Source organism: Chiloscyllium punctatum, chromosome 22 (genome assembly GCF_047496795.1).
Source record: "Chiloscyllium punctatum isolate Juve2018m chromosome 22, sChiPun1.3, whole genome shotgun sequence".
NCBI lineage: Eukaryota > Metazoa > Chordata > Chondrichthyes > Orectolobiformes > Hemiscylliidae > Chiloscyllium > Chiloscyllium punctatum.
This window is the reverse complement of record NC_092760.1, coordinates 90,907,234-91,175,366: the sequence shown is the minus strand read 5'-3', so window position 1 is coordinate 91,175,366 and position 268,133 is coordinate 90,907,234. Positions and strand designations below refer to the sequence as shown.

The 268,133-nt window shown below is 42.9% G+C and overlaps 1 protein-coding gene across 3 annotated transcripts; it reads right to left on the bottom strand.

Annotated features, from left to right (window-relative positions):
- Nucleotides 1–50,921: 50,921 nt before the first annotated feature.
- ano1a (anoctamin 1, calcium activated chloride channel a) lies at nt 50,922–265,473 on the bottom strand. 3 transcript variants are annotated; one of them, XM_072592818.1, is made up of 27 exons: nt 265,198–265,473; nt 245,030–245,220; nt 217,165–217,449; nt 212,445–212,534; nt 207,555–207,653; nt 203,567–203,718; nt 195,446–195,500; nt 179,827–179,878; nt 179,390–179,445; nt 178,378–178,419; nt 151,061–151,125; nt 148,195–148,329; nt 144,080–144,240; nt 129,856–129,938; nt 125,583–125,657; nt 124,816–124,893; nt 119,996–120,070; nt 118,734–118,935; nt 114,764–114,875; nt 113,876–113,933; nt 113,672–113,772; nt 96,279–96,424; nt 88,195–88,347; nt 83,059–83,111; nt 63,501–63,685; nt 62,516–62,621; nt 50,922–54,893 (listed from the first exon to the last, which is right to left on the bottom strand). In XM_072592818.1, exons 1-27 carry the CDS (start codon nt 265,418–265,420, stop codon nt 54,603–54,605), a joined length of 3,324 nt encoding a protein of 1,107 aa, XP_072448919.1. In that variant the 5' UTR covers nt 265,421–265,473; the 3' UTR covers nt 50,922–54,602. The 3 variants fall into 3 exon arrangements, with proteins under 3 accessions (XP_072448919.1, XP_072448920.1, XP_072448922.1); XM_072592819.1 differs by lacking the exon at nt 212,445–212,534; XM_072592821.1 differs by lacking the exon at nt 212,445–212,534 and having other exon boundaries at nt 124,816–124,890.
- Nucleotides 265,474–268,133: the final 2,660 nt, after the last annotated feature.

Genomic DNA, 268,133 nt, shown 5'->3' with positions numbered 1-268,133 from the left:
GGAGGACACACTGCACCCCCTCCAGCGGCCCGGAGGACTACACTGCACCCCCTCCAGCGGCCGGGAGGACACACTGCACCCCCTCCAGCGGCCCGGAGGACACACTGCACCCCCTCCAGCGGCCCGGAGGACACACTGCACCCCCTCCTGAGGGTCCATCCTGTCCATGCTGACCCAGTTATCTCAACCCAATCTAGTCCCACCTGCCAGCACCTGGCCCGTATCCCTCCAAACCCTTCCTATTCATATATCCATCCAAATGCCTCTTAAATACTGCAATTGTACCAGCCTCCACCACTTCCTCTGGCAGCTCATTCCATACACGTACCACCCTCTGTGTGAAAAAGTTGCCCCTTAGGTCTCTTTTATATCTTTTCCCTCTCGCCCTAAACCTATGCCCCTCTAGTTCTGGACTCCCCGACCCCAGGGAAAAGACTTTGTCTATTTACCCTATCTATGACCCTCATAATTTTGTAAACCTCTATAAGGTCACCCCTCAGCCTCCAACTCTCCAGGGAAAACAGCCCCAGCCTGTTCAGCCTCTCCCTGTAGCTCAGATCCTCCAACCCTGGCAACATCCTTGTAAATCTTTTCTGAACCCTTTCAAGTTTCACAACATCTTTCCGATAGGAAGGAGACCAAATTGCATGCAATATTCCAACAGTGGCCTAACCAATGTCCTGTAAGCCGCAACATGACCTCCCAACTCCTGTACTCAATATTCTGACTAATAAAGGAAAGCATACCAAATGCCTTCTTCACTATCCTATCTCCCTGCGACTCCACTTTCAAGGAGCTATGAACCTCTACTCCAAGGTCTCTTTGTTCAGCAACACTCCCTAGGACCTTACCATTAAGTGTATAAGTCCTGCTAAGATTCATTTTCCCAAAGTGCAGCACCTTGCATTTATCTGAATTAAACTCCATCTGCCACTCCTCAGCCCATTGGCTCATTTGGTCAAGATCCTGTTGTAATCTGAGGTAACCCTCTTGGCTGTCCACTGCACCTCCAATTTTGGTATCGCCTGCAAACTTATTAACTGTACCTCTTATGCTCACATCCAAATCATTTATATAAATGCCAAAAAGTAGAGGACACATCCTGGACTGGAGAATTGCATGTGAGACAATCTATTTTACTGAATTTGCCTTTGCCAATAGTGTGTTTATGGGATATTATTATATTGGAACAGTTGCTGTTTAGTAGTTAAATGATCTATTCTTCAGTAAAGGTTTCCAATTGAGTTAAGTTATTCCAAGTTTTTTTTTGTATTTTAACTGTAGTATATGAATAAAATGTGATTTGCTTCACCAATCGAATTGCATAAGTTTTTTAAAAACCTCTGATCTGTACATCCTTGGTTACTATGATCTGCCTGTGCTGCTTGTAAACAAAGCTTTTCACTGTACTTTCGGTACACGTGACAATAAGTCAATCAATCAATCAGCTTCTGTGGAGAGGACACAGTTAATGTTTCAAGTCCTGTGACCATTTTTGGACCTGAAAATATTATGTCATGTTAAGAAGATACAAAAGATTTTTTAAAGCATAACAAGGCTTATCTAGTGCTGATCAGTAACAGCTTAACCTCTGGCCTGTAAAAATAATTTTATGATTCTAAATTGTTACCATTATGATAAAAATTATGATAAAAGTCTCTTAAATCTAATAAAATGTAAAGATTGTTTATGATATTTCAACCTCAAATGTAATATGCCCAATCTTTAACTTGTGCTCAGTAAAATTTACACAAAGGAATGCATTTATTTTTAGTTTAGTGTGTGTGTGGGAACTCTTCAATGTGATTGGTTGCTTTCCCTGCTTTAATGATTTCTCTGATGCCTGGAGATATCCTTGCCTTTGCTCCAAGCTCAGGCAGCCATCAGAAGAGGGAAAAGCCACACCTCAGAGATCAGTGGAACAGTGCGTGCAGTTTTTATCGAGGACAGCAGTGAGCATTGTCACGTTGCAGCTGACTGTGGGCCAGAGGTAACCACAAACTGGAGATACTGAAAACATTCAGGAGTAAAAGCAGCATCTGTGAGGATGGACACTAAACGCGATTTGGAAACACAAAGCGTATTCATTGGAAAATTGAAAAACTAAATAAATTCAAGACAGACAAAATGGAGATTTTGCAAAAAAAAACAAGCATTCTGACTGTAGCTGAAAGACACACACCTTGACAAAGCTTGTCATTTTTAACTTATCATCTCTCTTTGCAAGAAATACCAAAGTAAAAAGAAAACAACATTTGTACAGTATGAGAGAAGGTCTCTGATTGATAGAAAGACTAGCATGGAGAATCCACCAGTTATTGATGATTGACAGTTAACTGCTAGATTTGTTTACGTTTTATACCAAGCAGGTTGACTCTGATTCATCAAAGTAATGCCCTAAGAAATAAGCCAGTTAATTATGTACAGGTGAAACAGGTGAAATGTGTGTGATTTTTATTTCTGTGAAGAACCATTTAAAACATAAAAATATTAGCAGATGTAGCTTTCAGTAAATGCAAGTGCATTACATTGCGTCCAGACTTTTGTTATTATTTTTCATTCAAAGGATGTGGGCATCACTGGCCAGGCCAGCTTTTAATGTCCATCCCTAATTATTCAGAGGGCAGCTAACAGTCAACCAGACTGTGGTGGGTCTGGATCCATATGTTGACCAAACCAGGTAAGAATGGCATTTTCATTCAGGATATTAGTAAACCAGATGTATTTTTCCTGCCAACTGATAACAGCTTCATGGTCACCATTAGACTCTTAATTCCATTTTTTTTCTTGAATTCAAAATCTAACATCTGTCATTGGACAACGTGAACCTAGGTCCTCAGAGAATTACCTGGGTCCCTGGATTAATAGTCTTGTGCTGAGACCACGAGACCAGCACGTCCCCTTCAAATCCTAAATTGCATGACAGAGTAAATCTTCACATACTCGGGATTACTTTGCAAATATTGTCTAATTCTCACAGCACATCTAATATGGGATACTGCTGCGAGTTTTACAAGCGCTACTAACTTACTTCTTGTGAACTACCAAAGAAACATACTGTTTGGTAGAATCTTCCAGACTTTGGGACCTACGGCCTACATTCCTGGCATTGTATATATCACATTTCTCATTTGCCACTTACTACTCATCCGTTGTTTTCCTTTAGTCCAGGATAAAGGTTGTTTTCTTTTACATTGGTATTTTGGTGAATTGTTCTGATGAATGTAACACAATTTGAACAATCTTATTGGGATTGAACTGATGACCCCCTAATAGTCAGCAGGAAATTGAGAAAGAAATTTGTAAGGAGATCTCAGCTATCTGTAAGAATAATAGTCGGGGATTTTAACTTTCCAAACATAGATTGGGACTGCCATAGTAATAGGGGCTTTGATGGAGACGAATTGTGTACAAGACAATTTTCTGATTCAGTATGTGGATGTACCTACTAGAGAAGGTGCAAAACTTGACCTACTCTTGGGAAATAAGGCAGGGCAAGTGACTGAGGTGTCAGTGGGGGAGCTCCTTGGGGCCAATCACCATAATTCTATTAGTTTCAAAATAGTGATGGAAAAGATAGACCAGATCCAAAAGTTAAAGTTCTAGATTGGAAAAAGGTCAATTTTTATGGTATGAGGCAAAAACTTTCAAAAGTTGATTAGGGGCAGATATTCATGGGTAAAGGGATGGCTGGAAAATGGGAAGCCATCAAAAATGAGATAACGAGAGTCCAGAGACAGTATGTCCTTTTAGGGTGAAGGGCAAGGCTGGTAGATGTAGGGAATGCTGGATGACGAGAGAAATTGAGGTTTCGATCAAGAATAATAAGGAAGCATATATCAAGTATAGACAGCAGGGATCGAGTGAATCCTTAGAAGAGTAGAAAGGCAGTAGGAGTATGCTTAAGAGGGAAATCAGGAGGGCAAAACAGGGGACATGAGATAGCTTTGGCAAAAGGGTTAAGGAGAATCCAAAGGGATTTTATCAATACATTAAGGACAAAAGGGTAACTAGGGAGAGAATAGGGCCCCTCAAACATCAGCAAGGTGGCTTTTGTGTGGAGTCGCAGGAGATGGAGGAGATACAAAATGATTATTTTGCATCAGTGTTTACTGTAGAAAAGGACATGGAAGATAGAGAACATGGGGAAATAAATAGTGAAATCTTGAAAAATGTCCATATTATAGAGGAAGAGGTAATGTATGTCTTAAAACACATAAAGGTGGATAAATCCCAGGACCTGATCAGGTGTACCTTAGAACTCTGTAGGAAGCTAGAGAAGTGATTGCTGGGCCTCTTGCTAAGATATTCGTATCATTGATAGTCACAGGTGAGATGCCAGAAGACTGGAGGTTGGCTAACGTGGTGCCACTATTTGGGAAAGAAGGTAAGGAAAAGCCAGGGAACTATAGCCCAGTGAGCCTGACATCGGTGCTGGACAAATTGTTGGAGGGAATCCTGAGGGACAGGATTTACACATATTTGGAAAGGCAAGGACTGCTTAGGAATAATCAAATAGCTTTATGCGTGGGAAATCGGATACAAAGAACATTCATGGGAATGGTTACAAGGATGAGGAACCCCAGTTATGTAAATTGATTGCTGCTTTTTCCCTGTGAGCGATGTTCATGGAAACATAGTAAATAAGAGCAGGAATAGGCCATTCAGCCCTTTGAGCCTGCTCCTCCATTCAATAGGATTATGGCTGCTCATCCAACTCATCCCATGTTCCCACTTTTCCCCTGTATCCTTTGATCCCTTTAGCCTCAAGAACCACATCTCACTTCTTCCTGAAAACATGCAATGTTTTGGCATCAAGCACTTTCTATGGCAAAGAATTACACCACTCTCCTTATTGAATTACTCCTGATCTCAGTCCAAAATGGTCTATCTCTAACCCTTAATCAATGACCCCAGCTCTGCTTCAACTTTATGAGGTCTCAGGTAGGTCTGGAGAAGTTGTTCCTGTTGGCAGGAGAGATGAGAATGAGAGGACGTGGTTTTATAGGAATGGCAAAAGATCATAGATGACTTGAGGAAATGTTTTTCAATGTAGTGGATAGTTCGGATTTGAAATGCACAGCCTGAGTGTGCGACAAAGACAGAGTCAATGCGTCTTTCAAAATCATATGGAATTATTACCTAAAGGGAAAAAAAATACAGGACTATGGGCAAAAAGTGGGGGAGTGAGATGTTGAATTTCAATTGAATTTATTGTCACGTGTACCGAGGCACAGTGAAAAGCTTTGTCTTGTGAGCAATACAGACAGATCACAGAGTTAAGTAGCATAGAGAGTAAATAATAGGGAAACAGCGGCAAAAACAAAAACACAGGGACAGACGAATGTTCAGAGTTTGTGAGTCCATTCAGTATTCTAACAACAGTAGGGTAGAAACTGTTTCGAAACCGGCTGGTGCATGTGTTCAGGTTTCTGTACCTTCTCCCCGATGGTAGAGGTTGTAGAAAAACATTGCCAGGGAGGGATGGATCTTTGAGAATGCTGGCAGCCTTTCCTTGACAGTGGGCCTGGTAGATGGATTCTATAGATGGGAGGTTGGCCTTTGTGATTGTCCAGGCCGAGTTCACCACTCTCTGTAACTGTCTCTGATCTTGAATGGTACAGTTGCCATACCAGGTAGTGACACATCCAGACAGAATGCTCTCGATGGTTCACCTATAAAGGTTGGCAAGGGTATTCACTGTCATAGGAGATAGTGAGGACTGCAGATGCTGGAGATCAGAGCACCGTCATACCATATTTCCTCAGCTGCCTGAGGAAGAAGAGACATGTTGCACCTTTGTAACCAGTATGTCCACATGAAGAGTCTAAGAAAGCTTGTTGTGGATGACCACTCCCAGGAGCTTGACACTCTCCACTCGTTCCACCTCTGTGCTGTTAATGTGTAGGTGGGCATGAGTAACATCCCGCCAAAAATCTATAATGAGTTCCTTGGTTTTACCAGCATTGAGAGCTAGGTTGTTCTCAGTGCACCATATTTCCAGGTCTTCCATCTCCTGTCTGTAGTCTTTTTCGTCGCCATCTGGGATTCAACTGACTATGGTGGTGTCATCGGTGAACTTGTAAATGGCATTAGTCTGGTATTTGGTGATGCAGTCATGGGTATACAGTAAGTACAGTAGGGGGCTGAGTACGCACCCCTGGGGGGCACCAGTGTTGAGTGTTAGTGAGGATGAAATATTGTCCCTAATCTTCACTGATTGTGGCCTGTGGGTCAGGAAACTGAGGATCCAACTGAGAGTGGGGCTTAGTCAGAGATCACTAAGTTTAGTAATCAGTCTCGAGGGGATAATAGTGTTGAAGGCTGAACTGTGGGCAATGAGTAGGATTCTTACGTATTGGTTCTTGGTGTCAAGATGTTCTAGGGAGGAGTAAAGGGCAAGTGATATGGCATCTGACATGGATCTGTTGGTTCGATAGGCAAATTGAAGTGGATCAAGAGTAGTGGGGAGGCTGGAGTTGATTAATGCCATGACCAGCCTTTCAAAGCACTTCATGACCACCGAAGTTAGGGCCACTGAGCGGTCGTCATTAAGACATGCTGCATGAGCTTTCTTAGACACAGGGATGATGTGGGCCCTCTTGAAACAGGCAGGGACAGTGGCCTGTTGCAGGGAGAGGTTGAAGATGTTCCTGGAAGAGGTCAGAGTTCCTGGAATGAGGGTGTTACAGCTGGCAGTTTCGCTGCCTGCCTGCCATAGAAGAAAGTGAGGACTGCCAATGCAGAGAGACTGCCATCTGTGTTGGAATATGTTATAAATCTAAGAGTTGGAAGTTGAGTTTGTTTGGGTTTCTGCAAGAATTTTCTTTAGGATTTCCATAAATTTTATCCACTACTTTTCAGACATTTAGATTCATTGAGCTGCTACCATGTGATTTTTCATTCTGGAGATTTGAGAGACTGGGATATTAATCTGTAAAGTCTCTAAATGTCAATAACACAAATCTGATCTTTGCTTATGTTGGATACGGTCAGAGGAATTATTCCAGGTGAGGGATTGACACGTTTATAGTTCTCAACATGGAAATGAGGAATCTTTCATTGCTGTCACTGCTAGTTTTCCCCTTTCAGATGCTTTTCCATTAAACAATACCACCCACCAACAGCTCACTTCAACTATGTCTTTAATGTTGTAAAATATCTCTCAGTCTTTCATGGGAAAGTTGTTAGATAAGATTGATAATGAGCAATATCGAGATATATTGTATATTTACACCATTTTTGTTACTGGTAATCAGGTTTCTCTCTTTTATCTATTTGAATAGGTTGACGATGGCGTCATTACTGACCCCTGCTGTTTTCAACTAGAAATTTCATCATCATTTCATGTTTCTAATTTCCATCTATTTTTCACTCTCACAGCTGCCCACTTGATCAGCATCCCAGACACTACCTTCAAATTTTGTTCCCTCCACCACTGACTAACAGCAGTGTGTACTATGTACAAGATGCACTGCAGAAATTCATTAAATATTCTTAGACAGCACCTTCCAACCTCCAGCCACTTCCATCTAGAAGGATAAGGGCAGATACATGAGAACATCACTCCCTTGCAATTTCCCCTTCAAGTCACATTATCCTGACTTGGAAATATATTGCTGTTCCTTCAGTGTCACTGAGTCAAGATCCTGGAATTCCCTCCCTAAGGGCATTGTGGATTTATCTACAGCACATAGACTGCAGCGGTTCAAGAAGGCAGTTCACCTCCACCTTCTCAAGGGGCAACTAGGGACGGACAATAAATGCCAATACAGCCAGTGACACCCATGTGTCACTAAATAGCAGCATTAGGAATTTGAGACTGGGAGCAGGCAGATGGGACTAGTTTAGTTTGAGATTATGTTAAGCATGGTTTGGTTGGACCGAAGGGTCTGTTTCTGTGCTGTATGATTCTATGACTCTAGATTAGTCTATGTGTGTGAATGGTTTGATTTCCTCATGTGCTGTGAGAGTGATAGCTCTGAGAACAGCTATTTAAACTCCTGTGCACAGCAGGTGAAAGGAAAGGAAAATTATCGCTCACTCTGAATGCAGACAGTCAGCTGCTACCAAGAGAAGTCAGAACCGAGAAAAATCTAAATCAACTTTCAAAGCCAAGAATCTTAAAATAGTTTGTTCAACCATCGGTATCAAAACTCTGGGTGAAATCCATGTGAACGGTTTCACTGCTCCTCAAAAACTCCTCAGGAACAATTCAGAGACTAATCTGTATTTTACAGCAAAATTCTATCTTTTGGGTTCAGTTTGTATTCCTAATCTTGTGCATGTGTGTAGTATATCTAATTCTTTTCATGTTTAATAATGAATAAACCCTTTTCTTTGGTGGGTCAAGCAAGCCTTGTTAAATTGGTTCCTGTTAAAACACACATGTTCACTTAGGCATGGGAGAAAGATATTTAAAAGGATGGGATCTTCATTTTAATTTATCCCTATTGTTGCTAACCTAGGGAGTGGATGAACAAAGAAGAGAAACCAGCTCATCTGTCTTTATCTGGAAGTTTAATGGTTGAGATATCCCATCTCGATAAAATATTAAGGGAATTCTCCAGGGCAGGTCATAACACCTTTTGATCAAGTCTTCTCTCGTCCTTTTAAACTCTGGTGAATACAGGTCCAGTTGAATCAATGTCTCCTCATATAACAGTCCTGCTATCCCCAGTATCAGTCTAGTGAACCTCTGCTGCACACCTCCTGTTGCAATTATATTCCTTCTTAGGTAAGGAGACCAAAACTGAATGCAGTATCTAAGTATTTACTGGTGAGAGTGGAGTTTTATCTACGTTGGAGATGTTAACTCCCCCTCTCTTAATCTCATGGGATATTTCATTCTTGAAACAAATAGCTCAACCTGGGATATTAATTTACATTCATTTTTCTTCCCTTATCAGCTGCTGCATGTTTAGAGATCTGAACAGTTTGTAAAAAAGAAGTTTTTAAAGTTTCCAGCAGATGGAGGCTGTGTCTAATCCATGTTAGAGGAGAGACGCAATTCAAAATGCCCCCGATGCACTGAGCAACGTCAATGGCTGTTTTTTTGGATATTCGCTACATCATTGTTCTACAAGATATAGAGCGAGTTTTTGGATGATCTGTGCAATAGCAAACTAATTCTGAAGATGCCAGCAATGATAACATTGATGTTCCTTCTCTTTGGAGCAAAGCCTGTTTCCAAATCAGTCTGTGTCAGTTGGCATCAGGGTGTTCACTCATATTTAGTAAAGACTTTTAAAGACAATATATTTTACGTGACACTCAGTTCTACTTATTTTCTTCTCTATTTCATAAAAATCACCGACAGCGTGTGACCAATAGGCTGGATGTAAGCATTCTATGATTTTCCAACACCATGATTTATTTTTAATTGGATGAAAATGCTTCCTTTTGTTCCTGTTGCAGTAAAATGTTCATTCACATGACTCAGCGTGTATCCTTACTTACTACTGAAAGTTTCCTCTGCCTCTCTGAAAGTGCTTCGATACATCCTCCGAATGGCTATTGTTCATATGTGAATCTGAAGAATGACCATCGGAGGGTGACAATGAAAACTTCTCACTTGTAGTTTTCTAGGGCTTGTTCATTTTACCAAAATGCGCAAAGTCATTGGAGGTGATGCAGAGGTATCGAGGGTAGGGTGCTCTGAAAATAACATAGTCAAATGGTGTTACCGGGTTTGAGCATCTCTGTTACTTTCTTATATTTTCGAAAGCATACAGGAAGTTGCAGAGCTCCAGATAACTTTCTGAGAAGTTGATTGAAGACCTTGTTAACAGGCTGGGCAGGGACAGAATCTGAATTTCAAAATTAGAATCAGGAAGGTGTGGGGGGAGGGCCTGCAGTAAGTGTTTACTGTGTTTATGTTTGTAAATGTCCAAGAGCAAGTAGAGTGGGGTTTTTTTTATTGTATGTTTTTATTGAGATCTATCACTTGGTTAAACGTTAAAAGGATAAAAATATACTTACTAAGTTAGCCTGAAGCACTTTTTAGAGCCATAAGATGTTGCTATTTTCTGGGTCTGTAGATAGTTACAGCGCAAAGATGGTCTTTTATAGAGTGATGTGCTTTTCCTGTCAGTTGTGGGAGATTAGGGAGAGTTTTCCATGTTACTGATGATTGTGTCTGCGGGAAGTATGTTGGTTGTGAATCCTATCAGATTGCATGGATTTGTTAAAGCATCAGTTAGAGGGAATAAGGAATTTATAGGAGTTAAGGGGGCGTGATGGATGGCTGTTATAGGATGGGAGGAAAACAGCAGATAAAATGAGGTAGATGGGTTACCTTCAGGAAAGGGAGGAGAGAGTGGCAGGCAGTGCAGGAGTCTCCTGTGGCTGTCCCCATCTCAAACAAGTACGCTGTTTTGGAAAATGTAGGGGGTGATGGACTCTCAGGGGAGTGCAGCATGAACAGCCAGGTTTTTGGTACCAAGAATGGCTCTAATGTATCGAAGGGTGTGTCCGGTTCCAAGCATCGATTGTGTTAGGGAACTCTCTAGTCCGAGGCACAGACAGATGTTTCTGTGGTCAGCAGCAAAAAATCAGAATGGTGTGTTGCCTCTCTGTTGCCCGGATCAAGGATATCTGTGACTTTGCAGAATGTTCTCAAGAGGGAGAGGGGACCAGCAGGACATCATTGTATACATTGGAACTAATGACATAGGAAGGGAAAAGGATGTGATTCTGAAGGGAGAATACGGAAACTTGGGCAAGAATTTGAAAATGAGATCCTGGAGGGTAGTCTTATTTGGATTACTCCTGGTGCTACGAGCTAGTGAGGGCAGGAATAGGAGGATAGAGCATATGAATGCATGGCTGAGGAACTAGTGCAGGGAAGAAGGTTTTTTTGGATCATTGTAATCTCTTCTGGAGCAGAAGTGACCTGTACAAGGAGGACGGATTGTACCTAAATTGGAAGGGGACTAATATTCTGGCAGGGAGATTTGCTAGAGCTGTTTGGGAGGATTTAAACTGGTAAGGTGGGGGGTGGGGGGGGGGGGGGGGGGGGGAAAGAGGTGGGAAGCAGGGAGATAGTGAGAAAGAGATCAATCTGAGACAGGTACAGTTGAGAAAAGGAGCAAATCAAACAGTCAGGGCAGGTAGGAACAAAGCAGAGAACAGGGTAGGACTGATCAATTAAACTGCATTTATCTCAATGCAAGGGGCCTAACAGAGAAGGCAGATGAACTCAGGGCATGGTTAGGAACATGGGACTGGGATATCATAGCAATTACAGAAACATGGCTCAGGGATGGGCAGGACTGGCTGCTTAATGTTTCAGGATACAAATAGTATAGGAAGAATAGAAAGTGGGGTAGGACAGTGTACTTAGGCAGAATATTCATGGGAACATGCCTGGAGAGGTTATTTGGGTGGAACTGAGAAATCAGAAAGGGATGATCACTTTATTGGGATTGGTCCATGGACTTGGCACGGTGGCTCAGTGCTTAGCACTGCTACCTCACAGGGCCAGGGATCCAGATTTTATTCCAGCCTCAGGTGACTGACTGTATGGAGTTTGCACATTCTCCCCGTGTCTGCGTGGGCTTCCTCCAGGTGCTCTCGTTTCTTCTCTCAGTCCAAAGATGTACAGGTCAGGTGAATTGGCCATGTTAATTTACCCATAGTGTTAGGTGCATTAGTCAGAGGGAAATGGGTCTGGGTGGGTTACTCATTGGAGGTTGTTGGGCTGAAGGGCCTGTTTCCACACTGTAGGGAATCTAATCTAATCTGACACTCCCCCAACAGTAGTGGGAAATTGAGAAACAAATTTGTAAGGAGATCTCAGTTATCTGTAAGAATAATAGGGTTGTTATGGTAGGGGATTTTAATTTTCCAAACATAGGCTGGGACTGTGGAGAATTGAGCCCAATTGATCAGAGACCACAAACAAGGATTGTAGTAAAATTGACAAGAAGTTTATTAAACAAAGTGATATCACAGAAGAGAAATTGACACAGAACTGATTCTCTGCACAGATGACCAGAATGCTCGTCCCCAAACAGAAAGCAGGCAGGCTTTATAGGGGCACAACCCAAAGGGGATCAATGTAAAGCAGTTACAGTTCAATAGGGAAAATTGTAAAGAGATTAACTTCCAATCAGTTTATTCTTGTTTTAATCAAACGTCCAGCAGCATTTGTAATTGACACAGGAGATTCCAGCCATCTCTGTGAGTGGGTGACAATGTCTTCTGGAGGATTCTTCATTATATTTCCAGTCCATGTGAATATGTGTAAATGTCCCTTCTCCTGGCATTCAGGTGGGTCCATTGTGTTCCTCTTGTGAGCGAAGTCTTCCAGGCTCTCTCAGTCTGCCTCTTTCTTTATGGTTGGTTTGAATGGGAAAGGTCTCTAGAGTGTGTTGTTGGAAGAGGACAGCAAGTCAGGCAGCATCCGAGGAGCAGGAAAATGGATGTTTTGGGCCAGAGCCCTTCATCAGGAATGAGGGAAAGGAGCCTGCCCTGAGGGTATTGGGATTGCAGTGCTAATCTGTGCTGGGAACTGGTTATGAAAGCTGTTTTAGGGAGTGTATTCTCTGGTCTGGGAATGGCTTGGCTGTGTCTGGTTTTTTAATGTTAGCCTGTTTGACCAAGACTGGGGACACTCTGGGTAGTTCCTGCATGTGTTGTCAGGCTTGATTTCTGTGTTTTTCAGGCCAGCTTCTGTTTTTTTTAATGTGACCATGCTGTGTCTGAGCAGGGTGGCAGATCTTTTTCCCACAGACTGCCATAGTGTTATGGGCTTAGATGGAGAGGAATTTGTTAAGTGTGTACAAGAAAATCCTCCCCCACTGACACCTCAGTCACCTGCCCTGACCTACTCTTGGAAAATAAGGCAGGACAGGTGACTGAGGTGTCAGTGGGGGAGCATTTTGGGGCCAGTGACCATAATTCTATTATATTTAAATTAGTGATGGAAAAGGATAGACCAGATCTAAAAGTTGAAGTTCTAAATTGGAGGAAGGCCAAGTTTGACGGTATGAGGCAAGAACTTTCAAAAATTGACTGGGGGCAGATGTTTGTAGATAAAGGGACAGATGGAAAATGGGAAACAAAGAACAAAGAGCAAAGAAAATTTACAGCCCTCCAGGCCTGAGCTGATCCAAATGTACTGTCTAAACCTGTCGGTCAATTCCTCAGCATCTGTATCCCTCTGCTCCCCACCTACTCATGTATTTATCCAGACGCATCGGAAATGAATCTACCGTGCCTGCCACTACAACCTCTGCTGGCAACGTGTTCCAAAAGCCCACCACCCTCTGTGTGAAGTACTTACCGCGTGTATCTCCCTTAGGCTTTGAAAAGCGTGACCTCTTGTTACTAAATCCTTCAACCTGGGAAAAAGCTTATCTCTATCTACCCTGTCTATACCCTTCATGATTGTATAAACCTCAATCAGGTCCCTCCTCAATCTCCTTTTTTCAAATGAAAATAAACCTAACCTACTCAACCTCTCTTCATTGCTAGCACCTTCCATACCAGGCAACATCCTCGTAAACCTTCTCTGCACCCTCTCCACATCCTTTTGGTAATGTGGTGACCAGAACTGTACACTGTATTCTAAATGCGGCCGAACCAATGTCTTGTATAATTTTAACATGACCTGCCAGCTCTTATACTCAGTATCCCGTCCAATGAAGGCAAGCATACTATATGCCTTCTTGACCACTCTATCCACCTGTGCAGCAACCTTCAGGGTACAATGGACCTGCACTCCCAGATCTCTCTGCCCATCAACTTTTCCCAAGGCTCTTCCGTTGATTGTATAATTCGCTCTAGAATTAGTCTTGCCTAAATGCATCACCTCACATTTGTCTGGATTGAAAGCTATCCATATTCTCCTGTATTCTCTGACAGTCCCCTAAGCTTTCTGCTACTCCACCAATCTTCGTATCATCTGCAAACTTACTGATCAGACCAACAGTTCCCTCTTCCAGATCATTTATGTATATCACAAACAACAGTAGCCCCAACACTGACCCCTGTAGAACACCACTGATCACCTTTCTCCATTTCGAGAAACTCCCTTCAACTCCTACTCTCTGTCTCCTGTTGCTCAACCAGTTCTTTATCCACCTAGCTAGAACACCCTGCACACCATGTGACTTCACTTTCTCCATTAGTCTACCATGGGGAACCTTCAAAAATGAGATAATGAGAGTCCAGAGACATGTTCCTGTTCCTGTTAGGGTGAGAGGAAAGTCTGGTAGGTGTCAGGAATGCTGGATAATGAAAGAAATTGAGGTTTTGGTCAAGATAAAGAAGGAAGCAAACATAGACAGGCATAGCAGGGACTGAGTGAATCCCGAGAGGAGTATAAAGGCTGTAGGAGTATACTTAAGAGGGAAATCAAGAGGGGGAAAAGGGGACATGAGATAACTTTGGCAAATAAGGTTAAAGAGAATTCAAAGGGATTCTACAAATACATTAGGGACAAAGGGTAACTAGGGAGAAAATAGGACCCCTGAAAGATCAGCAAGGCAATCTATGTGTGGAACTACAGGACATGGGGGGAGATACTAAACGAGTATTTTGCATCAGTGTTTACTGTGGAGTAGCGTATGGAAGATAGAAAACGTGGGGGAATAAGTAGGGAAATCTTGAAAAATGTCCATAGTACAGAGAAGGTGCTGGATGTCTTAAAAGGTGGATAAATCCCCAGGACTTGATCAGGTCATCGGAGCATAGAGATCGACAGCACAAACATATATCCTTTGGTCCAACTCGTCCATGCCGATCCAGATATCCCAACCCAATCTAGTTCCATTTGCCAGCACTCAGCCCATATCCCTCGAAACCCTTCCTTATTCATATACCCATCCAGACACCACTTAAATGTTGCAATTGTACCAGCCTCCATCACTTCCTCTGACAGCTCATTCCATATATGTACCACCCTCTGTGTGAAAAAGTTGCCCCTTAGGTCTCTTTTGTATCTTTCCCCTCTCACTCTAAACCTATGCCCTTGCCACTCCCTTACCACTTGATGCCTGGAGGGAAAATGCCTCATCTTCCACCTCGGGACCCTCCAACCCCAGGGCATCAATGTGGACTTCACCAGTTTCCTCATTCCCCCTCTCCCCACCTTCCCTCAGTTCCAACCTTCCAGCTCAGCACTGTCCCCATGACCTGCCCTACTTGCCTATCTTCCTTCCCACCTATCCACTCCTCCCTCCTATCTGACCTATCACCTTTACCCCCACCTCCATCCACCTACTGCACTCTCAGCTACCTTCCCCCCAGCCCCACCCCTCCCATTTATATCGCCACTCCTGAGGCTTTGGCCGAAATGTCGATTTTCCTGCTCCTCGGATGCTGCCTGACCTGCTGTGCTTTTCCAGCATCACACTCATGACATTAATCTCCAACATCGACAGTCCTCACTTTTGCCTCTAGTTCTAGTTCTGGACTCCCCCACCCCAGGGAAAAGGCCTTGTCTATTTACCCTACCTGTGCCCCTCATGATTCTATAAACCTCTGTAAGGTCACCCCTCAGTCTCGGACACTCCAGGGAAAACAGCCCCAGCCTGTTCAACCTCTCCCTGTAGCTGAAATCCTCCAACACTGGCAACATCATTTTAAATCTTTTATGAACCCTTTCAAGCTTCACAACATTTTTCCGATAGGAAGGAGACCAAAATTGTGTGCAATATTCGAACAGTGGCCTAACCAATGACCTGTACAGCTGCAACATGACCTCTGAACTCCTGTACTCAATACTCTGACCAATAAAGGAAAGCATTCCCACCTCAGGCAACTATCTGTGTGGAGTTTGCACATTCTCCCCGTGTCTGCGTGGGTTTCCTCCAGGTACACCGGTTTCCTCCCACAGTCCAAAAATGTGCAGGTCAGGTGAATTGGCCATGCTAAATTGCCCGTAGTGTTAGGTGAAGGGGCAAATGTAGAGGAATGGGTCTGGGTGGGTTGCTCTTCGGAGGGTCGGTGTGGACTTGTTGGGCTGAAGGGCCTGTTTCCACACTGTAAGTAATCTAATCTAATACCAAATGCCTTCTTCACTATCCTATCTACCTGTGACTCTACTTTCAAGGAGCTATGAACCTGCACTCCAAGGTCTCTTTGTTCAGCAACATTCCCTAGGACCTTACCATTAAGTGTATGAGACTTTTCTTTCCCAAAATCAGCAGCTCACATTTATCTGAATTAAACTCCATCTGTCACTTCTGGGCCCATTTGCCCATCTGATCAAGATCCTGTTGTAATCTGAGGTAACCCTCTTCGCTGTCCACTACACCTCCAATTTTGGTGTCATCTGCAAACTGGCCATAAACAGGTCCAGGCAGCGGGCCGTGGAGGGGGTCGTTAGGGCCGACTGCCTGCCCCTCTTCCGGGGTTACGTTAGAGCCCGGGTGTCTCTGGAGAAGGAGCACGCGGTGTCCACCGACACCCTGGAGTTGTTCAGGGAGAGGTGGGTGCCGCAGGGAGTGGAGTGCATTATTTCCCCCTCCAACTCTATTCTGATTTAACCCCTGCCCTCCCCTTCACTGTTTGATCACACAGCATTGCCCTTTGATGTGAAGGGCAGGGCTTGTCACTGGCCACTCGGGTGTTTCCTTTCTTCCTGGTGGTGGAAACTGAACAAAGATTCGTGCACCTTGTGTCTCTCACTGTGTCTCACACCTGCACACAAAAAAAATAAGCAGGTTCTGTTCACACTGAGAGCCGGCTCTGAGGGAGCTGGATCAATGTCAAGGACTTTCCACATATAAATAAAAGATGACTTGGTGATGGTAAAAAATATATAAGCCGAAGTGTAATACTTTTGGCCTTTTTAGGGAGAGGTAGGCACTGTGGGGAATGGACTGCTTTATTTCCAACTCTATTTTGATTTAATCCCTCCACTCCCCTTTACCTTTTTCACATAAGCATTGCTCACTCTGGGCTTTGCTTGTCACTGGTTCATTGGCAAAAAAAAACAAGAAAAGTATCAGGACAAAAAAAAGAAAAATAAAAAGGAGTGTTTTTCAGAAATATCCTCTTACACCATCCCCATCGCCAGGCTGCAGCCATTGCCATGGCTGGACACCAAATTTGCCCCTGGCCCAATTAGGGATCTCCTCTTTAAAAGACGCAGAACATTCTGGGTAAACCAAGATGGAGGACGGGAAAAATTCCTGGCTGTATCGGCTGCTCCTTTTTTTGAGGTATTTTAGGTGTTGGAGGTGATTTCCTCGAATTCCAGGAGCAGCAATTACTGTTTTATATGCTGTTGCATTGTTTTGGAACTTTGGAACAAAAAAGTCAAAACAACAGAGAGAGAGAGAGAACCTGCACAGTTACTGCCTTTGCTGTTTGAATTCATGTATCGCTGGACATCGGAGTGCATCTGGGAAAATTAACAAACAGTGAAATTCACAACTAATCTCGGAGGAACTGTTGGGAGAAGTTCACAGCACAGAATCAGATAGGTTAATCGTTGTTTTAAGTGTGTCCAATAGAAAGGCTGCAGTAGTGAGTAGAATGAGTTCTTTCTTAATTGTATGTTTTTGGAGATATGTCCCTTGATTAAACTTAAAACACGAGCCATAGCTATTAATTTAACCTGGGGCAGTGTTTGTAGAGGAATAAGACGGTGTTATTTTCTGGGTCTGTAGATTGTGAAGGAGCAAAAATGGCCTTTGCAGTGATATATACTTCTTGTCAGATGTGGGAGTTTAAAGAGAGTTTAAGGGTTACTGCGGATTATATCTGCCATAAATGCTGTTGGATGCGAATCTTATCAGATCAAGTGGATTGGTTGGAGAGACAGATAGAAGCGATGAGGAATTTGCAACAGCGACAGTATGTGATGGATGGCAGTTATAGGAAGGGGTAAGTGTCAGATACAGTCACATAGATGGGTTAACTCCAGGAAGGGTGAGAGAGGTCGGCAGCTAGTGCAGGAGTCTTTTGTGGATATACCCATTTCAAACAGGTATGCTAGGTAAAAACGAGGACTGCAGATGCTGGAAACCAGAGTCTAGATTAGAGTGGTGCTGGAAAAACACAGCAGGTCAGGCAACATTTGAGGAGCAGGAAAATCAATGTTTCGCGCAAAAGCCCTTCATCAGGAATACAGGCAGAGAGCCTCTCTCCACACTTCAGGCTCTCTGCCTGTATTCCTGATGAAGGGCTTTTGCCTGAAACGTCGATTTTACTGCTCCTCGGATGCTGCCTGAACTGCTGTGCTTTTCCAGCAGCACTCTAATCCAAGCAGGCATGCTGTTTTGGAAAATGTAGGGGGTGATGGATTGTCAGGGGAACGTAGCACGAACAGCCAAGTTTCTGGTATTGAGACTGGCTCTAATGCAACGAGGGGTACGTCGGCTTCCAAGAGATCAATTGTGTTAGGGGATTCTGTAGTCAGAGGTACAGACAGATGTTTCTGTGGCCAGCAGAGAAAAAGCAGAATGGTATGTTGTTTCCCTGGTGCCAGGATCAAGGATGTCTCAGAGAGGGTGCAGAACGTTCTCACAGGGGGAGAGGGGCCAGCAAGAGGTCATTGTCCACATTGGAACCAAAGATATAGGAAGGGAAAAGGTTGAGATTCTGAAGGGAGATTACAGAGAGTTAAGCAGAAATTTAAAAAGGAGGTCCTCAAGGGTAGTAATATCTGGATTACTCCCAGTGCTACAAGCTAGTGAGGGCAGGAATAGGAGGATAGAGCAGATGAATGCATGGCTGAGGAGCTGGTGTATGGGAGAAGGATTCACATTTTTGGATCATTGGAATCTCTTTTGGGGTAGAAGTGACCTATACAAGAAGGACAGATTGCACTTAAATTGGAAGGGGACTAATATACTGGCAGGGAAATTTGCGAGAACTGCTTGGGAGGATTTAAACTAGTAAGGTGGGGGGGTGGGACCCAGGGAGATAGCGAGGAAAGAGATCGATCTGAGACTGGTACAGGTGAGAACAGAAGTGAGTCAAACAGTCAGGGCAGGCAGGGACAAGGTAGGACTAATAAATTAAACTGCATTTATCTCAATGCAAGGGGCCTAACAGAGAAGGCAAATGAACTCAGAGCATGGTTAGGAACATGGGACTGGGATATCGTAGCAATTACAGAAACATGGCTCAGGGATGGGCAGGACTGGCTGCTTAATGTTCCAGGATACAAATGCTCCAGGAAGGATAGAAAGGGAGGCAAGAGAGGAGGGAGAGTGGCATTTTTGATAAGGGATAGCATTACAGCTGTGCTGAGGGAGGATATTCCCGGAAATACATCCAGGGAAGTTATTTGGGTGAAACAGAGAAATAAGAAAGGGATGATCACCTTATTGGGATTGTATTATAGACCCTCTAATAGTCAGAGGGAAATTGAGAAACAAACTTGTGAGGAGATCTCAGCTACCTTTAAGAATAATAGGGTGGTTACGGTAGGGACTTTAACTTTTCAAACATAGACTAGGACTGCCATAGTGTTAAGGGTTTAGATGGAGAGGAATTTGTTAAGTGCATACAAGATAATTTTCTGATTCAGTATGTGAATGTACCTACTAGAGAAGGTGCAAAACTTGACCTACTCTTGGGAAATAAGGCAGGGCAGGTGACTGAGGTGTCAGTGGGGGAGCACTTTGGGGCCAGCGACCATAATTCTATTCATTTTAAAATAGTGATGGAAAAGGATAGACCAGATCTAAAAGTTGAAGTTCTAAATTAGGGAAAAGCCAATTTTGACGGTATTAGGCAAGAACTTTCAAAAGCTGTTTGGAGGCAGATGTTCGCAGGTAAAGAGATGGCTGGAAAATGGGAAGCCTTCAGAAATGAGATAACAAGAATCCAGAGAAATATATTCCTGTCAGGGTGAAAGGAAAGGCTGGTAGGTATAGGGAATGCTGGATGACAAAAGAAATTGAGGGGTTGGTTAAGAAAAAGAAGGAAGCATATGTCAGGTATAGACAGGATAGATCGAGTGAATCCTTAGAAGAGTATAAAGGAAGTAGGAGTATACTTAAGAAGGAAATCAGGAGGGCAAAAAGGGGACATGAGATAGCTTTGGCAAATAGAATTATGGAGAATCCAAAGGGTTTTTACAAATACATTAAGGACAAAAGAGTAACTAGGGAGAGAATAGGGCCCCTCAAAGATCAGTAAGGCGGCCTTTGTGTGGAGCTACAGAAAATGGGGGAGATATTAAATGAATATTGTGCATCAATATTTACTGTGGAAAAGGATATGGAAGATATAGACTGTAGGGAAATAGATGGTGACATTTTGCAAAATGTCCAGATTACAGAGGAGGAAGTACTGGATGCCTTGAAATGATTAAAGGTGGATAAATCCCCAGGACCTGATCAGGTGTACCCGAGAACTCTGTGGGAAGCTAGAGAAGGGATTGCTGGGCCTTTTGCTGAGATATTTGTATCATCGATAGTCACAGGTGAGGTTTCGGAAGACTGGAGTTTGGCTAACGTGGTGTCACTGTTTAAGAAGGGCGGTAAGGACAAGCCAGGGAACTATAGACCAGTGAGCCTGACCTCGGTGGTGGGCAAGTTGTTGGAGGGAATCCTGAGGGACAGGATGTACATGTATTTGGAAAGGCAAGGACTGATTCGGGATAGTCAACATGGCTTTGTGTGTGGGAAATCATGTCTCACAAACTTGATTGAGTTTTTTGAAGCAGTAACAAAGAGGATTGATGAGGGCAGAGCGGTAGATGTGATCTATATGGACTTCAGTAAGGCATTCGACAAGGTTCCCCATGGGAGGCTGATTAGCAAGGTTAGATCTCATGGAATACAGGGAGAACTAGCCATTTGGATACAGAACTGGCTCAAAGGTAGAAGACAGAGGGTGGTGGTGGAGGGTTATATTTCAGACTGGAGGCCTGTGACCAGTGGAGTGCCACAAGGATCAGTGCTGGGTACACTACTTTTTGTCATTTACATAAATGATTTGGATGCGAGCATTAGAGGTACAGTTAGTAAGTTTGCAAAATTGGAGGTGTAGTGGACAGCGAAGAGGGTTACCTCAGATTACAACAGGACCTGGACCAAATGGGCCAATGGGCTGAGAATGGAGTTTAATTCAGATAATGCGAGGTGCTGCATTTTGGAAAAACAAATCTTAGCAGGACTTATACACTTAATGGTAAGGTCCTAGGGAATGTTGCTGAACAAAGAGACCTTGGAGTGCAGGTTCATAGCTCCTTGAAAGTGGAGTCGCAGGTAGATAGGATAGTGAAGACGACGTTTGGTATGCTTTCCTTTATTGGTCAGAGTATTGAGTACAGGAGTTGGGAGGTCATGTTGCAGCTGTACAGGACATTGGTTAGGCCACTGTTGGAATATTGCGTGCAATTCTGGTCTCCTTCCTATCGGAAAGATGTTGTGAAACTTGAAATGGTTCAGAAAAGATTTACAAGGATGTTGCCAGGGTTGGAGGATCTGAGCTACAGGGAGAGGCTGAACAGGCTGGGGCTGGTTTCCCTGGAGCGTCGGAGGCTGATGGGTGACCTTATAGAGGTTTACAAAATTATGAGGGGCATGAATAGGATAAATAGCCAAAGTCTTTTCCCTGGGGTCAGGGAGTCCAGAGGTCATCGGTTTTGGGTGAGAGGGGAAAGATATAAAAGGGACCTAAGGGGCAACTTTTTCACACAGAGGGTGTTACGTGTATGGAATGAATTGCCAGAGGATGTGGTGGAGGCTGGTACAATTACAACATTTAAGAGGCATTTGGATGGGTCTATGAATAGGAAGGGTTTGGAGGGATATGGGACAGGTGCTGGCAGGTGGGACTAGATTGGGTTGGGTTATCTGGTCGGCATGGATGGGTTGGACCAAAGGGTCTGTTTCCATGCTGTACATCTCTATGGCTCTATAACGTCACTGACAGTGTCACAAAGTGAGGATGGGAGTTGGAATTGAACTGAATGTCAGCATTCTAAATCCATCCCAAGAAATAACAACACAGAAAAGGTACCTTAACGGAAGAAAACCCTGGGAAGACTGCACCGTTGTTCAAGTGGAGGGAGCAATGCTTAGTGTTATATTCTTGATCTTAAACTTTATATATAATGGAAACTCCGGAATATTACACATATTGGTGAAGAGAACCTCTGTGTAATTTTCTTGAATTTTGGAGTGACAATTTTCCATTTGAAACCCAACTATTGAGCATGAATAGTCAGTGATTTTGTAAAATTTTAACACCCAAATCAAATTTATTTTGTCGTCTTTTCTCATTTTCTTTATTTTGTTTAGTTGTAGTATTTTTTGTTTTTTTTTCACTAACGTACTGCCTGGGGAGGGACAGCAGTGGCGCTGGTATTGGATGGTTGGTGAGATGTCCGGTGTGAGGCAGCAGCTGGGGGACTGACCTGGGATTCCCGGTGAGTTCCCGATACACAGTGCCAGAGCCAAAGGCATGGCCAAGGATTGGCACAGACAGTGCCTGGGTCAGGGGTTGGCAGTCTGAGTGAACCCAACTTGGTGATGAGGATCCCCTGATATCTGCAGCGATGACAGCAGCAGGGGAGATCAAGCCAGCGCGGGGAAACATACCAAAGTGGAAGAGATTGAGCCCGTGTAGGAAGTGTGGTCCCAGCATTGCTAAACTCTTAAAGACTGTAATAGTTGAACTTTTACTTTATTTTCTCGCTTTAATACTCAGAGTGACTGTAATGTTTAAGTTATAACTTTGTTCCTTATTACTTTCTACCTTGTTCTTAAGTTTTTGTACCTAGGTACATTGAAAAGTTTTCACTGTACTCCTGTACTTTTGTACTTGAGTACACGTGACAATAAGATCTAAATGTGAATTTGATTGTCCTTTATCTGATCCAAGAATAGTTCATTCATTTTGTACTTCTGCAAAGGTGGAACATTGTTGCCATGCAAATGCACATTTCAGCAGAGTGCAGTCAGATGGGATTTTTCTCCGCTGCAGCTTACAGTCACATCTAATAGGAATACCATCTTGATGCAGAAACCATCTCCTGTAAGTGATCACCAGCAACAAGACAACTTTAACCCGAACTGCCAAAAGGAAATCACAGCCTGGCTTGGAATCCCATTAACCATCACAAGTGACCATCGAGTGCTTTGAAAATGGAATGAGTTCTGCGTTTGGGAAATGCCACTGTAGCCTGTGACACTCAAAATGCTGGAGGAGGTGATGGATAATTGTGGAGGGGGTGATGGATAATTGTGGAGGGGGTGATGGATAATTGTGGAGGGGATGGTGGATAATTGTGGAGGGGATGGTGGATAATTGTGGAGGGGGTGATGGATAATTGTGGAGGGGGTGATGGATAATTGTGGAGGGGGTGAAGGATAATTGTGGAGGGGGTGAAGGATAATTGTGGAGGGGGTGATGGATAATTGTGGGGAGGTGATGGATAATTGTGGAGAGGGTGATGGGTAATTGTGGAGGGGGTGATGGATAATTGTGGAGGGGGTGAAGGATAATTGTGGAGGGGGTGAAGGATAATTGTGGAGGGGGTGATGGATAATTGTGGGGGGGTGAAGGATAATTGTGGCGGGGGTGATGTTGATGGATAATTGTGGAGGGGGTGATGGATAATTGTGGAGGGGGTGATGGATAATTGTGGAGGGGGTGATGGGTAATTGTGGAGGGGGTGATGGGTAATTGTGGAGGGGGTGATGTTGATGGATAATTGTGGAGGGGGTGATGGATAATTGTGGAGGGGGTGATGGATAATTGTGGAGGGGGTGAAGGATAATTGTGGAGGGGGTGAAGGATAATTGTGGAGGGGGTGATGGATAATTGTGGGGAGGTGATGGATAATTGTGGAGGGGGTGATGGATAATTGTGGAGGGGGTGATGGATAATTGTGGAGGGGGTGATGGATAATTGTGGAGGGGGTGATGGGTAATTGAGGAGGGGATGGTGGATAATTGTGGGGGGGGTGATGGATAATTGTGGAGGGGGTGATGGGTAATTGTGGAGGGGGTGATGGATAATTTGTGGAGGGGGTGATGGATAATTGTGGGGGGGGTGATGGATAATTGTGGAGGGGGTGATGGATAATTGTGGAGGGGGTGATGGATAATTGTGGGGGGGGTGATGGATAATTGTGGAGGGGGTGATGGATAATTGTGGGGGGGGTGATGGATAATTGTGGAGGGGGTGATGGATAATTGTGGAGGGGGTGATGGATAATTGTGGAGGGGGTGATGGGTAATTGTGGAGGGGGTGATGTTGATGGATAATTGTGGAGGGGGTGATGGATAATTGTGGAGGGGGTGAAGGATAATTGTGGAGGGGGTGATGGATAATTGTGGAGGGGGTGATGTTGATGGATAATTGTGGAGGGGGTGAAGGATAATTGTGGAGGGGGTGATGGATAATTGTGGGGAGGTGATGGATAATTGTGGAGGGGGTGATGGATAATTGTGGAGGGGGTGATGGGTAATTGTGGAGGGGATGATGGATAATTGTGGAGGGGGTGATGGATAATTGTGGAGGGGGTGATGGATAATTGTGGGGGGGTGAAGGATAATTGTGGAGGGGGTGATGGGTAATTGTGGAGGGGGTGATGGATAATTGTGGAGGGGGTGATGGATAATTGTGGAGGGGGTGATGGATAATTGTGGGGGGGTGAAGGATAATTGTGGAGGGGGTGATGGGTAATTGTGGAGGGGGTGATGGATAATTGTGGAGGGGGTGATGGATAATTGTGGAGGGGATGGTGGATAATGGTGGAGGGGGTGATGGATAATTGTGGGGGGGTGATGGATAATTGTGGAGGGGGTGATGTTGATGAATAATTGTGGAGAGGATGGTGGATAATTGTGGAGGGGGTGATGGATAATTGTGGAGGGGGTGATGGATAATTGTGGAGGGGGTGATGTTGATGAATAATTGTGGAGAGGATGGTGGATAATTGTGGAGGGGGTGATGGATAATTGTGGAGGGGGTGATGGATAATTGTGGAGGGGGTGATGTTGATGAATAATTGTGGAGAGGATGGTGGATAATTGTGGGGGGGTGATGGATAATTGTGGAGGGGGTGATGTTGATGAATAATTGTGGAGAGGATGGTGGATAATTGTGGAGGGGGTGATGGATAATTGTGGAGGGGGTGATGGATAATTGTGGAGGGGGTGATGTTGATGAATAATTGTGGAGAGGATGGTGGATAATTGTGGAGGGGGTGATGGATAATTGTGGCGGGGGTGATGTTGATGGATAATTGTGGGGGGGTGAAGGATAATTGTGGAGGGGGTGATGGATAATTGTGGAGGGGGTGATGTTGATGAATAATTGTGGAGAGGATGGTGGATAATTGTGGAGGGGGTGATGGATAATTGTGGCGGGGGTGATGTTGATGGATAATTGTGGGGGGGTGAAGGATAATTGTGGAGGGGGTGATGGATAATTGTGGAGGGGGTGATGGATAATTGTGGGGGGGTGATGGATAATTGTGGAGGGGGTGATGGGTAATTGTGGGGGGGTGAAGGATAATTGTGGAGGGGGTGATGGATAATTGTGGAGGGGGTGATGGATAATTGTGGAGGACGTGATGGATAATTTGTGGAGGGGGTGATGGGTAATTGTGGAGGGGGTGATGGATAATGGTGGCGGGGGTGATGGGTAATTGTGGAGGGGGTGATGGATAATGGTGGAGGGGGTGATGGATAATTGTGGAGGGGGTGATGGATAATTGTGGAGGGGGTGATGTTGATGAATAATTGTGGAGAGGATGGTGGATAATTGTGGAGGGGGTGATGGATAATTGTGGAGGGGGTGATGGATAATTGTGGAGGGGGTGATGGATAATTGTGGAGGGGGTGATGGATAATTGTGGCGGGGGTGATGTTGATGGATAATTGTGGGGGGGTGAAGGATAATTGTGGAGGGGGTGATGGATAATTGTGGAGGGGGTGATGGATAATTGTGGAGGGGGTGATGGATAATTGTGGAGGGGGTGATGGATAATTGTGGGGGGGTGATGGATAATTGTGGAGGGGGTGATGGGTAATGGTGGAGGGGGTGATGGATAATTGTGGAGGGGGTGATGGGTAATGGTGGAGGGGTGAAGGATAATTGTGGAGGGGGTGATGGATAATTTGTGGAGGGGGTGATGGGTAATTGTGGAGGGGGTGATGGATAATTGTGGAGGGGGTGATGGGTAATTGTGGAGGGGGTGAAGGATAATTGTGGAGGGGTGATGGATAATTGTGGAGGGGATGGTGGATAATGGTGGAGGGGTTGATGGATAATTGTGGAGGGGTTGATGGATAATGGTGGAGGGGTTGATGGATAATTGTGGAGGGGTGATGGATAATTGCGGAGGGGGTGATGGGTAATGGTGGAGGGGTGAAGGATAATTGTGGAGGGGGTGATGGATAATTTGTGGAGGGGGTGATGGGTAATTGTGGAGGGGGTGAAGGATAATTGTGGAGGGGTGATGGATAATTGTGGAGGGGATGGTGGATAATGGTGGAGGGGTTGATGGATAATTGTGGAGGGGTTGATGGATAATGGTGGAGGGGTTGATGGATAATTGTGGAGGGGTGATGGATAATTGCGGAGGGGGTGATGTTGATGTCGTAATTGTACCAGCCTCCACCACTTCCTCTGGCAGCTCATTCCATACATGTACCACCCTCTGTGTGAAAAAGTTGCCCCTTAGGTCCCTTTTATATCTTTCCTCTCTCACCCTAAACCTATGCCCACCAGTTCCGGACTCACCCACCCCACGGAAATGACTTTGCCTATTTACCCTATCCATGCCCCTCATAATTTTATAAACCTCTATAAGGTCACTCCTCAGCCTCAGACGCTACAGGGAAAACAGCCCCAGCCTGTTTAGCCTTTTCCTATATCTCAAATCCTCCAATCCTGGCAACATCCTTGTAAATCTTTTCTGAACCCTTTCAAGTTTCACAACATCTTTCCAATAGGAAGGAGACCAGAATTGCAAGCAATATTCCGACAGTGGCCTAACCAATCTCCTGTACAGCCGCATCATGACCTCCCAACTTCACTATCCTATTTACCTGCGACTCCACTTTCAAGGAGCTATGAACCTGCACTCCAAGGTCTCTTTGTTCAGCAACACTCCCTAGGACCTTACCATTAAGTGTATAAGCTGAAAGTGTGTTGCTGGAAAAGCGCAGCAGGTCAGGCAGCATCCAAGGAGCAGGAGAATCGACGTTTTGGGCATAAGCCCCTCTTCAGGAATTAAGTGTATACACTCCATTAAGTGTATAAGTCCTGCTAAGATTTGTTTTCCCAAAATGCAGCACCTCGCATTTATCTGAATTAAACACTATCTGCCACTTCTCAGCCCATTGGCCCATCTGGTCAAGATCCTGTTGTAATCTGAGGTAACCCTCTTTGCTGTCCACTACACCTCCAATTTTGGTGTCATCTGCAAACTTACTAACTGTACCTCTTATGCTCGCATCCAAATCATTCATATAACTGACAAAAAGTAGAGGGCCCAGTACCAATCCTTGTGGCACTCCACTGGTCACAGGCCTCCAGTCTGAAAAACAACCCTCCACCACCACCCTCTCTCTTCTACCTTCGAGCCAGTTCTGTATCCAAATGGCTAGTTTTCCCTGTATTCCGTGAGATCTAACCTTGCTAATCAGTCTCCCATGGGGAACCTTGTCGAACGCCTTACTGAAGTCCATATAGATCACATCTACTGCTCTGCCCTCATCAATCCTCTTTGTTACTGCTTCAAAAAACTCAATCAAGTTTGTGAGACATGATTTCCCACACACAAAGCCATGTTGACTATCCATAATCAGTCCTTGCCTTTCCAAATACATGTACAACCTGTCCCTCAGGATTCCCTCCAACAACTTGCCCACCACCGAGGTCAGGCTCACCAGTCTATAGTTCCCCGGCTTGTCCTTACCTCCTTTCTTAAACAGTGGCACCACGTTTGCCAACCTCCAGTCTTCCAGCACCTCACCTATGACTATTGATAATACAAATATCTCAGCAAGAGGCCCAGCAATCACTTCTCGAGCTTCCCACAGAATTCTTGCGTACACCTGATCAGGTCCTGGGGATTTATCCACCTTTAACCATTTCAAGACACCTAGCACTTCCTCCTCTGTAATCTGGACATTTTGTAAGATGTCACCATCTATTTCCCTACAGTCTATATCTTCCATATCCTTTTCCACAGTAAATACTGATGCAAAATCATCATTTCGTATCTTCCCCATTTTCTGTAGCTCCACACAAAGGCCGCCTTGCTGATATTTGAGAGGCCCTATTCTCTCCCTAGTTACCCTTTTGTCCTTAATGTATTTGTACAAACTCTTTGGATTCTCCATAATTCTATTTACCAAAGCTATCTCATGTCCCCTTTTTGCCCTCCTGATTTCCCTCTTAAGTATACTCCTACTTCCTTTATACTCTTCTAAGGATTCACTCGATCTATCCAGTCTATACCTGACATATGCTTCCTTCTTTTTCTTAACCAAACCCTCAATTTCTTTAGTCATCCAGCATTCCCTTTACCTACCAGCCTTTCCTTTCACCCTGACAGGAATATACTTTCTCTGGATTCTCATTTCTGAAGGCTTCCCATTTTCCAGCTGTCCTTTTACCTGCAAACATCTACCCCCAATCAGCTTTTGAAAGTTCTTGCCTAATACCGTCAAAATTGGCCTTTCTCCAATTTAGAACTTCAACTTTTAGATGTGGTCTATCCTTTTCCATCACTATTTTAAATCTGTTTCTCAATTTACCTCTGACTATTAGGGGGTCTATAATAAAACTTTGAAAAATGTGGTGCTGGAAAAACACAGCAGGCCAGGCAGCATCCGAGGAGCAGGAGAATCAACGTTTCGGGCCTAAGCCCTTCTTCAGGAATGAAGCTCGTGTGCCAAGCAGGCTGTGGGAGTCGGTTGGACTCCCACAGCTACCTAGACTACACCTCCTCCCACCCTGCCCCCTGTAAAAACGCCATCCCATATTCCCAATTCCTTTGCCTCCGCCACATCTGCTCCCAGGAGGACCAGTTCCAATACCAAACAACCCAGATGGCCTCCTTCTTCAAAGACCGCAATTTCCTCTCCGACGTGGTTGACGATGCGCTCCACTGCATCTCCTCCACTTCCTGCACCTCCGCCCTTGAGCCCTGCCCCTCCAATCGCCACCAGGACAGAGCCCCACTGGTCCTCACCTTCCACCTCACCAACCTCCATATACAGCGTATCATCCTCCGCCACCTCCAAACAGACCCCACCACCGCGGATATATATTCCCTCCCCAACCCTATCAGTGTTCCGGAGAGACCACTCCCTCCGTGACTCCCTCGTCAAGTCCACACTCCCCACCAACCCAACCTCCACTCCCGGCACCTTCCCCTGCAACCGCAAGAAATGCAAAACTTGCGCCCACACCACCCCCCTCACCTCCCTCCAAGGCCCCAATGGATCCTTCCATATCCATCAGAAATTCACCTGCACCTCCACACACATCATTTTCTGTATCCGCTGCACCCGATGTGGTCTCCTCTATATTGGGGAGACAGGCCGCCTACTTGCGAATGTTTCAGGGAACACCTCTGGGACACCCGCACCAACCAACCCAACCGCCCCGTAGCTGAACACTTTAACTCCCCCTCCCCCTCCCACTCCGCCAAGGACATGCAGGTCCTTGGCCTCCTCCATCGCCAGACCATGGCAACACGATGCCTGGAGGAAGAGCGCCTCATCTCCCACCTAGGAACACTCCAACCATACGGGATGAATGTAGGTTTCTCCAGCTTCCTCATTTCCCCTCCCCCCACCTTTTCTCAGTCCCAATCCCCAGATTCAGCACCGCCCTCTTGACCTGCAATCTTCTTCCCGACCTCTCCCCCCACCCCCCCTCTCCAGCCTATCACCCTCACCCTCATCTCCTTCCATCTATCGTATTCCCAGTGCCCCTCCCCCAAATTCCCTCCCCCTACCCTTTATCTCAGCCCACTTGGCACACCAGCCTCATTCCTGAAGAAGGGCTAATGCCCGAAACGTCGATTCTCCTGCTCCTCAGATGCTGCGTGACCTGCTGTGTTTTTCCAGCACCACATTTTTCAACTCTGGTCTCCAGCATCTGCAGTCCTCACTTTCTCCTAGGTCTATAATATAATCCCAATAAGGTGATCATCCCTTTCTTATTTCTCAGTTCCACCCAAATAACTTCCCTGGATGTATTTCCAGGAATATCCTCCCTCAGCACAGCTGTAATGCTATCCCTTATCAAAACGCCACTCCCCCTCCTCTTTTGCCTCCCTTTCTATCCTTCCTGTAGCATTTGTATCCTGCAACATTAAGCTGCCAGTCCTGCTCATCCTCTTTTCCCTGGGGTGGGGGAGGCCAGAACAATAAGGCATAGATTTAGGGCGAGAGGGGCAAGATATAAAAGGGTCCTAAGGGGCAACATTTTCATGCAGAGGGTGGTGTGTGTATGGAATGAGCTGCCAAAGGAAGTGGTGGAAGCTGGTACAATTGCAACATTTTAAAAGGCATCTGGATGGATATATGAATAGGAAGGGTTTGGAGGGATATGGGCCGGGTGCTGGCAGGTGGAACTAGATTAGGCTAGGATATTAGATTAGATTAGATTAGATTACATTACATTACAGTGTGGAAACAGGCCCTTCGGCCCAACAAGTCCATATCGCCCCACCGAAGCACAACCCACCCATACCCCTACATTTACTCCTTCACCCAACACTACGGGCAATTTAGCATGGCCAATTCATCTGAGGAGGAAACCAGAGCACCCGGAGGAAACCCACGCAGACACAGGGAGGATGTGCAAACTCCACACAGTTAGTCGCCTGAGGCGGGAATTGAACCCAGGTCTTTGGCGCTGTAAGGCAGCAGTGCTAACCACTGCGCCACTGTGCCGCCCACGGTATCTGGTTGGCATGGATGGGTTGGACTGAAGGGTCTGTTTCCGTGTTGTACATCTACTCTATGACTTGTCCAGTGAAGTAGACAGCTCTTTGACATTTTGCATTTACTTACTTTTGTTTAATATTATGGTGTGTTGTTGATTCCAGGAACTGACAATGAAGGACGTGAAGCTAACAGCACCGCGATGCAAATACTTTGAGCAATCTGAGCCAGAATTCTCAAATAAAAGCCAAGTGGGTACTGGAGGTCTGAAATAAAAACAAAAAGCATTACAGAAACACAGCAGGTTTGTCAGCACTAGTGGACAGAAAAATTAACATTTTGAATTCAATGACTTTTCTTCAGAACTGAAAAGTCATAGTATGAAGGTTGTTCACTGACAGCAGAGGAGAAGCAGGTGGAGCAAATGGTAAGAGTTCCCAGAGAAAAAGGCACAGGGTATATTAATGAAAGCAGAGGAGTGACAGAGATATTAAATGGGTGTTAAGGTAAGTGTTAATAGCAATGCATGCAAACAAGGCATTGGTGAAAGGTATTTTGAAACTAAAATAGATATCAAATTTCATACCCTGTAACTTTGAATTCAGTATCGAGTCCTGAGGACTATGAAGTGTCAAAGTGGAAGGTTGATGCTATTCCTTCAGCTTGCATTTACCTTGCTGGAACACTATAGCAGGCTAGAGCAGAAATGTTAGCTCTTATTGGACTTGAAATGTTCCACCTGTTTTTTTCTTTTCACATGGGCTTCCAGAACTACTGGGTTTTACCAGCACTTTGAGATTTGTTTTATGACTGAGCCAGAACAATGTGTTTTTGGGCTGTGCTTCAGTTATTAATTACAAGTTGATATTTATCCTTCCATTATCATCACTAAACTGACTGTCTGGTTTGTGGGATCATGCTGTGCACAAACTAGCTGCTGTATTTCCTATACTACAATCATGCCTACACTTCATCTATTCCAAAGATTGTCTGACATGACAAGAAGAATTATCACAATACAGTACAATATTTTTTGTGTAATAATTTCTGTGCTTAACACTTAAGTTGAACCTGGACAATTAAAAGAAGTCTCCTTTTCCATTATGGTGATTAGTCCCAGAGTGACACAGAGGGAGAACTGTTCTCTGAATGAACGGCAAAACAGTTGTTACAACTTAACAGGAAGAGGGAGCTGGAAATCAAACCCCAGCGCTCAATGCGATGCACAAGAGATTGTAAATGTCTTATTCAAACACAAAATGGTCAATTTGTTATTTTTTTCTTACTGTTTTCAAGAACATAAGAAAGCTTCACCCAGTTTCTTCACTAAACTGAAAGGTTATTAAATGCAAAAAGTATTCTGACAATTAGTAGCAGAATTGGTGACCAATAAGCTGCAACGTGGACTTGAAATCTATTCCCTTTTTATCCCAGTGTTTGGTTAAAGCACGGGAAACAATGTCTTTCACATTTCTCACATGGTCATAAACCATGTGTCACCATGAAGTGGAATATGGCAACAGGCTAATGCAAATTGTCAGCCATTTTACAGTGTCAGTGTCCCTTTGTTTTGGGAACATCTTTTTCCACGTGAAACTGACTTTTTGTACAAGTCTGATGATTTAAGCAATGAAATTACTTAATTAATATTTAATGTAGTACATCTTCATAACACTCAGTGACACTGAAGGAACAATGATATAGTTCCAAGTCAGTCTTTCTGCAGCTATGTTTGCAGAACAGTATGAAGGAAGTAGTTCCAGAATGCTATCGTAATTTGTTGGCATTGGGAGAGTTTTACAAGTGGACAGAAAATACATTGCAGAACATTAACTTGTTTTCAGTTAAAAGAATCAGAATTGTTTTTTTTTCTGATTAGGAGAAATACCCAGAGCCTGTAAGACATTTTGCTTTTCATTCACAGATGGCCCGATTAAACCCAGATTGATGCAATAATTCTCCTGAAACAAAGAGTTAGTTCAGAAAAGTTAGAAATTAATTACTTCACCATAAAGGCGTTAGTTTAAAAGTTCTAGAGCAAAGGTGTTTGGCCAGAACCCTGAAGGGGTTAACTCAAAGCTGAGAAAATCTAAAAGCAGTAAGTGAATGCTCAAGACCAGAAATTGAAATCATCAGTATATTCAAACCTATACACATGACAGAGAATTCTTTCTTTGAGAACTGTCAAAGTGTGCTGGTGGGATAGATGAAATGTTATGTTTTATGTTCAAATCTTTTAAATTGTGTTATATGCCAACAGTTTATTTATTCTATTTTATTACCTTTGCTTTTGCATAACAATTTTTTAATTTTAATGTCAAAACCAGATCTGTATCCTTGCATGTTTGTGTTTCAGTGATAGACCACATGGTTAAAAGGAAGAAAAATCTAGCAAACAGGCTTTTGTCTGGGATTAGACTTGTTCCAATCATGACATCAGCTGAGCCCATAATAGATTTGTGTGTGTTTTGATTTCCACATTATGATCTTACTCCCCGATAACCCTTGATTTCCCGTCTAACAAGAATCTAATCGACTCTATTTGAAAAAGGTTAAAAGACTGCATTACCACAATCTTAGACAGAACGTTCCAAAGTTGCACAAAACTCTTAAGAGAAAAAAAGAATTCTTTTGATAACTGTCCTGGAGAGACAGTCCCTAATATGAAAACATTTTGGGCTGATCCACAAGGGGAAACATCATATCCATGTTAACCTGACCATGTGCTAATTGATCATAAATACTGGTGTGGACATATATACTGGTATTGACATATACACTGGTGTGGACAAGTATATTAGTACAGACATGTATACTGGTATGGACATGCATACTGGTGCAGACATGTATACTGGCATTGACAGGTATATTGCTATAGACATAGAGTCATAGAGATGTACAGGATGGAATCAGACCCTTTGGTCCAACCCGTCCATGACGACCAGATATCCCAGCCCAATCTAGTCCCACCTGCCAGCACCCTGCCCATAATCCCTTACAAACCCTTCCTATTCATATACCCATCCAATTCATATACCCATCCAAACACCTCTTAAATGTTGCAATTGTACCAGCCTCCACAACTTCATCTGGCAGCTCATTCCATACACGTACCATGTATACTGGTACGGACATGTATATTGGTACAGACAGATATATACTGGTCCAGACAGGTGTGCTGGTGTGGATATACATACAGATGCAAATGTGCATACTGGTCTGGACATGTTTACGAGTGTGAACAAGTATCCTGTACCGACATCTATGCTGGTGCTGACACGTGCAGTAGAGCAGACACATATATGGGTGCAAACATGTACACTGGTGTGGACATATATGCTGCTGCAGACTTGTATGCTGGTGTGGACATGTATACTGGTACTGACATGTAAATCGGTGCAGAAACGTACACAAGTGTGGGTGTGTACATTGGTTCTGTTGCTGACATGCAATTGGTGCAGACATGTATACTGTGACATTCTGCACTCTACCTTCTGAAAAGGGGAGTCAGAAACCCATACAAAGCCTGAAACAGACTTGGCAGCAAGACTGTCTGAGAATATACAATATTGTATTTTATAGCAGTCCAGAAGCAGTCAATCATATTCAAATAGCTAGCATTAGAAACACTTGGATTTGATATCCTCTGAACATTACAACATTCTGTGGCCTTGGCATTATCCACAGAGAAAGTGAAAGGAAGTTTACAAAACATAAATTTAGCTACTTTACTGTATATTGTTTTGAAGAAACTTTAACAGGCGCCATGGATGACAATGAATAAGGAGTCTGAAACATATTAGGTACAAGTATTATTGTTTAATAAAGACAGATCTTTGATGGAATTCAAATTATTAAAGAGTCAGAGAAACTTCAGACAGCCCTGTGTTATGTTACTTGTCCACTTGTTATTGCATTGTAAATTTCAGCTCAACTTGTTTTAAAAATATAATGACAAAGAACACTGATCCTAGGGGAGGGGAAAGGCAAATACTAAAATCTGCAAGAACTAACTACAATGTTTTAAAATTTTTTTTAGACTGTGTCGACTTCCAAGCATTGACTTCAAAAGCAGTTGATTCAAAAATGTGACACAAAGGATGAGTAATCACAGACAAGATGGAAATCTTAGTCAGTCAAAGAAATTGCAACACAATGCCGCAAATATTTTAAAGAACCTTTTGTATATTCCAACTTTGGATAACAATTGTAGCCAAGTTGATAGATGCACCATCCAATTCAAATTGAACTGATCTGACCAGCCTCCACAACACTGACATGGGCCGTTGTGCCCAATTGGTGAATGCAGGGGCTAAGCTTTGTCTCACTGTCATATCTTGTTGTTCCAATGTTGACTAAATGAAAAACGCTGGCATCAGCCACCTCTGTGCTAAAACTACCATAGACCACCATTGACATACATGACCCACCGAACAGCGGGGACTGTAGTGCCATTGTCCACTCTACACTAGGTTTGTAAGTCACTCTCAGTCTCTCCAATCCTGCAAAGAGATTTATCCTGTCTTTGAGTGTTGGGTCACCTCCTCAATGCTGGGACTTTGAGGCTATTAAGATTTGGAAAGTGCTCACAGTCTTCAAGTGTCCGTTGTTCAACAGGAAGGGGATATGAAATAACAAAACTAAGAACGGTGAGTCCTGGGATCCTGAACCAAATACAAGGTGCAGGAGCAGCTCAATGGGTCTGGTAGCATCTGTGGAGAGAGCAGGACTTGGCACTTCTTTAGAATATCCAAAGTCTTTTCTCTGGGGTGGGGGAGTCCAAAACTAGAGGGCAGAGGATGGTGCCAGAGGAAGTGGTGGAGGCTGTACAATTACAACATTTAAAAGATACTTGGATAGGTATATGAATAGGAAGGGTTTGGAGGGATATGAGCCAAGTGCTGGCTAATGGGACTAGGTCAGATTGGGATGTCTAGTCAGCACAGACGGGTTGAACCAAAGGGTCTATTTCTGTGATGTATGATTCTATGACTGAATGAAACCTAGATGCATTTCCTTTCCTTTTGTGTCTTTTACTCTATCTGCTGTGTTCTCCTTAAATACATCTACACTATGCATCTCAGTTACTTCTTGATGTAACAAGTTCCACATTTTAACCTTTCAGTATATATAGAATCAGAGTTTTTACAGCACAGAAAGAGGCCCTTTAGCCCATTGTGTCTGTACCAGTCATTCAGCACATATCTACTCGAAGCCCATTTCTCAGCACTTGCTTATAGCCTTGTATGTTATGGTATTTCAAGTATTCGTCTAAATAGTTCTTAAATATCATAATGGTCCCTGCTCCTGTCACCTATATAAGCAGATACTCACCACCCTCTGGTGAAAGGAATTCTCCTTATATCTCCTCTAACCCTCTCTCCCATACTTTCACTCCACTTTCTTGCTAATTAACCTTTCTACAAAGGGGAAAGGTTTATTCATATTAACCTTATTTATGTCCCTCATAATTTTGTCGCCCTGAATTATATAGCCATCAGTTTTCTCTGCTGTAAGGACAATAACTCCAGCCTATCTAGTCTCTCCTTGTTACTGAATCATTCCATCCCAGCTAACATCCTGGTGAATCTCCTCTGCGCCCTCTCTCATGCAATCACATTCTTACTTTAGTGTGGTGAATCAAAACTGCGCACAGCGCTCCAGCGCTGATAATATATACAGCTCCATCATAACTTCCCTGTTGTTATACTCAATGCCTCACTAATAAAGAGCAAGTATCCCATTGGCTGCCTTCATTAGCTTATTCACTTGTCCTGCAGCCTTCAAGGATCTATGGCAATGTACACCAAGGTCCCTTTATGCTAATTACTGTCATTAAGAACAAACTGTTAAGTTTATCTTGAATTTTGTATGATTTAATAGACAACCTTATGTTAGAATGGATTTCTCAAAATTTTCTCCATATCTAACTTCTCAGCTCATTTATCATTTTACAAAACGCTATCTGCTGAACTTCTCTAGAGTAAAGACTCCGAGGTTGTAAGTCATTCCTGATAATTATAACCTCTCAATTCTGGTAAACCCTGTTAAATATGTTATTGTACATCAATATCCTGAGCTGTGTGTACTATCCTCCTGATTTGAAAGTAAATGGTACTGCATTTAGACTTAGAGCTCTTGAGTGAGAAACACAGAATATAAAATTTAAAAAGGTAATTCAACCCAAGCTCTCAGCCTATCTTTATATATCTTTTTTCCTGTCACGTACTTGTCTACATTCTCCAGCATTGGCCAATGTGTTATGACCAGATCCTGGGAGAAGTTTCCCAAATTTAGTTCAGCTTTGGATGGAGACCCCCAGTCGTTAACCTCTAGGGTGAGGGGCAATGAATGGACTCCTTTTCTTAATTCACCCATTCCCTCAGTTGGTCATAACAATGAGTTAACAAAAGGGTGGGTTTATTTGTTACTAAACACAAAACAATTATAAGAATTTTAAGAATGCAATACACATAACACAGACATTCGGAATAAGAAGTGAGTCCAAAAGAGGACAGAAGTTGAAAGATAAATGGATCAGTCTGTCTGGTGGTTTGAGAAGAGGACAGAATGGAATGTTGGGATTTGAATCATCAATTTCAGGACTTTTGGCTCAGCAGTTTTAGTTGAAATTGTGCTAAACTTTTGATGGTGGTTGTTCAGCAGCACTCAAAGTATAAGAAGTTTTCCATTATCTTGTTGCCCTTCAATTGGCTTGTTAGGTAGCTGGCTTCTAGCAGTCAAACTAAGAGATAATTTTACCTGCAATGCAGGGGTGAGTAGAAGGTGTCTCTTCAACTGTATCTTCAGTGTGCACTGTCACTGGCACCCAGGCTGGTACACTGGATACCTCAGTTCACTGGCACATCCATGTAGGTTTGTACACATTCTTCCTCCAGCACACATACTGACTAGGACTGCCAGCCAGCCTTTAATCCCATTTTAAAATTTTTAAAAATATTCTGCCTTCCTAAGAAAGCTTGCAAGAGGTGTCTGCTGAGGAAGAGGAGATAATTAGCTCCTTCATTATCTCTTCATGTTAAATTTCTCGCTTTCTGTTTGATGTTTTCCTGACACTTTAAAAGTACAGCATTCCATGGATCCTACACAGGGCTTTGCCAGACAACAGTGAATTTCCAATCACAGCCTTTTTGCTTTGTCCATAGGATCTTTCTTCTTAAAATAAAAAATCTTTTGGAATCAACCTTAAAAACTTCCAGAGTACTTTTGTGTTCTGACCTGTCAGCGTGACAGGGAATTCCAGATTCTAACTCTGGTCTGTGCTTCTCCTTATTTCCCGACTGGATTTATTGGTAACTGTAATACATTTACCGTCTAAAAGTTTTGATTTTCCCACAAGTTGAAAGACTATCCCCACATCTACCTTCTCCAAGATGTAATTTTTAAGAGGCTTTTATCACGTCTAAATCTGTTTATATAAGATAAAGTCCTGATTTCTCTCTTGTATCTCCCCAAGAAATGCAACCTCTCAATTGCCACTCCTGTTTTGTTTGAACTCTTCCTAAGATAATTTAACAACTGTTCAAAAGCTGTGTAGGGAATCCCAGACATGAACTTGTGTCCTGGGGGTAAATGGACTGTACAGGCCTCAGGAGATTGGCTTCCTCATGTGTTATGGTATTAAATTGGAGCAGGAATCAACATATTTTCTTGAGGACTCTTCTTGAGATTTCTTGAAGGCTACTTTTTGATTATGTTTGGATACTAACTGGTTTTTGGAAGCTCCCTTTCCAATCTCGCTAACCCCTCATGGTAATAGATGAGGAATTTGGACTTAGACAGAAGCAGAATTAGAAGAATTCATCAAACCCCCCAATTTACTACTCTATATAACTTAAAACCACAACACACAAAGACATTAATTTCCTAGTTGTCACAATATTTATATAGGCACAAAAGGCATAACTTAGCATGAAAGTTGCTTAAAACACAACACATGTCTTTATACAAAAATCAATCACCTTAAACTACTTTCTGCGATCTGGCAAGATCACACTAAATTAGTACATGTCTGCATCTACACTGCATTTCAAGAAATTGAAAATATGAGGCCTTTAGATGTGAAAACACACAAATGCAAATCTTCATGAAATAAACTGTTCAATATTAAGCTATATAATGAACATAATGCTCATTCCCTTCATATCCTTTACATTTTTCCTATACAGTAACCCCTGAACTCCTGCAGCTTTAAGCTAAAGACTCCAAATTAATTTGCAAGGAATTCATTATCTCAGTTTTTCTGTCTCCAGTTCAGTGAATCTGACTTTTTTTTAACAACAAGTTTTAAACAGTTTTCTGCCACTGTCTAGACATTCAGGCCTTTTCTGCCAAATGCGACCACTTGCTGCTCTTCCCACCCCCTTATAGGGCAAAAGACCCATAAGAAACAGGAGCAGGAGTAGGCTGTTCAGCTTTTCAGGCCTGCTTTGCCTTTCAATGGGTTGAGGACTTTTCCCTGAAAAGTTGATTCTCCTGCTCCTCGGATGCTGCCTGACCTGCTGTCTTTTTCCAGTACCACTCTGATCTCCAGCATCTGCTGTACCCACCTCTGCCTCATGGCTGATCTGACATTCCTCATGTCCACTTTCCTGCCCTTTACCCCTAACCCTGGATTCTCCAACTGGTCAACAATCTTTCTATTTCAGCTTAAATATACACAGGGACTATGCCCCTACAGATCTCTGTGGCAAGGAGTTCCAAAGCCTCACAACCTCATCTTACATTATTCTGAGACTATGTCCTCTGGTCCCAGACTCTCCCATGAGGGGAGAACATCCTCTCAGCACTGACCCTGTCAAGCCCCTTAAGAATCTGATAGGTTTCAATGAAACCCCTTCTCATTCTTGTGAACTCCAATGAATAGAGTCCCAACCGGTTTAATCTTTGCTCAGAAGACAATTCCTCCACACCGGGGATCATCCTTGTGAACCTTCTCTGAACTGTCCCCAATGGAACATTTAATTAAATAAAGAGGAACAAGACTGTTCACAGTACTCACTCACTCCTTTCTGCAGCCCCTTCACTTTGCAGAGCTTCTCTCTCCTGACCTCCCTCCCCCAGCCTCTCCAGCTGAACCTCCTCCCAGTGCTGTACTCTCAACTTCATCCCAGATGCCTCACTTCCTGTTCCCAGTTTCCTTCCTGCCCCTTACCTGCCTCATCCAATCACAGGCCGACTCTCTCCTGCATTTGCTGAGGAAGGGTCCCTTGACTGCAAACATTAACTTTGATTTCTCTCCATGAGTGCTGCCAGACCTGCTGAGCTTTTCCAGCAATTTCTCTTTTTGTTCCTGCATTTACTGTTGGTAAGTTCAGAATGAACCCATTAGCAGCAAATCCAAGAGTGAACCAGCCAGTGATTGGAGGAGTATCTTGGAGACCGTTCTGTGATTGGTCTGAATTTAAAACTGTATATTCCCTTATTTTCCAGCCATGACAGTGGCACTGAGATGTGCAATTGGGAAGTATTGTTCTGCAGTGGAACAGATACCTCATAGAACAATGCTACACTTTAAAATGATCTAAATGCTCCAAACAGAAGTATCCTAAATTTAACTAGATCAATCTTATTTAAAATGATCTTATATTTGTAGATTGCCCAATGGGTTTAAATGAGTAACCATTTTGAGAAGGAATTAACAAAACAAAAATCAAGAATGAGTTAATTATTATTAACGGCTGAGGATCCTGGGATTGTATTCATTGGAGTTTAGAAGATTAAGGGGAGATCTAATAGAAACTTACAAGATAATACATGGCTTGGAAAGGGTGGATGCTAGGAAATTGTTTCCGTTAGGTTAGGAGACTAGGACCCGTGGACACAGCCTTAGAATTAGAGGGGGTAAATTCAGAACAGAAATATGGAGACATTTCTTCAGCGAGAGAGTGGTGGGCCTGTGGAATTCATTGCCGCGGAGTGCAGTGGAGGCCGGGACGCTAAATGTCTTCAAGGCAGAGATTGATAAATTCTTGATGTCACAAGGAATTAAGGGCTACGGGGAGAATGTGGGTAAGTGGAGTTGAAATGCCCATCAGCCATGATTGAATGGCGGAGTGGACTTGATGGGCTGAATGGCCTTATTCTGCTCCTGTCTCTTATGGTCTAAATTCCTGTCTTTGAAATATGGGTCAAAATTCTGGAACCCCCTCCCTATCAGCATTGTGACCAGCAATGAGTTAAGATGAGGAGGAATATTTTTCTCTCAGAAGGTAGTTAATCTGTGGAATTCTTTACCATGGAAGGCTGCCAAGGTTGGGTTATTGACAGACAGACTTTTATCCAATAAGAGGGAATCATGGAAAAGACTGCAAAGTGGTGTTGAGGATGATCAGATCAGCCATGATCACATTGAATGGTAGAGTGAACGCAATGGGCTGAATGACCTACATCTCCTTCTACACCTAATGCTCCTATTGTAGGTCAACCTACAGCAGGTGGACTACAACAGTTCAAGGCGGCAGCTCACCCACACCTTCTCAATATTGTCAAGGGACAGACAATAAATACTGGCCCAGCCAGCGACACCCATACCCCTGAGTGAATTAAAAAGTGTAATAGATACTAAGTGATTAATATTAAATTAAAATTGCGCAAGTAGTTTCTGGGCAGAATATTGATGAAGGTATCATTGCTTCGAGTAGCACAAAATGTGTTATATATATGCAGTCGATCAAGTCGCAGTTGAAACCCTCTGGATGCATCACAGTCAGATAAAAACCAGCAGGAATTAATTAGTCATTCAAAATATTTCTCAGAAATAGTTTGTTTCTTCTCAATGATCTGCATTCATGCAAAAGGTATAAATATAATAATTGTACACACCTGGTACTTTCTCTAATACTACAACTCCTCAATAAGGGCAAAACCACAGAAGAACCACTAGTCACATAAAAGGAACAGATTGGGTTTAATTTATAGCACAGGAAATAGAAAACAAAATAAAAATGTGATTGTGTGGCCAAGGAGAGACTGTGTGAAAGAAATTCAGATAAATGTCACACTCGCAGACTTTAATAAAATAAACTGAAGCTAATGTTTGGATTATGTAAACCTTCGAACTAGAGTATTAAATCTCTCAAACAGTCTGTCACTTTGGACACAGATCACACCCATTTGCTCCATCCACTATATTTCAATGACCTGTTATGTTGTGATCAATTCTAAGAGGAATCAGAAAATAATTAATGTATCCTCCCTTGATTGTTTAAACTATAAATAAAGAAATTGTCAATGATGATGTATTAGATTGAAGAGTTCATTTACATTAGGGAAAAGGTATTTGTGCATTTTCCAGATAGATTATTGTTTCAAGAAATATTGCTTAGGAAAAAAAGTCAAAAAAGCTTCGCACTTTGAGAAGCGACAGTTGTGAAAACTGTATAAAATGATCGAGATAGATTAAGATCCAGAGGTTGTTCACCCTCATCTTAACCCAAACCAAAACACAAACAGACATTCCTTCACTAAGTCACCATTGTAAGAATGCCAGGAGAGTGATGTGGGTTTGGTCATTAGCCTAAGAATACAAGTGCCACATTTCGAAAAGTAACAACTAATATTATCCCAGAATCCTGGGAAATGTGGCTGTTAATATTAATTCTCATTTAGTGTGTCCAATATCCCACCCCTGGAGAGAGAATCCACCCTGGGCTACAACTTGGCTCAGCACATTGAGCAGTTTTCACACTGGTTACATTTCTCTCTCTTCTTCGTCTCCTGCAACATTTACATCTTGTTGAGCTGTGATCCCATTGCCACTTCAACCAATGAGGTCATTGACTCACCGGGTCTCCAGGCAACGATGGTTTGTAGCCAATGCAGATAAATAAGGTCTTTTCCCTGGCATTGGGGAGTCCAGAACTAGAGGGCATAGGTTTAGGGTGCGAGGGTAAAGATTTAAAACAGGACCTAAAGGGCAACTTTTTCAGGCAGAGAGTGGTGTGTGCATGGAAAGAGGTGCCTGAGGAAGTAGAGGAGGCTGGTACAAGTACAGCACTTAAAAGACATCTGGATGGGTATAGGAAGGGTTTACAGGGATATGGGCCAAATGCTGACTAATGGGACTGGATTAAATTAGGATATCTGGTTGGTGTGGACAAGTTGGACTGAAGATTCTGTTTCTGTGCTGTACATCTCTATAACTCTCGGACCTATTTTTTTCCCCAAATCAACCTGTTCAGGGGTGTGATACAGTGATAGTAACATAGCTTCTGTGACCTTGTCTTAGAGAAATTGAGAATCAACTCGGTAAAAACAATGACTGCAGATGCTGGAAATCAGATTCTGGATTAGTGGTGCTGGAAGAGCACAGCAGTTCAGGCAGCATCCAAGGAGCTTTGAAATTGACGTTTCGGGCAAAAGCCCGTCATCAGGAATAAAGGCAGTGAGCCTGAAGCGTGGAGAAGAGCTTCAGGGCAGAGGAAATGACCTGGGAGTTGCAGTAGGAGAGGGACTCCCTGAAATTCTTGTAGAGAGAGGAGGAAAATTTCTTCAAGGCAGGCATCCTTGCAAGAGGATTCACATTAGGGTTAAAATCAACAAGGTAAAAACAATGACTGCAGATGCTGGAAACCAGATTCTGGATTAGTGGTGCTGGAAGAGCACAGCAGTTCAGGCAGCATCCAAGGAGCTTCGAAATTGACGTTTCGGGCAAAAGCCCTTCATCAGGAATAAAGGCAGTGAGCCTGAAGCATGGAGAGATAAGCTAGAGGAGGGTGGGGGTGGGGAGAGAGTAGCGTAGAGTACAATGGGTGAGTGGGGGAGGGGATGAAGGTGATAGGTCAAGGAGGAGAGGGTGGAGTGGATAGGTGGAAAAGAAGATAGGCAGGTCGGACAAGTCCGGACAAGTCATGGGGACAGTTACTGAGCTGGAAGTTTAGAACTAGGGTGAGGTGGGGGAAGGGGAAACTGTTGAAGTCCACATTGATGCCCTGGGGTTGAAGTGTTCCGAGGCGGAAGATGAGGCGTTCTTCCTCCAGGCGTCTGGTGGTGAGGGAGCGGCGGTGAAGGAGGCCCAGGACCTCCATGTCCTCGGCAGAGTGGGAGGGGGAGTTGAAATGTTGGGCCACGGGGCGGTTTGGTTGATTGGTGCGGGTGTCTCGGAGATGTTCCCTAAAGCCAGCTGGTAGAAGGCGCCCAGTCTCCCCAATGTAGAGGAGACCGCATCGGGAGCAACGGATACAATAAATTATATTAGTGGATGTGCAAGTAAAACTTTGATGGATGTGGAAGGCTCCTTTAGGGCCTTGGATAGAGGTGAGGGAGGAGGTGTGGGCACAGGATTTACAGTTCCTGCGGTGGCAGGGGAAGTGCCAGGATTGGAGGATGGGTTGTTTGGGGGCGTGAACCTGACCAGGTAGTCACAGAGAGAACGGTCTTTGCAGAAGGCGGAAAGGGGTGGGGAGGGAAGTATATCCCTGGTAGTGGGGTCTTTTTGGAGGTGGCGGAAATGTCGGCAGATGATTTGGTTTATGCGAAGGTTGGTAGGGTGGAAGGTGAGCACCAGGTGCGTTCTATCTTTGTTACGGTTGGAGGGGTGGGGTCTGAGGGCTGAGGTGCGGGATGTTGACGAGATGCGTTGGAGGGCATCTTTAACCACGTGGGAAGGGAAATTGCGGTCTCTAAAGAAGGAGGCCATCTGGTGTGTTCTGTGGTGGAAGTGAGAGTCTAGGGATGCGTTGCTGATTGCTATCTACTGACCCCTAGTGGAAGAACAAAGAACAGAGAAAATTTACAACCTAGGAACAGGCCCTTCAGCCCGCCAAGCCTAAGCTGATCCAAACGTACTGTCTAAACTTGTCGGTCAATTCATAAGAATCTGTATCCCTTGGCTCCCCACCTACTCATGCATCTTAAATGAATCTACCATGCCTGCCTCTAGCACCTCTGTGGTACGGTGTCTCAGTGGTTAGCACTGCTGCCTCACAGTACTAGGGTCCCAGGTTCGATTCCAGCTTCAGGTGACTATGTGTGTGGAGTTTGCACATTCTCCCTGTGACTGTGTGGGTTTCCTCCCACAGTCTAAAGATGTGCAGGTCAGGTGAATTGGCCATGCTAAATTGCCCGTAGTGTTAGGTGCATCATTCAGGGGGAATGGGTCTGGGTGGGTTACTCTTCAGAAGGTCGGTCTGGACTTGGTGGGCTGAAGGGCCTGTTTCCATACTGTAGGGAATCTAACCTTATTTACCCCATCCATGCCCCTTCATGATTTTATAAACCTCTAGAAGGTTACCCCACAGCCTTGGAGAACAAAACAACTTAGCAAAGGCCAAGAGCTGCATCTTCGTGCACATTTTAGGCATCAACCTTACAAAGGTTATGAGGAAAATTTAATCAAATTACAGGGAAACTTTCCAGTAGAATACAGGCATTTGTCTGTTCATATACTCATGACCATGTCATCTTAGATGAACTATGATTGAACACTCAACAAATGTTAAAAGATCAAACACTGTCCCCAGCAACGCCCAGACAGACTGTAAACATACTGTTAGCCACTGATAACTCTGACCTGAATGAGACCAGCCCAGAGATCCACATCCAGAGCTGGTGAAAAGTGTAGCTCAGTGCAGGTGGGACCAGTGAGCAACGGCCTTTGAGATGTTCCAAGTTGAAGCTGGAAAGCCAGTGTAGAAGTGGAGAATGCAGAGTGTGCAGTTCGCAACAGGAAGGAATCAATCCGCTCCAGCAAGTGAACACAACAGAAGTAAAAGTATTTACAGAGCTGGAGAAGAAACTAACCTTCAGAAAATGCACAGATGGCAAGTTCAGAGGGTGCAGCAGGTGGTGAGGAAACTCTTCCACCCTGAGACTAACTCAGCCAGTTTTCCAGAGAGTCACAAATACACAGAGTCCAAGGCAAGGCTGCAGTGGCAGCACTGAAAATTAACCAAAGACCACATCAATTTGCAGGAGTGTCAGCAGCAGGGGGACACAGAGGGCTGAGATGAACACTTCCTGGCAGATGTGACAAGGTGGAGAACAAGCATTTGACTGCCATGATAATACAGGGCCCAGGAGGAATTTTGGTCTGGAGACAAGAATGTAAGAGGCAAAGAAACAGGTGTTAACCTTGATACCAGAGAAAATGTATCAATTCTTTTGGATGCTTCTGTGTGGTTGAGACCAGGGATCCTCAAACCATCCTTCATTAAAAACTTTGGGATTTAGGACAGCTGAAACTCCAGACATACCTGCACTTTTACATTCAGCAGACAGTTGTCTGAAAACACAGTTGAGTCTTTTTTGAAGAATCTACCTTTTTGGCAGAATATAGAGAACGGAGAGAAGGAAAAACTTCTTCAAACCAGCATGGTGAATCTATGAAATCCATCACCACAGAAGGCTGTGGAGATCAGGTCAATGAGTATATTTAAGACAGAGATAGATAGGTTCTTGGTTGTTAAGGGGATCATAAAATATTGGGAGAAGGCAGGAGACTGGGGTTGACAAACTTGTCAGCCATGATTGAATGGCAGAGCAGATTCAATGGGCCAAATGGCCTAATTCCTGCTCCTGTGCTTTATGGTATTAAGATAAAGTAGTAAAGATGTCTACTTATTGCACAAAACTCTCCCAGGGATGCAGCAACTGAAACTGCAGTCACAGTTCAATGAAAATGTTCCTGCAGGATTGGATAGGCTGATCACTGTTGGAAAGGAGGAATGTAACATGTTGCTAGTTACACTTCTCCAACAGTAAAGGAATGATGAGATGCCAAGAGATATGGAGTTAAAGAAATCTTCAATCCTGCAAGAGCGAGTTTTCAGGGCTTCAAAATAAATTTAAGATCACTGGTGCTTCAGGCAGTGTTGATTTGCCCATAACCACACAGGTAGAATCCAGTTGTATGTACAGTCTAACTACCTCAGAGCATTGACTGACAGCAGTCAAACAGCACATTCAGGCATCACAGGCAGAAAATGAGAAGCTTAAAGAAGATTTGTAAAAATCTTGGCACTCAGACATCTTGTTTTCTCATCCAAGCGACACTGAGAAAGGTATTTTGATGGAGGAAATAGTCCATCATTAAAGTTTAGAACTGCAAGACCACCATGAACAACCAGCTGAAGAGAACTCTCTGCTCCAGTTAATGAGTGAAAACAGAGTCTTTCAGAAATAAAGATGGAGAGAGAGAGAACGTGGAGATTTGGTCAGAAATTACTAGAGAAATTCAGCAGATTTAGCAATATTTGTGACGAGGGAGAAACAGAGTTAGCATTTAGAGTCTGATATTGGAATCCATAGTTGTTTCTCTCTCAGGTTAATTTGCTGTTAGCTTGGTCTCATCACAGAATTACTTGATCCAATTAAAGAAAATTGAAGCACATATCTGTAAAGACATGAACATCCATCGTGCATCACAACAGAAAACCTCCTGGGTAATGCCAGCATGCAGTTATCTATTGGGTAGTACAGACAGGTCCTAACATGTCAAATGCTTGTGGGAGTGCCATTGAAGCTGTAAAGCAAAACACTCTCAGGCAAGGCTGAAGCTTGAAATATATTTCATACAGGTAATCGGACACCTTTGTACCTTCCATTCAAATCCCTCACGACCAATATCCTGGGGATCATCATTGAGCAGAAACTCAACTGGACTCACTACATAAACACAGTGGCGACAAGATCAGGTCAGAGGCTAGGAATACTGCAATAAATAACACCTCCTGACTTCCCAAAGCCTGTCTACCATCTACAAGGCACAAGTCAGGAGTGTAATTCTCCCCACTTGCCTGGATGGGGGCAGCTCCAACAACACAAGAAACTAGACACCATCCAGCTCCCTCCACCACTGATGCTCAGTAACAGCAGTGTGTACTATCTACAAGATACACTGCAGAAATTCACCAAAGATCCTCAGACAGCACCTTCCAAACCCTCAACTATTTTCGTCTAGGAGGACAAGGGCAGCAAATACACAGGAACGCTACCACCTGCAAGTTTCCCTCTAAGCCACTCACCATCCTCACTTGGAAATGTATTGCCATTTCTTCACGGTTGTTGGATCATAATCCTGGAATTCCCTCCCTAACGGCATTGTGGGTCAACCCACAGCACATGGACTGCAGCGGTTCACCACCACCACCACTACCACTACCACCACCACCTCCTCCTCAAGGGCAACTAGGGCCAGGCAATTAAGGCTGGGCCCAGACAGTGAATCCATATCCCATGAGTGAATAAATACACACAAATTCAGAGTCAATAAAAATATTGCTGTGCTGGAAGTCTGAAATAACAACAGGATGTGCTGGAGAAACTCAGCAGGTCTGGCAGATCTGTGGAAAGAAAGCAGAGTTAATGATTTGAGTCCATATTACAGTAATTTTACAACTTGATAGAGAGGGAACATCACCACCTGTATGTTCACCTTGAAATGATATCCCTAGATCTGGAATAATATTGCTCCACTGTTTCTCCATAGTCTCTAGGTCAACATTTTGCCATTCCCTCAGTAATAACTATGTCCCTCCACCCCTGCAGCAGCTCAGTCAGCAGAACCATGCTCTCAAGGCCAATTCAGGAATGCCAACAAATGCTGATTAGGACAGCAATAATATATCATTAAACTGAATATCACATGACTGAGTAATAAATGTTGTAGGAAGAGTTATGACTTAGCCTCAGAATAGCAGAGGAATACAAAAGATCCTGTTATCACTGATGTTGGCTGAAGAGTCAGAGAGTGGTTCTTTAATACCACTATCATCAGATTTCTGAAAGAGGTGGACATTTTCAGATGTTGCAACATGGACAGGATTTCATAATCTAGAGGATTCACCGAACAAGGAAAATTTGCAGTCAGAAATTGCTTGACCTTTTGAAAATATGGAAGGTCACTCATGCCCGTGAGAAGATAGGGCCAATGCAGGGCAATCCCGGTTCTAGAATCTCAGAATTATTAAGTTGCAGGTGGTCATTTGGCCCATTGACCCTGTACTAGCTCTTTGAACAAGCATCATTACCCAGTGCCAGCCTCCTCCTTCATCCCCATCCCATTACAGACTGTTTCTATCCAAATAAACATCCAATGTTCTCATGAATCCCTCAGTTGAACCTCCCTCCACAATATTTTCAGGCGGTGCATTCCAGACCCTAAATATTCACTGTGGGAAAGAATTTATTTTCTCTCGCCTCACCTCACCTTTGCTGATCATATTAAAGCCCTTGGATTCTAGTTCTTTTCACAAGGAGGCCAGGCATTGATTAACTTAAGGTGCTCTTCCTGCTCAGCTTTGTAGGAAAGTTAGATTTTCAAATCAAAATTGATTGTCATATCTCAGTTTTGTTGATTTTGATAGAAGTTTCACAGCTATAGATCAGGAGTGTCTGTTTTAAGGCAGCATTCATAGGTAGAATATTGAAAGGGACTGCCAGGATTGATGCAGAGGAGGGCAACTGATGCAAATAAATGAACATGGGACCGGAGAGCCAAAGAGACACCAAGAGTGGCTCAGTGGTTAGCACTGCTGCCTCTCAGCACCAGGTTCAATTCCACCCTCGGCTGACTGTCTGAAGTGTTTGCACGTTCTCCCACTGTCTGCGTAGGTTTCTTCCAGATGCTCTGATTTCCTCCCATAGTCCAAAGATATGCAGGTCAGGGTGAATTGGCTATGCTAAATTGCTCAGTATTTAGGTTAGGCGCATTAGTCATGGGAATTGTAGGGTCACAGGAAAAGGGTAGGGGGATGTTTCTGGGTTGGATGCTTTTTGGAGAGTTGACCGAATGGCCTGTTTCCAGAATGTAGGAATTCTATTCCAAGTTAGTTCATTAGTGACACCCTAGCAAAACAATTGAAGCTTCAATGGAGATATAAAAGTCTTTTTTCAAAGGTGGAATACTTACAAAGTGGACACCATGTGAATATTATGAGCAAATACTAATGACGCTTATCAGGACCAAATCCACTTCAATGGGACTGTTGACAAAGACAGGGGTGAAAATGCAAGAACATGACTAAACAAAGTCATCTGGACCCACAGTGGAATGGACAAGTGATATTTCAGACCTAAAGAATTCAAAACCTTGAAGTTAATAACTTTTCTTTGCAGAGATGATGGTTAATCTTATTCACACCTGGAGACTGAAGTGTAGAAAGACAGAGACATTCAGGTTGAACAAATTTGAATGCAAGTCTGAGACAATGCTAGAATTTAAATTTTCAATACCTGCACTAATTGGACAGGTTGGACCACATGGTCTGTTGCCGTGCTGTACAGCTCTAGGATCCTATGACTCACGGATTTCTCTCACTTCTGAGACACAAACGGTCAGTACCAGATCACCACCTAACCCAAGACCCTTAGGATTGCAGTCCTCTAAGAGCTTCTGGGTAATCGGAGGCTAGCGGTTCCATGGGATCTTCACCAGGAATTAGGTGAGTGATGTGGGATCATGGAGTGTCTTGGGAGATGTTTGGATGTGGTGGATTGTCAGAGGTAAGGACTAGCTTGGTTTACAATGGGTAGTCCCTCTTTCCTGATGCCAGATTCCCTCATTCAGGTTCAAAGTGCCTTTGAAAGAGTGGCCCTTCCCAGATGGCTGTGGGATTGCCTGGTGCCCTTCTGCAGCAGGAGATAGGGCTTAGTGAACCACCGCTGATAACGATAGGTTCAGAAACTAGCCTGACGGACATGCTGCTATGGTTAGTGGAGATTCCCCCAGGCCCATTCTCTTGGGAGACTGATGTCTTACCCATCATGATGTGAGACCAGCATTAATGGCTTTCATTGCGATGGGTGCATGAAATCCCCTATATTGTCACATCATTTAGATGAGATTAGAAATTTATTGTCATGTGTACATTTACATGAAAAAAAGTGAAAAGCTTTATGGGTCACCCCACCTCTGCACCTACAATGACAGAAGTCATGCATCATAATAAAAAACTCAAATTAAGACAAAGTTCATCACAGTTCAGTTAATAGCTCCTGGGCTGGGGAAAAGTCAATTAAATGTGTGTCCTCCAGAGGGGCCAAGAGACGGTGAAGTGTAACTATGAGAAATTCAAGAATACAGAACAGGATAAATGACATCTTCAAATAAAAACCCTAAAATTGAACTTTATTTGTTCCGGCATATATTCATTATTCATATTATTTTGCATAGTTGTATAAAGATAAAATTATGTCAAAATCATTAAAGTACCATTACATTGGAATCCTGTCAAACAGTATAGATCAGGATTAGGAAATAATTGCTCATATGCAAACTTCCTTACAATAGAATAGGTTACATCATTAATACACTGATTAAGTAAGGAGAGAATGGGGGACATGATGACAACTTGAACAGTAAAATATTGCCAAGGACCCATTTCGAAGGAGTGAATTGATGTACATTTGTGCTTCATTAACAGGATAGTATTTCAACAAATTATCAAACTTCGAATCACAGGCGATCTGCAAATGAGTACTTTGTTAAACTTTCCAGGATAATGAATAGTTTTATACAAAAATATTTTAACAGGCTGAGACTTAAGAGTTTTCAGAATTCTAAGCGGTTATCTGGTTCCCTGCATTTCCACAATTTTCAATGTGCTTTTACATGTGATTCAGCCAACACACTCAGATAAACGGGAAACAAAATCTTTGCACACAAATGATGCAGTTTCTTTTTTGAAAAAAAATGGCAAGACTTTCTTCTCAAAAGTCTATTGTGGACAGTGAAGAATGACCTAAATAAATTTTCTGCCAAAAGAGTAAAGTTGTTTTAAAGCAAAACATGAAAGGCATACATTTCAACACATCAAAACGCACTAGGCCATGGTAACGGAGAGAAATATGTTCAAACAAAATAGAATGGCAGCAATGTCAATTTCAGCACATGATAAAGGAAGGGATCTCTGGTCTCAGTTCTTTATTTTACAAATTATAAAACAGTTTGCAAAGGATTATTGTCCAGCAGAATGGAAATCTGAATCTACAGCCTACATCAGAAGTGTATCAGCATCCCAAAATTATCTCCCCTTCTACAGTACTCAGTAGAGTTTTGTAGAATCCCCACTTAAAATAATATGCTTCAGAATCTCACAAAAGGAGAGAATGTGAATCTATGTAAAGCATCAAATTTTCAACTTTATTTGCAAACAGTCCTTCAAACTGTTCAAAGTATGAAGAATAGCAATGCTGTTTGTAACATCCCTTACTCAATGCAAATAGATCATACTGCTCACAGTCCAGTTCATGTCTTATTGGCAGATTACTTTCTATGAATTTCTACTTTAATCAACATAAATCAAGATACAATTTAAAGTGAATGATTTATCTTTTCTAAAAGAGATGTTGTTGTTTATCGAATTGTGTTATTTTGAATGCGGAATTTTACATTGACATGGAGCAGGTTTAATTTTCGGTCGGGTGATGCAAACTTAATTAGTGACTTTGGTTTAAGGTACAAGATTTGTACATTCTCTCAGATTAGAGGGGAAAAAGCATTTCCCAGTGAGTTATTTACCAGGTTTCTAGATCTGTACTAGCCTAATGTACTTTGTGTAAAAACAATTACAGTTCATAATGGACTGCCTTTTACAGGCTCATCACGAACACAAGATAAATGTTAGGGAAAGCCTAAACTGAGCATTCATTTAAACTAAGACTTTTTAAATTTCAAGACATCAGTTATCTAGGTGGAAGTATATGTATTAAACATTACGAGCTAATCATTTTATTTCAGTAGTGGCTGACATAGAGGGAACTCTGTGCAGTTGCATCACTAGAACTTACAATTGGAAAATTTAGACAATATAGTTTGTTTTAAGGAGCAATTAGAAATTATGCGAGAGTTGGAACACAGACATAAATTAAAGCATTTCTTCACAAACTGTAAAAATACACACGATAAATATGCTTTGAAATGCAAATTATGGGAAAGTAATATCTACAACCGATACCGATGACACCGCTGTGAGGGGTTACTCTGAATGCAATCAGTGAAGGATGTTCTATACAGCTGAGGTATAGTGTCACAGGTTAACCCTCTACAAAGTGAAAATCACCCTCATAAAAATGGACAATGTTCTGCTGAAATGATAATTTTAGTTATAACCCAATTCAAACAAAAGTTAAAAACACTAAAGTGCACATTCTTTAAAAGTTGCTAATTTTCAAAATCGAAACATGAAATACACGTTGATTTTGACCATTGATAATAAAATAGCTTTGATGAAATCCAAAGTTATACTGAACCAGCTTGGAGCCTACAGCTTTACCTTCCAGCTGTAGGAGCTAGGGTGGCTGGAAGGTAACAGCACTGTCAATGGCACCATCTCACACAGTTAGCATTAGATCCATTTAAGAAAATAATTGTAACTATACTCAGCTTTATTGGTGGGGGGGTAGGGTGCGGGTTGATGGGCAGGAGCGGACAGAGAATGTGGGGTGTTGGGGGGAAACATGGTGAAGAGAGGGGCAGGGAGGGAGAAAAGGCAAAAAAAGGAGATAGAAACAGAGATAGAAGGATAAAAGGATAAAAGGATGACAGGATAGTCTTTTCCTCTAAACAATTTAGTTTCCTGTATCAAAATATCAACATCCAGAAAGTTGACTGAATGTAATTATTTCTCAATTTGAAATGGGATCCTAAAACGTGTCCCCACTATTAGTTTCAGAAACAATTCTTAGAATTTGGGACTCCACCAGGAATTAATCCCCTTTATTCAGCCAATCATATTATTGAATGCTAATAACCTATCTACTCAAGCTAGTAAATGGTTTGTGCATCATTCAGGGTCCTGCAGTCTTTGCTAAAAGTTAAAAGGTGCAAGAGTTAAAGATAACTATATCATTGAATTCTCCCACTAAGGCCCCATTGTGAAAGCAAATCAGACGGCAAACTTGGTTTCATTACCACAGGAAGGAAATGGTGCTTATAAAACATCCAGGCATTGGTGGCACTGCCATTAAGTTAGCTGGCTCCTCTGTAACATTAGTTAGTGTGAGGCTGCTTCTAAATGCTCCCAAAAGGTGCTCACATGGATAGAACCAATTTGCTGTGGAAGCTATTCCAGGATTTTCCATTGATTACGATGAATGATCAACTACCAAGAGGGTAAGATACACTGAATAGGAAGTGCCAGGCTGCTTTTGGATTCACATAACTCAAATCACACCAATTGTTTACAAGTTCCCGACTAACTATTACATTTCCCACATTTACTTCCCTCAAAACGAAACGAGGCACTGTGCAGAACACCGCAACTTTGGGCAGCAGTGAAAACGAATCACTTTAAACTTTGGGCAGCAGGGTGAAATCTGCCTTTACCCAAACAGCTAAGGAAACAAAAATGGAGACTCAATTCCTAATTAAACCAGAAGTATCTCTAATAAAAACACAATATATTTTAGTTATGGCAAGAAAGCAATCTGAAAGGAAACTTGTCACCATTGCCGTGAATTGTTTTGAAGCTAATGACCAGACTCACTTGCACCGTTACTCGGGAGATGGAAAATATCTGGAAAAGCCTTCCTGTGGAATACAAAGTTATGACAATCCCTGCCTTGCTTGGTGTAAAAATATAAACTATTTTTAAAGAGTCAAATCATGGTCCACCACATCTGTAAAAGGTAGTAGTTCTTGCATCAACATTTTCAAAATGGCAACACGAGTAACAAAACAGAACTGTTCACCTCGGGAGCTGTTAGTACAGATCAGGGATTTGCTGCTCCTTATTGAGTGACACCTTGCCATTTCATGGAATGCCCCAACTAAAGAAACATAGGTTTACTTTAAAGCAGTTTCTATATAACTTCCGGTCCTGCATTACTGAGCTTGGAGTGGGAAGCATCTGCATCTTCAGTGCAGTTTTCAAGTGGCTCAACATCATTCTCATTGGGGTTTTCATCAAGGTCTTCTTCTTTCCTCTCCTTCTCTTGGGAAGAGAGGACCTCCACTATGTGCTGTTTGGTCTGCTCTTCTTTCAGGAAGAGATCCACCAGTAAAGACTTCTCTTTAGACATGCGATCACTGATTTCCTTTGGAATGTCTGGGATCATCCAGTCCACAAAGTCACTCATAAACATAACTAGGTTCTGGAAAGACACAGGAGAGGGGGCAGTTAGTGGAATCTTACAAAGGAAGAATTGACATTGGTTCAGGAGCATTACACTGCTGAAGGACCTATAATCAGAAAATATATTTGTCCATTTCAATCCAGATCAAAATCTGAAATCCTGACATCAAGTGCTTTGCAATTAATGCAATATGAACACATTGGTATACGTGTCAAATTAAACCAGTAAAATTGGCTGTAACTTTGCTGACAATAATTCAAGATGCTATTAGCTATTACATAGAGTGAGAGAGAAAGGGGGAGTTAAAGAACACTGTGATTCAGTGGCTAGCACTGCTGCCTCACAGCACCAGGGACCTAGGTTCGATTCCACACTCTAACTGTCTGGGGAGTTTGTACATTCTCCTCGTGTCTGCTTGGGTTTCCTACAGGTGCTCTGGTTTCCTCCCATTGTCCAAAAATGTGCAGGTTAGGTGGATTGGCCATGTTAAATTGCTCGTTGTTGTGGTTCTGTTCGCCGAGCTGGGAATTTGTGTTGCAGACGTTTCGTCCCCTGTCTAGGTGACATCCTCAGTGCTTGGAAGCCTCCTGTCAAGCGCTTCTGTGATCTTTCCTCCGGCATTTGTGGTGGTTTGAATCTGCTGCTTCTGGTTGTCAGTTCCAGCTGTCCGCTGCAGTGGCCGGCATATTGGGTCCAGGTCGATGTGTTTGTTGATAGAATCGGTGGATGAGTGCCATGCCTCTAGGAATTCCCTGGCTGTTCTTTGTTTGGCTTGTCCTATAATAGTAGTGTTGTCCCAGTCAAATTCATGTTGCTTGTCATCTGCGTGTGTGGCTACTAAGGATAGCTGGTCGTGTCGTTTCGTGGCGAGTTGGTGTTCATGGATGCGGATCGTTAGCTGTCTTCCTGTTTGTCCGATGTAGTGTTTTGTGCAGTCCTTGCATGGGATTTTGTACACTACATTGGTTTTGCTCATGCTGGGTATTGGGTCCTTTGTCCTGGTGAGTTGTTATCGGAGAGTGGCTGTTGGTTTGTGTGCTGTTATGACTCCTAGTGGTCGTAGCAGTCTGGCTGTCAATTCAGAAATGTTCTTGATGAATGGTAACGTGGCTAGTCTTTTGGGTTGTGGTATATCCTCATTCCATTGTCTTTCCCTTAGGCATCTGTTGATGAAATTGCCGGGGTATCCGTTTTTGGCGAATACATTGTATAGGTGTTCTTCTTCCTCTTTTTGCAGTTCTGGTGTACTGCAGTGTGTTGTGGCCCTTTTGAACAGTGTCTTGATGCAACTTCTTTTGTGTGTGTTGGGGTGGTTGATTTCGTAGTTCAGGACTTGGTCTGTGTGTGTGACTTTCCTGTAAACCTTTGTGGTGAATTCTCCGTTCGGTGTTCTCTGTACCATCACGTCTAGGAATGGGAGTTGGTTGTCCTTTTCTTCCTCTAGTGAATCGGATTCCTGTGAGTGTGGTATTGATGATCCGGTGGGTGTTCTCTATTTCTGTGTTTTTAATGATTACAAAGGTGTCATCCACATATCTGACCCAGAGTTTGGGTTGGATTTGCGCTCACCCATCTCTGGACTCATAGCAGAAGCTGTAATACAGAGATTAGAACAAACAGTCTTACCGCAAATTCAACCCAAACTCTGGATCAGATATGTGGATGACACCTTTGTAATCATTAAAAACACAGAAATAGAGAACACCCACCGGATCATCAATACCACACTCACAGGAATCCGATTCACTAGAGGAAGAAAAGGACAACCAACTCCCATTCCTAGACGCGATGGTACAGAGAACACCGAACGGAGAATTCACCACAAAGGTTTACAGGAAAGGCACACACACAGACCAAGTCCTGAACTACGAAAGCAACCAGCACACAAACCAACAGCCACTCTCAGACAACTCACCAGGACAAAGAACCCGATACCCAGCATGAGCAAAACCAATGTAGTGTACAAAATCCCATGCAAGGACTGCACAAAACACTACATCGGACAAACAGGAAGACAGCTAACGATCCGCATCCATGAACACCAACTCGCCACGAAACGACACGACCAGCTATCCTTAGTAGCCACACACGCAGATGACAAGCAACATGAATTTGACTGGGACATCACTACTATTATAGGAAAAGCCAAACAGAATAGCCAGGGAATTCCTAGAGGCATGGCACTCATCCACAGATTCAATCAATAAGCACATCGACCTGGACCCAATATACCGACTACTGCAACGGACAGCTGGAACTGACAACCGGAAGTGGCAGATTCAAACCACTATAAATGCCGGAGGAAAGATCACAGAAGCGTTTCACAGGAGGCTCCCAAGCACTGAGGATGTCACCTAGACAGGGGACGAAACGTCTGCAACACAAATTCCCAGCTCGGCGAACAGAAGCACAACAATGAACACCCGAGCTACAAATCTTCTCCCAAACTTTGAATTGCTCATAGTATCCAGGCATGCGCAGGGAGGTGGGTTGGCCATGGGTTACGGGGAGAGGGTGGGGAAAGGGTCTGGGTGAGATGCTCTTTGGAAGATTGGTGTGGACTTAATGGTCTAACTGGTTTGCTTCCATGCTGTAGTGAGTCTACGATTCTAACCAGATGAGAATTGAAGAGACGGAATAACTAGGATGCACATCTCACGTGAAAGAGTCGGTGATTATTTTAAGTAGGAACAGGAACTAGCAAGGAAAAGTAGGTGGACAAAAATCTGAGGGGCCAAGGTGAACAAGGGAAAGCAAATGAGTTAACAGTCAAATCGGCTTTAGGTGTCCAGCAGGATGATTGGGAACAAAACCAAAGTGGGTCCAGACAATGAGTCACTGGTGAGGATATAGGACTGAAGGGGAGATTGGAGAACGTAGCTGGGTTATTACCCCAGAAACAGGATGGCCTCTCTTATTCCTATAGTGTTGTGCCAAGGGCAGTGAAAGGAGCTGATGCAGAAATAAAACACGAATGAACAAAAAAGTCAGTTTTACTTTTTCCTAACTTCCTAAGCAAGTTAATGGTCTCTGTGCTGCCTCATTTCAAAGAGGGACCCAGAGCAATTCCAACCATCTGCTCACTGCCCTGCTTGGAATCTAACTGCAGGAATCAGTCACTAAGGCAGTAGCCAGACACCAACCTCCTGCAGTAAGAAACACTCCTTTGTCCCTGTCCTCCTCGGTTTAAATCTGATGGTTCATTGCCATGAACTCCTGAGCGGAGATCAAAATAATATTCACTGATCAGAAACCTTCACAATTTAAAAAAAGAGAACCAATTTCTTCTTTGCTTCAGAGAAGACTTTGGAATAGAGACTTTTTAAAACTAGCTACATGGTGTTTATCTGGCATCATCCAGATTAAAACGGTTTAAAAAATGTGTTGAGATGTGGGGATTCAGCAGCAAGAACACCATTTATTGTCCACCCCTAACTTCCTGGGAAGATGGTGAGGAACCATGTCCTTTATAATACCTTGCATTGCTCTGCCATTTCAGAGGACAGTTGCAAGTCTGGAACACTTGCTTTGGGGTTTGGGGTGCCTGGAGTCACATAGGGGTCAGGCCAGGTAGGAATGACAGATTTCCTTCCCCAACTCAGTGAGCCAGAGGAACTTTCGTGACATCCTAGCTGATACTTGATAGTTTGTTTCTTTAATTGAAAATGTATTTGAGCAACTAAATTAAAAATTGGTTAAACTGACTCCAGGTCTCTTGTTTGCTAATCTCGGCGTGAATTATTACATTCATTGCAAAACAATGGACATTAAAAAGTATGCTCAACTACCTAAAACTAAAATTTAACGAATCAAATTAATATTTCGGCTGAATTCTTCATTTCCCTTTTACTTTACGTCTCCATTTAAAATACCAAACAAATTATTTATGGCTTTACCTATCTGAACGTGCAAATTATTCTTTATTTGAATTTCTAGATCTCCATAGAGTAACACTGAAGGGAATAGAATAAGATATGCTGTCTTCCATTTATTCCAAATAATTTACAAACTGACACCCGTCTCCAATCTGGTCACCTATTTCTCAAATAAATACAATGCACATTTTACAATAGTAACAAAGATTGGAGTGGGAGAAACGGATTTGAATTCACGGAATATTGGGTAAGGAGGGTCCTGTTTGGATGGGATAGGCTCCATCTGAATCCGGTCCTGAAGAAGAGCTTTTGCCCGAAACATCGATTTACCAGCTCCTCGGATGCTGCCTGACCTGCTGTGCTTTTCTAGCACCACTCTGATCTAAACTCCACCTGAATCCAGCAGGAACCAGAGGGTCCTGGCAAATCACAATCAGGGCTGTTAAAGTGCGGATTGGGGTCGGGCTTGGGTTCAGTTGCATAGAAAGTTACAAAACCAGAAAGGTAAAAAGGAGGAGGTAAGATTTCAGGATGGGAATGGGGTCAATTGGTTCTAGAAACTAAAAAGGAAGGGACAGAATGTGCAAATGTCACATTGCACTGAGAAAACAGTGTTGGGAAATTTGATAACAAAAACTTAAAAGCTATATATCTTAATGCACAAAAAACTCAGAACATGGCAGATGAGCTGGCTGTGCAAATGAAGTGATTATAATCCCACAGCCATTGCAGAAACATGTTTACAAGATTATCACAACTGGGAATTTAACACTCAACCTTTCAGAGGCACGGGAGGAGTGGAAAATGTGGTGGGACAGTACTGTTAGCAAGTGATGAAATGAGGACAGCTGAGAGAGATAACCTAGACACAGACAAGAGTCCATTTGGGCCAAAATAAAAATCAGCAAGGAAAGAGAGCATTTGGTAGGAGTGTTTAGACCCCAAACAGTAGCTACTCTGTAGGAAAGGCTATAACTCAAAAAAAAAAGCAGCATGTAATAAAAAAAAGAGAGAGAGAGAGAGAGCAATGTTTATGGTAGACTTTAATCCTCATATTGATTGGGCTAATCAAATTGGAAAGGGTAGACATGACAAATTCAGACCATGTTAGAGATAGTTGCTTTGAGAAATTTGTCATGGAATAAACCAGGGAGCAGGCTAACCTGGCTTTGGTAATGGGTAACAAGGCAGGACCCTGGAGTAAAAGATTTCCGAAGGAAGTATGGATCATCCAATGATAGAATTTAATATTCATTTCGAGAGTGAGAAACTTGGGTCAGGAGAACAGTACTTAAACTTAAAGGGGAATTACAATAAAATGAGGATAGGAGTTAGCTAAAATGAACCGGGTGGATAGATTTGCTGGAATGACAGTAAGAGTCTATCACTGCCTGCTAAAAGAGGCAATTCATGACTCAGCAAGAATATATCCTAGTAAGGAGGGAAGACTCCAAGAGAGAGAAACCAATCATGGCCAGCCAAGGAACTAGGAAGAGTAATAAGTTAAAAGAAAAAGCAAAGGGAGTCAAAAGTCTGTGATTGTCCCAAAGCTCCAAAAAGACAAATAAACCACAAGGAATGTAAAAACTGACAGTCAAATCTTCTTTAAAATAGAAATGAGAAGGGTCAAAACAAACACAGGGTCCTCAGAAAATAAATCTGGGAAGATAATAATGGGGAAACAAGGAGTTTACCAGATATTTTGCATCAGTCTTTATGGTGGAAGATGCTTCAAAACATTCCAATAAGTTCCATCACCATCACTAAAGGCAAACCAATTAGGTATAAGTTCAATACATTCCTTGGTCTTAAAGCTTCTATCATAGGATCCTAAAGGAGCAATAGCAGGATGCATTTGCTGTAATTTTCCAGTATTCCTTGGATTCTGGAGAAGTAGAGAGGATTGGAAAGCTATCAAATGACACTCCTACTCAAAGGGAAGGAGGTAGGCAAAAAGCAGGTAACTATAGGCTGATTAGCCTAACATCTGTTGTTAGCAAAAATAATAGAATCAATTAAGTAGTTAGTGGTAGAATATTTGGAAAATTATGATCTCATCAAGCAGAATCAACCTGGCTTCGTGGAAGGGAAATCACATTGTTAAAAAGCTCTAACTAATTAATTAGTCCAATGTCTCAGCCAGAATTGATGGAGGGGATCCAGTAGATGGGTTAGCATTTGGACTTCCACCAAGGTACCACACAAAAGGTGAAGTTATATATTGGCACAGATAGAAATTTGGCTAATGGGCATGAAACAGTGAATGGGGAATAAGTGATTCATTTTTTCAAATTGGTAACTCCTGACCAATGAGATTCCACAGGCATCAGTGTTGGGACTGCAACTGTTAGAATATATAGGAATGACTTGGAGGAAGTGAATGTACTATAGCTACGTTGGCAGACAACACAATAAGTAGGTGGAAAGGCAGGTTGAGAGGGTGATACACAGTTTACAGAGATATCGGGTGGTTAGGTGAGTGGCAAATGGAGTATAATGTGAGAACGTGTGATTTGTTTATTTAGGAAGGGAAAACAAAAGAATAGGATATTTAAATTGAGACAAACTGCAGAAAGCTGTGACACAAAGGGACTTGGGGGATTTGTCCATGAAACACAAAGCTAGCACACAGGGGCAGCAGGAAATCAGGAAGACTTTTGAAATGTTGGCCCTTATTCCAAGGGGGTTGGAGTAGAAGAGTAGGGAAGTCTTACTGAAGCCATAAAAGGTGCTGGTGAGATCATATCTGGAGTGCTGGGAGCAGTTTTGGTCCCTTATTTCAGGAAAGGGGTAATTTCATGAGCAACAGTTCAGAGAAGGTTCACTAGGATAATCCCATATATGGAGGGGGTGCCTTATGAGCAATGGCTAAACAGGTTGGGACTCTACTCCCTGGGAGTTAAGAACGAGGGGTGATCTCATTGAAATGTATAGGTTTCTGAAGGGACTTGACAGAGGGGAGTGGTGAGGAGGAGTTTCCATTCATGGGAGTGTCTCAGACCAGAGGGCATAGTCTGAGTGTAAAGAGGCAACAATTTAATACTGAAATGAGGATGACTTTTTTCTCGGTGAGGGTGGTCTTTCTCTGGAATACCTTGCTACAGAAAGCTAAGGGGGCAGAATCCTTGTGTAAGGCTGAGATAGAGAGATTCTTGATCAGTCAGGGAATCAAGAGTTACAGGGAAAGTGCACGGGAGGAAGATTCGATCAGCCATGATCCTATTGCCCAGCTACTAAATCTATCAAAATCTCTCTTAATTGCATGCATCGGCTCTCAATCTACCTTTCCACCTATTTGTAGGTAGAAAGATAGATTGAGGGGAATACATACAGATTACTACATAGTTATGGTAAATGACAATTGCCACGGATGAGGTAAAAAGTTGCTAAAGAGATGAACAAGGAGTGGGACAACCCAGGGAGACAGAGTTAACACTGTTGCGTCTAATGCAGAAATGGGAAGTGTCATTAAGCAGCAGGATCACTGCACCTGCTTTTAAAACAGGAATTCCTTTACCTCCTTTAGATGCTGACTGATTTTTCAAGTGAGCAAAATGCACAGTGCAATTTTCATTGCAGTACAGCCCACCCCCTTACTACAGGCGAGACAGGATTTGTTCTATTCCTCCTTCTTGATGATGGAAACTGGACTTACCCAGATTCCCTCATGACCCTCTACGATGGAGGGGGAAGCTGGGAATTACATTTAGGGTGTCCAATTCAAAGTGTGGTCAACCGATAGGGGCAGAGATTCAAATCACTTACCTGGAAAATGATGATAAAAGCCAGTCTGGCTGCTAACACAGACCAGTATTCCTTTGACAGATCATATGGTTGAGAAGACCATGGAGGTTCCCTGTAGTCTTTATATCTATAAAGACATAATTTTGAATATTCAACACAGGTTTTCCCATGAAGGTGTTGTGTTGGGATCATTAATAATAATGACTACATTATTGGTTCCAAAGATGACTATAATTATTAGAAGCAACATTGGGATTTGATTAATAAGAAACTTGCTTATGCCCATTTGCATTTACTTGTACACATTCTAAGCAATTTATACAGAAAGAACAGATAAAATTGAGGAGACAAAAGGATGAATAGTGCTTTTTAAGGCAAAAGTAATTACATTCTTGAATATGGGAGGGGGAGGAATGAAGACTTTTGGGGATATTGCAGGACTATAGATTGGAGGGTAAACTCTGATCAGTTATGATCTTATCGAATGGTGGCGCAGGTTTGAAGCAGTTGACTAGTGTACTCTCGCTCCTTGTTCGTGCGTTTGATTATTTTCAATATAGGCTCAGCAGGCAAAACAAAATTTATCAAATTCAATTTCACTACCTGCCTATCAATAACTCATCTAATATTCCAATAGACTGAAAACAAAAATTGCTGGAAGTCAGTGGGTCAAGCAGCAGCTTTGGAAAGTGCGCAAACAAATTTGCTCTTACATTGTTTATTCCTGTAGACTGCTTTGAAAATGCCTTGTACATTGAATATAAAAATCTGAAGCAGCGAGCCAGGTTATCAATGATTTTAATTGCTTTTGATAACATGGTCAATGCTTAAACATCTTTGACCAACAGTGTCAGGTTCACAATAAAAGAGGCTGGTAATGAACATTTCTTTAATTCTGCTTTTATTGCAATTTGTGTCAGACATCTGGAGGCCGTGTGTTTCAGGGTGTGAACTGCAAAAGAAAAAACCTGCTCTGAAGCAATTCAAGTAATGAGAGGAATTCTACCTGCAGATCTCAACCTTGTATCCAACTGCCCCTGGATCAATAGGCTCTGATCCTGGCTCAAAGTGGCTGACGTTGAAATAGGACAACGTGTTATTGGTGAACCCGTGCAGTGTGCCGTCAGGACTGTACAAGTACAAGAAGACGAGGCGTGGGATGAAGCCAGAGGTGAAGGCGATCACAAATGCCTGCACAATGAAAAATGAAGAATTCAAACACCGTTGTTTTATATTATGACCAAATAAGGTGAATGAATGAAGGCAAAAACCCTCAAGCTCATGTATCAGGTGTAAAATTGTAAACAAAACGACCCTGAATATTTAAACAGACTGTCAATCTAGACAGCCCAGCACACACGCTACCTAAAATACATTTAAATAAAAATGGTGATACAAAGAGGTTACTCAAACCAGTCAATACTTAGCTTCTACGATGAGCAAACTCTAAATCACACTTCCCCACCTTAAACCTCCACTAACTAATCTAATCTACAACGTTAGCAGAGTTTATGGATCAGAACTGTCCGACCTATAGAAGCTTCTGCCATTATCTTGTTTCAAACCTCTAACAGCTACATTCCCAGCCAAGAACTCTTGTACTTGATCCATCAACTATTGGTAACTGTCTACTCCTACTTTTAAAAGATAAACGTAGGACTTTGCATTTTTCTCTCGAAAAATTTGCAAATTTTCCTTTACCTTTATATCAGACAGTATCCCAGCAAATCACAGTGGCATTGCCATTCTTCCAGAATGTTGATCATTTTCAGGAAGAACAAACAGGCCTGACCACATTTCCCCATTCCGAGTCCCACATCCATTCAACCAATCCCATTATCCAACAGTCTCAAACAATCCGTCCTGTTGATTACTCCCACCTCAATCCCTAGCTGAAGGTTCACTAGAATTAGTATCTGGGATGGGAGGGCTGTTGGCAAATAACCACCAGGTTTGGTGACTAAATAACGGCCTTTCCACACTGGGGTAGAGACAAAACATTAATTTGGCAAAGAACATTGGAGCGGTAACAAAACAAGATCAGAAGGAAATAAACAAGCAAACATTGCCTCAATATAGTACCAACACAACACAAATCAAAGACTGTGTGCAAACATGCACCACAAACTGGAGACCAATATAGAGGGCAGGTTCAAGGCGGAAAAGGACAAGACAGGCATGGGAAGGAGTGGGGAAGAGAGGTAAAGAGGAGAGGGAGGATTATGTTGGAAGTGGAAAATAGAGAGTCAAAAACAGAAAAAAACTTTATACAAATGTATCAATGCTGCTATAGTTGAGCAAAATATTGACCAATGCTTTGAAATATAATTATGGCAGTTGCATAAGGTACATTTTAGTTTTAAATAGCGAACACAAATTGTCCAAGTGTCAAATTACAAGATCGCCCAAGTCACTTCAATTTTCAAAACGTCTCCGGCATTTCATTTAAGCTGGAACTCGGGCAGACAATCAGATAATTGGAGTGTAAGTTTCAACAAGGAGCCTATTCATGGCAAATAAAACTCCGTTCAACCTCGGAAAACTGGCTTTTGGTTTAAATCCTACGTTTTGGTTAGGATTTCAAGTTTTAAAAGTTCACTTGTAAGTTGTGGGTGTCACTGGCTGTGCCAACATTTATTACCGTTTGAAGGGCAATTAGGAATAGGCGATGATGAGCTGCATTTTAGAAGCATAAAGAGCAGCCCCTTCGGCCCATCAAGTCTGTACAAGCAAAACCTACGCTAGTCACACTTTTCAGCACTTGGCTGATAGCCTGGATTGTAGTAACATGTTCATTAAGTGCTTCTTAAAGTTGGTGAGGTTTCCTGTTTTAACCACTGTCCCAGGCAGTGAATTCCAGACCCTTACATTCGCCTCTAAATCATCTGCCTTTCTGTTTAAAGGTGAACTGTTAGAATCCAATTGGTGTAGAACCAATATTGAACCATAAACAGTTACATCTGTTGCTTATGAGTATGACAGATATTTTCGATGTTAAACATTTACATATTGGGTCAAACTCCTGGAACTCCCTAACAGCACTGTGGATCACATGGACCACCATTACCTTCTCAAGGGCAACTGAGGGGCAATAAACACTGGCCTAGCCAGGGACACCCAAGTGCCATGAGGGAGGTTGAACAAGAGATACAAGTATGGTTAATATCTTTGTTATTGAATAGTTGGTTTCACAGTACTTGATTTCCTGTGATTAAATATTCATCAGTTTTAATGTTTGATTGATTCAGATTACAAGTGAGAGACAGTTATATAGCAAAACTGTCAGATCTCTTCTGAGGAGATGAAATGGCATGTGCAAAGTCTAAGTTACAAAATGTTACTCAGAGGACAGAGAGAAGCAAAGTAGGTCTTGGTGTATTGTTGCTAGCTGTGGCTTGATTTGAGGCGATGTCTACTCGTGTGAAAGTTCTACTATAAGCCCTCATCGTGTTAACAGGCTCGTTCCTCGGTTCCTCAGGTTTGGTTTTCATGCTGCCACACTTGAAGGGGAGCTTCAGATTGCCTCTGGGGAGGTTTCTTTGTTCACCTGGAATACTGGTCGCCTCATTGTTAAGGGAACAGGACTGAGCCAGGGAAACATTTCAGTCACCCAGGCAGCTCCAATCCATCAGCTTTGGAGACACTTTACCTGAACGCTGTTGGACCTGGCCTTGAGGATACTGTCCTGTTCCACAGTCCTCCCATTGAATATGGGGGATGTAGAGGAAGGCTTGCTGATGGCGTTGTTCAGTGGTTGTGTCACTAAGAATGTGTTCAGGTCTTATTGCAGAACAGAGGGTTGTGATATTTAACTGTTCTGCACTAGGACTTTCATCAATGACAAGGTCTTTATTTTTAAACACTTGCTGCTGTAGTTTGTAGAAAGCTGAGCAGGGTCAGTTGATCCCAGGTGGCCTTTTGCAAGAGCAATGATAGCAGTGACAATTGTGCTCAACATATTCCAGAATATTCCCTTCGACAGAGAGGGGCATGTAAAAAACCTGGCTGACCTGGGGTGGGTTGATGGAAGAGCTGCATTTTGGAAACATTAATAGCAGCTGAGGTGTGTGTTTGCATAACTCAGGAGGTTACAGTGGCCTGCAGATCTCATACAGAATGGGAAGTTACACAGTCAGTCTATGCTGGTCAAGTTTAGTGACTGAAAGTAAAGAGGTTTCCATCTCTGACTCATTCAATATGTATACCTTCAGTGATATGAATCAGCTTACATTGTAAGCAGTACGGGAGCTGACATGCAGCATTACTCAATCACAAACAAGCCCAGATTTTGAAACTGCCTTTGAGATCTTTGATGTGACGGCATCTGGTTTGAGCAAACAATTGCAGGGTTGAGAAATTCCTTAGAAATCCAGATCTTTAAGGCACAATTGACAGAATGGAACAATTTATTGAGTGAATTGTAATGGTCATATCACAAAACAATGGAGGTTCCTTGTGTTGACCTTAACATTTCCCACTGAGCTTCAGCTAGAAGGTGGAAGCTGGACTGTGCCTCAGCCACAGGGAAGGGTGATTCAGGAGAGAGAGAGTCAGGAGTTTCCCTGCTTACAAAGGAGGGGAAAATACAATTCCAAAAGAACTGAGGATGACAGGAGTGGAGAGAACTCTCAATGCCCTTCCCTCTCTCCCACCCATTACCAGGGGATCAAAGCTCACAAATGGGGCAGAAAGAGCCAAGATAGGGACTAGGAGACATGGCATTCAGCTCTTCACTCACTGAGGAGAGGGTCCTGATCCCAAATAAAAGAAAAGAAAGGAGATGTGGAACAAGCAGAGCACTGGAGAAACTCAGCAGGTCTGGCAGCAACTGCAGCAAGAGAAACAAAGTTCACTTCAATATTCAGTATAACACTGTTTCAGAACAGAAGAAAGTGGGCCTTTTGCCCTACAGCGGAGGGTGATCTTAGAGGTTTATAAAATCACGAGGGGCATGGAGGTCAATAGACAAGGTCACTTCCCGGTGGGGGGGGGGGGGGGGGGGGGGGAATCCAGAACTAGAGGGCATAGGTTTAAGGTCAGACATGAAAGATGAAGAAGAGACCTAAAAGGCAACTTTTTCAGAGGGTGGTGCATATGTGGAATGAGCTACCAAAGGAAGTGGTGGAGGCTGATACAATTACAACATTTAAAAGGCATCTGGATGGGTATATGAATAGGAAGAGTTTGGAAGAATGTGGGCCTAATGTTGGCAAATGGGACTAGATCAGAAGGGATGACTGGTCAACATGGAAGAGTTGGACTGAAGGGTCTGTTTCTGGGCCGTAGAACTCTGACAATGTTGGTAATTAGATTTTAAAATATTTTTTGACAGAAGTAGTGGATGAGAACCACGGCAGGTTTGTTTTGCACTAGGCCTCTACATAAAAGGAAGGGGGAAAAAAAAATAACAGAAGGACCAATTCGCTTCCTTTCACACAGTATGCACTCAGATCCAGCTGGGTGTGTGTACACAAGGCCCTTACACGAGGCGAGATGGTATTGTAGTGCAGCATTGACAAACAGAACTGTCCTGTAAGTGGGCCAGAGATGGACCATGAGGATGCAGTGAGCATGAGACTTGCCAGAACTCTCAGGGAGCTCTTCCACATATCCCTGAAGGTGGCAGGGCAGGTTAATAGGGTAGTTAAGACAGCACACTGGATTAGCGGTGCTGGAAGAGCACAGCAGTTCAGGCAGCATCCAACGAGCAGCGAAATCAACGTTTCGGACAAAAGCCCTTCAACAGGAATAAAGGCAGTGAGCCTGAAGCGTGGAGAGATAAGCGAGAGGAGGGTGGGGGTGGGGAGAGAGTAGCATAGAGTACAATGGGTGAGTGGGGGAGGAGATGAAGGTGATAGGTCAGGGAGGAGAGGGCGGAGTGGATAGGTGGAAAAGAAGATAGGCAGGTAGGACAAGTCCGGACAAGTCAAGGAGAGTGTGCTGAGCTGGAAGTTTGAAACTAGGATGAGGTGGGGGAAGGGGAAATGAGGAAACTGTTGAAGTCCACATTGATGCCCTGGGGTTGAAGTGTTCCGAGGCGGAAGATGAGGCGTTCTTCCTCCAGGCATCTGGTGGTGAGGGAGCGGCGGTGAAGGAGGCCCAGGACCTCCATGTCCTCGGCAGAGTGGGAGGGGGAGTTGAAATGTTGGGCCACGGGGCGGTTTGGTTGTTTGGTGCGGGTGTCTCGGAGATGTTCCCTAAAGCACTCTGCTAGGAGGCGCCCAGTCTCCTCAATATAGAGGAGACCACATCGGGAGCAACGGATACAATAAATGATATTAGTGGATGTGCAGGTGAAACTTTGATGGATGTGGAAGGCTCCTTTAGGGCCTTGGATAGAGGTGAGGGAGGAGGTGTGGGCGCAGGTTTTACAGTTCCTGCGGTGGCAGGGGAAAGTGCCAGAATGGGAGGGTGGGTCGTAGGGGGGTGTGGACCTGACCAGGTAATCACGGAGGGAACGGTCTTTGCGGAAGGCGGAAAGGGGTGGGGAGGGAAATATATCCCTGGTGGTGGGGTCTTTTTGGAGGTGGCAGAAATGTCGGCGGATGATTTGGTTTATGCGAAGGTTTGTAGGGTGGAAGGTAAGCACCAGGGGCGTCCTTGTTACGGTTGGAGGGGTGGGGTCTGAGGGCGGAGGTGCGGGATGTGGACGAGATGTGTTGGAGGGCATCTTTAACCACTTGGGAAGGGAAATTGCGGTCTCTAAAGAAGGAGGCCATCTGGTGTGTTCTACGGTGGAACTGGTCCTCCTGGGAGCAGATACGGCGGAGGCGGAGAAATTGGGAATACGGGATGGCATTTTTGCAAGAGGTAGGGTGGGAAGAGGTGTAATCCAGGTAGCTATGGGAGTTGGTGGTTTTGTAAAAAATGTCAGTGTCAAGTTGGTCGTCACTAATGGAGATGGTGTCCAGGAAGGGGAGCGAGGTGTCAGAGATGGTCCAGGTAAATTTAAGGTCAGGGTGGAATGTGTTGGTGAAGTTGACGAATTGCTCAACCTCCTCGCGGGAGCACGAGGTGGCGCCAATGCAGTCATCAATGTAACGGAGGAAGAGGTGGGGAGTGGTGCCGGTGTAATTACGGAAGATCAACTGTTCTACATAGCCAACAAAGAGACAGGCATAGCTGGGGCCCATACGTGTGCCCATGGCTACGCCTTTGGTCTGGAGGAAGTGGGAGGATTCAAAGGAGAAATTGTTAAGGGTGAGGACCAGTTCGGCCAAACGAATGTGTGTGTCAGTGGAAGGGTACTGTTGGGGACGTCTGGAGGGGAAAAAATGGAGGGCTTGGAGGCCCTGGTCATGGCGGATGGAGGTGTAGAGGGATTGGATATCCATGGTGAAGATAAGGCATTGGGGGCCGGGAAACGGAAGTCTTGGAGGAGGTGGAGGGCGTGGGTGGTGTCTCGAACGTATGTGGGGAGTTCCTGGACTAGGGGGGAAATAGGACATTTTACCTAGTTAAGACAGCACACTGGACACTTGCCTTTGTCAGTTGTGAGATAGATTTTAAAAGTCTGAGATTAGGCCCCAGCTGGAGTACTGTGCCCAGTCCTGGTCACTGCATTATACAAAAGGGGGTAATTACACTGGAAGGGGTGCAGAGCTTCACCAGGATGTTGCCTGGGATGGAGTTGAGCAACCTGCATTTGTTCATGGGACGTGCAGGCTGCTGATGGGGAGGCACTTACTGTCGACCCTTAACTGTTCTTAACTAGTTACCTGCTTAAACACTGCGGTGTGCTTGGAATAGATACAGCCATAAGGCCAAACCTTGTAACTCGTGCTGAGTGAAGGGACGGATTGGGGTTTATGATTTGGGGGAGGGGTGTGGGGGAAAAAAAAAAGAGTTGGAGAAACTCCAAAATGTACCTTGCTGTTCAAGAAGTCTGATGTGGAATCACTTTCATCCACTTCAGGAACGGTCGAATTGTGCTCTGGGAAGGGGAGTGAACTCATGTTTCAGCAGCAGCTGAACCTGAGGCACGACATGGGTCGAGTCTCCCACCCACCCTCCTCCTTTAACCCAACAAAAACAACACACTGGCGGGTTGATAACATTTTTCTATTTCTTTTCTATCATGGAAGGGCTATAGTCAGGGAGGATTCAGTTGTAAAGGGAGTAGATAGGTGTTTCTATGGTCAAAAAGGAGACTCCCAAATAGTATGTTGCCTCCCAGGTGCACAGGTCAGGAATGCCTCAGATCAGCTGCAAGACATTCTGAAGGGGGAGGGTGAACAGCCAATTACCGTGGTGCATATAGACACCAGAGATATAGGTAATAAATAGGATGAGGTCCCTCAAACAGAATTTAGGGAGTTAGGAGCTAAGTTAAAAAGTAGCACCTTCGAGGTAGTAATGTCAGGATTGCTACCAGTGCCACATGATAGTCAGAGTAGGAATAAAAGAATAGGAAGGATGAATGTGTGGCTTGAGAGATGGTGCAGGAGGGAGGGGTTCAGATTTTTGGGACATTGGGACTGGTTCTGGAATAAAAATTGGACAGTCTACACCTGGGCCAGACTGGAACCAATGTCTTTGGGGGTGGTTTAGCAAACACTGTTGAGGAGGGTTTAAACTAATGTGGCAGGGGGATGGGAACCAAATGAGGTGTTCAGTGGATAGTAAGGAGGTAGTAATGAAAGCCTGTAAGGAACTAGATAATGAAGTCAGCGTGACTAAGGGGAACAATAGGCAGGAAGTGGCAGATGGTGAACACAGAGGGACTGGTGGTCTGAGGTGCATTTAATGCAAACAGTATAGTAGGTAAGGCAGATGAGCTTAGGGCTTGGATTAGTACCTGGGAGTACGATGTTATTTTTATTACTCAGACTTGATTGGCAACTAAATACAGTATCCCAGGGTAGCCATGCTTCAAGTGGAATAGAGGGGGAGGTAAAAGGGGTGGAGGAGTTGCATTACTGGTCAGAGAGGATATCACCGCTGTGCTGAAGGAGGGCACTATGGAGGACTCGAGCAGTGAGGCAATATGGGCAGAGCTCAGAAATAGGAAGGGTGTGGTGACAATGTTGGGCTGTACTACAGGCCTCCCAACAGCGAGCGGGAGATAGAGGTACAAATATGTAAACAGATTATGGAAAGATGTAGGAGCAACAGGTGGTGGTGATAGGAGATTTTAATTTTCCCAACATTGACTGGGAATCTCAGTGTTAGAGGATTGGACGGAGCAGAATTTGTAAGGAGCATCCAGGAGAGTTGTATACAGCAGTCTGTAAATAGTCCAACTGAGGAAGGGGCCATACTGGACCTGGTGTTGGGGAATGAGCCCGGCCCCAGGTGGGTGAAGTTTCAGTGGGGGATGACTTTGGGAATAGTGATCACAATTCCATTAGTTTTAGAATACTCATGGACAAAGATGAGAGTGTCCTAAAGGAAGAGCTAAACTGGGGGAAGGCCAACTATACCACAATTGGGCAGGAGCTGGGGAATGTGGATCGGGAGCAGCTGTTTGAGGGAAATCCACTATCGGTATGTGGGAGACTTTTTAAAAAAAAAAAGGTTAGAGTCCAGGAGAGATTTGGTCCGATTAGCAGCGGACACTAAGATCGGTGGAGTAACAGATAGTGAAGGGGACTGTCAGAGAATGCAGCAGAATACAGATAGACTGGAGACATGGGTGGAGAAATGGCAGTTCAACTAGGTAAAAACAAGGTCAGCAGATGCTGGAAACCAAAGTCTAGATTAGAGTGGTGCTAGAAAAGCACAGCAGGTCAGGCAGCATCCAAGCAGCAGGAAAATTGACATTTCGGGCAAAAGCCCTTCATCGATTTCTGATGAAGGGCTTTTGCCCAAAACATCGATTTTCCTGCTCCTCGGATACTGCCTGACCTGCCGTGCTTTTCCAGCACCACTCTAATCTAGACAAATGGCAGTTCAATCCGAGCAAATGCGAGGTGATGCATTTTGGAAGATCCAATTTAAGAGTGAACTACACAGTAAATGGAAGAGATCTAGGGAAAATTGGTGTACAGAGAGATCTGGGTGTTCAGGTCCATTGTTCCCCGAAGGTGGTAACAGGTTAATAGTGGTCAAGGCAGCATGGCGGCATGCTTTCCTTCATCGGACAGGGTATTGAGTACAAGAGTTAGGAGGTCATGTTACAATTGTATAAGACTTTGGTTCAGTCAGGTTTGGAATACTGTGTACAGTTCTGGTCACCACATTACCAAAAGGATGTGGATGCTTTGGTGAGGGTGCAGAGGTGGTTCACCAGGATGTTGCCTGGTATGGAGGGTGCGAGCTATGAAGAGAGGTTGAGTAGATTAGGATTATTTTCATTAGAAAGACAGAGGTTGAGGGGGGACCTGATTGAGGTCTACAAAATCATGAGAGATGTAGACAGGGTAGATAGCAAGCTTTCTACCCCACCCCCCCCTTCCCCTCCCAGAGTGGGGGACTCAATTACTAGGGGTCACAAGCTCAAGGTGAGAAGGGAAATGTTTAAGGGAGGTATACATGGTAAGTTCTTTATGCAGAGGGTGGTGGATGCCTGGGAGGTGCTAGAGGTGGGCACAATAGCGTCATTTAAGATACATCTGAACAGTTACATGAATGGGCAGGGAGCAGAGGGATGCAGATCCTTAGGAAATAGGCTGTAGGTTTAGATAGTGGATCTGGATTGGCTCAGGTTTGGAGGGGCCGAAGAGCCTGTTCCTCTGCTGTAACGTTCTTTGTTCACTTGAAAAGGCAGACCTGAATTCTCGGTCTGGGCAAAGCATCCTCTGACCACAGGGTTTCTCCTGAACAGAGTATGTTTCAGTGTAGATTTCTCAGTGGAAGGAGCCTTAAGCCCAAGGATGTCTGCCAGAGGGGACAGTGCTACCAACTGAACCCCAGCTGCCAGTTTCAGGGTAAAGAATGAATGACTGTGGGTCATACTGACTGGGCTTAGAACGAGGACCTATTAAAAGAGTCTGCAAACCGGACACCTGTCCCCTCACTAACCGTGAATGCTTCTCCTTTGGATAAGAGTCTTTTTGATTGAAGCTGTTTGGAAGTGGGTGCTGGGGGAAAGGGGATGGTAACTCAGTGGGAGAACAGATTTGTGCCATTTTAGGTCGTGGCTTATTTTCCATGCTTGTAACATCTGGAAGTACATTTCATGAATTCATAGAGTGCTATCACATTATTCAGGTAGCGCTACGCAGCACAAAATGTTCTCAATTTTAAAATGCTCTCGGTAAAATCAATTTGTTAGAAGCACCATTAAACTCAATGTTCTCCCAGACACATTGAGACTATCCACCAGGTTGTGGGGCATTATCATCTGGAAAATGGGATAGATCTCAAACAGAACAAGCAGCTGGAGTGTGGGCATCCATTAGGTGCTGTGGGCAATCAGGTCAGAGGCTGGGAACATAGCAGCAAGTAACTCACCTCCTGACTCTCCAAATCCATCTAGAAGACACATATCAGCAGTGAGATGGAACATTCCCCACTTGGCTACATAGTCATACAGCACAGAAACAGACCCTTCGGTCCAACTCATACATTCTGAACAAGTTTCTCAACTGCTTACTTTTGGCCCATATCCAGCTAAACCTTTCCCAGTCATATACCTGTCCAAATGGCTTTTAAATGTTATAACTGTACCTGTATCTACCACTTCCTCTGGCAGTTCATTCTACGTATGAACCAGCCTCTATGAAAAAGTTGCCCTTTAGGTCTTTTTAAAATTCTGTCCCTTCTCACCTTAAAATTATGCTCTCTAGTTTTGAGCTCCAACCCTAGGGAAAGGATTCACCTTATCTATGCCCCTCATGATTTTATAAACTTCAATAAGTTATCTCTCAACCTCTGATGCTCCAGGGAAGAGAGTCCCAGCTTACACAGCCTCTCCACACTGTACTGCCCAGTACACAAGAGGAGACCTCGCCAACATCCTGTACAACCTCAATACATCCCAACTCCTATTCTCAGTGGTCTGAACATAAAGTCAAGTGTGCTCAATGCCTTCTTAACAACTGCTGACCTGCGATATAATCTTCAAAAGAACTACATACTGAACGTTTAGGACTCTGTTCTACAACACTCCCCCCAGGCTCTACCATTAACTGTGAAAGTCCTGCCCTGGAAGATCCAACAAATCTCAAACTTTACATTAAGCGAGAGAAAACAATACATTTGCTTGGCACCACACCCTCAATCCTCCTCCTCCTCACTGCTTAGATCTATCTTCCATAACCACAACCACTTCCATCCAGAAGAACATGTGTAGCAGATACATGGGAACACCACCCCCCTGCAAGTTCCTCTCCAAGCCACTCACTATCTTGATTTGGAAATACTTTACTAGATCTTCAGCATCACTTGTCACTGGGTCAATATCCTGGAATTCCCTCCCTAAAGAGCATTGTGGGTCTACCTACAGCACATGGACCACAGTGGTCCAAGGGAACAACTCACTACCACCAGCCAGCAATGCCCATATCCTTTGCACTTGATAGTAGCTGGTTTTGGTCCAGCGTGTGGTGCTGGAAAAGCACAGGCCAGGCAGCATCCAAGGAGCAGGAAAATTGATGTTTCAGGAAAAAGCCCTTCAATCAGCAACTGATTTTGTTCAATTTCACTCTTCAATGGATCCAAGACATTATGTTTCCCTCAATTGTTGGCTGATTTTTTTTTAAAACAAATTAGATAAACAGAAACCTTTAACTATTTCTTGTCCAGCCAATTGCAGATATGTTTCCAATGGTGGTCATCATTAGCAGACTTTGCAGATGAGGACGACTCTCTTCCACACTGAGTCAGTAGGTGGCTGTACAGACCAATACGGTTAAGGCAGGCTCTGTTACACTTGGGACAGAAGGGGATTGTGGGAAGGGGTGGGTGTGGCATTGACTCTGGCATGGTACTCCTTGTGCTGTTTTCCCCTGCCTTCCATTTATTCCTGAAGGCAAGCCTTAAGGTGCTCCAAGCCTTCCTAGATGCTGCTCCTCCAATTTGGAAGGCCTTGGGCCAGTAAGGCTTTGGAGGCATAACTCTGAAATACTTCCTCTGTCCCACCTGATGTTTTTTTGGAGTAGAGCACTTGTTTGGGGTGGTGATCAGTGCCTCAATTTTGGGGATGTTGACCAGGTTGAGGATGCTGGTTTTTGGCCTTCCTATTGGATTGGCAGCATCTTGCACAGACAGTGTTGGCGGGACTGCACCAGCACCATAGGGTGCCTACTGTAGGCAGCCCATCTCTCAGAGCCATATGGGAGGACAGGAACTACCACAGCTCCGTATACCAGGAGCTTAGTGTCAGATCTGATGATGCTCTTCTTGACTAAGGATTTCCTCAGGCGACCAAAGGCTGTACTAGCTCACTGGAGATGGTGTGGATCTTCTCCATAGCTGCTTTAACCAACAGGACACTCAAGGTATTGGAAGTGGTCAAATGTTCTCTAAGGCCTCCCCAGGAACCTTGATGAGCAGGGGTTTGCTCCACAATGCTGGGCCAGGTTGGTGGAGAACGTTCCAATGGTGAACTTTGATCTATTAGTTGACCCCTGAACAAAGAACAATAATGCACAGAAACAGGCCCTTCAGCCCGCCAGGCCGGTGCTGCCACATTTTACTCTTCCACACTAAAACTGTCTTCACTTGCAGGATCCGTATCCCTCTATTCCCTTCCTATTCATGTATTTGTCCAGGTGCTTCTTGAATGCCGCGATTGTGTCTGCTTCCAGCACCTCCACTGGCAACGTGTTTCAGATACTAACCACCCTTTATCTATAAACGGCTGTATCCTCTGACAATTCTAGTAATCAGATCTGACAGAGACTTTGTATGACCTACCGAGAAGAGACTGTCTAACTGGGGGCAAGGGTCAGACCAGTTCGAATCACTTCGAAAGGTATGAGTTTGCGGACAGAAAAAAAAAAGGACAAGTGGCCAGAAACTTCTTCAAAAAGGGGCGGTAGGGCAATAAAACCATCTTAACCCACCACCCTCCTCCAAACTGAACAACGGATCAAAGAACACAGCACAGGAACAGGCCCTTCAGCCCTCCAAGCCTGCATGGATCCAGATCCTCTATCTAAACCTGCCACCTATTTTCTAAGGACCTGTATCCCTCTGCTCCCTGCCCTTCATGTATCTGTCGAGATACATCTGAAGTACTACTTTGTGGTATAATATTGTTATGACCTCTGGGAACTGCACATAAAAATCGACATTTCAGTAAAGGAGGAAGAGAAATGAAATGCCGACAAAAAAAATTCCAGCATGCTGTCATTTACCATAGGATGTTTGACTTTTCCAAGCTTGTGTTTAACATCTATAGTTGCCTTACTGAACTCGGTGCTGCTCCTTCAGGAGCCTCAGATTAATCTGGAATGTCCATCTATGGCTACTTCAGAGTTGGCTCTTCTCTAAAGGCCTAAGTGTCTGGAGGTATCTAGCAGAGAACTAAGTCAAGGAGAGGAGGAATTAATGATGTTCCCAAATATTTGGCTATTTTCCAAAAGGAGGAAAAAAAGGTCAAAAATCTGTCTTTGTTCTGTTCCCAGTAGAAATCTTGATTTAGTAGAAAAATAATCTCACATCTGTGCAAAGGCAATTTCCTTGGAAACTTTTCCCTCATCCACTTGAGCACTTTGTCATGGTTGCTGTAGGATTCCAAACTGCAGAGTTCCAAGACAGCACATTTCTCAAGTCATCAGTCAGCCACTGAAATTGTACATGAAGTCAGGTACAAATGTTATTCATGGCACTTTCCTCTACTCTCCACACAAGCGGAAAGCCATTGCAATGGGACATCACCAGATCTTCACTTTTGTCAGTCCTTACAGATGTCTCGTGGGTTTGTTATGTTTGAAATTGCCAAATACAATTAGGCTTAGCTACCCCTCAGTGGGGCATTTTGACAGAATCAAAACAATGATATAAAATGGACCATTTACTAGCTGCTGAACTGGTGGGGAGGTTATTTGGGTTCAGTGCCATTTGGTCAGGATGAGATGCTGAGCTGTTTGAAATTGTAAACTGGCTACAATTCTAAATCAGTGCAATACCCCAGCCCAAAGTGATATCAATCAGAACAGTGCTCCATACCCCTGGAGGTGGTGTTACATTTCATATTGGCATCCTCCTGTTATATACAAAACCTCAAAAATGCAGAAGTTAGAAGTGGGACATTGTTGCCTCAAATTTACTTTGACAGATTTTTAATTAACAGGTTGAAAGATTATGGAGTGCTTGCATATGGAGTGGAGGTCAAGATAAGGGCGGCATGGTGGCTCAGTGGTTAGCACTGCTGCCTCACAGCACCAGGGACCCAGGTTTGATTCCCACCTTGGACAACTATCTGTGTAGAGTTTGCAGTGTCTGCATGGGTTTGCTCCAGGTGCTCCGGTTTCCTCCCACAATCCAAAGATATGCACGTTAGGTGTATTGGCCAGGCTAAATTGCCCGGAGTGTGCAGGGATGTGTTTGTTAGGGGTAAATGTAGAAGTAATAGGATAGGGAATGGGTTTGGGTGGGCTACTCTGAGGGTCAGTGTGGACGTTTTGGGCTGAAGGGCCCATTTCCACACTAGGGATTCTATGATTAGCCATGATCATATTAAATGGTGCAGGCTTGAGGGACTGAATTACCTATTCTGGCTCCCAATTCTCATGTTTTAAGTACTTCACAAAGCAAGTAAAAAAGGTGTAAACACTGCACAATAAACATGTAAAAATAAAAGGTTCCAGCATCATCTTCATGTGTTACTTTCTACCTATGAATAAAATATTATCTGGAAGAGAAACTGAGGGAATTATGTCATCTACAAACTTAGCAATACAGATAGGTGGAGGGACAGGTAGTATTGAGGAAGCCAGTGGGTTGCAGAAGGACTTGGACAGGCAAAAAAGTGGTAGGTTGTGGGAAAGTATGACGCTATGCACTTTAGTCAGAAGAAGAGAGGTATGGACTATTTTCTAAATGGGGAAAGGCTTCAGCAATCTGAATCACAATGGGACTTGGGAGTCCTAGTTCAGGATTGGCTTAATGTTTACATGCAGGTAGTCAGGAAGACAAATGCAATGTTGACATTCATTTCAACAAGGCTAGAATACAAGAGCTGGGATATACTGCTGGGTATGTATAAGGCTCTGGTCAGACCGCACTTCAAAAATTGTGAGCAGTTTTGAACCTGTATCTAAGGCAGGATATGCTGGGTGCCCAGAAGTGGTTTATAAGGAAGGTCATGGGGATGAAAGACTTGTCAGATGAGGAATAGTTGAGGACTCTGGGTCTGGACTCAGTGGAGTTTGGAACATTGAGGGGGAGCCTGATTGAAACTTACAGAATACAGAGGGGCCTGGAGAGAGTGGACGTGGAAAAGATGTTTTCACTAGTATCAGAAATTGGGACCTGAGGGCACAGCCTCAGAGTGAAGGGACGACCCTTTGTGAATAGACGACTCTATGGAACTCCACAGCCCTCTGCAGTAAAGTCATTGAGTGTATTGAAGACAGAGATAGATAGTATCATGATCAGTAGGGCTACGGGGAGAAGGCAAGAGAATGAGATTGAAAAACAATGATTGAATGGCCGAGCAGATTTGAATTCTACTGCTATTTCTTATGGTCTTTTGGAAACCTTTGGTGCTGTCCAGTGAATCTGGGTGCAGTGTGTTCTGGTCGCTGCACTACCAAGAAGACGTGGAGGCTTTGGAGAGGGTACAGAAACAGTTTATCAGGACATTGCCTGGTTTGGAGGGTATTAACCATGAGGAGTGATTGTATCAATTTACTTTCTTTTCACTTGAACGAAGGATGAGGGGCAACCTGATAGAAGCTTACAAAGTTCTGAGAAGCATGTATAGTTGAAGTCTTTTTCCCCAGGGCAGAATTGCCAATTACTAGGGGACTTGGATTTAAGGTAGAAGGGGGAAGTTTAAAGATGATACGAGAGGCAAGTTTGTTTTTGCACAGAAGATGGTGGAACATATCGCCAGAGAACCTGGTAGAAGCACATAAAATAGCAAAATCTAAAAAGGCATCTTGACAGATACAGGGAGGGAGTAGAGGGACATGGATGACAGAGGGAGAGTTTTTAAGTTTAGAAAGGTATCATGTATCAGTGCAGTCTTGGTAAGTCAAAAAGCATGTTCCTGTGCTGTACTGTTCTTCTTTCACATTATTGTTGGACACTATTTTCAAATCTAAGACCAGCAACAAACAGGCACAGCCCATGAACATCCAACTATCACTAAACAAGCTGCTGTTTAAGGCAGCAGTATATTTACAAACACTGATAGAAGGCAGCTTCACAACTTCATTAAACCATCACATCCGGTAAATGTCCGTTAAATAAATAGACCCAAAATGGCTTGTGGTATTTATACAATCCTTTGATCCATTTGTTCATGGGGTCAAACCCATTCACGTTTCATTTCTCATTGCACCTGATATGTTCAGCACCTCGATTCTCGAAGGCTGGAATGGACTTTGAGGACAAGAATCGAAGGATGGAGCAGCAGACAGAGCATTACATCATGGTGTGGGGCTTCATTCAAACTGGGAGCACGGTGAAATGTGGCTGTGCCAGGGGTCAGTCGGCTGGGGGGGGACAGACCCACTTTCTGCTGCCATGACCACTCTGAACGTTGTGCTGAGTATCTTATGGCTGGGTTAAGGACACCCACTTATGGTGAGAGATCAATGAGGAGGAGATGCAATTATCCAATTGTCTACATAGGAACCAATGGCAGTGATTGAACTAGGAATTATACTCTGCTAATGGGATTTCCACAAGTTAGACATGAAAAGTAGGATCAACTAAGGGCTGAAGAAATGTGAGAAACCTGCAATCACTGATGTTAGCCGGGAAAAACCCTTAGAGAAAATTCAAAGTCTAAAATGTGATGAGTCCATGGGACATGACAGCTGACATTCTGGTGTTGTAAAAGGGATAGCTACAGAAATAGTGGATGCACGGTGTATGATTTTCCAAAATTTCCTTGGCTCTAAAATAGTCCCAAATTGGACATTAGCAAATGGAAACAATTGTCCTTCAAGAGAGAAATAGGCAATCAACAACAGGCCACCTGACTTGACATCATTTGTTAGAAAAATTCTAGAGTCCTGGAAATGTAGATTATTAGTACAGTCAAAGTTTTTGTCGGAGATTGAGGATGCAATGAGTAGGATATATAAAAAGGGGAATGTGGTGATGTAGCATGCTGGAATCCCAGAAAGATGGCAGCATATGAAAGATTAAAATGCAAGATACGGGTCAATGGGGTTGTAGATAATGGGAGAGAGAAAATTGGGTCACAGGTACAACAGGCAATTAAGGTGGTAAATGGTAGATTGGCCTTCAAAGGCATTAGAGTACAAGAAAAAGGAAGTCTTTCTGCAGCTGTAGCAAGACTTATTTAGACAATGCACTCTACACAATTTTGGTAGCCCCCGAAATGAGGGGGGTCTCCCATGACAAGAGGCTCAGTAAACTGTGTCTATGTGCTCTGGGAGTGTAGAAGAATGAAAGGGATTTATCGAAACCTACAAAGATTCTGGAAGAGCTTGATGGGGGCGGGGAAAAGAGACACTAAAAGAGGTGTTGTCTTTTGACTAGGGAATCAAGAACAAAGGTAAAGGACCAAGAACAGAAATGGCTAGAAAAGCTCAGTAGGTCTGGCACCATCTGTGGAGAGAATCAGAGTTAATGTTTTAGGTCGAACGATCCTTCCAAAAGCAAAAGCAAAAGCATTAACTCTGATTCTCTCAACAGATGGCATCTGTCCTGCTGAGCTTTTCCAGCAATTAGTCTTTTGTCTGATTTACAGCATCCAAAGATGGTTTGGTTCTTAAGGTAAAGGAGATGATCGAAGACTGCAATAAGGAGAAATTCTTTCACTCAAAAGGATTGTAAATATTTTTATTCTTTTTCCACAAGACCTGTTGAATACTCAAATCATTGGGAATTAAAGGATGAGAGAGATTCTTGTGCTTACAGAAATGTGCTGGAACAATGTGTTCTGCAGTTTAATTCCTTCTAGCCCCACTGTTAGTCAGTGTCCCTGTCCAATCGACCACACGGGCAGACTCCAACTCCAGACACAGGCTGTTACGCTGTGACCTCCTATCCCACCAAAATGTTTGTTCAACAATGCCCTATCCATATTGAAGATCTTTCTCAAGGTTGTAATAATGCAACTGTGCACCCCCACTTCCATTAAACTCAACAGCTGAAGGAGATGCATTTTTTATGAGACTCAATGTTAGTTTCCAATTAAGGTAAAACTATCACTTTCAAAACAGTCAAACTCAAACTAATGTTGGATCATAAAGAAGCATGAAATGACTGGCTTCAGTTCATAAATCTAATTTAAGAAAAGCACCATCAGTCTTGATTGTGTATACAATGTGCCATTATATATACACAAGGTATTCCTGTGCTGCATAAACCAAGTTTAAAACTTTATAAAAAGTCTAAAATGAAATAAAGCATGTCGCAACCACCCCATTACTTTTGAAACAATAGAAGTCTCTCACATTAGCCTCTTGGCTATTCTAATGTCAACCATGAGCAAACTTGGGAAAAGAAGCCGTCTTTATACCTTTCCCAATTGCAGAAAGCAGACTATGTGGAGTTTAAAGAACTGGCTATTTAGTGGAGGTTCTGTCAATTATGGTTTCATTGGCCTAAGTGTTGTTTGTGAACAAGTTGATGATTGCACGGAGCATTCTGCATCAAAGCAGGTAATGTCAGAGTCATGCAGCATGGAAACAGACCCTTCCATCCAACTAGCCCATGCTGATAGCGTTTTTAACCTAATCTAGTCCCACCTGCCTGCACTTGGCCCATATCAATCCAAACATTCCTATTCATGTACTTATCCAAGTGTCTTTTACATGATGTAACTTAGTTTGAAAGTTCATTCCCCACACAAAAAAAGTTGGATCCCCGCATCTTTTTTAAAATCTTCCCCCCACCTTAAAAATATGCCTCTAGTTTTGAACACCCCCACTTTAGGGAAGCAATTTTGCTATTCACCTTATCTATGGCCATCATGATTTTCTAAGCCTTTATCAAGGTCACATCTCAACCTCTTACACTCCAGTGGAAAACGTCCCAGCCTATCCAGCCTCTCCCTAATAACTCAAACCTTCCACTCCCAGCAACATCCTGGACCTTTTCTGGACCCTCTCCAATGTTAAAGCTTAACATTAATGCTTCAGTTTAACTGTGAAAGTTCAGTATGGGTGGGGGAGAGGGGGAACCCTAATTCAGATTGCATGGAGAAAGGTACTGAACAATAGTAAGGCCCACTGAGCTCCCATTCTCTCAATTTTACAGATCAATCAAGATTTGACTCATACAATTAATTCGCATTGGATCAGGTTTCTCATTTCTGGAGATTGTCTTGCCTCTAACTTTGTTGTCGATTCTGTGGAGCATCCCCTCAAATGCCCGCTTCCCCCACCCATTAAATGTAATTGAATTAATTAGCAAACACTTGAGACAATCAGATCATACATACACACTCTGGGTTAGTTATTTTCATATTTATATCTTGAACAGTGCAGTGAAAATTCCTTAAGGACATTTAAATCATATTTACTTACATTTATGATGACAGCCAACTTCCCAATTCCTCTCAGAATGTTGTACCAGATACCTAAATACAACAGGACACCAGTGAGATTATTTTGGATATTGTCAGGCTAGTTTCATGCTCTTCCACTTTTTGAAAGCAATAGCTGACATCAAACCAATTCTTGAGAAAAGAACAATTCCAACTCAAACTTAACTCTCACTCATTCATTTAGAGATTTACAACACTACAATGTGACTCAGTAGGTCCAGCTTAGATATATATAAAACCATAACCACCACTACAAAATGACAGGTGATTGAGACAGCACTATTGCTACATTACCTATAGATTTTGATGGATTCCAATTCAGGAGATGGATTAGAGTGGTGCTGGAAAAGCACAGCAGGTCAGGCAGCATCCGAGGAGCAGGAAAATCGACGTTTTGGGCAAAAGCCCTTCATTCCTGCTCCTCGGATGCTGCCTGACCTGCTGTGCTTTTCCAGCACCACACTAATCTGGACTCTGATCTCCAGTCCTCACTTTCATCTAGTCCAATTCAGGAGACACAGTAGAAGTTGAAGATCATTCTTGAGTTTAAAATTGGGAGACAACAATAATGTTCAACAACATTAGAGACACTGGTAACTTGGATAAAGACCCTGAGATTTCAGATTGCTCACAGCAAGTAGCATTCCCCACCAATTCCTACTTTGGAATTGGTCATGATTTGGAGATGCCGGTGTTGGGCTGGAGTGTATAAAGTTAAAATTCAACACCAGGTTATAGTCTAACAGGTTTATTTGAAGTACAAGCTTTCAGAGTGCTGCTCCTTCATCAGGCGGTTGAAGGAGCAGCGCTCAAAAACCTAGTGCTTCCAAATAAACCTTTTAAACTATAACCTGGTGTTATGTGATTTTTAACTTTGGAATTGGTGATTGACTTCACTTAAACACTTGAGCATAGGATGTGAGGGGAAGTACAACAGATAAAGCCAATGGACCTTGAAGTCTTTTTGCTTGCATTTGATGCAAATAAAAGTTGACAAATTGGAAGTATGTGGGAGGACGAGCAGCAGCCACAGCACATCCCTAAAGAGGGGAGTCTGCCTGAAGACCAAGGTCTTATTGTGGTGCTCCGGTCCTAATCCTGTTCAAGGTTCGTTGGCCTCACAGTTGCCCAAATGAAAAGGATAGATGATCACAAATGGGAGGGAATCCTGGGCTGATACTGAGAAGTATGACTTCACACAAAAGGATAGTATAAATCTGTCACCGATTTCCCCCAAGGGTAAGGCTTGTTCAGTTGAAATTCTCAAAACTTAAAAATCTATCCTCGCAAAGTCAAGGAATGTTTATGGAAATCAATTGTACAGATGGACTTTAGATACAGATCAGCTTTGCTCTGCCTGAATAACAGAACAGGCACAAGGGGCAGGATGGCCTATTCTTGCCCCAGATTACATATACCCTTCTGATAATCATGCTATTGTTAACACTGGCAACTTACTCCTGCACCAGTTTCTTTTTTAAATCCTTTCATGTAATAAAATGTGACTTTCACAGAAAAACAAATCACATCACTCATGAATAAATTGCACCAATGTCACTTGCTAGTTTAAGTAAGGATACTTTAATTAATGCAGTCGAGTTAGATAAGGGTTAATATTTTGTTGACCAACCTTGCAATATTGGCTATTTCTGGAACTTCCGAACATATGGTATGTGTGTGTGTATATATGAAGCCAGAAAATCCAATGGCTGATATCTCCCACAAAACAGAATCTGGGAATTAGCTTAGTGACTAGTTTCCATGGTTTGCAGATGCTACTGAAATTTAAGAAGCTACTTTCTATTTCAGGAAGAGTTAACTCATTGTTTGCTGTACATCCTGGCTTCAAATGACAGCATTTGCAGACTACACAATCCTGAGAAAATAAAAACCATGTGCTGCTGCTTCTCTCCCTCTTGTTGAAGGATCTAGTTTTTCTTCTTAAATGAGATTGCTCTCCTGTCCCACCTCCTTGGACTAATTTAAAATCCATTCTAGAAAGCTCTCTATTTTACTTGGGATCACAAATTGGAAGATCAGGTCAGCTGTGCTTCTGATATCCTCCATGGGCCTAGCATGAAGGTCTGGTCCATTTTAACAGAGTTTGTCTTAACTACAGGATGCCTTGGTAGATTTATCCCTTTGTGCCTATTTGCACTTTGAACCAATTCACTTTGGTTCACTTTGAACCAAACTCTCCCCTTTCATCTGACATGCAAGATGTTTTGCATCGTTTCTCTGTCAGATTATTGATGGCCATAGATCCACCTCTTCAAAACAGAACCCCAAATATCTGAGTCAAAGATCAGCTGCCCAGGATCCCTCATGCTGGATTTGATTAAGTTTTTATAATTCACAGTTCCAGTCTCAATTGGTTGATCAGGAATTTCACCACAAACAAACATTCATGACTTTCAATCTCTCTGTTGAAGTAAAAATTGTTACTCAAAAATATAAACCTGTTGTAAATTAGGAAACAACAGAAAAGCTGGAAATAAACACACCTTTTTGAAAGCAATTAAACACACCTAAGGGACATTTCCCCAACCTTTCACCCTTCCAGATAAGGGCACAAGCTGTGAACAGACCTCTTCTGGGGCATTTTAATTTGTCTCAAAGTGAATTCCCCTCCCACTTTTGAGAAGAAAAGGAATGAAATTGAAAAATTGTGACAAGGGCCTGAATTGCTGCATAAATATATCAACCACGGAGGGACAAGTTACTAGTCTTTGTTTTTAATATACATGCAAATCAAAAAGTCAGAACTTTATTTAAAAAAAAAGGATGCAGATACCAGCTGAAAGGAAAGTGCAGCAAAGTTGCTGAGTCCTAAAGCGCAAAAGGTGCAGGAAGAGAATCGGACATTAATAAAGTCTACACTGTCCTCAGTACAAGAGCAAGGGGGTGATGTTGAACTTGTACAAGGCACTTGTTAGGCCACAGCCAGAGTATTGTGAACAGTTGTGAGCACTGCATGATGGGAAAAAATGCGAATGCATTGGATTGAATGCAGAAGTGATTTACAAAGATGGTTCCTGGAGTGAGAAACTTTAGCTGAGGATAGATTGGAGAGATTGGGACTGTCCTGGCGGAGAAGGTGGCTGAGAGACTTCCAAGATTATAAGCAGTGGGTTGGGGAGGGTTGGTAGGGAGAAGCTGTTCCTGATCCTTTTATGGGCAAAAACAAAAGGCAGAGATTTAAAGTTCAGTGTAAATGAAACAAAGATGATGCAGGGAGAATGGTCTTCACACAGTAAGTAGTCAGGGTCCAAAATACACTGCCAGAAAATGTGGCGAAGGGGAGTTCAATTGAGGCATTGAAGAGGGCAGCGAATGGTTTCTTGGATTAAAAATAAAGGCACAAGGGTATGGGATGGGGAAGTGCGGGAGAATGCTTTTAAGTAACGATGTGATTTGAAAAGCTGCTGCAGACACGATGGGCTGAATGGCCTTTGTGCCATATCTGATTCTGTGAAGCTCTTTGCTGACAGTGAAATGATCATTGCAATTGGATCTATTTATCTGTCTCATGGTAAAGCATTGAAATTCTAGCTTTCAAAAATAAAACTGCCTGGGAGTAGATATCAAAATAATTGAAATGAAAACAAAGCAAACCTGATCAAAAACATAACAGGAAACACACTCAGTACAACAGGAATTCTTTGCAGGTCTTGTTTAATTAAAAAAAATTTAAACAAATAATTTGGTTGAAGGATGTCCAAAGTAATTGGTTTGTGAATATCATTTCTAATTTACAATCTATGATCTTGCATTTCATTAGCTCATCATGAATGGTACAGATCAGATGAAGCTATCTGGCCCATGGTGTGTGCTGACTCTCTGCAAGAGTTGACAGGTTAATTCCATTGCTGTTTCCTTAATTGCTTGCAACTCTCATAGGATTTATCCAATTGCAACCTGAAAGTTGCTATTAAACCTATGTTTCCATTGCCCAGTTTTTCATTCACTGGTGGGACAATAATCACTGGCTGGGCCAGCAGTTATTACTCATTCCATCTGCCCCTCAAGGTGGTGGTGAGCTGCCTTCTTGAACTGCTGCAGTCCATATACTGCAGGTAGACCCACAACACTATTAGGGAGGGAATTTCAGGATCTGTGTTCTCCAAGTGTTGTTGGAGCTGTACTCATCCAGACATGATTGGCTGAATGACCTCTTTGTGCCGTAATGGATTTTGAGGGAGTATTCCATCCCACTCCTGACGTGGGCCTTTTAGACTGTGGAATCAGGAAGTGCGTTACTCACTGCAGTATTCCTAGCCTCTGACTTGCTCTTGTAGCTGGTGTTGACATGGCACATCCAGTTGAGTTTTTGGTCAATGGTAACCCCTAGGATGTTGATAGTGGGGGATTCAGTGATGGTAACACCATTGAATGTCACGGGACAGTGGTAATTGGTGATGGTCATAGCCTGACATTTGTGTGGCACACATGTTATCTGCCACATGTCAGCACAAGCCTTGATATGTCCAGATCCTATTGCATTTGAACATGAATTGCTTCAGTATCTGAGCAGGGACAAATCGTGTTGAACATTGGTGAACATTCCCACTTCCAACCTTATGATGGAAGGCAGGCCATTTACGCAACAGCCGAAGATGGTTCGGCCTGGGACACTACCCTGAGGAACACCCCAGAACTAAACAGACAGCACTATATCTTACAACAGGAGACATCTTTTATATAAAAGTGGGTCTGAGAACAGCAAGAGATCATAAAATCCCTAAAGTACAGAGCATCCCATCTAAACCCAGCCCTCTACTTTATCCCTGTAACCCTGCATTTCCCACAGCTATTTCATCTAGCCTGCACATCCCTAGACACAATGGGCAATTTAATACAGCAAATCCACATGACTGTGGGAGGAAACTGGAGCACCCGGGAGAAAACCCACAGACAAGGGGAGAATGTGCAAATTCCATACAAACAAAACAGTCATTTCAGGATGGAATCGAACTTGGGTCCCTGGCGCTGAGAGGCAGCAGTGCTAACTATTGAGCCAACGTGCTGCCCCAAGTTGTACTATGTCAGATACAAGCTGTCCTTTTTTCTCACTAAGAACAGTAAAGTATCACAATAATCATGGAGATTGACTGACCAATATCCTTTGCTTTCGTTGCATCGGGTCTTCGGAGTTCGCTGGTGAATTTTTTAGCATCCAGTCGGATTTCAATGACGTTGTTGAGTAGTGCAAACAGTGGAGCAAGTGGGAAGGAGGCCACAAAGAGGGTCACAAATCCAAACTGGATGACTGCAGAATGAATAGTTCACATGTTAGACATTAAAAACAGCAACAACTTATCATTTACTTGGAGTCAGAGTCAACCCGGAGGCCACTCTGAAAATAGGATCACAACATAAACATAGCAATGAACAGAAATAGTATGTCTGTGTCAAATTTTGAACTGGATTTTGTGGTCAACATTGAACCAATATTGCTCACTACTGAACTCAAACAAAAATCCACCCACTGATGTGATCTTGTGACCTTTCCCAATTGGTTGGGCTCTGGCACCAAATCAACAGATCTCTAGTCATCCAGCAGCAGTGATGCCATCAAACAAGATGAGCAATGAATCATGATAGAGTTCCTGTGCAAACACAGGAGTTAGTTACACATCTATAAGCTGCTGCCATTTTAATTATATTTGAGAGCTCGCAACACAAAATGATTAAGACAGGCAGATTGCACTCAGATAGGAGTTGAAATATTGAACTTAAGAGCTTAAAACATTCCAAAATTTTAATTAACAGAGAAACATCGCACTCTACAAATAAAAAACACGCAACGATTTTGCCAGTGATATGAATGAACTTGATACCTGGGAAAAAAAAATGGTGCACTTCTTCATTAGAAACAGTTACAGGGCTGACTGCCATTTCCACCCCTCCCCCTCCCACATCTATGCTAGCTCTCCAAATGGGTATCGCACCCAGCACTCCCCTGCCTTCTCCCAATATCCCTGCACATGCTGCCTTCCCAAAAACCCATCTAGTTCCCTTTTTAAAACCTTGATAATATAACCCGCTCCACCACATTCAGAGTGCATTCTCGATTCAAACGACTCCTTGTGAGAAAATCTGTGGATCTCTGGGAAATCCTGTGAATGATTTTAAAAATGTTCTTTCTTCATGTCACTCTTGCTTCTTTTACAAGTTATTTTATACCTGTACTTTCTCATTCAAAATTAGAGAGTTGTGAACACAGCCCAGTCCTCCACACAAACCAGCCTTCTAACCATTGACTCCATCTACACTTCGCACTGCCCTGGGAAAGCAGCCAACATTAAAGACCCCTCCCACCCCAGTTATACTCTTCCATTGGGCAGATGATACTAAAGTCTGAAAACAGGTACCAACTGATTTAAGAACAGCTTTGTGCCTTCTGTTATCAGACTTATGAACGCAACTCTCATATTAGAGTTGATCTTTTTCTGCACCTTCTGTGACTGTAACACTATATTCTGCATTCTTCCTATCACCCCCATGTACAAATGTAAGGAATGATTTGTCTGGTTAGCACACAAAAGAATACCTTTCACTATCTCAGCACGTGACATTAGTAAATCAAATCAAATCCCATGCTTTCGTATGTGGGAACATTTTCACACTTATTTACTCTGTCCAGATACATGATTTTGATTATTTCAATCAAATCTCCGTTCAGCTTTATCTCCCGCAAAGGGAACTGTCCCAAGTTCTCCCATCTGCCCTCATTCCCAGCATTTCCTCATCCCTACAGCCAGCTTTGAATTTTTTCTACACAAGGCTTTAAGAGTGAGATAGAATACCAAAGCAGGGAAATCGTTCTAAGTGTATTAGAGACCGCAGCTACACAACTGTATACACTTTAGGAAGGGTGCGAGTACATTGAAGAGGTTCAGAAGGTGTTTACAAGAATGGATCCAGGGATGAGAATGAGAATTTTTAGTTGGGGGATAAGTTGGAGAATGTAGGACTGTTTCTCCTGGAAAGTAAAAGACTAAGAGGATATCTGTTTGAAGTTTTCAAATTCATGAAGGGTCTGGACAGGGACAAACTACTCCCACTTCTAAAAGGGTTGAGAACGAGACGACGCACAATTGAAGTGATTCACAAAAGTAGCGAAAGTGACGGGAGGAAAAGAAACAGTAGTTGGGACCTGGAGTAGACGGCCAGGAAATATGGTGGAGGTAGGTTCAACTGCGGTATTCAGGAAGGGCACTGGGTGATAACTTAAATACTAACAATGTATAGGGCCACAGGTAAAAGGGAGAATGCATCAAGTTACAATGGTCATGTGGAGTGGCAGTATGAACACAATGGGCTGAACGGCCATCTTCGACACAGCGTTGAGATGATGGGAGTCCCTTGGGACCTTGGATGGAGGGGAGGGGAGGGGAGTGATGTGGACACTGGTTTTGTATTTCCTGCTGTGGCAGGGGAAGGTGCCCGAAATAGGGTGCGAGCTGTTGGGGATTGTGGATCTGACAAGGGAGTCACGGAGGGAATGGTCTCTCCAGAACGCTTATAGGGGGTGGGGAGGGAAAAATATATGTGTGGTAGTGGGATCCATTTGTAGGTGGTGGAAATGCCAGAGAATGTTGTGATATATCCAGGTTGGTGGGGTGAAAGGTGAGGGTCCGGGGTGGGGAAAGGAGATTTCTGTCTTTGTTGTGTTGGGAGGGATGGGGTTCAAAGGCAGAGATGCGTCGGGATGCGTGGGGATGCGCTGAAGGGCACTGTCAACCACTCATCACTTCTGGATCCCTGGAGACGATGCGGAATTCCAGGAATCTCCCGAAGATCTGCAGTGTACCACTCACTTATCACTGAGCATTTGGGTTAGTCGTATTCTTATGACATGTGGGATGCTGGTGTGGCATAGACAAAGTCAACTTAGATGAGAGATAAAAGACGACAAGAAAAGAGGGAGCTGGACATAACCTAAATTCTCACATTGGAGATAGGGACACCATTCTGTTTAGTTTGACTATTCACACTGAACATTTGACAAAAGATCCTAAACTTTGAGGAAATGATTTGAAGAATAAAAGCTAAGGTTTTGCATATAAAAAAGTGAATTAATTTTTTTTTTTACAAGGAACACTTAGATCTTGCTGGAAGACAAGAAATGGAAAGGGCGACCTCGATTACAGCTGTGCCACAATAAAGTCTCTCTGAAGGATGCCAATCATTATTTTAGCATTTTAAGTCCTCACTTAATGCTTCCTCATTTTCAAAAAAAAACAGCTGGCTAAAGACCAGAAGATGAGCATCCCTGCTGCATGTCCTAAACACTGAGCTGCAGTCAGGTTTGAAAGAGGTTATAAATATTTGTTGGAAGTTCAGGACAATGTAATTTGTCAGCAAGTTGGATGACAGCAGGAAGTTTCACAGCTTCACTGTTAGTGGGAAATGTTTTTTTGTGAATGGGCCATTAAAACAGCAACAAACTGAAGTGTTCCAGTTTCACACAGCCACAACTGAGTCACAAGAAAGCAGGACCTTGGGACATTGTGGAAAACACACCCAAACCTGTAAACATGATACACTTCTTCCAGACCTTTCTTACACCCATGATATACCAAAGCACTGGGGGTCAATTCATTTCTTTTTGACGTACTGTCACTCTTTTTCCTAATTACAGTAACAATATTTTTTCAAGAGCAAATCCCACAAACAATTTAAATGAACAATCCTATCCTTTGTTGGAGGGATGTCGACAGACATGTTCAGGAGAACAGTCCACCTTTACTTCCAATACTGCATGAAATCTTCATGTTCATTCAACTTTATTTAATATCCCACCAGAAGGACAGCAATGTAAGTGCCCTCAGAATCCCTCAGCTCTGTAGCCAAGTGTCAAAGTGCCTGGGAGTGGGGCTAGAATCCACAGCCACATAACTTAAAAGATAACAACACAGGCAACACAGGAATGCAGCTGAAGGTAAATTGATAACTTTATTCCGAAAATGAAAAGGTGATCAATGGACAGCTTCCCATGTGCGAGTGAATGCAAGATGTGTTGACTGTGAGAAACAGTTAGTCAGAAACAGCTAGCTGTTACAATCTGTGGCCGTTTAGGTGTGATCCTCACCACTGCACAGCAAGTCAAACAGGAATTGCACAAGGTTTTACTTGCTTTGAGAACACCACCACTCAGGAAGTATTTATCATCAAACACAGAGGTGTGAGGATATTCTCCATGAGCACAGAGCATCCCCCACCTCCCCTCCACACCATATTCTCTTTGGTGTCATCCATAAACTTACTAACCATGTCTCCTATATCCTCATCCAAATCGTTTATATAAATGGCAAACACAAGAGGACACAGTACCAATCTCTGTGGACCACCACCAGTCATAGGCCTCCAGTCTGAAAAACACTCCACCACCACAACCATAAACCTTGTGTCTCCTACCATCAAGCCAATATTGTACCCAGCTGATAACCTCACTCAATCTCTTGTGATCTAACTTTAGTTAGTCTATCTTATCAAAGGCTTTATGAAGGTGCATGTAAACATTTACAGGTCTGCCCTCAACCTTTTTGGTAACTTCCTCAAAGTGATTAAATTTGAGAGACAGGATTTCCCTTACAAACTGCTGATTATCCCTAATTATTCCTTGCCTCTCCCAAATGAGTGTAAATTGTACCTTTCAGGATAATCTCCAACAATTTACCCACTATCAATGTCCGGTTACACAGGTTTATAGCTCCCACGCCTTTCCTTACAGCCTTTCTTAAATAAAGACAACATTAGCCTTCTTCCATTCCTCACCCATGGTACAGGTGATTCAAATATCTCTGAGGGACCCTGCAATTTCTTCCCCAACTTCCCTAATATCCTGGGATACACTCGATCAGGTCCCAGAGATTTATCCACCTTTTTGTTTTCTAAGACCTCCAGCACCTCATTTTCTGTAATATGGGCTGTTTTCAAAACATCAGAATTTATTTGCATGCTCTCTAGCCTCCATTTCCTTTTCCACAATATATTCTGACATGAAATATTCATTTAGTATCTGTCATTACCTGATATTCAACACAGTCTCGTTATCTTCAAAGGGGTTGTATTCTCTCTAGTTGCTCCTTTGCTCTTAATGTACTTTTAGAATCTCTTTTGGAATATCCTTTATCTGCCAGAGCCAACTCATACCCCCTCTTTGCCCTCCCGATTTTCTTAACAATGCTCCTACATTCAAGAGATACAGTTAAAATCAATTTTCTGTATCTGATAGGTTATTCTTATTCTTGACCAGAATCTCAATATCTTTACTTATCCATTACTCTCCACTCTGATCAGCCTTACCCTTCACTCCATCAGAAGCATAACGCCTCTGAACTCTCATTATCACACTTTTGAAAGCCTCCCACTGGTCAGTCATCCCTTTACCAGTAAACAATGTACTCCTTAGAGAGCACCCCTGCGAGGTCCACCTGTCATTTTCCAACATTAGAATGGAGCAAATGGTGATACTTGTCAATATGACACAGTGCCCATGAGATGGGCTCTCACTCCAAGCGGCTAGAGTGGCTGTGCAACTCCAGCACAATTCCAGAACACATCAGTGGGTCCAGGATGAAGCAGTTCTGAACCGATGACAGTAAAGTGTCATTTCTGCAGCTACAAACATCTGCACAAGGTGTTGCCTCTCGAAATGGTCAAGAGCAAACATTTGACAAAGGGGGAAGACCCCGGTATTTGGGTCAAACTAACATCCTGGGAATTTACAGACTGAAAGTGATTTAATGGATTTGACAATGCTTCCTGCTTGTGTCAAGTTAAATTTCCCATTCAAGTTCTTTCCTTCTCACATCAAGAATGAACTAATCGCGGAGATTACCAATTGCAACTAGAAGACAGTTCATGACATACAGCAAGAGCACGAGGGGTGGGGCGACAGCACGAGGGGGCAGACTCCATCGTACACAACGCTGCTGAAGTGAACTGAATACAATGGTTTTCTGTAGTTGGATCACAGGGAAATCCTGGATAAGTTGAATGATTACAGAGTGAGGGGCTCAGGAAATTCCTCCAAGTTGAGAATAGCTTGGAAAAAGCCAGTCACAATTAATGTTCAGTGCAGCAGAGAGTGGGGCTTGAAAGCCCAGAGGTAAGTAATGGTTATGTCAGTGGAACTGTAATTCAGAATCCCAGACTAATGTATGGGGACATTGGCTCAAGTCCCAGAGTGGCAGAAGCCAACTTTTGAATTCAATGATAAAAAATATCTGGAATTTTAAAAATGCCCATTGATGATCATGTGACAATTGTCCATTTGGCTCACTAACATCTTTTACTAAAGGAAATCTGCCATCCTCACCTGGTCTGACCTACATGTGACTCCAGATCCACAGTAATGTCTAGTTAAGGATCGGTATTAATTGCTGGCTTGGAATTTACAAACAAGAAAACATACCGGTCTGGTGATATGGAAACATTTCTGAGCATGGGCTGAAATACAATTCAAGAATCCAGAGGAGCATTGTTCCAGAAAGGGAAGCTACAAACATTGACCACCAGAGCAGGAGCAGCTGCTGGAGCAGTGCATGACAAAGGAACTTTCAAGGCCAAGTCATTGACTTGCAATTGGTCTCAGTTGCATTTGACAGAGTCTGCGAGGTGCGAAACCAGAGTCTAATCAAATGGCCTCTGTTCTACAACAATTCTACGAACTACTCCAAGTAGAGAACAATTGCATGGTGATAGGAAAATGACAGGTGAGTGGATATCCAAGCTGATGGGTTGAATGGCTTCCTCTGTGTTGTATCATTTTTTGGATTGTGTACACATTGTTGCAAAGAACAATAGTTTAACATGGTCATCTGCAGGTGGGTTTATTATAAATAGAATTGTGAAGGCAAGTCCTACTTTAAAACCAATATTTCATATTGCTTGAAATTTGCTCAATAAGTGGGCAGGTCAATGTGATCACTAATCTAACAAATTCTTACACAGAACAGAACGAATTGCAGACGTTACATCAGCCTGATATTATTTAGCAAAACCTCAGGAAAATGGAGAAGTTGAACAGCCTTTTCTATCAAGGCCTCCTAACACCTGTGAAACTGATCTTCAAATGACTGTGATAGCAACAAGATATTGTCACAGCATTTCAGCATGAGCTCAGACACCCCACAGCCAGTTGTGCTTTGTTTTAAAAAAAAGGGAGCGTGCAACAGGAATTTCTGGGTCCACTCCCCACACATGGAAAACAGCAGTAGTTTAGGGAATTTGGAAAATTAATTCAAGGAGAGTCAGTACAGTGAATCCCACATTCTGGAAGTTGGCAAAGCTTTAACATATACCTGATCAGTTACCCAGAGCTACGCAGAATACAGTTTATTACCAGAAGAACAGTCACATCTGAAATAACACTTAATAGGATGTCTGGTTCAAAGCTGTGCTCAGAAGTACACAAATGTGCAAATTTTCAGAGTTAATTGTAATTATAACTTTTAACAGAGCTATTCTTGGGAGAGGAAGGGGGAGGTGGAAAGGGGAAGTTGGATGGAGGTGGGGGGGGGGAAAATGAAGAAATGGTAGAGACTACACACCCCCCCCCCCCTCCCTCCTCCCCCCTCCCCCCGTCCCCGTCCCCATCCCCATCCCCATTATGGCTTGCCATGGGTGTTCCTTTGCATGACTGATTCCTTGCAGTCTTCAAACTGAACCAGAAACGAAACTGAACCAGAAAAGATCATATGTTGTTACTGCCCTCCCATCAGCTCCCAGCATGGGGCACGAGTGTATGCCCTGTTTTGCCCTGACATTATCAAAACCAATTTGGAGAGATCTGTTGGTGTCTCAAACATACACAGGTAACAAACATTATGAAAAGAAAACTAAATCTTTGAGAAGTAGATTATGAAACTCACTTGTTGGAAGTATACCTGCCGATTTCCATACAAAACATCCTTCCTCTCATCATTACATTTGCTAATCTTACAAGGGAGGTGTTTCTCTTACTAAGTGTGGCCATTTCAATACTTCAACCTTAAGGACAAGCCCCACTACATTATTTGCTTTCCCTTTGTTTCCTGCACGGAACAGAAAAACAAACAAAAACCATAATTGCTGGAAAAGCTCAGCAGGTCTGGCACATCTGTGGGGAGAAATCAGAGTTAACGTTTTGGGTGGGGTGACCCTTCCTTGGAAGGGGATTCACTATCCTGCAATTTAATGAATACTCACTCATCTCCATATACTCTGGAGTCAGACCAGCAAATGGCTCCAGATTGTAGTCGATTTCATATTGCTCTGGTGCCTTACAATTGTTCTCCGTTTCCAATTTGGCTTCTCTTTTTGCCTTTATATACCGGATCAGCTTCTTCAATTTCCTGAAATGCAAGAAATGAGCGCTGAATTATTGAAACTGAAAGGAGATATAAGTTTCAACAGGGTGACACAAGGGCGTATTGAATTTTAAGAATCTGCTTATGGGATGAAGTAGTCAGTGGCTGGGCCATCCCTAATTGCCCAGAAGGCAGTTAAGAATCAGCCACTTTGCTGTGGGTCTGGTGTCACACGATGGCCAGGCCAGATAAGGACAGTAGATTTCCTTCCCTGAAGGACATTAGTGAATGTCAATTGCCAGAAAAAGCCAATGGCTTTATGGTTACTATTGGGCTAGCTTGTTGATTTCAAATTTCACCACCTCCCACGATGGGCTCAAACACATGCCCCCAGAACATGGGGCCAAGGTTCTGGATTGTTTGGCCTGTGACATCATCATTATTACACCACTGCCTCCCTGATCAGACTTTCATGACAAAAATCACAGCTCAGGTTTTCCCCTCCCACCAATATTCCCAATCAATTAATAACCAAACTAGTTGATTAATTTCATAAGTTACCATGTGATTTGAGCTCTTAGCAATTGGGTTTATTGATGCAATGTCATTACTTGCTGGTCTACATCACATAGCAACATACAAACTAGGGGCAGGATTGAGTCACTCAGACCCTCAAACCTGCACCACCATCTAACAAAGATCACAGTTGGTCTGACACTGTGCATTCCTCCTCTTCTTCCCCCACCCTCTGCCTCTCAATATGTATGATGAAAGGTTATTGAATATTTGTCAACCTTGGCATTAAAAATAGTCAGACTCCAAAGACTCTCAATCCTTGAAGAAAGTAAGTTATTTTCATCTCTGTTTGAAATGACGGTGTCACTGGTTTTTAGACCAACATTCCTTGTTCCAGATTGTCCCATAAGAGGAAGCATCCTTCTCACATCCACCTGCTCACAGCTGCCCAGGATTTTCCATTTGAATCAAGCCACTGATCCTTCTAAACTCCAGCAGACACAGAACTGACCCATCCCACCTTTCCTTGTATGATGACATGCCCATATCTGGCTATTACTCATGGTATAAGGTCAGAGCAGATGGAACAATATGCACATGGAGATCTGTCAAACACACACAAATTATGGGCCGGACATTCGACACTTCGAGCTTCTCATCATTCAGTAGGAGCTCAGTTGATCTGCTGCCCTCCGTTCATATTCCTACTTACCGTGGATAAGCTTTGATGCTGGTCACCCACACAACAGGCAGGGACACTGGCTCAGTATACAGAGATTGGTGTGTGGAGGGTGCAAGGAATTTGGGTGTGGAGTGTGGGAATGAGTGGCAGCAGCAGCAAGTTTGTAACTTGCTCATTTTCCTTCAAATAATTAACTTAGCAGCTTCACTATAAAATTAATAAGGAACTGGTGGAAGAATATACTGAAATGTGAAGATGTTACACCAACTATTACATAATACACATTGAATCTCAATAGATGCAAGGTTACAGTCAAACGAGAAACTCCACAGTGAAGACAGAAATCAAAAGATCCAAACCAAGCTGTCATTGTTGCTTCAGACATCAGCTGAGAGTTTAAGAGGACGAGAGTGTTTAATGTTATGACGACTGGATTGAGAAAATTATTGGAGGAATTATATTTAAAATATTTACCAGAATATTGACCTACCCATCATAGTCTTCTTGGTGCCAAGGAATGAGGGGTTTAAACAGATCCTTATGGAGGTCAAAAGGTTTTAGAAGTTTTAAAATGTACACGTTACTTTAGAAAGATAAACTGAAGATTAATTTAGAATTTATACTGATAATTTGGAATTGGGGGATATGTACAGTGTAAACGTTTGCTGATGACATTAAGATGAGTGGCGGAGCAAAACGTGCAGAGTGGAGAAACTTTGCAGAGGAACATAGGTACATTGAGTGAGTGGGCAAAGGTCTGGCAGATGGAATACAATGTTAATACATGTGAAGTCATACATTTTGGTAGGAGTACAGCAAAATAGATTATTACTTGAATGGTAAAACATTGTAGCTTGCTGCTGTGCAGAGGGACCTGGGTGTCCTTGTGGATGAATCACAGAAGGTTGATCTGCAGGTACAACAGGTAATTAGAAAGGCAAATGGAATTTTGCCCTTCATTGCTAAAGGGGTTGAGTTTAAAAGCAGAGGGGTAATGCTACAACTGTACAAGGTGCTGGTAAGGCCACAGCTGGAGTACTGTGTGCAGATTTGGTCTCCTTAAGGAAGGATGTACTGACACTGGAAGGAGGTGCAGAGGTGGTTCACTTGGTTGGTTCTGGAGTCGAAGGGGTTGGCTTATGAGGAGGGGCCAAATAGATTGGGATTATATTCATTTGCATTCAGAAGAATGAGGGGGGATCTTCTAGAAACATAAAATTATGAAAGAAATCAATAAAATAGAAATAAAACCAGGAGGTTTCCACTGGCAGGTGAGACTAGTACAAGAGGGCATGGCCTATAGATTAAAAGAGGCAGCTTTAGAACTGAACGGAGAAGGAACTTATGACACGAAGATTGGTGGAGTAGCAGAAAGCATAAGGGACTGTCAGAGAATACAGGAGAATATAGATAGACTGGAGAGTCGGGTGGAAAAGTGGCAGATGGTTGTCAATCCTGACAAATGTGAGGTGATACATTTAGGCAAGACTAATTCTAGTGCGAATTATACAATGAACGGAAGAGCCTTGGAAAAGTTGATGAGCAGAGAGATCTGGGAGTGCAGGTCCATTGTACCCTGAAGGTTGATGCACAGGTGGATAGAGTGGTCAAGAAGGTATATGGTACGCTTGCCTTCATTGGACGGGGTATTGAGTATAAGAGCTGGCAAGTCATGTTAAAATTATACAAGACATTGGTTCGGCCACATTTAGAATACAGTGTATAGTTCTGATCACCACATTACCAAAAGGATATGGGCGCTTTGGAGAGGGTGCAGAGAAGGTTTACGAGGATGTTGCCTGGTATGGAAGGTGCTCGTTATGAAGAGAGGTTGAATAGGTTAGGATTGTTTTCTTTAGAAGAAAGGAGATTGAGGGAGGACCTGATTGAGGTTTATACAATCATGAAGGGTATGGACAGGGTAGATAGAGATAAGCTTTTTCCCAAGGTGAAGGATTCAACAACGAGAGGTCACACTTTCAAGGTGAGAGGTGAAAAGTTTAAGGAGGATACACGCGGCAAGTACTTCACACAGAGGGTGGTGGGCGTTTGGAATGCGTTGCCAGCAGAGGTGGTAGAGACAGGCACGGTAGATTCATTTAAGATGCACCTGGACAGATGCACGAGTAGAACCAGAGGGATACAGAACCTTTGGAATTGGGTGACAGGTTTAGACAGAACATTTGGATCGACTCAGACTTGGAGGGCCAAAGGGCCAGTTCCTGGGCTGTAATTTTTCTTTGTTCTTTGTACTTCTTCACCTGGAGGGTTGTTAATCTATGGAATTCCTTGCCCAGGGAAGTAGTTGACGCTACTTCAGTAATTATTTTTAAAGCTAAGGGAGATACTTCTTTGAAAAGTAAAGGAATTAAGGGACATTTTCGTAACACTGTTGAGTGGAGCTGAGTCCATGAGACGATTAGCCATGATCTTATCGAGGGGCAGAGCAGGCTCGAAGGGCCAGACGGTTGACTCCTGCTCCTAGTTTGTACGTTTGATGTACGAAAATAAATCAATTTATCATGGCAACAGATTCGAAGACCAAAAACTATTTACATTTGAATCCATGGTTTAGAAGCATCAGTTGAATGGAATAAAGGCAAACTAAATCCTTTTAGAACTTCAGCCTCTGGTACGAACTGTTCATGACTACTACACAGGATCTCTGTAATGTGCATTTGTTTGTCAAACTCTGACTTTTTCTTGTTCCTGGGAGCTCCACGGAGATGCAAATTCAACTTATAATACTGTAACATTTTTCTTGGTTAGAGAATCAAGTTCATTTTTCGCTTAGCAATCCATGGAGTCATTGTCAGAGAGTCACAGAAACAGCCTTTTCAGTCCAGCCAGTCCATGCTGAACATAATCCCAGAATAATCTAGTCCCACCTGCCTGCTCCTGACCCATATCCCTCCAAACCTTTTCTATTCATATAGCCATCCAAAACGTCTTTGAAAGTAATTAGTGTATAAATGCTCAACATATCCAAATCACACTCTCCAGCAATACAATAATGTTTAAAAGCTCATTCAGATTTAAGAGTTTAAATTATGAATTTGCCTGCTTCCCACAGACAGTGGCCACAAGCATCTGAAAACAATTCACAATTCAATCATTTTACTGAGTGATATTTCCTAACAACGGGAACCACAATGTGGAGGTGCCGCTGTTAGACTGGATAAAGGGTTGGAAAAAAAGTCAGAAGTCACACAACACCAGACTATTAGTCCAACTGGTTTATTTGAAATCACAAGCTTTCAGAGCGCTGCTCTTTTGTCACCTGATGAAGGGGCAGCACTCAAAAAGCTTGTGATTTAAAATAAACTTGTTGGATTATAACTGTCGTGTGACTTCTGACTTTGACAATGGGAACTGCATTGGACCCTGAATCAAAGTCACTAGCTTAAATTACAGACCTGATTAAAACCTCAATTACAACAAAGATTACAAAAAGAAAAAGTGGTGCATTTTGGGATAGTCTTTAATTTCAGGCATATTGAAGGGTCAGTTTTAGAATTTGGCTGATGACCAGCCTGGGCAAAGGGGAAGCGGTGAAAAGGGAGGACCAGATTATTGTGCTTTCAGACTGCAGCAGAGGCTTCTGTGTTTACAGTGGCTAGGCAGATTGTTTCCAAAGATATTGAGAATTTTGGCTTACAAACTGTTTTACTGAAAACATTACAGCGCAGTACAGGTCCTTTGGCCCTCGATGTTGTGGCGCCCTATAAACCCAACCTGAAGCCCATCTATCCTACACTATTCCATTCTCGTCCATATGCCTATCCAATGACCATTTAAATGCCCTTAAAAGTTGGTGAGTCTACTGCTGTTGCAGGCAGTATGTCCCATGCCCGTACTACTGAGGAAAGAAACTACCTCTGACGGCTGTCCTATATCTATCACCCCTCAACTTATAGCTAGCCATCAACATCCGTGGAAAAAGGCTCTCACTGTACACCCGATCTAACCCTCTGATTATCCTATATGTTGCAATCAGAGGGTTAATCATAAATGTTATGCTTTAAAATTACCCACTTGTAAGGTAAAAATGAGTTGGAATCTTAAGGATTGAGACTTCACATTGCTTTCTGAATACAGTGATCCCATGCTTAATTTTCTTGGAGACAGGCAGGGAGGGAGAAGTGTTTCGAAGATAATCTACAGACTCTCAAGCTGCCAGAATCCAGGGGAGAGAGAAAGATAGCAATTAGAGGCTGAAAGTCTCAATAGTTCACTGCACAGGAATTTGGGTGGGAGTCAGAAAAGACCAAATACGTAAAGATTTAAAATGAAGCTTCAGGAGATGTCGACTTACTGTTTGAGTGAAAATTGCCAGAGGGAAAAACAAACACTGAAAGACCAACTGCGTGGTTAAATATTACCAGGGCAAGAAATGAAAGGAAATAAATGTTTGGGAGCTGAGAAACTTTGGACTGGGGCCAAAAATTGAACTGGTTTGAGAAAATCCTGTCAGTGAAATTTTCAATTGCACTAAAAAGGACAGGGGAAGTTCTATTCTGTACTTTCATCTCTCTTACAGAAATGAGGTTTGGTCAACAGTGCTTTTAGTTTGCCTGTTATGCAAATGTATTTAAAAATGAAATCTATTATCCTTTCAACTAGAAGTTTGATTTTTCTTCAAAACGTTACTGGTCACTCCAGGGATTCTGCAGGAAACAGGAATGGGGCAGGCAGATGGCCCCACCTTCCACTCATTTATCAAGATTGACATTTCTCATTCTTTAAACACATTGCACTCACAATAAAACTAGTATCAGCTGAACATAGTTTCATTTTTTATGAATGCTATGATGGTGGTAAAAATATAAACTGAATTTTCTGTCTGTACCAGATGCAGATGCAAGTCACATCCAACCCAGGGACTTATCCTAGCATTCTCTGGGAAGCTAGTGAGGAGATTGCAGACCGTTGATATTTATATCATTGTCTACAGGAACAGTGCCAGAAGACTGGAGAATAGCAAATGTTCAAGAAGGGGAGTAGAGACAACCCTGATCATTATAGACCAGTGAGCCTTATTTTGATGGCGGATAAATTGTTGGAAAAGGATTATAAGAGATAGGATTCATAATCATCCAAAAAGGAATGAGTTGATTTGGTATAGTCAACACTTTTGTTGAGGGTAGGTCGTGCCTCACAAACCTTATTTTGAGTTCTTTGAGAAGGTGACCAAACAGGTGGATGAGGGTAAAGCAGTTGATGTGGTGTAAATGGATTTCAGTAAAGGCATTTGATAACGTTCTCACGGTAGACTATCAAACAAAATATGGAGGCATGGGATTGAGGGTGATTTAGTGGTTTGGATCAAAAATTGGTGAGCTGAAAGCAGACAGAGGGAATGGTTCATCTTGGAGTTCAGTTACTCGTGGTGTACTGTAAGGATCTGTTTTGGGTCCATTGTTGTTTGTCACTTTTATAAATGACCTGGATGAGGTTGTAGAAGGATGGGTTAGTAAATTTGCAGATGACGCTAAGGTCGGTAGGGTTGTGGATAGTGCTGCAGGATGTTGCAGGTTACAGGGGACATAGATAAGCTGCAGAGCTGGGCTAAGTGGTAAATGGAGTCTAATGCAGAAAAGTGTGAGGTGATTCACTTTGGAAGGAGTAACAGGAATGAAAAGTACTGGGCTAATGGTAAGATTCTTGGTAGTGCACATGAACAGAGATCTCTGTGCCCACGTACATAGATCCCTGAAAGTTGCCACCCAGGTTGATAGTGTTGTTAAGGTGGTGTAAGTTGTGTTAGCTTGTATTGGTAGAGGAATTGGGTTTCAGAGTCACAAGGTCATGCTGCTGTTGTAAAAAACTCTGGTGCGGCTGCACTTGGGGTATTGCATACAGTTTTGGTCATCACATTCCAGGAAGGATGTGGAAGTTTGGAAAGGGTTCAGAGGAGATTTACCAGGATGTTGCCTGGTATGGAGGGAAGGTCTTACGAGGACAGGCTGAGGGATTTGAGGCTGTTTTCATGAGAGAGAAGGTGGCTAAAAGGTGACTTAATTGAGACACAATATAATCAGAGCATTAGATAGGGTGGACAGTGAGAGCCTTTTTCCTCGGATAGAGATGACTAGCACGAGGGGACATAGCTTTAAATCGAGGGATGGTGGATATAGGACAGATATCAGAGGTAGTTTCTTTACTCAGTTGGGGCATGGAATGCACTGCTTGCAGCAGTAGTATACTCACCAACATGAAGGGCATTTAAATGGTCATTGGATAAACATATGGCTGAAAATGGAATAATTTAAGATAGATAGGCTTCAGATTGTGGAACCATAGAGGGCTGAAGGACCTGTACTGCGCTGTAATGTTCTTTGTTTTAAGGTTGTGCCAGCGTGCGGGTACAGACACAGACAGAGTCAAGTAGCTTCACTTAATGCTGTAATGTCAATAATTGGAAACTAAACATGGAGACAGTTGCAGTGTCAAAGTAAGGTTATGGAAGGTCAACCTCTTGCCCCTTGCCACAGATAGACACCATGTGTATTTTTATACATTACAGCTTAATTCGTTCAAAATGGCTACAGCGAGTAAAATGATACAAGTGAGGTATCTGAGGAGGAAGAGATGGACTTGAATGACAATAGCATTTTTCACAACCTCAGTTGTTGTAATGGGACAGCCAATTAGGGCATAGTCAAGTCCTCCCAAAGCCAATTAAGTTATGACCAAAAACTTTCAGGCACAAAAACAAATTGCTGATGCAACTCAGGAGGACTGGCAGCACCTGTGCTGAGAAATGAGAGTTAATGTTGCGAGTCCAGTGACCCTTCCTCCGAGCTGGTTGAGTCAATGGACTCCATGTTAACTGTATCTCTCTCTCCCTCCCCCCCACAAATGCTTCTGAACCTGCAGAGTGTCTCCAGCAATTTGTTTTGTTTTGAATTACCAGCATCTGCACTGCTTTATGAAAACAAAACGTTTCAGGGAGAGGGCAAGGGGAAAACATTAACTTGTACTGGGCAGGACGTTAGTTATTCCAAGATGTAGAGATGTTGGTGTTGGACTGAGGTGGACAAAGTTTAAAAATCACACGACGCCAGGTTATAGTCCAACAGATTTATTTGGAAGTACAAGCTTTTGGATTGTTGCTCCTTCATCAGGCAACTAGTGACCTGGTGAAGGAACAGTGCTCCGAAAGTTTAACTTTCAAATAGACCTGTTAGACTATAACCTCGTGTCATGTGATTTTTAAACTTATTTTTTCTAAAGTGGAGTTGTTGGATTGGGATCTCATTTGTACAACAGCATATTTAACAGTGCAGCAGTTTCTCAGTGCTGAGCTGAATTGTCAGCTCAGATTTTGTCCTCAAGGCTCGGTCACAGGATTTGAACCTATAACCTTCTTCCTCAGAGATGGGTTCTACATCGATATGCAGTAGGCACCTGTCACATAAAGAGCAGAGAAGTGTGGGTAGAGAGAATTTGTATGATGACATCCAATTGTGTGCTAAGAGAAAGGAAAATTCAAGGTAATTCTCAGTCATTCAACTTGCAGATACACAAGTTTTCCCAGATTACAGTGTTAATACAATTGTGTTTGTCAGTGTAGAACTTGACGAAAAACAAACTATTTATCATCTTCACCTGGCAAACTAAACAGACAAAAAGGATTTTAAAAATACACGTATCACTCCAAATGAATTAGCATGGCAATGTCGCTATTTGGAACTTTAGTCTGAGGTTTCAGTTTTGCTTAGAGACTGAAGTTGGGATTTTTCTCCTCCGAACGGAGGTGGTTAGAGTGAAATTTCATAGACATGTTCAGAATGATGCAATGTTGATAAGGAGTATATATATTTCTCCAGACAGAGGGTCAGTAACCAAAGGACACATTTCAGACAAATTGGCAAAAAACCAGAGAGGAGTATGATCTGTAATTTTTTGGGGAGGGGGTACAGGTGGGGATACCCACAGCAGATTTAATTGAAGCTTTGGAAAAGGACTTGCATATGTTTTCTTTGTCAATTATTTATTCAAAGTTATGGGAGACAAATGGATAGCCCTTTCAATGGGTTGGCATGGGCATAGTGATTAGAACAGTGTCTTGCCATGCCATAGGACTCTTTCAGGGAGGTGGCAGTGACACTATATTCAGAGACCCCACTTCGTGATGTGCTGAGATGGGGTTAAATCCAAGATAAATGTTTGGAGTTTATCACTACTAAAGCAGAGCAAGATCTGGACTTGAAGGCTAGTCTCAGTTTCATGACCACCATCACTACCAAAAAACCCACCTGGTGCTCTTTTGGGCAGGAAATCTGCCATCCTTACCTGATCTAGCCTACATGGGATTCCAGACCCACAGCAACATGCTCTATTCTTAACTACCTTCCAAATTGCCTGAGCAAGCCACTCAGCTTGAGGGCCAAGAATAGGCAACAAATGTTGACCTTGCCAGTGACACCCACATCTTGTGAAAGGTCAAATTCAGCAAATTCTATGATGTGGCCATATCATGAGGACAGTCACTTGCAACTTTTCCAGGTGGTTTCCAACAAGATCAGAAATACTGCAATGAAACATAGAACAAAGAAAATTTACAGCCAAAGAACAGGCCCTTCAGCCCTCCAAGCCTGCACTGTACTGTCTGAACCTATCGGTCAATTCCTAAGCATCTGTATCCCTATGCACCCCCCCACCTACTGAGGCATCTGTCCAGGCATCTTAAAATGAATCTACCGTGCCTGTCTCTACCACCTCTGCTGACAACGTGTTCCAAACGCCCACCACCCTCTGTGTGAAGTACTTGCCGCGTGTGTCCTCCAACTTTCCACGTCTCACCTTGAAAGCGTGACCTCTCGTTGTTGAATCCTTCACCCTGGGAAAAAGCTTATTGCTATCTATCCTGTCTAAACCCTTCGTGATTTTGTAAACCTCAATCAGGTCCCCCTCAATCTCCTTTTTTCTAGTGAAACCTACTCAACCTCTCTTCATTGCTAGCACCTTCCATACCTGGCAACATCCTCATAAATCTTCTCTGCACCCTCTCCAAAGCGTCCACATCCTTTTGGTAAGGTGGCGACCAGAACTGTACACAGTATTCTAATTGTGGCCGAACCAATGTCTTGTATAATTTTAATATGACCTGCCAGCTCTTATACTCAATACCCTGTCCAATGAAGGCAAGCATACCATATGCCTTCTTGATCACTCTATCCACCTGTGCAGCAACCTTCAGGGTACAATGGACCTGCACTCCCAGATCTCTCTGCTCATCAACTTTTCCCAAGGCTTTTCCATTCATTGTATAATTTGCTCTAGAATCAGTCTTGCCTAAATGCATCACCTCACATTTGTCAGGATTGAAAGCCATCTGCCACTTTTCCCCCCAACTCTCCAGTCTATCTATATTTTCCTGTATTCTCTGACAGTCCCCTAATGCTTTCTGCTACTCCACCAATCTTTGGGTCATCTGCAAACTTGCTGATCATACCAACAGTGCCCTCTTCCAGATCATTTATGTGTATCACAAACAACAGTGGCCCCAACACTGATCCCTGTGGAACACCACTGGTCACCTTTCTCCAGTTCGACAAACTCCCTTCAACTACTACTCTCTGTCTCCTGTTGCTCAACCAGTTCTTTATCCCCCTAGCTAGAACATCCGGCATCTTGTGGTTTTTCGGTTTCTCAGTGATATGAGGAGGATAAAGACATGAGGGATAAAGTGATTTATGTAAGTTCAGTATATTTGAAAATATACTGATTTAATTGTAAATACTGATGATATCTTAGGAACTGGCCTGGCCAGGCCACTGCAGTAGACAATGAAGGGAGTTGAAACAACACGCACAAAGAGACAAGATTCCTCAGAGATGGGCAGATATTAATCAACTTCTTTTTACAGTCATGCACTGGAACCCTTCTTAACCAGCTTCTCAGTAACATACAGGATATGAGCAACATCTCAAAAATAGCTGTAAATCGGGAAATGTAGGGGAGGGAGGGAGGAATTCAAGAAAATTATAATCACCAGGAATGTGGAATTAGCAAATACTTGGAGTTGCACATTCCAGGCCTCAGACTTGAGGGGTTTTTCTCCCCCCTCCCCCCAGGTGCCTTAAAAGTGGCCACAGATCATTGATGCATTGGTTTTAAGTTTTCCCAAATTCCCTACATTTAATGAACGTTTCATTTAATCAGAAACTCGCACATTAACTCCTTTATTCAAAAGGTTAGGTAGACAGGAAGTAGGAAATTACAGACAGCTTAACATCGCACATTGGGAAAATGTTAAAGTAATTATAAAAAAGGAGTTATACCAGGACACAGTTATGCTCAAGGTAATCAGGCAGAGTCAACATAGCTTTGTGAAAGCAGAAATCATCTTTTGAACGTCAGGGAACACTTTTTAAAATTAATTCATTGGTTGAGGACATCACTGGCTAGACAGCATTTATTGTCCAGCCCTAATTACCCAGAGGGCAGTTAAGAATTGAGCACGTTGCTGTGGGTCTGGAGTCACATGTAGGCCAGACCAGGTAAGGATGGCGATTTCCTTTCTTGAAGGACATTAGTGAATGTGTTTTTTTGACAATTCCTTTATAGTTATTATTGGACTAGCTTATTATCGATTACAAATGTTGCCATCTTTCAAGATGAGGCGCTTTTCCAAAAGGACATTAGTGAACCAGGTGGGCTTTTCCTGACAATAGACAAATGGATTCATCACCATTAGACTCTATTCTAGATTGCTTATTGAATTCAAATTTGACTATTTTGCCAGGACAGGATTCGAACCCTGGCCTCAGTGCATTACTTGGGTCTCTGGATTAATAGGAGAAGGTGAGATTTGCAGATGCTAGAGATCAGAGTTGAAAAGTATGGCGCTGGAAAAGCCCAGCAGGTCAGGCAGCATCCGAGAAGCAGGTGAATTGACGTTTTGGGCATAAGCCCTTCATCAGGAATGTGGGGGAGGGAACAGGGAGATAAATAGGAGGGGTGGGGGCAGGGGAGGGGAGGGAAGGGAAGGGAAGGTAGCTGGGAAGGCAATAGGTAGATGTAGGTGGGGGAGGCGTGATGGTGATATGTTGGAGCGGATAGGTGGGAAGGAAAATGGATAGGTGGGGCAGGTCAAGAGGGTGGTCTTGAGTTGGAGGGTTGGATCTAGGATGAGGATACTGGGGAAAACCGGTACTGTTGCTGCTGTGTGATTGGAGGGTCTTAAGGTGGAAGATGAGGCATTCTTCCTCCAGGCGTCAGGTGGTTAGGATTTGGCAGTGGAGGCAGTCCAGGACTTGCATGTCCTTGGGCTGGGAGGGGGAGTTGAAGTGGTTGGCCACAGGGTGGGGTTGTTTGGTGCATGTCCCCCAGACATGTTCCCGGAAACATTCTGCAAGTTGACATCAGATATCCCCAATGTGGAGACAACCTCATCAAGGACAATGGATACAGTAGATGAGATGTTTGGATGTGCAGGAAAATCTCAGCTGGATGTGGAAGGATCCTTGGATGGAGGTGAGGGAGGAGGTGCAGGCACAGGTCTCATACCCCTTGTGGGAAGGTGCTGGGAGTGGAGGGTGGGTTGGTGGGAGGGGCATGGACCTAATGAGGGAGTCACAGAAGGAATGGTCTTTGCAGAATGCAGATAGGGGTGGGGAGGGAAATATATCCCTGTGATGGGGTCTGGAAATGGAGGAGGATGATGTGCTGATTCCAGAGATTGGTGGGGTGGAAGGTTAGGAGGGGTGGGGTTTAAGGGCAGAGGTGCAGAAAGTGGAGATGTGCTGGAGGGTGTTGTTGACCACGTGGGATGGGAAGTTGCGGTCCCCTAAATAGGAGGCCATCTGGGATGTTATGAAGTGGAATTGTTCCTCCTGCGAGTAGACACAACAAAAGGCATTGGGAGTAAGGGATTGGGTTTTAACAGGAGGCAGGGTGGGAGGTGTAGTCCAAGTAACTGGGAGTTGGTGGGTTTGAAATAGATGTCAGTGTTGAGTTGGTCACCGGTAGTAGAGACCAAGAGGTCCAAAAAGGGGAAGGAGGTGACAGAGATGGTCCAGGTGAACTTTAATCCAGAGTCCTGGATCAATAGTCTAGTGATAATACCACTAGACATCCCCACAGAAAGAGGAATAGGCTGATGTATTGTAACAGTGGTCAGCACTGCTGCCTCAGTGCCAGGGATCAGGATGCAATTCCAGCCTTAGCCAACTGTGTGGACTCTACACAGACAAACTGTCCCTGCATCTGTGTGGGTTTCCTACAGGTACTCTAATATGTGCACATTAGGCGAATTGGCCATGCTAAAACCCTCATGTGGGGTTACGATGCTCTTTGGAGGGTCAGTGCAGACTCGATGGGCCAAATGACCTCTGTGCGCTGTTGGGATTCTATAATTCTATTGTATTTCGATTTCCAGAAGACATCGATAAAAAGTGTCACATCAATGGTTATTGCTGAAAATAAAAAGATCATGCCGAGGGTAACACATTGCCTGTGAACAGGAAGAACTGAATATCCCAAAACATTATGGCTGTTTTCTTTCCACGGATACTGCCAGACATGGGTTTCTCCAGCAATGCCTGTCTTTGTAACATGAAAATCTGTTGGCCTAAATGGGTCTTTTTCAGGTCTGCAAGATATAGCAAGTCATGTGTCACAGGAATCAGTCTTAGGATTTCAGCTTTGTCCAATTTATCCAAATGACTTACATGAAAGGACAGAATTATTAGCTGCTAAATTTGTTGATGACACAAAGGTAGGTAGGTAAGTAAGAAAACAAGTCATAAACAATATAAGAAGTTACAAAGTAATATAGCTAGTTTAGGTGAGTAGGGGGTGATCTGGCATATGGAGTATAATGTGGAAAAATGTGAAATTATCCATTTTCGTGGAAGGAATAAGAGTGAGCTAGAGAGAGAGTGGCGGATCGATAGAATTCATTGCCATAGTTGAGTATTTTTAGTGAGTATACTTACAGAGTATGCTTCAGGTGGGAGAGAAAGCAGGAGAATGGGGTTGAGAAAAATCAGCCATGATTAAATGGTGGAGCAGACCTGATGGGCTGAATGGCCTAATTTCTGCTCCGATGGCTTATATGGTTATCCAAATGATGAGAGATTATAGAACTTGAGATGTAGAGGGATCTGGTTGCCCGAGTGCATGAACTGCAAAAGATCAGTATTCATGTACAGCAAGGAATCAGGGAAGCTAAAAGAATGCTGTTTATAGCAAGAGGAAACAGTAAGGAGATGATGCTTGAGTTACACAGGATATTGGTGAGACCACATCTAGAGTACGGTGTACTGCACTGGTCATCTTAAAGGAGTGATGTAAATACAGCAGAAGCAATTCAGAGAAGGTTTACGAGACTAATACCTGAAAAAGGCTATTTGTCTTCCCATGGAAAGGCTGGTCAAGCTAGGCTTGTTTCTGCTTCAGCTTAACAGAGCAAGAGAAAACTTGTTGAAAGATAAGATCCTGAGAAATCATGGATATGGAGATGCTGTCTTATTGTGTGGGAGAATCTAGAGCTAGGGAGTAACTATTTGAAAATAAGGGGATCGCCATTTGAGACAGAGGAGATGGCTGCTTTTCTGAGGGTTAAGTGTCTATGGAAATCTCCACCTTCTAAAAGGCAGTGGAGGCAGAATCCTTGAATATTTTCAGGTAGAGGTAATTAGATTCTTGAGAAGCAAAGGGGTGAAAGGTTATTGGGGATAAATGGAAATGTAGAGTAATCAGACCAGCCATGATCTTATTGAATGTTGGAGCAGATTGGAAGGGCATTTCCAGCTTTATATGTTCATGTGTCCTTCTCTTAAACAAAAACATTCACCAATTCATTAAGGCCCAGAAAAGGAGACACCAAATGAAGCTAATTAAAAAAAACTGTTTAGAAGCATTCCCAGTTTTCAGCTCAAGTGGTTTAATGGGATAATACAGACTTCACGCAATGCTAGAAATTCCAGAGACAGCATCACTGAGCCACAACAGGGCCCACTAAATAGTGCGGCCAAATTCATAGCACCTCCCTACTTCAAGGTCAAGATGCAAAGGAGGCCAAAAAGGGAAAAAAAAAAGAGAGACTTTTATCCCTCCTCCTTTTAGATGAGACAGTGGGTTATTGAGAAACTGCAATCACTCCTTCAGTTGTTTATTGCTATTGATGTTTGGATGAAAGGGCCCCAGTTTAGGGCCAAACCCCCTCTCACCAGATGAACATCCTACAATCTTGTTTAGGAAAGCTTTCAGGCTGTTTGTGGAGATATCCATGGCTGCACTTCCAAATGCCAACATTGTACTCTACCAACTGTCCAACCTTATACCTAGGAATGTCTGCCTGCCCTTACAGAAGCAATTGATATAAATCAAAAGGGTTGTCTCAAAATCTTACAGCTCAATAATTCAGGTGTGATAAATGGATTATGGTGAGCTCTACAAATGAATCGTTTAATGCGACAATAATCATCAAATAAAAACATCTTGCAAGGTCCAGATTGAAATTTTGTATTTTGAATGCTCTGACAAAATATTCTGATCTGTGGATATGTTCGCAATGTGTGTTGCAGATGCTTTGTCCCCTGTCTAGGTGACATCCTCAGGGCTTGGGAGCTTCCTGCGATCTTTCCTCCGGCATTTGTAGTGGCTCAAATCTGCCGCTTCCGGTTGTCAGTTCTAGCTGTCCGCTGCAGTGGTCGGTATATTGGGTCCAGGTCGACGTGCTTATTGATTGAATCTGTGGATGAGTGCCATGCCTCTAGGAATTCCCTGGCTGTTCTCTGTTTATAATAGTAGTGTTGTCCCAGTCGAATTCATGTTGCTTGTCATCTGCGTGTGGGGCTACTAAGGATAGCTGGTCATGTAACGACCAGTGGCTAGTTGGTGTTTATGGATGCAGATTGTTAGTGGTCTTCCAGCTATCCTTAGTAGCCACACACGCAGATGACAAGCAACACGAGTTCAACTGGGACAACACTTCTATTAATGGACAAGCCAAACAGAGAATAGCCAGGGAATTCCTACAGGCATGGCACTCATTCGCAGATTCAATCAATAAACACATCGACCTGGACCCAATATACTGGCTACTGCAGCGGACAGCTGGAACTGACAACCAGAAGCGGCAGATTCAAACCATTACAAATGCCGGAGGAAAGATCACAGAAGCGCTTCACAGGAGGCTCCCAAGCACTGAGGATGTCACCTAGACAGGAGACGAAACGTCTGCAACACAAATTCCCAGCTCGGCGAACAGAACCACAACAACGAGCACCCGAGCTACAAATCTTCTCACAAACTTTGAATATTCGGATCATTAAAAAATTTATACATGTCAGCTTTAATCACAATTATGGTTTTGATTTAACAACATGAATTGGATCATATCATCTACCCTCTTCCCACACTCTATTCCAGAGCTTATCAACTTCATAAAATATCAGAAATGATCAGATGTAACATCGTTCAAAACACCTGCAAGACAAATGAACATGGGACTGTGAGCATATTGGAGAAGGAATGCAGCTTGAGGGATCGTCCAAAATGGATGAGGCTGCACCTTCCATTATCTACACTTGGATACATGATAGCACATCAAAATAGATTTCAACCAAACCCAATACCAAGCAGAGAGTACAAGAGACCAATGCAATAACAGCTGTTAGTGGTTATCACCCAGGACCACACTCTATCCCATCAACTCTTGGGCTGATGAACAAGGCCAACTTAAAAGGTAATAGGGAGAGGAGACATTTTACACTTTGCTCATGTTATATTAGAGCAACGACTTGCTCCTGCACAATGCATTAGGATAGTGTTTGTGTGACTGCCTCTTCCCTTTGGAAGCTTCTGATTACAGCCTTCCCAGCGAGGAGAGGCTTCAAGCAAAAGTCACAAATTCACAAGAGCCACCTTGCCTTCTGGCACCTGTTTCCCAAGGGATCGGAGGACAGGTTGGACACCTCCCCTCAAGGATACATGCCTGAAACTAAAGACTCAAAAAAACCAGACACTTCAATAATTGGTTAAACAATACAAGAAAAGAAAAATATAGAAGAAAGGGTACAAATTCTGAAAAGTAAATGTCCTTCACCAGTCTGTCCAGAATGGAGGTAAATGCTTACGGAATTCCGATTTCAAACAGGTTGTTCTGTATCAGTTGTTTGCCCAGCATGATGATGCTCAATTGAATGCAGAGTTCCATCAAGCAGCCTCCTGGTGCACACTTAACAACAAAGTGAACAAGAGTCAGTCCTTTCTTTCACCATAAAGCTTACCATATGATTCCAAGATTAGTTTTCACCTATTTTTAAAAAGAACCAACTTGCCTCTTCCATTCTCATGTTACGAAAAATATAGATATATTTTCCAGGGCGGCCTGTGAACCTAGAAGTAGACAATATTGGGTAGAGTCATATTTACAATAAAAGGCAGTGTTAAATTGTACTGAGGTCAAAAAGAGTCAAAATCAAAAAAGGTGGCTGGTTCTATTCAATGGACAATCAGAAATAGTTTTTCACCCCCAACCAACCCCAACTATACGACTGTTTCTTAAAAAGGAGTGTCACAGACAATGCCAGTAACTGCTTCCCTCGAGGACAGGGTGGTAAAGCTGCCTTCCTGGACCATACACTATGTGAGGATATGTCCCACAGTGCAGTTAGGGAGGTAGGTCCACAATTTTTACTCATCAAAAATGGAATATATAGTTCAGAGTCAGGAATATGGCAGAACTTAAAAGAACTTGCAGCTGATGGTGCTTCCCTGCACTTGCAGCTCTAGCCTTTAGAGGGTGCAGTTTTGGGAGTTGCTGAAGTGAATCCTGATGCACATTGGTGCCATGGAGTACTCAAACAGAAGGGAGTTAATGATCAAACTGTAATAGCCAACTTCCATCCTGGTCCATGTTACTCATCACTTTATCAACCAGAGCCTGAAGAATGTCCAGTCCTTGCTGCATTGTCTCAGTAATTGAGAATTGGACTGAATATTGCAATAAGCAGCAAGCATTCCAAGTTCTGCACTTAAGACACAACGCAGTAGTTTAACCTGGTTAGGACTGAGAAAACTGCCCTGTGACAGTGTCCAAGATTGCACATTGTTTCAGAAAATAATGCCACTTGTTTTGACTATAGTGGGATTTCATCATATTGCAGAGTCCCTGCTAGGTTGGTGTGTGTGTGTGTGTGTGTGAATTCAATACTAAAAGCACTCACCTGCCTTTGAAAAATGCAACATAAAAGATCGGAGTGTAGGCATTCACAAACTTCAGCAGAAAAGCCTTAAAGATTAGTTTTTCTTCAAAACTTTTATCTGTTTTGGGAATCTCTGTAGCAGGGATAAAACAAAATAGAATTGTTATTTGATAAAAAATAAAACAGTAGTCTGCAGCAATTGGGCAAATTTCTCTTGGCCAGCAACACTCCGGACCCACCACCTCAAATGATCTAAATTTTCACTAAACTTGCCAGTCACCCAGCTTCACAGACTTTCACCAGTTCTTAGTCCATCAATGTATTAAATATAAAACTCTTACAAAGCGTGGCCTCATCTCTGCCTTTCGCTGTAGTTTCCTTAAAACGCTGAGATCTCTACACGCCCCTTCCCTCATTATACAGCCTCGGTCTAAGCACAGCTAAAGAAGCTGCATTCTAGAGGGGAGAGTGGCTGCCCTTGACATCATTTAACCAAGTTTAGCATCAAGGAGTCTTAATAAAACCGTAGTCAATGTGTATCAGGGGGAAAACTCTTAGGTGGTATCATACCTGACACAATAGGAAAAAGATTGTTGTTGTTGGTCAGTTTTAAATGAGTGTCCCCTTACGCTGCAGCTGTGTTCCCCAGTTCAAGACTCTCCCAGTCATGGAAACATCTTGTCAACATCCACCCTGTCAAGTCCCCTCAGAATTTTGTATGTTCAAAAATATTCTCCACCATTCCTCTAAATTCCAGTGACTGAAAAATCTAATCTGTTTAGCCATTCTCGGTAAGGCAATAGTTTCATACCAGCCACCAGCTGAGTGAATCCTATTTGAACTGTCTGATGTCATTATCTTTTTAAGTGATCTAATTCCTATAACCCATTACATTACAGACTACTTGTTTATTCACAGAAGAGTTTTGGGTGCATCTATCATACTTCAAAATGGCAGAAGTACAAATTCTATGATCTGGAATCTAAAGGGTACTTGTAACTGGCAATATGTAAACTTATCAAACTGCTCTTCAATTCAATTAACTTCAGGGTCCAATTAAAACACTTTCCAGCCATGACAAAGCTGAAGCCTTTATGGGAAAGAGGACTGGATGGGAAGATGGTGGTTTTATGGCAATATCACGGAGTATTAAACCAGAAACCGAGGCTAATTCTTTGAGGTCACAGGTTCAACCTTACCGCATTTTCTCAGGCGACTTCAGTTCATTCATAAAACCTGGAATTGAAAGCTTTTCCAAGAAATCATGACCTATTCTAGTAAAAACCCTTCTGGTTCACTAATATCCTTCATGGAAGGAAATGTACCATTCTCACCTGGTCTTGCCTACACATGACTCCAGATCCACAGCTATGTGGTTGACTCTTAATGCCCTCTGAACTGGTTAGCAAACCAGTCAGGGCAAGGGCAATTAGGGGCAGGCAGCAAATACTTGCCCAGTCAGCAACATCCACATTCCATGAAATAAAAGAGAAACAAAAATTGGATGTTGAGTCACAGACCGACCTTTGATCAGTGCAATAAAGAATAGCAGGAAATATTTGGAATAAGCCGGGGACCATACTGGGAAATGAGAACAAGTCAAGGGGTGGCAAGCCAATGACAGCTTTTACATCAGATTCTGCATATTTTTCTTCCAAAAAGCCATTATTCATACTGCAGTAAGTCAGAACAATTTTAAAAATATCAAATATAGAGTTATAGAGTCAGATGTGCAGCACAGAAACAGACCCTTCGGTCCAACTCATCCATGCTGACCAGATATCAGAAATTAATCTAGTCCCATTTGCCAGCACTTGGCCCATACCTCTCTAAACCCCACAGATCCAGATGCCTTTTAAATGCTGTAATTGTACCAGCCTCCACTACTTCCTCTGGCATCTCATTCCATACACACACCACCCTCTGAAAATGTTGCCTCTTAGGTCCCTTTTAAATCTTTCCACTCACCCTAAACATATGTCCTCAAGTTCTGGACTCTTCCAACTCAGGGAAAAGACCTTGTAGAATTACCAAGACAGTTTTGAATTAAATGTATGGTCATAAAATGACAAATGGCTCAAGTGTAAATGGTAAACATTTAAATAATTAATTCACCATCAAGTCGTCTGACGGCATAAAGTGGATTACTTTAAAAGAAGGCAGTGCCAGGTTAGAGCATAACTTCCATAATTTTGCTGCCTTTTAAGAGCAAAGGTGTGCTCAAGTGAACAAGTTCCACAGAGATATTTAAACTTTAGCTATTTTGATGTGGTGGTGGTGTTGGACTGGTGTGGACACAGAAGTCACATGACACCAGGTTATAGCCCAACAGGTTTATTTGAAATCACAAAGTGAGCAAGGGGCCACTCTCTTGAAGAAATCTGTTGGACTATAACCTGGTGTAGTGTGACTGCTGATTCAGTTATTTTAACTTCTGAGACATAAATAACTAGTCCTTTAGCATCCAATCCTCAGCACTTCCAGTAATTTCATGGAGGATGGAGGGCGAGAGGTGAAAACTCATTGTGTTTACCATCCTTGTCAACTGACAAATGAGGGGGGTCATTTTATCTGTCAGCATGACTGAAGGCTGGTGGCAACCAATCATAACAGATGCTGAATTTAACAATGCAAATATTCAGAAAGTTTCTTTTGGGTTCACATTGCTTCAAGGGAGGAAATGAATATTTATTTCTAGTCAGCATTTCATCGGAGTGTCTAAATATTTTGTGTATCCAAAGAAACAAACAAACAAACAATCAAAAAAAAGGCAATGATTACAATACCAGACAGTAGCAGGCTACTGCTTGATTCAGTGAAGTGGAAGGGGTGGTACAGGCATTGAAGGGTAAGTGGTATTAGTCTTTGTTCTTAATAGCAGATAAAATGAAAAAGCTGCAATATTTAGGACAGGTTTTCTCGCTGAATCCCTACAGCGTGGAAAAAGGCCACTTGGTCCATCAAGTTGGAGTACTTGGAGTATTGTGTACAGTTTTGGTCACTGCATTACAGGAAGGATGTGGAAGCTTTGGAAAAGGTTCAGAGAAGATTTACCAGGATGATGCCTAGTACGGAGGGAAGGTCTTACTAGGAAAGGCTGAGGGACTTGAGGCTGTTTTCATTAGAGTGAAGGTCGAGGGTGACGTAATTGAGACATACAAGATAATCGGAGGGTTAGACAGCTTTTTTCCTTGGAAGGTGATGGCTAGCACGAGGGGACATACCTTTAAATTGAGGGGTGATAGATATAAGATGATGTCAGAGATAGTTTCTTTACTCAGTAGTAGGGGTGTACAATGCACTGCCTGCAACAGTAGTAGACTCACCAACATTAAGGGCATTTAAATGGAATGAAAATATGGATGAAAATGGAATAGTGTAAAGTAGATAGGCTTCAGGTTGGTGCAACAGAGGGCTGAAGGGCCTGTACTGTGCTGTAATGATCTATGTTCTATGTTCTAAGTACACACCAACTGAAGGGCATCCCATGCAGATCCATCTCCATAGCATATCCCTATAACCCTGCATTTCCCACGGTTAGTCCATGTAGTCCCAACACTATGGGCAATTTAGCATGGCCAATCCACCCTAACTTGCACGTTTTTGGATTGAGAGGGGAAACCAGAGCACCCGGAGGAAACTCACACAGAAACGGGGAGAATGTGCAAACTACACACAGTCACCTGAGGGGTGAATAGAATCCTGGTTCTTGGTACTGTGTGGCAGCAGTGCTCACCACTGAGCCACCCAAATAAAGGCTATTTATTTGTAGATAATATGAGCATTGGGGCAAGAGGAATCCAATTGATTTGATTTAGCAAATGAACTAGTGCACCGAGCTGAACAGTCTTGTACTCTATAAACCTACGTGCTTCTAAATAGAGCTTAGGAATTACTCAATTCCATTTGTGTGCATTAAAAACTAAAACATTTCGGTAACACGAGGTAAAGTGAGTGGTAATGAAAGGTAACATCGAGAGCTTGTCCTTACCAATTACTGTCAGCCATCTGGCAATGGAGCCATAGACTTCATCCAAAATGAGAATAACCACCAAATTGATGATAACTGCAGTAGCCGTGACAATGACCCTGACATTGTTTCTGGCATAAGGGTCAGGGCTCACAGCCATAGCTGCTGCAATGGAGATTCTGTACAGGATCACTCCAAAGACTATCGCAAATGTCAGGCCAATCTGGAGAAGGCAGATAATCTTAATTAACAATCCAGAGCTTTTGTGCCTCAAAGAGAAATTTTAAAAATTAAAAGTTTTTTTGAAAAAATTAAGTGATAAAAGCATGTAGTAACAAAGTTTATTAAAACTTAAATGTATTCTCAATCATAGAATGATAATTGCTGTATTTATTGTTGGCTAAGTGAGCAGCTGAACAAGTTGCAGTTAGATAGTGCCCAAAGATATCGGAGTATTTTACAGGGTGTTGGATAATCAGTGAGGATTAGAATTGATCACAGGAAACTGATGAGTAAAGGTGGCATTGGAGCTTTAAGGTGGCAATGAGAACTTTAAAGATGATCCTGAGTTGGAAAGCGAAGAGTTTAGCAGGATGTGGCCAGGTGCAGCTACTTTTAAAAAAAGTTATTAATGAGGAATTTCCAATTTCATTTCAAATTGTTGTGGTATTCTAACATTTCCTCAATACTTATCCTCATTAGCTCTGGAGTCAGTTTTAATTCTCATTTTTGCGTGTGCTTTTTACAGCAGAATTAGAATGAAGAAATGTCCAATTGAAGTATTGCAATGTTAAGTTTTTAAAAGTATTTATTGCTGCACCTGTGCGTTGAAGCCCAAGTCATTTAGTTAAAATGGAGGGCTCAGGTAGTGTGAAACAGAGAGCATTTTCACTGGTAAAGGGCCAGTAATTGAAGGACACAGCTTTAAGATAAATTGTCAATACAGAGTAAAACGAGAGGAACATGATTATCTGAGCAGTGAACCATAATGATCTGGTAGAAGACTGGTGAAGGCAGATTCAAGAGCAACTTTCAAAAGGAAATTGAATAATACTTGAAAAGGGGAAAAAAAACTTGCATGGCCATAGGGAAAAAAGGGAGTGGGATGAATTGGATAGCTCTTAAAAAAAGTACAATGGACCAAATGGCCTCCAGCTGTGCTGCATAATTCTTGACTAATTCAGTTTGGTGCTACATAAACGTGCATGTTACAAGGTGTCAATTAATTAATGTTATATAAAATAGAAAAGCAAGGCTTGTAAAATATCTACTCCTATTCATACCATAAATAGAACAGAGACGATATTGGTGACGTAAGCTGGGGTGCGATCCCTCCAAGTCAGCTTCTCCTTTTCAGTCTAAACACAAAACAGAACCAGTTTAAAAAAAAGGAGTTAATCTCTCAAGGCTATGTTTCAGCTCAAAAAAGGTGCCAGGAGCTTCTACTGAAAAATCAGTCTGATTGGAATTGTGAAATCCATCAGATTTCATCCTGATATTATTGAGTTAAGGTTGACACTTTGATACAATTGACTCCTGCACCACATAAATGGCCTTTCCACTTGATTGTTCGATCTAGGCTTGAACATATTCTCCTATTCACTGACACTACCAGTTGGCAGCTCATACGCCTGTGTTTTAATAATACTTTCTTTTAACTGTAACATTCTAAACAACTTCTTAAAAAGTCAAGGGTGGAACAGATGACAAAGAATCGGAAGCACAGAAACAAGTTAACTAGTCTGCACTGGAGTTTGTGTTTTACAGGAGTCTCTCGCCCCTGCTTCATCTGCCCCCTGTGTGCACACCCCTTGATCCAGACATTTCACTTCACCATGGTACGTTTTAGTGTGCTGCAGGAGGAGTCTGATGCTCAAAACTCTGAAGTAAAAGCTGATGTTAACGATCATGAAATTTTGCCTTTAAAAAAAATTCATTCCTGCTCTAGCATATTCTTCCAATGGCAAGAGAAATGTTTCATTACAAAGTCCTGTCTGCACCATGAAAAGAACACTGCCAAATGGCAGAGACCTTCTTTATAGCGAGGTCTGCAACATTTTGGTGGACAGTTGTAGAAAGTAATTGCTTCTTAGATTTTGTGTCTGTTGAACATTGTTTGCGCTAAAAGACAGTAAAATGTCCTTGCACTATGGACTAGAAAATATCTGAAAACCTGTACTTTCATCAGATTGGATGTATGCGTATCTGCTGTCTCATTGACAGAGTGTCAATGCAGCATCAATGAGCTCCAGCACGTCCTGCAGTGTTTTCTCTCCCGCCTTCTGTAACCTCATCACCTGAGTACCTGGGGATTTACTTCCCCTCCCACCTACTGGTGAAAAACATCCTGCAGGTGAACAATGAAGGACCTCTGCTCTTTCTCCTCTCTCAGCCTCCCAACCTTGAAGTATGATCAAATAGCGTGCAAGGTATTTAGCCTTGGTTAGACCAAATGTTTCTTCAGCTAAATGTTATCTTTCTCCCCATTGGTAGATAATGGTGATTGGACACTGCCACTGTTTCAGTCTGAAATGGATTGTTGGCAAGTATTTGAAATTATTGGTCATTGCGCCCAGAACAACACCAACTGCAGACAAATCAGCCAGCTTCCATGCAGTTCATTTTTATAAACAATGATATTAGAATACTATAGAAAATGGAAGTTTCTTAGAAGGCCTATGTTATTGTTATAAAAAATACAAGGACAGAGCTCAAAGTTAGCTGTCGACTTCCAACCAGATTCACAGTTTCTTCCAATAATTAAAAATCCAAAGTTATTCTACAAAGTTTTAGTCAGGATTATACCTTTCATATCTATACATGATGAAATTAATTTTGAAAAGTGGACAGTTACAAAGGTGAAAGTTTGAAGCATCAGCTGATAGTCACACGAACTGTCATTTAACAAGTTTAGGAAGCTGGAGAACTGGATGTTACAAATTGCTTCACGTCACTAATCCTGTAAACTAAACAATGGCTAATTGCTGATACACCAGCTCCCACTTGTACGCTCACACATCACCCCACACTCACCCAAACATGCACCTTCTCAGACTTATACTGGTTATACTCTCTCACAGATACTCACACCGCTATCTACCAGCGCCCCACCCCACCCCCCCCAACCCCCACAAACACACAGGGGGGTTTGTGGGTTGAATTTGTACTTGCAGAATAACATTTTGCTCAAAAAATGCATGAACACATGTAAGATTCTGTAAATCCTTTTTTAGATTAGAATCAGTCTGAATATTGGGGCACAGAATCTCTCACAGGGCACCTCACACCTTCAATACATTAACAATAGGGAGCATGTCAGCGCAGATAAAGTTCACTTGAGAATGTAACTTTTTTTTAAAAAAAGTTCTGGGAATTATATCTGAAAGAACTGGAACCAACATGGTCATTCTAAAAGATGAGACACTTAAACAATCCAGGTCTTTTTCAATATATAATTTCAGTTGCAGCACACTAAACTTTTGCTCTAAATTACGTGTCTTACGATCTTATGCTCCACAACCACCTGAAGAGGCAGTACCTGGAAAGCTAGTGCTTCCAAATAAACCTGTTTGACTATCACCCGGCATTGCGAGACTTTTAACTTAAAATGTACAAGTGAAGGGTAGTTCAGATAAAAAGAAAAGAAGAATACAAAGCTGTATAATGTTTTTAAATGCATCATTCACTTAATGTGGGCATTGCTGACTGGGCCAATGCATTGTTGAAACTTAATTACCCTGGAGACGATAGTGATGAGTTACCTTCATGAAACTCTGTCATTCCTGACATGTCCAGTGCTGCTAGGGACAGAGTTCCCAGGATTTTGACTCAATGAAGGAATAGCGATAGTTCCATGCCAGGGTGGTGAGCAGCTTGGCCAGGAACCCACAGGCGACATGAAATCTGACCGGATGGGTCTAGAATGCTCAAGACCAAATATAACTAGACAGCAGGTAATGGTTCTAGGCGAGTTAAGGGATATTTGGACAGATACTTGTCACCCACCTGTAACCCACAGTGGAAAGGTTCTTCCTATGCAGTGATAATGTATCTACTTGTGAGCTAGGATTCAGAACATCTCATCATTCTGATTCAATAACATTTATAACCAGGGTTGCTGATGTTCATGGAGTGGAACTGGAACTAAATCTGACTAGGAAGGTATGGTTAGCTTTTGTCTAACCAATATGTTAGTGGTCAGGTGTTTAACAAGCATTCTCACACATCTGCTGCCCTTGTGCTTCAAGGTGGCAGGGGTCACAAGTTTGGATGGTAATGTCAAAGTTGAATTTCTGCAGTTTATCTTGTAGATGGTATGCACTGATGCTACTGAGCATCAATGGAGGGGGGGGGGAAGAAATGGATGCTTGTCAATGTGGTGTCAAACAAATGGGCTGCTTTGTCCTGGCTGGTGTTGAACCTCTAATATTGTTGGAGCTGCATCCATCCAGTCAAGTGGAAAGTATTCCATCACACTCCTGATTGGTTCCTGTGATTTATTTTAGCAAGATATTTTATATTCTCACCATTCTTTAAAACCATTTCTCCTGAATACCCTATTTGATTATAGTTAGATTTATACCTAAACATTTTTCCACTTCAGGCAAAACAAAATTACTGCCAACCAAAAAAAAATCCCCAAAACTTCTGCTTACTCATCTGTTAGCTTTGGGAGAAAACAGATACAGACCGTTAATCCTGATATTTGCAATGTCCAAATTTCAGAACGAGCCTGTAATTTCTTCAGCACATTCTCCAGGGCCTTCATATAGCTTTAAGAATATGGAGACCAGTAGTTTTTATAATTCTCCAACGGTGGTCTGGTCAAGATTCCACATAAGTCTAACATAACTTCCCTGTTAGCCTTCCTTAAATGAACTCCAACATCACATTGGTTTTTATGATCTTATTAAAGAGTATCAATTTGTGATTTGAGCATCTGTAATCTCACTCATCTCAATTAGATTCTTATCCAGCATTTAACGGCTTCATTCTTCAGTCCAAAATACCCCATATATCCCTTCACCTTTACTATCAACCTTTTTGTAAATTCATAAGTGCGTGCAGAGAGAGACATGAAGATGGTATCAGTACTTCATATAAACATCCAAACAAAGACAAGTTACCCCTCTTTCTGATGACTCTGAAGTATGAATGTCAAATTTAAGTAGTGAATTATATGATTGAATGAAGTTGCTTCGCACGTTCAGCTCTTCACGATTTTAGAAGAGATTGCTGCCAGTTCACTTTCCGTTTAATTCACGGGACAGCCATATTGTCACTTTTTCCATTAAAAGTATTTATTGGACATCAGTATTGTTTAGAGGCCTTATCAGGTAGATGCAAATTCAAGCTTTTTGACATGACTAATACATGATATCAATGAGGACAAACATCAAAATGGGAAGCTTAGCACATGTAAGCCCCTGAGTAACGACAACACATGAAGCTACTACAGTACTAGTCATGCGTCACAAAATACATCACATGGTGCACAAAGGTCACTAGGACATGCACAGTGGCAACCAAACCAAGGTGACTTGGAACAAAACTGAATTAAAAACGTGTCTACACAATCACTCACATGCACAGCCATTCTAATATTACCAACTATCAGATACAATGTGAAAAAGCTTTGGAAACGTATAGCTTGTTGAGAAAGACTGGCACTGCAAATAGGATTATACTCCTTCAAAATTTAGATCATTTTTTGGTTTAAATAAATCACTAATTCATTTGTGGAACAGTCATTTCACCTTAATTAATGGAGCTCAGTTATGAATGGGACCTTTGTGGTGGGTCAGAAAGATAAGCCAAACCAATGACCCCTAGTGGATGTTGGTAATCCTAAAAGGAAGCACTTTAAACCAACGTCCTAAACAATGAAAACTATTTTCTTCATTGATTCTATTTCCTGACAGTGAACTGAACCTCAAATAGTTATTTGCTCTAATTGTATTGTGGTATGGAGTTGAAATAGGAGCTGACATTAGACGTATACTTTACTACAACGAAAAATAGCTTTGAAGTAAATAAGCTTGGCCCATGTCTTTCTGAACAAACTTGAGAGAAAAGAATAAGCAGTTTTATTTTCAACTTGTACCAATTTCACCCCGGCCATGGCAGACCAAACTCGGTTTTTCCATTTGTTTGGCTGTTCTTCCACTGGTTCCGATGACTTCTGAGTTCAGGCAGAGAAAAGGACCACATAGGAAGGATTACATTCAGTCACACAGCATCACAGACTACATCGGGATCCAAAACCAAGTTATTTAACTTATTGATTCTCTTTTGGAGGAGAGTGAAAGGGGGTAAACTTTCCTCCTGGGCTCAACATAGTGAAATCCATTTTAAAACAGCTTTAGCATCAAACTCATTCAGGACATGTTGAGAATGTGCCAAACAACAGTGAAACTCCATCCACTTTCATCCGACAATGTATATTATCCTCGACTCAAAGACTCCCAAGTGTAAAAAGAGTAGATTTTTCTCCTTTATTTAACCAGCTTTTGACAAGACATCTCCCAGCAATCACAATAGGCAGCATCAGTCTCATACTGGGCTGTGCTTCCAATTGCACAGGGAGAAGGCTCAATACACTGGATAGAATTCAAACTCTAATCTTAGATGTAAACTGACATTGTTGCAATAGACTATATTAAACAATCCATGAATATCAAGCATTTTAATAAAGGCACTCATGATCAACAGACAACTAGAGTAACTATCATTTTTCTTGGAAAGATACGCAAATCAATTAAAGTTGCATACACAAAAATTCTGTACAAAGGTCTACTTGGAAACTGCCAAACATTTTACCAAGTCTAAAGAGAAAATGCAAAGCTTACTCGTTAGAAAGTTCATTCATACCTCTTCCTTCTTTTCGAGTTCTTTCTTCAAAACTTTACTCAGAACCTTGGCCTCATATTCAGGTCGTGGATGATCCTATGTGTTTCCAAAGAGAAAAAGAGAACCAAAAATCTTGGCATTTACAAATTAAGAAAAAGCAATTGAAAATATATTAATTTGTCTTCTTTAAACCTTTCCAGACATTGAATACCCATAATCTATTACATCATCTATTACAATCATTGGGAGCTCAAATTATATTTGGATGCATAAGCAAAAAATTGTTTCTTTTATTAAACCTCACCAACTTTGGATTGCCTGTGCGTGTGTGTGTCAAGGAACAGGGAATGACTCATGCTTTACATAAACGGAAGCAAACATTTTCAAAAACTCCTCAAAATGAGTTGAAGCCACTGTTTCATTTGATGATGCTCAACACATTTGCCTCTACTCTATAGTCAATAAATGCCACTTACTGAAGGCTCCGGCTGAGTTTTATTTGCCCTTTTCTCACTGAAAAACACAGGCATCTCACTGCTAGCAGTAATTCTTTCAGGAATCTATTAATAAGCTATTGTTGAGGCAAATGTAATTCAACCTCTAGTCATGGACCATATGGCAAGTTCATAATGGAGAACAAATTTACGGGAGAGACAATGTCTGGGGAAAAGTTCTCGTTGCAGACAGCTTTATTTGGCTGTTGCTGATCTGATATTGACAGTGCAGACACCCAACTGGACACTAGAGGCAACAGACAGGACACAGACAGGAGATGAAAGCTCCCCCCATCCCCATCCCACCAGTTACTGCTTCACCCTAAATACTCACCTAAACATTTCAGTTATTTTCAACCAGTTATGTTATTGCCCACCTAACGCAAACTGGAGGAACAGCAACTCATCTTCTGACTAGGCACGTTACAGCCTGCCGGTCTTAACATTGACTTCAACAACTTCAGATGATTATCTCATCTCGACCCCTCAGTTTTCATTCTGCTCCATAATTTTATTTCATTTATTTTATTTTTCCATTTTAAAATTTTTTTTCACTGTTCTGCACCTCTTATTTCTTGATGGTCTCTCTTTCTCTCGCTCCCCACTCTTTTTCCTCTCCTCTTCCCCCTTTGCTACCCTTCTCCCCTGCTTTTTATTTCGTATCTGTTTCACCCATTCCCCCCACATATTTTGTCTCACAGCACTGGCTTCAGCCTTGGTCATTCACAGTTCCTAATCTCCCTATAATCTCTCTATGCACTCTGTCATTATCACCTCTTTATTGCTACCTTTGCTTCTGGAGCCCTTCTCTCAGCCTAGTATAAATACCTCCTTATTTCTCCCTTTTTTTTAAGCTTTGACAAAGGATCAGTTAGACTCTAAACATCAGCTCTTTTCTCTCCTTACAGATGCTGCCAAACGTGCTGAGATTTTCCAGCATTTTCTCTTTTGGATTGAGATGTGGAACCTGTTCAAAGAACAGCTACTGCATGTCCTTGATAAGTACGTACCTGTGAGGCAGGGAGGAAGTGGTTGAGTGAGGGAACTGTGGTTTACTAAGGAAGTTGAATCTCTTGTCAAGAGGAAGAAGGCGACTTATGTTAGAATGAGACATGAAGGCTCAGTTCGGGTGCTGGAGAGTAACATGTTAGGCAGGAAATACCTAAAGAGAGAGCCAAGAGCCAGGAGGGGACATGAGAAGTCTTTGGTAGGTAGGATCAGGGAAAACCTCAAAGCTTTCTATAGGTATGTCAGGAATAAAAGACAGACTAAAGTAAGATTAGGGCTGATCAAGGACAGTAATGGGAAGTTGTGTGTGGTGGAACAGGAGATAGGGGAAGCGCTAAATGAATATTTTTCGCCAGTATTCACACTTTAAGGCGACAATGTTGTCGAGAGAATACTGAGAAACAGACTACTAGATGAGATGGAATTGAGGTTCAGAAGGAGGTGGTGTTAGAAAGTGTGAAAATAGATAAACCTCTGGGCTGGATAGAATTTATCTGAGGATTCACTGGAAAGCCAGGGAGGAGATTGCCGAGCCTTTGGCTTTGATCTTTGTCATCATTGTATACAGGAATAGTGCCAGAAGACTGGAGGATAGCAAAATGATTCCCCTGTTCAAGGAGGAGAGTCAGGACAACCCTGGTAATTATAGACCAGTGAGCCTTACTTTGATTGTAGGTGAAGTGTATATATATATATATATATATATATATATAGGATTTATAATCATCTCATTAGGAATAAGTTGATTAGGGATAGTCAACAGTTTTGTGAAGTGTAGGTTGTGCCTCACAAACCTTATTGAGTTCTTTGAGAAGGTGACCAGACAGGTGGATGAGGTTGTTGATATGTATGGACTTCATTAAGGCTTTGATCAGGTTCCCCACGGTAGGCTATTGCGCAAAATACAGAGGCATGGGATTGAGGGTGATTTGGCAGTTTGGATCAAAAATTGGCTAGCTGAAAGACAGGGTGGTGGTTGATGGGAAATGTTCATCCTGGAGTTCAGTTACCAGTGGTGTACCACAAGGATCGGTTTTGGGTCCACTGCTGTTTGTCGTTTTTATAAGCGACCCGGATGAGGGCGTAGAAGGTGGGTTAGTAAATTTGCAGACAACACTAAGGTCAGTGGAGCCGTGGATAGTGACAAAGGATGTTGTAGGTTACAGAGACACATAGAAAAGCTGCAGAGCTGGGCTGAGAGGTGGCAAATGGAGTTTAATGCGGACAAGTGTGAGGTGATTCACTTTGGAAGGAGTAACAGGAATGCAGAGTACTGGGCTAATGGTAAAATGCTTGGTAGTGTGGATGAGCAGTGGGATCTCAGTGTCCACATGCATAGATCCTTGAAAGTTGCCACCCAGGTTAATAAGGGGGCATATGATGTGTTAACTTTTATTAGTAGAAGGATAGAGTTTCAGAGCCACAAAGTCATACTGTAGCTGCACAAAACTCTGGTGCGGCTGCACTTGGAGTATTGCACACAGTTCTGGTCACCGCATTATAGGAAGGATGTGGAAGTTTTGAAAAGGGTTCAGAGAATTTGTACTAAGATGTTGCCTGACATAGAGGGAAGGTCTTATGGAGGAAAGGCTGAGGGACTGGAGGCGGTTTTCGTTAGAGAGAAGGTTGAGAGCTGACTTAATTGAGACATAAGATAATCAGAGAGTTAGATAGGGTGGACAGGGAGGGCCTTTTTCCTGGGATGGTGATGGCTAGCATGGGGGGGGAAAACAGACTTCAATTGTGGGGTGATAGATGTGAGACAGATATTAGATTAGATTCCCTACAGTGTGGAAACAGGCTCTTCGGCCCAACAAGTCCACACCGACCCTCTGAAGAATAATCCACCCAGACCCTTTCCCCCACATTCACCCCTGACTAATGCACCTAACACTATGAGCAATTTAGCATGGCCAATTCATCTAACCTGCACATCTTTGGACTGTGGAAGGAAACTGGAGCACCCGGAGGAAACCCACCCAGACACAGGGAGAATGTGCAAACTCCACACAGACAGTGTGGGAATTGAATCCGGGTCCCTGGCGCTGTGAGGCAGCAGTGATAACCACTGTGCCATCATGCCGCCCCATATCATAGGTAGTTTTCTTACTCAGATAGAAGTAGGGGCGTGGAACACACCGCCTGCAACAGTTGTAGACTTGCCAACTTTACAGGCATTTAAATGGTCACTGGATCGGCATATGGAGGAGAATGGAATAGTGTAGGATAGATGGGTTTCAGATTAGTTTCATAGGTCGACGCAAAATCGGGGACCAAAGGGCCTGTACTGAGCTGTAACATTATGTTCAAACTACTAACAATTAAAATCAGACTCCCAGTTTCTAAAGTAAGTGAACATTGCTGCACTCTGTTTCATCATAATTGAAATTCTAAAGTTACCCAACTGAAATAACTGAGTGGATGACAAGAAAAATCCTTCCAACCCGAAGGCGAAAGATCCCAACATTAAAATAATTGTTAGCGATTACCAAATGACCATTTTCTGCCTACAATGGAACACATAGGAAGGACAGCAAAAGCACTAAAGTTTCAAAACACATGACATTATATTCCTGCCCACCCCATACAAGAATTACTCAGAAGCTTAGTTAGGCAAAGCTTTAAAAGGTGTACAGTATTTAATTTTAAAAAGTTCCAACCTTTAATCGTTCCTTCAAGCCGTCAGCAACAGAAGAAGAAACAAGAGTTATTAAACTGTAAAAAACAGTGATAAAAGATAGTTTACTTTATATAAATTTAGAAATTTCAGAAAACAAATTTTGAAGGCTAACCTCATCTTCTTCAAACCCAGACAGATCCCATTTGGAGATGAGCCTCATTTGGCATCTTTTCCAGTGTTCCATAAACATGGCAGCTGGAAGCAAAATAGTACTCTGTTAAAACACTGCCTGTCTCAGAAATAAATTAAAAACAATAGATTGTTTAATAAACTGAAAACAGTTTTTGTATAGATACATTTAAAATAACTTTGTCCTCTCCATTGTTTTACTGCAGGCTTTTCGGTAAAAAGTGGAGAGCGCTTTTGGAACTAGTTTCATGGCATTTGAATCCTTTTCAGATGAAGGAATTAAACATGTTAGAAGTGTAACAGTATATTGAGATGAAGGTCAGAGCCGCTGCTTATGGTCCTCTTTGAAATTCAGTTTCCCAGCCACCATCCCCTACAATGGCTCGAGAAAACGTCTGATGCTGAACCAGACTTTACACAACCTGAGCATCAGATTTGAATACAAAATGAGCTTCAGATCCCACGTTCTCCATGACCTTCGGCTGTTTACTCCCACATCCTGAATCTCTACTCCAGTGGAGAATGTTCAATCACTTGCATTATTCCAAAAAATTTACACCCAATTGGAAATATCTGGATTCGTTCATCAAGATACAGCAAATTTCTACACAAGTTTTCAGAAGGTTTTTTGCAAAGAACCCATACTTCCAGCTGTTATCTCTGAGGACTTCAACACCATCCAGCATATCAGAGCAAAGGTCTCAAGTATATGTGTCCAAACTCAGCCAGAGGTACCAAGCAGATGATTCATCTTGGCCTCCTCCAGAGGTCCCCAGCACTGCAGAGACCAGTCTTCAGCCAATTTGATTCTCACACATACCAAGAAATGCCTGAAGGCACTGGATATTACAAAGGCTGGGAGTCCTGACCACATTCTGGCAATAGTGTTGAAGCTCATGCTCCAGAACTTACTCCATCCCTAGCCAAGCTGGTCCAGTACAACTACAACATAAGTAACTATCTGACTATGTGGAAAACTATCCATATTACAGACTGTTGCATACATATTATCAACTATTATGGACAGTTTCCCCTTGAAAATTCAGTGGAATGACCACTGAATCATCCCATTAGCAACATCCTGGACATCCCCATTGACCAGAAACAGAATGGAGCTGGCCACATTTAAATTATGACAACAAGACCTGATCAGAGGAATCCTGCAGTGAGTACCTCACCTCCTGACTCTCTAAAGCCTGTCCACCATCTACAAGGCACAAATCAGATGTGTAATGGAGTACTTACCATTTGCCTGGATGGGTGCAGCTCCAGTAATATGAAGAATAACATTGCCTTTCTAGAGGGAAACAGTTGCCTTTGGATGATCGTTTCTAAAACACTTGGCTACAGATAGGAATCCCTCAACTTGTCTAGATCTGTCACACACTAACTCATGGAGACAGATTTCTTGTTTCGTCAGCACCACAATTGTTATTGCAGTATCCAATGATCAGATGGTTGATGATTGAGATGTACCTCAATACTTCATTTTTCTTGAGGAATTCCTATGTCTCTGCACCTCAAAATGCAGCTGTAAACAACCAACTGGTCAAAAAGTCTCTGTATAAAAAGTGCACTCATTGTTTAATTCTTTTATAAATAGTCAAAGCGCAACTTTGATAATATTTAGCAATTGTTACACTATGCCAGTCAAGCTTTCTGCTAAGATCATCAATTAAAATCTTTTGTTTTGCTAACAGTCCATTATCTTTTGTAAGCTAGTCTTGACATAACCTCTGCGATATGTAGCAGAGTCTCCTGGGGAAAAGCACTTGGAATACCTGATGTGACATTCTATTTCTGACTATGTGACTGTAACAGAATCAAAATAATATTACTGCCTTGGCTCAAGCATACATGTGTATTCAGCAAAGTAAGACTCTGTATCCAACATCCATGCTGCCTCCCTGGAATTTAAGGGGAAGATTCTCTCTATGGCAAAATTAAAAATTTGTAAAGAAAACAAATGATTCAAAACAAAGTGAATCTGATTAGTTAAACTTCAGACGTCCACATCCATGACCCCAAGCTCCCTGCTTTTTGTTGATTTACCATGACCTCTGCCCTCCCGAACTGTCCCAAAGGTCAGCAAACCATCTTACCATTAACATTTTGCAGTTCAGTCTCAACATTAACTTTTCATTTCTTTCTCTCCTTATGGTTTTCTGGAGAACAAGGTGTCATTGGGGGGGGGGGCATTTGTTTCCCGTCCCTAACTGCCCTTGACCCGAATGGATTCCTAAGCTCCATCAGAGGACAGTTAAGAGTAAACCATATTGTCTTCCTCAGAGTCTGGCCAGTGTACGAGACTCCAGACTTTCAACAGATTTCCTTCCAGAGAAGGACATTCGTGAACTAGATGGGTTTTTGAGAACAACCAATCTGGAGCCATGATAACTACATTAGTTTTTAATTCCAGATTGATTACACTCCATTCTGATGGAAGTCCTGAATGGGGATAAACACACCTATATTTGCAGGCCGAATTTGTCAGGGTAGGGCAGGGGCTGGACAAGAGGGGTAGTGGCGACAGGTGGAGGACTACAGTGGGAGATTTTCCATTGGAATATTAATAGTGGGATACTGACTACTTGTTGTAATCTACAGCTTTCTTCCCCCGATTCCATGTTTGCCCACCATTTACAAATACACAAGGAAGGAACACTCTCCACTTGCTCCAAATGCATTCCAGGAGATTGAAACCATCAAGGATGCAGCAGCTCACTCAACCAATGGAAACTCATTCTTCCCTGTTGTTTGGGCTGGAGAATATTAATGATAAAAGGGACTGGACAGACTAGGGCTGTTTTCCTTTGAGCAGAGGAGATTGAGGGGGGGGGGGGGGGGGACATGATTGAGATGGACAAAATGAGGAGGAACATGGATAGGGTGGACAGGAAGGAACTTTTCCTCTTAATGGAGTGATAACTAGGGCTCACACAGACTGATGGAAGGGGTAGGAGGTCCAGAGGAGATGGGAGGAAAATCCCTCTCACCTGGAATATGGTGGGAATCTAGAACTCTGCCTGGAAGGGTGGGGGAAGCAGAAACCCTCATTTAAGAAATATTTAGATGTGTGATTGTGATGTCAAAGCATACTAGGCTGGAAAATGGAATGAGAATAGCTAGGTGCTTATTTTTGACCACCATAGACTTGACCAGCTGAAGGACCTTTTCTGTAAATCTCAAACAACAACTTCTTGGTTGCTCACAAAGGCTCCTTCAATAGCACTTTCCAAACCCATGACCTCTAGCATCCAGAAGGGCAAGGGTAGCAGATTATTCTGTCACAGCATGTGGGCGTCAACCACTGGGCCAGCATTTATTGACCATTGCAAATTGCCCAGAAGCAACCACATTGCAATGGGTCTGGAGTCTCACGTCACAACAATTTCCTTTCTTAAAGAGTATCAGTGAATCAGGTCAGCTTGGGATAACTGACAATGGTTTCAATCGTCTTATTCTTTTAATGTCAGATTTTTAAAATACTAAATTCAAATTCCACCCATCTGTTGTGGTGGGATTCAAACCCAGATTATCTGGCCTCTGAATTCCTAGTTTAGCAACAAGATGACTAGAAATACCAGTGGATGCAATGGCCTAAAGTTACAGTTTCTGCAATTACCCCCACAGCATTCACTGATGAGAGTTCACTTTCAATAGACATGCATTTGAACAAAAGATAACTGGTTATGAGCCTTCCCAAATTCACAATCTTGGCCATGTGGAAGATTATGGATAGCAGACACGTGGCAATACCACAACCCACACTTCACACACTACTCCGACTTGACAATGTATTGTAGTCCCTCTGTTACTGGGTCAAAACATTCTGCAGCTCCCGCCTTAACAGCACCAGATGGATCAAGTTAGCTCACCACCAGCTTTGCAAAAGCTATTAGGATGGACATTAAATATTGGCCTTGCCAAAGTTCAACATCCAGGAAAAACTTTAAAAAAAACTTTGTTCTCCCACACAATTTTAGATCAGAAACATTGATTTCTGTTTTCTTACTGATATTGCCCAATTTAGAATGGGGCAAATTTTCATGAGTGTAGGAAATCATCTTGTCTCTTTTCTCCATGTGTCATTCAATTCTACCGTACTCAGTATTACAATGCCAATGACTTTGCAAATATAAAATATACATATATAATTCATGCTTTAGTCTTGACACAGCTGGAATAGGAAGTTTTAAATATCTACAGGTATTGATAAGATTTGGATTTTGATACTGAAAGTAAAGCAGCTGTGTTTCTTTCCATTGTCAAATAGATTCTCCATAAATCATCCTAACCTAATCATAGTTTACTTCCAATAAAATGTATATTTTGTTAAAACAAACCAACGCTCCCCGGCAATCTATTTCTGTAGATCTTCCAAGATAATTTGTTCTCCGTACCAGAACCTCGTTGACTTACATTTTAATTTATTAAATGTGGAGAATCATGTTCAGATCAAGGTTAAACTAGCATTACTGGTGGGGCTCCAAGCTCTCAAAAAATGAGTTTATTTCAAATGTAAACATACACTGTCCGAGTTTACCATTTATCCTCAATTTGAACAGTTGAAAGTTGCCATGACCTTGACAGACCACAGAGCTGCTCTCTCATTGGAGTTTGGTGTTTAATCAGAGGGTCACCATGCCTCGGGCAAGAAAGGTTGAGAAGGGGAACCCTTCATGGTAACCTCAGTCAGTGCAGGCATTGAACCTACACTGTTGACATCACAAACCAATCACCTAACCAACTGGACTAATCACGAGGCTAACTGGTTAGTCACACAGCACAGAAACAGACCCTTCCGTTCAACTTGTCCACATGATCAGACACCCCAATCTGACCTAGTCCCATTTGCCAGCATTAGGCCCATATCACACTAAACCGTCCCTGTTCACATATCCAGACAGATGCCTTTTGAACATTGTAATTACCCATCCCAAACACACACCACCCCAGACACACACCACCCCCTGCATGAACAAGTTACCCCTCAGGTCATTTTTAAATCTTTCCCCTCTCACAGTAAACTTTCCCCCCTCACTGGTTTTGGACTCCCCAATCCTGCGAAAAAGATCTTAGCTATTTACCCTATCCATGCTCATGATTTTATAAACTCCTACAAGGTCACCCCTCAGTCTCAAACGATCCAGGGAAAACAGACTCAGCCTGTTCAGCCTCTGTATAACAAACTCTCCAGTCCCAGCAACATCCTTACGAGTCTTTGTGGCACCCTCTCAAGTTTAACAACATCCCTCATATAGAAGAGTGACCAGAAGTGGATGCAGTATTCTCAAGTGACCTCAATGTCCTGTACGGCTGCAATGTGACACCCCAACTCTTATACTCAGTGTTAAATGCCGTCTTCACCACCCTGTCTACCCACAACTCCATGTTCAAGGAACTATACACCTGCACCTCATGGTCTCTTGGTTTGGCAAGACAGATGGAGTTTAATTTAGATAAATGTGGTGAAGTGCTGCATTTTTGTAAGGCACACCAGGGCAGGACTTTTACATTTAATGGTAAGGCCCTAGTGTGCCTTACCAAAATTAAATTCCACCCATCACTCCTCAGTCCATTAGCCCATCTATTCAAGGTTCTGTTGTACTCAGATGATCATCTTCACTGTTCACTACACCACCTATTGTGGTGAATTGTTCAAGACCACACAGTTATAATGACAGAAATACTTCTATTAACATATCTTATTTCAGGGATCAAGAAATATGGTTATATTATGGACAACTAATCCAGGGGGATAAATCTATGATCCAGAAAATACATTTCAATACCACCTTGATAATTCACAAATTTGAAAAATCAGTTTAAAATGAAAAAGAATCAAAAAACAAAAAAATTGTATCAATGAAGCCAAAAGATTACTCCACAAATGTAGCTAGCCAATTCAATGATCTTCAGAAAGGCAGCTGGCCATTCCTGCCTGTTGCCCATACAGCTACCAGGTCAACATGGCTGACCTTCAGCCACCAAATTACTTTTATATCAAACTGTGTACTTCAGAGTAAAACCTCACCATCACCCTACCCAACATCCCCCCCCCACCAAAAAAGTGAAAGACTGACCATGAACATATTGCACGAAAGGGAGATTTGGATAAGTGTTCCTTGGAAGTGTCCTTCAATGGAGTGCCAGTTCTCTTGCTGCTGTATTAACTCCACTGCACTGGGTGCAAGAGGAAAACAAGATCCAGCATAAAAGGCCTCAAGATGTAGGAGCAGAAGGCCATTCAGCCCATCAAGTCTGCTCTGCAACCAGATCATGGCTGATCTGACCATTTGTAGCCATGTTACTCTGTATAAAAGGAAAGCATTTGGCCTACTTTGATCAAAGATCCTACTTCGCTAATCACAATCTTCCAGCTCTTGGCCCATACTTCTGTAGGCTTTGGAACAAACAAATATCTAAATACTACTTAAATCTTACCAGAGTTTCTGATTCAAACACCCTTTTGGGTAGGGAGTTTCAGACTGTACCTCCCGGAGACAAAACTCTGATATTGAGGAGGTTATGCATGTGCCAAGATTGCTAACAAAAACACATCCATGTCCAAGGTTTAAAAGGTGGGGGCCAGTGTTGAGATGATTGTCAGCCAGAATGCTGACTGCACTGAGCACCAGAAGGATGAGAGCAGTGAGGTCTTGGAGCATTGATGGCAATACAATTAGTTTTAAAAAGGTCAGAGGCAGCTTTGTAAAAACAAGTGAGGAAGACAAAAATTATTTTTGGCAAATAAGTAAACGCCAGTTTGGAATCTCCAGAATGCAAAGACTCAATCTGTAGCTTCAAGATCAGTTTAGATAAATCCACAGGCACAGTGAGGTCAGATATCTTGTTACTGAAGAATTAATTATGTTTCACATCCTCCAGTGGAGAGAGAACACCTCTCTTCAGCATTTGATCTCTCAAGAGATTCAAACTCACTTGTTCACCAACACACACGGGAAGCAGTTCTGCGAGAGGAAAGAAGTGGAACAGGAAACATGAGCTGTGGAACATGAGGACAGAGTAAAGGAGATTGTTTCTGACAAGTGTTTTATTTCATTGTACTACTGCACCAATTAATTGTTTGAGACATCCTTCTCCGTTAAGTTAATGATTCCTAGCAGGGGTTATGTAACTGTTCTGTTTAAAAACAGCTATTTTATATCAAAAAAGTAATGATAAGTAAAACATGGAAAGTGCATAAACACAATGGCATCCCCCAATGAGGGAAGTTCCTTTAGGGTACACTAAGGGACAGTTACTTTAAGCAAAATGGGAATCCCACAGCAAACTAGACTGTGATCAGGTACCAGGTGCACTCCACAGAGAAGGAGCATAATACACCGTTCAACAAATGTTTGGACACAGATGTTCTTCTCCACTTGCCAAATAGCTGGGCGAGTGCACAAGGGAGCAGGAAGAGAAATCCATAGAGTAAGAACGAGGCTAGCCTAGACAAGCAAAACAAGCACAACAAGAATGTCTCCACAAAATATTTTTCTTCCACAGCATCAGGTTGAGTATATAACACCTCCAGTTTTTTTTTCCCCCTCTGTTGTTAATTTATTTTAAACAGAAATGACACTGGCTCGCTCGAGATCATTTGGGTTCACATTTACTAGGATCTCATCTGTCTAAAAAGACAGAATAATACACGTTTAGATTTCATAGGTATCTCAAAATCTCAGCTGTTTTCATTCCCTTGTGTATATGTAACGTGGAAAATGATTGGTATAACCCAATGTTGTAAGATCAACAGAATGTGCTCTCTCTACAAAGAAAGGAAGTCAATTCAGTTCAATGATTTGGAAATGATGTCTCATTTTTACACATCAAGTCAGAGATTACATGGAGGATTTAAAAAAAAAACAAAATACAAATGATCCAGAAAGCCCGGTCTTCACAAGATGGTGGATGCAGATTCAGGAGCAACCTTCACCAGAAACATAACCATGTTCTGATTGTAAACCATTTACAAGCTGACAGAGACACAACAGCAGCGTGGCACTGATTGTGTTCATGGTCACCTTCTGAGTGCTAATATAAAAGGTCTCAGAGATACAGGTCTTTAGAAAAAGCTAAAGAGATTGGGAGTCTACTCACTGAAGTTCAAAAGAATGAGAGGTGATCTCTTTAAAACATATCAGATTCTTAAGGACCTTGACAGGGTCAATGCTGAGAGGATGTTTCCCCTCATGGGTCGGAGGGCACTGTCTCAGAATAAAGGGGCACCAATTTAAGACTGAAAGGAAGAGAAATTTCTTCTCAGGGTTGTCTCTTTTTGGAACTCCTTATCACAGACAGCTGTGGGGGCAGAGTCCTTGTGTTTATTTAAGGCTAAGACATATTCTGGATCAGTTGGGGAATCAAGGGTTACAGGGAAAGGACAGGAAGTGGATTTGAGAAACATCAGATCAGTCACAATCCTACTGAGAGGCAGAGCAGGCTCAAAAAGGGCCAATTGCCCACTGCTTTTCCTGTTTCTTATGGTCTTTAAAGTGTATTCACTGTTCAACCTACATCTGAGGCAAACATTTTAATGTAGATGTCTTTGACCAATTGAAAAGCAGCCAACATGACAGTTTGTCTAATGAATTTTTGTTTTAAAAAAGCAAGCACAACCTCAATTGCTCTATTACTCTTAGATTAGCCATCAGTAAAATAAATTCTTACCAATGGAGCAATACCTGTTAGAGTACTAAATGCTGCCATTCTAGAATACATTTGTACAATACAAACCCTGGAGATGAACCAAGAGTGGATATGGTGATATGGACCATTTCACTGTAATTTCAGTAGCAAAAGACACACTTAGCCGTACATTTACTGATTTCATCAAATAAATAAAGTGATCAACACAATGAAAAACTCATTCCATTTCTCATCTTACCATTTTATCAACCAAAGAAATTAAAGCACACATGGTTCAGAAAAGATGGACAATAATGTTGCCAGGGTTGGAGGGTGAGAGCTATGGAGAGCGATGGAGGTGTTTTCCCTGGCGCGTCAGAGGGGCGACCTTATAAAAAGGTTTATAAAATCATGAGGGGGAATGGATAGGATAAATAGTCAAGGCCTTTTCCCCAAAGTAGGGAAGCCCAAACCTAGAGGGCATAGGTTCAAGGCAAGATGGGAAAGAATTAAAAAGGGGCCGAAGGGGCAACATTTTCACAGAGGGTGGCGTGAGTACAGAATGAGGTGCCATTGGAAGTGGAGGAGGTGGTTACGATTACAACATTTAAAAGGCATCTGGGTGGATATGAATAGAAAGGGTTTAAGAGGGATATGGGCCAAATGCTGGCAAATGGGACTAGATTAATTGATTTTATCTGGTCAACATGGACAAGTTGGACTGAAGGGTTTGTTTCTGTGCTGTACATCTCTCTGACTATATGCCCACAAGAGTGAGAGCTCATGCTAAACAGTGTCTGATTTATATTTTAGTTACTAACTTAAAATAACTAGCTCCATTTGCTCTCCCAGATAATCACATACAAATAGCAGTGTGTGTACCACCCAATACACACACACTTCCCCTTACCCAGACTGGGATTGAAATCCTAGCATCATGAAACTATAATTGTTTAAAATAATGCAGGTGCTGAGATCTGCAATAAAACCTGAAAACTCTGGAAAACTTCAGCAGGTCTGGCAGTGTCTGTGGAGTGAGAAATGAGGTTAAAGTTTCCATTTCAGTGTGACTCCTCATATCAGAGTCAAAATATTAACTGTTTCTCTCTACAGATGCTGTCAGATCTGCTGAGTTTCTTCAGCACTTTGCTTTTATCTCATGAAACAATGGTTATTATAAAACATCCACATGGTGCACAAACATCCTTTTGGCAAAGAAACTTGCCATTGGGTGGTCTGGGCTCCATGTAACTACAGTCCCAGAGCAGCCTGGGTAACGTTTCAGTGTCCTCTCAAAAGGAAGAGTTCACTCAGGGAAAGGGCATTTAAAGTGGGAAACAGACACGGATATTGATAGAATGCTCAGGTTACTGACAAATATTAAAGTGATTGAAGGTGAAACCAAATAGCCTTTAAATCTTAAATACACATCTTTTGTATTTGTTTATTCTGGAGGGGGGGGTGCAGTAGAGATTCACCAGGATGACTGGGATGGAGCGAGGCTGGATCAGCTCAGGCTGTTTATCTTGTTGCAGAGAAGGTTGAGCAGGGGAATTCGAGAAAAGGTGTACAAGATGATGAGGGGCATGGACAGAAAGCAGCTGTTCCCCTTGGTTGAAAGGTCAAAATCAAGGGGAAATACTTTTAAGGTGAAAGGCAGGAGGGTTAGAGGGGATTGGAAGAAAAACATTTTCATCCAGAGGGCAGTGAGAATCTGGAATGCACGGCCTGGGAAGATGATCAAGGAGGGAAACCACAACTATTAAAAGCACTTGGTGTCATAATATTCAAGGCTATGGGTCTAGCGTGGGAAAGTGGGACCCATGTAGAATTAATATTTTTAGTCAGCGCAGATTCAATGGGCTGAAGGGCTTCTTCTGTTCTGTATGATTTTACAATTCTAAATATGTTGTAAAAAAATTATGTTAGTTCAACTACAGGTCATCAACATGCCTTTATCCTTTAAAGAAATAGCATTTGTTTTCTTCTATCATTACAGGAGTAGCAACACTGCCAAAAGGAGTTCTTTATGACCGTAAAGACAAGGTGTTGGCCCAAGATGAGTGAAAGGCAGGATATAAAATCATATTTATTTCCTAGAAATCTGTTTTCTAAACAAAATGATCTAATTCCTATGGCCACAGTTACACAAAAACAAGAGGAATTTCAAGTCAAACTCTGTTCAACATTATATGTCTTCACGCTCCTTTAGTTCAGGATGTTCGATAGCTGATCGAGATTGCTCACACAAACATAGTAAACTAAACCTTTATTTCATCTTTTCTAATAAGATCCAACATTGAAAATAACAGTTTTTTAAATGAAACTTTATGGAATAAGATCCAAGTGCTTACACCAACACATCTGGAAAGGAAGATTTGATCATTGCTCCAAGGGTAAGCCACACATCAGTTAAAATATCACAACGCAATGTACAAATACCAGTCTCCTTAAATGGGCAGATAATAGACCAGATACAATTGTGTCTGAACAGTTCAGGCTGTGTCTTTTGCTTGGGTGCAGGGGTCAGCTGTGGAAAGAAGAGCTGAAGGGCAGTCAGCCAAGACTGGATACTGGTGATGTGGGGGAATGGCGAAATATCCTGGAAATGTTTTTGATTACCTTTGGGAATCAGGGAATATTTACATGAAAATAATTTCTCCCAGGAGAGTCAACGGGTGGTTCGAGTCCGTTAGGATTGATTGCTTCCACAGGCTGTGCACAATGGGGTTTTATTTATTTTATTTTCTTCACCATCATGCTGAAATAACTCCATGTACCAACAGCTACATCATAGCCATTGAACTAAAACACCATTCTGAGCATGCATAGTGAGTGTGAGAAAGCAACTAGCCAATGTAGAGAAAATGTTGGTCCTGTGCACAAAATTGCTTCTGCAGCATGACAAAATAAAACTAAAAAACTGTCTGAGTTTTATGTTCCAACTGTTTACTATTGAAGAATTACACTGAATTGCAATTCGGATTAAACCATAATGGGCATCAATGGAGCATATTTTCCTACAGTGAGTAACTCGCCTCCTGACTCCCCAAAGCCTGTCCACCATCTACAAGGCACATATCAGGAGTGTGATGAAATACCCCCAACTTGCCTGGATGGGGGCAGCTCCAACACCACAAGAAACTTGACACCATCCAGGACAAAACAGCCTGCTTTTCTGGCACCACATCCACAAGCAACCATTCCCTGCACCAATAGCACTCAGTGACAACAGTATATACACCATCTACAAGATGCGCTACAGAAGTTCTCCAAGACTTCTCTAGCCCAGCAGCTTTCAAACCCACAACCACTTAGGAGGACAAGGGCAGCAGATACATGGGAATACTAGTACCTGCAAGTTCTCCTCTAAGCAACTCATTATCCTGACTTGGAAATATGTAGCTATTCCTTCATTGTCACAGGGTCAAAATCCTGAAATTCTCTCCCGAAGGGCATTGTGGGTCAAAATCTGCAGCAGATAAACAGTGGCAGTTCAAGGCAGCAGCTCACTACCACTTTCTCTCATAAGCAAGGCCTAAAATTGGGACGTGGTTTTAAAATTAGAAGTCACTATTTTAGGGCAGCAATGAGGGGAATTCTACTCCCTTGGCAGGGGGGGGCGGGGTGGAATGTACAACTGTGCACCTCTGCCCGAGAGGACAATGGAGACAGGGAAAAAAGGTGGCGATTGGGAAAAAGACAGGATCATGGATTCTGAAACAAATAGATTAGCCAACCTTATTAAATGTGGAGCAGGTTTGAAGAGTCAGATCATCTACTTTGGCTACATTTTTGTATGTTTGTATAGATTAATAATTCATTAGAAAACCATGTATCAGAGGTTAGATATGTTCCATACCAATATATTATAAACTATTTATTTACTAGTTACTTTGAAAGGTTTAGGATGATTACAGAGTTTGAGAGCTACATTTTAGTACTTGCTGGTACATTGCTCATGAGGTGCTCAGCACAGATCACTAGCTATAACAATAACTACCATTTAACATTGGGGTTGATAGTTAGCTAACAAGATATAAAAGGAGGGATAGCAAGCATGGTCCATTATTCCCTGCATAGTCATCTTAATTCTGGGAGGAAAAATAAAACTAGAAAAATCAAAAGAATAATCAATGGGCAATTTATTTTCCAAATGTCTTTCTCGCCCAGCTCAAAGAGAGAATTGACAAAGAGGGTAGACAAGGGCAGATTGCTTGGCAAGAAATGGTGTGCAGGGTGAAGGACACATTGGCTGTTGGTACTGGAACCAGAGCAGGCAGGATGGGCAGAATGGCATCTTTCTGCACCAAAATAATTCCAAGAGTCTGGGTAATGTATTCAATACAACAAGTCCCCATTTCTATAAAACACCTGTTCATTAAAAGGCTGTTAATAAGAAGAGAAGAAGCTACTCAGAGTCAGGGGCAGGCAGCAGAAAGGACAGCTTGCTGCATTGGAGGTTAGAAAACAGCAAGGATGGTCAATGGTAGCTATTCAGAAGGCCAGGAAGCAAAACCTGGATCCCCAGAAAGGTCAAGTTAGTTCATAGTTTACAGTAACAAATTAGAGTTTGAAATCAAAGATACAAAAACAGGAATTAGCAATAGGAGTAGGTGGAGATAAAGTGTGGCGATATCACAATGTGAGGGCACTCTATCCCCCAGCTCCCCCCACAAATGGGGATCCTACTGGATTTTATTGGGTCGCCGAGTGGTGACCCAGTCGATCTCTGTTTACATCTTGGGACAATGATGTCTCAGTATGTCTGAATCAGTTGGCCAGAGGCTGGGCTGCAGGTGGTACAGCAATGCAGAGATTTAGGAGCAAAAGCCAAGTTGGGGGAGAGGTTTCAGGTTGGGTTTGAAGGAGTGAAATTGTAGGGTGGGTGGGGGCTGCAGAGTACAGGGAGTGGCCCTTAGTAGCCAACCTTCCACATCCATGCACCAGATCATCCCAATTAGGGAATGGGGCAAGGCCACCATTAGTAGCCCCTAACCCACCCCACCATCCCCAAACAAACTCCAATCGGCTATTCCATATTGCTGATGGGCAAGAATGCCACTGCTTTTAACAGCTGGGTACAGAGTTAGTTGTGGTCTAGATGTGAAGAGATCTTTAAATGATCACGTGAAGGTTTTATTGAGCAATGGGTGATAGAAGTTGAGATTGGACTTGGGGCCCTGAACTGGACTGCCATGACTGGGGAAAGGCGACAGCCAATCCAGAGTTGTCCCTCCCCCCACCCCCCTTCATCCAGATGTACTTCCCACTCACCAGCCTGTATATAATTTGGGTTCCAAGTACAACACGACGTCCATCCGGTTTTTCATTCCCCAGTAGATTAGAGTCCACTGGGAAGGTTCTTTCAGGAGGCGATGACAGTGCCACACTGACCTGCCCTTTAAACTGGTGTTTGTCTGGCTTTCTTTTGTAATTTTTGTCTTAAATTCAAGGGCTGCAATGATAAACTGTGCAATTGGATAATCTCTTATTTATCAAAATTATTTCCTGGCATTTTGTATTACTTCTGATTGTAAAAATGGATAAGATTAGATAAGGTTCCTTACCCCACAATGCCATGAAAATCGAATAGAAAACAGTTGCAGGATTATCGAACAGGTGACTCGCTCGGGCTGTGGCGCAGATTGAGCTCAGCTTCCAGTAACTGCACGTTTTGTCACACAGAGGGCACATTGTGATGTTGGTACGTTCATTACACATCTCCATGCTACAGGACAGGGAAGGACAGCACACAGGTTATCTCATTGAGGTTCACCAAGAAATAAAACAGACAGGCAATCATCATGAAAAGATCCAGTGGACACGTTCAAGGTAAGGATTGCTGGATTCATTCATGGCAACAATCCAAGAGGTGGATTTGATAAATGAGAGCTGGGTCCAGGGTAACCACCAACGGCCCTCAGGATTCGGTTGAAGAATCTGTCAATTGTACTGCAAACTCCCCAGATCCCGGTGATTCCAGTATCAGTCAGACAAAGTGACAGACTATTCAGGGTGGGCTGTGCATCCCTGGGTGCGGGGGTTATAGTCTGCAAAGGAAAGGTAACTGCAATAGTCCAGGCTAGGTTTGTAGGACTGGGTGAACACACCAACCCTACACTAAGACAGAGGACACTAGAAAGAAACCAAAAAACAGATGCTCAAAATCTGAAACAAAAAAAAACAAAAACAAAAACAAAAACAATCTGCTGGAGAAATTCAGGTCTGGCAACAAATGTCGAGAGAGAAACCGAGTTAACATTCCAGAGAGAAGCATCCTGCTTTTTTGTCCCTGTAATAGAGAATCCTGCATGATGCTCACTTGAACCAATTTGGTCTCTAAATTACTTTTTTATTCATTCACAGGATGATAGCATCATTGGCTTGGTAGCATTTATTGCCCAGAGGGCAGTTAAGAGTCAACCACATCGCTATGGGTGTGGAATCACATATAGGTCAGATTGGGTAAGGACCACAGTTTCATAGGTCATATACATGGACTTCAGTAAGACATTTGATAAGGTTCCCCATGGTAGGCTGATGGAGAAAGTGAAGTCGCACAGGGTCCAGGGTGTACTAGCTGGATGGTTAGAGAACTGGCTGGGCAACAGGAGACAGTAGTGGTGGAAGGGAGTTTCTCAAAACAGAGACCTGTGACCAGTGGTGTTCCACAGGGATCCGTGCTGGCACCACTGTTTGTGATATACATAAATGATCTGGAAGAAGGTGTCAGTTGCCTCATGAGCAAGTTTACAGCTGACACTAAGGTCGGTGGAGTAGCAGATAGTGAAGGGAACTGTCAGAATGCAGCAGCATATAGATAGACGAATGACAGATGGAGTTCAATCCAGTTAAATGTGAGATAATGTATTTGGAAGATGAAATTCCAGAGTGAACTATACAGTAAATGGAAAAGCCCTAGGGAAAATTGATGTACAGAGAGATCTGGGTGTTCAGGTCCATTGTACCCTGAAGGTGGCAACGCAGGTTAAAAGTGGTCAAGGTGGCATGTGGCATACTTTCCTTCATCGGACGGGGTACTGAGTATAAGAGTTGGCAGGTCATGTTACAGTTGTATTGGACTTTGGTTCAGCCACATTTGGAATACTGCGTACAGTTCTGGTCACCACATTACCAAAAGGATGTGGATGTTTTGGAGAGGGTGCAGAGGTGGTTCACCAGTATGTTGCCTGGTATGGAAAGTGTTAGCTATGAAGAGACAGGTTGAGTAGATCAGGATTACTTTCATTAGAAAGACAAGGTTGAGAGGGAACCTGATAGAAGTTTACAAAACAGAGGTATAGACAGGTTGGATAGCAAGAGGCTCTCTCTTCCCTCCTCCTCCTCCTCCAAACCCACCCACCCGAGTGGGGGACTCAATTACTAGGGGGTCACAAGTTCAAGGTGAGAGGGGAAAGTTTAGGGGAGATATAGATGGAGAGTTCTTTATGCAGAGGGTGTGGGTACCTAAAACACGTTGCCAGCAGAGGTGGTCAAGGCAGGCATGGTAGCTTCATTGAAGACATATCTAGATAGATACATGAATGGGCAGGGAGCAGAGGGTCACAGATCCTTAGAAAATAGGTGACAGGTTTAGATGGAGGATCTGGATCGGCGTAGGCCTGAATGGCCGAAGGGCCTGTTCCTGTGCTGTAATTTTCTTTGATCGCTTTCCTTTCCTGAAGGACTTTAGAGACACAGATGTACTGATAATCAGCAATGGATTCATGGGTCACCAGAAGACTCAATTTCAGATTTTTTGTTGAATTCAAATTCCACCACCTGCCACGATGGGATTCACGTCTGGTTCCCAGAACATTACCTGGGTCTCGGGATTAACAGTCCAGCGATAATATCACCATGCCATCGCCTTCCCTATTATCAGGAAATGATCTTTGGGTGCCACATCCTGTTGTAAATTGATCTGACCTTGAGGTCTGCACAGCCTCCAAAGTGATTCACCTTCCTGAAATTCACTATGAACTGAGTGCTACTAGCTGTGGGGCTGGTATCAACACCCACAAACTTTTATGGAATTACCATCACGTTCCTGCTGGGCAGCCACTTCAATCTCAGTCTGAGATTTTCACTTCTTTATCTTTCCAGTTTAATCCTATGACCTATATAACGCTGGATTATTTATTTCTTCACTCAGAATTTTTCATGTTATTGAATCAGTTATCAGTTGCACTGGCACAGGATTAAAAAATGCTACACTGTCTAAAACACAACTGTGCAACTGGAGGTAATCACATCATTGAGTTTAACTGATTGCGACACTGAAGGAGACTATTCTCTAGGTAAAATGGTGAAACAACTAGTGTACAATAGATAAAGAATCAAACAAGCAGAAACTTAACATATCTAGAAGAAAGAAAGAGATTAATAAACTGGATAAATATTCCCAAGTTACTAGCATCTAACATAGACACTTTATCAAATAAAAAACTATTCAACATGAAACATTTCTAGTCAAATATCAAAAATAGAGCGTTTCTTTTCCAAAAATCAATCACGATGTTTTTGGTGAACCCCTGTGTGATTGGGTTCATGATAACAATATCCAGTGAATAAACTTTTTTTAAAACCTCACCCTCAAGGGTCTCAGGTCAGGTACTACAGTGTTGCTTTGACATTCCTACTGTTTTTCAAACAGTTATTCAACGTGACCTTTCAAAATGCTTCAGACAAACCACAGGAACAGTCATTTATGGTTACTTTTACTATGTAGGGAATTGTTTGCTGCTGTAGATCTGAGCAGTGTAGAAACTGGGTTAAAACATCCTCGGATTATGGAAAACAGATCTTATAGTCAACAGGAAACTTCTCAGTACTCAGGCCTGGTAAAGATTCAACCTGATCCCAGTGTAGACTCACTGTCACATCTCAACTCCACAAAAGAAATTTACATTTTAAATAAATACATTTAAAAAAGGTGGTTTCATAACAACTATGGACACGAGGAAAACTTTATACCTGACTAAACTGCTTTCCAACTCCTGGCTTTCCTTCCAGGAATGCCCTCATTTTAAAATCCATTCCAGTATTTAAGGTGGCATTGTATGAAATCAAAAGAAACAGGACAAAAATAAAATCACACTCAGCTTAGGTGGCTAGCTTGCAATGCAGAATGAGGCCAACAGTGATAGTTTAAATTGCACATTGGCGGTGGTTACCACGAAGGACACTCCTTCTCAACCTCCCCCCTCCCCTGCCCCCCCTCACCCTCACCCTCGCCAGAGGCATGGTGACCTTGATGTTAAGCCACCATCAGTTGTCTCACTTGGTCTAATGGAGAGCAACCTTTTGGTCATCTGGGACCATGGCAACCTTACCTTTGCAACGTTTCAGCCAGAGGTCAAGTACTGTTTCAGGGAGGCAGGATAGAACTGGAAATGAATCATCTAAGTTTATCAATTTTTAGTTACAAAGACACACATTACAAATGGGCACAAAAAAAGTGTCAGAGCCTGAAGATTTGCTAAACACAAATGGGCTCAGTTAGTTTGCCGTCACAAGGAAGAACCAGTTTGTAATTCCTGGTGTTATGATGACAGCTCTCCAGGAAGACTTAATAGGGTGCTTTCAAACAAAAATACATTGAAGTCTGGATTGAAGTATCCAGCTAAAAATAATATACACACAGTCACGTAGAGGAAGAATGAAATTGCTCTAACGATACCTGGGAATATTGTAATCAACAGTTGCACAGCCATACAGGAAGACAATGACCCCAACAGTGGATGCTGGGATCAGTAACTGTGTGTAGACTCCAAGCCAGGCAAAGTAGAAGGCAATCTTCTCACCAAAGTACTTCCTGAAAGAGATCATCTGTTCATTTGAAAATCTCAGTTGTTTCCAAATGATCATTAATGTAATTAGAATAAAGATGCAATCCTCAAATGAAAGTTGTGTTTCTTTTTAAAACTATGTCTGTTGAATGACACATTCGCCTCTCTCCATTTGTTGTACTGTGATGATGTCCTCTCTATAACCTTTCAAAAGCCAGGTAGGAAAAACTTCAAAGTGCTCAACACCCGTGACTCACCAATTAAGCTTCTTCACGCCATCTGACTGCAGTCAGACTCTATCCGAGGATCTGTGTTAGTAAGAGACACCTTCACATCACATCCAATTGAGAAAGTGGCACAGCCACACAAAGGGAAGACACTCTGGGACTCCCAACCAGACGGATTGCCCAAGTGCAGAAACAGGAGAGGACTAACCAGTGAATTCTTGTGATCAAACATAGCTATTTATGAATTTAGCCATTTAATAGGAATATGCAACCAGTGAAGATGATAAGTTTCAAAAAGTCCTTCAAAAGAAAATTCACTCGAGGGGATCATCCAAACTTTGGCACGAGTTAGATATTGCTGATCAATCCTTATACTGCATCATGAGATTGTACAGTAAGCTCTGGGAGATCACACACACAAACAGCAAGTAAGTAGCAAAACAAAATGGTCTGCTAGGTTCATTGCATGAGATAACAGGCTATCATCTTGGAGGAGAAAGTGAGGACTGCAGATGCTGGAGATCAGAGCTGAAAATGTGATGCTGGAAAAGCGCAGCAGGTCAGGCAGCATCCAAGGAGCAGGAGAATCGACGTTTCGGGCATGAGCCCTTCTTTCCTGAAAGAGGGCTCATACCCAAAAAGTCGATTCTCCTGCTCCTTGGATGCTATCCATCTTGGACTCAAAAGATAAATGTATCTGTTTTTTTTTAATTAAACTGGGTAGGAGCTAGGAACTGTGGATGAGAGGGAAAGTTAGGGACTTAAGTACAAAAATTATTTTAAAAAAAACAAGTGGATGGCAAAATGATAATTTAAAACATTACTGAATCAACAAAATTCACAAAAGAGACGATACTATGTTAAAATTGTAATGTGCTCTGGTTGAAGCTGTTCCAGGAGTTACTCTAAGTGAGACCAGACTCCAAACCTCAGCAAGAAATCACTGCCCTGGGACACGGAGGTGTAGAGTAATACCCGGGACAAATGACAAGGACAGGGTGAATAGATTTAGAATGAATGTAGCTGATTAAACCTTTCCATTAGACCCCTCGATAAAGATGATCAAAGGAATGGATGACAACAGAAAGGTTCTCCTATTCTGGCTCCTTCTAGTGACCTCAATTAAAGGTTAAAGCCAAGGTGCTCAGGATCAGACAGACTGGATGGATCGGAAATACATTCCTGACAAAAGCTGTGAAGCTAGCTTAATTGATTAACACTGTGACAAAAATGCAGAATCACAGAACCAAGATGGACCAATGAAGTCACAGATCCTCCATGATTCAAGCCAGCAGTGAAATAGGCTCAAGGGGCTTAATGGCCTCAGTTTCTATACAGATGATTTGGACGTTAAAATTTGCTCAGCTTCATCTTCAATGACTGTGGAACTAGGTTATTTTGCTTTAACCATTTACATTTATACAGATTTTAGCTGCTGCAATAGCCTGAAAACACATTTCTCTGGTGGTCCAGAGAGACTCACCCTAATGACTTCTTGCATGTCATTTTCACTTTCCCAAACTTGGGATTCAAACGCTAAATTTGAACTCAACCTTCAGTGCACAGGCTCACTAAATTGATTCCAGCACTCCACATAGCACTGAGGAAACCACACAGAATGCAGTTTACTTTCACAACAGATAACAGATGGCCAAGGGCAGAAGAGTCTCAAAACTATCGAGCTCAGTGTTTCTTCATAGCTCCCTGGGGTGGGAGGATGAGGGGACAATGAGAATAGGGGTGACAGGCTATTGTAGGCATTAGTAAGTTCATGGCAACTGACAGGAATTACTCATGGAGTAGCAGTAAGAATTGTGAAATCGGGAAAGATACAAATGTTTCCTCAGGAATGTTAGCCTATTCCACTGTCCCCTTTATTCATCAGTACTGACTGATGGACATGAGCAAGGGGACAAGTGTGGGGAGTTGTGGGGGGTGGGGGGCAGGGGGAGGGGGCGGTGTGGGGGAAAGAAAATAAAGAGGGGAGGGGAGGGGAGGGGAGGGGTGTGTGTGGGGATGAGGATAAATAGCTTGAATAATTTTCTTACACCTGATAGTCGGTCGGTCGGGTCAGTCAATCCTTGCCTCCATTTAGGAACAGTAATTATAAAAAACTATATTAGAAAGTTTTATAAGTTCATCTCCCTCCACTTGCATGTTCCTTTCAAGTCACCTTATTGAAACTAAACACTTGCAAAACAATAAAAAGCAGAAAGAAAGTGAAAAATATACTTTCAAAAATGGACTGATCTCATTTTTAAAACAGTTTACTAATAATTGACAATGCAATAAAAGTCATATTAAACAAAAGTCAAACCGAAATCTAACCACTCATTGTGGCTCGGATACTTGTAAAAGACGTCTTAGTTTTAGATAAATAAATCGATTGGAACTCTCACTTTTGCATGGCATCATTATAAATGTATTATTTATACTCACGCATAGGATTCTGCCAGCAGAACAAAGACAGTATCATCAGTAAAAGGAAAATCATTTTTGCTAGTCAATGAATTAACCACATGTTCCTTACCTAATGAGATCAAGTGGCTGGAATTTGTAAAATATTCCATAACTAGCCCATTCTTTATAGAGGAGCTGAAGGAGAAGGTATAGAATTAGATTAATTGCACATATCCTGAAAACTAGCAGTCTACACAATTGCAGAAGCTGACGCATATTTCAATGATTACAGGCTCAATGTGTAGAGGTGATATTAGAGAATCATACAGCTCTACAGCATAGAAAAAGACTCTTCAGCCCATCAAGCCTGCCCTGGTCGAAAACAAAGTAACTAACTATTCTCGTCCCATTTTCCAGAACTTGGCACAACCCACATCTGTTTGAGCATAAATCAGGAATCACAGCTGCAACAATTGGTACATTGCTCAGAGATTCTGTACTGACCACAATAGCGTTAGGATACATGAAAACACAAGGCCCTAGAACTTGAAGCTAATACTTTATTATCTCTACAACAAACCCAATTATAAATACACATTAGCTCAAATGATTAAAAGGATTACAAAATCACGTTTATCTGCAGCCTTTGTATGGAGAACATCCCAAGCCACTGCACAAATAAAACAAAACACAGGGAGGAATTAGGAGCAACTGAAAAATGCCATTTAAACCCATCACATCAAACAAAAAAGGTCAAGGGGATTGGGCAAGAGGTTGTTAGAGCACAGGACCACGATTGTTGGATGAAATGCAATTGGAAGATTACTGCTGGCTTGCCATTGCCATGTGATCTCTGCATCACCAGGAAGTCCAAAGGGAAGAGTGATACTAAAACAGTAACACTTGGAAATGAATGGACTCACTGTACAGGAACTCCATTTGGAGGCTTGCAAGAAAGTCAGATCACCATTCACATGTTTTACTAATTTCTTCCTTTCTGGGAGAACCTGCGTGCGCAGACTGAGACACCATCATTTCTTACATGGCATCAGGAACAGTGCCTGCTAATTCTTTTCCAAGTGTGTGTTAACTTTTAAGGTATGGGTACATCAGCAACATCTCGAATCAGACAATGCTGCAAACATTTACAACCACTGATTGTGCCAACATGGAGTAGCTGTGGATACATGCAGCTTTGAGGAGAATACTGGTCAGGAAGAGCATCTCTGAAAATTTGAACATTCTCAGAGCTACAAGAGAGCCAGCTGCTGAAATAAACAGCAAGGGAGGGTTTAAAATCAAAACTTTGAATATTGGAAGAGTCAAAATGATTATGCATTTGCACTCCCTGCTGCTGTGGCAATGAAAGGATATGTGACCTGGAACTGATCTCTTTCCAACGTCCCACCCCCACTCAGTTGCAAAACTATGAAATAGCTACAGTTAGTTACACTTAAAACAAAACAGCAAAGTTTAGGAGTACTGTTGACGCAGTGCTACACTACAATAGCTGGAGAAAGAATACTACAAGCGATAGTGCAGCCTCTACCTCACGAAGCAGAAAAGCCAGGCGACAGAGATTTTGATGGCTTTGGAGAAATATACCTGAGCCCTGTATTGATGTTGCTTACTTGCTCAGAAGATTTCCAGGGAGAGGGTGACTATTGATCAGTTTGTGACTGCACTGATGCATCACACTGAATCCAGAGAGTTTGCACAATTGCAATAATGCCCAAGAGAGAGGCTTGACAAATTCCAAGGTGAAAGTGAGGACTGCAGAGGCTGGAGATCAGAGTCAAGATTAGTGAGATGGTGGAAAAGCACAGCAGGTCAGACAGCATCCGTGGAACAGGAAAATTGACATTTCAGGCAGGCGAGCTTCATCAGAAAGGGCTCCTGCCCAAAATATTGATTTTCCTGCTCCTCAGATGCTGCCTGGCCTGTGCTTTCTCAGCACCACTCTAATCTTGACAAATTCCAAGATGAACTTGTTGAAAGATATCAGCTGGAAGAGGAGAAAATTATTTAAGAAAACTAATCAGCATAGCCATAAGCTCCAAGGTAGTCACTCAATCTGTAGCTGGAGCATATTAAAGTGGGAGAACCAATGAGACTTTGTATTATGCAAGGATTCAGTACAGAATGAATTAGAACAGAGAAATATTTAAGGAAACATGGTATGGATGGAAATGGTAATGTCATTGGAGTAGTAATGCAGAATCCAATTAGTGCTGTGGGGACATGGGCTCAAATCTTACACCAGATGGCAAAATTTCACAGGGGCAGCATGGTAGCTCAATAGTTAGCACTGCTGCCTCACAGCACCAGGGGACCCAGGTTCAATTCCACTCTGGGGTGACACAGGAGTTTGCATTTTCTCCTCATGTCTGCATGGTTTCCTCAGGATACTCCAGCTTCTTCCCACAGTCTAAAGATGTGCAGGTTAGGTGGACTGACCATGGGAAAATACAGGGTTACAGGGATATGGTAGAAGGGTGACCTGGGAGGGATGCTCTTTGGAAGGTCAGCGTGAACTCTATGGGCTGAATAGCCTGCTTCCATACTGTAGGGATTCTACGAAGTGTCAACAGAAAGACTAAGAGTCAGAGGGTGGAATTTAAATATTGTGAAGATCACACCCAGTGTGGGAGAAGCAATGCTCTGTTAGAAGTTGTAGCCCTTTACATAGGGTGGCTTAGCTCGGAGTAACAAAGCAAATAGATGAAATGGCTGCTGGAGAGATGTCAGACAATGAAGCTGATAAATCATTCTGCACTGTACAACAGGGGCCGTTTCAAAGTCTAAAAGCTGAGGAATGGATAAGGACTAGGAGGGTGATGATAGCAGGAGCAGAACACTGAGCACACATGAAAGGGTCACACAGACACCGACGCTTTGTTCAACATCACAGGTTCACAGACCCAAGAGAAATTATTCCAGATAGAGCCCTCAAAAAAGGTAAGCTTCAGGTGATATTATGGAATGGCCCTCATCCCCAGAGAAAGAAGCAACTAAAGAGCCCACTGTAATAAGAAAAATAATGATCGGGAATTCCAGATAAAGGAGAATCCGCTCATCTCCATTAAAGACAGTCTGAAGTTGAACAGTAACTTGCTCCAGAAGAGGGATGTAGCATTCCACAATCACTAATTGAAAAGTTTCCTGTTGAACAGAGTCTTAAAATTCTAAACATTTACACGCATCTTGGATCTCTTTCTGGTAGCTACCATTTCAAAGTGATGTGTGCGCTAACTCAAATTGGCTGAGCAGTGCCTAAAACACACATGGAGAACTGGAAAAGGGAATTATTAATAAAGTGACAAGTCCCACAGACTGAATTAGCAGCTTGTTGACAGGGAAGGATCTGAAAAAGAATGAACATGGATTCCAAAGGATTTCAATAAATCTTTAACGAGCTCTTGTTACACGTGCTGACACTGTTGAAGAAACTTTACTACAACTTGCCAAGCCAATGTTATTCATCACCCTCAACATGACGGATGGTCACTGGTAGGTGAAGCTGGATGATAACAGCTGTTTTCCAACCACATTCTCAACGTTAGTTACAACACACTTGTTAGACCTCAACTGGAGCACTGAACAGTTACAGGTAAGTATAGGAAAAATGTGAACACATTGTAGTTTGTGCAGAAGCACTTCCCAGAAATGGCTCCAGGAACAAACTTCAGTTATGAGGTTGGTTGAAGTTGTTACTGTTTTCCTTGGGGAGAAGATGGAGGAGATTAGATAGGGGCTTTCAAAATCACAAATGGACTCGATATCGTAGACAGGGACAAACTATTCCCACTCAAAAGAACAAACAAGAGTGCACAGATTTAAAGTGCTGTAAAAGCAACAAAGTGTGAAGTGACAGAACGGTTTTTCACACAGCAAGTATAACGTGTGGAAGACACTACCTGGAAAATGCAGAGGCAGAGGAATTCGAGAGAGCATTGGATGCAAAAAGGGGATAGAGAGAAAACAGGAGAGTGGCACAAGGTAGTGACATGCATTTGAACAGCAGGTGCAGGCACAATGGGCCAAATAGCCTCTTCCTGGAGCTGTAACAAACCCGATTCTGAGAATAAGGCAGTCAGCACGAGACAGTCAATGATCATTCCAAAGTGGAAGGCATTGAGGATGATCTATTCGTCTATGAATGTGGAGTTATGATGGAAGGAGCATGACAGACCACAATCAGAATCCAGTGAGACTGCTGGGGACAGCTCATTGCAGGAGCTTGAAGCTGAAGAAAATGAAGCAATTGAAGGTCTGCATGGTCAAGTACACAGGTCACATACTGTCAGTACAAGGACTTCATTGGTTATTGACCCACAACAGGAATGCAGTGACAAGATAAAATCAAGATCAAGACCTGCAGATCTAAAGATGTAAAGTACATGCAAAGACAGACAAGGTGAAACAGACTAAAGTTAACAGTTGTTACTGGATTAGTGGTGCTGGAAGAGCACAGCAGTTCAGGCAGCATCCAACGAGCAGCGAAACTAACAGTTGTGTTGATGAATGATAGTTTTTAATTGTTGAGCATGTACGTGGGGTAATTTATAATTATAAATAATAGCACTTGCTTCGACATTTAAAAGGATGTTTGCAGGAATTCAATGACATTGGCGTACTGGCTGGTGACGTCTAACTCAGCTGAAAGGAACTTTGTATCGAACTCTAGCAGATACTAGACACACCAAGGTGACAGCAGAGGTGAAGCAATGACCTGGGACTTGCTTACATGGGGTTGGAGTCTTTAAATCCCAAGTCAGTCTGTTCCTTGAAGACTATTTTTCAGGTTGTCACTTTGGGCAAATGGATGATAAAGGTTGGAGGTCACTATTTAAACTGTTCCTTGAGAAGAAAGTACCAAATTTCCAGCTGGCAGGGAACTCTCTGAGCAGGTAGATCACTCCTGATCCCAGTGTATAGTGGGGTAGGGGGTTGAACAATCTATTCCTTTGGTCTTATGATCTTAAAGGGAAAAGCAAAAAAAAGAGCCCATAAAAACCCTTTGTGTTGAACTATAAATTTAGGTAGTAATTATTTTCTCTCAATATGCATAAATACAGAATTACTTTGCTAAAATCCATTGTTAAGAAGTTACCATAGTATTAATAGTGGACTAATTTATCTCAGGCCTGAAAACTTTAATTGCTCAGGAGGTAGTTTGTGCAAAAACAGAAACTCTTGGATAGATGATGTGACATGAGCACAAGCAGTGACATTAGCACACCAGATGGTCAAAAGTTGGTTACAAAGATTATTGCAAGAAACACTATAATCTCTTTTTCCCACAATTACCATGCTAAGGTGACCCTTACAACACGTACACAGATTCATCATGACAAAAGCTTTGAGCAGGAGTTCCGCAAAGCTTTTGAGGACGTCAACCAGTCGGGCGTCATTAGTCTCTTGCACTTGAAGATCAGAAGATTTACATGACCCTTAGCCTTCATTTATTTTGTGGGAAGATTTTTTGAACTGAGAACAGGATGAACTTCTGACTGTTCTATACAAAGACTCATCACAGAAAAAATCAGAATGAACCCTTCCCTGAGAACATTTACATATCTATGACCTTTGGAGAGTATCTGTAGTCACTACAATTGTTGCTTAGGGCCATTCATTAAATAATAAAACTTCAACTCAAGTGATCAAAATGCTTTACTATGCCTTAAACAAGGGTTCCAACAAATCCCATAGGAACCATCAGTGTAATAACCAATGAACACATTAAAAATATAAATCTAAATGGGACATGCAGATTGCCACAAAAGCTTGGATATCGTTTACACAAATCACCACCAACTTCCTGCAGGCTATTTCAGTCACTTGAGAAAGCCAGCTGGAATGATGAAGAAAATAAGAAAACAACAGATTTTCTGCAGTTAACTAACCAGGAAGAATGGGAATGTTGGGGTAGGGAAGAGTGAGGATGACTGGGTGACAACATAAAATACTAAAAAAAACCCTTCAACCGGAAGAGTGTGTAACAACAAAATGTGTCACTCAGCTTTTGATTAGAATGTTGTTAAATTAAATTATTGCCTTCACCAGCTCTTCACTGCCGGTGCTGCTCTTTTGGACATTGTAGCTCCAAGTAACTAAATATTCTATCATTGAAGATTCAGAGAGAGACTGGATTACAAAAAAAAAAAGTGATATTTGTAAAAATTGATCAAAACTTTTATTCCTGGAAAATAATTAGAATTGTTTCTATTTAAACAAAAACAAAAATACTTTATTTGATGGTGCAGAGTTCAAACATCTTGGAACTTTTCCCTCAGTCAGAAGGTTGTAGGATTTGAGCTCCAAAATAAGACTGCTGACCACTGCCGTGAGAATATGGGGTGTGCTGTTGGACATACTGTTTAAATGAGCCATTTTCATCATTTCAATTGGATATTGAAAAATCCCAGGAACTGAAGAGAAGAGCATGGAAACAGTGTCTTTTTCTTTAAAATGCATTCTTGAGATGTTAAAATGCAGATGTTTAACTGTTAAGCTTTGGGGAGATGATGATGAACAGTTCTTGTGGCAAAATGCAGTTAAAGGGAACAAGTCGGTTTGACCCAACGACAGTGGAAAAGGCAGGTTTTCCAAACAAAAAAGCTGCAGATGCAGGAAATCTGAAGCAAAAGCAAATTAATGGAGAAACTCTGGCAGCATCTGTGGACATAAAGTAGAGTTAACATTTCAGGTCCAGTGACCTTTCTTCAGAACTACATTTCCAAGGAAGGATGGGATGTGACCTAGAGGTGTTGCTGTTCCTTTTGCCTATTGCTAAGTAGATCTTGGCAGAGTTTGTGGGAATTTAGGTGATTAAGTGAGCTTTATAGATCTTCAACCAACATCTCAAAAGAAAAGCAGCTTACTCAGTCTGGAGTACAGGCACAGACTCAGCAAGCACTCTAACTATTGAGCTGCATCACATGACTATTGCTGCTAATACCTGTTTACTCCTTGGAAACAATAGGACCTAATTGGTTAAGAGTGACAGGGGAAAGCCATGTACTAGTCTAACTAGAAATCTCTCTAGTATTCAACATACATGTTGCATTTGTGCAACCCACTATAACTAGTTGCTTCAAGACGGCAGACATATAGAAACCTGGATGACCAGATGCTGGGTTTCACTCATAGAAGTTGGTTTGTGCTCAAGTCCACATGACATCAGTGAATGATGCTTATAGCATTCCTCAGAAATACCCCTGTCAGACCCAGATAACATGTTCTACCATGGATTTGTGGGACTACTGTGACATCAGTCACCATTTTCATTTGTTTATAAAATAGACACTGCCTTAGAAAAAAAAAGGTTGAGAGATAAATACCTTTCATACATTTTTCAAACATATAGCAGATCACTGCAAAGACACTGTCTGCAATAAACTTAGCCTCTGGTCAAGTATGTGAAATATTCTTCAAAATGGATTGATGAACTTAAATGATCAGTATTGGGACTACATCCAGAGTTTATATTTTGTAAGCTCTCATTTTGTTCCAAAGCTACAGGGGTCAAAATCCTTCAATGGCTGTCAGTCTGAACAGAGAGCGATGTTCGTTACATGCTAACATGTTTATGACACTCATTTTCCATATTTTCCCTGATTTGTCATTTGCTGTGCTGCGTCAATTATTTCTGACAATGATTTACTTTCCATTCAACTCAGTGGCAAGTACAAACAGAAATGGTCTGATACTGTTACTTCTGAGCAGGTGGTTTGGGTTAAAATTACCTCTCACGCAGGATTGGGTTTCAGTGCACCCACTTGAAGTCATTCAGTTCTCCTGCAATATTCAATAACACCTACAGCATGACACTAAGTCTGCTGCAATCTACTTCACCCACTTTGTATTAGAAAAGCAAGCTTGCTTACAGTCACACTAAAGCAAATCAAGAAATTGTAGTATACAAGACAGCTCAAGAGTGCGAAGATTGGGCAGGGTCCGGTTTGGAGGAAGGGTCACTGGACCTGAAACGTTAACTGATTTCTCTGCACAGGTGCTGTCAGACCTGAATTTTTTCAGCAAAATCTGTTTCTTGTTTCTGATTTACAGTATTCACAGTTCTTTTGGTGTTTAATTTGCTGAGATTGTCTTCCTGATTTACAAGTACTGTGGTAAAAACAATGACTGCAGATGCTGGAAACCAGATTCTGGATTAGTGGTGCTGGAAGAACACAGCAGTTCAGGCAGCATCCAATAAGCAGTAAAATCGACGTTTCGGGCAAAAGCCCTTCATCACTGTGCCAGGCTGGGACACTGATCAAAATGAACTGCAGTCAAAAGCAGTAAAGCAACGTGTGAAAAATCAAAATTTACTTGTGGGACGAGAGTGTTGGCAGCTGGGCCTACAGGTCTGAGTACCAACTGCTGCCAATCATCCTTTCTGAGTTTAAGAGTTTGTTTATTCATGAGGGAATAGTGCGAGAGAGCGCATCTTAACAAAAAGAGGAACACAAGATAATTTATCACAGGAGAGCAACAAGCCCAGTTAGTATTAGTTAGTTGGAATTATGCCTATAAGGATCCAGATATATCACTTATCTCGAGTGGGACTCTTGTGCAAGATTAACCTGGTGCTTCAGCAGTTACAAGTATAGGAAGGAGGAACAAGAGTTCCTGCTCCACGATTCAATACAATCGTAGTGATCAGATTTTAATCTCTACTCTAGATTCTTGCATATCTCCAATAATTTTCAACCCCTCTAAACAAGAATGTATTGCTGCCTTAAAAATATTTAAAGGTCCTCTGGCGTTTGAGGAAGAGAAATCAAAAATTTAACAAAAGGTTTTCCCTCATCTGTCTTAAACAGGTTAACTCCTGATTTTTAAACTATAACACCTTCCTCTCCATTATCCCAAAATGAAACAGTCTTTCAACATCCAGAATTAATAGATTGGGTGGGGCTAATGCAACAACATTAAACTCTTTCCAAACTATCACTTCATACCACTGTGTAATTTGGTATTTCTCTCTCATTCCAAGTTGAGACAACTCCATCTAGTTTTCATGCATAAGCCATTGAATTAAATGCAGTGTCTATAATAGATAAGTAAATCGTGGAGATGAGGGTAGTCTATACCAATAGCATGAAATGGTTTTGTAGCAAAACCAACAGCTAGTTTTTCTCATCACGCCTTGATCTTTCTGCCAACGTTCACAAAGACACTCTTTGGCATCTCATTCCTGAATTGAATTGCCACTATTACTTGGTCTGAAATTAAATCTCAGCAATATCTTCCAAGTCAAAAGATGATAAAGGGATCAAGCCAACTGGTTTGTTGCTGTGCCATGAAAATAAAACTTGCGCTGCTGATCCAGACCAGTTTGACCCTCAATATTATTTCCATATTCTCTGGGTCAAAGAATATTAAAACCAGAAAACAAACCCTTTAGTGCCAGCAATTGATACAAGAGCTATCTTGTACAAGTGAGGGCCATTAAAATTGGCCTTTCCAAGGTGTAACACCAAATTAGTGTTACAAGAATTGATACCAGTTGTCTGTTACCTTGTGGTTGGCTGGTGGACTAAAAGAAGCTTCAGGGAGGGGACGCCAAAGAATTCAAACTTTACAGCTCCTTGGGGGTTAAGCAAGTTGTCACTTGAATCAGAGATGATGCAGTTGACATTGCAACATTCAAAATGGGTTCTTTTAATAATTTTACACTTTGGTCGGATGCTGAAGGAGGTAGCCCAATTGGCTAAAAATGCTAACTTAAAGTTAAGACTGTTATTTGGGATCGAGATATTTTTCAGTATTTGAGAGGCGCTGTTATGAACAGAAAAAAAAAAGTGCAAGAGAAACTCAGCAGGTCTGGCAACATATGTGGAGAGAGAAACAGAATGAACATTTCAAGTCCAGTGAACTGCTGTCTTTAGTTCAGATGTCCAGCAGTTTTCTTTTATATTATTACCATACTGAGACCTGGCTTGGCTGACAATATGGAGCTTACAACTGCCAATGTTTGTATAGTGCCCATTGTGCTGTAGGAAGATTAATCCCAAGGTGGCTTAGAGATTTTCCACAGCAGGAATAAGATCTAAATGTACTTTATCAGAAGAGTTTATGGGGAGATCATGGAGACCAGATTTCCACAGGTCATTAATTATCTAAAAACAAGAAAACCGTGGGGCTTTTTCACACGGATAATAGGGACTCCAATTCATAATCGTCTTTCATCCTAATTTCAGAATTTGTTGCCTGTCAGTAGTTCTCCGATCTCTCTCATTCCTCATGCTAACTTCCATTCCCAGGCGTTACGATAAGACAGAGTGATGTGCCTCCCCAGACATTTAAATGAAATGCCATTTTCTGGAATAACAGCACTTTCACAGTATGATACAAAGTTAAGAAAGTGTTGTCAAGAAAAAAAAATGGCCAATATTTAAATAATTTATTGATAATGTAATTGGACTCTACATTTTCAAAAAATCACTATCAACACCCAAACACAAACTCACTTGGTTTTAATGAATCTGGAGTAAAGGTAATTTTGTTATAAAAACTAATCTTAACTTAAAAAAACTGAAAAGATTACAGGAGGATGACAACAGTCAGTCTCAAAGTACAGACCTCAAATGGCTAGTGATATTGTTGCTTCAAAAATAAGATGACACCCCCACTCCCCACCCAGCAGCTTCTTCCTGAGGTAGAGGGGTTAAATATCTGCTCCCTTTATCCTGCAGCCATGGGCTATACCTTTTTTCTTTTAAAACCAAAAGAGGATCAGTTCCTAAAGCAGAAGCTTCATACACATATCACTAACCTTAAACCACTGGCTTCAGCAAAATCAGTCTGGTACACTTAATCAGAGCCATTCAGCACAAAAACTGACCCTTTGGTCCAACTCACCTGCACTGACCAGACATCCCAATGTGACCTAGTCCCATTTGCCAACATTAGGCCCATACCCCTCTAAACCCTTCCTATTCACATACCCATCCAGATGCCTCATAAATGCTGTAATTGTATTTTGACCACTTTCTTTGGTAGCTCATGCCATACACGCACCACCCTCTGTATGAAAAAAGTTACCCCTCGGATCCTTTTTAAATCTTTCCCCTCTCATATTAAACCCATGCCCTCCAGCTCTGGGTTCTCCTACTCTGGGAAAAAAAAGATCCGTCTATTCACCTTATCCATGCCCCTCATGATTTTATAAACCTCTACAATGTCACCCCTCAGCCTCAGAAGGGAAAAAGGGCCAGCCTATTCAGCCTCTCTTTATAATTCAGTTCTGTCAACTTCTTTGTAAGTCCTTTCTGCACCTTCTCAATTCACATCCAATCATTTACATGAATGACAAAAAACAATGGACCCAACACAGATTCTTGTCGCGCACGCACACACACACACACACTAAATGGATGAGAATTCAGTTCAAATCCAGTCCTGATCAGCTAGCCTGAAAGATGTCAATTCGTGGCTCAGTTGGTGGAACTTCGGTTTAATAATATCCTGACCTGGAAGGTCAAAGAAAATCAAAGGTCTGAATTACAACATAGAATGTTACAACGCAGTACAGGTCCTTCAGCCCTCTGTTATGCCAACCTGTGAAATTAATCTGATGCCCATCTAACCTACACCATTCCATTATTACCCATATGTATGCCAAATGCCCATTTAAATTCCCTTAATGTCAGCAAGTCCACCACTGTTTCAGGCAGGCCATTCCTGGCCCCTGAATGAAGAAACTACCCCTGATATCTGTCCTAAATCAATCACCGCTCAATTTAAAGCTATGTCCCCTCGTGTTAGCCTTCACCATCCGAGGAAAAAGGCTCTCACTGTCCACCATATCTAACGGATTATCTTCTACGTCTCAATTAAATCACCTTTCAACGTTTTCTCCAACGAAAACAGCCTCAGTTCCCTCAGCCTTTCCTCATTAGTCCTTCCAGGCAACATGCTAGTAAATTTCCTCAAACTTTTCCAAAGCTTCCACATTCTCCCTATAATGCGGTGACCAGAACTGCACACAATACTCCAAGTGCAGCCTTACCAGTGTCTTGTACAGCTGAAACAGGACCTCGTGGCTCAGAAACTCAATCCCCCAACCAAGAAATGCCAACACATTATATGCCTTAACAACCCTATCAACCTGGGTGGCAACTTTCAGGGGTTTATGCACCTGGACACAGATCTCTCTGTTCATCTACGCTGCCAAGAATTTTACCAAGTTAAAAAAAAATCACAACACCAGGTTATAGTCCAACAGGTTTAATTGGAAGCACACTAGCTTTCGGAGCGACGCTCCTTCATCAGGTGATCTTTTAACTTTGTACACCCCAGTCCAACACCGGCATCTCCAAATCAAGAATTTTACCATTAGCCCAGTACTCTGCATTCTGTTACTTCTTCTGAAGTGAACTACCTCACACTTTTCCACATTAAACTCCAGTTGCCACTTCTCCGCCCAGCTCTGCACCTTATCTATGTCCCTCTGTAACCCATAACATCCTTCGGCACTATCCACAACTCTGCCTATCTTAGTGTCATCCGCAAATTTACTAACCTAAAACATAACATATAACCAAACCCTCCAATGAAATACAGGGGGAACCTCTGCCCCAGATGGTTAATCTTTTAGCTAATAATCACACAACACCAGGTTATAGTCCAACAGGTTTAAATGGAAGCACTCGCTTTCGGAGCGCCACTCCATCAGGTGGTTGTGGAGGACACAATTGTAAGACACAATTTATAGCAAAAGTTTACAGTGTGATGTAACTGAAATTATACATTGAAAAATACCTTGATTATTTATTAAGCCTCTCATCTACTCGAGTGACCATGATAGTTTCACTTCTTTCATATGTAAATCACAAAATTCTTTAAAAGTTACATTCTCAGGTTAACTGTAACGATTGGGGATGGAGTGTGGGGGGATGGTGATAGGAACAACACTCACTTTCATGATTGCCATTTCATACTGAGATGAGGGAGATTGAGAGGAACATTATTGTGCTGTAAGCTGGAGGGATGTGGAAACTGGCTGAGACAGACCACAGTGCGGCCTTTAAGATGAAAGCACTCGAAGCAAACCAGGTGGAGGTAATGGTATGTCGAAGGCTGTTTAGCAATTGTTGTGGATTGAAATTTGAAGGATTGTGGGTACCTGGATGTCTTGTTTTAAAGAAAAAAAAATATCAATCCAAATATTTTTTGGCAGTCACCTATCTGGTGATATCTGATTGCTTACTGAGTTCCATGCATTTGGGTTTGAGACGGTGTCAGGTTCCATCTCCTGCTTGGATATTGGTTGTAGCAGTGGGGTGGGGGAGTTGGGGGAGATGGGGGAGAAAAATGCCGAAAGATCAATCCCAGCTCACGGTTGTTGTGGGTCCAATGTGACGCTTGAAGTCCTGTTCTAGCTGCTCTCACAAGAGAAGCCTCTGAAAGAATTTTGCAAGATTTCCCGATTAGTTCCAGAACAAAAAGAAAGACGCCCAGCAACAACTGCATTTTGGACAACACTTTTGGTCCACCAAATCAGCAACCCATGTCCAAATGCAGCAAAATCTGTACAATACCCAGGATTGGGCTGACAAATGGCAAGTAACGTTCACACTGCCCAAGTGCTCGGCAATAACCACTTCCAAAGAGATACTTTATCTATTGCTTTTTGACATTCAATGATGTTAGCATCACTGAACCGCCCTCTATCAATACCCTAGAGCTTATCACTGACCAGAGACAGGGTTGGATGAGCAGTGTAAATACACCAGGGCTATAAGAACAGTTTAGAAGCTAGGAATACTACAGTGAGTAACTCACATTCTGACTCCCCAAGCCTGTTCACTAGACAAAGCACCATTCAGGCGTGAGATAGAATATTCCCCACTTGCCTGGATGGGTGCAGCCCTAACAACACTCAAAGCTCGACAACATCCAGGACAAAGCAGCCAGCAGGATTGGCATCACATCCATAAAATTCACTTCCTCAACCAATGCTCAGTAGCAGTGCATACCACCTACAGGAAATTAACTAAGTGTCCTTAGATAAATCTTTCAAACCCACACCCAGTACCATCTAGAAGGACAAGAGTTGCAGTTACATGGGTACACTACCACCTCTATGTTCACCTCCAAGGTGCACACAATCTCTACTTGGAAATATCTTACAGTTCCTTCATTATTGTTCAGTCAAAATCCTGGAATTCCACCCCCCCTAGCCTAATGGGGTACGCAATTGGCTTGACAGTAAGAGACAGAATGGTGGTAGAAAGTTGTTATTCAGATGGAGACCGGAGACTAGTGGTGTGCCACAAGGATAACTGCAAGGTCCACTGTTAATCATTTATATACACGTTTGGATGAGAATATAGGACGCATGGTTACTAAGTTTCCAAATGAAACCAAAAACAATGGAATATCAGACAGTGAAGGAAGTTATCAGAGTGTACAATAGTATCTTGATCAACTGGGTCAGTGGGCTAAAGGTGTAGCAGATGGAGTTTAATGCAGATAAATACAAGGTGTTGCATTTTGGTAAAACAAACCAGAGCAGGACTTATACAGTCAATCGTAGGGTTCTGGGAAGTGCTGTCAAACAGAGACCAAGGGATGTAGATGCATAGTAGTTTCTTGAAAGTGGAGTCGCACAAAGGTGTTCCGTACACTTACCTCCATTGGTCAGAACATTGAGTATAGGAACTGAGATGTCATATCATGGCTCTACAGGATATTGGTGAGGCCACTTTTGGAATTCTGTGTACAATATTAGTCACTCTGCTACAGGAAGGATATTATTAAACTGGAAAGGATGAGAGAAAGATTTACAAGGATGTTGCAGGGATTGGAGAGTTTGAGTTATAAGGGAGAGGTTGGATAGGCCTTTTTTCTTGTGGAGAGGCAGCGGCAGCTGAGGGCTGATTTTGTAGAGATTTATAAGATCATGAGGGGCACAGATAGGGTAAAGAGACAAGGACTTTTCTCTGGGAAGTCCAAAACTAGAAGACACAGGTTTGGGGTGAGGGGAAAGACATAAGAGACACCTAAGGGGCAACGTTTTCACACAGAGGGTGGTGCATGAATGGAGTGTGCTGCCAGAGGAAGGGGGAGGCTGGTACAATTACAACATTGAAAAGACACTTGGACAGATACATGGATAGGAAAGATTTAGAGGGATATGGGCCAGATGCAGGCAAATGGAACTAGGTCAGTTTAGGAAACCTGGTCAACATGGATTAGTTAGACCGAAGGCCTGTTTCCGTGCTATGTGACTGACTCGAAATACAGCAACTAATTTCTCTCAAACAACAAAATGAAAGTGTTAGAACAATCTTTTAGTTGAAGAATTTGTTGGTGATGGGATAAACACTGGCCAGGAAACGGAAGACAATACACACAATAAAAAAAAGCCCAGGCTTATTCCAACAATGCAGCCATCCCTCAGTACTGCACTGGAACTCACCATCTAGAACCCTGAGCTGAGAAATGATGCCAACTAAGTTGCCTCAAGTTGTTCAGTCACCCAACTGTTTCATAACAGTCACCCGACCTTCCAGGAACAAGGTCTCAAACACACGTGCTCAATTTAACACATATCCACGCTTCCTAAAGGAACATGCGGAAATCAGACTCTCTCAGAAAGATGTTCCAACACAATTACTGCAATCAGTACATGATAAACTGGCGTGAGCCCGTACATTCTTCTGGATCGCTATTCATGGAAACAGATGGAATTTTGTTTCTAAACAAAGATATTACTTTAAAAAATGGAAGTGACAAAAATAAACTGAATGTCAATGTCATTTCGAATGGTATATATACTTGCTCTTTATCCAGAGTTTATACAGCCCAGTCCTAGTTCCAAGGCTGTGTTTATATAACAGTGAAATTCACAGGAACACCCAATCAAATCAACTTTTAGTAGATACTTTTAAGCTCCAACTGGCACTGTTCACTTTTCTCACCATCGCTAAAGTTATATGCTGCCCAAATCCATTTGAACCATTTTTAAAAGCACACAAATTGCAGAACAATTGGCTATGGTTATTCTCTTTTTAGCTACTCTGAACAGTCCAATGAAGGAAATATACAATCTGACAAAAACAAGCCATTTGACCCAACTGTTATTTTTTATGTCCCATCTATTTTCTTCCTGTCAATGTTTTACACTAATTATATAACTTCCTATTCTTGACACCATGAGAATAGAGTTATAGAGTCAGATGTACAGCATGGAAACAGACCCTCAGTCCGATGTGAGCATGCCAACCAGATATCCTAACCTAACCTGGTACCATTTGCCAAAAATTGGCCCATATCCCTCCAAAACTCTTCCCATTCATGTTCCCATCCAGATACCTTTTAAACGTTGTACCAGTCTCCACCAGTCTCATGAAAATGCAAAAATTGTCCCTTTGGTCCCTTTTATATCTTTCTCCTCTCACCCTAAACCTATGCCGTCTACTTCTGAACTCCACCACCCCAGGGAAAATACCTTGTCTATATACCCTATCCATGCCCCTCATGATTTTATAAACCTCTATAAGGTCACCCCTCAGCCTCCGACACACCAGCGAAAACAGCCCCAGCCTATTCAACATCTCCCTACAGCTCAAACCCTCCAACCCTGGCAACATTCTTGAAGAGATTCAGAAAAGATTTACAAGTTTCACAAAATCCTTCAAACAGGAGACCAGAATTGCACACACTATTCCAAAAATAGTCTAACCAATGTCCTGTACAACTGCAATGCAACATCCCAACCCCTATACGTAATGCTCTGACCAATAAAAGGCAAGCATACTAAATGCCTTCTTCACTATCCTATCACCCTGTGACTACACTTAAAGGAGGAGAAAGTGAGGACTGCAGATGCTGGAGATCAGAGCTGAAAATGTCTTGCTGGAAAAGCGCAGCATGTCAGGCAGCATCCAAGGAGCAGGAGAATCGACATTTCTGGCATGAGCCCTTCTTCAGAATTCCTGAAGGGCTCATGCCAGAAATGTCGATTCTCCTGCTCCTTGGATGCTGCCTGACCTGCTGCGCTTTTCCAGCAAGACATTTTCAGCTACACTTTCAAGGAACAATGAACCTGCACGTGAAGGTCTCTTTGTTCAGCAACACTGCTCAGGAACTTAAGTGTATAAATCCTGTCCTGATTTGCTTTTCCAAAATGCAGCACCTCACATTTATCTAAATTAAACTCTATCTGCCACTCCTTGGCCCACCTGATTAAGTTTCCATTGTATCCTTTTTCATTGCCTACTACACTTCCAATTTTGGTGTTGGTAAGTTTACAGTTAACTATATCTTCAATGTTCACATCCAAATCATTTATATAAAATGACAAAATGCAGTGGACCCAGAAAATCTTCACTTAGTCCGTCTTTAAAGGCCAGTGTATGTTTACCAACAGCCATATAGTTCTACATTCTAACTGCCCTTTGACAAAGCAGATTCACCCAAAATCTTGATTGCAATCATCAGTTACACAATACATTTATGGCTCTAAGTGACACTCTACATGAGAGAATCTGCCCTATATATACACCCGATAGAATTTCCTTTATATTTTTTTTTAAAAAACCTCCATTGGGTCACTAGTCATACCCTCTGGTGGAAGAGAAAAGCTAAGGCCTTTATTACCAAAAGATATAGGTGAAGTCTGCTTTGCCATTTGATGAGATCATGACTAATTTGGTAATCCTCAACTCCACTTTCCTCCAGGATCCCGATCCTCTTATTGATTAGAAATCTGTCTCTCAGCCTTGAACATACCTAGCCTTAATAATCCCCAGTGGTAAAGAATTCCACAGATTCATTCACTTCTGAGAAAAAATCCTCAACTGTCTTAAATGAGTGATCACTTATTCTGAGCGGATGCTCTCTGGTCCCACATGTTCCCTCTCCACATCTCCCCTGACAAGTCCGCTACGAATCTTAATAATAAATTGAAAAACTGAGGATGCTGGAAATCAAACAAAAAAATTGCTGAGAAACTACACTTCAGAAGGCTTAATGGATTCAATATCACCTCTTTCTCTCTGTTCAGATGTTTCCAGACCTGTAGAGCTTCTCCAAGGATCGTGTCTGTTTCAATAAAGTTACCTCAAGTTTTCTAAATTCTAAAATGTACAGACCCGATCTACTCAACCTCTCTTCATAAGACAGCCCTACCATAACAGAGCCAGGAACTCTAGCCTATTTCATTCTTTCCTGATTATAATCTCTCATGTTGAAATTAGTACAACGGTTTATGATGTTAAACTTCCTTTTCAATAGTTTATATTGTCAGGATACTTTTCTGACCAATCACCACTGTAGTGTCTCACTGTAGACCATGGAATAACAATCCACATTAGAACATGGGTCCTTTTCATTCATACCCTAATGTAATAGATGTTGTTTTGATGGGTGCTTGAAAGTTGGCCGATATATATTTTCATTAACATTTCAAAATGAGTGGTTAGCTGCAGTTGAAAAACAGCACAAAGTGACTTAATTTTGCTTTGTATTTTATATCTTCAAAATTGAGCTGGTGAATGTCACTTCAAGATCAGTACTGCACATGGTTTTTGCAATTGTTATAAGTCTGGGTCAACAGAAATTGAACAGGCTTTTTGGAACGTGCACAACTTCAGTAGAGTTAGATAAAACATCACTTTAATAATAAATTTACATTTCCGCAGATGCAGGTGGTTAAATGCCACGTCCCATAGAAATAATTATATCTGCTCAGAGACACTGAGCCTGAAGGGTTTGGAGAGAATACGAGGGAGGAGTTGAGAGTTCAGATGAAACAATATACTTTAACTTAACGTTAAGTAAAAAACAAAGGATGAGAAAAATATGAATTTTGCTTGGCCCATTACCAGAAAGACTAAGAATATTTTTGAAATGCATTACTTCTAAATGCAGTTACTGCAGGGCATTAAAATTGTAGGACAACATCCTCCTCAACACTTTGTTCCCATCACTGGGGGAGACAACAGGCTGGGAGACCAATGCCAATTCTTTACAGCCAGCATCAGGTCAGTTCAGGTGTTCACTACAAGTTACTGTTATGACAACCACCCAGAACTCTTAGTTGGTGCCACAGCCTTCCATCCATCAGGTGCCCGTTCTCCTTTGCCACTTCCCTAATTCCCTTCCATCTTACTTCACATTCTTCCTGGCAATTCTCCCTCACTCTCCACTGTGTGGGGTTGATTTCATTGATTTTTCCTAATACCTCAGTTTTGTTTTATTTCTGCCAGTTAAAATGTCCCAGTTAAAAGGTCAAAGTGCTTCTCTTCAAGGCAACGGTACGAGAGACTGGCAAAACAATAGCTAACAGGGGAAACAGAATCACAGGTTTGTTACAGTACAGGAGGCCATTCAGCCCATCATACCTGCTCTGTCTAACAAACATCTCACCCAGTACCATTTGCTGCCTCCTTCCCATAGCCTTCCACAAACTTTCCTTTTCAAGTAAGGACACAATTCCCTGTTGGATGCCTGAACTGAACCCACTTCCACCACACTCAGACAGTGCTTCCGAGACCCTAACCACACACAAAAACACCCACCTCATCACTTTACTACTTAAAAAAAAATACTTCAAATAAAGTCCTCCATTACTGAACCTCGGAACCAGTGGGGACCAGGTTCTCAATATTTACTCTGTCCAGATCCCTCATGATTTTAAAATCTTCAACCTCAATTTCTGGGCCTTCTATCCTCCAAGGAAAATAGTCCCAGATTCTTCCTTGATAGTTCATCAGACTTCACTCCTGCTTCTTGTGATGGGACTAAGACATGACATCCTGGCAAGGTACATAACAGCAAGGAGCGGGAGTAGGCCATTTGACCTTTCGGGCTGACTCCACCATTCAAAACGATCAGGGCTGATCTCTTCCTGGACTCAGCTCCACTTACCCACCCTTTCACCATATCCTTAAATCCTTTATTGTTCAAAAGATATCTTAGCTTTCAAGACATTTACTAAAGTAGCATTAACTACTTCCCTGGGCAGGGAACCCCATAGATTTACAATCCTCTGGGTGAAGAAGTTCCTTCTCAATTCAGTCATAAATCTGCTCCCCTTAATTTTGAGGCTATGCCCTCTTATCTAGTTTCATCCACCAATGGAAACATCCTCTCTATTTCTATCTTATAGAAACAGATGAAGGGAATAGATAAGATCCTCCCTCATTCTTCTGAATGTCAATGAATATAATCCCAGTCTACTCAGTCTCTCCTCACAAGCCAACCCCCCTCAACTCCAGAATCAACCTGGCGAATGCCCTCTGTACCCATCCAGTGCCAGTACATCCTCTCTCAAGTAAGGAAACCAAAACTGCACAGTACTCCAGGTGTGGCCTCACCTGGTAGTACATAAGGAAAGCAATTTAAGGATACATTTACTTAAAAGTACACATACCTCATTACAATGCCCCTTTATAATTAAATGTTAGAGATAAAGAATCAGACTATATGACAAGAAAACATTATGTCTTAAATGAAGTGTTGCACAACTGTAATATGTAGAGATCTCTGAAAAGCAGTGATGTCTTGTTTATAGACCCAGATTTAATGATGTTGGTGGTTGATGCACACTTTCAGAATGTTGGTTCAGTTGGTTTGTCTTAAACCTGGATTCTGTTAGCAATAGAATTATTGTTTTTTTTTAAAAAGTTGGAGAGGGATTCTGATTGGTCTCCTGCTTTTGTACCACCATGCCTTTTGGTGTTTGCCCTCACTGCAGCCTTGGCTCTGGGCACTGGTTGATGGATGGACTGAATGGGGTGGATACCAGGAGATGGTTTTAGTTTGTGGGCCATACGAAGACTCCAGGGCACTTGACAATAAGGAGATCTCCCTTTTATGGCAGAGTATTTTTTTGATAGTTGGTAGAACGTAGCAGTCTTTTCAGCAGGGAATAAATGCAGGTCGGGTACTTAAACTACCTAACTCAGCCTGAAATGGATTTTAAGAGACTAGGAAGTTGAGGATTATTAAGGTCAGGCAAGACAGTGCAACTGAAATCACAACTGGGATCTTCATGAATGGTGCAGAAGGTATTAGGGGCTGAATGTCTGATCCTGATCTGAAATGTAATGTTCCTACAGTTTAATAGAATCACAGCACAGAAAAGCTCTTCCAGCCCTTGGAGCCTGTACTGGCAATTTTTTGTGATTCCACATTCCACCAAATTGGATGTTGGACTCAACCTTTCTATTGGATGTTCAGTCATTCCGCTTCAGACACTGAAGTCAGTGGAGTTGTGGGCAATGCAGAAGGATGTTGCAGGTCACAGAGGGACATAGGTAAGTTGCTGAGCTGGGCTGAGGGGTGGCAAATGGAGTTTAATGCAGAAAAATGTGAGGTGATTCACTTTGAAAGGAGCAACAGGAATACAGAGTACTGGGCTAACGGTAGGATTCTTGATTTGGAGATGCCAGTGTTGGACTGGGGTGTACAAAGTTAAAAATCACAACACCAGGTATAGTCCAACAGGTTTAATTGGAAGCACACTAGCTTTCGAAGCACCGCTCCTTCATCAGGTGGAGTATTGCATGCAATTCTGGTCTCCGCATTATAGGATGGATTTGAAAGCATTGGAAAGGGTGCAGAAGAGATTTATTAGGATGTTGCCTGGTATAGAGGGAAGGTCTTATGAGGAAAGGCTGAGGGACCGGAGGCTGTTTTCAGACAGGAGGTGGTGGATTGAGACATACAAGATGATCAGAGGATTAAATAGGGTGGACAGTGAGAGCCCTTTTCCTCAGATGATGGTGAGCATGAGGGGACACAGCTTTAAAGTGAGGGATGATAGATATAGGACAGATGTCACAGGTAGGTTCGTTACTCAGTAGTAAGGGCATGGAATGCTCTGCCTGCAAAAGCAGTGGACTCTCCAACATTAAGGGCGTTTAAATGGATTTTAGATAATAGATGTGGATGATAATGGAATCGTATCGGTCAGATGGGCTTTAGATTGGTTTCACAGGTCGGCGCAGATGTACTGCGCTGTAATGCTCTATGATCTACATGGTAATAGGAATGCCCACTCTGTTTCCCATTACTGGATCTGTGGTGTGCACAACAGAATGTCTGTGACTAAGGGAGTGGCTTTGTAGAAAAACTGGAGTCATAGATATGGAAGTTTCAAGCCATAGCATGTGCTGGGTTTGACAGTGATTGCTGAGTCATGCATTACCATTTTCAATGGATACCTACAACTCAGCAGGTGGTGTGCAAGAAATCTCTGCACTGCCACCAGTTCAATTTTTGCATGGAGCTTACATTGACTCTTCATCTGTGCGCACATAGATCTGGAGGTTTACAAACTTATTCATTCATGGAATTTTGGCCAGCATTTATCACCCCTCCCAAGTTGCACTCGAGAAGGTGGTGATGAGCTGCCTTCGAGAACTGCTACTGGCCATGTATTAATGTCATTACAGAAGGAATTTCAGGATTTAGACCCAGTGATGCTGAAGGAACAGCAATACATTTCCAAGTCAGGACAGTGAGTGGCTCAGAGGGGAACTTGCAGATAGTGACATTCCCACCTATTTGCTGCCCCTTGTCCTTTAGATGGAAGTGGTCATGGGTTTGGAAGATGATGTCTGAGGAGCTTTGGTGAATTTTTACAATGCATCTCGTAGATGAGACAGACTGCTGCTACTCAGTGTCAGTGGTGAAGGAAGTGGATGTTTGCAGCTATAGTGCCAATCCTACAGGCTGCTTTGTCCTGGATGGTGTCAAGCTTCTCGGGTGTTGTTGGAGCTACCCCCCCCTCCAGGCAAGTGGGGAGTTTTCCATCACACTCCTGACTTGTGCCTTGTAGATTACAGAGAGGAGCTGAATCACTCGCTGCAGGATTACTAGCATCTGACTGTGGTACATTTACAGTTAGCTCAGTTCAGGTTCTGGTCAGTGGTAACCCCCAGGATATCGGTGGTGGTGGTTCAGCAATAACACCACCATTGAAATACATGATGCAATAATTAGATTGTCTCTTACTTGCGATGGTCATAGCCTGGCATTTGTGAGGCACCAATGTTACTTGCCACATACCATCTATTGTCCAGATCTTGCTGCATCTGAACGTACACTGCTTTACTTGATGACCAGTTGTGAATGTTACACAATGTTCAGCACCAGCGCATATCAGATTGACCTTGTGATGGAGATAAGGTAATTGAAGAAGGATCTAATGATGACTAGGCCTAGGACACTACCCTAATGAACTCCTGCAGAGATGCCCTGGAGCTGAAATGACTGACCAACAACAATGACCATTTTCCTATGCGCCAGGTATGACTCCAAGATTCCCTTGGACCCATTTTGCTAGGGCTTGGATATCAAAAGCAGTGACTGATAAGCAGCAGACCATTCAACCCCTCAAACTTTTCCTGCCATTCAAAGAGACTATTGCTGATGCGTTCAACCTGAAATCTGCGTAATTGCCTACCCTCAACCTTTCACCCCTTATTTACATAACAATCTACCTACCTCAGGCTTAAAATATCCAAAAGCTTCTACTTCCACTACTTTTCTGGGCAGAGTGTTACAAGAATCATGGCCCTCAAAGAGAATTCACCCAATCCATTTTAAAAGGGGCCCCAAATTCGAAATACTCCCATAAGAAACACCATCCTTTCCACCCCTCCCTGGTTCAGATCCCTCAGGATGGTAGGTTTTAGTGGAGTTTCCTCTCATTCTTAACTCCAGCAGATTCAAAGTAAAAGCCCCGAAACATCGATTTTCCTGCTCTTCGGATGCTGCCTGACCTGCTGTGCTTTTCCAGCACCGGTCTAATCTTGACTCTGATCTCCAGCATGTATAGTCCTCATTTTAATCCAGCAATTCAAGCCTACCCTCTAAGTTCTCTCTCCAAACAAGCCATCCCATTCCAGATATTGGCCCAATATAACTTCACTGAACAGCCTCCAATACAGATACAGCCTTTCCTCAAAAGGAGAGAGAGTTGCCCTGGGGAGGCCTCAACATTGACATTGCATCATGAAGTCTCATAACATCAGGTTAAACACTAGCAAGGAAACCTCCAGCTGATTACCACGTACCATCCTCCCTCAGCTGATGAATCGGTACCCCTCCATGTTGAGCAACACTTAAAGGAAGCACCGAGGACGGCATGGGCACAAATGTAATCTGGGGAGGATTTCAATTTCCAGCACAAACAGTGGCTCAGCAGCAATACTGCTGATGGAGCAGGTCAGGTCCGAAAGGACATCGCTGCTAGACTGGGTCTGTGGCAGGTGGGGAGGGAACCAACGAGGGAAAAATATACTTGACCTCATCGTTACCAATCTGCAAGCTGCAGATACATCTGTCCATGATAGTATCGGTAAGACCGACCACCCCACAGTCCTTGTAGAGACAAAGTCCCACCTTCACATTGAGAATATCCTCCGTTGTGTTGTGTGGAAGAAGTCATGAGTTTAAATGAAACAGATTGGAGGGGACAGAATCAGGGTAGATCCCAGGAGTTTCCTTCAGTAGGTGAGAAGGAAACAAAGGAACATAAATTTCAGAATAAAACTCCCTTTTAAAAGGGAGGAACGAGATGGCCATTAGAGTGGTAGGCTGATTTTTTCAAATGTATTCAAGGCTGAGATGGATAGATGAGAGAGACAAAAAAGGGTAAAAAGGTCATGGATGTCAAACAGGAAGATGGAGTTGATCAGATCAACCACTATCTTATTGAATGGTGCAGGCATGAAGGACTGAACCACCTATTGCAGCTCCGATGTGGAGTCATTGTAGTCAGAAAAATACAAATTTTACTCAAAGTAAAATACTGATTCACAGATGTTGCATATGTTAGAAGATAAACAAAGAATGAGAGGTTATAGTTTCAAATCTGAAAAAAACAAAAACTAAAGAACTGTGGATGCTGGAAATCAGAACCAAAAACACAAATAGCTGGGAAAACTCTAGTCTGGAAACATCTCTGGAGAAAAAGCCAAATTAACATTTTGGGTCCAGTGACTCTTCTTCCAAACTGAAGAATTCTTCAAACATGGAGGGTCATTGGAGACTAGAACTTGCTCCCTCGTTCCTCCTGGCTTCATCTTAATGTGGAAAGGACAGAGTCATAGAGATATACAGAACAGAAACAGACCCTTTGGTTCAACTCTTCAATGCCAACCAGATATCCCAAACTGATCTAGTCCCACCTGCCAGCACCTGCCCATACCCCTCCAAACCCTTCTTATTCATATACCCATCCAAATGCCTTTTATTGCTGCAATAGTACCAGCCTCCACCACTTCCTCTAGCAGTCCATTCCATACACACACCACCCTCTGTGTGAAAAAGTTGCCCCTTAGGTCCCTTTTATATCTTCCCCCTTTCATCCTAAACCTATGCCCTCCAGTTCTGGACTCCCTCACTCTAGGGAAAAGACCGTATCATAGGAGATAGAGTTTAATTCAGATAAATGCGAAATGCTGCATTTTGGGAAAGCAAATCTTAGCAGGACTTATACCCTTCATGGTAAGGTCCTAGGGAGTGTTGCTGAACAAAGAGACCTTGGAGTGCAGGTTCATAGCTCCTTGAAAGTGGAGTCGCAGGTAGATAGGATAGTGAAGGCGGTGTTTGGTATGCTTTCCGTTATTGGTCAGAGTATTGAGTACAGGAGTTGGGAGGTCATGTTGTGGCTGTGCAGGACATTGGTTAGGCCACTGTTGGAATATTGCGTGCAATTCTGGTCTCCTTCCTATCAGAACGATGTTGTGAAACCTGAAAGGGTTCAGAAAAGATTTACAAGGATGTTGCCAGGGTTGGAGGATTTGAGCCACAGGGAGAGGCTGAACAAGTTGGGGCTGTTTTCCCTGGAGCATCGGAGGCTGAGGGGTGACCTTATAGAGGTTTATAAAATTGAGGGACATGGATAGGGTAAATAGACAAAGTTTTTTCCCTGGGATTAGGGAGTCCAGAACTAGAGTGCATAGATTTAGGGTGAGAGGGGAAAGATATAAAAAGAGACCTATGGGGCAACTTTTTCACGCAGAGGGTGGTACGTGTATGGAATGAGCTGACAGGAAGTGGTGGAGGCTGGTACAATTACAACATTTAAGAAACATTTGGATGGATATATGAATAGGAAGGGTTTGAAGAGATATGGGTCGGATGCTGGCAGGTGGGACTAGATTGGGTTGGGATATCTGGTCGGAGTGGACAGGTTGGACTGAAAGGTCTGTTTCCATGCTGTATATCTCTATGACTCTATTTACCCTATCCATGCCACATGATTTTATAAACCTCTAGAAGGTCATCCCTCAGCCTCTGATGCTCCAGGGAAAATAGCCCCAGCCCATTCATTCAATCAATCTCCCCCTATAGCTCAAATTCCATTAAAAAAAAAGGTAGAGGATGAAATTGGAAGTTTTTAATATGGAGGAGTGGATCCACTAGTGGGAACAGACATTAGCTTCACTGGGGATAGATATGTTGTGTGTGAGAGGGCTCAAAAGGTGATAAATACAATCTTCTGGAATTTTACTCCTTTATCTTTGGGGATTGGAGTGTGTTTATGCTGAACATTCCCCGAGGAAAACAGACCTGTGATGCAGCGTTCGTGTTTGGTGGATCTAATCTGTCATGGAAAGTAGAATCTTGATGCACTGACAAACTTTCAATTAAAATACAGATTACTGAAAACCATTTTCATTAATTTGACTAGATTACATCCAAGAAACAGTATTGTAGACACAGTTGCACTTAACGGTCATCCCGTTACCCCCCCTCCAACCCCCGTCAAACCAAAATGCTCAGACAGTATAGTTTTACCTCCATCTTTATTCTGGGAGGGACAAAGAATGATCGCTCATGTCCAGAACTAGAGGGACACAAGTTCAGTCTTCTCTGGAACAGCAGTTTCTCAATCAACTAGTTAGCCATTTTATAAGGAAGAGCATCCAGATAAGACAACATACATATCGATTGGGTGACCGTTACAATCAGTGAGTGTCAATTGTAAAAGATTAAGCCATCTGCCATTATACTGGCTTCACATAATGAATGCATTTCACCTTGTTAAACTGACCTCACATACTGAATGTTTCCAATATTGTTAAATGGTTCTACATAATGACTGCTTTTCAACCTTGTTAACCCATTAACCCTCCATCTTGGAAACCAAGATTTATCTCTACTTAGTTCAGTGTTTGTATTTAAAACCTACCCATGCCTCCACAATGGAGATAAGTGTAACTGTGCTCTAAAGCATAATCACTGAAGTATGTTCAATAATTGAATCATTCGTAGACTGAAGAATGGTAAAATTCTCCATAGCAAGGAGATACCACTTAAAACATGTTGACTATTGTTTAAATTAATATTTTTGACAAATTGTTGAACTGATTAAAACATTTCAAATTCAATTTCAGGAGGAAAACTTCTTTCAGACATTTACTCTTTAAAATTTCAGCACTGACATTATTAGGTCAAAATCTCACCTACCTTCCTATCATTTTGCTCGGTCGAATCACCAACATAATGACCCTACAGGAGAGCAAAGGAAATATTGTAATTTTCCACCCCTCTTTCATTCATACCACAAAAATAAATTCTTTTTAAAAAGCCTAATGTTTCCCTAAGGTTAAAAATGTGAAAAATTTCCAAATTTATATTGCATTGTTGCTAATTAAAGGACACATCTACTTGTGTGAAAGGCAAAGTGAAGTTAGCAGAAACATCTCACAATTAGCTCACTCACAATGAAGAGGCCAAAAAAAGGTTAAACTAAAAACCAATAAGAGGGATTTAAATAAGGAGGCAGAAAAATTATGCAAACCTAACCTGCAAACATTAAGAATAAGTCTGGGAAAAAAAAAAGTGTTTACAAGTCCATGATACTCAGAGACTCAACCTCATGAGAAGGATTCCTTCTAATATCCACCCACAATGAACAGGTGCAACTGAAGAACAGGCTGGTAGAATACCCAAGGCCAACTCAAACAGAACATTGGAGGCACCATAGCATCAGGCAGATTGAGGGTTGGGGGTGGGACGAGGAGAGATGACATGGAGCTGCAGTCAGTGGATCACATTGCAAAGCAGGACAACAAATGGAACGATTCCCCAAAAGTTCACGTGTCCTCTGGGACTGCCTTCCTTAAAGAGAAGCACTTAGGGAATCTGTATTAAAATGGCCATCACTTGCTAAAACTGGTACTGGGTTTTGAAGCCAGTGATTGGATTTTGTTCCAGTTAATTATGAATCAAGCTGTTGTTCTGCAAAGAAAAGGTACTAATTATCTTTTCTTTCCTCATTTGACACATACATTTGATTCTAATAAGACCTTGAGCTGGGATTTCACCTACCTTCGACTTGCCATTGCTCTCCACAAGTCTCATGGAGTCTCGTAACACAAGCCTCACTTCATTCAACACTTGCTCAACATGACTGTACCACAAGGAATGTAACACATTTTATTGCCCATTAGGTCAATCATGGAGCAGTATTACTTACATCATGCAAAGGGTAGGCTGCAGTGTAAACTCCACTGGCAATCAGACTAGTGATTCCTAGGAGGAAACAGATGCTGCTTTAAACACAGGAGAATTATATTACACTACACGGCTTAAAAACTTCATTACCACAATCAAGCTATTCAGATATTTGGATGAGAACTTAAAAGGAACCTAGGTGTGAAAATAATGTGTGAAGATGTTTGCCCTTTTACGAGTTCAGAACATGGGAGAAGGTACTTGGCAAACTCAATGAGTAGCAGCACATGGTCAGTTACACAAAACTGCAAAAATTACATTAGTACTTGCCTTCGTGATAGAGTATGTGCTTCAACAGACACAGTGCATCAGTCTCACTGGCTGCCTTAGTGACCATTTATAGAGATGAAATGTAGTACTGTGCCTTTCTGTAAAGGAAAGGACAGAGGAATCTCTTACCCATGCTGTATTTTGCCCTGGTGCAAGTTGTTCTTTTTAAAATTTCATAAACCTAGCAGAGAAAAGAACAAGGTATTATTTCATGAAGCAGCAACATTATTGCGTTTCCCATGACAGGTCATCCCCTACAGATTACCTAAATGTTTTCCATCACATTGGGATAGCTAGGAATAACATTAACACAAGACTCCACCTTTTAAAATCTGCTTTCTAAATTTAAGGATTCCAGACAAGTTTTTAAAATAAATATTCCATCTATTCATTCATGTTTTGTCTTCCTCAAATTTCTCTACAAGTCACCCCCTGGCTTAAGCCCCTCTCTTTCAATATTCACTCAACCACTGCTTGTCTTGATAGTTTGAGTCCAATTTCAGGTGCTGAGGAAATATTACTTAAAATTCAAAAAAAGGGTACCTTTCCCACACCCCAAATACAACAGCAGCCCAGGAACAGGCCCTTCAGCCCACCAGGTCTGCACCCACTGTTGCCATTCTAAACTAATCCCATCTGCCCGAGTGTGGTGCAGATCCCTACATTCTCTGCCTGCTTATGGCTCGGTCTGAATGCTTTTTAAATGTTGCTGATATATCTACTTCATTTCCCTCAGACATTTTCTAGGATTATATAAGCAGTATTTACACCAGCTGTCATATTTTAATATAGATAACAAATTCAACATCACTGCTGATTTATTCCTGACCCCAAAATCCAGGCCAATCTGTCAGCTACAAAGAAAGCAGCTCTCAAAGACTGAACAGGTATTTGACATGGATTTCCTCATTCCTGACAGCAGTTCAGAATCAGGCACCAAGTCAAAGGGATTTACAGGTATCAAGCAACTATAATGTCAGCAAGTAGGTTACACAACCAATCACATTGCAGTGTTCACTCAGACAGCAAAAAGTAGCACCAAATGTTTTCATCAATCTACATTTTCAGATAGAAGATCTGATAAAGCTGCTAAAATTAAATTCTATGAACAATTAAGATATAATTTTATCATAATGAAATAATTCTAAATTCGTGAAATGTCAAATTTTACCCCTTGGGGCCAATGTGAGTAGCTACGACCACAGTGAAACCTCATTCATCATCATGCAACTTTTCCATACAAGATTAACAGCATAAAGACAGCTTTATCAACTCACTGGTTAGTAACTGCACTCAAAGAGAGGAGGGGGTAGTGGAAATCACTAAAGGACACTGAGGAGCAATGAATGCCAGCAACATGCCCATCATTCAGCTTAGGAAACAATTCCAAACTTGCAGTCACTTAGTTTGAGTGGGGCAACGATAGCAAGCACATTTTCATCATTACCACTGCAAAATCCAGGTCAATGTCTTATTGTGAAAGGCTCACATGGAACTGGGAGGGAATTCCTATTCAGAAATACACTTGGCTTTACAACTGGAAAAAGATGACATCACTAGCTGTGTTCTCCAACATTTGATCCCTCTTCAATTAGGTGTTACAATAACCAGCACAATCCCGTGCCATGATCTCTGTGAAGGTTTAGCCTCGTTATTACTGGCTTATAATGGAACTGAAGACAGACATTAAAGAATTACTGTCATGATCCTGTTAATAAATATATGCAGAATATAAAATGCTCAGGAAACCTTTTGCCTAGAGTTTTCCAAATTCTGATAGTTGCTACTGTTTTCACTAGGCTGCAGTGTTGTGAATGGAGGGACTACCTGAAGCTGTTAAAAGATCAAATATCACAATGTTAAAAATTGTGGCTATATATAGTTAAAAAGAGCAAAATACCAGGTCTGTCTCAGTTTCTTGTCAAATTTTGAAACATCTAAAAGCACAACAGTTCAGTGCCTCCTTATTCTTCAGTGATTAAATATTTGGGAATTTAATAACATTTTAGTTTTGTTTTCCAGATGATGTCCAAATATGCTAGACTAGAAAGGATAAATCAAACATTCAACTTTTTAGTGATTCAATGGATTGCTGCTTTGAAAGTGAAGTGAAAAAGAAAATCAAAATAAAAAGTTTAATAAAATCTCAATACAAAATACTGTCAATGAAGGCTGGATTGCAAATATGTTAACTGTCAAATAAAACAAAAATAAGTCTAGCATCAACTTGCCTACTCAAGACATTTTAATTGTTTCACAGAAAATAGCACAGAATTTGGGGATGGAATGGGTCAAACTGAAACAAAACAGAATGGACTCAAATGGTCAAAAACCTCCTTGAAAGGAATTGGTTTGAAACCAGATTGGATTAGAATCAGACAACACGGAGGTGAGGGGGCAGTACAATTTAAGTTTAGCAGACAGAAAGGAGAGCGTGAAGATTAACCAGTCACAGAATATGGAAGTCTTTGTCCAAATTAAAAACTGTCATTTCCAAAAGAAAAAAGAAAGAGGCTATCCCATCTCTTGATGCTAGAGTCTGTATTCAGGAAGTCGGTCCAAACTATTCATAAGCCGGTAACAAAACTGCTGGGAAAATCCAGTGCTAGATGAACAACTGCAGCTCAGATTGATTTATCAATAGGGAGAACAGGAATATAGAATATTAAGAGGTGATTCAATAGAAGAGTTCACAAATGATTCAAAGATTGAGTAGGTAAGTTAGCAAGAGCAAAAGGACCAACAAGAGCACGAGTGTGTATTAATGGAGCTGGACAAACTGGAACAATGTGCTGTGATGTAGGCCAGATTCTCGGTTAGAGTGTGGTGCTGGAAAAGCACAGCAGCTCAGGCACCATCCGAGGAACAGGAAAATCGACGTTTCGGACAAAAGCCCTTCATCAGGAATAGAGGCAGAGGGCCTGCAGGGTGGAGAGATAAATGAGACGAGGGTGGGGGTGGGGAGAATGTAGCAAAGAGTACAATATGTGAAGGGGGGGGTGGGGATGGAGGTGATAGGTCAGGGAGGAGGGTGGAGTGGATAGATGGAAAGGAAGATAAGCGGAAAGGAAGATAGGCAGGTAGGACAAGTCATGGAGACAATGCTGAGCTGGAAGTTTGGAGCTGGGGTGAAGTGGGGGGAGGGGAAGTGAGGAAACTGATGAAGTCAACATTGATATCCTGGCGTTGAAGTGTTCCGAGGTGGATGATGAGGGAGCTTCGGGGGTGAAGGAGGCCCAGGACGTGCGATGTAGGCCATTCAGGGATGAATGTGTTTGGGAACACTCCTTCGCACAGAGGGGTCTGAAAGTGTGGATCACGCATTCATAAAGTATGCACAGAGTTGAGTTAATTGAAAATTTCAAAACTAAAATATCTAGCTATTGCAGTTAAGGGATATGGAAGAAAGGTTGGGTGTATGAAGTCACGATACAGAGCAACCATAAACAAATGGTGAAACAGGCCGAAGGACATCCTTTCGCTACTATGTTCCTACAAGGATAAAAAAGGGTCAGCAGCAAGAGATCAAGGCCAAAAGTTACTGAAACTGTTTAGATGCAATCTCTCAAACTATTAAGCAAAGGCATCTGGGACCAAAAAGAAAGTGGCAAATAAGACAGAACTGCCTCTGACAACGAAGGCTTATTAGAAGTAAACTACTATTTTTAATTTATTTGGGACAGTGCAGGAGGCCCATTGAGATCCATTCTGTAATGCTCACTATGGGGTAATATTACTAATGCCCCGACAAAGATTGTAAACATATTTAAGTTTCGAGGATACAAAAAGTCTGTGGGAAAGCAAAACCTTGTTGAGAGAAGGGAAACAGAGTCAGTGGAAATAAACAGCCCAGGCTGATGAGTAACAAGTTGGGCTCAACTCTGACTAATGTAAGAATATGCATAACTGAGAAATGCATTTACAAGATCAATCAGTAATGGTTTTAAAATCTTAAAATAATTAAATGCAACTTTATTACATTGTATGTAAAGTTCCCACAAATAAAATTTCACAAAATACATAATAGCACTTAATTTTTAAAAAAATATTCACTACATGTGAAGGAAACCATAGGCTGGTTTAACAGATTGAGAAAGATGATAGTGTTGTAAAATGCTGGAAATTAAAAAAAAACTATTTTCATGAACTAGAAGCAGACATTGATCTTTCCACTTTAATCAGAAAAGTGGTTTTTTTGATTAAAACTTCCTGTAAATAAAAAGCTGGGAACAACTTACTACAAAAATAACTTATTGTCCCCATTTCTTTTTACAAAACAAAAGCACAGAAATATAATCCCATATGGTAGCAATTATCAAACATCTATAGAACGCCTACTGCCTGTCTCCATTGTTCCAAAGTTTTAAAATAGGGGCAGGAGAAGATCAATGACCTGTGAAAGTTCTGACTTTTTAAATATCTCCACTGGATGCTGCTGGAGGAGGCAGGAATCTAGTGCTGTCTAAAGCAGATGAAAAATGGTACCAATGTCTAGTCTACTTTACAAGGCCACTAGCAAACAATGATGTTAAGGGAGGAGGGAGAGAACGGACAGGGATAGGATAGTCTACCCGGAAATTAATTGGGTAGCCAACCCAAGAGATTCCCGTTATGCAGAAAACCTTGCATCATCCCAGACACCAAATTTTAATCCAACCATCTGCAGACTCCTGTTTTGTCAGGATGAGTCTGACCCAATGCTTCATTCTGACAAGCTTGAGATATCCCACAGGAGCATCTTTCAGAAAATGAGTGAAGCAAACAAACAGCCAGTTAATTGTGACAGTGGACTAGTTTCCCTTAATTTAGCAGTCTGAAAGAAATTTAGCAGTCAACACAGATTCAAACATGGCCTTCAGAGTTCCACTATGTGGATGGAAAATTATTCCTCTTGCCATTTGTGACATACTTAATGAACAATTATTTCCTTTTAATTAACATCCTCATTTAGGCTATGAGGCAAAACAGTATTTTAAGCACAAGGGATTGCTTTTTCAGTGTTTGAGTAGGGGTTAAATGAAGAAGAGTTCAGAAAACAAAATAAATAAAAGGTCTAATAAAGAGATATGTGTCAGAACAAAGCATAGATCATTTTAAATACAGTGTCAAACTTAATCTCAATTTTTAAAATAAAAAGACGACTGGTTGATTGTCAAGTCTCAGTTGCTACATCCTTGCTCAAGTCAGAACTTATGGTTCAAGTCCCATTTAAAGTTTAGAACCTAGCTAGACACCCCAAAGCAGTGTAAACAGAGGGAGTCAGTTCTGGGAGGTGCTGCTTTTCTGAGGAGACTAGACTGGGGCAGTAGCTGCCTTCCCAACTGAATGTACTGAAATAAGAAGGGCCGTGGTACTATTGTGAAGGGCTCCTGGCAAATACTTACATCTTGTTGTTTGAGACCTCTTGCTGTGCTCACATTAACTGCTTTGATTCCAACCTTACAACAGCAGATACACTTCAAAATGTCATTGCTTGTATTGAACGGAACCCTTTAAGGCAAGTCCTCATTTTCTCAATCAGCTGTGAGAAGCCCACTCACCCGGGCCATTCCACAGCCAGGGGCTGCAGGTAGGTGGCCTGTGTCCCTCAGCTCTGTTAAGAAGGTTGGCATCAGATGGCCAACTTAAAATTGCTGCCCCCAATAACACACCGAAGGGCTAAACAAGCCAAGAGCTACCAGCCAACCGGATTGGCCAGTAGTTCAAGCCTGGAGGAGGAGTGCCTCATATTCTGCCTTGGAAAACTTCAACCCCAGGGCATCAATGTGAACTTCACCAGTTTCCTCATTTCCCCCTTCCCCCACTCACCCCAGTTCCAAACTTCCAGCTCAGCACTGTCCCCATGACTTGTCCTACCTGCCTATCTTCCTTTCCACCTATCCACTCCACTCCCCTCCCCTCCCCCACTCACCTATTGTACTCAATGCTACTTTCTCCCCACCCTCCTCTCATTTACCTTTCCACCCTTCAGGCTCTCTGCCTGTATTCCTGATGAAGGATTTTGCCAGATATGTCAATTTTACTGCTCCTCAGATGCTGCCTGAACTGCTGTGCTTTTCCAGCACTGCTCTGGTCTAAACAGTAGTTCAAACAATCTGTTGCATCAGAACCAACCAGTGGATGCTGCTGGTGCCAGGCATAGGGTCCAGGGAGGTGGTCAGTGAAGATGCCCAGGTCCAGGTAAGTGACAGAGATCAGACAGGGCCCCCACCCACCAAATGCAGTGCAGCATCCCCACCCACCTCTTAGTGCAAATCCCACAATTGTTCAAAACAAAAAGGCTGACCTATTCCCACCTGCTTGCCTACAACAACCTGAAGAGTGTTGAGCCTGTTCAGTGTTGTTGGAGCTGCACTCACTCATGCAGGTAAATGGTGCCTTGCAGATAGTGCTCAGGCTTTGGGGAGACATGGGGTGAATTACCTGTCACAGTATTAGATTAGATTACTTAGTGTGGAAACAAGCCCTTTGGCCCAACAAGTCCACACCGTCCTGCCAAAGTGCAACCCACCCGTGCCCCTACATTTACCCCTTCACCCAACACTACGGGCAATTTAACATGGCCAATTCACCTGACCTGCACATCTTTGGACTGTGGGAGGAAACCGGAGCACCCGGAGGAAACCCACGCAGACACGGGGAGAATGTGCAAACTCCACAGAGTCAGTTGCCTGAGGTGAGAATTGAACCCGGGTCTCTGGTGCTGTGAGGCAGCAGTGCTAACCACTGTGCCACTGTGCCGCCCACAGTATTCCTAGCTTCTGACATGCTGTTGTAGCCACAGTATTTATATGATGAGTCCTGTTGAGTTTCTGGTCAATGGTCATCCCAAGATTGTTGATAGTGGGGGATTCGGTGATGGTAACATTGTTGAATGTCATGGGGCCATGGTTAGCTTCCCTCTCATTGGAGGTGGTCATTTCCTAGCTCTTTCATGGCATGTTATTTGCCACTTGTCAGACCAAGCCTGGAGTCTTATCAGTTTTGTTTGGTTATCATACCAACAATCTAGGAACTATATATTGTAAAATACAAATGCAACTCATACTGACTATTAAATTGACTTTTCACTAATACGATTCATGGTTAGATAAACGTTCAATGTTGTGAATCTACTGTAGGTTATAAGAATCATCTGTTTCACTAGAGTTTTTCGTTATCATTTCCCAAGGACTAATTTTATCTGAAGCGAATCAATTTCAAAACTGACAGGATCTCAATGGTGGGGGTTGGGGGACTCAGTTCACAATTCATCAAAAGATTAAATGAGGCCAATAAAGCACTTTCCTGTCTCTTCCAACCTCTTCAGTCAGGCAGGATATACAGAAGCTGGAACACACACACTAACAGGTTAAAGCAAAGAAGCTTCTTTCCTGCAGAATGGACTTCTCTAACTTCAAATAGAATGTCCACCTTGCTTTTGCCCACCTCCTGTGCAGCTGTAACCTTGTATGCCTTGCCTTAGTGTCCCATGATCTGGATCTCCTAGTTTGCCAAGACCTGCCTGAACCGCTCACTCTACTTAAGTAAAAGTGACAACAATAAATCAATTAAAGTTGTCTATGACATGGGGTCAGTATCAACATTTCTTCATTTTTAGGAGGGATTGGAGGTGGTTGGAGATTTTAAGTATTTGAATGGGTTTCATGAATGGCTTCTTTTGCCGTGACTTTTAAAGAGATGAGAGATTATAGTTGACTGAAATAAATTCCCACACCCCTGCATATTGGCTTTGGAAGACTGCCCATGGTAAATTCTGTATGGATGGATACAAGGCAAATTAGCATCAGAGAGAGGGCGCAAGGTTTTGAAAATTACATTGATGTAATTTTAGATTAGATTCCCTACAGTGTAGAAACAGGACATTTGGCCCAACAAGTCCACACCAACCCTCCAAAAAAAAAAAAGAGTAACCCACCCCAGACCCATTTCCCTCTGACCAATGCACTAACACTATAGGCAATTTCCCATGGCCAATTCACCTGACCTTTGGACTGAAGTGAAACCGGAGCACCCGAAGGAAACCCACACAGACACAGGGAGAACGTGCAAACTCCAGACAGAGTCGCCTGAAGCAGTGTGAACCACAGCCACCGTGCTGCCCACATCTTAATAAGGGCTTTTATTGGATCAGTATATTGTTAATGAGTTGGAGGTAGAAAACAGATCTGAGAGAGAAAGGGGGCTTACATTTGTAAATAGTTGTTTAATGTTCACTTTTAAGAAAAAAATTGATATTTTTCCTTAAATTATGGAATTTGGGGAGTTCTCGGTCACTCACACATTAACAGACTACGAGACGAGCTAAGTTTTTCCTATTTAGTTTAAGTTAACAGAAGGGTTAACCACTGTGTCATAACAAAAACAATGAATACAAAGTCCCAGATAACCAAGGCAGACCTTTAATTCAATCACTGAAACCTGCCCATCCATGATCCACTCCCAAGGGCACTGCACCCAACTATCCAGCCTCCTGCAGCAAGCATTGGGGTTTAAAAAGGCTTTGGAAGTCCAAGGATGTCTGCAGAGTCGGGATCTTTCTGGAGGAGGTGCTTGCCTCACTGGCAAAAACCTAGCCCTTTATTCTCCAGTACCTAAAATCAAAGTTTGTTCTTTGTTTCATTGCTCTTAAATCACCCGCTTCCTCTAACCCAACACTATTTCACAAAGCTTTGTTCCTGGTCACTCAGTGGCTCTCCCTCCATCATCCCCAACTCTTCCTTCACTCCAGCACTGGGATCTTCAATAGCCCAGTTACATATTTCCTCTATAAGGTCACCATCATCCCGGAGGACCATTATAGTGAAAGCCAGGGCTGGTGAGGGTTTAACCTGAGGTCAACATGGTTCAGGCGATAGGAGAGGCTGAGGAAGCAGAGGCTTCATGGTAACCTCAGTCAGTTTAAGAACTAAACCCATGCTGTGGCACCACCCTCCATCACAAACAGGCGAGCCAGCTCCAAGTCTCTGCCATTAAAACAATTGCTCCTTGTTTAAGGTTCTCCTTATAATTCTGCTTTTGACCAAACATTTTGACACCACTCCTGAAATTTTGGATTCAGTGTAATTTTCCTCCTCACACTATGAAGCACCCAGGGATGTTTTAGGTTAACAATGTTGATAATGTTTGCTCTTCATTAGCATGAATGTTTTTAAGAAGCATATACTGCCTTTCCATCATCCTAAACAACTGCTCACCTGCTTCTAAAAATATGACCATCACATCTAAAAACAAGATTGATGAGTGCTTGGAGAGGGAGTAAGATTTATGTATGATTCATTGCACATTTATATTTGCCAACACCACTAATCAGCACAATTTAACAATTTAGAGGGGACCTTAATATTTGAAATGTTTGCTTTCCACTCCAAGTTAAAAACATTCGCAATCACCAAACAAGAGCTGCAAAATCTGCAGTACCCTACAGAGACTAGGCCTGAACAAGGAATCTGGTTTATATTTTGAACTGTAGCTTATTATTCGACCAGTATCAATCAAGTTATAGGAAGGTACATTCCCCAAATTAATCCTTTCACAGGGTCTAAATCATTCTTCAGCAAGCAATAACTTTCATTTGATTAATTGAGGAGCTAAATTCTATTCTGTTCACGTGTGGTTAGTTGTAAACACTTTCCATAGGAATAAGCCAAATGGTCCAGGTCACAGGTAATGCTATTGATTTGTGATTTTCTTGGTGCTTTATGGCTCATGGTATCACACAAGACTTTTACTCAAGGACAGTTACTTAAGTGATTTAGTAATTTAACAGGCTTATGACATTAGCTTTGTACAGAGAATGTTGGAGAAACTCAACATTTCTGGCAGAATCTGTGGTCAAAGAAACCAAGTTAACACTCAACCTAAACTCCTCCTGAAATGTCATATAAGACTCAACTTTAACTGCTTCTCTCTCCACAGATTCTGTCAGACCCGGCAAGTTTGAGCAATGTGTGTTTGACAGATTTGTTCTTGTTGTTTCACCAACATCCCACATCAGTCACAGGCCACCCACTGAAACATCTAATATTGTACTTCTCTCTTGACCTTCAGGAAACTATCAAACTTGACCCCTCTGTTCACCATAAGCAGAGAGAAAAGCTATGGAGAAACTACCAAACTACAACACAAAATTGATTAAACATCTAGCAGCAGGAACCAATTCTTATTGTCCTCCTTTATTTTCAAAGTTAGACAGAGGTTTATTTTATGATGTGCTTTTAAAGGATAAACATCTGGCAAATGTGACATCTGACAGATCACTCTGGACAGAGGATTCTCTCCCATCAGTAAATTTACTGTGAAAGCCACAACCTTGTATTGGCCATTCAGAATTCACTGATTTTCACATATTACATCACTTAGTGCAGCATGACCTCTATCTTCCTATTTCTAATTTGATAAAACATCAAAAACACATTAAAAAGAGAAGCAAAATACATTTATATGAACATAACCTCACAGCTGTGTAGAACATAAAACATGTTCATTTTAGTTCATATGTGCAAATTGTTTACACAAATTGAAGTGAAAGGAAAACTCTGATCTACCTCATCCATTCTCTATCAGTTGTAGAAGCTCTGTCTCAGTCTGATTGAAGAAAATATTGATAGATTTCTGATTATCGATGGCAGAGTTATGAAATGGTATGAGCAAAAGGCATTGAAGTGTTTGATCAGCCACGATTGTATTGAATGGCAGAGAAAGGCTCAAAGGGCTTTTCCTAATCAAACACAGGAAGTGGACACCACCGGCTGGGCCAGCATTTATTGTCTATCCCTAATTATCAGAGTTAGTGGTGACAAATTGCCTTATTGAACTATACTGGTATAGGTATATCCACACTGCTCTGAGAGTGTTACAGGATATTGATCCATATCAGAGGATTCAATAGAGCGGGATACATCTTGCTCGGTGTTCCTGCTGTATCGTGTTAGCACATTCCTCGATAAGGTTTCTTCATAGCCACCCAGCTAAACAGATTCCAGACTAACTTGGGAAAGTCACATTGGAAAAGCACAATCTCCTTCAAAAAAGGTACCAGAAGGTCATGAAGGAGCTCTTATGAAATGATCTTTACTCCAGTCCAAAACAAGTCTGGCTTTTGAAGAATACAAAAAAAAAATCAGCAACTTATTTCAGGAGCCCATTTATTTAATACAAAATGTATCAGCCTCACTCTATCCTCAAGCTGTAAACCAAAGCAGAAGAACAGTAGGACATTCAGTCCTTGGAGTGTGGGGTGCTGGAAAAGTACAGCCAGTCAGGCAACAACTGAGGAGGAGAATCAATGTTCAAATTAAGCTCTTCATCAGGAATGAGGCTTGTAGGCCAAGGGGGCTAAAAGATAAATGAGAGGGGAGGGGGGGGGGGCCCGCGTAGGAAGATAGCCAAGAATGCAATAGGTCGATGATGTTGGGGGTGAAGGGGATAGGTCGGAGGGGAGGGTGGAGCAGGTTGGTGGGAAGGAAGATGGACAGGTTGACAGGGTGGTGTCAAGTTGGAAGGTTGGATCTGGGATGGGGGGGCTTGGGAGATGAGGAAACTGGTGAAATCCACATTGATCACATGATTGCAGGGTCCCAAGGCAGAAGAGAAGGCGTTCTTCCTGCAAGCATTGGGTGGTGAGGGAATGGCAATTAAAGGAGACCCAGAGTCCTTGGGGGAGTGGGAGGCAGTGTTAATGTGTTCAGCTACAGGGCAGTGGAGTGGTTTTGTACATGTCCCCCAGAGATGTTCTCTGAAGGGTCCCGCAGGTAGGTGTCCTGTCTCCCCAGTGTAGAAGAGACCACATTATGAAGAACAGATACAGTAAATGACACATGTAAAAATGCAGGTAACTCTCAGATGGATGTAGAAGGCACCTTTGGGGCCTTGGAAGCAGGGTGGGGGGGGGGGGGGGGGGGGGGCTGTGGGTGCAGGTTTTCCAATTCTTGCAGTGACAGGGGGAGAGGAGGGTGGGTTGGTGGGAGGTGTGGACCTGATAAGAGTGTAACGGAGGGAATTGTCTTTATAGAACGTGGATAGTGGTGGGGATGGAGATATATCCCTGGTGATGGGGTCTCTTTGTAGTTAGTGGAGGATGATGCCTGGAGGAGGAACACCTCATCTTCCACCTTGCCTGAAGGAAAGCCTCATGTTTTGCCTTGGGACCCTCAAACCACATGGGATCAATATGGATTTCACCAGTCTCCTCATTTCCCCTCCCCTCCACCCCCCTCCCCCACCAACCCCTCTACCTGTCCATCTTCCTTCCCACCTATCTGCTCCACCCTCCTCTATCTATCACATTCTCAGCCAGCTCCCGTCACCCCGCTCCTCCCCCGTCCCCCTCCCATTCATCTCAGCCCACCAGCCTCATCCTGATGAATCAACCTCTCGGGTACAAGCTCTTCTCGTGCTCCTCGGATGCTGCCTGACCTGCTGTGCTTTTCCAGCACCACTACTTTGCTCTCCAGCATCTGCAGTCCTCAGTTTCGCCTGTTTGGCCCTTGGAGCCTGCTACACCATTCAATAGGATCATGGCTGATCATCCGACTGAGTCTCCTGCTCCTCCTTTTCCCCCCATACTCGGATTCCTTTAGCTCACAATTAAATGTAACATCTCCTTGGAACCATTTAAAGGGTTTGGCCTCAAGAACATTCATTATGGCAGAGGATTCCACAGGCTCACCACTCAGTGGCAACATTTCTCATCTCAATCAAAAATGGCCTGGGATGCAATCCCATCCGGCCCAGGGGTTTTGGTTGTTTTAAAGCCCAAAGCCTCTGATACTTCCCCATGTCAAACTGTGCAAGCTCCTCTCAGTCCCTTTCCTGAATTCCATACCGACGTTCTCCTTTTCCAGAGTGAAGCCAGAAGAGAGGTATTCATTTAACACCCTCCAATATCCTGCAGCTTCACACACAGGTTACCCCCTTGGTCCCCAATGGGTATTTCCTAGGCTAACCTCTTCCATGTATTTATTAAATATTTTAGGATTCTCCACAATCCACTTCATAAATCCTTTTACAAGCTCCCTTTTTGCTCTAATTGCTGCATTTCCCTCCTCACTTCCAGCGCTGTAGTTGAATTGTTACCTTTGGACTTACTAAACACCCTACCCTTCTTCCTCATCCAGTGCTGAATTGTCCTAGACATCCAGGGTTCCTTGAACTGCTTGCTCCTATGTTTCCCACTAAAGGATAAATGTTGGACCCGTACTCTCACCAGCTCCCTAGTTGTTCTGTTGCAGACTTACCCACAAGGAGCTGCTCCCAGTCTATTGTGGCCAGATCCTGCTTTATTTTAGTTAAACCTATCTTCCCACAATCCAAAGCGGTCTTTTACAGGCCATCCTTTCCTTGTCCAGAACACATTTGAACTGTACTGTGTTGTGATCGCTATTGCCTCAATGCTCCCCCAGTGCCTCAAACTCTTGTCCGGTTTCCTTCCCCAGAACCAGTCCCTTGGTGGGCCTTCAATTGATAGAAAAACCTCCCGTGGATACATTCAGGAAATCCATCTCTCCTAAACCCTTAACATTATGTCTATCCCAATTGATGTTGGGAGTGTTGAAATTCCCTGGAATAAGTACCCGATTATTACTCTCACATACCTCTGTGACCCATCGATACATTGGCTCCTCTATTTCCCACGGATTCTTTCGGGGCCTATAATACACACCCAGTAAAGCAACTGCCCTCCTAACATTTCTAAGTTCTACTGACAAAGCCTCGTTTGAGGACCCTACCAAGGTATCATCTCTCCTTATTGCAGTCATTCACTTCTTAACTAATAGAGCTACACCACCACCCTTTTTACACTCTCCTCTGGCTCTCCTAAAGATAGTGTACTCTGGAATGTTGAGTTTTCAATCCAGACCTTCCCTCAATGTTTATGATAACAATATCACACTTCCACATGACAATCCACACTATTAACCCATTAGTCTTAGCTATTACATCACTAGCATTAAAAACCATCCAGCCTTGCCCTCTTTACTGAGCTGAAATCACTGACTTGCTTCCTTTGCTGTAACATGACTGGTCTCTGTTTTATCAATATCCCTGAAAGTTGCCACTCAGGTGGATAGTGCTGTTAAGGTGGCATACGGTGTATTAGGGTTTATTGGTAGAGGGATTGAGTTCTGGAGCCACAATATCATGCTGCAAGTATACAAAAATGCTAGTGTGGCCGCACTTGGAATATTGTGTACAGTTCTGGTCACCATATTTCGGGAAGGATGTGGAAGCATTGGAAAAAGGTGCAGAGGAGATTTACCAGGATATTGCCTGGTCTGGAGGGAAGGTCTTATGGAGGAAAGGCTGAGACACTTAGGTCTGTTCTCATTGGAAAGAAGGAGACAGAGGGGATTTGATAGCGACATACAAGATGATCAGAGGATTGGATAGGGTAGACAGCGAAAGTCTTTTTTCCAGGATGACGATGTCAGCTTGTACGAGGGGGCATGGCTACAAATTGAGGGGTGATAGATTTAAAACATATCAGAGGCAGGTTCTTTACTCAGAGTGGTAAGGCCGTGGAATGCCCTACCTGCCAATGTGGTTAACTCAACCACATTAGGGAGATTTAAACAAAACTTGGATAAGCACATGGGATAATGTAGGGGGACGAGCTGAGAATAATTCACAGGTCAGTGCAACATCGATGGCTGAAGGGCCTGCTCTGTGCTGTACTGTTCTATGTTCTAATATCGTGTCTCCTCCCCCTGCCAGACTAGTTTAAACCCCTCCCGATAGCACAAGCAAAACTACCTGCAAGGACATTGGTCCCAGTGTGGTTCAGGTATACATTGTCCTGTTTGTACATGTCCCATCTTCCCCAAAAGCTGTCCCAGTGATCCAGGAATCTAAAATCCATATTTTGGTTTAAATGTAAGTTGATTAATCCTTACCATTTAAACTGTGTACACTTTCCAATTCTGTCAGTAACTTTTCACTCTTGAACAGAATCTAAATTTCTCCAACATCAGCACACATGACCAAGCCAGAGTCTACATTGCAGATTAAACACTTATTAAATAATTCACAGGTTCATATGTTTATAATTACTATAGGCCAAATGTAAGAATAAGACAACTAGCGAGTTAAAATAATTATGTTGTATTTCTCATTTTTTGCCTCAAAGCCACAAAACCAGTTTGATACAGAACTAGCCATCAGGATGCATTTCCTGATGAAGGGTTTATGCTCAAAATGTTGACTGTCCTGCTCCTCGGATGCTGCCTGACTTGTTTTTTTTTAGCTCTACACTCATTAACTTTAAATCTCTGCCAAGCAATTCTTGGAACAAAATGGATGAAGCATAATTATTAGGAGATATTCAAATTCAAACCCTAATTTCCAAGAATCCCAATACTTCCAGAGATTTTACAAAGTCAGAAGTCACATGACACCAGGCCATAGTCCAACAGATTTATGTGAAATCAAGTTTTTGCAGCAGCGCTCCAGAAGCTTGAGAGATTTAAAATAAACTTGTTGGATTAGAGTGGACAAAATCAGAAATCATGACACCAGGCCATAGTCCAATACTAGCACCTCCATATCACGGCCTGATTTTACTCAGACAATACACAAGTGTAGGGGGAGCTACGTTAAATGGAGTCTATTTAACCATTCCAAAAATCATGCAGGATATCACAGGGATGACTGATTATTTGTAAAAATCAAAGATATCCTCTGCCCAAAGTCACTTTGCAAACTATGAAATTGTCAAACTTATACTTCAAAACTAAGTTTTAATACTCACAATTGTGCTTCTTGTTGTACTGCTGAAAAAGTTATCCTTATCTGAAAGGTCAAATCTAAAAAGAGGAAGAATAAAGAATTAAGTGGATAAAGCAACAACAGCTAGGCTATTGTCTAGATGAAAGCAAAGTGGTGCCAGTATGTAAAACATCACTGCACGTGTAACTCACAACCACAGGGTAACGTAGCATTAAAATCCTATCCATGGCAGGTGGTGAAATTGGAAATCATGACAATAGTTACATGGTCACCATTGGATTAGCTTTTAAAAACCTATCTGGTTCACCAATATCCTTTAAGGAAGGAGATCTGCCATCCTTACCTGGTCTGGCCTCCACATAGCCAATGTTCTCTAGCACAGAGGTCTGGGTATGACTTCTGAAACAGATGGTCAATGCTCAGAATAGCTACACAGCTTAGAGGGAAAGTAGCACATGACTCATTGACCTTGCCACTCAAGGGAACAGCTGCGTTCTATTCATTCTGTCCATGCTCCTCAATCTTATACACCTCTAAGATCCCCCTTCAACCTTCTCTGCTCTAAACAAGCTTATCCATCCCCTCATCATTGAGATGGTCCATCCCAGGCAACATCCTGGTGAACTTCCTCTGCCCCCTCCAGTGCAATCACATCCTTCCCATAGTGTCATGATTTGGAGACACCAGTGTTGGACTGGGGTGTACAAAGTTTAAAAATCACAACACCAGGTTTAGTTGGAAGCACTAGCTTTCGGAGCACTGCTCCTTCGTCAGGTGGTTGTGGACCTGGTGTTGTGAGATTTTTAAACTTCCCATAGTGTGGTGACGAGAACTGCACACAGTGCTCCAGCTGTGGCCTAACCATTCTGTCCAACTCCAACAGGACCTCCCTGCCCTTCTAATGTCATCATGACTGATCGAGGCAAGTACCCCATATGCCTTATTAACCCATCCTACCACCATCAGGGATCTGTGGACCAGCATTCCATCATCCCCCAGTTCCTCTGAGCTTCCCAGTGTCCTGCCATTCATCGAGTACTCCCTTGTCTTGTTAATTCTTTCAAAGTCCTTCAGCTCACACTTAAGGGTTAAATCCCATCTACCACTGATCTGCCAACTTGGGCAATCTACTTATATCCTTCTGTAACCGAAAGACCACCTTCCTCATCATTTACCTTCTGGCCTATAATCAGATAATCCACAAATGTACTATCACCCCTATGTTCTGTATCAGATTCATATCGATCATGAACAATAAAGGATCCAGCACTGATCCCTGTGGTACAGCACTGCACAGCAGGCTCTGCCATCCTACACCAGATTTCAGCTGCAATTGTTGAAATAGGGACAGCTAGTCATTCAGCTTCAAATTGTTGAAGATTCAATTCAATTATATTTGACCTTCACACAAAGTCTTTATTCCACAGCTCAAATGATCCAATAAAAGTCAAACTCAGTCCTGGAATTTTCAATGCAATGACAGTTAGTTTCAAATTCCCACTATCCTTGGCATTTAAAAAAAAAAGTTATATTCGGCTACTAAAGGACCTAAACCATTTTAAAATTGTGCCTTCATTTTGAATCCCCCTCAATAAGAGAATCTCTCTTTAGCTAGCTCATTACAGAAGCACAGAAATGTAATAGTGCAGGAGACAGCCATTCAGCCCATTGTACCTGCACTGGCTCTACTACCTAATGCCTTGTCCCCATTTCACTATAATGTAACTTAACTATCCAATGCCCCTTCAATGCCTTGATTGAACCCACCATACCACATTTCCAGATGCTATAGTCCATACGCTGACTGCACACAGTGAAAGTGTCCCCATCATTGCTGCTTCGTTTGTATTTCACTTTTAATCTGTGCCCTCGTGTTCAGGTTTCTTTAGAAATGGGAACAGCTTCACCCTAACTGCTCTATCCGTGCTGCTCATCTTTTTGAGAACCTCTGTCAAATTTCCTCTCAACCGTCGCAACTCCTTCAATCCATCCTTGCACTGACCCCTCATTCCTGGAACCCTTTTTGTTAATTGCTTCAGCACTGTCCAACACGGCCATATCTTTTCTATAATGTGTCATCCAGAACTATACACAATACTCCAGCTAAAGGTCAAACAAGTGACCTGAAAAAGTTCAACATCACCTTTTTCTGGTACTCTACATCCCTATTAATAAAGCAGAAGACACTGATTGCTGTCGTAGACTTGGGTTGAGTGTATAACTCTGGCTTCTCTCCCTCACTCACACAGATGTCATCACCATTCCAGCCTTTACAACTTCTGATTGCAAATGGTACTGCCAAAACTCCAGCTCTCACAGAAACCAGAAATTAACTTGTGCAGTCTGGATCAACCAACATTTCAACTTCCCCTCCCACTCTGCCAATGACATGCAGACCCTGGGCCGCCTCCACCACTGCTCCCTCACCACCTGATGCCTGGAGGAAGAATGCCTCATCTTCCGTCTCAGAACACTTCAACTTCAGGACATCAATGTGGACTTCACCAGTTCCTCATTTCCCCTTCCCCCACCTCACCCCCGCCCTCATGACCTGTCCTACCTGCTTATCTTCCTTTCCATCTATCCACTCCACCTTCCTTTCTGATCACCTTCATCCCCACCCCCATTCACCCATTGTAGTCTATGCTACCTACTCCCCACCCCCCCTCTCATTTATCTCTCCACCTTGCAGGCTTCCTGCCTCTATTCCTGATGAAGGGCTTTTGCCTGAAATTTGATTTTCCTGCTCCTTGGATGCTGCCTGGCCTGCTGTGCTCTTCCAGCAACACTAATCCAGACTTGGGTTAACCCAGGGCTGCAATTGCTAAATAGAGAACACTTAAAATAGTCACTATAGCACATAGTTAGACCATAAGACCATTAGACAGAAGAAATTAGACCATTAAATGGCAGAGCAGACTTAATCATGGCTGATAAGTTATTGGGAGAAAACCGGAATTGGGGTTGAAAAACCTTTGACCCCTTTGGCAATCAAAGGATCATTAACTTTTAAACGTACTCCACAGCCTTCTGTGGCAATAAATTCCAGATTAACCACTCTGGCTAAAGTTTCTTCATTAGCACCATTCTAAAGGCTCTTTCCTTTGTTCTAGGGCTGTGCCCTTGGGTTCTCGCCTCTCCTATCACTTGAAACATTTCCCCAACATCCACTCTGTCCAGGCTCCCCGGATGGACATTTCCTCAGATGACCACTCCTAGTATCTTATGGTATTTGCCACTTTGACCACTGTGGCGTACTGACTAAGGATTGTGGAGGTTGATTAATACCAATAATCCTCCTTTGTCTTTGGCCTATCTTGTGATTAGTGATGTAGAACACATCACTGCAGAGCATCTGTCCTTGGATAACAAAAGATGTACTTATTGCCTTCTGCAATAACCAAGGAAGGAGAAAGTGAGGACTGCAGATACTGGAGAGTCAGAGTCGAAGTCAAAGTGTGTGGTGCTGGAAAAGCACAGTAAGTCAGGTAGCAGCCGAGGAGCAGGAGAAATGACGTTTTGAGTATAAGCCCTGAGGGGCATATGTCCGAAATGCGATTCTCCTATTCCTCAGGCTGACTTGCTGTGCTTTTCCAGCACCACACTCTTCAAATAAGTACAACCACCCTGTTCAGGAAAAATGACTAGGACTTTAGGAAATGCTACATATACATTTGCTCCCTCTGAAAGCTACAGGAAAACTCACATGTCACCATCCAAAGACTATGGGACATCAGTAGAATGGGTGGAGCCAGTATTATTATTATTAACCACTTCAGATCCATTAACTTATCGAACAGAACCTATCCTGTTCAGCCTACTTCATATAGGTTAGACAATGAGAGAGAGTTAAACACAGCAAACAAGACAATAAAGATGGAACTATACAGCACAAGAATAAAAAAAACGTTATAAAAATCTGTAAAGTGCAACTTCCCATTTCCTCAGCAAAAGAAAATCCAGTTCCTTGCAGAGAAATGTTCATGAAAATGTAGGTTTTTATTTTTCAAAGGAACAGAACTTTAAATTTACTAAAACAATGAAAACCAAAACTACTGGAGAAACTGAGCAGGTCTGGTAACATCTGTTCACCTGATTTTTTTGTTCCTCTGATGGAAGTGGTGTCAATTAATCATAATCAAGGGATGTTACTGCTGGAGATAAGTCATTCCTTCAAATGCCACTGAAAAGTTAAACATCATGAAGAACACAGAAACTGGAAGAGGCCATTCAGCCCCTTGAGCCTGTTCCACCATTCAATATCATGGCTGATCTGTAGCTTAACTCCATCTACCTGCCTTTGGCTCATTTCCCTCAATACTTTTGTAAGAGAAAATTACTGCAGATGCTGGAATCTGTACTGAAAACAAATACCAGAGATCACAAGGTCAGATAACATGCATGGACAGAGAACAAGCTAATGTTCAAGTCTGGATGACTCTTCATCAGACGAGTCATCTAAAATCACACTCTCCATGGATGCTGCCCGACTCACTGATCTCCAGCATTTGTTGTGCTCAGTTCACTTAAGTTTACTTCGCAACAATGTATCTCAGATATAAAGCTAACTGATCCAGCATGCACTGCTGCTAGTGGAAGAGTGCTCCAAACCTCTCCCCACCATGGGTGTGGATGTCTTCTGAACAAACTGACCTAATTCTCAGGCTATGTCCCCGATTATTTATCTTGCCCTGTTAACATCTTGACTACTTCAGTCAGATCACTGCTCAACCCTCTTAAATTCTGGTGAAGCAGACCTAAATTTTTGTCATCTCTCCTCTTCTTATCTTAATTCCTGAACTCCAGATACAAGACTCTAGCACCAGTTAGTAGCTGTGTACCCAGTGTAACATTTCATTTCCACTTTAATCTAAGCATTTGATTTTGAGCCAGTCTCTTTTCTCTAATCATCTTTGGTTACCTTCTGTCTACCCCCCCAGAAGGGGGGGGGAGGGGGGGTAATGCCGCAAAGACTGGGAGGTGGTTAGGAATGCCTCTGGTGCTTAAGCTGTTTGAGAGTGTGCGCATGCTATTTTAACACTGCAATGACCCAGTTGGTACCTGAAACAGCAGGGGCTATCATATGAAGGGATTAAGCTTTCATCTGTTAATATCACCACCAGAAACTTCTAACCTACTGTTTAAAAAAAAAAGGGAGGGAAAGGGATTTGCAATGGATTGCTTTTCACATCATTTAGATTCAAGTCATGATGGCAGTGAGCATGCTCCTCACTTCAAGTTTCCCCATCAACTGGCAAGACATTTCCTTTACTCCTTTGCAGTTCTCTCCAATCGGTAATTTTCTTGCTGGCTGGTTTTATCTAACCGTTTTCCCTTTGCTCCCACTAACTTTAAGAGATACATTTGGACAGAGCAACATATAAAAAGGTGAGCTATTCCAGAATGGGATGAAGAGGGAAAATTAATTAGCTGGGCCACAGCTCATTTGGGTTAAATTAGAGGAATGTTAACCTGGAACTGGTGTTCTACCAGCTCCAAGTGGGCTCAGAAATGTAATGGACATCTTTCAGGGAGATAAAAAGTGGGCAAAGGTGATTCCCTGGGAAAGTAGCAAGGTTCTGGCATACATCGAGTTGAACTAGCTGTTTAATGCCAATCTCAAAAATAAATCAGCTTCACACTAGGCCATCCTAAACCTTGCAACTTGCTCTGTAATATCATTGGTATTCTTAAGAACCTGCTCAGTTTGCACAACAATTGATCACCAAACCCAGATCAGAAACCAGGACTCCTGGCTAACAGCTCAAGCTGCCTCTAAACAAAAAAGAAAGATCTGGAGAAACTCAATAGGTCTGGCAGCATCTGTGGGGAAACGACTGTGTGTGATTTTTAACTTTGACTTTTGAGCTGCAGGGTGTAGGCGATATTCTCAGCACGAATTCTCATATGGAGAGAGCAAATTGCAGGAAGTCCTCCAACACTCTCTGTCTGGGTAGGTGTTCACTGAACAACATTGTCTTGGGCAATAACAGACAGCAAGGAATGCTCATATAGGCTCAGGTGGTGACTGACCAGCTGACAGCCCAAATATAAAACTCGACCGTCAAGTTTAAAGGAATTTAAAACTAGTGACTGGATTTAAAAAAAAAGTTAAAACATCAATACTGTGGTTAGTGGCACCATCCTTTTCCCTGATCCTTCAGCAGTCCCTCAGGGTCGAGAATGCTTTATTTCCACTCTGGGGTGAGGGGAGGGGGGTTTGGGGAAGAACGGGAGAGGGGGTCTGATGTCTGATGTCCTGGGGTTGCTGAATAATCCAATGCTGGAGCTGCAGACACTGCCCCAGAAGGTCGAGGGCTGTTTGAATGGCGGCGGGAATACTCTGGATTCCGTGAACCCTTTCTGCTGCTCATGCTCTGCCCCCAAGTGGCTGGCCCCTTGGCAGATACACCTTCTCCAGTTTCACCGTCCACTTTGGGAAAGATAATCAGGAAACTCAGCCTCCACCAGCTCCACCCTCTGTTTCAATGCAGCTTTCACCCATCAACAGGCACCTTGGTCTCCCATCCAAGAAATGATCGAAAAGTTGCAGAAAACAGCACTAACCTCTTCTTCAATCTCACCAAAAAGGTCCTCCACAACTCGGTCAGCTGTGAGGGAGTATAGAATATCCTCAAGTTCAGCCGCCTGCAGAAATTTGTCACCATTCTCACGGTGACATACACTCCTCACAGACAGACCCACTATCAGTGCACACTGGGGTCAGACAGAGTGGTGTCATCACATCAACAATTCTCCATCCCCTTCATCGCAACAGTTGCAGGATCAAAAACAAGAGGGCAAAGTGAAAGGCAGGAGTTTTACAGGGGATTTGAGGGAAAAAAAACCTTTCACCCAGAGGGTGGTGGGGATCTGGAATGAACCACCTTCAAAACCTTGAATCAGCATTTGATCTTTCATAACATTCAAGGCAAGAAAGCAAAATTACTACAGCAAGTGTATTTTTGACAGTACAGACTTGGTGGGCTGAAGGACCTCTTATGTACTTTCAGATTCTAACAGTGCAGCCCACCTTGATGCAGTTCCACTGGAATGGAGCCAACTTACAGAATGAGCAGAAACCTGTTCAATCTTTGACATCTCCAGACTAGAAGCAAGACCAACCCAATGGCACCAATGATCATGGCAGGATTGGAATCCAGTCAAATAGCTGGAATTAAAAGCTGGCCTAAAAGTGACTATGTAACCAACATGAATCAAGTAGGCTTTTTTCCTCAACTAATGCCCTTTCAGGAAAGGGACCAGCTGTCCTAACCTGGTAAGGTTCTGGGGAGTGGTGCTGAACAAACAGACCACGGAGTGCAAGTTCATAGCTCCTTTAAAGGTGGATAGAATAGTGAAGGCGGTGTTTGGTATGCTTTCCTTTATTGGTCGGAGTATGAGTACAGGAGTTGGGAGGCCATATTGCGGCTGTACAGGACATTGGTTAGGCCACTGTTAGGATATTGCGTGCAATTCTGGTCTCCTTCCTATTGGAGAGATGTTGTGAAACTTGAAAGGGTTCAGAAAAGATTTACAAGGATGTTGCCAGTGTTGGAGGATTTGAGCTACAGGGAGAGGCTGAACAGGCTGGGGCTGTTTTCCCTGGAGCATCAGAAGCTGAGGGGTGAGTTTATAGAGGCTTATAAAAATCATCAGAGGCATGGATAGGGTAAACAAAGTCTTTTCCCTGTTTGAGGGAGTCCAGAACTAGAGGGCATAGGTTTAGGGAAAGCTATATATAAAAAAAAAAGACCCAAGAGGTAACATATTCATGCAGAAAGTGTATGTGTATGGAATGAGCTGCTAGAGGAAGTGTAAGAGGCTGGTACAATGACAACATTTAAAAGGCATCCGGATGGTTATATGAATAGGAAGAGTTTGGAGGGATATGGGCTGGGTGCTGGCAAGTGGGATTAGATTGGATTAGAATATCTGGCCGGCATGGACGAGTTGGACCAAAGGGTCTATTTCCATGCAGTACATTTATGACTAACTCCAGATTCAGAGCAATATGGTTGCCCTCTGAACAATTAGGGATGGGCAATAAACGCTGGAGACTCGCCAGAGACACCTACACCCAAATAATAAAAATACAGCACACACTGTCCAACATTTAAAAAAAGTGTTTGATGAAACTTACAAGTGCTTCTTCTCTCTGGAGAAGGGGTAAGAAAGGTGCTTAAATACATCATCACTTTGATCATCCACTTTTGGTCGTAACGGTGAAGTCATCTTATGCACAATGCTAGAAAGCTTCAGAAGGATCCCAGTTTTCTCCTTTACTTCATAGACCTGAAGAACGAGGAGCCGCAAATTAAACAACTCCATGGCAATTAAACAGTCAACAGTGCCTTGTATCGTCAAGCAAACTTTGACCAAAAAGATTAGCACATTATCTTCTGACTATATTGGCCTAAGTTTGTAGTAACGATGCCGCAACTATCAGACTCATTAATCCTTTGAAACAGTCAACAACTCTAGTTCATACTGCGTTTTTAAGTAGTGTACTAACTACATAACTACTCCCAACTGGCACCTCTGGCCCAAAAAGGGAAGATAATTTTGTCTGTCGACTGTCAAATGACTCCATTAGAACTTAAAATCCACATTTATCATTCCTTATGAAGTTTGACATTTTAATCTTTTCCATAATTTCATGCATATTGGGCATTCATTTGGCTATAACATTTTCCAATTTTTGTTTTTTTTAAATAGAAAAGGCTTTATCCTGCTTGGTGACTTCATTATTGCTGGACACCTGGAGGTCCTGTTGATTTGGTATCAGCTTCAAGCACATGTCAGGGAAAGGGGAAAAAACACATATACTAGATTGATAAATGTTTGAGAGCAGCTTTCTTCAAAGTCAGTGACAAGTTGTTTTACAGCTGCTGCAAAATTTGATCTCAATTCTACATCAGCATAATACTATGGTCATTTCCAATGTAATTTACTAAAGTCTGAATGCAATTTATAAAGTTTAGTATCCACGCTTTGTCATCTCATTCACCAGATTAATAACTCTTTACTTTTCAGGAATTTAATCAAAGTATTATTCAGGAACTAATCTATTGTGCTGATCTGATCAGAATTTAAATCACAACTAAATATTGCAACTAGGAGAATGTCTACTCTCCCCTCCAGTTCAGAGATAGGGGGCAGATGAAAAGCTTAATACAAGTAACAGATGCAATTTAACCATGCACTGTATTTTGCAAATCCTCACTTGCATCAGGTCACTGCTAAGGGGCCTTTAGAACATGAATCATGTCCACATTCACATTTAGTCTGACCTACCTACATGTTGGGAGGGTGACTGGCCCAGACTAAGTTTTGAAAAAAAAACGTTGTGCGGTTTACAATGTTTTCAGCCAAATGGAATCTATCAAAATGGCAAGCATGGAATGGGCTCGGTTGGCAGCTGTGTACCCTAGTCAGAGGCGGTGACTTCAGGTGGTACACTAGAGCCTGGAACACAAATCCTGGGCTGGTGTTCCTAGTCAATAATGGTGGGAGTGCTGCCAGGCGAGATATTAAACAGACTGACCTAATAACTGGGCCCGAACCATCTCGTGGCACTATTATTGCCAAGAGCAGCTGGTTTCTGAGCGGACACGTGTCCCTCAAATCAGCTATGCAGAGTTTATCCAATCGCATTACATTGCTGTTAGTGTGGTGTAGTACTTCAAAAGTAAGAACTATGATCTTCATAACCTCGTGATTGCAAGATCCCGACAAACAAAATAGACAAAGATTTACTTTCCCCTTTGCACCAAAGTATCATTTTATTTTAGCAGATTTTAAACTTTCCATTAATATCCTCCTTCAGCCCATAAACTCCCTTCCTCTCTGGGTATTTTAGCCAGCTCTAAGTTTCAAACGTGACAAGAAGTGAGCAGAGCGGATTGGAGGGGAATTGCTGGCAATAGGAGCTCCGCAAAAAATAAAACCCGGTGGCATGACATGGCAAAGCAACTGGGGAAACCTGCAGATGAAGCCAGGAATTAACTGGAAACTGTGCCAACAGCAACTGAAGCAGCTGGGAATCATGTTGCTATTCAGAGTTATCTCCAAATGTAGACAGTGCACATGCAAGCAAAATACCAGCCTTTGGGAAAAGGTGAACTGTAATCTGCTGGTATGTATATTGAAATACTGACCATGATATACAAAATTAACATATCCTTACTTACAGCATAAAGCTTTAGGAATGGTTCAAGACAATAATTAGTGGACAATTCCTTACATAAATGATCTTATATTATCTTCAATTCATATGGTCTAATTATGTGTAAATATTAAGCATTTTTAGGAAAGTGATGGTGTAATGGTAATATCACTGGATTAGTCACCCAGGGGCCCTGGTAATGTTATGGAAGTGTGGATTGAATACCACCAAAATCCTGTAGATTCACTGAAAACTGATTCAATTTAAATTGTATTTAAATAAACCTGGAAGCATAAAATAAGTTTACTATGCTCAGTAACATGACCATTAAGTTATGATTAATTTCCATCAAATCCCATCTGGTTTACTAATGTCTTTTTTTAAAAAAGATGATTACTTACACAGTGTGTCTAGGCCTAACAAGTCCACACTGACCCTCTGAAGAGCAACCCACCTAGACCCATTCCCCTACATTTACTCCTTCACCAAACACTACAGGCAATTTAGCATGGCCAATTTACCCTAACCTGCACAACTTTTGGACTGTGGGAGGAAACTGGAGCACCCAGAGGAAACCCACACAGACACGGGGAGAATGTACAAACTCCACACAGACAGACAGTCACCCAAGGCGGGAATTGAACCCAGGTCTCTGGTGCTGTTAGGCAGCAGTGCTAACCACTGTGCCACCGTACTGCCCAGGGGTGAAATCTGCCATTTTTACATGGTCTGGCCTACATAACACTCCTGACTCTCAGCTACCCTCTGAACTTGACAACAAGGCTGCTCAGTGCAGGCTCTCTCAGAGATGGCAGCATCCCGTGAAAGATTGGATTTGTCCCTAATTGGTTAACAAAGTGGATAATGCAACAGTCTGATGCAAATTAAATTCTAACTTTGAATTATTGATCAGTGCGTCTCTCTGAAGGCATAGTGGTACTAGCAAGGTTAGACAGATTGACCTACAATTTGTATCAAGTCAACCTGGATCTAACTCTCATCGTATTGAAAAAAAGAAAGTTAGGATCAGATTGTCAAGCATCAGTTTAAACCAACACATTGTACTATTTGGTTGTTGAAATAGCAGACTATTAATGTGATTAGATAGACACAGTCATGCAAGATAAATTGCTAAGCATTAAGTGGCTTAAAATTAAAGAAAATAAAATTAATTTTGTTGGAGAAACATCAGAAATTTGTCTCCCTTTCCCCCAAAAGATTCTAGAAAACTTCAATTCTATAACAAACGGCAGGTTCCTCACAAGGATAAGCAACAGGTACTCAGATTAATGACAAATACCTGGCACGGATAAGGAGGAGACTAAAATCTAATGAGGGGGGAGGTGGATGCCAGATCCTCATCCCCAGAGCAGAGCAGAGCAGAGCAGAGCAGCATTCTTATTCATCTTTGGTGGGTAACAAAATTAAAGAACTTTCATTTCTATAGTGCATCACATGCTGGGATTCCAACAATGCCTCATGTCAATGAATTACTTTTAAAATGCAGGCATTGTTGTAGTGGCCTGTGCAAACACTAATACTTCAGGCACAGCAAGATCCCAAAAAAGGTAAACTGAGCAAAATATTATAGATCTGAAAAAAAAATGTGCTGGAAAAAAAAAACTTAGTTGGTCCAACAGTGAGAACAGAGAGAAACAGAGGCAAGATTTAGACTTCTAAGATTTAGATGCCTCAGATTGTTTTTAGTGACATTGGTTGAAGGAGAAATTTAGAGGAGACGCGGATGACTTATAGACTAGAAAGTGGAGGGAGTATTTAGCTTCACAAGTTTAAATCCTTTATTTACAATTCTACAAACTAAACCCTTGCTTAATAGGATTTATCCCAAACTCTTCGCGTCTCTTGAACATTGATTTAATAATAGTGCGTAGATAGCCAACTCACCAACAGAAAGGAGCCATCTTGCTTAAGGCACCTAATTATCTGAACACGACAAACTCACCTTTTTAGTCGGCATCTTAATCTTAAGGAACTCAGCTTCTCTGCAAAGCACATGCCATGGTGCATGTATCTTCACAAATCCAAGGCCATAAGCTTTTGTCTAAGAGGTGGAGGTCAAGGCAAAGATGGGAAGAAAACAATGATTAACCACAATTTACAGAAAGTTAGCCTTCACTCAATTACTTTCATGACATGTTGAAACTCAATCATTGCATTGCTGACAATGTATTAACATATAACCACCAAGATGCCAGTTGGCAACCTGCTTAATCAACAAGTGCTTTTCATGCACATATTCCATTTCTTACTGGAGGGCAACATTCGGAGACTAGGCAGGTGTATAACCTAGGGCTCTCAAAAGATTAACTGTGCCTCACTTCAGGAATTGGAGATCATTCCAGTGAGGTGTAATTCTCCATTTTGCTCCTCATTCACTCTGGTGTCCGACACTGGCTATACCCATGTTTATTCACTTCCTAACCAACCCCCTATATCCATTGGGCAGCCCAAAACAAAGTTCTAATTTTTAATTGAAGTGGTCAATGAGTAGATACAGGTCAGTCAATGAAAGAGTAACTTTTAATAATGTCATGATCAACATGTGACTTTAAAAAAAAAGAGGCAATTTGAATCAAAAGTTCAGTTTGTATTGAAGGACCAACAAGATAGTTCAGAAACTCACTGACAACATCAAGGGACCCAAAACTGAAATAGGGTGCATCTGTATCAAAGCTAAAAGAATGGATGATTTAGGAATGCCAATACATTTACAAATTGTAAACTTCTACAAAGTGGTTATCCTGCCAGCAATGCATATTCACTGAAAAAAGAAACTTACAGTCGAGTTTCACAATAACTAATCACCATCACCAACACCACTACACAGACAAAGAAACCAAAGACCAACCTGCAGTAAGAGAAGAACAATGAAAATAGTCAGCTAGTTTTGGGAATGAATAACAGCAATAACATAGGATTTGGACAATTTGAAATGACAATGCTTTGATATCCAAAATTCAAGATTTTGTTTTGCTTTGTGTCATGTGGGTGGTGGTGGGAAGGATCGAGAATTATAGGAGAATAAAAAATGAAATTACTGAACCGAGTGTTCTCCTTTTCCTGTTATTCCACCAAATGACTCTTAAAATTATGAACTGGGTACTCCATAGGAGGATTCAACATTTTCATTTATGACTCTTTGATCTCAAACTCTAACATTTCTGGCAGACAGAAACACAGGAACAGTCAGAGAATCCAGCTCCAACCAAACTTGGTCATTTCAATGACAGGCAATTCACAATTGGAGTTCACATTCATGTCATGGAACTGAAAGTACAAGCATTGTACAAAAGAATTAACGTAAACTACTGTAACATCAAGATTAGTCCATTTTTATAAAATGCGAGTGGAACTATTTTACACACTCCAAATTGTATGAACTAAATTGAGTAACTCAAAATTTAATACTGAAGTGCTTTGCATGACTACAATTTTAAGAGATTATGAAATCATCCATATCAAACAATGATATTTTGCAAGTGAAATGTTAGTAGTTTTATCACTAAATGTTTTGCCTCAGGCATACTGCTTACCCACAGCTATCACATTGTTAAACAGCACCTTCTTATGACAGTGAAGCAAGCTTTGGTGCTAATTAATCCAAATTGCACCCAAGGGCAACTGGTGCTAAATTATAAATTCATTAGTTCCACTTAAGAAGAATCCATTAATCTACCACTTGCACAACGTGCAACAGCTAAATGTTTACCAAAATTGGAATGAGAATTGGCAAAATGCCTTCTTGAACTAACATTTGTAATATTAACTTACATGTACAGCAAGACCTTTGAAGTGTCTAGGTTGGATGAATAATTTTTATCCCAGATGAAATGTGTGATAATAAGCACAAGAAATATTGTCCTGCCCTCTCTCTGGTTAATGCGTTTTGAATGCAGCCTACAAGCAACAAATGGCTGCTGAGAGTGTGCGGTCCTCCAATGAATTTCTAAATAAAATCTTCAGACTATCAATTATGTGCACAAACATGACAAAGCCATGACCTCAATCAAGGGGCTAATAAATAATGATGCATATATGACGACCAGCACACCAACAAAAAAAAATTAGCCCTTTCAAATCGCAAGTCAACTGACGCACTTTCAAAACGCTTGCTTTCAAACTTCACTGACATCATTGTAAGCCACGAGTTGGTACAGAGTTCTGTTAATCACTGGGTCAATGCTGAGTTACTTTATATGAGACAGGACATTCGCTAACTGGCCTCATTGAGCCAATGTATAATCGCGTACCGTCATTGGAAAGAGACCCTCTGCAGTGAAAGTAGGGGGATCTGCATGAAAATCACAAGTGCAGCCCCCAAAGAGTATTTCGTTTTCATTGGGATGTTTGGTGGGGGGTGGGGAGTGTGCACCAGAGTGGGAAAATAGGGCTGCTTCATCTATCTTATTGGCTACACTTAATGGAACTGGCTGGACCACTTATTAGTTGCCTCCAAAGTGGAATTTTGGGGATCTTGGAGTGTGAAACCCAAATGTGCCAATTATACCCAGTAACAGCAAATATAAACAATTATGTATTTGCAGAGTTAGGACGGCCTTTTGGAGAGGCAAGCCCACTTTGGATCTAGTCCAGAGACACATTTGGCAGAGATCAGATGCCATTTGCTGGAAGTCAGGTGACCATTGGAATCAGTAAAAGTAGGCATGAGTGTGTTAAAAATGCACAAGTGTGTTACTGCTTTTAGGCTCATTTGAGATTATTAGTAGAGCTGTCAGAATCAACTGCAAAAACCACTTTACAAAGCTGTCAACAGCATTTGTTAAAAGTCTCAAAGCATTTCAAAGTCATGCTTTTTCAAATCATTGAAAGCAAAATGTTGATTGCTATTTCATTCTGTCTGTTGACATAAGTCAGAGGGGCTTCATTACTAGACTAATGCTGCATGATTGATTTTATACATTTTTATAGACTTTTCTATTTGATGCTGATAGACTGGTGTCAGACTACAAATGTCAGCAAGAGATAAAAATGTGTTTTAAAGAAAAAGGTTAATATTTTGTACAGTTGAAGAAATGCAAATGTTGCAAAGACATTTTCTATACATTAGACGCTTTTCAATATAGACAGTCTAATATATGCAGAAGTCTGATCTGTTGAATTCCATTGTGTGTCTCAGGTCTGCTCAGGATGGTAAATGTTAACTTGATGAGTAAGTGGCAGCATGGTGCCTCAGTGGTTAGCACTGCTGCCTCACAGCACCATGGACCCAGGTTTGATTCTCAGCCTGGGGTGAATGACTGTGTGGAGTTTGCACATTCTCCCCATGCTTGCATGGGTTTTCTCCCACAGTCCAAAGATCTGTAGGTCAGGTGGGTCAGGTGAATTGGCCATGCTAAATTGCCACAGTGTTAGATGCACTTGTCAGAGGGCAAATGGATCTGGGTGGGTTATTCTTCAGAGGAACCGTGTGGACTTGTTGGGCCAAAGGGCCTGTTTCCACACTGTAGTGGAATCTAATCAGGCCTGTGGGCAAGGAGGGAGAAGGGATTGATGCCTGTCTGTGGTGTGAGTTTGAATAGGAGCTACCAAGTGCCATGTGCATGGCCATAATGAAAAGGTTGACATAGTGGGCATGAGTTGGCAAGGATAGAGCAGGGGTGGAGAATGCATGTAGAAGTTTGACAAGTGAGGCCTAGAGAGGAGGATGTTTGTTTTAAAATGAAATTTCTGTGGCATGCCAATGCAGTGGGACATGCCTTTCACCTCTGCAGTCTCCCCACATGTTCCAGGGTCACCCAGGAAGATGGCTACCCTGGAGCACAAGTCTACTTGTCCCCAGGTCAGCTCTGTGGAGCTGGAAAACATTCCAGTTCCTGACCCACTAACACAAGTCCACGCCTTGGTCTCTATCAGATAAGACTGAGTGCGGCAGTGGATAACTAGGAATTGTGGCACTTTGAGCAACAAATTGGTAATTAGTCGTTGCTCATAATCCATATCCATGGACACTAGCCAGAAGGAATAAATCAGCAATTTTTATAACAATGTAGTTTCAAACAATTGCAAAGGTTCCCAAATGGGCTGTATTAAGGAACCAACTGCAAAGAGTAATGTTAACAGTTTGTTTGCAGGAGAGAGAGTTGGGTCTATTTGGAAAACAAAATGTGACTGCTGTCGTAGTTCAAGTTGGTCATGTTCACCATGTACTAATGCCATAATCTCTCATGTTTGCCCTGAATTGTCAGCACATCACAGATCTAGTTCAGGGTACAAAGGAAATGAGCCTTTTGCAAACAGAAACTCAACTGGAATGCTGCTCGTGGTGGCAGAGAAATTTCAAACTGATCACTGTTCAGAAGAACTGACTCAAATATGAAATCTAAGGATAGCGAAAAAGTTACAAAAATACGATAATAGATTAATTTGTGTATTTGGATGTTGTGGCTACTTTTTTTTCTGGAATTGGGACTACTGGGAACAAGTTGAGACAAATGAAAGATGTGCTGAGCTCTTAAGTTTGGAAACTCAGATAGTGGTGGGTTTTCAAGTGGGTCAGACATTCAAATGTTATCAGTTTTCATTTCCAAGTGGTGCGGTCATAATACTGTTGAACCACCTCCCTTCTGAGAAGGTGGGAATACTACTGCCAGAGTTAAAGCAGGAGAGAATGAGAGAGTCAGAAAAATGAAAAGTCAAATGTGTTAATACAAAAGTACCCCGTTCACAAGTTATAAGAGTCATTTCACCACAAATTTTTCAAGTATAATTGGGAGAGTCAGAAAATATACAGCCAGCTACACAATGGCTAATCACTACAAAGACCATAGCTACCAGAATTGCATTCACCACGTTGCTACATAATGGCTCCTACCAGTTGTGGATCACCATTCAAATCCTGCTGCATGGATTCAGAGCTATTAGCTCTTTTCATTACTGGACTGGCCTCACAGCTGAGATCATTCTGAGCATCAAGGGAGTAGCAGTAGGGGAATAATACAAGAGAGACAAACAATATACCAGACACAGAGTGTTTAACCAAGTAAAATAGCAAAGTCAAACATCATATACACACAATAAATAGTTGCAGAAATATCAGCCGAGATTTGATCATGTGAATTCTGTAAACATGTTACAACCAATGCTTTGGGACTCCTCATCCTCCCTTCACCTGCAAAGGGCAAATCACACTGGACCATCTCACCAGGAGGATGACATGGCCTCATTCGATGTTGAAATTTATTTCATTATATGCTCCACAGTTAAAGCCTGCCAGATTTACTAAACAATATTAATCCTGATTAATAGGCAGAATTTTCCAAAAGGGTGCGTCACATTCTAAGGTGTGTTACGTTTCATTGGTTTTATCAGAATACATACCCTTAGCTTCAGTTCCTTTTGGCTTGTTTGGCTGTAGCCAATCTAACAGCTGGATTAGTAAAGTCTTATTTAGGGAGTCAGCAGTATTTCAAAATACCCAGTTGCAGTGCAATTTAGGGGTGGTATGGTCACTGGAAATAAAGTATTTGTACTTTTTAATCCTAAAAAAAGTCACTCTCATTTCTCCAAAAAGGATGCTGTGGCAGAGAGTAAGTTATCACAAATCCCATCAGGTCAGGCGTGATGTACAGCAGTAAATTCACAGCATACGCTACATTTGACAAATGCATTCATTTAAATTCCTTTTGACTGTGAGGAAAGCCATTTATATCATCCTGGACATTACTCCATACAAACCCAAAAAATTGTCTGATAATTAAATTGCAATATATACTGAAGAAAAATTGAAAAGAAGAATTAAATACATATGAAGTAACAGAAGAAAACTGTCCAAATCAGATATACAAATAACTTGGCAGATTAAAAATCACATTAGCAAAACAGCCATTGAGTTAAACAAAATACCTCAACCATATTGCAGCTACACTTCAAACCATGTGCTCCAAAAGAATTATAGCAGCTGTCACTCTATACACTGGGTAATAATGAGAGAATTCAAACATGTCCTATGTGGAATATCATGCTCTAAGTTGACCGAAGACAGTGATGAGTTTGCTTGGGATGCTTTCATTCGAATGTCAGCATTAACTGGAAGTATTCAGAAAGAGTTTTTTTGACCAGGAGCAACTCCATACATGCAGCTGTTGGGTTTACACAGAGCTGTGTTTGGAACTGTCTTGAGATTTTGTTCCCCAGGGGCAACTTGTGTACACAAAAGGTGGTGGAGAAACAGAATACAACCATAACAATCCACTGACAAGCAAAATAATTAAAAATGAAATAAAATTGCCAAGATTAACAATTAGATCATAAAAACCAAATCAGGCAATTAATTGACCTCCTTTAAAGAAAACGTAGTGTATTTTTGTAATTAAGTCTAACTACGGTCCATTCCAAAACTTTTGCAGTTGTGTTTTTCTGCCTTTCAGTCTGTACCCTTAGTTCCTGCACTATTTGGGACTCACATTCACACATCTATTTTGACATTCAACGTTCTGTTCTCAGTTTCGAAGTAGGTAATTACATCTCCCATATTGCACATTTTACATATACTTCCAGTCTATCACTTAGCCTTTCCTTGTTTCACCATCAAACACCTAATTATCTCAAAACAACAAATGCTGGAGATCACAGTGGGTCAGACAGCATCCATGGAGAGAGAGTAAGCTAACGTTGAGTCTAGATGATTCTTCAAGTAGTTCTGGAGTTGGCCTGAGTTTGTACATACTCCATTTATTTAACCAACATAATTGCTTGTAGCAATTCACGGAACTATCTGATTCCAAGAAACCTTTGCAAAAAAACAACTGGCTTGGTGAACCAACCAACAACTCCAACCCTCCAATTCTTCAACCAACTAGTGATCAATTTGTTGCCAAAAGCCTTGGCCTTCAGTATTTCTCTTCAGTACATTTTCCAGCATCTGCAGTAATTTTCACTGAGTTATCATAAACCTCTTCTGAAGGCCTGAGACCATAGAGGAGTCAGACCACCTGGACGCTACACAGGGGACATTCTCCCATCCAGGGAAACAGAAGATTTTTCCAAAGCACAGGGTCCATTTTGGATTGAGAAAATTTGGGGAATCCAGGCTGAGAGATTAACCTGACCAGGAATCAGAGCTACACCTGAGTAGGTCACTTATCATAGAATCCCTACAGCACAGAAAGAGGCCATTCAGCCCATCAAGCCTGCACAGACTGCCTAAAGAGCATCACACTGAGACATAACCACCCACTAACCCCATACCTGGTAATAAGATAGCTAATCCACCTAGCCTGCACATCTTGAACACTATGGGACAATTTAACATGGCCTAGCTAACCTGCAGATCTTTGAACTGAGGAATAAGCTTGTGACGAAAAAGAAGTGATCAAAATTAATGAAACAGAAAAGCTGCTACATGAATTCTGGAACATCAATTCAATCTTCAATTCGCTAGACCAATCAGGATGCTTGCTCACAGAGTAGTGATGGAAGGTGGATTACCAGCTGTTAATGTTACTGTGGAAGAGGACATCTGAAATACAGTTTCCCAAATGGACCAACCAGGAAGGAGAGAGCAGCGGAGTATTCCAGAACAGTCGACATTAGTTTTATTTTGAGCAAGTGAAAAAAAAGAGTGGAGATTTCTTTTTCAGTTGTAGCTCACATTAGGTCAGTTAGATCACACATCATAACCAGGTTTTGAACGGTAGAAAAGAAACCCTTAAAATTTAAAAAATCGGCTTCAAAGGCTTGTACTATGTCCTTAACATGCAATGTCTAAAATTTAATATCAATTTATTTCATATAGCCATATCTTCCATCTGGGAAGAGAAATACGTATTAGTGTATAGACCATCAGCTGGGGCTTCAGCAAGGTGAGAGGTATCACAGTGTGGGGAGGGAAGGGGGTTGCAGAGGGAGATGGGGTAAGTGAGGGAGGTAGGGAATCTTTAGTGGAGAGGAAATGCAGGTTCTTAAAAATATTACTACATACTACTGCACCCCCCCTCTCCCTTTCCCACTCAAGTTCCACGAAGCAGACCAAGGGTTTTGGCAATAAATTGATCATGAGTTGGTTGAAGAATTGGAGGGTTGGAGTGGTTGGCTGGCTCACCAAGCCAGTTGTTTTTTTTGCAAAGGTTTCTTGGAATCAGATTAGTCCCGTGAATTGCTACAAACTGCAATATTATGTTGGTTAAATAAATGGAGTATGTACAAACTCAGGCCAACTCCAGATGTACAAACTCAGGCCAACTCCAGATGTACAAACTCAGGCCAACTCCAGATGTACAAACTCAGGCCAACTCCAGATGTACAAACTCAGGCCAACTCCAGATGTACAAACTCAGGCCAAGTTCACTTGGAGGGGTGGTGTCTCTGAAATGGTCAGTGACATCAGCTTAGTGCAGTATTTAGGTACTGGTTTTACAAGGGATTCAAACCGTTGCAAATTGTTTCAGAATGAATCTGCTGCGGAGCAAATGTTAATGCTGATGGAGTGCTGTCAGTGAAGCATCATGCTCCCCACCCACCCCTTACTGGAATTCACTTCTGTCCATTATGTTTGGGAATCCAATGTGAACTGACAACAGAATGCACTACAAACAGCCGTAGTTACAGACTTAACTACAGTATAAAAACTCTAGTTTAACCTATTGCAATTATTTGTGAGCACCTTAATTATTTAATGTGACAAGGCTCAATTACATTTAGCTTACAGCCTTATTCAATTTAAACACAATAACCCTAACTGCTGTATGACAGTGGAGGATGATTGTGGTCACTCAGGATGGGGAAAAAGTAAAATAAACATGCTCACTTATATTCATTAAAATAGGTTAAAGAGCTGTCCACTTGATGAAAATATGGAATAGATTGCCTCTGGCCCGAACTTTATTAATCACAATTGCAAAGTAGCTCAGCTAAATAAATATCTTTGTGAACTGTATTAGACAGTGACTTAGTTTCATTTTGCATATTCCAGGAGTATTGCTATATTAGATTGCGAATCAGAAAGTGAGCTACAGAGTTATATTTAAAGATTTTCCACAATAATTAAAAGGTTTCCAATAGTGGGAGAACACTACATTTATTGGTTCACATCAGCATCAGCTGAGTGGCTAGACCTGAATATCACAGGTATCATGAAGCCAATCTTCATGTATTATTGTTGAGCAGTCAAGGGTTGTTAAACTAGGGATCTTGGGGGATTTCACAGTGGTGATGGTGGTGGAGAGGAATCACTGAAGCAGGGATCAAACCCTATATTGTTGGCATTAGTCCAGACTACACCCTAGGTGTAGAGTCAACTGAGCTAATTGGCTCCCCCCAGACCCCTCCTGCCCAAAGAGGAATATATATCCTCCAACTAACCTAATCAGTGTTTTGGTTTTGAGATAGGTCAATAGGTCAGCACAGAGTCATAGAACGGTTACTATTCAGGAGGCCATTCGGCCAACTGACCCTGCACCAGCTTGTTCAATGAACATTCCTCATCGCCAGCCTTTTCCTGAAATGTGCGATTATTATTTCAAATGAATAATCATCCAATACAATCTTGAACATCGCACTGATCTTTGCATTGATCTGAAGGAGTGTAATATTACCTCTTCATCACTTTCCAGTTCCAATCCTGCTTCAATAAGGTTTAGTTCAAACTCTTCTCTGCGCATTTTCCTGTCATCATCCGGAAACTCGGAGGGCTGGAGAGGAGGCTCAGTCTGATCCTGCTGGGAACCACCAACTGTACTCTGCTGGCGGGAGCTGAGCCCCTTGCGATTGGCTTTCTTATACTGATACACCAGCACATAATCCACATGACGTTTTCCATCTTGTAAATACAAACCACTTGGTTTTTTAAGATCCTGGTCTGCAGGAACAGTGTTCAAAACCTAAAACAAAAAAAACAGAAGTGGGGGGTGGGGAGAAGAAAAAAAAGAGAATGTCTTCATACAGAAGTGTGTCTTTTCAAAGGTTACATTGCTGTTGGCTGAATGTGGAGTAGAGGCACATATCCAAGAGCATCATCCGAAATAGGCTGTTCAGATCACTGTGGCATTGCAACCTCATCCCCATCACCTTGAAGCCCCTGCAGCCAGCCCTACAAGGATTTGTGCTCCTGAAGTCAAAGTTGGGCAAATACATCTCCAGTCCACTATCTTTATCCCTCCAGCTGCCTATGAGCCCTAAGCCCAAATTCCTACAACTTCTATTTATAGCATCTTAAGGGAATGGGGTCCATACAAAACTAATGACACGAACCAGATAAAGAGACAGCCGGTCAGATATTTAAGCTCTCAAAATCCCTTTAGTGAAGGGGTGTGTCTCCCTTTTACATTCAGTTAAATTTCTGACTGAGCTTCATTTTCTTGTCCCCCCAAAAAAAAGGCTCACAAAAGGAAATCTCCTTCCTGGGTCTGGTTGGTTTTCTTGGATCTTTCATGGGACATGGGCATTGCTGGCTGGGTCAACACTTATTGCCCTTCCTTAACAGAGTGGATTGTTAGGCCTCTCAGAGGGCATTTAGGAGTCTACTGCATTGCGGAGATCTGGAATCACATGCAGACCAGATCAGGGAAAGGCAGCAAATTTTCATCCTTTTAAATAAAAGGGACATTCATGCACACCATGGTTTTATGACAAATCAATATTGGTTTCATGGTATACACTACCAATTGTGTGTGTATGGATATACAAATTCTAAACTTGATTTTCTTTTAAAAGGATGCATTAAAACACAATAGTTTAGACATGATATTCAGTTTTATTAAGCTATTTGGATGCTCAGTTCAAATCTCAAACTGCATCAGAAACAAAATGGGACCAGAGCTTCTACTGCAAGTTATAATTCATTTATGAAAATTCATTTGTGGGTCATGGGTGTCACTGGCTGGGTCATCCCTAGTTGTCCCCCCGAGAAGGTGAGGATGAGCTGCCTTCTTGAACTGCCACAGTCCATGAAAGAAGAGGAAACAGCTTAAAATGGAATAAAAGGCTATTTTCTAAATTTTTTTCAAGTTGAGGGAAGGCACAAATACAATATCAAAAATATTTCTAAGCAGTGTTGATTGTGGTTTCAAATAGTCTGGAAACCAACACATTCTCCAAATCTGACCAACTAAATGCTCTTGTATTTTGAGAAGGAAAGGTGAACATTTGAGAAACATTTTAAAAGGGAAGTAATGAACACCAAGGCTCCCAGAGTGTACAGGATGAAAGCAGCTCCTATATTTCATTATATAGTACAGCATTGCTGCACCCCTTACAAGTTCAGATCAAACCAATAATCCATGTGAAAAAAACTAACATAATAAAATGTGACTACCAAACATTTAGAAAGGTCAGATTTGCAGGCGTTTAAAAAAAACCCATCTTCGATGAACGTTGAGAGGACGGGAGAAAGGGAGAGAGAGTCTTGCCATTGAGTGTGTGTGTCATGTAGAAAGATTCTGGGTAAGGGATTACACAAAGTAACCTTGCAACCTAGATTAACAGTCTAACACTACCACCATTCAGCCATCAATTCCCCTCTTCCAAAAGTACCAGCTCTGTTTATATCTGTGACCTGAAGCACAAGGCAGTTTAAATTCAGACAAGCTGGAGGAGGTGAAAAGTAGAACTTGGATGTTCCTGCCAGGATTTACAAACTGAGCTCGGCAGGGTTTGAAATAATGGACTGACAAATGGGAATACAAATGTAAAATTGTGCACCATATCACAATGCAGAAATAGAAAAGACATGAAAACCAGGAGCACAGCATTTAGCAAAGAAAACCTTGGAACAATCTCAAAGTGTTACCTGATGCAATGCTGTTTGGATCTAAATTACAAAACAGAAAAAATAACTCAAAGCAGAAGAGGTGGTCGGATATTCCATTCTGAAATGGAGGTAAGTTAAAATCTGTTTTTAAAACCAACATTTCCTCTAAGCTGCATAGCCACTCGGAGACCCCACCCCCCTCCCCCCCATATCTATCAACACAACCAACTAAGTTGGTAGGATATAGGAGCAGAATTAGGCCATTCAGCCCATTGGTCTGCTCCACTGTTCAACCATGGCTGATATGCCCCTCACTCCCATTTTCCCCATATCCCTTCAATAATTTGTCTAACCCCTTCTTAAATTTCTGACTGTCCCAGCGTCTACTGCACTTGGAGGTAGCAAATTCCACTGATTCACAACCCTTTGGGAGAAGTAGTGTCTCCTCAGCTCTGTTTTAAATTTGCTGCCCCCTTATCCTAATACATTGACTTCCAACAGGAGCTGCTATCCCACACAAACATCAGAGCAGAAAGAAACATTAGAGGGGGATGTAGGATTACACTTTAGTGAAACTAAACATTTTTCAAAAAAGTCACACTAGAGAGCACGCGAGCGAGATACAAGCCAGTTCACACCAAATAGAGGTTGGGGTGTGGGAAAAGGTCCAAAACAACAGAGGTGCTGTTAGTATTCACAGTCTCTGAACAGGACTACAGAGATGTTTTGACCACCTTAGAGTTCATTAAGAATGTGGTTCCAGAGGCAGAGGCTGTGGGGGTTTTGCAGAAGAGGATATCTTAAGACTGCTGAAGACATCAGCTTAGAAGCCCATGTTAAGTCATAGTGACAGGAGTTAGCTTATTGTGTTGGGGCCTGGAAGAGACATTGTCTGAAGAAATTTTATGGTAATATGCAAACATTTGCCAAAAGGAAACCAATTGCAGCTGAACAACAAGTTTTAGTGTGATTCCTCACTGAGGTTCAAATGTCTGAGGCTGTTGTTGGAATAACTTTGCAATGAATTGTTCCCATTGTTATTGTCTAGTGTAATATGTACACAGACATGTTCTTTGTGAAAAGTACATTGGCAGCCTCTTGTGGATGTTTGCCAGTGACCAATCACCATAGAAAACTATAAGAATACATTTTTTGATCGCTCACTCTGATGTGACTTGTCCATCAGGTAGAATCATAAGAATACTGTGAGCCAGTTTAAATCCACAGAGACCACACTGATGCTGTACAGTGCCTTGCCACATCACTACAGAAAATATTGTGGTGGTACAAGGGTACCACTTGGGCCCTGAAGGTCAATGTAGAGGACAGCAACAAGCTGGTCCTGGGACCAGGAGCATCAGCAACTTTGGAAACAGGCTTTGATTAACTAGTATTCTTCCTAGCAAACAGCAGGGCAAATTCAAAAGGCCAAATGGCCCACCCCTGCTCCTAATTCATAGGTTTGTAACATTTAAAAACCAAGAAAATTTGATAAAAATATTTAAGAAAAAAAAGTGAAAAAAAAACCTACTCATGCATCTCAAAAGGACACAGTTTCAAGGTTGTGAATGGCTCACTCGATATAAAAATTAGGAAGTATTCCTTATCCGAGGTAGGTTCCAACACAGATGGGTGAGAGCAGCTCATTGACTTCATTTGAAGAAATAGGTGGCCCCTACAACGGGAAATTGGCAAGTCTCTCTTGAACGGAGAGGTCAAGTTGCTGTTGAGAAGAGAGGTCAAGTGTGCTAAAAGGCCTCAGGCCTCTTCGGGATCTTATTCCCTTCTGGGTAGGATTGAAACAAATTGTCAACAGCTGAAAAGACACTGCGCTGACAGACTAGTTCCACTGCTCTGTAAATACATTGTGCAATATAAACGCAACCCATTGGTTAGATTTACTTTTCCAACTTGGCACAGATAGCAATAAGATCCAATTACAAGGCCTGATGTAACACGGGGACAAAGTAAAATGAGATTTAAGATTGATTTCCTGAAACTGAAGCAGAGTTATTGAACTTTTTTTAAGGCAGAGGTGACTTGTTAAGGAGTGAAAAGATGTCCAGGATAGACAAGAATGTAGATTTGAGGTCACCATCAGATCAGCCATGATTGTATTGAATGACAGAGCTGGCTTGAGGGGCTGAATGGCCTGTTCCTTACTTTTATGTTCAATTTTTGCTCATGTGTAGCCACGACTCCAGTATAATTGCAGCTTTTCAGGGAGTTTGAGAGATGCAGTGGTAATGTCCCTATCTCAGGACCAGAAGGCCCGGATTCATCTCCCACCTACTCCAGAGTGAGGTCATTATCTGGCTGATCAGGTGAATTAAAAGTTTCAAAAATTCAAATCAGAAATTACACCTTTAACCTTGCCATACTAAATAACATTCCTTTCCAGGCAGTCATGGAACAAAACTGGAAATGTAGCTGGACCAGTATGAAGTCTATCTCAAACCTACCAATGTCCTGCTACACAAATACCTGTGTTCCTTCAATCGTGTGTGTATCCCTTAAAAAGATTTAAATCACTCCACTATGAATAGTCAAGGCTGGTCCTCAAGCCTCTCTGCATCTTCACTCCGAGTCTAGGTGGCTCTTTATAACCAGTGACTGGTCAGTATTTTTTCCTAATACAGTACCTCATGCAGATTTGGTCTCATTTTAGTTCCATGGTGACATCTTGCAAAATGTCCAGATTACAGAGAAGGAAGTGCTGGATGTCTTGAAACGGTTAAAGGTGGACAAATCCCCAGGACCTGATCAGGTGTACCAGAGAACTTGGTGGAAAGCTAGAAAAGTGATTGCTGGGCCTCTTGCTGAGATATTTGTATCATCGATAGTCACAGATGAGGTGCTGGAAGACTGGAGGTTGGCAAACGTGGTGCCACTGTTTAAGAAGAGTGGTAAGGACAAGCCAGGGAACTATAGACCGGTGAGCCTGACCTCAGTGGTGGGCAAGTTGTTGGAGGGAATCCTGAGGGACAGGATGTACATGTATTTGGAAAGGCAAGGACTGATTAGGGATAGTCAATATGGTTTTGTGCGTGGGAAATCATGTCTCACAAACTTGATTGAGTTATTTGAAGTAACAAAGAAGATTGATGAGGGCAGAGCGGTAGATGTGATCTATATGGACTTCAGTAAGGCGTTCGACAAGGTTCCCCATGGGAGACTGATTAGCAAGGTTAGATATCATGGAATACAGGGAGAACTAGCCATTTGGATACAGAACTGGCTCAAAGGTAGAAGACAGAGGGTGGTGGTGGAGGGTTATATTTCAGACTGGAGGCCTGTGACCAGTGGAGTGCCACAAGGATCAGTGCTGTGTCCTCTACTTTTTGTCATTTACATAAATGATTTGGATGCGAGCATAAGAGGTACAGTTAGTAAGTCTGCAGATGACACCAAAATTGGAGGTGTAGTGGACAGCAAAGAGGGTTACCTCAGATTACAACAGGATCTGGACCAGATGGGCCAATGGGCTGAGAAGTGGCAGATAGAGTTTAATTCAGATAAATGCGAGGTGCTGCATTTTGGGAAAGCAAATCTTAGCAGGACTTATACACTTCATGGTAAGGTCTGAGGGAAGAGTTGCTGAACAAAGATCTTGGAGTGCAGGTTCATAGCTCCTTGAAAGTGGAGTCACCGGTAGATAGGATCGTGAAGGTGGCATTTGGTATGCTTTCCTTTATTGTTCAGAATATTGAGTACAGGAGTTGGGAGGTCATGTTGCGGCTGTACAGGACATTGGTTAGGCCACTGTTGGAATATTGCGTGCAATTCTGGTCTCCCAGCTATACGAAGGATGTTGTGAAACTTGAAAGGGGTCAGAAAAGATTTACAAGAATATGCCAGGGTTGGAGGGTTTGAGATATAGGGAGAAGCTGAATAGGCTGAGGCTGTTTTCCCTGGAAGGTCAGAGGTTTATGATATCATGAGGGGCATAGATAGATACATAGCCAAGTTCTTTTTCCTTGGGGTGGGGGGAGTCCAGAACTAGAGGGCATAGATTTAGGGTGAGAGGGGAAAGATATAAAAGAGATTTAAGGGGCAACTTTTTTACACAGAGGGTGGTACATGTATGGAATGAGCTGCCAGAGGAAGTGGTGGAGGCTGGTACAATTGCAACATTTAAGAGGCATTTGGATGGGTATATGAATAGGAAGGGTTTGGAGGGATATGGACCGGGTGCTGGCAGGTGGGACTAGATTTGGTTGAGATATCTGGTCGGCGTGGACGGGTTGGACTGAAGGGTCTGTTTCAGTGCTGTACATCTCTATGACTCTAAGACATTTAAAAACAGCATTAGACAGAGCTAGGTTGTGTTAAACTGCCCAACCTTGTTAAACAGGTGTCAAGAAAATAATGTAATGTACCACCTCTGGCCTCAATATCTGGTCATTAATAACTACATTGATTTTTCCTTTCTTAAATGCAAGCAAATTAAAGTCTTACTCCCTCACAAATCACTAGTGTTCACAAAGTATAGAATGATATTTTAGTGGTGGTGAAATTAATTTCAAATCAGTGGAGTGTGCCAGGTAATAGTTGCCCCTTATGGGCATTAGAGAAAAACAAAAAGGAAGTAGTGTTTATCATGAAATCGTGATGCTGTCAGTCATTCATCTCTCAAACATTACCTGAGCATAATATGTTACATCGTATTTGGGAGAAGTGCAATGATATTATAACATTGTAGCCTCAAACTGCTGCTATTAAACATCAGTTGCAGTTCAACAGTATCTCATACACCATCCATTTTTTTCGGAAATACATTGTACAGTATTCCCACCTAGTTGCTCATTACTACATCCTTACAGATGCTGCAGGAAACGAGCGTTCACTACATTTGTGTAGTTTTTGACTTGCTCTATTCAACAAAAACATAGGATAGCAGATTCTGATACATGCTCAAAAAAAAAAAGCACAAATTGACAGCACCCAGGTGGAAAGAGTCAAAACGTGTGGTGCTGGAAAAGCACAGCCGCTCATGCTGCATCCGAGGAGCAGGAGAATCGACGTTTAGCGAATAAACCCTTCACCAGGAAACGTCGATTCTCTTGCTCCTCGGATGCAGCATGAGCGGCTGTGCTTTTCCAGCCCCACACTCGACAATACTCACTGAAAGAAATGTGTAGCTTTCATTCAGCAAGAGGAACTCAATTTTGGAGTCTAAATTTTAAATATAAAATGTATTTTATTTATTTAACATGATTACTTCCGAGTGCGCATTAAGTTGTGAGAAACATTTTGTTTTCTCAAAACATGAGCAAAAGGAGTGAACGACCAATGATAGCGATATAGTTGTGTTATTCTCTGGGTGAAAAGATCTGTTAAGACAGGATACTTGGCACTGGACACTACAGCTTTACTCAAGGGGGTTGGGGGCTTAATTTATAGAAGAAATGTGGCCTGGACATTAAAGAGACCAACAGAAAGGCTGAATACAGGTCAGATGTCCTCAATATTACTGAGTGTATCAGTGTTAGGACAGAGATAGTGTCGAAAAAGGAGAAAAACGTGTTTGGAGAGGACTATCGATTCCTGATCGAGAGATATAACAGAATGAAGGCAAGTTTGAAACAACAAAAGATTTTTTAAAAAAAAGTCAAGAGTTCCCCCTCTCTAGTTCTGAAACCAAAGAAGTTAACATTTCAAATCCAGTGACCGTTCTTGTATTTTGTTCTGTTTCTCTCTGCACAGTTGCTGCTGAGTTGGTTTTTATTTCGGATTTCTAACCCAGGCTGGACTTCAATGGTAATTCTGACGTTCCAGACTCCCAACCTTTCCCTCCAAACATAGCGTCAATCTATTGGGTTATACTAAATAAACCCCCAAAGAGAAGGGATTAGGATTAGAGTAAGAAAACAATTTTTCAGGAGTTATGAAACTAGCTTTGTTGCTGGAGGGAACTGACAGTGTCCACTTACAATAACCTCCTCAGGAGGTTTCACTTCATTGAGCTGCTCCTTCCCGGACGGAACCTGGCTGCCTGGATCATTCTGGATCCCTGGATCCGCGTTGACCAGCTCCTGGGCGGCAGAATTCTGGTTGTTTGGCGAGGGAGAGATGGGAGTGTTCTCCGCCAATGGCTGGTTTCCTGCAATGTCCCGGTCTGGAACTTGCCCGGAGTCAGTGGTGAAATTCTCAGCTGGGCTAGCGGCCATCTCCTCCGAATCAGAACTTTCCTGGGACTACCGGCTCGACCTGATTAAGCTGCCATGCTCAAGGAGACCCTTGGTGCCAGACTTCTGGTTGGGAGAATAGCTGAAACCTCAGCTCAGCATTGACTTTGAGAGGGTGCTTAGTGGTTATGGATGCATGGCCAGTGCTGTCCTCCTGCTCTTGTTTGTGGGAGAGAAGGTGCTGCTGTAATCCCAGGCACTGGAAACTACTCCTGGTTGTATAATTGAACAATTAGCATCTGCTCATGTCACCCGCCCACTTTATTACCATCCCTCATGAGAGCTCTTTCTGTGGGACCGCTTTCCATTACACAGATCACAAACATCCTCCCTTGCAAACAGCTAACTGGGTGCCTTCAAATATCTCAGCACATCCATCGCTTATTCATATAGCTCTGCACTCCGAATTTGTTACTAATCTCGGCTGGGGGGAAGGAAGAAAATCACCCCAAACAATAGCATTCCTTTTCCTGATCACTGGAACAAGCTGCTGAGTTGGTTCTCAAATGTGTGTTATTACCCAGTTATCCCCGATTTAAAACAAAACAAGGCAATACTTCATTGTCTGTCACCTGATGCTGTTATTCCTCACACCAGCTCTGAAACACCTGTTACCCTCCTGTGAGAGGGTCAGAGTCAGGACTAGGGATAGGTTTAGGATTAGGGCCCAAGTAGGGATAAGGGTTAGGAATTGGGTTAAAGTTTGGGTCAAGGTTAGGATTAAGGACAGGGTTAGGGAAGTCAAGGAGCCAAGCTTCTCACTGACAGTGACTGAGGAGAATGCTGCACAAAGCAATGGATCACTGAGCTTGATGCAGCCTTGTCTCCTTTACACACACAGGCCAAAACCATTTACTCCTCAATCAGTGAAATTAAAGTCACAAGATACCACACATTGGAGAGATTTAAAACAAAACAAAGACAACTCCTTTCATGGTGAAACCTGACCGGAATAGTCAGGCAAAGCAATCACCAAGCTACCAGACTCCAAGAGAATTCCCTGTTCAATGACATGAGGCTGTGTAAATTGAGTTCATGTTATCTGGAATTTAGGAAAATGGGAGGGAGAGGGTTTTTCTAGTGCAGTGGTAATGTCCCTACCTTTGAGCTCGGAGGTCTAGGTTCAATTCCCTCTGCACCAGTGATGTGTAACAACATCTCCAAACAGTTTGATGAAAAACATATCAGAATGATGAGAGATAATCTCATTGGGATATACTAGATTCTGAAGTGGCTTGAGAAGGTCTACACTGAGAGGTAGTCTCCCCAGGACTTGGAATCGAGAACAGGGAGGTACCACCTCAGGAAAGGTTCAGTTAGGACTCAGAGGATGGAGAAATTCTCCTCTTAAAGTGAATCCATCAACTTCTCTACCCCAGGGGTTGGTGGCGTTCTGGGATATAGCTCCAATAGACACAATTTTGCCTTGGTCTCTTGGCTTGGCTTGGCTGGCTGGGATGGGGCGGGGTAGGGTTTTCCTGTAAATTAATTATTCCGTATAACTTGACAATATCAGTCTGCATGTCTCTGATTTGAAAAGCACACTGCTGTTTGTCATTTTTATAAATGACCTGGATAAGGGCATAGAAGGATGGGTGAATAAATTTGCGGATGACACTAAAGTTGGTGAAGTTGTGGAAAGTGCGGAAGGATGTTGTAAGTTAAGATGGACACAGATAAGCTGCAGAGCTGGGTTGCGAGGTGGCAAATGGAGTTTAATGTGGAAAAGTGTGAAGAGATTCACTTTGGAAGGAGCAACAGGAATAAGGAATACTGGGCTAATGGTAAAATTGTTGGTAGTGTAGATGAGCAGAGAGATCTCTGTGTCCACGTACATAGATCCGTGAAAGTTGCCACCCAGGTTGATAGGGTTGTTAAGAAGGTGTACAGTGTGTTAGCTTTTCTTGGTAGAGGAACTGGGTTTCGTAGCCATGAGGTCATGCTGCAGCTGTACAAAACTCTGGTACGGCTACATTTGGAGTATTGCATACAGTTCTGGTTACCGCATTATAGGAAGGATGTGGAAGCTTTGGAAAGGCTTCAGAGGAGGTTTACCAGGATGTTGCCTGGTATGGAGGGAAGGTCTTATGACGAAAGGCTGAGGGACTTAAGGCCATTTTTGTTAGAGAGAAGAAGGTTGTGAGGTGATTTAATTGAGACATAGAAGATAATCAGAGGGTTAGATAGGGTGGACAGGGAGAGCCTTTTTCCTTGGATGGTGATGGCTAGCACAAGGGGATATAGCTTTAAATTGAGGGGTGATAGATATAGAACAGACGTCAGAGTTAGTTTCTTTCCTCAGAGATTAGTAGGGGCATGGAATGTACTACCTGTAACAGTAGTAGGCTCACCAATCTTAAGGGCATTTAAATGGCCATTGGATAGACGTATGGATGAAAGTGAAATAGTGTCGGTTGGATGGGCTTCCGATTGGTTCCATAGTTCGGCACATCATGGAGGGTCGAAGGGCCTACTGTGCTGTCATGTGCTATGTTCTATGTAACAATTGAGAGGGAATTGTGCACTACCTCAGAGATATAGTTGATGAAGGAGAAAAAGGTTAGAGGCAATCATAATGAGAATGTCACTCTGCTAAAGCTGGCTTGCTGCTAACATCCTCCAACAATTTGCTCGAACTACCCTAGAAGTTTTGAGTGGGCTCAGCAGAGTGGAGATATTTCAAATGATTACACACCACTTCCCCCATCCACCAACAAATTGACAGCCGTCCCCAAAGTCCTCCATGATGTGCCCTTGTCTTATAATTTGAACTCATCTGTCAGAGTTATCCACCATGAAGCATTTCACTGGACACACAATAATAAACTTTGGGAGATATTATCACCAGACGATTAACCAAGAGACCTAGGTAATGTTCCAGGGACTGGGTTCAAATCCGACCATGGCAGATTGTGGAATTTCAACTCAATGGAAAAAAAAATCTGGGATTAAGAGTCTAATGATGACCATGAAACTGTTGAATATTATCGGAAAGCCCATCTGGTTCACTAATGTCCTTTAGGAAAGGAAATCTGTTGTTCTTTCCCACTCTGTCCCACAGCAATTCCGTTAAATTTAAACTGCCCTCTCGGTAATTAGGGATAGGCAATAAATACTGGCCTCGGCCAATGATGTCCACACCTTGTGAACAAATCTTTTTTAAAAATCACATCGACCCTCTGCTATCCTCTAGGGCTTACTCTATTGAATGCAGGGGCTCAAATAAAAAGCTGTAAATTTCAGGATTCTCTCAAACACATTCTCCCGGGACCTATGATTGAACTATTGGTGGCACATAATGAATACTTAAGTTACTTTATTGATGCTGTGTGTGATCCGCATTGCCAAGACTTTGGGACTATATTGGAACCACGCCTGGAATGCCAGTTGCTTCATTAGGTGAATAAATTCCTTATCGGGTCTGGTCTATATGCAACTCCAAACCCACAGAATGTGATTGACTCTTATCTGCTCTCTGGGCAATTAGAGATGGACAACAAATGCTGACCTAGCCAGCAAAGTCCACGTCCCATGAAAAAAAAATCCGTAACATGAGGACGCATTCTTCACAAACCATAGTCATTTCTGGTACACAGGCTGAGTCGGTCAGATAAAATGCCAGTTCCTAAACTTGGTTAATTCACAAATCCAGAATTTCAAGGATCACCGTACCTTTACAGACTGTTTGCTTTAATATGTGCTTAACAACTCTGAAGTTCAGGGTTGTGATGTTTTCCAGGATCTTTCTAAAACCTGTGGTATCAATTGTGTCATTAAATCAATCTGACAATTTGAAAGACTGCATTTTGTTAACTGCCTCCTGATTCTTACAGAAGGGGCAGTAAATGTCACAATTACCTATTAATGCAAAAACAGGATACAAGAGTGTCACATGACTAAACACATCCTCTGCCATATGACTTCATGAGACATAATCTTAGCATTCAATTTATTTTTAAGCAGCATAACATAAACAAAAAGCTGTAGGAAATCATATATTAGCATTTATGAAAACAAATCAAATGCATTTAAAGGGGATGGGGTGTTAATGTGATAAAGCCCTCATGCTCCTCTCCACCATTATTCACATCACAGCCAGAACCCCATAAATCGGACAACTTGACAGCTGGAAATGTAAAAATAATCAGCAACACTCTTCACTGGCTTTCAGATATCTTTAAAACTCATTCAATTTTTTTTCTCCAATGGATGAAATCTGAAAAAAACTGCACTTCATTGCACCTCAAGAAATTACACTATCTTAAGATAGATATGGATACTTCTGAGCACATTTACAACATAAGTACTACACTGCTCAAACGTGACTCTCAGAATTTTGTCCAGGATTTCATTTGTTCTGAAAAGTGGAACTCAATGCAGAAACAGAGCTCAAAGGGGATTAATTCAAATGTAAGATCCAGAGGAATGGGATTCCCTCTGGACTCCCATGCGCATTTATTTTGACTTTACCATCGTGGTTCTATCGACAAGATCACAGCAAGAATTACATTATGTGAGGACTCTGTCTTTGTGCTTGGGAATGATAACGAATAGGTAGTTGCTTGACTGATTAAAAATAGCAATAAAATTGATCAGGCATTTTGTCCCCGTTGATATTAGGCTCAGAACAAGGACATTCTCCCCGTGTCTGCGTGGGTTTCCTCCGGGTGCTCCGGTTTCCTCCCACAGTCCAAAGATGTGCAGGTCAGGTGAACTGGCCATGCTAAATTGCCCGTAGTGTTAAGTGAAAGGGGTAAATGTAGGGGTAAAGGTGGTCAGTGTGGACTTGTTTCCACACTGTAAGTAATCTAAGGAGGATTTGTGGCCAATAAGAGAACAGTTTTCATATCTAAGGATTGATATGCTTTCTCCGTCTGATGTTGGTTCTACTGAATTAAAGTTTTTCTCTGTTTTGTGCTTTGCTGCAGATTCTTCTTGTTTTCAGAGGATGAAGAAATAACATTAGTCATGGTACAATATAGGAAACAAAGAAGGAAGACTAGAACGCACCTGTGTATGTCAAAATGTGTTTAGAATGCTTCAATTTTTAAAAAATAGAAACATTTGGTAAAACTGTGTCAAGACTTGGTGTGTCATTGTTGTAGCAAAAATAATAAAATGATTGACCCGACGTGTAACCTTTCTAAAATAGTTGAAATTAGTTGTAATCATTGAATGACCATTATGGAGAGAATTAAAATATGAGAAAACTGACTGCCCAAAGCCAAGAGTAGAGTGGTGCTGGAAAAGCATAGCAGGTCAGGCAGCATCCGAGGAGCAGGAAAATCAACGTTTCAGGCAAAAGCCCTTCACTGGGATTGTGTTGCCCAGAGCCGAGGCTACAATAGTTTCAAGAATGAGATACATGCCTCATGGTACTGCAAACCAGATGGACTCTGATCCTCCAGAATTTAATGTCCCACATTCTCCTGATTACCAATAGCTCCTGTCTAAAAGCTGTGAGCTTTGCCCCATAGATGCCATCACCTTGGCAGGAAACAAGGGAACAGAAATGCTGCAAATACTCTACGCCACGTCTATGTCACCTACTTATCTGTGAAATTACGGTTTTAAAAAGACAGTGAAAATGCACTGAAAACTGAAACTGTTTAAAATTATTTGATTTCTTTTAAACAAAATTCTATCATGGAATGTGGGCATTGCTGTCTGATGAAAAAAATGCTTTCAACAGCAATGCTGAAAATCACACAACACCAGGTGATAGTCCAACAGGTTTATTCGGAAGCACTAGCTTTCAGAGAACTGTTCCTTCATCAGGTGGTTGATGATGGAGGAGCAGTGCTCTGAAAGCTAGTGCTTCCAAATAAACCTGTTGGACTATCACCTGGTGTTGTGTGATTTTTAAATTTACACACCCCAGTCCAACACCGATTCCTCCAAATCATTAAGCAATAGTTTAGTTTTTTAATAGCATATAAAAATATAAGTGATATCTTAATTAGCATTATAAAATACTGTATATAAAATAAAATTGGTTAGTGTCCGTCCTGTCCCCTGAAATTCTTGCATTGAGAAACATTTACAGCACAGAACAGGGTCATTTAGTCCATTGTGATTGTGCAAGGTCTTCAGTAAAGCAAATCAAAATGAATCCTATTGCCCTATATCAAATGTTCATTAGTGTTTTTCTTTAAAAAGAAACAGTGTTGTGACTGTTACCCAATCCCAGCAGCAAAGTGATCTGTGCCCCTTCAATTCTGACAGGAAAGAATACTCTCCTCACGTCTCTCTGTGTTCTTCGTGAAGGTTTCAAATCAACTGCCAATTGTTATTAATGCCTAAACTTAAGACCACAGTTATTTTTGAACCATTGATTAAATTTAAAGTTAACCTGTTCTCCCATGGTGCACATTGTTCCACTGTCTCAAATCTCCCCTCATCCCTGGCAGACTCCAGTTTTCTGAATATGACATTCCATCAGCATGATATATTTTATAATTGTTGCCACATCTCAGATTAAAGAACGTTTCCTGCACAAACACTTTCATGGAGATTATGCTTGACTGTAAATAAACTACATTAAGTATTCCTATAATAAACTCTCTCAGAAATCATTTCCGAAGTGACTGGACAACACGGTGGATTTATTGTTTGTTTTAAATCCCCTTAAACCCTTAGTGTCATCACCTAGAGATATCTTTCTCCCTTTCATAAAGCACAGAAAAAAAATCAAGAGAATGAACTACTTGTTAGTTTTGATGGGATGGAGAGGACATTTCCTCTCACTGGGAAATCAAGAACTTGGCTTCACTGTTTAAAAGTGTCCATTTCAAATGGAGATGAGGCCAAAAAACTTCATCTCAGAAGGCATTTGGAAGAGAGAGTTGAAGCAGAGTCTTTGAATATATTTAAGGCAGAGGTAGGTAGATTCCTGTTAAGGAAATTAGTAAAAGGCAAGCATGTGGGTGGCATGTTGACTCAGTGGTTAGCACTGCTGCCTCACAGCACCAGAGACCCGGGTTCAATTCCAGCCTCGGGCGACTGTCTGTGTGGAGTTTGCACATTCTCCCCGTGTCTGTGTGGGTTTGCTCTGGGTGCTCCTCCTTCAATCTGAAAATGTGCAGGTTAGGTGAATTAGTTATGCTAAATTGCCCATTGTGTTCAGAATGTGTAGGCTAGGTGCATTAGGCTAGGGGAAATGTAGATTAACAGGGGAGGGAAATGGGTCTGGGTGGGATACTCTTCAGAGGGACAGTGTGGACGTTGGTCAAATGGCCTGTATCCATCCTGTAGGATTCTAATTCTAGGCAGGAATATGGATTTGAGGTGACAATCAGATCAGCCAGGGTGCTACTAAATGTCAGAGCAGGCTCGAGGGATTGAGTGTTCCAGTCCTGCTCCTTGTTCAGTTGTTCTGAAGTGCCAAAGGGCCATTTTCACAACAGCAGTTGGTGTCTCCTTTAACTCAGAAACAATCTAGACAGAATTATATCCTTTGACTAGTAAGCTCAGGCATTAATGTACCAATACAAGTGTATGAAGATTTCCTTGCGATCTAAATTAATGATTAAGTCACTAAAATGTTATTGTAAGCATGAATGTTTCTTTATGGATGCAAGTTAATAGGTGAAATGTTTCACCCTTCCATGGTTTCTGAGCTTGAAGACATCAGGGACTACTGGCTACCACTGAGTAATGTTGACAACTAGGTTCTATTTAAAGTCATATTGCAATCTAAGTTGGTTGGGCGCAAATTGTATTTTCAACACTTCGTCCCCAGGGAAGGTTCTAGAAAACTGCAGCTATGGCTGGAGGCACTTAGCAAAACGCAGCACTACCTTTAAAAATAACCCCATGCACCATTTCCTATTTCCCTGCTGAAGTCTTGCACACAGGGTAACTTTAGAAGATCACAAAGAGCCCACTGACCCTTGCTCCCTTCCAGTATTGATGGGTGCCGTTGGAAGCACTCCACATTGTTGATATTGATTATTAGGTTTTAAACTAACATCGAAAATGCAATTTTAGTTTGAATGACATTTAATTTAGTGGTGCACACCCCTTGTGGGTCGGCAGACACTGGGCTATTTTATGCTGGCGGTTATGTTGGGTCAATGAATATAATTCTACCAGTCCAATTAAAATAATTAATATGTTTTTCAAGTTGACAAGAAATGCAGTTGAAACAAATGAAAGGGAAAAAGCCTATCAGTCTCTGAAAAGAGAACACTGGTTAGTGTTCTGGATGTAGATCTTTTCCCACCTATCAAAACATCTAAAGTCGAAAGGATAACCAGTCTTTTATAAATGCTGAAGAAACATTAACTGTTTCTCTCTCCACAGTCGTCAGACCTGCTGAGTGTCTCCAGCATTTTCTGTATTTATATCAGATTTCCAACATCAGCAGGACTTTGCTTTTATTTTTGTAGATGCGGAGAGGTTTGCCGTGGGTTTATGATGTTTAATATTTCTATTTTAGATGCCCAGCATTTTATCACAAGGTGAAAGCAGGTCAAGTTTGAACCCACTGCCTGTCCCCCCCAGCTTGTACTTAGCCACTAGGTGGTGTGTGAGAGCAGGAACCCACAGAGGTTTGATGTTTCCTGTTACAGCCCAGTCAGCAATTTATTGAGGACAAAATATTGTACAAGCCTTTGTCCGACTGCTTGACAGACATTGATTGCTGGCAGACTGATATACCTCCTCCAGTCCTGCAGGCTGGACAGCTAACCATAGCAAAACAAACAAATTCCAATCTGTCCTCCCAATAGATCTACAGATACTGATTGTACAGGGTATGGTAAATTTACAATCAATAAAATCACAATAAAGCATCAGCCTTCTCCAAAGTTCCATTCTCACAGTAATAAACCAGCAAAAAGGAAATAATTACAAATAACAACAACAACTTTCATTGCCTCAAATATAGCAAACTTGCCTCAGTCTCAATACGGAGGAATGTAACCACGGCACAAGAATCGATATGAAGGGAAGTGACATTAAGGCCTCTGACCAGAAACTTGATGATATGATTTTCAGAATGTCTTATGAAAGAGAAAAAGGTGAACAGTTATGAAACAAATGCTGGAAGTTTGGGATCTAAAGGTTGACGTGGACAGTTAAACAGGAGGTGATGGTGATGGTGAGAGAGTAATCGGATTTGTGTAACTACATCATTTGTTAGTTCCCCAAGTGAAACCAATACCCAACACATATCATGCAGCTCTGACACATTGTTCCTTCTTTTATGAATTGAAGGTGAATCAATCACATATTAATATTAAGTAAATTAATTACTTAGCCTCACTGAGACTCTGCTGTTTGTGCTGATTCAAACACTCTCTCCGCCTGAAATAGAGATACAGCTGGAAGAATGAGGGATAAACTGACAAATGACACTTGTGCGAGGAAGGACTTGTATGAAATCTGAAGCTAAGAGGAATATCCTGGTTCCTGCCCAATAACACTGTTTTTTCCTCTTCACTTGTCACTGCTCTTGAAGGTATTTTTGGGACGATGTTATTGATAGATTTGTTTTTTTGTCTGATTAAAGGGCTGCTAATTGCCTTCTGTAATAATTACTCTTGCACCTGTCACTTGGTAAATGTTGTTCCAATAGAATGTTCATTGAGTGGCAGCGAGGGCTTCGTGGGCAGCCGCACACCTGTGTTCCATTCCAGACACTTTGAGTTCAGTTCCCACTGCAGGACTAAAACAAGGCAAAAATCACCTGCACTGAATGCAGTACTGAATTATTGGAGATGCTGACTTATGAATGAGATATTAAGCTGGGGTCCCTCTCGGTTGGATGTCAAATGTTAAAGTAGAGTTAATTTTCGTAAATGGTTCAATGTTTAATCCTTGATCAACATCATTGAATTTTTAAAAAATATTCAATCCATGTTTTCTGATTAGAGATGTTATTCAACACCTCTGGAGCAGGTGGGACTTGAACCCAGGCTTCTCAGTCCAGGAGTTGGGACTTTACCACAGTGCCACAAAACAGCCCATCAACATCATTTAAAAGCATACTGTCTGATCATTGTCACATGGCTGTTGTGGGAGCTTGCTGTGTACAAATTACCAATCACATATTCTTACAATAGAATGATATTGTAGAGTAGAAATCACTTAAATCAATTATATTGCCTATTTAAGAGAATTACAATCAGTATCACTCTCCTATTTTTAACCCTAGCCTGGTAAATCTTGCCTCTGAAATATTTTTCCAAATATATTTGCAAGTTATTATTGAAACTGTTTCTGACTTGCTTTCAGCCAGTGCATTTCAGGTCATGGTAACTTGTTGTGTAAAATCAATTTGCTTGTCTTTGCTGATTCCATGGTCAATTGCTTTTGAAACTTCTTCCTTTGATTAATGATCCTTCTGCACTCCATAAAATCTCTTCAAGATTTTGAACACTGCTATCAAATCTTCCCTTCTCCTGCTTTGCTTTAAACATTTTTCTATTGCAGAGTCTCGGCCAAAACAAAATCAGGAACTGCAGCAGAGATGTTGGAAAACATTCCTCACTCAAAAGGTGGTAGAAGTTTTGAACTTTGTCCTTCAGGCAGTTGTTAAATGCAAATATCTTAGTATATAATTTCAGATATGAGAGTGATAGATCTTGTTTTCCAGACAGGGGTACAAAACATAGTTGTTGGATGAAGTTAGGATACACTAAAATAAAGCAAAAAACTGGATGCTGGAAATCCAAAACAAGAAGAGAAATTGCTGGAGAAACTCAGCAGGTCTGGCAGCATCTATGGACCGCTGGGTCACCGCACTCGAAACATTGCCTCGGCTCTCCTTCTCCACAGATACGGCCGTACCTGCTGAGTTTTTTCAGCATTTTCAGTTTTTGTTGAAGATGCAGGTCAGCCATGATCTCCTTGAAAAACAGAACTGGCAGAAGGATTTGAATGACCTTCACCTGTTGTTATGTTTGTAAAGATTTTCCCCAAGGAGCATTTAGTTTAATGGAGCAGGTTCCACATGGAGGTGTGTTTGATTTTGAATGCATTTATTTTGCAAATTTTCTTTGGTGCAAAGCTACCAGAATTTGATAAAAGGATGTAATCACTTGTGCCAGGTGTGCAGCCAGATTCACAATTTTTGTTCAATCTTGGCTTAGCAGGAGTTGAAAAGATCTTACTGCAGTCATCAGGCTTCAATTAGCTTGACCGCATCCAGTGCTGCATTTACTGCGCAATGAAACATTCCCTAGTGGCTAAGGCAGAGCACTGACAGTTTTGAATCTCCAAAAGATCACAGTTTGAATATAAATTTTGTTGCACTAGCGAGACTGGGTCATAAAAGTTACTCAACTGCAGCCAATTGGAGTCCTATTGCTGAGTGGGAGGAGAGTGAATGGAAATGTTACACTGAGCTTCAGTAATTCGGGCTTCAGCTTTTTCAACATTCAGGGAGTGTATGAAAATTAGCAAATTTGAATCTGGGTTCTCCCCCCCCCCCCACCCCACCCCCCACCCCCCATCACCAAACCATCATCTCCCAGACTGTACACAACCTCATCACCTCAGGGATTTCTCACCCACAGCCTCCAACCTCATAGTTTGGGAACCCCGCACCGCCCGGTTCTAGCCAAGATCAACAAGCCTGACTACCCCAGCCAACCTATCATCTCAGCATGCTCCTGCCCCACCGAACTCATCTCCACCTACCTCAATACTGTCCTATTCCCCCCCAGTCCAGGAACCCCTCACATACATTCGGAACATCATCCACACCCTGCAACTCATCCATGACTTTCGTTTCCCTAGCCTCCAATGCCTCATCTTCACCATGGACATCCAGTCCTGCTACACCTCCATCTGCCATGACCAGGGACTCCAAGCCCTCCATTTCCTCCTGTCCCAATGTCCCCACTGGTACCCTTCCACTGGTATTCTAATTCATTTGGCTGAACTGATCCTCACCCTCAATAATTTCTCCTTCAAATCCTCCCACTTCCTCCAGACAAAAGGGGTAGCCATGGGCACCCACATGCCCCCAGCTATGCCTATCTCTTTGTCAGCTACGTGAAACAGTCCATCTTTTGTAGTTACACCAGCACTACTCTCCATCTTTTCCTCCGCTACATTGATGACTGCATCGGCGCTGCCTCGTGCTCCTGCGAGGAGGTTGAACAGTTCATCAACTTCACCAACACATTCCACCCTGACCTTAAATTCACCTGGACCATATCAGACACCTCCCTCCCCTTCCTGGACCGCTCCATCTCCATCAATGATGACCGGTTCAACGTTGATATTTTCTACAAACCCACAGCTACCTACAATACACTTCTGCCCCCCCCCCACCCCCCACCTCCTGTAAAAATGCTGTCCCTTATTCCCAATTCCTCCGCCTCTGCTCCCAGGAGGACCAGTTCCACCACAGAACATACCAGATGGCCTACTTCTTTCAAGACCGCAATTTCCCCTCCCACATGGTTGATGATGCCCACCAACACATCTCATCCACTTCCCGCACCTCCACCCTCAAACCCATCCCTCCAACAGGACAGAACCCCCTGGTCCTCACCTTCCACCCCACCAACCTCTGGATACATCGCATCATCCTCTGCCATTTTCCACCACCTATAAACGCACCACCAGAGATATATATTCCCTCCCCACCCCTATCTGCCTTCCGTAAAGACCGTTCCCTCCATGACTCCCTCGCCAGTTTCACGTACCCCCCCCCGCTTACCAACCCACCATCCCCTCCCAGCTCCTTCCACTATCACTATCACCTCAGGAATTGCAAACTTTGCCCACACCTCCCCCCTCACCTCTATCCAAGGTGCCAAAGGAGCTTTCCACATCCATCAGAGTTGTACCCGCACTTCCACACATCATTTACTGTATCTGTTGCTCCTGATGCAATCTCCTCTACACTGGGGAGACACAACACCTACTTGCGGAGCGCTTCAGAGAACATCTCCAGGACACCTGCGCCAATCAACCACACCGCCCCGTGGCCGAACACTTCAACTTCCCCTTCCGCTCCGCCAAGGACATGCAGGTCCTGGGCCTCCTTCATCGCCAAACCATTACCACCTGACACCTGGAGGAAGAGCGCCTCATCTTCTGCCTAGGGACCTTCTAACCCATGGTATCAATGTGGATTTCACCAGTTTCCTCATTTCCCCTTCCCCCTGCCTTATCCCAGATCCAACCCTCCAACTTGGCACCACCCTCATGACCTGTCCTATCTGTCCATCTTCCTTCCCACCTATCTGCTCCCCCCTCCCCTCTGACCTCCATCTTCACCTCCATCCACCTATTGCAATCTCAGCTACCTTCCCCACAGCCACACACCCCTTCCATTTATCTCTTCACCCTCTTGGCTCCCAGCCTCATTCCTGATGAAGGGCTTTTGCCTGAAACATCAATTCTTCTGCTCTTCAGATGCTGCCTGACCTGCTGTGCTTTGCCAGCACCACACACTCGACTCTAATCTCCAGCATCTGCAGTCCTCACTTTCACCCAACTACAAATTGGTCATCTTGTAATTAAACCTGTATTTTAGTACATATATACAACTTATCTTTTCATGCTCAGTAACCAATGGATTGAGGGTGGCACAGTGGTTCAATGGTTAGCACTGCTGCCTCACGGTCCCAGGTTCAATTCCAGCCTCGGGTCACTGTCTGTGTGGAGTTTGCACATTCTCCCCGTGTCTGTGTGGGTTTCCTCCCACAGTCCAAAGATGTGCAGTTTAGGTGAATTGGCCATGATAAATTGTCCATAGTGTTAGGTGCGTTAGTCAGAGGGAAATGGGTCTGGGCGGGTTACTCTTTGGAGGATCAGTGTGGACTGGTTGGGCCGAAGGGCCTGTTTCCACACTGTAGGGAATCTAATCTAAACCTTTTAAAGAATTAAACTAGAGCATTCTTTGCAGTTTCTATTGACTAAGTTGTTATTTACGTTTTACTCTGAAACTTTCTACTATCAAATATTCTGCAAAATTCTTTTTCCTTCTAGCTTTAGTATTAGTAGTACATTCACTGAAAAATTTGAACAAGTGTCTTAGAGCTCATTAAATGAGGAGGGATCTCACTGGAATACAGAATACTGAGAGGCCTGGTTGGAGTGGAGAAGGTACTTCAAGCAGGGGAGACCAGGACCTAAGGGCACAGCCTCAGTGATAGAATGGCCCTTTAGAACTGAGATGGGGAGGAATTTCCTCAGGCAGAGGGTGGTGACTCTGTGGAACTCATTGCTGCAGAGGGCTGCAGAGGCCAAGTCATTAAGTGCATTCAAGACAGTTTCTTGATTAGTCAGGGGAATAAGGGTTATGGGGAGAAAGCAGGAAATGGGGTTGAGAAACTTATCAACCATGATCGAATGGTGGAGCAGACTCAATGGGCTGAATGGCCTGATTCTGCTCCTATATCGTTTGGTCTTAAACAAACCAAAAAATGTTGATTCCAAGGTTTCTTATGTCTCAACGCTAGAACCACAAAGAAAAGAAATGAAAAAAAAGTCTGCTTGACAAAAGAATGAGTTGAGTTTACCCAGTATGCAGTGTTTTCACAGAGACAGGACATCTCAAACTATTTCACAAAAAATGAAGCATCTTTGAAATGTAGCCACTCTTGTAATGTAGGAGACATGGCAGCGAAGTCTATGCATAGCAAACTCCATAAGCAACAACCAGATAAGCTGTTTGTGTGATATTATTGAGGGATAAATATTGGCCAGGAAGAATATTTCAAAGCAGAGCAAAAGCAGTGTCATGGGATCATTTTAATTTCCTTAAGCAGACAGCATTATTTATCCATTTATGTTCCGTAGCATCAGCCATTGTCTTTGCACCAAGAGTAGTTGAACTTTGTGATCAATGAAGCATTTACTATTTCTCAGTTTATAGTTGTCTGGGTCACAAAGTCCCAACCATGCATCCTTCCCCACTTTGTACCTGCTGTCTTTGTGCTTAGCTTTATCCCTGTGAGTCTGTTTGTCTGAGTCTCAATGGACAAAAGATTTAGGAAGGTCAGACTTCTTCATTGCCTTTGTGTTTTATAGATCCCAGATCCTTTAATGGAGAAGCCACTGAATGCAATTTTTTCCTAACTGCCAGAACATTACATTTAAACAAATTAATCCTGTACTACACATAGTAACAACAGGAATGGAAATTGAGTTTCAATGAATCTTCTCTTTTGAAGACAGTCAATTTATGGTCTGGCTGCAACATTAGTCCAACAGGGGAAGACAAGAATCTGAGGAAATGCATTCTTCAAACAGGGTACAGTATATTCATAGTTTATTTGGCAGCGAGGTTCAAAGATGGAGAATTGTGAAAGAAGACATTGGTGAATTGTCTATAGTTTTTTTTCTATGAGACTTCTACAAATGACAGATCCTTTAATGGAGAACCTTCCTCAGTTGGGTAAAAGTTGTATTCTGAATGGGGGTGGGGTGGGGAGAAGGTAGCAAAGAGTACAGTAGGCGAATGGGGGTGGGGATGGAGGTGTTAGGTCAGAGGGGAGGATGGAGCTGATAGGTGGGAAGGGAGATAGGCAGGTAGGACAGGTCATGGGGGCGGTGCTGAGCTGGAAGGTTGGAGCTGAAGTAAGGTGGGGGGAGGGGAAATGAGGAAACTGGTGTAGTCCACTTTGATGCCCTGGGGTTGAAGTGTTCGGAGGCAGAAGATGATGCGTTCTTCCTCCAGGCGTCGGGTGGTGAGGGCGTGGTGGCGGAGGAGGCCCAGGACCTCCATGTCCTCAGCACAGTGGGAGGGTGGGTTGAAGTGTTGGGTCATGGGGCAGTGTGGTTGATTGGTGTGGGTGTCCCGGAGATGTGAACTATCAAACAGTCTCAAATAAGAAGTGAAATGAAGCCACCTCTGTCCCGACTCTGGTTTCAGGCTACATTTACACCTCCATGTCAATGTAAAGCCTCATCAATTCAGTTATAGTGTGACTGTAAGCACAAGTGGCCAAGTCATCTAAAACTGAGCTTATAGCATTCCTGATTAGACTCTGGGGAAACAAAGCTGATCTGGAGTATCAGGGGCACTCCAGGAGTGTACGTACATTATTAAGCTAACAAAAGCCTTCATAGTTAGCAGCTGACTCTGATCAATGATGAGACTAAAGTTTATCAAGACTGAATGGAGAGTTAGACTTTGCTGACAAAGAGGGTTGTAGGCTAATTATTCGTTCCACAGTAGTTTGTTATTTCTTATCTTGTCCTGTCTTGCAATTGCTATTTAAGACTAGACAAAGTGAAAGGAGTTTTAAAAACATGGAAAGGCCTGGTTTTTTTCAATTAATAAAAGAAATGTAGTCATCATAAGTGCTTGACATGTCCCCTGTACGGTCTGTGTCACCAAATAAGGGAATCCTTAAAGCAAGATACTTGCTGATGTAGGTTCAAAGGAGTTTATGAATCATTTGGATAAAAAAATGGAGCTGTTATGCAAAGGATCAAGAAAAGAAAGATGCTAACAGGAAAGATGGAATCTTGTGGCTTCATTTTTCCAGTAAATAACTCAGATTTTGATCTGATTCTAAGTGTTATTTTGCTGGATGATGCAGGTAAGGTCAGCAATTGTTACCAATCCCCAGTCGTCCTTGAACTGAATTGTAAAGCTTGCACACTTCACAGGGCAGTTAATAATCAGGTCTCATTGTTGTGGGACTGGAAATACATGTAGGCCAGACCAAGTAAGGAGGGCACATTTCCTTCCTTAAAGGACATAGGTGTACCAGACAGGTTTCTATTCACAATATATGTTTACGATTTGGATGAAGGAAATAAATAAAATAACTCCAAGTTTTCAGATGGCACAAAGCTAGGTGGGATAAACTGTGAGCTAAATACAGAGAAGCTTCAGTGTAATTTGAACAAGTTGAGTGAATTGGGCAATTATATGGCAGGTGCAGCATAATGTGAAAAAATGTGCACTTTGGGAGCAAAAACAGGAAGACATTATTGTCTGAATGATGATTGATTGGGAAAGGGGGAGGTGCAATGAGATCTGAATATCCTTATACATCATGTGCTGAAAGTAAGCATGCAGGTGCAGCAAGTGGTGAAGATAAATGGTACATTGGCCTTCATAGCAAGAGGATTTGAGTACAGGTACAGGGATGTCTTGCTTTGTATAGAGCCTTGATGGGATCGAACCCAGGAATATTGTGTGCAGTTTTGGTTTCCTTAGCTAAGGAATGCTGTTCTGGTTGTGGAAGGAGTGTGACAAAGGCTTACCAGATTGATTCCTGGGATGGCTGGACTAATGTACAAGGAGAATTTGAATTGGTTAGGATTATATTTGCTGAAGTTCAGAAGAATGGGGGGGGGGGGGGGGAACTACATTGATCTCAGTTATAGAATTGATGATAGCTCTGCATTGCTCCTCTCTGGGAGGTCTTCTGGCCTCTCGTTGCTGATAGATACTGAGCTAGGGGCTGGGGCTTCATGCCTTTGGCTATGTTGAAATCAGGATGGGTGGGATTTAAAAATACTGGACCTGATTCTGGCCACCCCATTCTTATTCCTGTTGTTTGAGATAGTGCATGCAGCATTTCTTTAATTGCCCATCTCATTGTAAGGCAGGGCATTTTAGAATTCCTGTAATTTCCATGGAATCGGGCCCTATTATTGGGGATGTGTCTTTCTCCCTGCTGTTATCAGACTTTTGAATGGACCTCTCAAATGTTAATTCTGATCTGTCTCTGCACATTCTCTGTGGCTAAAGCACTGTATTCTACACTCTGTTCTGCTACCTTCTTGCGCTTTGCATGATACGATCTGCCTGCATACCTGGCAAAACAATACTTTTCATTGTATCTCGGTACATGTGACAACAATAAATCAATCAATGTCTCACAGCAACTCCAAGGAATCAGGAACCATAGCAGAAACCTGGTCTAGAATTGGTTTGTATTTGATAACTTCAAAAGTTGTTTGGCAACTTCAACATCTCATGAAGCAATTTTTATCATGAGTTAAATATGGTTTAACACATTAGTTCATGACAAGATTTATTCTGAAAAATTACGTTGACCAACATGGGCTGCAATAAGGTACCGATGAAGTAATCTTCATCATTCAATGCTAATAAGATCAAGATTTAAATTGTCACCTTGAATTTGTGCTTTGATTTTCGTACTGACCTGAGTAAACATCTGTTGAACCTCTGAAATCGTAGTACAGATGTTTGACCTCTTTGATTGAAAACCCATCTGTTCCTGAACTTCAAAGTATATTGAGCTCTGGGGTTTTACGTTATAGTTCTGTAATAGAATCTAATTAGGAATGTTGGACTGAGCTCCAAGTGCCACTAACGTATTCAGGTCAGCAGAAGCTGTTTAAGCTGCCATGGGGGAGGGGCTGTAAAGTCTGACAGTTTTATGAGCAGTTAATAGATACAAAGTGTTTTTTAGGAGTTGTTAAATGGTTGCTTGTTTGTTTTAATAAATTTATAACCAGTAAGGAGAAGTAATTTTTAATTGTGAGTCTGAATGGATTATTGTTTATTTATTTGATGAACATATCACATCATTCTCAGTTTCATTATTGTGCTCATGACTTCATTCATGTGGATATTGCCCGAGTGGTCATGGAGGGGCTATGAGAGTGTAGAGGAGGTATGAGAGTTTTAAAGGAGGTATGGAGAAGTTAATACCATGAAGATTTCAAAGACTAGGCTTGTATTTTCATGAACACAGAACATTAAGTGGTGATCTAACTCATGTGTTTAAGATGATTAGAAGAGTTAATAAGATTGAAAGTGAGCAACAATATTCCCTGGAAGGAGTGTTCAATAAGGGCAGAAAAATCATGATAGAATTATGCTGTTTTGGAATTATGTCAAGAACACTTCTTCACACAAAGCATCATGTAATTTTGCAACTCACTGCTCCCAAACCTATTCAGGCTGGGGTTCAACTGAACATTTCCAAACTACAATTGGTCGGTGCTTTTGTTTGGTGAAGGTTATTAAAAGATATGCAAACAAAGCAGATAAATGTAATTTAGATAAATTTTGCCAGAATATAACAAAATAGTGTAAAACATATAAGGTACTGAATGGTCTCCTCCTGTTCCTATATTTTTACTTGAATTTAGGATTTCTGCTCTCATAGTGGGAAGTCCAGTTTCTGACTTAGTCATACAAGATACAGTCAGTGTACAGGTAACTATTTATAAGTTCACAATGGATATGGAGGACATGATTATTAGACAGGAAGGGATTTGAAACGCTACTTGTTGCTTTGAGTATCACTTTCAATCCCCAAGTGCAATGGGGATCAGATTGTCACAGCAGCAATGACAACGCACTAATTGTCAAAAATTGAACATAATACAGACACAAGCTGTTCAGTTCAACTGGCCCACACTGGTGTTTAAGCTTCACACAAGCCTCCTCCCAGCCCTCTTCAAATAACTCTCACAACGACCATCTATTCCTTTCATTTAGATGCAATTTTTCCACTTGCTTTAGCTACTGCCTGAAATATTTACCAAACACACTGAAACTGGCATGTTACCACCCTTAATAACCAATAAGTCCGTAGCCAGCTCAAAGAACCATTGACTTACCATAGACTCTTGCTGTGTATATCCTATGTCATCAATTCCTTTTATATTGATTATATCAACACCTTTTGCTTCTACTGTTATTGAGCAGTGCACATCATTCTGTAAAACAGTGGGATTATTGAACGATTGCTGTTTCTCCTCAGCCTCAGACAGGGTTGCTGTGTTCCTTTTATCCTGATCCTTGTTTGTATCTAAAAGAGGCAAGAAACAAAAAAACAAGTGAGAATTTATAAATGGAGCAAATTTTTAAAAAATTCATTTGAAAAGTGTTTTTTTCACAAGTTTCCCAATTTATCTTTTCATTCATTCATGGGATTTGTGTAGAGCTCTCTACACCAGCATTTATCACCTGTTCCTAATTGGACTGGAGAAGATAGTGTTGAGCTGCCTCTTAAACCACTCCAGTCCACATAATATAATGTATCCACAATGCTTCTGGGGAGAGAGTTCCAGGCTTTTGACCCAGTGACACTGTTTCCAACTTAGAGTGATGTCTGCCTTATTAAGTATTAATTGCAAAATAATACCTGGGATTAAAGTTCTTGGATTTTATACAAAATGTTGTCGATGAAATTGGAAAATTACACAATTCTGCCAGTTTCAGAATTTCTATGTGCTAAACTTACATTTGCTGAATTGAAGACTGGACATAAAATTGATTCTTATCAATGTAACTGAGAGATATATGTTTTGTAAGATTGTTGTTTAAGTTCTACTGATTATTATTGGATGTAACAGTGAATTTCATTGAGATACACCTGACATTAAGAAAACTTCCAAGTAATGGGCCCAGCATCATTTGTGAACTGGAATAGTTAACGGTAGTACGGATAGAAAGGTCGGGTGTAGACCAATAGTTTTTACCTTTTATTACATTTCCAACTTCTAACCTTTCTGTTAACTCTTATATTTGTAAACTCTATCCCTTCCTGTCACAGTTTATCATTTCCAAAATAAATTCTCTCTCTTGCTTCGTGTGTATTCATTGATTTATCACATCTTTCCAAACTTGCCTCCACAATTTAACTTAAAGATTTCTCTATTTCCCTAGTTATGCAGCTTGTTTAAACACCAAAGCCCTGCACAGTTCAGCTGTTAGATCATCCCAAAGGGACAGCCCCTACTTTCATCAGGATTCATGTTAGTGTCCCATGAACCAGAACCCAAATCTCACTTGTCACTCTTTGAGCCAGATATTTGTTTCTATAATCTTATTTGTCCTGTGCCAATTTGCATATGGCTCAGGTAATAATCCAAAGATTTGGGGTTCTGCTACATAATTTGGTGCCTAGCTCTTCATACTGACAATGCAGAACCTCTTTCTTCGTCCTGCCTATGTTATTGTACCTCCATGGACCATGATGACTGTTTCCTGGTCTCTGTTCCTGAAAAGATGTCCTGAACCCTGACAGCAAGCAGGAAACACTGACACTCACTCTTCGCTGCCAATCCTACTCACTATGGGCGGCACGGTGGCACAGTGGTTAGCACTGCTGCCTCACTGCGCCAGAGACCCGGGTTCAATTCCCGCCTCAGGCTGTGTGGAGTTTGCATGTTCTCCCCGTGTCTGAGTGGGTTTCCTCCGGGTGCTCCGGTTTCCTCCCACACTCCAAAGATGTGCAGGTCAGGTGAATTGGCCATGCTAAATTGCCCGTAGTGTTAGGTTAGGGGTATGGGTGGGTTGCGCTTCATTGGGGCGGTGTGGACTTGTTGAGCCGAAGGGCCTGTTTCCACACTGTAAGTAATCTAATATATTGATCCCTACAACCACTGCATTGCTTTTAGCTTCCAGCAGTATGTGCTGATGGTCAGTTACCTCATCCAGCCTGTAGCTCTTGCTCTCAGCCAGACAAGTAGACAGAGCCAAAACCTATTCGACAATGCGAAGGCTGAAGCTCCTGAACTGCTACCCTCTTGGTTTCCCAGGTCTACCTCACTCACCATCACACCCTCGTTCCCCTGACCAGTAACCAAATCAGAAGATCATATCCTAAGAATTGTGACCAAGTGTAATCCCCTGAAATAAAGTGTCTAGCTGTGTGACTTTGAAAACAAGAATATAAGGACCACGAGGAGGAGGAGGCCATTCTGCCCCTTGAGTTTGTTCCCCCATTTAATACGATCACGGCTCATCTCATCTCAGCCTCAACTCCACTCTCCTGCCACTCTCTGTAACCCTTCAGCCCATTACAAGTTAAAAATCTATCCATCCAGAGAGGGTGACAGTTGGCAGTCTGCTTCAGACACTTCATCTCCAGGTGCTGGCTGGAAAGAAAGGATCTACACTTTAGCTGCAAGAAGGGACACTACTGGGCCTGGCTCACCAAGCAAACTATAAGTGAACTCTAACCTTGGGCTATCATTCACATGAGCTATGTTTTAATAACTCTGGATTTCCCAAAATTTGTAATTTGTGACCTGTCTCCTCTCTCGTCCTGCATTCCTCAATTTCCTGAGAACTTGTGTACGTGAATGTGTAATGAACCACTCCCCTGACACTCTGAAAGGATTTAACAAAACAATCTTTGACTTCATCCACTTAAAAGACTTTGCTATGTGTTATGTCAGAAATTGGAGTCTGAAGACCAGGGTTTTGGGACCATCTTTCAGACCATCCCACCAAGGGGGTGGGCGTAAAAAGGAAATCAAACAATACCTTAACACCTGAAAAAAACATCAGAATTCATCCCCATGCTCCCTTTCTCTGTGACAATTTGGACAAAGAGTACTAGCCTATAGAGGACCATATCAGGAGGGACTTAGGGAAAGAATTGAAGAAAGTGTCATTCAGTGATTGAAGACAGCCACGTTCGGTTGGTGAAGGGGAGACAGGATAGAGGTCTGATGTACTCAATCTTAAGAAGTGTGTGGTTGGCTGCACAGGTGTGAGGAAGTCAGTCTCTGTTAGGAAACTCGGAAATTCAGTTTTCTCTGGATGTGATGTTTGGATTTGTCAGTTCCCTGGCCCGGAATCAGGCTGATGAATTTAGCTGTCAGTCGGGGAGGGTCACTCAGGAACAAGCCACAACAGAAACTCAACTCCCTTCTGCTCCTGCAGGCAGCAGGAGTTCAGTCAAGTTTAAAAATTAGCCCGTCAGATTCACTCAGAGACAGTCAGATTCACTCAGAGACAGTCAGATTCACTCAGAGATAGCCAGGCTCACTCAGAGATAGCCAGGCTCACTCAGAGACAGCCAGGCTCACTCAGAGACAGTCAGATTCACTCAGAGACAGTCAGATTCACTCAGAGACAGTCAGATTCACTCAGAGACAGCCAGGCTCACTCAGAGATAGCCAGGTTCACTCAGAGATAGCCAGGTTCACTCAGAGACAGTCAGGCTCACTCAGAGATAGCCAGGCTCACTCAGAGATAGCCAGGCTCACTCAGAGACAGTCAGGCTCACTCAGAGATAGCCAGGCTCACTCAGAGATAGCCAGGCTCACTCAGAGACAGCCAGGCTCACTCAGAGACAGCCAGGCTCACTCAGAGATAGCCAGGCTCACTCAGAGACAGCCAGATTCATTCAGAGACAGTCAGATTCACACAGAGATAGTCAGGCTCACTCAGAGATAGCCAGGCTCACTCAGAGACAGTCAGATTCACACAGAGATAGTCAGGTTCACTCAAAGACAGTCAGGCTCACTCAGAGATAGTCAGATTCACACAGAGATAGTCAGGCTCACTCAGAGATAGCCAGGCTCACTCAGAGATAGCCAGGCTCACTCAGAGATAGCCAGGCTCACTCAGAGATAGCCAGGCTCACTCAGAGATAGCCAGGCTCACTCAGAGATAGCCAGGCTCACTCAGAGATAGCCAGGCTCACTCAGAGACAGTCAGGCTCACTCAGAGACAGTCAGGCTCACTCAGAGACAGTCAGGCTCACTCAGAGACAGTCAGGCTCACTCAGAGATAGTCAGGCTCACTCAGAGATAGCCAGGCTCACTCAGAGACAGTCAGATTCACACAGAGATAGTCAGGCTCACTCAGAGATAGCCAGGCTCACTCAGAGATAGCCAGGTTCACTCAAAGACAGTCAGGCTCACTCAGAGATAGTCAGATTCACACAGAGATAGTCAGGCTCACTCAGAGATAGCCAGGCTCACTCAGAGATAGCCAGGCTCACTCAGAGATAGCCAGGCTCACTCAGAGATAGCCAGGCTCACTCAGAGACAGCCAGGCTCACTCAGAGACAGCCAGGCTCACTCAGAGACAGTCAGGCTCACTCAGAGACAGTCAGGCTCACTCAGAGATAGCCAGGCTCACTCAGAGACAGTCAGGCTCACTCAGAGATAGTCAGGCTCACTCAGAGATAGCCAGGCTCACTCAGAGACAGTCAGATTCACACAGAGATAGTCAGGCTCACTCAGAGATAGCCAGGCTCACTCAGAGATAGCCAGGCTCACTCAGAGATAGCCGGGCTCACTCAGAGATAGCCGGGCTCACTCAGAGACAGTCAGATTCACACAGAGATAGTCAGGCTCACTCAGAGATAGCCAGGCTCACTCAGAGATAGCCAGGCTCACTCAGAGATAGCCGGGCTCACTCAGAGACAGTCGGGCTCACTCAGAGATAGCCAGGCTCACTCAGAGATAGTCAGGCTCACTCAGAGACAGTCGGGCTCACTCAGAGATAGCCAGGCTCACTCAGAGACAGTCAGATTCACACAGAGATAGTCAGGTTCACTCAAAGACAGTCAGATTCACACAGAGACAGTCAGGTTCACTCAAAGACAGTCAGGCTCACTCAGAGATAGCCAGGCTCACTCAGAGATAGCCAGGCTCACTCAGAGATAGCCAGGCTCACTCAGAGATAGCCAGGCTCACTCAGAGACAGTCAGGCTCACTCAGAGATAGCCAGGCTCACTCAGAGATAGCCAGGCTCACTCAGAGACAGCCAGGCTCACTCAGAGACAGCCAGGCTCACTCAGAGTCAGCCAGGCTCACTCAGAGATAGCCAGGCTCACTCAGAGACAGCCAGGCTCACTCAGAGACAGCCAGGCTCACTCAATATTAGAATAAAAGCAAAATGCTGGCAATCTGAAACAACCACAGAATACCGGAGAAACCGATTTAATGTTTCCAGCCTGGGATGACTCTTCTCTGTTCCTCTCTCTCCTGATGCTGTCAAACCTGCAATGATTTCTGTGTTTGCTTCAACAACATATCATATTATCTAAGTGTTATGGTGAGAGCTGCGTGGCTACTTGCCCTGTACCAGCATCTGTTAAATCGAGAAGTAGATGATGTGATTTGGGTTGGGTCGCATGAGAATCATTTCACATTTTAATATGTCATTGGCACCATTCACCTGTTCCTGTCAATTAAAATTTAGACCAATGATGTTGGGAAAGGTAGCATCCTCAGGCCAGAGGTTGTTAAAATTAACAAGCATTTCAATAAAAATATCAGTCTGTGTGGTTCAAAATATCTACCACACAGTCACAGAAATAGCTTTATTCATGATTTGGCAATCCAGTTACAAGGTATCACTTTTGGAGTTGGATGAGGCAATGCCCATTATCTTTCTCAAAATGGGACACCAGACAGGACAATAATCAAAATGCAATTATATAGCTCTTCTTTACATTGATTCATGGGATGTGGATGTCACTGGCTGGTCCAGCATTTCTTGCCTATTCCGAGTTGCTCCTGAGACAGTGGTGATAAGCTGACCTTTTAAACCCCTGCATCTATTTGATATAGCTAGATACACAACACTGTTAGGGAGGCAACTCCAGAACTTTGACCTAACCACACGGAAGGAACAGTGATATATTTTCAAGTCAGGATGGTCAGTGACTTAGAGAGGAGCTTACAGTTGGTGGTGTTCCCATGTATCACTGACCTTGTCCTTCTAGATGGAAGTTATTGTGGATTTGGACAGTGATCTCTAAGGATCTTTTGGTGAATTTCTGCAGTGCATCTTGTAGATAGTACACACTGCAGCTACTGAGCATCAGTGGTGGAGGGAGTGGTTGTTTGTTGATGTGATGCCAATCAAGCGGCTGCTTTGTGCTGAATGATGCGAAGCTTCTTGAATGTTGTTGGAGCTGCCCCCATCCAGACAAGTGGGGAGTATTCCATCACACTCCTGACTTGTGCCTTGTAGATGGTGGACAGGCTTTGGGGAATCAGGTGAGTTACTTGAGACAGCTTTCCTAACTTCTAACCTGTTCTTGTAGCTATTGTGTTTATACGGCTAGTCCAATTCAGTTTCTGGTCAATGGTAATTCCCAAGGTGATGATAGTGGAGATTCAGTGATGGTAACATCATTGAATGTGAAGTGAAGATGGTTAGATACACTCTCGTTGATGGTCATTGCCTGACATTTGTGCGGCACAACGTTACTTACTGCTTGTCAGCCCAAGCCTAGATATTGTCCAGATATTACTACATTTAATTTTGGACTGCTTTGCAATTATTGAGTTGTGAATGGTGCTGAACATTGTGCAATCATCAGTGAACATTCCGACCTCTGACCTTATGATGGAGGAAGATCATTGGTGAAGCCGCTGAAGATGGTTGGGCCTAGGTCACTACCCTGAGACTTCTCTGCAGTGATGGCCTGGAGCTGAGCTGAGCTGAGCTGAGCTGACCTCCTACAGCTAAAATAATTTTCCTTTTGAGACTCTAAACCAGCAGAAAGATTTCACCTGATTCCCAATGACTCATGTTTTGCTCAGTCTCCTTGAGGCCTCACCCAACAAATACAGCCTTGATGTCAACAGCTGTCACTCTCCCCTTCACTCTGGAGTTCAGCTCTTTTGTCCATGTTTGAACCAAGGCTGGAATGAGGTCAGGAACTGAGTGGCCCAAACTTTACTGATGATCGAGAGTAGACTGATGGGGCGGTAGTTAGCTGGGTTAGATTTATCCTGCTTTCTATATAAAGGACAACTGGGCAATCTTTCACATTGTTGGATAGATGCCAGTGTTGTAGGTGTACTGGAACAGCTTGGCTGGGGTATGGAAAGTTCTAAGCACAAGTTTTCAGTACTATTGTCAGAACCCATAGCCTTTGTGGTATCCAGTGCCTCCAAACATTTCTTGATACCACATGGAGTGAATCAAGTTGTCTGAGACCTGGCATCTATGATGCTGGGACCACTGGAGGAAGCCAAGGTGGATTATTCACTCGGTACTCTGGCTGGAAGTTACTGCAAAAGCTTCAGCTTTAAGCTTTGCTCTGATATGCTGGGCTCTTCCATCATCGAAGGATATTTCTGGTGCTGTCACCTCCAGTGAGTTGTTTAATTGTTCATCACCATTCATGACCTGGATGTGACAGGTCTATTGAGTTTAGATCTGATCTATTGTTTGTGGGATCACTCAGCTCTGTCTATCACTTACTGCTTCTGCTGTTTGGTATGCAAGTAGTTCCTTTTGGTAGCTTCACTAGGTTGGCACCTCATTTTCAGATTCTGGATTAGTGGTGCTGGAAGAGCACAGCAGTTCACGCAGCATCCAAGGAGCAGCAAAATCGCTGTTTCGGGCAAAAGCCCTTCATCAGAAATAAAGGCAGTGAGCCTGAAGCGTGGAGAGATAAGCTAGAGGAGGGTGGGGGTGGGGAGAAAGTAGCATAGAGTACAATGGGTGAGTGGGGGAGGGGATGAAGGTGATGGGTCAGGGAGGAGAGGGTGGAGTGGATAGGTGGAAAAGAAGATAGGCAGGTAGGACAAGTCCGGACAAGTCTTGGGGACAGTGCTGAGCTGGAAGTTTAGAACTAGGGTGAGGTGGGGGAAGGGGAAATGAGGAAACTGTTGAAGTCCACATTGATGCCCTGGGGTTGAAGTGTTCTGAGGCGGAAGATGAGGCGTTCTTCCTCCAGGCGTCAGGTGGTGAGGGAGCGGCGGTGAAGGAGGCCCAGGGCCTCCATGTCCTCGGCAGAGTGGGAGGGGGAGTTGAAATGTTGGGCCACGGGGCAGCGTGGTTGATTGGTGCGGGTGTCCCGGAGATGTTCCCTAAAGCGCTCTGCTAGGAGGCGCCCAGTCTCCCCAATGTAGAGGAGACCGCATCGGGAGCAACGGATACAATAAATGATATTAGTGGATGTGCAAGTAAAACTTTGATGGATGTGGAAGGCTCCTTTAGGGCCTTGGATAGAGGTGAGGGAGGAGGTGTGGGCACAGGTTTTACAGTTCCTGCGGTGGTAGGGGAAAGTGCCAGGATGGGAGGGTGGGTTGTAGGGGGGCGTGGACCTGACCAGGTAGTCACGGAGGGAACGGTCTTTCTGGAAGGCGGAAAGGGGTGGGAAGGGAAATATATCCCTGGTGGTGGGGTCTGTTTGGAGGTGGCAGAAATGTCGGCAGATGATTTGGTTTTTTTTACCTCATTTTCAGGTATGCCTGGTGCTGCTCCTGGTATGTCCTCCTGCACTCTTCAGTGAACCAGGATTGATCTCTTGGCTTGATGGTAATGGTTGAGTGGGGGATATACTAGGCCATGAGGTTACAGATTGTGCTGGAGTACAATTCTGCTGCTGTTGATGGTCTACAGAGCCTCATAGACACACACAGTCTTGAGGTCATAGAATCCATACAGTGTGGAAACATGCTAATCAGCCCACTGAGACCACATTGACCCTCCTAAGAACATTCCATCCTAGTTGCTAGATGTGTTTGAAGTCTGTCCTGTTTAGCATGGTGATAATGCTATGCAACATGATGGAGGGTATTCTCAATGTGAAGGTGGGACTTCACTGCACAGTCCTTGTGGAGGTGGTCACTGTTATCGGTAATGTCACAGACAGGTGCATTTACAGCCGGCAGATTAGTAAGGGTAAGGTCAGGTATGTTTTTCCCTCTTGTTGGTTTCCTCACCACCTGCTGCAGACCCAGTCTAGTACCTTATCTAATCACTATTTCCATCAATGATGGTGTCAAAGAAAGGAATCAGTGAAACACTGAGTAATCAAACAGGTCTATTCACTTGAGAAATATAGTAATTACTATATCTGAAATACTTCTGTAAAATTCATAATTCATTCTAGCTTTCATTGCTCTGCTGTATTTTTTATATTTGATTCAAATTCAAATGCCACTATCATTTGGAAATATAGTTCACATCTTATCAAAATATTTTTTCATTCATTGTGTTAAACATGTTGACACTCCTGAACTGACTTATGTCCACTCTGTTACCTCTCAGTGTTCTATCAGAAAGAAATAAACTATCAATTGGATCGAAATAAAAGCAACAAACAAGAAAGTTAGGAACAGCACCTTAATGGGCAAGACTTGATAGAATGACAACACCAGTTACTATAAATTCTGTGTCCTATGATCCTGCCCCACTAGTTACTTGACAAAGGAGCAGCACTACGAAAGCTTGTACTTCCAAATAAACCTGTTGGACTATAACCTGGTGTTGCGTGATTTTTAACTTTGTCCACCTCAGTCCAACACCGGCTTCTCCACATCATTGATAGACTGAATGAGGAGAGAGTAAGCACAATTAAATAAAATCAATATTTTTAAAGGTTGAATGTACACAAAGAAACAGCTTAATTGCTTCTTGCCTTATTCTTTGAATATGTGGGACAGGAATGTTTTCAGAGCAAAACAACTTTGGGAACATGTAAAGGTCATTTGGCCCTTTGCAATTAATGTCAGTTGTAATTTCATTGCTATCTCAATCTTATTATTCTTTTGAAATTATTACAAATGATATGGGCATGTAAAATTACTTCTAATATAGATAAGTGTGGAGAGGAGCATTGAGGTAGGATTAACAAAGCGGCTATATCAGTCTTGGAAAATAACACTGTAAAGGGAAAAGAGGACTGAGGGGCCTGGAAATGTACATAGCAAAAGTTGTAAATAATGCAGTGTGTGTGAATCAATGCAAATCAACACTGTGGTCTCCTCTCCAAAGGAATAGAACTGAAAAGCAGAAAAGTTATTGTTAAACGTGTACAGACAACATTTGGACTACCGTCTAGAGTTTTGGAAACCATGTTATGATAAAAGATATAGAGAAATTAACATCTGAGAAAAAGGATAATGCCAGAATTATGAGAACATAACTATCAGGAAAATGAAGAGGTGGGGTTAGTTTCTTTAGAGAAGGTTAATGGAGTGACCTAAAAACAGTCTTTAAAATAATGAAGGTTGTTAATGGATTAGATATAGCAATGTTTCTATTAGTGAAGGTGTCCAAAACTAGGAGCTTTAAATATAGGAGAGTTAGTCATAAAACCAGTTCAGAATTAAGGAGCAGCTTCTTTACCCAGAGGATGGTAACAATGTGGCACATGCTACCAACAGGAGCAGCTGAGGAAAATAGCAGAGATATTTTTAAGGGACAGCTAGATATGTCCATGAAGGAGAAAGGAATACAAGGGCATGCAGGTTGCTCTCAGCTTAGTCAATTCACTTTGATTCACTCACAACCCTCATTACCACGTTTTAGCTTCTCTTCTTCCCTGACGTACTGTCTACAATCCCTTTGTTTCTCCCTCCCTCTCTCTGGTTTTTCTCTCCAGCTGTTAGCCCCATCCTTGTCATCAAACTAAACACAATCTTTCCCTAGAAACTATCAATTCCGAGGAAGAGTCACTGAAATTGAAACGTTAATTCTGTTTGTCTCCCAGATGCTGCCAGACCTGCTGAATTTCTCTAGCTCACTTTTTGTTGTTGTCAGGACCAGCAGTTTGGATTGGATGAAGAAGGTTGGGAGAAAGTTTGTGTGGAGCATAAACTTCAGTACAGAGCAGATAGACTGAGTGACCTATTCCTGTGCTGTCCATTACATAACCCTCCAAATAACAGACAGGGAAATAGTGATGTGGTAATGTCACTAGCCTGGATGTCTAGCTCAATGCTCTGGGAATATGGGTTCAAGTTCCAGTCCAACTGGTGATGGAACTTTTAAATTCAATTAATAAAATCTGGAATTGAAAGCAAATCTCTGTGATGGTGATCATTGTACTTGCGTTGCTTGTTGCAACATTTAATCATTGTAACTCATTTCCAAAGGAAATCTGTCACTCTTAGCTGGCCTGCGTGTGACTCCCAATTCACTGTCAGAAGGTTGACCCTGAAATGGCCCTGACAAACCACTCACTTCAAAGGCATGGCGAGCAACGCACACATCTCATCAAAGCATACAGAAAGTCACAAACCACTTCAAGAAGGATCTTTGTTTCTGAAAAAAGCAAATAATTTGTAAATTTTGTCTCAGTAAGAACCATGCAAAGCCAAAATGCAAGATAAATAATCAATTTAATTCTAACACAGGTGTGACCATCATAAATCACAATGTCAGAGATGAGCAATTGGATTGTTTTCACTACTGGAATAATTCATTCACCATTGTGCACACTATTTATACCATTGTTCTGGTCTCTAGACACACTGGGCATCACCAACATCCTGCATATGGGCTTGTGATCATAAAATGAATGCCAATCACTTGGTGCTAACAGTCTTTATGAGACAGATTACGTGAGAGGAGCACTCTGGCATGCACACAATGGTGGACACAACATCTCTGGCTCATTGCATGAGCTATTTTGTTTATAGTCGTCAGAGCAGCATAAGAACTATTTTAAAAATAGATCTGTAAAACTATCTTTCATAAGTATCGGGTCATCTTATTGACATAAAACAACTGGGATTCCCCTTGGACACATTTTTAATCCATTGGGCAGGAAGCATAGTCATTTCTTTGTAGTTCAATGTCTGTCTGATAACGACGGATCTGGATAAATGTCACATCAACTGGGACCCGACAATCTCACTCATAATTTTAGCTTTTATCTCTCTCCAAAGTATTGACAGACAAACGTTAACAAGAATTTCCAAAGTGTTTTAAACAAAACGCACCACTGAGACCCCAGCTGAGTGAACATCCTGGTGATAATGGACCTAAGGGAATGAAGTGAACTGGATAATGAGCAAGCTATTAACTGTCTCAGATCAATCACTTTGAGTCGCTATTAATTTTCCTGCTACTTATTCTGGTCTTTATGAAAAGTTGTGAGTACACTATCATCTGCAAATATACCTAGACCATAAGATCATAAGAGACAGGAGCAGAAATTAGACCATTTGGCCCATCATGTCTGCTCCACCATTCAGTCATGGCTGATAGGTTTTTCAAAGTCAAAAAGTGTGGTTCTGGAAAAGCACAGATCAGGCAGCATCTGAGGAGCAGGAGAATCGACGTTTTGGGCATAAGCCTTTCATCAGGAATTTGGCAGGGATTGGAGGGAGTGAGGGGAGGGAAGGAGCTGAGAGATAAATGGGGGGGAGGGTTGTTGGGGCTGGGGGGAAGGCAATAGGTAGATACAAGTGTGGGTGATAGTGATAGATTGGAGGGGAGAGTGGAATGGATAGGTGGGAAGGAAGATGGGCAGGGAGGACAGTTCAAGATGGTGGTGCTGAGCTGGAGGGTTAGATCTGGGATAAGGTGGGGGGAGGGGAAATGAGGAAACTGGTGAAATCGACATTGATGCCGTGTAGTTGGAGGGTCCCAAAGCAAAATATGAGGCATTCTTCCTCCAGGCATTGGGTGGCTTGGATTTGGTGGTGGAGGAGGCCCAGGACATGCATGTCCTTGATGGAGTGGGAGGGGGAGTTGAAGTGGTCGGCCACAGGGCGGTGGGATTGTTTAGTGTGTTCCCGGAAATGTTCCCAGCAATGTTCCCGGGAATGTTCCGTGAGTTGGCGTCCTATCTCCCCAACACACAGGAGGCCACATCAAAAGGAGACAGTAGATGAGGTGCTTGGATGTGTCGGAAAGTTTCTGCTGGGTATGTTAGGATCCTTTGGAGTCTTGGGTGGAAGTGAGGGGGAGGATGTGGGCACAGGTTTTACACCTCTTGTGGTGCGATGGAAAGGTGCCAAAAGTGGTGGTGGGTGAGGCATGGAGGAAATAGTCTCTATGGAATGCTGATGGGGTAGGGAGGCAAATTTATCTCGGACTATTGGTGGTGAAAATGGCAGAGGCTGATATGATGTATACGGAGGTTGGTGGGTGGAAGGTGAGGACTGGGGGGCTCTGACATTGTTGCGATTGGAGGGGTGCGGTTCAAAGGCAGAGTTGCAGGAAGTGGAGGAGATGCACTGGATGGTGTTTTGACCACGTGGGAGAGGAAATTGAAGTAATTGAAATAGGAGGCCATCTGGGATGTTCTGGAGTGGAATTATTCCTCCTGAGAGCAGATTGAATGGAATCAGAGGAATTGGGAGTAAGGAATAGCATTTTTACAGGAGAGGGTTGGGACGAAGTATAGTCTAGGTAGCTATGGGAGTCAGTGGATTTGAGGTAGATGTCCATGTTGAGTCAGTTGCTGGAAATGGAGACAGAGGGGCCCAGAAAGGGGGGGGGGGGGGGGGGGTGGTTTCCAGGATGGTCCAGGTGAACTTGAGGTCAGGGTAGAAGGTGAGAGTGAAGTTGATGAACTGTTCAAACTCCTCATGGGAGCACGAGGTGGCGTTGATACAGTCAACGGTGTAGCAGAGGAAAAGGTGGGGAATAGTGCCAGTGTAACTATGGAAGATGGACTGTTCCATGTATCCAATGAAGAGACAGGCATAGCTGGGACTCATGTGGGTGCCCATGGCTACCCCTTTGGTCTGAATGAAGTGGAAGGATTCGAAGGAGAAGCTGTTGAGGGAGAGGACCAGTGCAGCCAATCGAATGAGTGTGACAGTGGAGGGGTACCAGATGGGTCGGCAGGAAAGGACGAAACGGAGGGCTTAGATTTTTCTTTGTATTTGTTTATCAAACTATTGATTCAACCTGCAAATTTACTTGAAGAGAAATCTGGGCTAGGACTCCCAAGTCTCTTCCGATTTCTGAATTTTTTCCCCACTTAGAAAATAATCCATGTCTCTATTCTTCCATCAAAGTGATGACCTCACACTTTCCCATGTTGTATTTCATCTGCCACCTCTTTGCCCTCTTTCCTAACCTTTCTAAATCTTTCTGCAGCCTCCCCACCTTCTCAATAGTTTGCAAATCTGCATAGTTTCTTAATGGAATTTTCTGGGGATAGGCAGTGGTGTGTGGTAATGTTGCTGGATTAATAATTGAGGTCCCCAGTCTAATGTCCTGGGAACAGGGTTCAAATCTCACCTTAGCTGATTCAATTCAATAACATTTAGAATTAAATGCTAGCTCAGTCATTAGATAATATGTACAAGTGCATCACCATCACTAATCCACATGACTGCAATCTTGGTTACCAGAAAGTAAACTGGAAGCTAGGAATCTTGCAGCAGTTAACTCACTTCTTGCCTCCCTAGTGTCTACCACAAGTCAGGAATGTGTTTGAATACTTCCCACTTCTCTGGAAATATGCAGCTCCATCAACACTCAAGAAGTTCAATACCATCCAGGATAAAGCAGCCTGCTTCATTAGTGCTACATTACTCTCCAGCACAGACACTCAGTAGCAGCAGTGTGTACTATCTACAAAGTTAAAAATTCTACAACACCAGAGTATAGTCCCACAGGTTTATTTGGAAGTACAGTACAAGCTTTCGGAGTACTGCTCCTTTGTTAGGTAGCTAGTGGAGCAGGATCATAGGACACGGGATTTATAGCAAACGATCATAGTGAAGTCTTGCTATGATCTTTTGCTATAAATTCTGTGTCCAATGATCCTGCCCTACTGGCTATCTGATGAAGGTGCAGTGCTCTGAAAACTTGTACTTCCAAATGAACCTGTTGGACTATAACCTGGTTGTTGTGGTTCTGTTCGCCGAGTTGGAAATTTGTGTTGCAGACGTTTCGTCCCCTGTCTAGGTGACATCCTCAGTGCTTGGGAGCCTCCTGTGAAGCGCTTCTGTGATCTTTCCTCCGGCATTTATAGTGGTTTGAATCTGCCGCTTCCGGTTGTCAGTTCCAGCTGTCCGCTGCAGTGGCCGGTATATTGGGTCCAGGTCGATGTGCTTATTGATTGAATCTGTGGACTCATCCACAGGAGGCTTCCAAGCACTGAGGATGTCACCTAGACAGGGGACGAAACGTTGTAAAAACAATGACTGCAGATGCTGGAAACCAGATTCTGGATTAGTGGTGCTGGAAGAGCACAGCAGTTCAGGCAGCATCCAAGGAGCTTCGAAATCGACGTTTCGGGCAAAAGCCCTTCCTCAGGAATAAAGGCAGTGAGCCTGAAGTGTGGAGAGATAAGCTAGAGGAGGGTGGGGGTGGGGAGAAAGTAGCATAGAGTACGTCTGCAACACAAATTCCTAGCTCGGCGAACAGAACCACAACAATGAGCACCCGAGCTACAAATCTCCTCACAAACTTTGAACTATAACCTGGTGTTGTGCAATTTTTAACTTGTCCACCCCAGTTCACCACCGGCACCTCCACATCGTGTTACCTACAAGATACAGTACACTGTAGAAATTCACCAAAGGTCATGAGTGGCAAGGATAGGATAAATAAACAAGGTCTTTTCCCTGGGGTTGGGGAGTCCAAAACTAGAGGGCATAGGTTTAGGGTGAGAGGAGAAAGATATAAAAGAGACCTAAGGGGCAACGTTTTCACGCAGAGAGTGGTGCATGAGTGGAATGAGCTGCCAGAGGAAGTGGTGGAGGCTGGTACAATTACAACGTTTAAAAGGCATCTGGATGCGTATATGAATAGGAAGGGGTTGGAGAGATATGGGCCAGGTGCTGGCAGGAGGGACTAGATTGGGTTGGGATATCTGGTCGGCATGGATGGGTTGGACCGAAAGATCTATTTCCATGCTGTACATCTCTATGACTCTCTGACTCTAGGTGCTGGAAACTTGAGACAAACACAGAAATTGCTGGAGAAACTCAGCAGGTTTCGCAGCTGCTGGGAGGGAGAAACAGGTTTAATGTTTTGAGTCCAGTGACCCTCCTTCAGAACATAAGATTTTTATTGAACTCTAAACATTAACTGTTTTTCCACAGACACTGCCGGACCTGTTGATTTTCTCCAGTGTTTTCAGACTCTGTTTCTGTGAGTATACCTTTGACCAGGCAGTTAAGCAGCAGTTCAAGGAGGAAGCTCACCATCACCTTCTCAAGGACAACTAGGGACAGGCAATAAATTACAGCAGAACACTGCAGCTTCCAGAGCTCTGGAACTAAAACAGGAAGCGCTGGAGAAGCTGACACCAGCTCTTATGGAGAGAGAGACACAGACAGAGGCAGACTGAGAGTGTGACAGACCTCCAATTTCACACTCGATATGGCAGTTTTTCCAGAATTGATGAATGAGTAAACAATGCTGTTCAATTGCCCTGAACGATACAATACAAGTCTACAGTGACAGGTGAAAGTACAATCAATTGGACGTCTCTGCTAAAGGGCTAGCATGGGCATGATGGGCTGACAGGCCTCCTTGGTATATTGTATAATATTGTAAAGGAAGATACCGTTCACCTCACAGCAATGCCACAGGAGAGGGACTCCCACCTTCACCCAACTCACTCATGATGTGGTTAGATGCAGCTCAGTAACGTTTTGCCCAGCGCTGCCCACTCCTTGCCCATTCAGAAAGGGCACGATCTGCTGGTTAAGGCATGATGCCCTGAGGTGGGTCAGAGGGACAGTGATCTGTGCCTGGGCTAACATTTCCCTCACACTGTTTAACACAGACATCAGAGAGGGTGCTGACCCAGCCCAAAGGTACACAGGGAAGGGGACATAACCAGCTCCTGGTTGGGGGTTGGGGGGGTGGGGGGGGGGGGGGGGGGGGGGGGGAGTGGGGTGGGGGAAACAAGCGTGCCTCTCGGCTGGGGGCCTGGCAAGAGTGGGTGAGGGGAAGGGGAGAGGGGAGGAGAGAGGGAGAGGGGGTGAACGGGTAAGGGGAGTGAGGGAGAGGGGGAGGGAGAGGGAGAGGGGGTGAACAAGTGAGGGGAGTGAGGGGGAGGGAGAGATGGGGAAGAGGGGGAGGGGAGGGGGAAGAGGGGGAGGGGAGGGGGAAGAGGGGGGAGGGGAGGGGGAGAGGGAGAGGGGGTGAACGGGTAAGGGGAGTGAGGGAGAGGGGGAGTGAGGGAGAGGGGGAGTGAGGGAGAGGGGGAGTGAGGGAGAGGGGGAGTGAGGGAGAGGGGGAGGGGGTTGAGGCAGAGAGGGAGAGGGGGAGGGGGGTGAGGGAGGGGGGGAGGGAGTGAGGGAGGGGGGAGGGGAGTGAGGGAGGGGGGAGGGGATTGAGGGGGGGGAGTGAGGGAGAGGGGAGGGGGGAGGGGAGTGAGGGGGAGGGGGAGGGGGGAGGGAGTGAGGGAGAGAGGGAGGGGGGAGGGGGGAGGGGGGAGGGGTGTGGGGGGGGAGGGGGGGAGTGGGGGGGAGGGGGGGGGAGGGAGGGGGAGGGGGGGGAGGGGGGGGGGAGGGGGGGGGGAGGGGAGGGAGGGGGGGGAGGGGGGGAGGGAGGGGGGGGGAGGGGGGGGAGGGGGGGGGATGGGGGGGGAGGGAGGGGAGGGGGGGGAGGGGGGGGGAGGGGGGAGGAGGGGGGGAGGAGGGGGGGGAGGGGGGGAGGGGGGGGGAGGGGGGGGAGGGGGGGGGAGGGGGGGGAGGGGGGGGGAGGGGGGGGAGGGGGGGGAGGGGGGGGAGGGGGGGGGAGGGGGGGGAGGGGGGAGGGGGGGGGAGGGGGGGGGGGGAGGGGGAGGGGGGGGGAGGGGGGGGGAGGGGAGGGGGGGGGGAGGGGAGGGGGGAGGTGGAGGGAGGGGGGGGGGAGGTGGGGGGAGGGGGGGAGGGGGGGAGGGGGTGGGGAGAGAGGGGGGGGGAGGGGGTGGGGAGAGGGGGGGGGAGGGGGGGGTAGGGGGTGTGGGGAGGGGGGGGAGGGGGGGAGACGGAGGGGAGAGGGGGGGAGGGGAGTGGGGAGGGGTGGAGGGAGTGTGGGAGAGGGGAGGGGAGTGTGGGAGAGGGGGAGAGGGGGAGAGGGGGAGAGGGGAGAGGGGGAGAGGAGTGTGGGAGAGGGGGAGGGGGGAGGGGAGTGTGGGAGGGTGGGAGAGGGGAGGGGAGTGTGGGAGGGTGGAGAGGGGAGGGGAGGGTGGGAGAGGGGGAGGGGAGGGTGGGAGGGGGAGGAGGGGAGTGTGGGAGTGTGGGAGTGTGGGAGGGGGGAGGGGGGGGAGGGGGGAGGGGAGGGGGGAGGGGGGGAGGGGGGGAGGGGGAGGGGGGAGGGGGGGAGGGGAGGGGGGAGGGGGGAGGGGGGGAGGGGGGAGGGGGGAGTGGGAGGGAGGGGAGGGGGAGGGGGGAGGGGGGGGAGGGGGGGAGGGAGGGGGGAGGGGGGGGAGGGGGGAGGGGAGGGGAGGGGGAGGGAGGGAGGTGGGGGGGAGGGGAGGGGGGAGGGGAGGGGGGGAGGGGAGGGGGAGGGGGGGGGGGAGGGGGGAGGGGAGGGAGGGGGAGGGAGGGGGGAGGGAGGGGGGGAGGGGAGGGGAGAGGGGAGTGTGGGAGTGTGGGAGGGGGGGAGGGGAGTGTGGAGGGGGGGAGTGTGGGAGGGGGGAGGGGGGGAGTGTGGGAGGGGGGAGGGGGAGGAGGGGGGTGAGGGGTGGGGAGGAGGGGGGTGACGGGGGGGGAGGGGGGGGGAGGGGGGGGAAGGGGGAGGGGGGGAGGGGGGGGAGGAAGGGGGGAGGGGAGGGGGGGAGGAGGGGGGGAGGAGGGGGGAGGGGAAGGGGGGGGAGGAGGGGGGGAGGGGAGGGGGGGGGTGAACAAGTGAGGGGGAGTGAGGGGGAGGGGAGATGGGGATGAGGGGAGGGGGAGATGGGGAAAAGGGCAGGGAGGGGAAGAGGGGAGAGGGGAGGGAGAGAGGGGAGGGGAGGGGAGGAGAGAGGGAAGGGGTGAGGGGAAGAGAGAGGGAAGGGGAGGGCGTGAGGGGAGAGAGAGGGACGGGGAGGGTGGGAGGAGAGAGGGACGGGGAGGGTGGGAGGAGAGAGGGAAGGGGAGGGTGGGGGTAGAGGGGGTGAACAGGTGAGGGGGTGAGGGAGTGAGGGAGAGAGGGTGGAGGGAGGGGGAGTGAGGGGAGTGAGGGAGAGGGAGGGGGAGGGGGGAGAGGGAGGGGAGGGGGAGAGGGAGGGGAGGGGGAGAGGGAGGGGGAGAGGGAGGGGGAGGGGGAGAGGGGTGAGCGGGAGAGGGGGGGAGAGAGGAGGGGAGAGGGAAGGGAGGGGGAGAGCGGAGAGGGGTGTGGGGAGTCGGAGAGGGGAGGGGGAAAGCGGGGAGGGAGGGAGGGGGGGGGAGCTGGAGGTCCTGCAAACACTTCTCCCCAAAGACCATCCTGCCTTCCCCATCAACCTACAGCCCCCTGCATTCTCCTGGCGCCAGGACAGTCCTTTCCAGCTGCCCCCCCGCGGCCACTCAGTCCCTCCACCGCCCGCTGCTGGCCTGTGCTAGCCCAGGAGCAGGTGGCAATGCTGCACAGTGAGTCACCCGCTGCCGGTTGGTATTCCCTGGTTTGTAAGCGGCTCTGGGGATACAGGGACCGGCTTTGCAACCCGATGCGGCCGCTCAGCCCCAGCCCCAGGCCAGCCCAGCCCACGGGAAAGGCTTTCCCGGAGAGGTTCACCATCTCCCGGGTTTGGAGAAAGCGCGGCCCAGCCCCGGCCCTGAGTCTCTCACAGACCGCAGCAGCAGCTGCTCCACTCGCTTACCATACAGTTATTTTACAGCACGGGAAGAGGCCCTGCGGCCCATCGCCACCTTGCCGGCTATTCTAGCAGAGGAGAGAGAAGCGGTCTCTGTAGAGCTGGCAGTCAGAGTAAACCCTGACCCCTCCGCCTTGCCAGTCTGTTCCCCAGTGACTGTCTGGTCTGTGTCTGGGGGTGGTGAAGGGTTAACCGCATTGCTGTGGGGCTGGAGTCACCTGGACACTAGACCGGGGAAGGATGACTGGTCCCTTCCCTAAAAGGCATTAGTGACTCAGGGGGGGGGGTGTTAATGACACCAGGGGGGTGAGTATGTGGTGGTCATTGGGTTAATGCTTAATCTCAGATCACACAGTCTCCGATTGTATCAGGGCAGAAGGAGGCCTTTCGGCCCTTCCAGCATGTGCCGGTTCTATCCCCCGGTGCCAATCTTTGCCCCACAGCCCTGGGCACTGCACCCGGGGCGGATTAACTGAATTCAGGTGTCCCCACCTATCGCTGTGGGATCTCTCCGTGCCCCTGGGGGAGAGAGGGCGGGGGGTGGTCTGGCTTACTAGCCCAGTGTGCCATGACCACTCGGCCAGTCCTCTGGGGCTAGCTCACCTTGCGGGAGAGTGCGGTGCCGCCCCCGAAGCCCCCAGAGCGGCCGCCGGGCCACCGCCGCTCCGCTCGCTTCCATCCGCCGCTCCGCTCGCCGCTCTCCCTCTCGCCAGTGTCCCGCGGTACTTTTAGAAGCGGGCTGCACTCCAAGCACATGCCCGGCGGTGTCAGTGAGCAGACACTGTCCGCTGGGAGGGGGGTGGGGGGAGACAGGCAGGACTAACATAGCTCCCCTCACCCCACCCCCGCTCTCTCCTGCCCACACTCGGACTCGGACCCTCTCCCTCTCCCTCTCCCACTCTCTCTGTCTCTGCGAGCGCGCTGCCAATAGGCACAGACCTTGCCTGTTTTATTTAAAGACAGTGTATCCAATCTGCCTTTGGTCACTGCATAATCTCCTCAAATAGCAACAGGGCACTGGAGAAATCCCTCCACTTCTCATTCAAGTCTTTAAAAGGGCTAGTACAGAGAGGATGGGCCGCACTGACACCTTCAGTTTAGCATTCTCGAAGCAATTAGAGTCATTGCCCCGGGATCAGATTGCTGCTCAGAGCCCTCCACGTGTGTTTGATGTTGGAAAGAAAGGAATTCACAATAAACTCAGGGAACATCAGCAAGGAAGCAGTTTCAAACTGCATTTTGTAGCCGCCAGGAAGGGATTTGAATTGGCTGTCCCTCAGCCGCCCCAATGGATCCACTGGAATCGCCCGAGGGGATCACTTTGACTGGATGACTCTCTCTCTCTCTCCGGGGGTTATTGTAACTTGCTGCACAGAGTAGCGCCTGGCACCTCCCCTGGGCTGTGTAAACTCACCCCTCAGGCCGATCCGCTGGCCGCAAATTCGGGGCAGAATGCGCCCATTGGTGTTCATACTGAAATCCTGCTGTTTCCCCCCGCCCTTGGCTCCCTCAGTCCCCGGGCTGTATCCACTCACTGGGCTCCGGGCGAGCACCGAGCCTTGTCCTGAAGCTGTATTCACACTCACGCCCCCCCAAACAAGAGCCCTCCTTTATAGGCGACCCCCTCTCCCCTCCCCGCACTCCCTGTCGCCCCTCCTATCAACACCGAGTCCATCTCAGCCGGACGAGGACGCGTCTCAAACTTGGGCGATTCCCCCCACTAAGTCCCACTCAGTAATACCAGCCTGGGCTGGAACCATTCACCAGTCTGACCTCCCCCAACCCCCCACCCCCCCGACACCGCAATTATTGAGAAAATTCTCCTGTCCCTGCATTTCTGGGTCCTGTAAACCCTTTTTATTCTACAAAAAGAACACAAAATAAACATGTAACAAGTGCGCCGAACTTTTGTAAACACACACAGAAATAAAGCAGACGGAGCAGTACCAAGGGAACCAGCAGCGTCCCTTCCTGCTAACAGCTGGCCCTGGGTGTGTACTAGCACAGGGAGCTGTCTCTCCCCAGTATTTCAGAAATGATCACCCCCACCACAAACTCCCGCAGCCCCGGGACTATTGCCAGTCAGAACTTGCAAATGAAATTCTACATTGCATTTATTGTTCTAGCTGGATCCGTGACCCCATACGCACTCGCCCAAAGTCCAGGAAGTCCGCTGTCTGTGCAGAGTGACAAGCACACTGAGACTTGTGTGGGAGAGTTCAAGATCATTCTTGTTGGGTGCTCCTTAGCTTCATCAGGGCCAGTCCCAGGCACAGCTCCCACCACAGCTTAGCTCCTCGGGCAGCACCTTCCAAACCCAGCACCACTCCCATCCACAAGGACAAGGGCAGCAGATACATGGGAAGATTCACCTACTGCAAGTTCCCCTTCAAACCAATCACCATCCTGACTTGGAAATATATCACTGTTCCCTCACTGTCGCTGGGTCAAAATCCTGGAATTCCCTCTCCAAGGAAATTGTGGGTCAACCTACAGCACATGGACTGCAGTGATTCTAGAAGGCAGCTCATCACCACCTTCTCAAGGGGCAACTAAGGACGGACAATAAACATTGACCCAGCCAGTGACGTTCATATCCCCAAAAGGAATTAAAGGTTACATTGATGTCAAGCCTTTGAAGGAAGCATCAAGGTGCTCCATGGCAGATTCACCAAAACAGATTTGACCCAGAGCCAGACACAGAGAGAGCTTCGGGCAGCTGACAGAAAATCTTGTCTAAGGAGCTGGGTTTTACTGAGCACATTGCCATCATAGAATCTCACAGCACTGCAAGTGGCTATTCAGCTTGTCGTGCCTGTACTGGCTCTGTGTAAGGAGCAACCAAGATCAATCTAACACATCCGTTAAACCCTCGACCCCCTGCAAATCATCTGTGCTGTGGTCAAACCACGATATTGACTGCTGATATTCATCCTGAGATGTTTCTGAGGGGAGTGGTTTCCTTGTATCACCCTGTACGTCAGTCCACTTCATGTACATATGCGGAGGTGAGTACTGCAGATGCTGGAGATTAGAATCAAGATTAGAGTGGTGCTGGAAAAGCACAGCAGGTCAGGCAGCATCCAAGGATCAGGAAAATCGATGTTTCTGGCAAAAGCTCTTCATCAGGAATGAAGCCCATCCTGATGAAGGGCTTTTGCCCGAAATATTGATTTTCCTGCTCCTCAGATGCTGCCTGACCTGCTGTGTTTTTCCAGCAACACTCTCATCTAGACTTCATGTACATGTCCGGGTGACTGTGAAAGTTCCAATGGAATCTGACTCCACTACCTTTTCAGGCTGTGTTTTAAACTTTCACAGGGATGTGCCAATCATAAAATGTTCCAATTTCTCCCTTTGTTGCTTTGTTAATTATTTTAAGCCCTGTAACCCGGTCACAGACTGACTTGCCCACACAAGATTAAAAACCCTCCAAATTTTGAACACCTCACTTCATATCTTCCTTTGATCTTCAGAAAACAATCCCACCTAGAATTGCACATAATGCTCCAGCTAAGGCCTAATAAGTGATTTATAAA

Excerpts from the sequence above, each read along its gene's own strand:
- ano1a (XM_072592818.1), bottom strand. The coding sequence starts at position 265,420 with ATGTTAGTCCTGCCTGTCTCCCCCCACCCCCCTCCCAGCGGACAGTGT. Across the intron at positions 144,241-148,194 it reads GTTGATTACAATATTCCCAG|CATGGAGATGTGTAATGAAC; the intron begins GTATCGTTAGAG and ends CCTGTCCTGTAG. Across the intron at positions 96,425-113,671 it reads CTGTTTGAAATCGGAATTCC|GAAATTGAAGAAGCTGATCC; the intron begins GTAAGCATTTAC and ends CTTGCATTTCAG.